The sequence below is a fragment of the Anolis sagrei genome, chromosome 4 (genome assembly GCF_037176765.1).
Source record: "Anolis sagrei isolate rAnoSag1 chromosome 4, rAnoSag1.mat, whole genome shotgun sequence".
NCBI lineage: Eukaryota > Metazoa > Chordata > Lepidosauria > Squamata > Dactyloidae > Anolis > Anolis sagrei.
This window is the reverse complement of record NC_090024.1, coordinates 243330320-243614274: the sequence shown is the minus strand read 5'-3', so window position 1 is coordinate 243614274 and position 283955 is coordinate 243330320. Positions and strand designations below refer to the sequence as shown.

The 283955-nt window shown below is 45.0% G+C and overlaps 3 protein-coding genes and 1 long non-coding RNA gene across 6 annotated transcripts; all 4 read right to left on the bottom strand.

Moving 5' to 3' along the window:
• Positions 1-14197: 14197 nt before the first annotated feature.
• Positions 14198-32987, bottom strand: LOC132772553 (uncharacterized). The gene is made up of 6 exons (XR_009631213.2): positions 32768-32987; positions 30526-30593; positions 23867-23909; positions 20398-20461; positions 15500-15576; positions 14198-14457 (listed from the first exon to the last, which is right to left on the bottom strand). It is a non-coding gene; the product is annotated as an uncharacterized lncRNA (long non-coding RNA).
• A 40021-nt stretch (positions 32988-73008) lies between these two features.
• EFCAB8 (EF-hand calcium binding domain 8) lies at positions 73009-163550 on the bottom strand. The gene is made up of 27 exons (XM_067467070.1): positions 163396-163550; positions 153754-153817; positions 149364-149547; positions 148720-148838; positions 145051-145154; positions 141879-142053; positions 139765-139870; positions 135809-135893; positions 134484-134596; positions 127718-127791; positions 127195-127325; positions 115223-115290; positions 110534-110682; positions 107552-107689; positions 104449-104544; positions 101995-102222; positions 99964-100034; positions 99205-99412; positions 96631-96852; positions 90281-90418; positions 87352-87573; positions 84056-84202; positions 83699-83867; positions 81527-81659; positions 76854-77058; positions 74477-74575; positions 73009-73357 (listed from the first exon to the last, which is right to left on the bottom strand). Exons 1-27 carry the CDS (start codon positions 163548-163550, stop codon positions 73145-73147), a joined length of 3816 nt encoding a protein of 1271 aa, XP_067323171.1. The 3' UTR covers positions 73009-73144.
• A 4540-nt stretch (positions 163551-168090) lies between these two features.
• MAPRE1 (microtubule associated protein RP/EB family member 1) lies at positions 168091-209476 on the bottom strand. 2 transcript variants are annotated; one of them, XM_060771817.2, is made up of 7 exons: positions 209374-209476; positions 197922-198045; positions 192300-192445; positions 184027-184234; positions 179072-179190; positions 176865-177017; positions 168091-169956 (listed from the first exon to the last, which is right to left on the bottom strand). In XM_060771817.2, exons 2-7 carry the CDS (start codon positions 198040-198042, stop codon positions 169900-169902), a joined length of 804 nt encoding a protein of 267 aa, XP_060627800.1. In that variant the 5' UTR covers positions 198043-198045; positions 209374-209476; the 3' UTR covers positions 168091-169899. The 2 variants fall into 2 exon arrangements, with proteins under 2 accessions (XP_060627800.1, XP_060627801.1); XM_060771818.2 differs by having other exon boundaries at positions 209317-209449.
• A 9273-nt stretch (positions 209477-218749) lies between these two features.
• DNMT3B (DNA methyltransferase 3 beta) lies at positions 218750-279260 on the bottom strand. 2 transcript variants are annotated; one of them, XM_067468290.1, is made up of 23 exons: positions 279192-279260; positions 260026-260167; positions 257434-257516; positions 251783-251924; positions 250771-250820; positions 248181-248333; positions 245764-245901; positions 244678-244836; positions 241974-242081; positions 238612-238753; positions 238243-238377; positions 235993-236037; positions 235307-235386; positions 233906-234018; positions 232482-232665; positions 231387-231471; positions 230602-230747; positions 228834-228924; positions 228355-228503; positions 227846-227931; positions 224261-224330; positions 221057-221175; positions 218750-219171 (listed from the first exon to the last, which is right to left on the bottom strand). In XM_067468290.1, the coding sequence occupies exons 2-23, from the start codon at positions 260159-260161 to the stop codon at positions 219030-219032; spliced, it is 2556 nt and encodes an 851-aa protein (XP_067324391.1). In that variant the 5' UTR covers positions 260162-260167; positions 279192-279260; the 3' UTR covers positions 218750-219029. The 2 variants fall into 2 exon arrangements, with proteins under 2 accessions (XP_067324391.1, XP_060627802.2); XM_060771819.2 differs by having other exon boundaries at positions 238243-238374.
• Between the last annotated feature and the right edge of the window lie 4695 nt (positions 279261-283955).

Sequence of the window (283955 nt, the reverse complement as noted above, 5' to 3'; positions counted from 1 at the left end):
CCAGCAGTGCTGTAGAATTTGAAGAGGCATGGATGGAGGGAGAAAGGGAGAAACGTGCCAAGAGGAAGGCGTGTCAAGAAAGTTTGGGTACATGGAGCCTGTGCTGTCACGCGCTGGGCCTATAATAATTGTCTTTTGAACAGGACATGCTCTTTGTGCCCAGCGGGAAGCCGGGGTGCCTTGGCTGAAAGGCCCTAAGGATTTTCCTTATGCTTGAAAGGTTTAACAAAGTCCTTTATTATTGCTTAGATCTTCAACAATTTAAACAAACACTTATCAGATCTTCAACAAGTCAAACAAATGCTTCTTAACTTGCCCAAATGGACAGGTAACTGGCTTCGTGAACTGTTTCTTTTCTTTTAAGAGGAAAACCCCTTTTAACCCCTCCCAGGCAATCTACTTTCTATGCTTGCTGGTGTGGGCTCTACTCCCGGCTCCAATTGCTTCTGGTGAACCGAGTAGACCTACTAGCCAAGGCTTTGTAGATTCTCCAGCTGGAGTTCTTTTAGATCTTTGCCACGAAATATGTGGAGCTGTTTCCCCCAGATCCTGTGAGAAACGAAGCTTGTCTACAGGTGGAGCTGATCCACGTTCTGTAGCTAAGCTTTCCACTATAAGACTGAACTAAAAATGGCTCCCTTTCCCTCCCAGAGCCCTGGAAAAAGGGGCGGAACCAAAACTTAACAATGATAGACAGGTCATTGGCCTAAGCCACCTTACTGCAAAATGCATGGATCCTTGGAATATATGCAAACACTCATATAATCATAGAATCAAAGAGTTGGAAGAGGCCTCATGGGCCATCCAGTCCAACCCCATTCTGCCAAGAAGCAGGAATATTGCATTCAAATCACTCCTGACAGATGGCTATCCAGCCTCTGTTTAAAAGCTTCCAAAGAAGGAGCCTCCACCACACTCCAGGGTAGAGAGTTCCACTGCTGAACGGCTCTCACAGTCAGGAAGTTCTTCCTCATGTTCAGTTGGAATCTCCTTTCTTGTAGTTTGAAGCCATTGTTCCCTTGCGTCCTAGTCTCCAAGGAAGCAGAAAACAAGCTTGCTCCCTCCTCCCTGTGGCTTCCTCTCACATATTTATACATGGCTATCATATCTCCTCTCAGCCTTCTCTTCTTCAGGCTAAACATGCCCAGCTCCTTAAGTCGCTCCTCATAGGGCTTGTTCTCCAGACCCTTGATCATTTTAGTCGCCCTCCTCTGGACACATTCCAGCATGTCAATAGCTCTCTTGAATTGTGGTGCCCAGAATTGGACACAATATTCCAGGTGTGGTCTAACCAGAGCAGAATAGAGGGGTAGCATGACTTCCCCTGACAAAGCACCCCTGACAGATGGCCAACCAGCCTCTGTTTAAAAGCTTCCAAGGAAGGAGCTTCCAACAGACCCAGAGGCAGAGAGTCCCAATGCTGAACAGCTCTTGCTACAACCAGTAAGTTCTTCCTAATGTTCAGATGGAATCTCCTTTCCTGTAATTTGAACCTATGACTCCAAGTCCTAGTTTCAAGGGCAGAAGGAAACAATGTCCGACCCCTCTTCCCCATGACACTCTTTCACATATTTATTCATGGCTCTCATGTCTCCTCTCAACCTTCTCTTCTGCAGGTTAAATACATCCAGCACTTTAAGACGCTCCTCATAGAGATCCATGTTCTCCAGATCTTTGATCGTTTTAGTCAGCCTTTTCTGGAAGCCTGGCTGACTAAAACGATCAAAGATCTGGAGAACTAAGCTTAGAACCAATATCCTTCTTGCAGTTTAGAACCAATATCCTTCTTGATTTGTGGTGCCCAGAATTGGACACAGTGTGATTTCAGGTAAAGAGGCCCGACCAAAGCCAAATACAGAGGCAGCAGGACTTCCCTCAATCTGGACACTATTCTCCTGTTGATGCAGCCTAGAATCACATTGGCATTTTTAATTGTCATGTTGCACGATTGACTCATGTTCATCGTATGTTCAACTAAGACGCCAAGATCATAGAATCACAGAGTTGGAAGAGACCTCGTGGGCCATCTAGTCCAACCCCATTCTGCCAAGAAGCAGGAAAATTTCTGTGTACGAACCCACACAATCTCTTCAATCATCTGGAAAGGCCCTGCTCATGCTCCCACCTCCATCGCAGGTGCGATTGGTGGGGACGAGGGAGAGGGCCTTCTTGGTGGTGGCCCCTCGACTCTGGAACTCACTCCCCAAGGACATTAGGCATGCCCCAACTCTGGCAGTCTTTAGGAGGAGCCTGAAAACATGGTTGTTCCAGTGTGCCTTCCCAGAATAAGGAAACTACCAGCAATATGTCCCTAATTGCACTTTATTAGTGATCTAGGACTGTCTGTACGCCCCATTCTTTTCCGAAATTCTATCCTAGTTATATCTCACCTGGTCATGCTCAGCATTATTTTTAAAATTTTAATCATTACATTTGGCCCAGCCCTAGGTTTTTAAATGTTATTGTGTTATTGTTGATGTTTACTGCCTATTTTTTGTTTACGAGTTTTATTTTATTGTCTTGTATTACTGTTGTTGTTTTTGCTGATGTATTGTGGGCTCGGCCTCATGTAAGCCGCACCGAGTCCCTTGGGGAGATGGTAGCGGGATACAAATAAAGTTCAACCAGAGAAATCAGCCAGAGCAGAGCACCTGATGAACCAACCTGGACACCGCATACTATTTGAGAACACAGAAATGCTGGACCACTCTCACAGCCACCATGTCAGACTACACAGAGAAGCCATTGAATTCCACAAGAAGCAGGTGGACAATTTCAACAGAAAGGAGGAAACCATGAAAATGAACAAAATCTGGCTACCAGCATTTAAAAAAACCTCTAAATTACAACAGCACAACAACAGAGAGGAAACAAACAAGGACATCTAATCACCTCTCAACAAAAGTTAGTTCTAGGCACTGTCAGGCCATCAAATGCTAATCAAGGTGGTCAGTTGAAACATTCCCACCTAGCTCCAACAGAGAAGAGTCCTTTGTCCCACCCTGGTCACTCCACAGATATATAAACCCTTTTTCTTGGTTCCAACAGACCTCATTACCTCTGAGGATGCTTGCCATAGATGCAGGCGAAACGTCAGGAGAGAATGCCTCTAGACCATGGCCATATAGCCCGAAAAAACCTAAAACAACCCATTATTATTATTATTATTATTATTATTATTATTATTATTATTAAATCACATTCCTGCAATGGCCATCCAGACAGATGGCTATCCAACCTCTGTTTCAAAGCTTCCAGAGAAGGAGCCTCCACCACATTCTGGGGCAGAGAGTTCCACTGCTGAACATCTCTCTCTCACAGTGAAGAAGTTCTTCCTAATGTTGGAACCTCCTTTCTTGTAGTTTGAAGCCATTGCTCCATTGCGTCCTAGTCCCCAGGGCAGCAAAAAACAAGCTTGCTCCCTTCTCCCTATGACTTCCCCTCACATAGTTATACATGGCTATCATGTCTCCTCTCAGCCTTCTCTTCTTCAGGCTAAACATCCCCCTCTCTTTAAGCCGCTCCTCATAGGGCTTGTTCTCCAGACCCTTGATCATTTTCATCGTCCTCCTCTGGACACATTCCAGCTTAGAGTCAACCTCTCTCTTCAATTGTGGTGCCCACAATTAGACATTCTCATAGAACACATGAGTTCAGGTCACAGATCTCTTTCACATGTTCTATTTTCAAGCCAAGCACTGCTCATCCTGTATCTTTGCATTTCATTTTTTCCCTGCCTAACTTAATTATCTTACCTTTCTCCTTGTTGAGATTCATTGCGTTAGTTTCCACCAATCAGCTTTCTAATCTGTTGGGGTCATTTTGAATTCTGATCCTGTCCCCTGGAGTGTTAGCTTTCCCTCCCAATTTGTTGTCATCTGCAAACTTGATCGGCACACCCTTAACACTTTAATCCAAGTCATGAATAGTAATATTGAACAGTCCTGAGTGCAGGACCAAACTTTGTGGCAGTGGAAGTTGACCATTCTCATAGAACGCATGAGTTCCGGTCACAGATCCCACGGTCAAACTGCTCTGACCATTCAGATGTTCTTTCTAATGTTAACATAGAATTATTATTTTTCTGCATTTTAATCCATTCCTCTGTGTCTTGCTTGGTTGTATCAGCAGAAATCAGACCCAAAGCCTTCTCCTGGCAGCTTTCTCCTGCCAACCGTGCAAGGGCAATGACTGTGTGTGCCTTTACAAAATGATCAATTGTGCAGAAAACAATAGTGTTCCCTTCTCAAAGCTTTATCGGCATTGGGAAGAATTATTGAAAGAGAGACACAATGCTATGATACTGAGATTAGATGACCTGCTCCCTTTCTTCTGGTGTCACCAAACAGGTGGCAACAAGTTTCCTGCCAATTTCTCCCAAGACAAGGGGCACATCGACATCAAACACTTAAGTCACTTTCAAGTCGGCACTGAAGAAAGCGATTTCACGGTGCAGATCACTCGCTTACACAGGAAATCAAGGAACCGGTTTGACGCCCGGACAATGATGACACTAACCGCAGAGGCTGGGATGTTATTCATATTCTTGCTCAGCCATGGAAACTCATTGAGCACCCTTAGACAAGTCACACACTCTCAGCCTCAGGAAACCTGATAGGTTAGGTTGTTGTAGGTTTTTTCTGGCTATATGGCCATGTTCTAGAGGCATTTTCTCCTGACGTTTCGCCTGAATCTATGGCAAGCATCCTCAGAGGTAGTGAGGTCTGTTGGAACTAGGAAAAAGGGTTTATATATCTGTGGAACAACCATGGTGGGACAAAGAACTCTTATCTGTTGGAGCTAGGTGTGAATGTTTCAACTGACTATCTTGATTATCATTTGATGGCCTGGCAGTGCCTGGGGCAATCTTTTGTTGAGAGGTGATTAGATGTCCTTGATTGTTTCCTCTCTGTTGTTGTGCTGTTGTAATTTTAGAGTTTTTTTAATGCTGGTAGCCAGATTTTGTTCATTTTCATGGTTTCCTCCTTTCTGTTGAAATTGTCCACATGCTTGTGGATTTCAATGGCTTCTCTGTGTAGTCTGACATGGTGGTTGTGAGAGTGGTCCAGCATTTCTGTGTTCTCAAATGATATGCTGTGTTCTCAAATGATATGCCCACCCAGTATTCAAATGTGGGCATATTGGGTATTGACCAGCCACTGCCAGAAAGGACAGATAGCTTCATCTATGCTGATGATCGTGCCATTACTGCTCAAGCAGGGAGCTCTGAGATGGTTGAACAGAAGCTCTCTGAAGCTCTAGGTGCCCTTACTGCCTACTACAGGGAAAACAAGCTGATCCCTAACCCATCTGAAACACAGACATGTGCTTTTCATCTCAAGAACAGACAAGCATCCCGAGCTCTGAGGATTATTACCTGGGAAGGAATCCCACTGGAGCATTGCAGCGCACCCAAATAACTGGGAGTCACTCTGGATCGTGCCCTGACCTACAAGAAGCACTGCCTGAACATCAAGCAAAAAGTGGGCGCTAGAAACAATCTATATATATATAAATGCTCTGTGCGTAATGAGTACCTTAAAAACAAAAGAACCAATGAACGAAATCATACCAAATTTAGCAACAAAACATCTCACAACACGAGTGACTATCACTCAAAAATATGATTTTGTCATTTTGGGAGTTGTAGTTGCTGGGATTTATAGTTCACCTACAATCAAAGAGTGTTCTGAACTCCTTGAAGGAGCTGGAGGTGGTGACGGCCGACAGGGAGCTCTGGCGTGGGCTGGTCCATGAGGTCACGAAGAGTCGGAGACGACTGAACAAATGAACAACAACAAGACCTTGACATTTGAGAGTTGTAGTTGCTGGGATTTATAGTTCACCTACAATCAAAGAGCGTTCTGAACTCCACCAACGATGGAATTGAACCAAACTTGGGACACAGAACTCCCATGACCAACAGAAAATACTGGAAGGGTTTGGTAGGCATTGACCTTGAATTTGGGAGCTGTAGTTCACCTACATCCAGAGAGAACTGTGGACTCAAACAATGATGGGTCTGGACCAAACTTGGCACAAGCACTCAATACGCCGAAATATGAATACAGATGGAGTTTGGGGGAAATAGAACTTGACATTTGGGAGTTGTAGTCACTGGGATTCAAAGTTCATCCACAATCAAAGAGCATTCTGAACCCCACGAACAACAGTATCGGGGCAAACTTCCCACACAGAACCCCCATGACCAACAAAAAATTCTTAAGGCCATCCAATCCAACTCCCTTCAGCAGGGCAAGAAAACTTAATCAAAGTCCTCCTGACAAAGAGCCATCCAGCCATAGATATAGATAGATAGATAGATAGATAGATAGATAGATAGATAGATAGATATGATTCACATACACACAGATATAGTATCATAGATCTGAAAAGTACTCTTAAAGAAGGACAATGATATGTTGCATGTTTCAGGGTGGGCAGACCAGACACTCTTCACATCAACACTGACAAAGAAACAGCGAGAAATACTGTTTACCCACAAGCAGAAAGACATTACATATATTAGAAACCAACAGTTTCTCGTCACTTTATTTTCCAGATCAACAGACTAGGCCACAGCAACATGTGGCAGGGGACAGCTAGTATCATATGAAAGCTAACTGGCACAACCTGGGGATCACAGCCAGACACAGTGAAGACATCTGCCCTTGCGCTATGCTACTCTGCTGCTGAGTATGCATGCCCAGTGTGGAACACATCTCACCACACTAAAACAGTGGATGTGGCTCTTAATGAGACATGCCACATTATCACGGGGTGTCTGTGCCCCACACCACTGGAGAAATTACACTGTTTAGCCGGTATTGCACCACCTGACACCCACCAGGAAGTAGCAGCCAGTAGTGAAAGGACCAAGTCAGAGACATCTCTGGCCCACCCTCTGTTTAGGTATCAGCCAGCATGCCAACGACTTAAATCAAGAAATAATTTTCTAAGATCTACAGAGACACTCACTGGAACACCTCAGCAAGCGAGAGTCCAAAAGTGGCAGGCTCAACCCAGAACCTCAATCAATGGCTGATACCAAATGAGAGACTCCCCCCTGACACACAGAAGACTGGGCGACTTGGAAGGCGCTGAACAGACTGCGCTCTGGCACCACAAGATGCAGAGCCAACCTTAAGAAATGGGGCTACAAAGTGGAATCCACGACATGCGAGTGTGGAGAGGAGCAAACCACTGACCACCTGCTGCAATGCAACCTGAGCCCTGCCACATCCACAATGGAGGACCTTCTTGCAGCAACACCAGAGGCACTCCAAGTAGCCAGATACTAGTCAAAGGACATTTAATCAACTACCGAGCTTGCAAACTCTGTTTTGTCTGTTTGTTAAAAAATTGTTAAAAATGTAATAAAATTGTCTGGTTGATACTGACCCGATAAATAAATAAAATTATCAGACATGCATTTAATCTGCCTTTGACCCTCTTCTCCCACAGGTAAAACTACATATTATCACACAATGCAGCCCCAATTCGTAGCAGAGTCATAGACAAACCGTACCTGTGTAGTACTTTTGGTAACACAAGAAACTTCGGTCTTCATCTGTCTCTAGTTTCATTCAGGTGGCCCCAAAATATATTATTCAATGTGCAATGAAGTGGACATGCGCTTTATACCTGCCACAGCCCATTGTGGGCTGAGCTTCTGAGAAGGAAAGCCAACCTTCACCCTTTCCTTCCCAGCTGCAAATACAAAAAATGAGCCTTTCTCTCCCTTGAGACCACTGTAACTGCCATGACTCACTCCTGGAAGATGTAGCTTCACCAAATCTTGAGCCCTCTCTACCAAACTCTTTGCCACACCAAACTAGTGAGGTGGATCTGTAATTGGTTAAATGGACGAACCCAGAGGGTGATTCTCCCCAAGGCTTCGTCTTCATCCTGGAAAGAAGTGACAAGTGGAGTGCCATCAGCAGGGTTCCTTCCTGGGCCTGGTCCTGTTCAACATCTTTATTAATGACTTAGATGAAGGGCTAGAAGGCATGATCATCAAGTTTGCAGACGACACCAAATTGGGAGGGAGAATCATAGAATCAAAGAGTTGGAAGAGACCTCCTGGGCCATCCAGTCCAACCCCATTCTGCCAAGAAGCAGGAATATTGCATTCAAATCACCCCTGACAAATGGCCATCCAGCCTCTGCTTAAAAGCTTCCAAAGAAGGAGCCTCCACCACACTCCGGGGCAGAGAGTTCCACTGCTGAACGGCTCTCACAGTCAGGAAGTTCTTCCTCATGTTCAGATGGAATCTCCTCTCTTGTAGTTTGAAGCCATTGTTCCGCGTCCTAGTCTCCAAGGAAGCAGAAAACAAGCTTGCTCCCTCCCCCCTGTGGCTTCCTCTCACATATTTATACATGGCTATCATATCTCCTCTCAGTCTTCTCTTCTTCAGGCTAAACATGCCCAGTTCCCTAAGCCGCTCCTCATAGGGCTTGTTCTCCAGACCCTTGATCATTTTAGTCGCCCTCCTCTGGACACATTCCAGCTTGTCAATATCTCTCTTGAATTGTGGTGCCCAGAATTGGACACAATATTCCAGGTGTGGTCTAACCAAAGCAGAATAGAGGGGTAGCATTACTTCCTTAGATCTAGACACTATGCTCCTCTTGATGCAGGCCAAAATCCCATTGGCTTTTTTGCCACCACATCACATTGTTGGCTCATGTTTAACTTGTTGTCCACGAGGACTCCAAGATCTTTTTCACACGTACTGCTCTCGAGCCAGGCATCATTGTCCCCCATTCTGTATCTTTGCATTTCGTTTTTTCTGCCAAAGTGGAGAGCCAATACCCCAGAGGACAAGAGCAGGATTCAAAACGATCTTGAGAGATTAGAGAGATGATGGGCCAAAACTAACAAATTGAAGTTCAACAGTGACAAATGCAAGGTACTCCACTTTGGCAGAATTTATTATTTATTTATTTATTTATTTATTTATTTATTTATTTATTTATTTCGGTTACTTCTACCCCGTCCTTCTCACCCCGGAGAGAACTCAGGGCGGCTTACAAAGGCACAATTCGATGCCAACATCACATAACAGTAGTATAAAACAATCTAGCAGCAATTAACAGTTAACAAACAGTTTCTGCATTACAACAATAAAACCAGTAAAGCCAATAAAACCTCTAAAACCAATTACACCTCATTAACGGTCAGCGTTCACCATCTCATAGTCCAGTTTCCAATTCTACTTTGTCAGACCTGTCCGTCCTAATCGTCTGATTGTCCTTATCTAGTTGTCAGATTGCCCAAAGGCCTGGTCCCACAAACATGTCTTTACTTTCCTCCTGAAGGAGAGGAGGGAAGTTGATGACCTAATTTCTCCTGGGAGTGAGTTCCACAGGTGAGGGGCCACAACTGAGAAGGCCCTGCTCCTCGTCCCCACCAACCTCACTTGTGATAGCGAAATGCAAAGAGACAGAATGGGGGACAATGCCTGGCTCGAGAGCAGTACGTGTGAAAAAGATCTTTGAGTCCTCGTGGACAACAAGTTAAACATGAGCCAGGAATGTGATGTGGCGGCAAAAAAGCCAATGGGATTTTGGCCTGCATCAATAGGAGCCTAGTGTCTAGATCTAAGGAAGTCATGCTCCCCATGCTCTATTCTGCTTTGGTTAGACCACTTTACCTGGAATATTGTGTCCAATTCTCGGCACCACAATTGAAGAGAGAGATGGACAAGCTGGAATGTGTCCAGAGGAGGGCGACTAAAATGATCAAAGGTCTGGAGAACAAGCCCTATGAGGAGCGGCTTAAGAAACTAGGCATGTTTAGCTGAAGAACAGAAAGCTGAGAGGAGATAGCCATGTATAAATATGTGAGAGGAAGCCACAGGGAGGAGGGAGCAAGCTTGTTTTCTGCTTCCATGGAGATTAGGACAAGGAACAATGACTTCAAACTACAAGAAAGGAGATTCCATCTGAACATGAGGAAGAACTTCCTGACTGTGAGAGCCGTTCAGCAGTGGAACTCTCTGCCCCGGAGTGTGTTGGAGGCTCCTTCCTTGGAATCTTTTAAACAGAGGCTGGCTGACCATCTGTTGGGGGTGATTTGAATGCAATGTTCTTGCTTCTTGGTAGAATTGGGTTGGACTGGATGGCCCAGGAGGTCTATTCCAACTCTTTGATTCTATGATTCTATGAACTCCCCAGAATTCATAGCATTGCACTATATCGGTTAAAGTAGGCTCAAACCAATCCCTGGGAATGTCATTTGCTGAGGCACCATAACCCTTTGGCAGAGAAAACTAAAGACCTTGTGAAGCTACAACTCCTGAGTTTCATAGCATTGAGCCTTCGCAATCTTTGGTAAAGAAGTGGTGTCAAACGGTTATCAAAAACTCAGAACCCCCAAAAGGATTCAAATATCCCAGAAACATCAAGAGTCTATAGGTGACCTTTCATAGAATCATAGAATCATAGACCTGGTGAGCCATCCAACCCCATTCTGCCAATAAGCAGGAAAATCGCCTTCAAAGCACCCCCAACAGATGACCATCCAGCCTCTGTTTCAAAGTCTCCAAAGACGAAGCCTCCACCACACTCCAGGGCAGAGAGTTCCACTGCTGAACAGCTCTCTCTCATAGTGAGGAAGTTATTCCTAATGTTTAGGTGGAATCCCTTTTCCTGTCGTTTGAAGCCATTGTTCCACATCCTAGTCTCCAGGGCAACAGAAAAAAGTTTGCTTCCTCCTCCCTATGACTTTCCCTGACATATTTTAGGCCTGGACAATGCATGGTTCTAAATGGTTCTGAATTATTTACAAAACTAAAGTTGGGTTGTTGTAGTTTTTCAGGCTATATGGCCATGTTCTAGAGGCATTCTCTCCTGACGTTTCGCCTGCATCTATGGCAAGCATCCTCAGAGGTAGTGAGGTCTGTTGGAACTAGGAAAATTGGTTTATATATCTGTGGAATGACCAGGGTGGGACAAAGGACTCTTGTCTGCTGCGGCTAGGTGTGAATGTTTCAACTGACCACCTGATTAGCATTTGATAACCTGGCAATGCCTGGAGCAATCTTTTACTGAGAGGTGATTAGATGTCCCTGATTGTTTTCCCCCTGCTGTTTTGCTGTTTTAATTTTAGAGTTGTTTTTTTTTTAATACAAGTAGCCATTTTCATGGTTTCCTCCTTTCTGTTGAAATTGTCCACATGCTTGTGAGGTCACAATTCAAGAGAAATATTGACAAGCTGGAATGTGTCCAGAGGAGAGCGACTAAAATGATAAAAGTTCTGGAGAACAAGCCCTATGAGGAGCGGCTTAAGGAGCTGGGCATGTTTAGCCTGAAGAAGAGAAGGCTGAGAGGGGATATGATAGCCATGTATAAATATGTGAGAGGAAGCCACAGGGAGGAGGAGGGAGCAAGCTTGTTTTCTGCTTCCTTGGAGACTAGGATGCGGAACAATGGCTTCAAACTACAAGAAAGGTGATTCCATCTGAACATGAGGAAGAACTTCCTGACTGTGAGAGCTGTTCAGCAGTGGAACTCTCTGCCCTGGAGTGTGGTGGAAGCTCTTTCTTTGGAAGCTTTTAAACAGAGGCTGGATGGCCATCTGTCAGGGGTGATTTGAATGCAATATTCCTGCTTCTTGGCAGAATGGGGTTGGACTGGATGGCCCATGAGGTTTCTTCCAACTCTTTGATTCTATGATTCTATGATTTGAGAACACAGAAATGCTGGACCACTCTCACAACCACCATGTCAGACTACACAGAGAAGCCATTGAAATGCACAAGCATGTGGACAATTTCAACAGAAAGAAGGAAACCATGAAAATGAACAAAATCTGGCCACCAGTATTAAAAAAAACTCTAAAATTAAAACAGCAAAACAGCAGAGGGAAAACAATCAGGGACATCTAATCACCTCTCAACAAAGATTGCTCCAGGCAATGCTAATCAAGGTCGTCAGTTGAAACATTCACACCTAGCTCCAGCAGACAAGAGTCCTTTGTCCCACCCTGGTCATTCCACAGATATATAAACCCATTTTCCTAGTTCCAACAGACCTCACTACCTCTGAAGATGCTTGCCATAGATGCAGGTGAAACGTCAGGAGAGAATGCCTCTAGAACATGGCCATATACCCCAAAAAAACCCACAACAACCCAGTGATTCCGGCTATGAAAGCCTTCAACAATACAAAAAAGAAAATGTAAAAATTCTTGCAGGTTTGATGAAGTCAATTATTGAGAGAGCAAGGTTGTTTCAGACAAGAGGTTAGTGAGGAAGACAATAATATTTTCATCTTGAAGGTCAGAAGTTCCTTTTCAATTTTTATTTTATGATTATTGTTTTTAGTGTCTTGGGACTTTGTCACATTAAGGCAATTAAACGGATGAAAATGTTTGGCTGAGTAGAGCTCCATTTTCCTATGAAATTGAAGAATTGCATACCATCATCACACTTCCATGCAACTCAGTATGTACGAGGGTTGAATGAAAAGTAATGCCTCCAGCTTCGTCAGTTGAGTTTGGGTGGGAATATTTTAATAAATCAAATGCAGAAATAATTTTTAGAATGCGCTCTTTAACTTGCTTGAAATTTCTCTCTGAGTGATACAACGATTGTCCTGAATCAATCTGTCAACCATTTGCTTATGAAACTCGGTGGTTGCTGTCACAGGACATCCAACTCTTTGTTTGTCACGCAAGTCAGATGTTCCCACCTCAACATTTTTAAACTTATGCACCCAATGATAGACTATTCAATGCTAATTAAAGCAGCCAATTGCAACAATTCCCACTTCCCGCAGAGGATGCCTGCCACAGATGTGGGCAAAACATCAGGAGATAATGCTTCTGGAGCATGGCCAGACAGCCCTGAAAGGTGCTAAAGTTTAATTGAACTCTGTGGGACTTATTTCCAAGGAAATTTATCTTGAAGTGACATTATCTAGCCTCATTTACACTGCCATATAATCCAGTTTCTGAATCCCAAAGATCTGGATACTTGCATCATTGCATATTGCAGCTAGGCTTTGAATTGGGTCCTCCCACAATTTCTCGTCCCACAAATTGAGTAACCCTACACCTGAGAGCAACAAATGCAATCACATTAGAGATCTGGTAAAGCATCCAGAGAATTGAGAAAAAATCATTTTAACATCTTTTCCTGATACATTGGAAAAGAATACTGCCCCTGTTGCACTCCAGGACAGGAAAAGCCCTCTGACTGTAAACACCACACTGTTGATTGGAAAGCAATCCTTTTATTGAAGATAATTAAAAAGCAGCAAGTAAAAAGCACTTTAAAGAAATAGGTAAAGCCAGTTAGGTTTGAAGATAAACAGGAGCAAAAATAGTTCAGGGTAAAATTCAGCAAAGTCCATAAAAACAAAGTTCACACTTCTCTAAATATAATTCAGGAAAACAGGAAACATTAATCCAAGGCATGAGTAGGCATTCATACATTCCAAGAGTCCTAACCATGAACAATAAATACTTAGACAAGAATCTTCCAAAGCAAAACTTCCATTAAACAAAGGATGAGAACTACACTTGATTCCAATGATGCTTCATCTGACTATATTTCCCATACTTGGAACTTTTTATCCCCTTGTTAAGCTATTCCACACACTCAGGAATTGGTTTCGTTTTACTTGAGATTCCCTTATCTTTTTCTGTCGGAACCTGGCAGAACACCGAAGGCACTGTTCGGCCTGTCTGTTTTGACTAATTTCCTCTCGCCTATCTATTTGCTCATTAAGTCTCGCAGCCGGGCCAGGTGCCCAGTTGTTTTCAAGCCTCAAATCCTGGGAACCCTCTGGTAGCAATTCAGGGAGTACACTATCATACCCACACCCTTCAGGGACATTCTCATGGGAAACTACACTTTGCACAGGGGTCTCCTGGTCCTTCGCTGCATCAGTATTATTGACCAAAACATTGCCATCTTGAAATTCATTGGCATGACTTCCCACATCCAAAGCGCCCTGATCCTGAAACACAATCACAGGCTGAACTCCAACAGCCCGCTACATTTAAAAGACTCAAAGAATGCTATACTCTACACTTTAACCAAAACTAATGTGATGAACCCAGTGGATTACCAGATTTTAAGTGTAGAACTCAGTGGAATTTAACTAATGTGATGAAGTGGCAAGTGGTATAAGTGATGTATTGGGAAAATTACTGACTTTACAAATTGTATAATGATATTTCTATCGCTGGAAAATGTTAATAAATATATAGAATAAAAAAGTAAAAAGTTAGGACAAGATTGCATTGTAGGTTAGAAGATGCAAGCAAAAGTCAAGACATTTGTTAGGAGGGAATTACACACAAAGGAATCAGTTGTAATCAACACAGAGCCACAAAACAAATAGTCAATGAATTCTTCTTTCTCTTGCCAGCCTCGCCTTCCCTTCGGTCCAATACTTCTTCTGCAGAAAAGGTCCTCCCATTTAGTAACACACTACACAGGCATCCTAAAAAGAGAGAAAATAAAGGATTTGTTTCCAGCATTTTGTCCAAACACATCCTGCCTCAAAAATGTTAGATAGACATTCATGGGCATTTAATCCATGTATTAAATACAGTTCTGATGGACATGTGAAAAACACCTGGGGAATGACTAAGGGGGTATGATGAAATACCAGAAGGGATTGTGGAAATGGATGAATCATGGTCCTGTGAAATGAGGACTGGAGGTTGCATCATTCATTTGTCCCTCCGTGATGACAAGTCACCAGGTGCCTTGTCACAGGAGTTCCCAACTTTTTTTTCTCCAGGGCCCAATTGACCAAGGCCCACTTTGACCAGGGTCTGCTTGATCGGGGCCTGCTTGACCAAGACCCATTTGACCAGGGCTCACTTGACCAGGGCCCATTTGACCAGGGACTGTGACCAGGGCCCACTTTGACCAGGGCTCACTTGACCAGGACCCATTTGACCAGGGCCCACTTTGACCAGGGCCCACTTTGACCAGGGCCCACTTTGACCAGGGCTCACTTGACCAGGGCCCATTTGACCAGGGCCCACTGTGACCAGGGCCCACTTTGATCAGGGCCCACTTTGACCCGGGCCCACTGTGACCAGGGCCCACTTTGACCAGGGCCCACTTTGACCAGGGCCCACTTTGACCAGTGCCTACTCTGACCAGGGCCCATTTGACCAGGGCTCACTTTGACCAGGGCCTACTCTGACCAGGGCCCACTTTGACCAGGCCCACTTTGACCAGGGCCTACTCTGACCGGGGCCTACTCTGACCAGGGCCCACTTTGACCAGGGCCTACTCTGACCAGGGCCCACTTTGACCAGGCCCACTTTGACCAGAGCCTACTCTGACCAGGGCCTATTTTGACCAAGGCCCTCTTGTCCAGGGCCCACTTTGACCAAGGCTCACTTTGACTAGGATCCACTTTGATTACTTCTTCTACAGTGTGAATGAGCCCCTAAGCCAATATACAAACCCCTGAATTATGTTGCCTCCCATATTATATGATAATATGTCAAAGTAAGCAGCCATACCCTGTAATAGTAAGTTGCATGACCGATGGTTAGAGTTTCTGGATATCGCATGAGTGGGAATCCATGGGCACAGCGTTCTGAAAGAAAGAAATTGAATGAATTTAGGCACTGAAAGAGATGCATGGTTTCAGAGAGATGACCAAGTCCCAAGGTTCACACCTTATTGGTTGATTGATTTGCAATGTTTGCCTTTCTTACTCCTCCTCCTCCTCCTCCTCATCATCATCATCATTTAATTACTTATTAATCGCCCTCCATCCGAGAATGCTCTAGGCACTCTTTGCCAAGTTAGAGACCTATAAGTTTAGAACATCTTGAAATAAATGGCACTGGGACCATGCAAACTAGAGGGTTAAAAAAATCACACATAAATACATAAAGAATATTGTAAAGGCTTTCGCGATGCCACAGCTTTTTGTTTGGCACTGAAACATTACTTTAGTTGGTATATGTGTGGGGTTTCTGCTGGTGTACCGCCCACCCCGCGACCCAGCAGTTTCCCTGTCTGAGCTAGCAGAGGTAGTCTCCAATTCGGCCCTGTCTTCCCAGCGCTTGGTGGTGCTGGGAAATTTTAACATCCATGCTGAGACCTCCTTGTCCGGCGCAGCTCAGGACTTTATGGCCGCCATGACAACCATAGGACTGTCACAATTTATATTTGGGCCCACCCATCAGGCTGGACATACACTCGACCTAGTTTTTGTGGCGGACAGCAGAATGATCAGAGTGGAAGAGCAAAACATCCTTTCGGTGTCATGGTCTGATCACTATCTGATCAGTTTTAGACTCTCTGCGACCCTTAACCTTCGCAGGGGTGGAGGACAGATTAAAATGGTCCGCCCTAGGAGACTGATGGATCCAGATGGATTCCTGAGGAACCTTGGGGTTCTTCCTGCCTTGGAGCCTGGCGACTCTATCGATGCCTTGGTGGATCTCTACAACAGGGAGATGTCCAGGGCGATAGATACGATCGCTCCCGAACGCCCCATCTCGTTGCGTCGTGACAGGCCGTCTCCCTGGTTCACTGGGGAGCTGGCCATGATGAAGCATATGAGAAGGGGGCTAGAGCGCAAGTGGAGGAGATCTCGGGACGTGTCCGATCAAGCACGGGCTAAAGCCTCTCTTAGGGCATACTCCGTGGCTATACGGGTGGCCAGGGAATTTTCACGACCGCCCGTATAGCGTCTGCAGCAAATAGATCATCGGAGCTGTTTCAGGTTGTCGGGGAACTCCTTCACCCACCTGTGGTGGAGGAGGCCCCTGACGACCCAGCAGCTCGGTGTTGCGATTTCACACACCATTTTGCAGGCAAAGTTGCTCAGATACGCCTTGAGCTCGACTCCAATTTCATCGCAGTACCAGAAGAGGTGACGGAGGTATCTGCTTGTCCAATCTTGTGGGATTCTTTTAGGCTTGTTCTTCCTGAGACCGTGGAAGAGGTCCTTGGGGCTGTGAGGGCGACCACCTCGACCCTAGACCCTTGCCCTTCTTGGCTCATTAAATCTGCCTAGGAGGGGTTGGTTGATTGGTTTGCGTTGATCATTAATGCATCGTTGGAGCAAGGGATTTTTCCATCTAATCTGAAGCAGGCTGCGGTTCGTCCACTCCTCAAAAAGGCTTCCCTTGACTCCACGGTGCTTAACAATTACAGGCCAATCTCCAACCTCCCTGGTCGCCTCCCAGCTCCAGGGTTTTTTAGATGACATCAACTACCTAGATCAGTCACAGTCTGGTTTCAGGCCTGGTCACGGCACCGAGACAGCCTTGGTCGCCTTGGTTGATGACCTCCGCAGAGAGCTGGACAGGGGGAGTGTGACACTGCTGTTTCTCTTGGATATCTCAGCGGCTTTCGATACCATTGATCGTGGTATCCTTCTGGGTCATCTCTCTGGGATGGGCCTTGGGGGCACGGTTCTGTCGTGGCTCCGATCCTTCCTGGAGGGACGAACCCAGATGGTGAAGCTGGGAGAAGCCTGCTCAGATCCCTGGCCTTTGACCTGTGGGGTCCCGCAAGGCTCTATTTTGTCTCCCATGCTTTTTAACATCTACATGAAACCGCTGGGAGAGGTCATCCGGAGTTTTGGAGTTGGGTGCCATCTTTACGCAGATGATGCACAACTCTACTACTCATTTCCACCCAATTCCAAGGCCTCTCGGGTGCTGGACGAGTGCCTGGCCGCTGTGTCTATCTGGATGAGGAAGAACAAGCTGAAGATCAATCCCGACAAGACAGAGGTCCTCCTGGTCGATCGCAAACCGGATCGGGGTATAGGGTGGCAACCTGTGTTGGACGGGGTTACACTCCCCCTGAAGCCACAGGACCGCAGTTTGGGAGTCCTCCTGGATTCATCACTCATGCTTGAGGATCAGGCCTCAGCGGTGTCCGGGAGGGCTTTTGCACAACTGAGACTCATGCGCCAACTGCGACCGTACCTCGCGAAGGCTGATCTGGCTGGGGTGGTCCACGCCTTGGTCACCTCTAGATTGGACTATTGCAATGCGCTCTACGTAGGGCTGCCCTTGAAAACGGCTCGGAAATTCCAACTGGTCCAACGGGCAGCAGCCAGGATGTTAACCAGGGCTCATTACAGAAAGAGGTCAACCCTCCAGTTTAAGGAGCTCCATTGGCCGCCGTTTATTTTCCGAGCCCAATTTAAGGTGCAGGTGCTCACCTACAAAGCCCTGAACGGTTTGGGACCACCCAAATGCATGACCGCATCTCTGTCTACGAACTCACACATTCACTCCGGTCATCTGGAGAGGCCCTGCTCGTGATCCCACCTGCTTCGCAAGCGCGCTTGTTGGGGACTCGAGACAGGGCCTTTTCTGTGGTGGCCCCCCGTCTCTGGAACGCCCTCCCAAAAGAGCTTAGACAGGCCCCTTCACTGGCAGTCTTCAGAAAGAACTTGAAGACCTGGCTGTTCCGATGTGCCTTTTCAGATTAGGAACCCCAATACCAAGTCCTAGAAGCACTTTAGTAACTGAGATCACTGCACACCGCACACTGCACTTACTTATAATCCTACATACCTCCTGCCACATCAGCACTTTTAATCTTGTACCCACTACCCTGGCCTGGCCTGGCCTAGTTTTATAGTGTCTTGACGTCTTGATGTATTGTTATTGCTGTTGTTTATTCTGCTTAACTGTTTTTAATTTGCTTCAGGTATTGTATTGTTGTATTGTGTTTTGTGGCCTTGGCCTGTGTAAGCCACATCGAGTCCTGCGGGAGATGCTAGCGGGGTACAAATAAAATAATAATAATAATAATAATAATAATATGTGAGCCTCTTTATGTGGAGTGTCCTGTAACTCACGCATCCTGATGCCAAGTCAGGAAGAAAAGCAAATGGTCACATTTGTGGAGGATCCCAAATTGGGGAGTTGGTGGAAAATGACCCCAGAGAACAGGATCGGGAACCAAAATGACCTTAGTGGATGAGAGAGCTGGGCCAAAAGGAACGTCAACAGGAAGAAATCTATAGCACTACATGTTGGAACTTTGGTTTACATGTAGTGAAATATTGTTTGTAGTTTAAATTCTGTGTGCGGTGTAGGGAGACCAAGGTGCTTGCTTATAAAGCTATTGTCCCCCCAACCCTGCTATATGCCTGCGAGACGTGGACTGTCTACAGACGTCACATGCAACTCCTGGAACGATTCCATCAGCGCTGCCTCTGGAAAATCCTGCAAATCTCTTGGGAAGACAGGCGGACAAACGTCAGCGTGCTGGAAGAAGCAAAGACCACCAGCACTGAAGCGATGGTCCTCTGCCATCAGCTCTGCTGGAGTGGCCACGTTGTCCGAATGCCCAACCACCGTCTCCCAAAGCAGTTGCTCTTCTCCGAGCTCAAGAATGGAAAATGGAATGTTGGTGGGCAGGAAAAGAGATTTAAAGATGGGCTCAAAGCCAACCCTAAAAATTATGCCATAGACACCGATAACTGGGAAACCCTGGCCCTTGAGCACTCCAGTTGGAGGTCAGCTGTGACCAGCAGTGCTGCAAAATTTGAAGAGGCATGAATGGAGGGCGAAAGAGAGAAATGTGCCAAGAGGAAGGTGCGTCAAGCCAACCCCGACCGGGACTGCCCTCCACCTGGAAACCAATGTCCTCACTGCGGGAAAACAGGCAGGTCAAGGATAGGGCTCCACAGTCACCTACGGACCCACCGCCAGTCCACCAATCTTGGAAGACAATCCTACTTGGACAACGAGGGATCGCCTAAGTAAGTAAGTGGCAGGGCTGTTTGTTATTTTCTTTGATTGCTATGTGTTGCCTAAAAAGACACTACAAATCCCATACTTTCAAGCCTATACTTTCCTAACTTGCGAAATCAGCTTACAAGGCCCCAAAAGCTCTCAGGGCTATTTGTTATTTTCTTTGTTTGCTCTGCGTTGCCTAAAAAGACACTACAAATCCCATACATTCAAACCTCTCCTTCCCTAACTTGTGAAATCAGCTTCCAAGGCCCCAAAAGGTCTCTCTCCACCATTAATGAAGCAATTCGGAAATTTCAGAAAGTTCCAAAAAAGCTGACCAACTGTGGAATCTGCTGCCTAGGCATCAAGTGGTGTCTCCTTCTCTGGAGGCTTTTGAACAGAGGCTGGGTGGCTATCTGTTGGGAGGGCTTGTGTTATATCTTCCCCACATGGCAGAATGAGACTGAACTAGATGGCCTTTGGGGGGTCCCTTCCAAGTCAATGAGGAAGGGAATAAGCTATTGGACAGCACTTAGATGACAAGGGGTAACTTATCCCGTAGAGACGCTCAACTGCAAGTTCTTCCCTGACCATCTGGGCAAACTCTCCTGTGTTTCTTTCTGGCAAACCAGAGGCTGCTTCTGAAAATGTTGGATCTCAGTCACAGCAAATACCTTGCCTTCATTCAGGGAACTTACCATTGAGGTGAGGCATAAGCAATACATCCAGAATATCCCTGCAGTGATTCAGCAGAAGGTTAACCTACAAGAGATTGAAAAAGTACATGGCTCAGATCTGGCTCAGGGTTCAATCTTTGGTCCCGTCTAATTGTTCTCCTTACAAAGGCAGCCCTCCACATTCACGCATGAAAGTGAAGATCCACAAATTAAGGACATGAGATAGATAGATAGATAGATAGATAGATAGATAGAGATTGAGAGAGAGAGGTAGATGATAGATAGATAGCTCTCAGGTTGTCTGGGTCTTCCAGCAGGACACTATGGTCAACTTTTGCTGGAAACTGACCATATTACCCCATTGGAGTTGCCCAGAGAGGTGTTCTCTCTAGAGATCTCCAAGTCCTCCAGCGCGATGGAGGAAATTGGTCATAGTGTCGCGCTGGAGGATCTGCAGATTCCAGGAGATAACATTTTTTTAAATCCCTGAATAATCAAATCTGCAAAAGCCAAACTCACAAAAGTGGAAGGACGACCATATATTCATTTGCTTGTTTTATTGCCAAGGCGTTCTTTTAATTTGGAGTTCAGTGCCATCTCTCCGCAGATGACACTCAACTCTACTACTCCTGTTCCAAGGAAGCCCCCCGGATCCTTGACCAGTGCCTGGCCACTGTGATGGACTGGATGAGGGCTAACAGGCTGAAACTTAATCCTGACAAGACAGAGGTCCTCCGGATCAGTTGTGGGGCCAATCGGAGTATAGGGTGGCAACCTGTGCTCGACGGGGTTACACTCCCCCTGAGGACTCAGGTCCGCAGTCTGGGGGGTCTTCCTAAATTCCGCTCTGACGGTTGATGCTTAGGTGTCAGCAGTGGCCAATTCAAGTTTGTGCGCCAGCTGCACCTGTACCTCATGAAGTCCGACTTGACCATGGTGGACCATGCCCTAGTTATCTCCAGATTGGATTATTGCATTGCACTCTATGTTGGGCTGCACTTGAAGACGGCCCGGAAATTGAAATTGGTGTAAAGATCAGTGACCAGATTACTAACTGGAGCAAGCTACAGGGAGTGGTCAACCCACCTGTTCAAACAGCTCCACTGGATGGCAATGAGTTTCTGGTGCCAATTCAAGGTGCAGGTGATTATCTACAAAGCCCTAAACGGTTCAGGACCTGCCTATCTTCGCGATCACATCTTGCCCCATCAACCAACATGAGCCTTAAGATCATACTGGGAGGCCCTTCTCTCGCTTCTGCCAATGTTGGTGGGGACGAGGGAGAGGGCCTTCTCGGTGGTGGTCCCCTGGCTCTGGAACTCTCTTCCTACGGAGATCAGAGGGGCACTTACCCTATCCATCTTCCACAATAACCGAAAAACATGGATGTTCCACTGTGCCTTTGACTAGGTAGTTCCAAAGAATTGGCCCAATGGGTTGTTGTAGGTTTTTTCGGGTTGTATGGCCATGGTCTAGAGGCATTCTCTCCTGACGTTTCGCCTGCAAGCATTCTCAGAGGTAGTGAGGTCTGTTGGAACTAGGCAAAAGGGGTTTATATATCTGTGGAATGACCAGGGTGAGACAAAGGACTCTTCTCTCTTGGAGCTAGGTGTGAATGTTTCAACTGACCACCTCGATTAGCATTTTTATAGCCTGGCAGTGCCTGGGGCAAACTTTTGTTGAGAGGTAATTAGATGCCCCTGCCTGCTTCCTCTCTGTTGTTGTACTGTTGCAATTTTAGAGTTTTTTAATACTAGTAGCCAGATTTTGTTCATTTTCATGGTTTCCTCCTTTCTGTTGAAATTGTCCACATGCTTCTTGTGGATTTCAGTGGCTTCTCTGTGTAGTCTGACATGGTGGTTGTGAGAGTGGTCCAGCATTTCTGTGTTCTCAAATAATATGCTGTGTCCAGGTTGGTTCCTCAGGTGCTCTGCTATGGCTGACTTCTCTGGTTGAAGTAGTCTGCAGTGCCTTCCATGTTTCTTGATTCGTGTCTGGGCAATGCTGCTGCGTTTGGTGGTCCCTATGTAGACTTGTTCACAGCTGCATGGTATGCAGTAGACTCCTGCAGAAGCGAGAGGATCCCTCTTGTCCTCTGCTGAACGTAGCATTTGTTGGATTTTCTTGGTGGGCTGTAGATAGTTTGTATGTTGCGTTTCCTCATTAGCCTCCCTATGCGGTCAGTGGTTCCCTTGATGTATGGCAGGAACGCTTTTCCTCTGGGTGGATCTTCATCTTTATTCTCGTGGCTTGTTCTTGGTCTTGCAATGGATACTCCACCTCAGACATCAGAAGAGCTGATGAGGAAACACAACATGCAAACTATCTACAGACCCACCAAGAAAATCCAACAACTGCTGCGTTCAGCAAAGGACAAGAGGGATCCTCTCACCTCTGCAGGAGTCTATCGTATACCATGCAGCTGTGGGCAAGTCTACAGAGGGACCACCAAACGCAGCATTGCCCAGACACGCATCAAGGAACATGAAAGGCACTGCAGACTACTTCAACCAAATAAATCAGCCATAGCAGAGCACCTGAGGAACCAACCTGGACACAGCATTTTATTTGAGAACACAGAAATGCTGGACCACACCAACAACCACCATGTCAGACTACACAGAGAAGCCACTGAAATCCACAAGTATGTGGACAATTTCAACAGAAAGGAGGAAACCATGAAAATGAACAAAATCTGGCTACCAGTATTTTAAAAACTCTAAAATTGCAACAGCAAAGCAACAGAGAGGAAGCAGGCAGGGACATCTAATTACCTCTCAACAAAAGTTTGCCCCAAGTGCAGTCAGGCCATTGAATGCTAATCAAGGTGGTCATTTGAAACATTCACACCTAGCTCCAGCAGAGAAAAGCCCTTTTTCCCACCCTGGTCATTGCACAGATATATAAACCCTTTTTCCTAGTTCCAACAGACCTCACTACCACTGAGGATGCTTGCCATAGATGCAGGCGAAACGCCAGGAGAAATGCCTCTAGACCATGGCCATACATCCCGAAAAAACCTACAGCAATCCAGTGATTCCGGCCATGAAAGCCTTCGACAATTGGCCCAATGTTACCTAAGTTCCAGCATTTTAGCCTGGCCCTCCGCTCTCCAATCCTGACATTGTAATGCCCAGGAACGTTATCTTCCCAGCCCTGCCTTCTGAATTTTGCACTTTCCCTTAGCTCTATCTAGAAATTTGCACAAACCCAGAGTCTTCTGAATTCAGCACTTTTATCGTTCTGTATGGTACTGTTTTTATGATGTTATGTTTTAGTGATATGTTTTTATTTAGTTTGGTTTTAATGCTATCTTATTGTGTTATGATTTTAACTCTATGCTCTCTGGGCTTGTCCCTTTGTAAGCCACCCCGAATCCCTTAGGGGAGATGGAGGTGGGGTGTAAAAATAAAGTTGTTGTTGTCATTATTATAATAATTATTTATTACAAATACCTGGAGTTATGATGCACCAGAACAGATCAACTTACCCGGAGAATCCCTAGTGCTGAAGAATGTAGTGAAATACTGAGTCTAAGGAGCAAGAAAAAGAATATCATTATAATTGCAGTGACAAAAAAAAAAACATTTTTCCAGTAAATAAAATGGCTAAAATAGGCATTTACTGTATCTGCACTGTAGAATGAATGCTGTTTCATACCACTTTAACTGCAACTGCTCAATTCCATTGAATCTTGGGAGATGTAGTTTGCTGAGTGACTAGAACAATGTTTCTCAACCTTCCTGGTGCTGCGACCCCTTAACCCAGTTCCTCATGTTGTGATGACCCCCAACATTATTTTCATTGCTACTTTATAACTGTAATTTGGCTACTGTTATGTATTGTAATGTAAATATCCGACATGCAGAATGTATTTTCATTCACTGGACCAAACTGGGCATAAACACCCAATACATGGGGTTGGGGGGATTGATTTTGTCACTTGAGAGTTGTAGTTGCTGGGATTTATAGTTCGCCTACCATCAATGAGCATTCTGAACTCTACCAACGATGAAATTGAACCAACCTTGGCACACATGACCTACACAAAATACTGGAAGGGTTTGGTAGGTATTGACCTTGAGTTTGGGAGTTATAGTTCACCAACCTCCAGAGAGCACTGTGGGCGCAAACATTGATGGATCTGGACCAAATATTGGCACAAATACTCAATATGCCCAAATGTGAACAGTGGTGGAATTTGGGGAAAATAGAGCTTGACATTTGGAAGTTGTAGTTCCTGGGATTTATAGTTCACCTACAATCACAGAGCATTCTGAACCTCACCGATGAGAAAATTGGGCCAAGCTTCCCATGCAGAATCCCCACAACCAACAGAAAAATACTGTGTTTTCTGGTGGTCTTTGGCGACCCCTCTGACACCCCCTTGCGACCCCCCCCCCCCGGGATCCCAACCCCAGGTTGAGAAACGCTGGACTAGAACTCTTTGGCAGAGAAGGCGAAAGACCTTGCAAAACTACCACTCCCAGTTTGCATGACTGTTAAAGTGGTATACAACTGCATTCATTCCGCAGTAGAGAAGCACTCTTGGTGCCAGTTTGCAATAGTTTTGTTTGCAGAAAACAACGCAACGAAGCTTGGCCTGGGGAAGTATGGCATTTTATTTCAGCCAGTCCTGCTGTTACTAGTTGCTAGTTACCTTACCTTACATTTTACAGCACTAGTTTACTTACCTTACATTTTGCAGCAGAGGTAATGTGTTGGCAGAATGAGCAATTATTTCAAAAGTAACTTTCAGGGGAATACTAATCGTATCAGAAGCAAACCGAGGGTACAGTTGTAATGTATTTTTAAAACACTAGGTCTAAAGATGTAGCATTCTATTAAATGTCCTTTGACCAGTAGCTGGCCACTTGGAATGCCTCTGGTGTCGCTGTGAGAAGGTCCTCCACTGTGCACGTAGCAGGGCTCAGGCCGCACTGTAATGAGTGGTCTGTGGTTTGCTCTTCTCCACACTCGCATTTCATGGACTCCACTCCCCATTTCTGAAGGTTGGCTCTGCATCTCGTGGTGCCAGAGCGCAGTCTGTTCAGTGCCTTCCACATCGCCCAGTCTTCTGTGTGCCCAGGAGGGAGTCTCTCGTTCGGTATCAGCCAGGTTATTGCCTGCCACTTTTGGACTCTCGCTTGCTGAGGTGTTCCTGCAAGTATCTCTGTAGATCTTAGAAAACTATTTCTTGATTTAAGGCATTGGCGTGCTGGCTGATTAGCATTTGATGGCCTGGCAGTTTTGGTGTGGCTTGTTAGTGCCTGGGGGAATCTTTTGTTGAGAGGTGATTAGATGTCCCTGATTGTTTTCCTCTGCTGTTTTGCTCTTGTAATTTTAGAGTTTTTAAATACTGGTAGCCAGATTTCATGGTTTCCTCCTTTCTGTTGAAATTGTCCACATGCTTGTGTATTTCAATGGCTTCTCTGTGTAGTCTGACATGGTGGTTGTTGGTGTGGTCCAGCATTTCTGTGTTCTCAAATAAAATGCTGTGCCCAGGTTGGTTCCTCAGGTGCTCTGCTATGGCTGACTTCTCTGGTTGAAGTAGTCTGCAGTGCCTTCCATGTTCCTTGATTGGTGTTCGGGCAATGCTGCTGCGTTTGGTGGTCCCTCTGTAGACTTGTCCACAGCTGCGTGGTACACGGTAGACTCCTGCAGAGGTGAGAGGATCCCTCTTGTCCTTTGCTGAACGTAGCATTTGTTGGATTTTCTTGGTGGGTCTGTAGATAGTTTGTATGTTGTGTTTCCTCATCAGCTTCCCTCTACGGTCAGTGGTTCTCTTGATGTCTGGTAAGAACACTTTTCCTCTGGGTGGATCTTGGTCTTGACTCTCGTGGCTTGTCCTCGGTGGTCTTGGAGCTCTTCTGATGTCTGAGGTGGAGTCTCCATTGGCCTGGAGAGCCCAGTTGAGGTGGTCCAGTTCATCTTGGAGGAGGTGGGCTTCGCAGATTCTTTTTGCACAGTCTGCTTCTTCAAATTGGGTTTCTTGGACTTGGCTATCAGGACCTTTCCATGGGTTTTGGTGTCTTCTTTGCGGTCCTGAGATTTTGATAATGATGCTGGGAGCTGTAGTTTGGTGAGGCACCAGCAGCTTTCAGTTTAATTACTCCCAAGATTCCATACAGCAATTACAGCCATGTCAAACTGCCTTCATTCTACGGTGTGAATATACCCCTGTTAAACATAATGTTAGTAATTATAGAATCAAAGAGTTGGAAGAGACCTCCTGGGCCATCATCCAGTCCAACCCCATTCTGCCAAGAAGCAGGAATATTGCATTCAAATCACCCCTGACAGATGGCCATCCAGCCTCTGTTTAAAAGCTTCCAGAGAAGGAGCCTCCACCACACTCCGGGGCAGAGAGTTCCACTGCTGAACGGCTCTCACAGTCAGGAAGTTCTTCCTCATGTTCAGATGAAATCTCCTCTCTTGTAATTTGAAGCCATTGTTCCGCGTCCTAGTCTCCAGGGAAGCAGAAAACAAGCTTGCTCCCTCCTCCTCCCTGTGGCTTCCTCTCACATATTTATACATGGCTAATATATCCCCTCTCAGCCTTCTCTTCTTCAGGCTAAACATGCCCAGCTCCTTAAGCCGCTCCTCATAGGGCTTGTTCTCCAGACCTTTTATCATTTTAGTCGCTCTCCTCTGGACACATTCTAGCTTGTCAATATCTCTCTTGAATTGTGGTGCCCAGAATTGGACACAATATTCCAGGTGTGGTCTAACGAAAGCAGAATAGAGGGGTAGCATTACTTCCTTAGATCTAGACACTATGCTCCTATTGATGCAGGCCAAAATCCCATTGGCTTTTTTTGCCGCCACATCACATTGTTGGCTCATGTTTAACTTGTTGTCCACAAGGACTCCAAGATCTTTTTCACACGTACTGAGCCAGGCGTCACCCATTCTGTATCTTTGCATTTCGTTTTTCCTGCCAAAGTGGAGTATCTTGCATTTGTCACTGTTGAACTTCATTTTGTTAATTTTGGCCCATCTCTCTAATCTGTCAAGATCGTTTTGAATCCTGCTCCTGTCCTCTGGAGTATTGGCTATCCCTCCCAATTTGGTGTCGTCTGCAAACTTGATGATCCTGCCTTCTAACCCTTCATCTAAGTCATTAATAAAGATGTTGAACAGGACCAGGCCCAGGACGGAACCCTGCGGCACTCCACTCGTCACTTCTTTCCAGGATGAAGAGGAAGCCTTGGGGAGAATCACCCTCTGGGTTCGTCCATTTAACCAATTACAGATCCACCTCACCGTAGTTTTGCCTAGCCCACATTGGACTAGTTTCCTTTCCAGAAGGTCATGGGGGACCTTGTCAAAGAAGGCCTTACTGAAATCCAGGTACGCTACATCCACAGCATTCCCCGCATCTACCCAGCTTGTAACTCTATCGAAAAAAGAGACCAGATTGGTCTGGCATGACTTGTTTTTGATAAATCCATGTTGACTATTAGCGATGACTGCATTTATTTCTAAGTGTTTGCAGACCACTTCCTTAACAAACTTTTCCAGAATCTTGCCTGGTATTGACGTGAGGCTGACCGGACAGTAGTTGTTTGGGTCATCCTTTTTTCCCTTCTTGAAGATTGGGACCACATTGGCCCTCCTCCAATCTGCTGGAACTTTTCCTGTTCTCCAAGAACTCTCAAAGATGATTGCCAATGGTTCCGAAATGACTTCCGCTAGTTCCTTCAATACTCTGGGGTGTAGTTGATCTGGCCCTGGGGACTTGAACTCATTTAGAGCGGTCAGGTAATCCTGTACAACTTGTTTCCCAATTTGGAGTTGGATATCCTCAAATCCCTCATCCACTCTGTCTTGCTGAGGTTGAAGATGACTTTCTTTTTGTGAGAAGACCGAGGCAAAGAAGGCATTAAGTAGTTCTGCCTTTTCCCTATCATCCCCTGTCAGCATTGCCCCATCTTCTCCTCGAAGAGGCCCTATCGCCTCCTTGTTTTTCCTTTTTCTACTGACATAAGAATAGAAGCCCTTTTTATTGTTTTTAATGTCCCTGGCAAGCCTGAGCTCGTTTTGTGCTTTAGCCTTGCGGACCTTTTCCCTACAGGTGTTGGCTATTTGTTTGAATTCTTCTTTGGTGATTTCTCCCTTTTTCCAGTTCTTGTGCATGTCTCTTTTGTGTCTCAGCACAGTTAGAAGTTCTTTGGACATCCATTCTGGCTTCTTTGCACTTGTCCTATTTTTTCTTTTTGTCGGCACGGTTTGCAACTGCGCCTTGAGTATTTCACTCTTGAGAAACTCCCATCCATCCATAACTCCCTTGTCTTTTAGTATCTGTGTCCACGGAATGCTGCTCAGTGTTTCCTTCATTTTTTGGAAATCAGCTCTCCTAAAGTCAAAAATGCGGGTTTGACTTGTCTTAGTTTTGGCCTTCCTTTGTACCTCAAATTGCAGGAGCACATGGTCACTTGCCCCTAAGGATCCTACCACTTCGACCGCATCGATCAGGTCCTCCGCATTTGTTAGGATGAGATCAAAAGTAGCCAATCCCCTTGTTGCCTCTTCTACCTTCTGGACCATGAAATTGTCTGCAAGGCAAGCGAGGGATTTGTTGGACTTTGTACTCTTGGCCGAGTTTGTTTTCCAGCAAATATCGGGATAGTTGAAATCGCCCATGACTACTACATCTCTTCTCTGTGCCTGTTTGGTCAACTGTTGGCAGAAGACTTCATCAAGTTCTTCCTCCTGGCTTGGAGGTCTGTAGTAGACACCTGCAACAAGATCTTTTTGAGTCCCAGTTCCCTTGATTCTTATCCAGATGCTTTCAAGCTGGTTTCCCAGATTGCTGTCATGCATTTCTTCTGCAGCATAAGAGTTTTTGACATATAAGGCTACTCCGCCTCCTCTCCCCTTTGTTTGGTTTCTGTGAAAGAGGTTATAGCCCTCGATGTCTACATTCCAGCGATAGGAGTCATCCCACCAGGTTTCAGTGGTGCCTATGATATCATATTTGTGGTGTTGTGCTAAAAGTTGGAGTTCGTCATCTTTATTTCCCATGCTCTGTGCATTAGTGTAAAGACATGTGAGCCCCTGAGATCTTCCCCTGAGCTGTTTAATTGGGATTATTGTGCTTTCGGTACTTGGTCCTTTTTGTCAATCTAACAGTTTCATCAATCTAACAGTTTCACCAATGTTTGTCTGTATGACCCAGATCGGAGAACATTTTGTAGCAAAGAATGCAATTTGTACACAGAATTCCCATGTTGCAGAACATATATGTTTCCGGGTCCATTAGAGTACCTTTGCAGAAGGAAGAAGATTGAGAAACAGCTTGGCAGATTTCCAGGTGTTTATTTCATACTCCGGAGTAAGGGTGATCAATTCCCAAGCCTGTCACAACCTTAAGGTCGCAATTGTCCAGCTTTTATAGCATGAAATTGCTAGTTTTACACATGCGCAGAACAACTCTGAAATTTACACAATACAATCATTAACAAGAATTTTCATATATAATTGCCAAGGACATTCTCCTGGCAAGCACATCATGACCCCAAACATCTGTTCAATTATATAACTTCTCAACTTTCACCCATTATCCCCAGATGACACGTTCAATTGCTTTTAATTTCCTTAGATCTCTTAAATAAATTATAACTTTATATATGTTTTTAACATAAGAGTTGATCAAGGCACTCTCCTAATCAATCCTGCTGTAATTACTTTGTTTTTAATATGAAAACCAAAGGAACTTGCTTAAAATAAAAGTGTTTCTGAAATTGCCTGCTATTTACATTAAGTAGTCAGAAGATGGCCCTCTCTCACCATATGACCTTAGATGTTCCAAGTCTTGGATCAATATATATTGATTTCTGCATGCTGCCAATTCTTTTGTTGTTTCTTCATATGTCAACATTTAGCTAAAACAAACATTTGGCCTGTACAAACATACAACCTTTGACCCGTTCGTTCTGACCTCATATTGATCAATACCATCTGTCGGTTTTTTCCCAATTTGCAAAACCTCCCTTGAGCTGTCTTCCCTGAATTCAGGTAGGAATCTTTCTAAATTATGATTATTATTTTATTTTTCTCCTAACGACCGCCACACCCATGCAACAAAAACCCCGCAATTGCATTCTCCTGTTGAGATCTAGAGACAGAAAATGGCACATCACTTACTTCTCAAGGCCCAAAGCTATCACTAGTATGCTGTCAGACACCGAGAACCGAACAACCAAAGTAAGGGTCTGGAAATATAGTTGAGAGAGTGAGAATGGTCATTTGGGTGAGAGTACATTCTTAATACAATCCTATATTGAAAACTGTTTCCTTTTTATGTATTGACAAAAGAATTAAGCTGAGTCAATCAGTGGTGAGAAGCTGAGTACTGAAACTAATAAAACAATAACTTATGTCCCTGGTGTTGGCCAAGTATGCATTTTCTAATGCCCCCACTCGTAAAATCATAAAGGTAATGATGCATGCTTCTAATAAACAGCACTAGAAAAATGCAATGCCAAGCATATCTGCTCCTGGAATCATAACAATTGCACTTTTACGAAGTCTTTAGGCTGCTTTGCCAAAGAGTGCTTGAGACTTACCAAGCCACAACTCCTCTAATTCCATAGTATGGGATCACAACATTGAAAGCATACATGGGCAAACTTTGGCCCTCCAGGTGTTTTGGACTAGAAACAATGACCTACATATGTATTGTCGAAGGCTTTCATGGCCGGAATCATTGGGTTGTTGTAGGTGTTTTCGGGCTATATGGCCATGGTCTAGAGGCATTCTCTCCTGACGTTTTGCCTGCCTCTATGGCAAGCCATAGACGCAGGTGAAACACCAGGAGAGAATGCCTCTAGACCATACAACAACCCAATGACCTACATACTTGTGTATAAGTTGACCTCATGTATAAATCAAGGGTACATGTGGAGGTCAAAATTATGGATTTTGCAATGTTCCACAGACACATCATTCTGTGGAAAGGGAAGAGGGCCTGCAGTGGCTCTCAGGGATCAGCCATCCCTGGATGCCAGTGTTGTACATCAGCATGTTCAGCCTGTGATAGTGTCCGATGTTCATGTTGATATTCGTGATGAGAATGGGGGTGATGTTCATGTTGATGTAATGGGGATACTGATTTGGTTCCTGGGCCAGGATCTGGTGAATTTGGGGGTGAGGGGTCAATTGGGCCTGAGTGGAGTTTAAAAGAGAGGCCAGAGAGGCCTGAGTCGGAATCAGCTCGGATTCAACAGAAGTTAGGTAGTAAACCAAAACTAAGAAAGAATCCGTTCCTAGCTGTTTAAGAGTCAGGGAAGAGTTTAGAATGATGTGTGAGAGATTATTGCTTCAGATGAGGCAACATTGTGATAACAGCAAGTTTCATGCACCAAGGTATGCCTAGCTCATGTCTTGTCCATGGGATATGCTTCTGTGTTGTTCATGGATTCAAGTACCTAGTTTCATGGATTTCCTTAGACTATTGATTCCTGCTTTCCTTTGTACCTGATGAACTAAATTGGATTTTTTTTTTACTGTGGATTACTTTTTACTGCTTTGGCTACATATATTAACTGCTTGCTGATTTTACCCAGCTAGTGTAGCATTTAAAGTCAGAGGTGATTCTGCTCTGGAGTGCGACAGCCAGTGACATAAAAATCCCACCTCTCTGTTCAATGTCACTGCCCATATAGAATAGCATGCAAACTAAATATCCCACTTTTCTATTCAATGGTTCCACCCATATAGAATAGCATGCAAGCTAAATATCCCACCTCTCTGTTCAATGGTTCCACCCATATAGAATAGCATGCGAACTAAATATCCCACCTCTCTGTTCAATGATTCCACCCATATAGAATAGCATGCGAACTAAATATCCCACCTCTCTGTTCAATGGTTCCACCCATATAGAATAGCATGCAAGCTAAATATCCCACTTTTCTGTTCAATGGTACCACCCATATAGAATAGCATGCAAGCTAAATGTTCCATCTCTCTGTTCAATGGTTCCACCCATATAGAATAGCATGCAAACTAAATATCCCACTTTTCTGTTCAATGGTTCCACCCATATAGAATAGCATGCAAACTAAATATCCCACTTTTCTGTTCAATGGTTCCACCCATATAGAATAGCATGCAAGCTAAATGTTTCACCTCTCTGTTCAATAGCAGTGCTCATATAGAATAGTATGCAAGCTAAATATCCCACCTCTCTGTTTAATGGCACTGCCCGTATAGAATCACACGCACACTAGATATGCCATCTCTCTATTCAATGGCAGTCCAGATATAAGAGCATCCAAATAGGAGCAGAGGCTGGTCAGACTGACCGGATACCTCTTTCCAGCTGACCTCTCCAAATCCAATCAAGATAAGGAGGGCTCAGTCACCAAGGAATGTTGTTACTTACACAATTTATCCTGACCACCAACACAGTAGTTCCACCTGCAACCCTGACGTACACGTCAAGAAGGACAAAAGCTTCCACAATACACCTGTCCTTTCCCACAATAACCGCTGTAATTGTCAAACTGTGTACTCTGATGTAGATAAGACCCTGGAGGGAAAGGTAAGAGACATGTCATAATGTTATCAGTAGGGCCCTTGGAAGCCTCAGATGTGGGATTTAGTCATTCAAAAGCCATTTCCGAGCTCCCACATCGCCCTTTTGAAAGACCCCATCCTGTCAGCAAGTGAGCTTCTCTCGTTATGCAAGCAGAGGTGAGTTCAAGGTATCACACGTACCAGTGGTGATGCCTGTAAAAGGAAAAGGAAAAATAATTTTGAGATTTCTGAGTCTTGGGAAAGTTTCTGGTTACATCCCGAATAGATTACTGCAACATACTCAACATGGGGCTGCTTTTGAAGACTGTTCAGAAACTTTAAATAGTCCAGTGGGCGGCAGCCAGACTGCTCACTGGAGCTCCATACAGGGAGCACACCACCCCTCTGCTATGTCAACTCCACTGGCTGCCGGTCCATTTCTGTGCACAATTCAAAGTGCTGGTCTTGGCCTATATAGCCCTAAACGGCTCCAGCCCAGCTTACTTGTCCGAACATATCTCCCTCTACATTCCGCCTTGCAGTTTAAGATCAGCTAGGGAGGCCCTGCTCTCAGTCCCACCTGCCTCGCAAACGCATCCGGTGGGGACGAGGGACAGGGCCTTCTTGGTGGTGACCTCCCTCTTGTGGAACTCACTCTACAGCAAGATTAGATCTGCGTCCTCAATCCTTTCCTTTAGGAAAAAAATGAAATCATGGTTTTGAAACCAGGCCTTTGGCTAGCTGGCACAAGGGCACTTTGGGCATTGTACTGGACGATATGATTGTTATAATAATGGAAACGGCTATATGATTGTATAACTAATGTTATTGTTGGGTTGTTGTAGGTTTTTTCAGGCTATATGGCCATGGTCTAGAGGCATTCTCTCCTGACGTTTCGCCTGCATCTATGGCAAGCATCCTCAGAGGTAGTGAGGTCTGTTGGAACTAGGAAAAAGGGTTTATATATCTGTGGAATGACCAGGGTGAGACAAAGAACCCTTGTCTGCTGGAGCTAGGTGTGAATGTTTCGACTGACCACCTTGATTAGCATATAATGGCCTGACCATGCCTGGAGCAAACTTTTGTTGAGAGGTGATTAGATGTCCTTGTTTGTTTCCTCTCTGTTGTTTTGCTGTTGTAATTTTAGAGTTTTTTAATACTGGTAGCCAGATTTTGTTCATTTTCATGGTTTCCTCCTTTCTGTTGAAATTGTCCACATGCTTGTGGATTTCAATGGCTTCACTGTGTCGTCTGACATGGTGGTTGTTAGAGTGGTCCAGCATTACAAGTGCAAGATGGAGATGGTTTGGTCAATGATTTCCAAGCAGACAATGACAGAGAGGCCCCAGTGCAAAGGGCAGTTTCGCATGAGAATATTCCTGCTGGGCTTAAGGATGATGGTTTACTCCCACTTTCTGTCAGCTCTCAAGATTTGAGTTTGGAAAACAATCTGACACCTGGACATTTTAATAAGCAGCCAGAAAGGGAGTTGAAAAATAGGTGGCTAGAGTTCAGCCAGGATTGACAACAAAATGTTTACGTCGCTCCGAAAGTCTTCGTCAGATAAGAGGCAAGAGTGGAGGGAAACAAAATCATTTTTTGGGCTTTGGGATATAAGGTTTGCTTCAAGGGAAAGCCTGTTAGATCAGGCATCGTTTGGAAATCATGTTCATGTGCCTTGGAAATGCTGTTCAGGGGGTCTTGTTCTTATAGAGATTTTGAGCATTTTGCTGTGTTCTAGCACCTTCTGGATTATCTTGGCAACCCATTGATTCCTATCTGGATAAATACAGCCTTGGATTGTTTTTATATCTTTTGTGGACATGGCTTCGAATTACTGCATTTTACTGATCTTTTACATTTTGAAATTTTCCTATTTTTACAAGCATTTCTTTCTACTGGCTACTGGCTATTTTACTCAGCTTCAATAAAAAGGATTGGTTTTTCACTCAACGCATGGTGTGTTTTAAAGACAGAGGGTATCGTTTCTGTTCTGGAGTGCAATATTTCTGGTCTTGTTTCTCACTAGAGACCAGAAACGAGGAGATTATAAACAAACATAGGAGCTTTATGTCTGCAGAAATGAAAATGCATTGCTAGGTTTTTTTAAAGATGCTACTTACGCCTGACGGCATCAGGGTCTGAAGATCACGCCTAAATTTGTAAGCTCCCACAAACTGTTTTGGGAAAGAGAAGTAAGAACATGTAAGTGAATGACTCAGAGAGGCCATCTTGCTGCATACACATACAAGAGTAATTATAATGATCTGCATCATTCAGTGAGTTACAGAGAACCCATTTGCATTGCAAAACTCATTGACAATCAGGTTTGACTCTCTCCAGTGCCCGCTTTCTAAAATTCATGCTTGCCATCAAGACAAGCTTAGATTACAAAGATGGTGGAAAAGGCTGAAATGGACAAACTTGCAAAAGCGATAAATAACCATGCAAAGGGGAATCTTTTATCTACATAAACAAAAAATGTAAATGTCAGTTTGTTCATGATCTCAAATCTCCCAAAATACTTCGCCGATAGCTTTGAAATTTTCACACACGTAGCACTAGAACAGGCAAATGTTTTTATGTTTTCACATACCTACTATTATATAGTTGTCACACCTGAGACAGGTAAAAATATGCTTTGCTTCAAAATAGCACCATCTACTGGATATCCAAATAGCACACACTATATGTGCTCGGAACTTATTTATTTATTTATTTATTTAGCAATTTTGTATATTGGTCTTCTCTCCTCTGTTGAGGGACTCGGGCCGGTTTCCAACAGTAATATCACAAACAGTCATTAAAAACATCATATAGCATATTAAACTAAAACATTAAAATAGCAAAATGCAATCACATAATTACAATGGTCAGTCGTCATAGTAAATTCGTTGTTCGTCATTCATCGTCATCCATCCATATCACAGAATATTGACTCACTCGTCGAAAGCCAAACTCCATAGCCAAGTTTTCACCCGTTTCCTGAACATCAAGATGGAAGGGGCAGTTCTGATCTCCAGTGGGAGAGAGTTCCAGAGCCGATGGGCCACCACCAAGAAGGCCCTGTCCCTCGTCCCCACCAGACGCACCTGTGAGGCCGGTGGGACCGAGAGCAGGGCCCCTCCAGCTTGGCTCTCTTCCTCACGGCCTCCATCCCCAGATCTCTCCACTCTACCCCTCCCTCCAGGTCCAAGATACCTGTCTTGCTGGTCTCCCTTCTTTCAATAGAAGAGCCCCCACCCCCCACCCAGTGGCACCACCTTCTTGCCCAGCTGCAGAGCATCACAAAGGGAACCCTTCAGGCTCAGAGCTACCATTTGGGATCCGCAGCCTGGTCGTCCCCCACTGAGCCACCCTGCCTGGCTCCCTCCGGAGCAAAACTGGGAGAAGAAGAGCAGGAAAGGGGTAGTGGAGCAAGTAGGGAAATCCAGGATAGGGAGAGGGGCAGGGCGTGGGCTCAGGGAAGGGAGGAAAGGAGGCAGGCAATATCATGTATCATGCTCTGCAGTTGATGTTGGTTGGTGGTGGCAGGCCTAGCAGTTGGTGATGGGAGGGTTAATGTAAGTCTTAGTTCTAAATGGTTGAGTAATCTGGAATTAAGAGTTAACAGGTTAAAGCAATTAAGGGTGGAGGCATGCAAGAAATAGGTTGCAGCTGGGTGTTTCTGGATACAAAGAGCTAGCTTTTGGGCTGATATTTGTGAGAAAAGTATTTGTTTTATTTTGGTGGTAGATGCTGCTGGTTTTCCCCCAGGTTTGTGGATTTTTGGTGTCCTGACCTGTCTCCTGAACTCTTGAAACCCTGGAACCTTGAATCTTTGGACTAGGTTTTGACTATTGTATAGACTCTTATTCCCTGGACTTTGTTCATTGAACTCTCGGAATTTGACCACTGGACTGGATCCCTTGACTACGGTGTAGTGTTTGCTATCAGTTTTTGTTTTATATTCTCTGGCTGAGTGCTATCTTTATGTTTTATACTCTGGACTATCAAAACAGCCAGAAAGTAAGTGCTGCTTTAATTAAACTGTTTGTTACAAACTGGGTATTTGTTTGATTCACCTCTGCCTGAATACTGGCAGAGCCCTGGCATCATGACAGGCAAGGAGATAGACCCAGCCCAAGTCCTGGGCTGCCGTAGTCTCACGCCCTGCCTTGCCCGGTACCGCCTCACACCCATGCCTGGAGGAAGGATTGAATGGAAGGAAGGGAGAGATAGGTAGGGGGGAAGGAAAGGGTTTCCCCAAAATGTACGTGTTGCTGTGGCCAACCTTCCCTCCCTCTTTCTTTCCTTCTTTCTTTCTCCCCTTCCTTCCCTCTTTTTCTGTTCCTTCTACTTTCTCTTCTTATTTCTTCCTTCTCTACCTGTGTTTTTCCTCCCTTCCTTTGATCTTTGGTTCTTTCCTTTCTTCTCTCCTTCCTTCCCTCTCTCCTTCCTTCCCTCTCTCTTTCCTTCCTTCTTTCACTTTTTTATTTCCTTCTCTCTTTCCTTTGTCTCTACCTTTCTTTCTTTCCTTCCTTCCTTCCTTCCTTCCTTCCTTCCTTCTCTCCTTCCCTCCTTCTTTCCCTCTTTCTCTCCCTCCTTCTCTCCTTCCTTTTTTCCACCTTTCTGTGTATATGTGTTTTGTGTGTATATATATATGCATATATGTGTGTGTATATGATTGTGTATGTGTGTATATATGTGTGTTTGTGTATATATGTGGTTTTTGTGCATGTGTTGTAATGTATTTTTGTTCCTTTGCTTTTTAAGTCTCTACCTCTTGTGTTTTTCACTGTTTTTATGAATGATGGTCACTTGTTGGCCTGATAGGTGTATTGTGTCCAAATTTGGTAATATGGCTAGTCATAAGATGTCAAGATGAACTGTGGAAATGGGTAATACGTGTAATGTTAAACTGAGATTTTGTTAGTATTTGTGTTTTAGTCCTTGCTCAATATATATTTCTTCAAAAGAGTATACTCTCAGTTAACTGGCATCTATAGGGACAGGAGCCCCTGGTGGTGCAGCAGGTTAAACCGCTGAGCTGCTGAACTTGTTGTCCGAAAGGTTGCAGGTTTGAATCTGGGGAACAGCGTGAGCTCCTGCTGTTAGCCCCAGCTCCTGCCAACCTAGCAGTTCAAAAACATGCAATTGTGAGTAGATCAATAGGTACCACTTCGGCAAAAAAGTAACGGTGCTGTATGCAGTCATGCTGGTCACATGACCTTGGTGGCGTCTACGGACAATGCCGGCTCTTCGGCTTAGCAATTGAGATGAGCACCAGCCCCCAGAGTTGGACTTGACTAGACTTAATGTCAAGGGGAAAACCTTTACCTATAGGGACAGGTAAATGCTGGATAAATGTAGCTTCTGGTTGCTTGAGAGTTATGATTAAAAATGCACCCAACTAATACGCTTCCCCATACTCTATTGTAGCATAAACTCTGCATTGACTTGATATTAGTACAATAATCAAAAGTAAACTAAAACAAATAAGTTAACTTAAAGTAAACAAAAAATAGTTTTCACTTTAATTTTAAAGTATTATTTTTGCCACTTGCTTGAGAGTTCTGATTGCTTGAGTTCTGGTTAACTGGGAGTCCACTGCACATGTATTTTTATGGCCCTTTGTTTTATCACCACAACCCCATAATAATATGCAAAATAAGGGCCCCATGTGGCCCTTATTTTGCAATACTTTTTTCAAAGGACAACTCACATTGTCAGGAGTACAAGTCATTTCACGCTCCAGGCCCTCTAAGTAGATAATCAGCATGATTTTAAGGGCCTCTGAATGGATAGCTTCGCAGAAATGGTGGTGGGACAAGGGGGGCTGGACGATGGTGATGGCAGAATTGGGCATGGTGTGTTCCGCTCCGTCACTTCCGATGAAAGTCAACTGGAAAGAAAAAGACAACGGCCAGTCTTTAGATCCACTTGAAAGCCCATTAGGTTTTGCACCAGGCGGTGGATCCATCTGGAGAAGGACACATAGTTATGGTTGCAATCCGTGGCTTTTACTCACCAGAACAGCCAGATTAAGAGCTGTTTCAGTGTAAGTGGGTACTTTGTGCAGCCGGCAGACCATGGCGCCGTACGGGCCGAGGGTAAATCTCCCTGCAGAAAAAGCAAAATGAACAACAACGTCAAGCGAGACCCCGGTCATAGAGAATCACAGAACCCTAGAGCAGTAGTTCTCAACCTTGCTAATGCCGTGACCCCTTAATGCAATTCCATATGTTGTGGTGACCCCCAACCATAATATTGTTTTCGTTGCTACTTCATACCTGTCATTTTACTACTGTCATAAATCGTAATGTAAATATCCGATATGCAGGATGGATATTCATTCACTGGACTAAATTGAGCACAAATACCCAATATGCCCAATATGCTAGTGGGGTTGTGGGGAGGACTGATTTTGTAATTTGGGAGTTGTAGTTGCTGGGATTTATAGTTCACTTATAATCAAAGAGCATTCTGAACTCCACCAGCGATGGATTTAAATCGAACTTGGCACACAGAACTCCCATGACTAACAGAAAACACTGGAAGGGTTTGGTGGGCATTGACCTTGAGTTTGGGAGTTATAGTTCGCCTATATCCAGATGAGTGCTGTGGATTCATGCAATGATGGATCTGGACCAACAGACAAGAGTTCTATCTCCCACCCTGGACCTTCCACAGATATATAAACCCAATTTTCCTAGTTCCAACAGACCTCACTACCTCTGAGGATGCCTGTCATAGATGCAGGCGAAACGTCAGGAGGGAATGCTTCTAGAACAGTGGTTCTCAACCTTCCTAATGCCGTGACCCCTTAATACAGTCCCTCATGTTGTGGTGACCTCCAACCATAACATTGTTTTTGTTGCTACTTCATAACAGTCATTTTACTACTGTTATAAATCATAATGTAAATATCAGATATGCAAGATGTGTTTTCATTCACTGAACCAAACTGGGCACAAATACCCAATGCACCCACATGTAAATGCTAGTGGAGTTGGGGGAGGATTGATTTTGTAATTTGGGAGTTGTAGTTCCTGGGATTTATAGTTCACCTATAATCGAAGAGCATTCTGAACTCCACCAGTGATGGATTTGAACCTAATTTGCCACACAGAACTCCCATGACCAATGGAAAACACTGGAAGGGTTTGGTGAGTATTGACTTTGAGTTTGGGAATTGTAGTTCACCTATATCCAGAGAGCACTGTGGATTCACGCAATGGTGGATCTGGACCAAACTTGGCACAAATACTCAATATGCGCAAATGTGAACACAGGTGGAGCCTGGGGATAATAAACCTTGACTTTTGGGAGTTGTAGTTGCTGGGATTTATAGTTCATTACAATCAAAAGACATTCTGAACTTCACCAATGATAGAATTGGCTCAAATTTCTCACATGGAATCCCCATGACCATCAGAAAATACTGTGTTTTCTGATGGTCTTTGGTGACCCCTCTGACACCCCTTCACGACCCCCTCAGGGGTCCCGACCCCCAGGTTGAGAAACACTGTTCTAGAATATGGCCATAGCCCGAAAAACCTACAACAACCCAGTGATTCCAGCCATGAAAGCCTTCTACTATACAATAGACTCCCTTCCTTATCGGGGTCTCAGAAACAGGAAGAGAAGGACAGGTGGAGAGATCTTCAGCCTTCTCTGCCAAAGGTGCACCTAAGACCAACAGAAATATGTGTTTTCTGATCATCTTTGCTGACCCCTCTGAAACCCCCTCATGACCCCCAGGTTGAGAAACACTGATCTAGATCGAGAGAAGTCATAGTCCCACTCTCTTCTGTTTTGGTCAGATCTCACCTGGAATAATAATCTTGTGTCCAGTTCTGGGCAACACAATTCTCAAAGGATAGAGTCAAGATGGTACTCTAGTGGAATGCAGGTTGCCTGGGCATCTGGGGGACCCTACTTCTCTGGAGATTTTTAAGTAGAGGCTGAATGGCCATCTGTCAGAAGGGATTGGACTGTATTTTCATGCCAGGCAGAAGGCGTTGGATTAAAGGTCCTCCTTGGGGCCTCTTCCAAGTCTATAATTCTGTAAGCCATGCCAAAATGAACCCTGTATCACAGAATGAAACATCCCAAGTATTCTCTTTCCAGGGGGAACTCAATACCAGTAACTGCTACATTTGGAAAGTATTGCTGCTCACAAAACATGTAATGAGTATGCTAGGACTCTGAGGATGCTTGCCATAGATGCAGGCGAAACGTCAGGGGAGAATGCCTCTAGAACATGGCCATATAGCCCAAAAAAACCTACAACAACCCAGTGATTCCAGCCATGAAAGTCTTCAACAATACATATGTTAGGACTATTTTGGAGGAAATGACTAGAGAAATGGGAAGATGCAGGAAAGGATCGGATGCAAAGTCCTTACCGTTTACCAGGGCCATCAAATCTAAGTGTATTAGATTCAAGACAGCCTGTACAATGGGGCATACCTGTTGGATGAAGAACAAGGATGAGAAACGACAAAAAGCAACACCACTGATATGTTCTGTCTCATTGAAAGCAAAGCCTTTGGATGGATCTACTACGCAGTCGAATCCCACTTACCTGACCCCACTTACTCGTAAATTAAAGTCATGGAAATAAGGGTGACACTTCTGGGAGATGTTGCTGTTCGTTCGTTCAGTCGTCTCCGACTCTTCGTGACCTCATGGACCAGCCCACGCCAGAGCTCCCTGTCGGGCGTCACCACCCCCAGCTCCTTCAAGGTCAGTCCAGTCACTTCAAGGATGCCATCCATCCATCTTGCCCTTGGTCAGCCCCTCTTCCTTTCTCCTTCCACTTTCCCCAGCATGATTGTCTTCCCTAAGCTTTGCTGTCTCCTCATGATGTGGCCAAAGTACTTCATCTTTGCCTCTATTATCCTTCCCTTCAATGAGCAGTCGGACTTTATTTTCTGAAGTATGGACTGGTTGGATCTTCTCACAGTCCAAGGCACTCTCAGAACTTTCCTCCAACACCACAGCTCAAAAGCATCTATCTTCCTTCGCTCGGCCTTCCCTAAGGTCCAGCTCTCACATCCGTAGGTGACTACAGGGAAGACCATGGCTTTGACTAGGCAATGGATCTTTGTTGCCAGTGTGATGTCTCTGCTCTTCACTATTTTATCGAAATTGGACATTGCTCTCCTCCCAAGAAGTAAGTGTCTCCTGATTTCCTGGCTGCACTCTGCATCTGCAGTAATCTTTGCACCTAGAAATACATAGTCTGTCACGGCCTCCATGTTTTCTCCCTCTATTTCCCAGTTGCCAATCATTCTTGTTGCCATAATCTTGGTTTTTTTGATGTTTAGCTGCATCATCTCCATCGGGATGGTGGGGGGATAATAATAATAATAATTATTATTATTATTATTATTTGAAACACAGCAAGATGAGTCCACAGCAAACAAGATCACTCTGCTGGCTGTTGTATTGGATCACATGTCGGACACTTCCCAAGTGTCTAGGACTGTGTGATGTCTCAGTGAATAATGCGTGCAGATCCCAGTAGCGTGGCCTTTTGCAGCTGGCAGATGGTAATTGGGGTTTTTTTGTTTTGTTTGTTGTTTTGTTTTTTTGCAGATGGTAATCCTGTCAGCGCCGATTGTGTTTAAGTGCAGGCCAAGGTATTTAGGCACTGCACCCAGTGTGCCGATCACCACTGGGACCACCTTGACTGGTTTGTGCCAGAGTCTTTGCAGTTTGATCTTTAAATCCTCATATCGTGTCAGCTTTTCCAGTTGTTTCTCTTCAATCCTGCTGTCACCTGGGATTGCAACATCAACAATCCAAATTTTTTAATATGATCATGAGATCAAGAGTCTTGTGCTCCAAAACTCTGTCTGTCTGAATTCGGAAGTCCCAGAGGAGTTTGACGTGTTCATTTTCTGTAACTTGTGATCCCACCAGTTCTTTGTCGCAGGCTGATGGTATTTGTGGCACAAGTTCCAATGGATTATCTGAGCAACGGTGTTGTGCCTCTGCTTGTAGTCTGTCTATGCAATCTTCTTGCAGCAGCTGAGGATGGGATCTATTGTTTCATCTGCTTCCTTGCAGAGTCTACACCTGGGATCTGTCGTCAACTTTTCAGTTCTGGCATTATCATCATCATCATCATCATTTTACTGACACAAAAGCACAGTATGTCACAGAAAACGAGATCTATATGTTGGATTTTGTATCACAAAATCACAAGTCGAACACTTCCCAAGCATCTAGGACTGTGTGATGTATTTTCGAATGATGCACGCAGAACTAAGCCAGGTGGACTTTTGCAGTTGACAGATCATGATTTTTTCGATGTTTATTGTTTCCAAATGCCTTCTGAGATCTTTTGGCATGGCACCCAATGTGCTGATGACCACTGGGACCCCCTGGACTGATTTATTATTATTATTATTATTATTATTATTATTATTATTATTATAAATGCAGGTTGGCTCCACTTGAACTGCCATGGCTCAATGTTATGAAATCCTGGGGTCTGTAGTTCTGCAAGAACTTCTCTGCCCAAGATGGGCTGGTGCCTCACCAAACTGCAACTCCGAGGCTTCCCCAGCATTATGCCATGGCAATTCAGATGAGTTCAAATTGCATCCATTCTCAGACAGACATGATAAGCATGCACTCCCACAGGTGTTGATCGACTGCCACTCCCAGCATCTCCAGCCAATTTGGCAGAATGTCATTCCCTGTGTTGTTTTCTGCCTACTTTGGGCCTCCAGCAGTCTTACCTTGGCAGTTAGTTCACCGATGATGACGTTCCTCAATGAAAGTTGCACTGTTACTGAAATTAAACTGCGAAGTAAAACAGAAAACAAAAAGTGGCTGAATTTATGTGGAATGTATCTGTTCAGGCACATTCAGGGTCTAAGCAGTCTTTTGTTCTTGGCTGCTAGGAAGATTAAGCTGCTTTCTGTCCTGATTTGCCCTTCAAGAACAGCCTTAATACCACATTGAAAGTTAATGAAAAATGGTTTACTTCAGCAAACACAAAAAAACAGCACATGCAGTTGAAAAATGCAAAAGAAAGCAAGGAAGTTGTGCAGGTACAGCTGTACCAGGAGCTCCAATTTTGTTTGCTTTGCATTGAATGTTTGTTGTAGTCCTAAGTTTCAGGGACTCTGCAGATAGGTGGCTTCTTTTGGCTGCAACCATAGGGCAAGCCACCTGTCAATTATAGTTAGGTTCCCTGGTCCCGCCCCCTTTTTGGGTTTTTGGAGGGAATAGGAGTCATTTTGGGTTCAGTCCACACAGAGAATCTTTCCATGCAGGACATAATGCCAAGAGCTCCTGTAGAAAGCTTCGTCTTCTACGGCTTAGCAGGGGAGATATACAGCCTACAGCTTGGCTGGGGTTATACAGCCCACAGTTTGGCCGAGGATCATACAGCCCTACAGCTCCTTTGCTGAAGGACTTCAGTCAGCCATCACAGAAGCCTGAATTCTTTTCCCCTGGAAGTCTACAAAGCTCTGCTTGGTAAGGGTCTCTCGCGGAAGCCAGAAGCAGTTGGTACCAGGTGTAGGGGCTCCACGCCAACAGAGGCAAAGAAAGACTGCCCAGATTAGAAGTTAAGGATTTCCCCATTAGTTAGTATACAGTTATGAAGATAGTGCCTGTTCCCTGTGGACAAGATTGAGAGAGCCAATAGACTGTTAAGAAAGCTTTAAAGTACCTGTTTGTTTTCATCAATAAAGAACTTTGTTGAACCTTTAAGCATTCTAGAGACTGTGTTTTAAGGAAATCCAAGGGCCTTTAATCTGCGGCAGCCCCGGTGTCCCATTGGGCACACGGAATTTATGTCCTGTCTACAGTCTGATGCACAAGCCCAGCGTGTGCAACAGCACAGAAGTCTTAATGCAGACACAAAACTCAAGTCTCTGATAAAGTCCAAAAGAAACAGCAGTCTTACATCAGAAAACAGGCAATGATCACTAAATCTTTAGAAGCAGACTCAAAGCAGGTACAATTGGAGCCAAGACATCAGCATCAGAGTCAGAAAACTAACTACTCCTGCTTCTGATTTATAGCCCTACGCAGGATGTGCTAGGGCGGTTCCCAATTACTTTGGCATTTCTAGCAGCGATTCTAGCTGAATGGCATCTCTGCTCTGTTTCCTTTTGCCTTTCCAGAAATGTGGGCACTTGCAAAGCCTCATCCTCTGATTCTAACTCCCCTTCTGATTCCTGAACACTTTTCTGCTCCCCTTCTTCTTCTGAAGATGAGGAATCCCTAATGCTTTCTGGTGATGTTTTAAGCATTGAAGGAACACCTTCTTCCTTTACATATGTTCTGTGGTATCTGAGGTGCGTCTACATGGCAGAATTAATGCAGCTTTGACATTGCAGTTCCTCCTGATGCAAGGGATTTGACAACCACCCGCCCCACCGGCAAATCAAACTGGCCCAAAACTCACGTGTCAATGAGTTCAAGTTCCACCTTGAGAACCCCACAAAAACATTCAGTGAAGTCAAGATCGAAGAATCCTCCCACGAAGTTTGTAGGGCAGTATGTGAGTTTGACTGACACCTCTACGTGGGCAGAGGTATATAAGACTTTCAGCAAACCAAGCAGTCTGCAAAGATAGACAAACAAACAGCTTTACAACACCCTGCTTGCATTGTCGCTTGTACAAATTAGGGGAACAATTGCATAGCTGACTGCTTTGTTCTACTACACCTGGGCATTTACCTTGGTCCTTTCCAGATATTTCTGGAAGACCACAGAGGGAGGGAGGGAACAGCAGTACACATTGGTGCAATTGTGTTCAAATCCCACTCAAATCCCACTCTGACATGTAATGTCAGATTTTCATAATAAGGAGTAAAATCCACAATTGTGCCATTCCTCCTGTAAAAATAACTCTACATTTCACAACAACTACAAAACTTCTTTCGTTATAAAAATTAATATATTATTATTAAAAAAAATTAAATGAGCCTCTGGAGCAGCAGAACTATGGGAGAGCAGAGATAATAATCGTCATTATCATCATAGTTGGAAAAGACCTTCTGGGTCATCCAGTACATCCCCATTCTGCACGAAGCAGGAATATTGCATTCAAAGCATCCCTGACAGATGGCGATCCAGCCTCTGTTTAAAAGCTTCCAAAGAAGGAGCCTCCACCACACTCCGGGGCAGAGAGTTCCACTGCTGAACTGCTCTCACAGTCAGGATGTTCTTCTTCATGTTCAGATGGAATCTCCTCTCTTGTAGTTTGAAGCCATTGTTCCATTGCGTCCTAGTCTCCAGGGAAGCAGAAAGGAAGCTTGCTCCCTCCTCCCTGTGGCTTCCTATCACATATTTATACATGGCTCTCATCATATCTCCTCTCAGCCTTCTCTTCTTCAGGCTAAACATGCCCAGCTCCTTAAGCCGCTCCTCATAGGGCTTGTTCTCCAGACCCTTGATCATTTTAGTCGCCCTCCTCTGGACACATTCCAGCTTGTCAATATCTCTCTTGAATTGTGATGCCCCGAATTGGACACAATATTCCAGGTGTGGTCTAACCAAGGCAGAATAGAGCATGGGGAGCATGACTTCCCTAGATCTAGACACTAGGCTCCTCTTGATGCAGGCCAAAATCCCATTGGCTTTTTTTGCCGCCACATCACATTCCTGGCTCATGTTTCACTTGTTGTCCACGAGGACAACAAGGGATCGCCTAAATAAGTAAGTAAGTAAATTTAAATATTGGAAAGGGTGTCTCATTGAGGAAGGAGCCAGCTTGTTTTCTACTGCACTGGAGACTAAGATACAATGGAGCAACGGATTCAAACTGCAGGAAAGGGGATTCCACCTAAACTTTAGGGGGAACTTCCCGACAATCAGGGCTGTTCAAAAATGGAATATGTTGCCTGGGAATTATTAATTGATTGGTGGAGCTGTATGCCAGGAAAACATCATTCCCAAGACAGGTGCTTGGTAGCATGGGAAACTGAAGGGTTAAAATCACTCAGTGCTGAGACAGGCCAGACCATAATGACACATCCCACATCCGGTCAACTCAGACAGTTTCTTTAAAAATATACATTAGGGTGTTTTGCATATGATGGAGGGCGGGGGACGGGGGGGGGGGGAGAGAAGTAGCTGGTGGCCCTATTGCTATTATCCAGATGGAAACAGTTTTTCCTAAAACATAATAACCAATAATTCTACTTAGGAATAATTTGCATGGATTTTGCTTTGAAAATGTCTTAAATTCGAGAGAATGGCAAAGTATGTTATACTTATTTTGCACAAGCAGCCATTTGCATACAGATCTAGACACATTTCATTATTTTTGAATGTATATTTTCTGATTATATGTTAGATTGCTTGTGTCAAATAATAAATAAAAATAATTTCAAAAAAAACACACAGAGAGAAAGAGATAAGCTGTGATTTATAAGCACCGACCATGTGTTTGATCCTTCTCTTTCCTCTCCTCTGCCATGACCATCTGATTGCAAATAAAAAAGGTTTTTCACTGACATTAAGTACAGCCGTGTCCAACTCTGGGGGTTGGTGCTCATCTCTATTTCTAAGCCGAAGAGCTGGCGTTGTCCGTAGACATTTCCAATGTCATGTGGCCAGCATGACTTCATGGAGAGCTCTTACCTTCCTGCAGAAGCAGAAGCAATACCTATTGATCTACTCACATTCTCCAGTGGTGTAGGGTGTCTGCGCCCTACACCACTGGAGAAACTACACTGTTTAGCCAGTATTGAACCACCTGACATCTGTCGGGAAGTAGCAGCCAATAGTGAAAGGACCAAGGCAGTGACATTTCCAGCCCAACCCCTGTTTGGGTATCAGCCAGCACGTAAATGACTTAAATCAAGAAATAGTTTTCTAAGATTTACAGAGACACTTGCTGGAACACCTCAGCAAGCGAGAGTCCAAAAGTGGCAGGTTCAAACCCAGAACCTCAACCAATGGCTAATACCAAATGAGAGACTCTCCCCTGGGCACACAGAAGAATGGGTGACTTGGAAGGCGCTGAAGAGACTGTGCTCTGGCACCGCGAGATGCAGAGCAACCTTAAGAAATGGGGCCACAAAGTGGAATCCACGACATGCGGGTGTGGAGAAGAGCAAACCACTGACCACCTGCTGCAATGCAACCTGAGCCGTGATACTTGCACAATGGAAGACCTCCTTGCGGCAACACCAGAGGCACTCCAAGTGGCCAGATACCACTACCATTTGATCCACTACCAAGCTTGCAAACTTTGTGTTCTGTTTGTTTGTTTGTTTTGTTAAAAATGTAATACAGATGTCTGGTTGTTCCTGACAAGATAAATAAATAAATACTCACATTTGCATGTTTTTGAACTTCTAGGTTGGCAGAAGCTAGGGCTAACAGCAGGAGCTCACCCCGCTCCCCAGATTCAAAACCTGCGACCTTTTGGTCAACAAGTTCAACAACTCAGCACTTCAACCCACTGTGCCACCGGGGCTTCCATCTGATTGTAAGTAGCTGTAAATAACTGAAAACCAGTGATCCAGTGTTCTTGACTGAAGAAGCATAGAGGCAGGAGAAGAGCAGAGAGGCGCAGCAGGAGCATGCATGTTACAGATATCTCTGTGACTGCAAATCCAGGGGAACAGAAGTGCAGGATTCAAAACAATCTTGACAGATGAGCCGAAACTATCAAAATGAAGTTCAACGGGGACAAATGCAAGATACTCCACTTTGGCAGGAAAAACGAAATGCAAAGCTACAGAATGGGGGACAATGCCTGGCTCGAGAGCAGGACATGTGAAAAAGATTTTGGATTCCTCGTGGACAGCAAGTTAAACATGAGCCAACAATGTGATGTGGCAGCAAAAAAAAGCCAATGGGATTTTGGCCTGCATCAAGAGGAGCCTAGTGTCTAGATCTAGGGAAGTCATGCTCCCAATGCTCTATTCCGCTTTGGTTAGACCACACCTGGAATATTGTGTCCAATTCTGGGCACCACAATTCAAGAGAGATATTGACTCTAAGCTGGAATGTGTCCAGAGGAGGGCGACTAAAATGATCAAGGGTCTGGAGAACAAGCCCTATGAGGAGCGGCTTAAGGAGCTGGGCATGTTTAGCCTGAAGAAGAGAAGGCTGAGAGGAGATATGATAGCCATGTATAAATATGTGAGAGGAAGCCACAGGGAGGAGGGAGCAAGCTTGTTTTCTGCTTCCTTGGAGACTAGGACGTGGAACAATGGCTTCAAACTACAAGAGAGGAGATTCCATCTGAACATGAGGAAGAACTTCCTGTGAGAGATGTTCAGCAGTGGAACTCTCTGCCCCGGAGTGTGGTGGAGGCTCCTTCTTTGGAAGCTTTTAAACAGAGTCTGGATGGCCATCTGTCAGGGGTGATTTGAATGCAATATTCCTGCTTCTTGGCAGAATGGGGTTGGACTGGATGGCCCATGAGGTCTCTTCCAACTCTTTGATTCTATAACTCTATGATTCTATGCTGCCTTTTTCAGTGACCCCTGACAGGAATTCCTTGGGGTCTCCTTCTTTTAAGTAGAAATTGGATGGCCATCTGTTGTGAACAGGGGCGGCTCAACCCATTACGCAAAGTAAGCATTCGCAGTATAGTTGATTTTGCCCAGGGGCGCTCTTGAGGCGCTCTTGGGGGAAAATAGACCTTGACATATGCGAGTTGTAGTTACTGGGATGTATAGTTCACCTACAATCAAAGAGCATTCTGAACTTCACCAATGATGGAATTGAACCAAATATGGCACACAGAACTCCCACGACGAACAGAAAATATATATCAGTGATTGGTTGGGTGGAGGGGCAAAATACTGTCTGCTTACCGTTGAAAATTACCAAGGGCCGCCTCTGCTTCTCTGCCAAAGAGTTCTAGTCACTCAGCAAACTACAGCTCCCAAGATTCAGTAGAATTGAGCCATTGCAGTTAAAGTGGTATAAAACTGCATTCATTCTACAGTGCAGATACAATATATACCTAGGTTGTTGTAGGTTTTTCCGGGCTATATGGCCATGGTCTAGAGGCATTTTCTCCTGACATTTCGCCTGCATCTATGGCAAGCATCCTCAGAGGTAGTGAGGTCTGTTGGAAGTAGAAAAATGGGTTTTTATATCTGTGGAATGACCAGGGTGAGACAAAGGACTCTTGTCTGCTGAAGCTAGGTGTGAATGTTTCAACTGACCACCTTGATTAGCATTTAATGGCTAAAGGAGGAATCTTTTGTTGAGAGTGATTTGATATGCCTGATTGTTTACTCTCTGTTGTTTTGCTGTTGTAATTTTTGTTGTAAAATTACATTCACACCTAGCTCCAGCAGACAAGAGTCCTTTGTCAGTGATTGGTTTGGGGGGGGGGGTACTGTTTGCTTACCGTTGAAAATTACCTAGGGCCGCCTCTGGTTGTAAATGTTTTAACTGTGTCTTCCTGCCTGTCAGAAGGACCTGGACTGGATGGCCCTTGGGGTCTCTTCCCACTCTATGAATCTCTGATTCTATGAAGGTTGGGGTGGTGGCAGTACAGGAGGAGCCCTCAACAAGTAATACTCACTTGATAAGAAAGTGTAAACTGAGGTCTATTCTGATCTCAACACAGTTCCTCCTTGGCAAGTGTTTCAATTTCAAATCAACAATTTCAGCATCCACACAGTTCATCCTGAAAGAGAAGGGAAAGATAAAGTGGGAGAAACAGTAAATAACCTCAATCAAATACACAACTGAATTGTGCTAGGTTTGTGGCTGGAGATATTATCACACCAGTCTGTCAGTCACGTTGGGGGCTCCCAAAACACAAACAAAAGCACTGTTTACTGCACAACATCATTCTAGTCTCATCTCAAACCAAGCTTCAGCCCAACCAAGATTCGTTGCATGAGACGCATGTGATAACATCCTGGGTCTTTTGCAGGACTTTCAGATACAAGAAAACCTTCAGATTTCCCAGGCTTTCAGTACTGGGTTTGGGTATCAGCCAGCACATCAATGACTTAAATCTAGAAATAGTTTTCTAAGATCTACAGAGACACTCGCTGGAACACTCAGCAAGCGAGAGTCCAAAAGTGGCAGGCTCAAACCCAGAACCTCAATCAATGGCTGATACCAAAGGAGAGACTCCCTCCTGGGCACACAGAAGACTGGCTGACTTGGAAGACGCTGAACAGACTGCGCTCTGGCACCACGAGATGCAGAGCCAACCTCAAGAAATGGGGCCACAAAGTGGAATCCACGACATGCGAGTGTGGAGAAGAGCAAACCACTGACCGCCTGCTGCAATGCAACCTGAGCCCAGCCACATGCACCATGGAGGACCTTCTTGCAGCAACACCAGACGCATTCCAAGTGGCCAGATACTGGTCAAAGGACATTTAATCCACTACCAAACTCGCAAATTTTGTGTTTTGCCTGTTTGTTTGTTTGTTTTGTTCTGTTAGAAATGTAATACAATTGACTGGTTGCCCTGAAACGACAAATAAATAGTAGGCTTGGTTGATCAAGAAAAAAATGGTTCTAAACTCGTTTCGTATGTAGGGGGCGCTGGAGGTTCGATTTTTAAATTATTTACAAAATTTTCTTTTAAAAAAGATCGAAATTATCAGGAAATACGAATCGTTTCGTTTGTTTCGTTAATGGAAGGTGCCCTTCCCTCCCCCCAGAACCATTAAAATCCCGCCGTTTCCCTTCCATCCCTTGCGGCAGAAGGGAGAGGTGGGTGTGGCCAAGCCAAGTCCTTGGAGGTCTCACCCCCAGTGACCTCCGAAGAGCTCTGTGCTTGGCCAAGCCCACCTCTCCCTTGGACAGCTTCCCAGCGAAGAGAAAGAAAGGCGAGAGATTTTAAAAGTGTTGGTTTCTAAATCTCTCACCTTTCTTTCTCCTCCCTGGCAAGCTGTCTATTGGGATTCAGCCTGAGTTTGAACTTGAACCTGATTCTCTGTTTGTTCCTCCTGATGCTAATGAAAATGTACTTCCTGATGCTAATGAAAATGTACTTCTTGATGTCAATGTTCCTGAAATTAGTGAGGAAGAAACTTCTGTAGATTTGGAAAATGAAAGTACCAGTCTTCATGAGAATGTTTCAGAGGGAAGCCATGACCTTTCACTCCCTTCTGCACCTGGGAACCTTAATGAGAATAGAAGGGGCCAGATCTGGCAAGACAGGAGTAAATCACTCAGCTTGCGAAGGTCTTCCAGATTAAAAGAAATACAAACAACAGCTTCAAAGCAGGGAGGCGTTTCATGAAACCAATTCCTCGGCTTTAAGTGCTTTCTCAGTTCAGGCATAGTTTTAGATTGATGAAGACCTTGGCAGCTCTCCTGGTTTCCCTGGCCATCGTCTTGAAAGATTTCTAGGACACCAAGTTCAGTTAGTGAATTGCTAACAGGTTCCAGTATTTTACAGTGTGGCTTTGGGTTTTGATCTTGTTCATGGAAATTCATGTTTGCTGATTTTGCTGTGGTTTTTGACTTTGCATTTTTCCTTTATTTTGTAACCATTTTTCTTCAATAAAAAAGGATTGTTTTTTCACAGTCAAGTGTGGTGGATAGTTATCTTAGGGCCTCGTTTTCTGCTCTGGATTGCAACACTGTCCAAGGGAGAGGTGGCCGTGGCTACGCCCAGCTCTTCCGCATCGCCGCTTGTCGCGGCTAGTCATGCTAGTGGGCTAGTCATGCCCACCTTGCAAAGCCACCGATGCAAAGAGGAATGAGGTGGGCGTGGGTAAGAACACCTGTTCCTAAAGGCCACGGCCCCAGCATTTACGATTCACTGGTGGAAATCGTAAGGAAGATGGGGGCGCGGCTTTGATATGGCAAAAACACTTCCGGGTTGCCAAAACACGTCGATATCGCTTCTAAAGGTATTAAAATAACGAATTAATTACGAATTAAGAAATTAACGAGCTGGATCAACCAAGTCTAATAAATAGTACTGGGTTACTTATTGCTTCTTCCATAGTCCCGTTATCCCTTTCTCAGCCTATTATTGCTACCAGAGGTGTTTGGAGACAACTCTCTGCAAATTGTGAAAGAGCTTTACTCACTCGGCGAACAGTATGAGCAGTGTTCTGATATCAAGGCTTGGCATAGACATGCGTTCAAAGCGCCTCTTAAGAGCCCCATCTCGCTCCATGGCAGCTATGCAACCTGGAATAGAAATATCTATGAGTTCGATGGAAGAGGCAAGTTGATGAGTATGGCTGCATCTACAAGGAATTGCTAGGTAAATAATGAGCTAGGGTGTCATCTGGCAGCTCATGCCGAACCCGGGGTTTGAATTTGCAACCTTTTGGTTGATAGATCTTACAATTGCTGATGATTTACCAGCTGTGCTAAAAAAAATCCGGGGAGAGGCGGATGAGTTCCCTCTATCAGCTCCAGCTCCTCATGCGGGGACATGAGAGAAGCCTCCCACAAGGATATAAAAAAAAATCAATTCATTCAGGCGTCCCTTGGGCAATGTCCTTGTAGACAGCCAATTCTCTCACACCAGAAGCGACTTGCAGTTTCTCAAGTTGCTCCTGACACGACAAAAAAAAAATCTACAAGGAATAAAGTGGCAACCATGGCTTTGAATGCAATTTGTTTTCAAAATAACTGTTATTGAACATTTACTCGCAGAGTGTGGAAGGGAGGGAAGGAAAAAGAAAAAATTGAGGATTATAGATTTGTCCAATGTATCATCAAAGACTTTCATGGCCAGAATCACTGGGTTGCTGTAAGTTTTCCGGGCTGTATGGCCATGTTCCAGAAGCATTCTCTCCTGACGTTTCGCCCACATCTATGGCAGGCATCCTCAGAGGCTGAGGGTGGTGTAGGTTGTAAATGTAAATAAACAGAAGTTTTACCACTGTTTCTGAACCAAAATATACCCTGCAGTATAATAATGTGTCCCTCAGATTTGTGTAACGAGTAACAGTAACTTTACTTCAGTTCAAAAAGTCAAACAGAGCAACAATATAGATACAGCAGTCTCTCTGAATTCTTACAGAGAACAGAGGGAATAAACAGTCCTTCTAAACAGTCTTTAAAATATGCGTCATGCCTTAGAAATGATCAGGCTTCATAGAGAGTTGGCAGCCATTTCCTTCCTGGCTGTTTTCCAGTCAGCACTCTCTTCACTCCGAAGTGAAAGTGGCAATTAAAACCGTTTCTCTCAGCAGCAAGCCAGAGACAGTAACCAATCAGAATTCTAGCTCCTGGTATGCTCAGCCAAATCAGCGGCCAACACATGCCTTTCCAGTCAACCCATTACATCATGGTGCCGGTTTACAAATCCCCACACATTCCGCAATGGCGGTTGTGAATAAGGGAAGGGGAGAGAGGCACACTGAGGGTGGGAATATACTTCAATTTGGTGGAAGGATAAAAAGGAGGACAGAAACAATACCCGGGGTAAGGCCTAGTGCCTGGCTACCCTTCCCCTCCTCCTCCTCACCCCCCACCCGCTTATTGTGGACCCGCAAAACAGCGAGTCCACAATAAACAAACCGCAATATAGCGAGGGAGCACTGTGTGTATATATATATACACACACACACACACACACACTAGCCATCCCCTGCAACGCATTGCTGTAGCCCAGTCTATGTATATGTGCTTTGTGTGTGTATATGTGTGTGTATACGTGTATATACATGTGTTTGCATGCATATATATATATATATATATATATGCTGATACGCCTGTACCAAAAGCTCCAACTTCCTTTTCTTTCTTTGAGTGTTTGCATGCATTCCAAAGTTTCATGCATTTTGCAATAAGGTGGCTTCCCTTGGTTTGCAATTATAGGGCCAGTGACCCATCAATCATTGTTAAGTTTTGGTTCTGCCCCTTTCCCCGGGGCTCTGGGAGGAGAGGGAGCCATTTTAGGTCAGTCTTGCATTGGAAAGCTTAGCTACAGGACGTGGATTAGCTCCACCTGTAGAGAAGCTTTGTTTCTCACAGCATCCAGGGAAAAACAGTTCCAAAGGACTCCAGCTGGAGAATCTACAATGCCTTGACTGGTAGGTCTACTCAGGATCCAAGAAGCAGTTTGGAGCCGGGAGTAGAGCCCACACCAGTAAGGTTTAGAAAGTAGATTGCCCAAGGAGGGGATAAAAAGGGTTTTTCTCTTAAAGAAAAGAAACAGTTCACGAAGCCAGTTGCCTGTCCCTTGTGGACAAGATTAAGAAAGCCACCAGTTGATTCAAAGCCTTGAAGCATTTGTTTGACCTGTTGAAGATCTGAGAAGTATTTGATTGTTTGTTGAAGACTTAAGCAATAATAAAGAACTTTGTTAAACCTTTCAAGCTTCTAAAGACTTTTGTATAGGAAAATCCTTAGGGCCTCTCACTCGAGGCACCCCGGCTTCCCACTGGGCACAAAGAGCACGTCCTGTTCAAAAGCCAATTGCTATAGGGCCAGCACTATATATATATATATATATATATATATATATATATATATGTGTGTGTGTGTGTGTGTGTGTGTGTGTGTGGTTTTATGCATGAGTTGAGATATATATAGGGGGAGGGAGAGAGAGAGAGGCTTTTTAAGTGTCTTCTGCTGTGTTTTTCAGTGTTTTTATGAGTGATGGCCACTTGTTGGCCTGATACACGTATTGTGTCCAAATTTGGTGTCAATTCTTCCAGTAGTTTTTGAGTTATGTTAAACCCACAAACAAACATTACATTTATTGTGTGTGTGTGATTTAAAGCCAAACTTTTTTTTTGTTGTGTCAGGAGCGACCTGAGAAACTGCAAGTCGCTTCTGGTGTGAGAGAACTGGCCGTCTGCAAGGACATTGCCCAGGGGATGCCTGGATGATTTTTTGATGTTTTATCATCCTTGTGAGAGGCTTCTCTCATGTCCCCACATGAGGAGCTGGAGCTGACAGGGGGAGCTCATCCACTTCTCCCCGGATTCGAACCTGCAACCTGTCGGTCTTCAATCCTGCCGGCACAGGGGTTTAACCAAACTTTCCAAACCTCAAATATTGGAGCCCAATTTATTTTATTAAGTTTGCCCATTTCAAAAACTCTTCTGATCTAATCAATCATAATCACTCGTTGTGATAATATTTTTATAGCCCATTTTAAAATATTTTTTTAGCCAAGATCTTGTAGTTTCCCCGTGGTCTATCAAGGTTATATTTTCCAGTCATCCATTTTTACAACTGGGCTTTGAATGCAATTTCGACCCCACTTTAACTGCCTTGGCTCAATGCTTTATCGGGGCACCATTCTTCTTTGGCAGGGAAGGGGAAAGACCTCATTGTCATGTATCATGTCCCGTGGTTGGTGGTGGCAGACCTAGCAGTGGGTGATGGAAGGGTTAACGTAAGTCTTAGTTCTAATGGGTTGAGTAAATTGTAAGTAACAGTGTACAGGTAAGAGCTATTAAAGGTGGAGGCATGCAAGGGATAGGTTGCAGCTGGATCAGTCTTGGGGCTGATCTTTGGGAGAAAAGTATTGTCTTACTTTGGTGGTAGATGCTGCTGGTTTTCCCCCCAAGTCTCTGGATTTTCAATATCCTGACCTGTCTCCTGAACTCCTGGAACTTTGAATCTCTGGACTGGCTTTGGACTACGGTATAGACTCTTGATCCCTGCACTTTGCTCATTGGACTCTCGGCATTTGACCACTGGACTGGACCTTTGACTACGTTGTAGCTTTTGCTATCAGTTTTTGTTTTATATTCTGTGGCTGAGTGCTATCTTTATGTTTTATATTTTGGAGAATTAAAACAGCCAGAAAGTAAGTGCTGTTTTAATTAAATTGTTTAGCACAAACTGGGAGTTTGTTTGGTTCACCTCTACCTAAATACAGGCAGAGCCCTGGCATCATGACACTCATAAAGCTACAACCCCCACGGACTCAATTACATTTGGCCAGGGTTGTTAAAGCAGTGTCATAGAGGATTAACTCTACTTTGTAGATGTGCCCTGCGAAGCGTAACGCAGCCTTTCCTTACCTTTCCGTAATTCAGGGAGACTGTAAGAACACCTGGTTGCGGGCTCAGGGCTTTGTGAAGGGCCCACGAGGGCACAGAAGACAACAAGGGCCAGGATCTTCCACATCTCTCTTCTCTCAGACCTGCAGAAAACTGAAGCACAATCCACCCACAGTTTAGCCAAAGAGAGAAGGAGGCTCCAAATCTCAAGTCAGAGCAGAGGACTAAGGACCTCATCCTTGTCATAGAACACTTCATGTACAGTTAAAGGACAACGAGGCACAGATCCCATCACATGACGTACGCCTAAATACTCAATATGCCCAAATGTGAACACTGGTGGTATTTGGGGAAAATAGACCTTGACAATTGGGAGTTGTAGTTGCTGGGATTTATAGTTCACCCACACTCAAAGAGCGTTCTGAACTCCACCAATGATGGAATTGAACCAAACTTGGAACACAGAATTCCAATGATCAACAGAAAATACTGGAAGGGTTTGGTGGGCATTGCCCTTGAGTTTTGGAGTTGTAGTTCACCTACATCCAGAGAGCACTGTGGACTCAAACAATGATGGATCTGGACCAAACTTGGCACAAATACTCAATATGCCCAAATGTGAACACTGGTGGAGTTTGGGGAAACTAGACCTTGACATTTGGGAGTTGTCTTTGCTGGGATTTATAGCTCACCCACACTCAAAGAGCCTTCTGAACTCCATCAGCAGTGGAATTGAACCAAACTTGGCATCCAGAACTCCAATGACCAACAGAAAATACTGGAAGGGTTTGGTGGGCATTGACCCTGAGTTTGGAAGTTATAGTTCACCTACATCCAGAGAGCACTGTGGACTCAAACAATGGACCAAACTTGGCACAAATACTCAATATGCCCAAATGTGAACACTGGTGGAGTTTGGGGAAAATAGACCTTGACATTTGGGAGTTGTAGTTGCTAGGATTTATAGCTCACCTACAATCAAAGAACATTCTGAACTCCACCAATGATGGAATTGAACCAAACTTGGCACACAGAATTCCAATGACCAACAGAAAATACTGGAAGGGTTTGGTGGGCATTGACCTTGCCATTTGGAAGTTGTAGTTGCTGGGATTTATAACACACCTACAATCAGAGCATTCTGAACTCCACCAAAGATGGAACTCCCATGACCAACAGAAAATACTGGAAAGGTTTAGTGGCCATTGACCTTGAGTTTTGGAGTTGTAGTTCACCTACATCCAGAGAGCGCTGTGGATTCAAACAATGATGTATTTGGACCAAACTTGGCACTGATACTCAATATGCCCAAATGTGAACATTGGTGGAGTTTGGGGAAAATAGACATTGACATTTGAGAGTTGTAGTTGCTGGGATTTATAGTTCACCTACATTCAAAGAGGATTCTGAACCCCACCAATGATTGAATTGGACTAAACTTGACACACAGAACTCCAATGACCAACAGAAAACACTGGAAGGGTTTGGTGTGCATTGACCTTGAGTTTTGGAGTTGTAGTTGACCTACATCCAGAGAGTACTGTGGACTCAAACAATGGACCAAACTTGGCACAAATATTCAATATGCCCAAATGTGAACACTGGTGGAGTTTGGGGAGAACAGCCTTGACATTGGGGAGTTGTAGTTGCTGGGATTTATAGTTCACCTACAATCAAAGAGCATTCTGAACCCCATAAATGATTGAATTGGACTAAACTTAGCACACAGAACTCCAATGACCAACAGAAAACACTGGAAGGGTTTGGTGTGCATTGACCTTGAGTTTTGGAGTTGTAGTTCACCTACATCCAGAGAGCACTGTGGACTCAAACAATGATGGATCTAGACCAAACTTGGCACGAATACTCAATATGCCCAAATGTGAACACTGGAGGAGTTTGGGGAAAATAGATCTTGACATTTTGGAAGTTGTAGTTACTGGGATTTATAGTTCACCTACAATCAAAGAGCATTCTGAACCCCATCAATGATGGAATTGGGCTAAACGTGGCACACAGAACCCCCCATGACCAACAGAAATACTGTGTTTCCTGATGGTCTTTGGCGACCCCTCTGACACCCAACCCCCAGGTTGAGAAACACTTATCTACACTGTGTAAAATGAATATAGTTTGATACCTCTTTAACTGTCATAGTTCAATGCTATGGAATCATGGGGGTTATAGTTTGACAAGGTCTTTAGCCTTTCTCTGTCAAAGAGTACGGCTGCTTTGTCAAACTACAACTCCCATGAGCAATCTGGCTTTATTTAATTATTTGAAGCTTTCTGTCTATCGAACCTTATCATTAGTATTTTACTGAGGACAAATGTAGAACGCAAATTGCCCCTTGGCATCCAGCCGGGGCACATCTACGTAGTTTTGCTTCGTTTAATTTAATTAACGCTCCAGCATCAAAGCAGTTCAAAGAGATCAGACAGTCTTTCTTTACTAATTCCATGATACAATTGCTTCTCTAAGGCCTGCGTAAGGATGGGAGTATTGTATCCAAACAATAGAAGTCACAGGACCACATCAGCCTTATCGTGGCCTTCAAAGGCCCATTGAATCCATTGATAGATACTGCATCTTATGGCAGATGGAGCCTGTGTACAATAGAAGTCGTTGCAATCCTAAGAAGAAAAGAATATCCTCACAAAGTCTCCCAAGGTGTCCGCCCGAAGAACTGGAAAAAGGCGCCATCTACACTGCCATATGCTCCAGTTTGGAAGTCTATTATATGGTCAGGGTATCAAACACTAGATTACCTAGGGATTCCTAAAGCAGCGTTTCTCCACCTGGGGGTCAGGACCACTAAGGGATCGTAAAGGGGTGTCAGAGGAGTTGCCAAAGACCATCAGCAAACACAGTATTTTCTGTTGGCCATGGGGGTTGTGTGCCAAGTTTAGCCCAATTCCATCATTAATGGGGTTCAGAATGCTCTTTGATTGTAGGTGAACTATAAATCCCAGCAACTACAACTCCCCAATGTCAAGGTCTATTTCCCCCAAACTCCACCAGTGTTTACATTTGGGCAAATTGAGTATGCCCAAAACCTTCCAATATTTTCTGTTGACCATGGGAGTTCTGTGTGCCAAGTTTGGTTCAATTCCATCATTGGTGGGGTTCCGAATGCTCTTTGATTGTAGGTGAACTATAAATCCCAGCAACTACAACTCCCCAATGTCAAGGTCTATTTCCCCCAAACTCCACCAGTGTTTACATTTGGGCAAATTGAGTATGCCCAAAATCTTCCAATATTTTCTGTTGACCATGGGAGTTCTGTGTGCCAAGTTTGGTTCAATTCCATCATTGGTGGGGTTCCGAATGCTCTTTGATTGTAGGTGAACTATAAATCCCAGCAACTACAACTCCCAAATTACAAAATCAACAAAACCAGTATTCAAATGTCAGCATATTGGGTTTTTGTACCAAATTTGGTACAGTGAATATACATCCCACATATTGGATATTTAGATTACGATTCATAACAGTAACAAAATTGCAGTTATGAAGTAGCAACGAAAATAACGTTACAATTGGGGGTCACTACAACATGAGGAACTGTCAGCGTTGCCTCCAAAAAATCTTGGCAATCTCTTGGGAAGACAGATGGACACATGTCAGCAAAGACCACCAGCTCCTACACCATCAACTCCGCAGGACCGGCCACATTGTCTGAATACCCAATCACCATCTCCCAAAGCAGTTACTATACTCCCAACTCAAGAATGGGAAACATAATGTTGGTGGACAGGAGCCTAGTGTCTAGATCTAGGGAAGTCATGCTCCCCATGTTCTATTCTGCTTTGATTAGACCACACCTGGAATATTGTGTCCAATTCTGGGCACCACAATTCAAGAGAGATCTTGACAAGCTGGAATGTGTCCAGAGGAGGGCGACTCAAATGATCAAGGGTCTGGAGAACAAGCCCTATGAGGAGCGGCTTAGGGAACTGGGCATGTTTAGCCTGAAGAAGAGAAGGCTGAGAGGAGATACGATAGCCATGTATAAATATGTGAGAAAAGCCACAGGGAGGAGGGAGCAAGCTTGTTTCTGCTTCCTTGGAGACTAGGACGCAGAACAATGGCTTCAAACTACAAGAAAGGAGATTCCACCTGAACATGAGGAAGAACTTCCTGACTGTGAGAGGCGTTCAGCAGTGGAACTCTCTGCCCCGGAGTGTGGTGGAGGCTCCTTCTTTGGAAGCTTTTAAACAGAGGCTGGATGGCCATCTGTCAGGGGTGATTTGAATGCAGTATTCCTGCTTCTTGGCAGCATGGGGTTGGACTGGATGGCCCAGGAGATCTCTTCCAACTCTTTGATTCTATGATTCTCCATATAATGTAGACTGAACTGCACTGAACTATTATTTGTTTGTTTATTTCTTTATACCCTGCGTTATCTCTCCTCAAAGTGACTTAATATAAAAGCATTTGCATGCAATTTAGCACAGGAGGTTCACCACCAGCTGCAATAAAGCCCGGGTCACAAAGAGTCAGAAGTGAATCATCCTTGTCATTCCTTGTATTGTTTACTGCCCAAAAGCTTGGTCCCATAGCCAAGTTTTTACTTCTTTTCTGAAGGCCAGGAGAGAGGGTGCTGATCTAATTTTGCTGGGGAGGGAGTTCCATAGCCGAGGAAATACCACTGAGAAGGCCTATCTCCTGTCCCCACCAATCACACCTGTAAGGGAGGTGGGACCGAGAGCAGGGCCTCCCCGGATGATCATAATCTCTGAGATGGTTCATAAAGGGAGATACATTCATAGAATCAAAGAGTTGGAAGAGACCTCCTGGCCATCCAGTCCAGCCCCATTCTGCCAAGAAGCAGGAATATTGCATTCAAATCACCCCTGATAGATGGCCATCCAGCCTCTGTTTAAAAGCTTCCAAAGAAGGAGCCTCCACCACACTCCGGGGCAGAGAGTTCCACTGCTGAACGGCTCTCACAGTCAGGAAGTTCTTCCTCGTGTTCAGATGGAATCTCCTCTCTTGTAGTTTGAAGCCGTTGTTCCGCGTCCTAGTCTCCAGGGAAGCAGAAAACAAGCTTGCTCCCTCCTCCTCCCTGTGACTTCCTCTCACTTATTTATACATGGCTGTCATGTCTCCTCTCAGCCTTCTCTTCTTCAAGCTAAACATGCCCAGCTCCTTAAGCCGCTCCTCATAGGGCTTGTTCTCCAGACCCTTGATCATTTGAGTCGCCCTCCTCTGGACACATTCCAGCTTGTCAATATCTCTCTTGAATTGTGGTGCCCAGAATTGGACACAATATTCCAGGTGTGGTCTAACCAAAGCGGAATAGAGCATGGGGAGCATGACTTCCCTAGATCTAGACACTATGCTCCTCTTGATGCAGGCCAAAATCCCATTGGCTTTTTTTGCCGCCACATCACATTGTTGGCTCATGTTTAACTTGTTGTCCACAAGGACTCCAAGATCTTTTTCACACGGATAGGTAAGCTCACAAAAGTCTTCAAAGAACAATCTTCAACTTACCCATGGGTCAAATGCAAAATCTTGGTCCCGAAACCTGACTTCACCTCATACACAAAGTCAACTTATACACAAGCATATATGGTACAACTTATGTCCTATCACCTTCAACTTATCCATGGGTCGTATCAATATCCATAACCTTGGCCCCGAAACCTGTCCTTACACACCAGGATATATGGGAAGTTTTTCTAGCGACCTCCTCACTTATCTGCAACAAGCCTAAGGTAACATTACTACATTATTCATCACTAGCTGTCCCCTGCCACACGTTGCTGTGGCCCAGTCTGGTGATCTGGAAAATAAAGTAATGAGAAAGTGTTGGTTTCTAATATATGTAATTCCTTTATGCTTGTGAGTAAACAGTATTTCTTGTTGTTTCTTTGTCAGTGTTGATGTGGAGAGTGTCTGGTTTGCCTACTCTGGAACAGGCAACATATAGTTGTCCTTCTTTAAGGGTCTCTTTCAAATCTATGATGCTATATCTGTGTGTGTGTGTGAATCATTATCTATCTATCTATCTATCTATCTATATCTATGGCTGGATGGCTCTTTGTCAGGAGAGGTTTGATTATGTTTTCTTGCCCTGATGAAGAGAGTTGGACTGGATGGCCTTAAGTATTTTCTGTTGGTCATGGGGGTTCTGTGTGGGAAGTTTGCCCCATTTCTGTCGTTTGTGGGTTTCAGAATGCTCTTTAATTGTAGTGAACTATAAATCCCAGTAACTACAAATCCCAAATGTCAAGGTCTATTTCCTCCAAACTCCATCTGTGTTCACATTTAGGCATATGGAATTTTTGTGTCAAGTTTGGTCCAGATCCATCATTGTTTAAGTCCACAGTGCTCTCTGGATGTAGGTGAACTACAACTCCCAAACTCAAGGTCAATGCCCACCAAACTCTTCCAGTGTGTTCTGTTGGTCCTGGAAGTCCTGTATGCCATGTTTGGTTCAATTCCATCATTGGTGGAGTTCAGAATGCTCTTTGATTGTAGATGAACTATAAATCCTAGCAACTACAACTCCCAAATGTCAAGGTCTATTTCCCTTAAACTCCATCTGTGTTCATATTTGGGCATATGGAATATTCGTGCCAAGTTTGGTCCAGATCCATCATTGTTTGAGTCCAGAGTGCTCTCTGGATGTGGGTGAACTACAATTCCCAAACTCAAGGTCAATGTCCACCAAACCCTTCGTTTTTTCTGTTGGTCATGGGAGTCCTGTATGCCATGTTTGGTCCAATTCCATCATTGGTGGAGTTCAGAACGCTCTATGATTGTAGGTAAACTATAAATCCCAGCAACCACAATTCCCAAATGACAAAATCAATTTTTTTGAGTGGAGGACATAAATTGGAGTGTTAGGTGTCTTGTGTCCAAATTTGGTGTCAATTCCCCCAGTGGTTTTTGAGTTCTGATGGTAGCACAAACAAAAATTACATTTTTATTTATATAGATTTACCTCCTCACTTATCTGCAACAAGCCTAAGGCGACCTTACTACATTATTCATCATTTTGGCCCCCAAAACATGATGTTGACATATACACTCCCTTGATTTATGCATGGGGACAAATGGTACATCCTGCCTGCATGGAACGGCAAATCAGAATGCAACCTTAGACTCACACAAATCATTCAGTCCAACCTCCGTCTGCCAGGTTGGAAAAGCACAATCAAAACATTCCCAACAGATGGCCATCTGGTTAAAAACCTCAAGAGAAGGAGACTCCACAAGACTTCCATGCAGCATATTGTCACTCTCATGACGTTCTTATCATAGAATCAAAGAGTTGGAAGAGACCTCATGGGCCATCCAGTCCAACCCCATTCTGCCAAGAAGCAGGAATGTTGCATTCAAATCACCCCTGACAGATGGCCATCCAGCCTCTGTTTAAAAGCTTCCAAAGAAAGAGCCTCCACCACACTCCGGGGCAGAGAGTTCCACTGCTGAACGGCTCTCACAGTCAGGAAGTTCTTCCTCATGTTTACACGGAATCTCTTTTCCTGCACTTTGGATTCATTGCTCGGTGTCCGATTACAGCAACAGAAATCAAGCTCGCACCATCCTCAACATGGCATCCTTTCCAATATTTAAACATTGCCATGTCTCCTCCAACTTCCACTTATCCAAGCTAAACACATCCCAAACTCCTTAAGCTCAAACTCCTCAAGAGATTCAGTTGTTTCCAATCCTTTGGCCCTTTTGGTGGCCTTTCTCTGGACACTTTCCATCTTGTCCATCTCCTTCTTGAATTGCTTTGCCCAGAACTAGACACAGGGCTGTTATTCCAGGTAAAGAGGTCTGAGCCAAAGCAGAACAAAATGGGATCAGGACTCAATCTTGACACTATACTATTGATGCAGCCTAGAATCGCATTGGCCTTTTTCGCTGCAGCATCACACTGTTGTCTCATGTTCAGCTTGTGGTCCACTAAGACTCCTGGATCCCTTTCACGTGGATTGTTGTCAAGCCAGGTGTCCCCCATCCTATATCTGTGCATTTCTTTTTTTTTCTGCTGAGTGCTGAGCAGGAAAAAATGAAATGCACAGACTCAGCACATAGAAGATGGCTTTGAAAGGCAGCAGATCACAGGAGCTGTCTTCATAGACCTGTCAGCAGCTTATGATACTGTGAACCACCGCCTCCTCCTGAGAAAAACGTATAAGATCACAAAGGATGACCACCTCACCCGCCTCGTAGTAAACTTGCTTCAAAACAGGAGCTTCTTTGTTGAGTTCCAGGGCCAGAGAAGCAGATGGCGGAAACAGAAGAACGGCCTGCCTCAGGGGAGCATGCTTGCCCCATCCATGTTCAACATCTACACAAATGACCAGCCACTGCCAGAAGGGACAGAGAGTTTCATCTATGCTGATGATTGTGCCATCACCGCTCAAGCAGGAAGCTTTGAGATGGTTGAACAGAAGCTCTCCGAAGCTCTAGGTGCTCTTACTGCCTCTTACAGGGAAAACCAGCTGATCCCCAATCCATCTAAAACACAGACATGTGCCTTTCACCTTAAGAACAGACAAGCATCCCGAGCTCTAAGGATCACCTGGGAAGGAATCCCACTGGAGCATTGCAGCGCACCCAAATACCTGGGAGTCACTCTGGACCGTTCTCTGACCTACAAGAAGCACTGCCTGAACATCAAGCAAAAAGTGGGTGCTAGAAACAATATCATACGAAAGCTGACTGGCACAACCTGGGGATCACAACCAGATACAGTGAAGACATCTGCCCTTGTGCTGTGCTACTCTGCTGCTGAGTATGCATGCCCAGTGTGGAACACATCTCACCACGCTAAAACAGTGGATGTGGCTCTTAATGAGACATGCCGCATTATCACGGGGTGTCTGCGCCCTACACCACTGGAGAAATCACACTGCTTAGCCGGTATTGCATCACCTGACATCTGCCGGGAAGTAGCAGCCAATAGTGAAAGGACCAAGGCAGAGACATCTTCAGCTCATCCCTTGTTTGGGTATCAGCCAGCACGTCAACGACTTAAATCAAGAATTAGTTTTCTAAGATCAACAGAGACACTTGCTGGAACACCTCAGCAAGTGAGAGTCCAAAAGTGGCAGGCTCAAACCCAGAACCTTAATCAATGGCTGATACCAAATGAGAGACTCCCTCCTGGGCACACAAAAGATGGGGCGACTTGGAAGGCGCTGAACAGACTGCGCTTTGGCAACACGAGATGCAGAGCCAACCTTTAGAAATGGGGCCACAAAGTGGAATCCACGACATGCGAGTGCAGAGAAGAGCAAACCACTGACCACCTGCTGCAATGCAACCTGTGCCCTGCCACATGCACAATGGAGGACCTTCTTGCGGCAACACCAGAGGCACTCCAAGTGGCCAGAGACTGGTCAAAGGACATTGAATCAACTACCAAGCTTGCAAATTCTGTGTTTTGTCTGTTTTTGTTAAAAATGTAATACAAATGTCTGATTGCTGATGACACAATAAATAAAATAAATAAATCACACTCAGCTTGTGGTCCACTAAGACTCCTGGATCCTTTTCACATGGATTGTTGTCAATCCAGGTGTCTCCCATCCTATATCTGTGCATTTCATTTTTTTCTCCTTAAGTGCCATACCAGGTATTTCTCCCTGTTAAAATTCATTTCGTTAGCTTTGACCCAGCTCTCTCAAGTCGTAAGGTCATTTGGGGTTCGGATCCTGACCTCTGGGTATCAACTATTCCTCTCATTGGTGCCCTGGATTCACTGCCAGATCCAGATGTGTACAACCACCTGAAGTATTGCAACATCTGCCCTATAACCTGGTGGCCATAGAGTGGGCTTGCAATGGCTCTCCATCCCAGGTGAGGGGTGCCCTCTCTTCCCTCCACCATCTCTTTCCTCTCCACTCCTTACCTGCAGTTGCTGTTTGACCTGGGCTGGAAATTGGGTGGCTGGGTTGGCCCAGCCTTTGCCCAAATGAGAGTCAAGTGCCATTATATAGCCCAGTAAAAAAAACCTAATGGAGACAAAAATCAAAGAGGTGTTTCCAAGAAAAGGGAGAGTACAAAAGGCTCTTCAGTGCACAACAACAAAAGACATCTGGCCATCAGAATCAACAAACAATGCAGGGCTGGATGAAAATCTGGCAGGTACAAACATCCGACTTACAAATTACTCCTTCTTAGAATGATAGAATCAAAGAGTTGGAAGAGACCTCGTGGGCCATCCAGTCCAACCCCATTCTGCCAAGAAGCAGGAATATTGCATTCAAATCACCCCTGACAGATGGCCATCCAGCCTCTGTTTAAAAGCTTCCAAAGAAGGAGCCTCCACCACACTCCGGGGCAGAGAGTTCCACTGCTCAACGGCTCTCAGAGTCAGGAAGTTCTTCCTCATGTTCAGATGGAATCTCCTTTCTTGTAGTTTGAAGCCATTGCTTCATTTCGTCCTAGTCTCCAGAGAAGCAGAAGACAAGCTTGCTCCCACCTCCCTGTGGCTTCCTCTCACATATTTATACATGGCTATCATATCTCCTCTCAGCCTTCTCTTCTTCAGGCTAAACATGCCCAGCTCCTTAAGCCGCTCCTCATAGGGCTTGTTCTCCAGACCCTTGATCATTTGAGTCGCCCTCCTCTGGACACATTCCAGCTTGTCAATATCTCTCATCAATTGTGGTGCCCAGAATTGGACACAATATTCCAGGTGTGGTCTAATCAAAGCAGAATAGAGCATGGGGAGCATGACTTCCCTAGATCTAGACACTAGGCTCCTCTTGATGCAGGCCAAAATCCCATTGGCTTTTTTTGCCACCACATCACATTCCTGGCTCATGTTTAACTTGTTGTTCACAAGGACTCCAAGATCTTTTTCACATGTACTGCTCTTGAGCCAGGCATCATCGTCCCCCATTCTGTCTCTTTGCAATTCGTTTTTTCTGCCTAAGTGGAGTATCTTGCATTTGTCACTGTTGAACTTCATTTTGTGAGTTTTGGCCAACCATCTCTCTAATCTGTCTCTCTAATCTTGTGGGGAGTTGTTTTTCACTCATTTTGGAGAGTGGCATTTCGCCATTTGTTTTGGGAAGATGTTTTTCTCTAATGGTTCCTCTTCATCCAGGAAAGAAGTTATGAGTCGAGTGCTATGAAGAGGGTTCGATCCTGGGCCCAGTTCTGTTCAACATCTTTATTAATGAGTTAGATCAGTGTTTCTCAACCTGGGGGTCGGGACCCCTGGGGGGTCCCAAGGGGGTGTCAGAGGGATCACAGTATTTTCTGTTGTCATGGGGGTTCTGTGTGGGAAGTTTGGCTCAATTCTCTTGTTGGTGGGGCTCAGAATGCTCTTTGATTACAATTACAGCTCTCAAATGTCAAGGTCTATTTTTCCCAAACTCCACCAGTATTCACATTTGGGCAAATTGAGTATTTGTGCCAAGTTTGGTCCAGATCCAACATTGTTTGAGTCCACAATGCTGTCTGGATATAGGTGAACTACAACTCCAAAACTCAAGGTCAGTGCCCACCAAACCCTTCCAGTATTTTCTGTTGATCATGTTGGTTCAATTCCATCGTTGGTGGGGCTCAGAATGCTCTTTGATTGTAGGTGAACTATAAATCCCAACAACTACAAATCTCAAATGTCAAAGTCTATTTTCCCACACTCAAGGTCAATGCCCACCAAACCCTTCCAGTATTTTCGATTGGTCATAGTAGTTCTCTGTTCCAAGTTTGGTTCAATTCCATCATTGGTGGAGTTCAGAATGCTCTTTGATTGTAGGTGAACTATAATCCCAGCAACTACAACTCCCAAATGCCAAGGTCTATTTTCCCCAAACTCCACCAGTGTTCACATTTGGGCACATTGAGTATTCGTGCCAAGTTTGGTCCAGATCCAACATTGTTTGAGTCCACAGTGCTATCTGGATATAGGTGAACTACAACTCCAAGACTCAAGGTCAGTGCCCACCAAACCCTTCCAGTATTTTCTGTTGGTCATAGGAGTGCTGTGTGCCAAGTTTGGTTCAATTCCATCATTGGTGGGGCTCAGAATGCTCTTTGGTTGTAGGTGAACTATAAATCCCAGCAACTACAGCTCTCAAATGTCATGGTCTATTTTTCCCAAACTCTACCAGCATTCACATTTGGGCACATTAAGTATTCATGCCAAGTTTGGTCCAGATCCATCATTGTGCTGTCTGGATGTAGGTGAACTACAACTCCAAAACTCAAGGTCAATACCCACCAAACCCTTCCAGTATTTTCTGTTGATCATGGGAGTTCTGTGTGCCAAGTGTGGTTCAATTCCATCATTGGTGGGGCTCAGAATGATATTTGATTGTAGGTGAACTATGAAACACATCAACTACAACTCCCAAATGCCAAGGTCTATTTTCCCCAAACTCCACCAGTGTTCGCATTTGGGCATATTGAGTATTTGTGCCAAGTTTGGTCCAGATCCATCATTGTTGGAGTCCTCCGTGCTCTTTGGATGTAGGTGAATTACAACTCCAAAACTCAAGGTCAATGCCCACCAAACCCTTCCAGTATTTTCTGTTGATCGTGGGAGTTCTGAATGCCAAGTTTAGCCCAATTCTATCATTGGTGGGGCTCAGAATGCTCTTTGATTGTAGGTGAACTACATGAGGAACTGTATTAAGGGGTCACGGCTTTGGGAAGCAGACTTGACCTGCATGCCTTCTATTCCATCATCCAGGTCTTTGAAAAGATGTTGAATAGCCCTGCATGGCTTAGGACAGACTTCTGTGGTTCCTCACTGGTGGTCACTTCTCTCCAGGAGGAAGGAGAGAGCCATCCAGTCCTTTGTGCCTCTTTTGTGCCTTTCCAGAAGCAATAATTTAATGTTCTTCTTCCTAAATCACAACCAGTCACGTCACAAGGAGTGCTGCGCTTCTCAATGACTGTGATATCCATCATGAGATGGAGAGATCAAAGGCAATCGGAGGCTGCGGTGGTAGAGATTCACGTCAATTCCTTCGGGCAGAAACGTATTTTAAGTCCAATGCCATTCAGTCTCTTACAATACAGTCGGCCCCGCCAGTGGAAGAAATACAGTAAAAAGTGTTAGGGACCAATCACCCATGACGTTAAGAACTCTGATCCCATCTCCTGGCTGTGTTATACATTAAAAAAGACTTTGATGAGCCGTACAGGTCTCCGATTGTGATGTTGGCACATGTGGAAGTGTTAACCCTTTCTGCCCTATGGATTTTTTAATCTAGTGGTGCATGTTATTTATTTGGGTTGTTGTAGGTTTTTTTGGGCTATATGGCCATGGTCGAGAGCAGGGGTCCTCAAACGTTTTAAACCGGGGGCCAGTTCACTGTCCCTCAGACCGTTGGAGGGCCAAACTATAGTTTTTTTTTAAAAAAAAAATCAATTAAAAAAATTCCTCTGCACATTGCCCATATCTTATTTGGCGGTGTGGAAGGGCCCTGAGAGGGAGGGGGTTCTTTCTCGCCCTCTTTAGGCAGTAATTCCAGGAGCAGAGAATGGGAAATCTTCCTATTTCTAGTCTGAACAAAATCTGGCTACCAGTATTTAAAAAACTCTAAAATTATAACTGTAAATAAAGAACAACACTCAAACACAGGGGAACTCCAGACAAGAAACCACCAGGGCCAGCTAATCACCTCTCAACAAAGGATTCTCCCTAAAAACTGTCAGGCTATGAAATGGTAATCAAGGTGGCCAATTGAAACATTCATACCTACCTCCAACAGACAAGAGTTCTTTCTCCCACCCTGGATCTTCCACAATTTTCCTGGTAAAAGGTTTTCCTCTGACATGAAGTCCAGTCGTGTCTGACTCTGGGGTGTGGTGCTCATCTGCATTTCTAAGTCAAAGAGCTGGCATTGTCCGTAGACACCTCCAAGGTCATGTGGCCAGCATGACTGCATAGAGCACCAGGGCAGCCTTCCTTGTCTGGCTCACGCTGCCCATCGGGCCTGAGGGATGGCATGAGCCTGCCAAGGGAGGAGCAGCCCCATGCGGCCTACTGCGCGTAAAACATCTCGCTAGGTGCTTTACGCGCGAGTAGACCATGCGGAGCAGCTGCCCTTGGCTGGCTCATGCTGCCCATCAGCCTGACGGATAGCGTGAGCCTGCCAAGGGAGGGGCAGTGTGTGGAGGGGCCCTCCTCCTCCACAGGCCGGATAAGTGCCCTTGAAGGGCCGGAAGTGGCCCGCGGTCCGTAGTTTGGGGACCCCTGGTCTAGAGCCATGATGGTGAACCTATGACATGTGTGTCAGCACTGACACACATGGCTATTTTTGATGACACACAGACACATGCAGCCACATACAGAGAAATACACCTTGTAAGAGCCAATCTAATTCCATCCTTAAATTTGTAAAAAGCTCTACAAATTTAACATCTGCACGTTTGAGCATTGTTCACTCCATAACTCAGCATGGATTATACATTTTTCTTATTTAAACTATAAATATTGCAAAATGATGGGGTTTTTTTTTTCTCAAAATGACACTCCACCCAAGTTATGCTTAGGTTTTTGGCAAATTTTGACACACCAAGCTCAAAAAGTTGCCCATCACTGGTCTAGAGGCATTCTCTCCTGACGTTTCGCCTGCATCTATGGCAAGCTTCCTCAGAGGTAGTGAGGTCTGTTGGAACTAGGAAAAAGGGTTTATATATCTGTGGAACAGAGAAGCCATTGAAATCCACAAGCATGTGGACAATTTCAACAGAAAGGAGGAAGCCATGAAAATGAACAAAATCTGGCTACCAGTATTAAAAAAAAAACTCTAAAATTACAACAGCAAAACAACAGAGAGGAAACAAACAAGGACATCTAATCACCTCTCAACAAAACCTTGCTCTAGGCACTGTCAGGTCATTATTTGCTAATCAAGGTGGTCAGTTGAAGCATTCACACCTAGCTCCAGCAGACAAGAGCCCTTTGTCTCACCCTGGTCATTCCACAGATATATAAATCCTTTTTCCTTGTTCAGGCAGTTTTAATCATGAATTTTAAACTTGTGTCTTGTGCCCACTATATGAGGGTTGAATGAAAAGTAATGCCTCCAACTTCGTTACTTGGGTTTGGATGAGAATGTTTTAATAAATCAAACGTAGAAATGATCCTGTGAATGTGCTCTTTAACAACCACTATATAATCCACATAATCACCAGACAATTGGATACATTTTTGCCAACAATGAACAAGTTTTCTGAAGCCATCACGGAAGAAGTTGACACTCTGTTTCCACAACTAGCGTCTCACAGTTCTCTCAACGTACCCATTGTGCACAGATCTTCCAATAGCCAAACCAAGCAATCATGTGACCCACACGTTTTTGTGAAATGCCAATTATGCTTGAAATTTCTCTCTTGGTGATACAACGACCATCCTGAATCAATCTGTCAACCTTTTGCATGTGAAACTCGGTGGTTGCTGTCACAGGACGTCCAATTTTTTGTTTGTTTTTCAAGTCAGATGTTCCCACCTCAACATCTTTAAACTTACTCACCCAACGACGCACAGTACTCACATCAACACAATCACAATAAACAGCTTGCATTCTCTGATGAATCTCATTTGGAGTGACACCTTCTGCAGTCAAGAATTCAATGACTGCACATTGTTTAAGTCGCATTAACCAACCGTCTGCACAGGGTTCCATACTTTGCACTTTAACAACACAAGCATTCAATGCTAAGGCTTCCTGCCAAAATGGAACTGTAGAGGAGAGCCTACTGAACAAGCCAGTACCTGCTGCATATAGTACCTGCTGCTGTTGAGGAGTTACGAAGGGGGGGCATTACTTTTCATTCAACCCTCGTATTTTAGTCATTGTTTTATGTGTCCAAATGTATCTTCCCCTTTAATCCACCTCAGAGATTAAGATCTTCTGGGAAGGTCCTGCTCTCTGAACTCCACCTTTCCATCATTTTAAAAAAATTGAATTAATGCTTCTCTGGGGCCCTCTGGGTCCTCCAGCATGAATCCATTGAAGATCTCCTTCCCTGGTGGATAGTCATTCGTTGGGAAAGCTTTGACTGTACATGCCTGTGTGGGAGAAGTGGGTTGGACTAGATGACCTTTGAGGGTCCCATCCAATTCCCTATCATTCAATGCCCCAATGACTTGGGAGTCACTCGCTGCTTCTTGTGCAACATAACAGAATGTGAGCAAGCAACATATCCAGAGAAGACAACCCCATCTGCAATATTACCATTTATTTTTAAGCACCAGGGCCCCAAAACCCCTCCTCGTCAAACACCAATTGCTGGAATGCAAATGTCTCAGGAGTCCAAAAGAGTTTGCAATTGCTTCTGGTCCACCAAAAGCCAACGTTCCTCTGCAGAGCCAGAGTCTGCACCGTTTCCCCCAATTTCCTGCCGCCGGCACTGGCTCATTCCTTACTGCTGGTTTTTGTCATCTTGCGCCGCAGCATGTAGCTTCTCAAGGTGGGCTTGATGATGCCGGAGACGGCCGACCACTTCTTGCCCTTCTTGGGCCGCGGGTCCATGCCCTGCGTGAGTGGAGACTCCAGCAAGACCTTCGGGATGCCTGGGACAGTCACGGGGTAGAGGTCGGTGTATTGGATGCAGTGGTAGATCCGGGGCTGGAGGGAGGCAGCAAGGAGAGACACCTTATCACATTGAGCAATTTCTCCCTCGTAGGACACTTCAGCCTCTTTCCAAGCATGCAGAGACATTGAGCTCATCCCATGAGTTAAACTACTTCTGGCCATCGTGCATCATCCTCCATGGTTGAAAAGAGGCAGAAGTGTCCTGAAAGGAGGAAACTCCATCAATCAACCCCATCACATTGAGACATTTCCCCCTCGTAGGACACTTCAGCCTCTTTCCAAGCATGCAGAGACATTGAGCTCATCACATGAGTTAAACTACTTCTGGCTATCATGCATCGCCCTCCATGGTTGAAAAGAGGCAGAAGTGTCCTGAAAGGAGGGAACTCCATCAATCAACCCCATAACATTGAGATATTTCCTCCTCGTAGGACACTTCAGTCTCTTTCCAAGCATGCAGAGACATTGTGCTCATCACATGAGTTAAACTACTTCTGGCCATCGTGCATCATCCTCCATGGCTGAAAAGAGGCAGAAGTGTCCTGAAAGCAGGAAACTCCATCAATCAACCCCATCACATTGAGATATTTCCCCCTCGTAGGACACTTCAGCCTCTTTACAAGCATGCAGAGACATTGTGCTCATCACATGAGTTAAACTACTTCTGGCCATCGTGCATCACCCTCCATGGTTGAAAAGAGGCAGAAGTGTCCTGAAAGGAGGGAACTCCATCAATCAACCTCATCACATTGAGACATTTCTCCCTCGTAGGAGACTTCAGCCTCTTTCCAAGCATGCAGAGACACTGAGCTCATCACATGAGTTAAACTACTTCTGGCCATCATGCATCACCCTCTGTGGTTGAAAAGAGGCAGAAGTGTCCTGAAAGGAGGGAACTCTGGCAATTGACCTCATCACATTGAGACATTTCCCCCTCGTAGGACACTTCGGCCTCTTTCCAAGCATGCAGAGGCACAGAGCTCATCACATGAGTTAAACTACTTCTGGGCGTCATGCATCACCCTCTGTGGTTGAAAAGAGGCAGAAGTGTCCTGAAAGAAGGGAACTCTGAACATGGGTCAGCAATGGGAGTGAACTGCTGTTGTCAGAAAAATCATGGAAGCACCACAGTCGTGGCCCCATCCGACTTACATGATCCTTGTTGGCAACTAAGGCTTTCACCTCCGGCAGCTGCGTCAGCATCGGACGATGTACTTTCTGCTTGTAGGCATAGCCCAGGATATCGCTCTTCTGACCTCATTGAAATCAAAAAAAGAAATCGGGTAAAATGTTCATTTCTCCAGCCCTCTGCATCTCTCAAAATAGACAACATACACCATCAGCGGACAGACAAACCAAAAGAGATAGGAACAAATGCGAACTGCAGCTGGAAGGAAGTTTATCTCTGGCACTCCCTAATCTTGCACAGAGCAAGAACTCAGGATCACATTCTCACAGCTTGTTACTTTGCTGTTTAACCCTTCTGTGTCAAACTACATCCTGGCAATACAATTCTATTGCAATCACAATCCTATCATGTCAAATTACATTTAAACACACATCATACATGAATTACACATTGACAAATATCATGGTGTCACTTTAGATCGAACACTAATATTTAGAAAACACTGCATGGACATCATGCACAAAGTAGCTGCATGCAATAACATCCTGTGGAAACTTACTGGAAGTGCATGGGATGGAGACCCAAAAGAACATCAGCCCTGGCCTTATCTTACTCAACCGCTGAGTATGCCTGCCCTGTTTGGCACAAGTCTGTTCACATGAAGCAGGTGAACATAGCACTGGACGAAACATGCAGAATAATCACAAGATGCCTCAAACCTCCACCTGTTAACAGACTCTATTAGCTAGCTGGCATTCCCCACCCCACCCCCGTCCCAATGTGCAATGAGAAGTTTGTGATGGCGCAAGTGGCACCACCTATATGTAGAACTGTAAGTTGCAAGATTTGAATTGTTTCATGCCTGATTTTGCCTTTTTACCCTGTAAATGTATAGTTGGATTGATTCGTTATTTATAGCTGTCAATCAATGTTGTTTGCACCAGTTATATTGCTTCCTCAGCTCAATTGTTTGGCTCCACCTATTCCTGGAGCAGGACAGTGTTTCCTTTTCCATTCCACCATCAAGCTTTCTATCAGATGGACGTGAGAGAGGGACTTGGCTCTAAAGCCCTTGATTAAGTTACCTCTCAGCACCAATTCTGAGGTTCTTACCCTTGAGACTTATGCTTCATGTTCAGATCAACCTGGACGACGTTGAGAAGTCTCAAGCACCTTCAAACCAGTCCTTTGGCACCAGAGGAAGACCCTGTGTCTTCAAACATAGACCATTTGGACTTGGGTTGTGGATTGCTCTGGCATTCACAGCCATTGAGAAAGACGGATCTGGAAAAGCTTCTCAGCTGCAAAACTCCTTGGACCCGAAACAACTAGAGACTGTAATGTATATTTTCCTTCACCCCTTTGAAACTTCCAGCTTATTGCCTTAAAGGGATAACTCTTTGTGAACAATAAAACCTATTTTGAGTTATCTACAGTGTTTTGGTCCTTGGGAGTTCCCGTTTCCTAAAGGAGGGCAAGAAGCAATCCCCTGGGGAAAGATGTCATGTCCATGCCTCTTTCACTAAGAGCTATAGCCCCCAGGCACAAGTTGCTGCTAACTATGAGAGAAATAAGGTTGAACACTGTGAAAGCCATCCACTGCATGGCTACCAGCCTCATCCCAGTAGACTCAAATTAAGGGAAAGCTTTGTGAGAACCACCACTACTCTTAACATTCCCCCATCAACAGCAAGAGTCTCCCTCTGGGCAGCTAGACCAGGAAATCCCAATTGGATGTCCCCCTCCCCAAGAGGGTCTTTCTCTAGGGGCAAACCAGGCCCGTAGCCAGGATTTTGATTCGGGGGGGGGGGGGAGGGCTGAGTTTGATTCGGTGGGGGGGGGGGGGGGCTCAGGATCTACTCTTGCAAACCTTTTGCATCATTGGCCCAGTACCCCCATGCATATGGGATATATTGAGCATGGTGATCAGATCATGATATGAATAAACATAACAGTTTAAATAATGTACTAGTAAGGCCTTCTCGCGGACCACCCTGAGAATTGGGGGGAGGGGGCTGAAGCCCTCCCCCCGTCCCCATCCCCTGCTACAGGCCTGCCCTGAACAGACTCAGAAGTGGAGTGGGCAGTTCTACCTAAAAGAATTCCCCACCTTGTGCAACTATGGAGCAGAACAAACAACTCCGCATCTGTATGCTTGTCCACAGCGCCCTGCCTCATGAACAGAGGAATGCTGCAGTTTGACAGCACTTTAAGTGCCGTGGCTCAATATGGTGGAATCCTGGGAGCTGTCGTTTAACAAAGTATTTTGGATTCTCTGCCAAAGACTGCTGGTGCGTCACCAAACTACAACTCCCAGGATTCTGTCGCATTCAGCAACAGGATCAAACTGCATTCGTTCGGCAGTGTAGATGACTCTCTTGTCTCCATAGAGAGGCTCACCTCCTTCCCAGATTCCTCCCACTTCTGAAATGTGGCTTCGATTTCTTCGTCGGTGTACTTGGCCATCCGGGTCTCCTTCTGGATCAGCTGCCGCATCTTGCCGGCCGTGTCCCCTGTGCTGCCGCTCTTGACGTGCAGGAAATCCAACAGCAAGGACTGCTGCCTCTTCTGCTGGCCCAGTGCATGGACAATGTTGCGGGTGCTCCTGAGTAGGGAAGAAAAGGGGCCAAGATGGAACAGGGAAAGAAGTGACAAGTGGAGTGCCGCAGGGTTCCGTCCTGGGCCCGGTCCTGTTCAACATCTTCATTAATGGCTTAGAGGAAGGGCTAGAAGGCAGGATCATCAAGTTTGCAGACGACACCAAATTGAGAGGGAGAGCCAATACTCCAGAGGACAGGAGCAGGATTCAAAATGATCTTGACAGATTGGAGAGATGATGGGCCAAAACTAAAAAAATGAAGTTCAACAGTGACAAATGCAAGATACTCCACTTTGGCAGGAAAAACGAAATGCAAAGATACAGAATGGGGGACAATGCCTGGCTCGAGAGCAGTACGTGTGAAAAAGATCTTGGAGTCCTTGTGGACAACAAGTGAAACATGAGCCAGGAATGTGATGTGGCGGCAAAAAAAGCCAATGGGAATTTGGCCTGCATCAATAGGAGCATAGTGTCTAGATCTAAGGAAGTAATGCTACCCCTCTATTCTGCCTTGGTTAGACCACGTTACCTGGAATATTGTGTCCAATTCTGGGCACCACAATTCAAGAGAGATACTGACAAGCTGGAATGTGTCCAGAGAAGAGCGACTAAAATGATCAAGGGTCTGGAGAACAAGCCCTATGAGGAGCGGCTTAAGGAGCTGGGCATGTTTAGCCTGAAGAAGAGAAGGCTGAGAGGGGATATGAAAGCCATGTATAAATATGCGAGAGGAAGCCACAGGGAGGAGGGAGCAAGCTTGTTTTCTGCTTCCCTGGAGACTAGGACACGGAACAATGGCTACAAACTACAAGAGAGGAGATTCCATCTGAACATGAGGAAGAACTTCCTGACTGTGAGAGCCGTTCAGCAGTGGAACTCTCTGCCCCGGAGTGTGGTGGAGGCTCCTTCTTTGGAAGCTTTTAAACAGAGGCTGGATGGCCATCTGTCAGGGGTGATTTGAATGCAACATTCCTGCTTCTTGGCAGAATGGAGTTGGACTGGATGACTCATGAGGTCTCTTCCAACTCTTTGATTCTATGATTCTATGACCCCAAGGGGTATCTCCTTCTCCCGGGAAAAGTTGTGGAGCATTCCAGGGTTTGATTATGATGTCTCAAACGGACAACGACACCAGGATTTTCAAGATAATAATAAAATGCACAAATATAGGATGGGTGACAACTGGCTTGGAAACAGTCCATGTGAAAGGAATTGAGGAGTCTTAGTAGACAGCAAGATGAACATCAGCCAACAGTGTGATGCAGCAGATAATGCGATTCTAGGCAACACAAATAGGAGTCTAGTGTCCAGGTCAATGGAAATCATAGTTCCACTCTGTTCTGTTTTGCTAAGATCTCACCTGGAACAACACAAAGCCCAGTACATTGAGGCAAGTCATAGTCTGACTCGAAGGAGAAGGAGAAAAGGAGGAGGAGGGGGAGGGGGAGGAAAAGGAGAAGGAGAAGGAGAAGGAGGAGGTGGAGAAGGAGGAGGAGGAGGAGGAGGAGAAGGAGAAGTTGGAGGAGGAGGTGGAGGAGGAGGAGGAGGAGGAGGAGAAGGAGAAGGAGGAGAAGGAGGAGGAGGAGGAGGAGAAGGAGAAGGAGAAAGAGGAGGAGGAGGAGGAGAAGGAGGAGGAGAAGGAGGGGGAGAAGGAGAAGGAGGAGGAGAAGGAGGAGGAGGAGTGGGGGAGAAGGAAAAGAAGGAGGAGGAGGAGAAGGAGGAGGAGGAGGAGAAGGAGGAGGAGGAGGAGGAGAAGGAGGAGGAGGAGGAGGAGGAGAAGAAGGAGAAGGAGAAAAAGAAAGAGGAGGAGGAGAAGGAGGAGGAGAAGGAGGGGGAGAAGGAGGAGGAGAAGGAGGAGTGGGGGAGAAGAAAAAGAAGGAGGAGGAGGAGGAGAAGGAGAAGGAGAAAAAGAAAGAGGAGGAGGAGAAGGAGGAGGAGAAGGAGGGGGAGAAGGAGAAGGAGGAGGAGAAGGAGGAGGAGGAGGAGGAGTGGGGGAGAAGGAAAAGAAGAAGGAGGAGGAGGAGGAGGAGGAGGAGGAGGAGGAGAAGAAAGAGAAGGAGAAGGAGGAGAAAGAGGAGGAGGAGGAGGAGAAAGAGAAGGAGAATGAGAAACAACTCGAAAAGCTGACATGTTATGACGATTCAAAGATCGAACTGCAAAGACTCTGGCACAAGCCAGTCAGGGGGGTCCCAATGGTGATTGGCACACTGGGTGCAGTGCCTAAAAACCTTGGCCTGCACTTAAACACAATTGGCGCTGACAAAATTACCATCTGCCAGCTGCAGAAGGCCACCTTACTAGGATTATTTGCTGATACATCACACAGTCCTAGACACTTGGGAAGTGTCCGACGTGGGATCCAATACAACAGCTAGCAGAGTGATCTTGTTTGCTGTGGACGCATCTTGTCGTGTTTCTAATAATAATAATAATAATAATAATAATAATAATAATAATTTTATTTGTACCCTCCACCATCTCCCCAAAGGGACTCAGGGCGGCTAACATGGGGCAAAGGCCAAGCAATTACAAAATAAAATAAAATACACACAAAAACAGATAACATCAAGTAAAAATGGTAAACAATAACATGGCAATACAATAAAATAGAATCACAGAATCCTAGAGTTGGAAGAGACCTCATGGGCCATCCAGTCCAACCCCATTCTGCCAAGAAGCAGGAATATTGCATTCAAAGCACCCCTGACAGATGGCCATCCAGACTCTGTTTAAAAGCTTCCAAAGAAGGATCCTCCACCACACACCGGGGCAGAGAGTTCCACTGCTGAACGGCTCTCAGAGTCAGTGACAATAACATAATAAAACAGAGCATAAAATGGTACAAGGATTAAACAAGGGCAAGCTCTGTTCCACTTTGGTTAGGTCTCACCTGGAATTATAACCCCATGTCCAGTTCTGAACAAAGCAGTTCAAGGTGGAGATGGACAAGATGGAAAGAATCCAGAGGAAGGTCAGGAAAATGATCAAAGAAGAGAATATCAAGGGGCTGCTTGGTTCAAAGACTGTTAGTGGATATCAAAATTGTGAGGGGTCCCCAAACAGGCAACTTGGGTTCAACCTAATTCCTGGATTTGCAGTCACAGACACGAGTGGTTACCTGTAACGTGCACACTTCCCTGCGCCTTATCTGCTCTATGCTTCTTATCTACCTCTGTGCTTCTGATATCGAGCTGCTTTTAGGAGGGATGGGAGAGTGGGAAGGGAAATTTTATATGAACTTTGTATAAGAAATTATTGTATGAAATGTAGTTTGTTTCCCCCTTTCCCCCTTGACTTTTGCCCTACTCAAAGTGACCAGGAAATGTGGAAATGCCCGAGGGAGACCCCCTGCCTCCCTCGGAACTCATTTTTGATTGACTCATAAGGCATGGACAATATAGCCATTTGCGATTTCCTTCCTCGCCCTCCGAGTTTGTCTGGCGAGATAAGAAGTCAACATGAGATACCGGACATTTGTGATTGATTTACAAGGGGCAGCGTTGACCCCCTGAGGTCCGCTGTCCACCCTGTTGTCATTCTCAACCGAAACTCATCATGGACAGGAAAGCCTTTGTTTACAGAGATTGTATCTTGCTGGCAAGAAACAATCATTGCAGCCGGCAAATCTGTAATCCCATTATTTCCCCCATTGTCTGCGGTTGTCCCGCCTTGCCTGCTTCTGGTTCGTCCATCCTCAGAAGCAAGGAAAGCCTGCTGATTGGCCCTCCAGAGGCAGAGGGCGGACGGGGGATTTGAACCGTTTTCCTTTGTATTTTCTCTATAAATATGCTTGTAACTGCCCTAGCAGTATGCTTGTGGTGGAATTATTCCTACAATGCATCCGATCTCAGCTGAATCGCTAATAAAGACACCTCGATTGCTGAACTTCTTCCGCTTTGGTGAGGATCATTTTTTAAAAATATTTTTATTGCTGAAATTGGCTTCCGCTGGCCTCACCAAGGTTTAAGGACTCTCTTTGGTGTAGTCCTTGGGATCTCCCTAGCTGGGGAGATCCTCCTAAAAGCAGCTCGATATCACTTCCTAAATCAAGCACTGTATCCCTGCCAATCTTAGCTATTTACCCACATAGATAAGCACTCATGGACAGTCACAGTGGAAGAAAAGGATCGAGCACATGGTCGCTGCTTTTGCACCATTGCCATTATCTGTTGATCTCCGTTGCCACCTATGGATATGGCATCTGGGCTGATCATTATTGCCTGGCCGGATATGAAATTCCTGGCAAGCCTCTTAGTTATCCATGCCATCAGGCACATGTCTCAGGAATGATTTTTCCTGGCCTATAATTCCATCAATAAAAATCCAGAGATGCCCAAGTCCCATTTCAGGCTGCATTTGGATCTGCAGTGGAAGAATCAGACCTCGGATATCTCCTGTAAAGTTCAGACTAAAACTCAGCCTGGATTCTGGGGTCAAATCTGGAATCTGGGTGACAACAGTAGAGTCTACTCACTCCCAATGGGGCTGCCGGCCTTCGTTGAGGACCCTCATGGTGTGCAGGGAAGCAACCCGGCGGATCTCGTCTGGCACTTCGGCTGGGATCAGGTGCTGGAGTCCCAGTCTCCATAGGGACTGTCCAAATGTGCCTGTAAGACAAGGCAGGAGTAAATTAGGGCAGGCACTGGAAGGATGGCATGGCTGGGGATTTTTTTCACCATTGAATGAACCCATATGACTTGCCAGAGCATCCCCATTTGAGCCAAATTCTTCCCATTCGTCCAAGCCCATGCTTCAGGCGTTCTACTTTGGAATGAAGGAAGAGGCGTGTATCCACCTTGGCCAAAGCAGATGTCAGCAGAGTCTGCGCTCCAAAGACCAACATGAGCACAATTACGAACAGACAGAGGAAACAAACAAGGACATCTAATCACCTCTCAACAAAGTTTGCTCTAGGCACTGTCAGGCCATTATATGCTAATCAAGGTGGTCAGTTGAAACATTCACACCTCGCTCTAGCAGACAAGAGTCCTTATTATTATTATTATTATTAAACTTTATTTGTACCCCGCTAGCATCTCCCGAAGGACTCAGTGCGGCTTACAAAGGCCAAGGCCTTAACACAACAACAACAGACAATAACAATACAATGCAAGCAAATTAAAAACATAAGCAATAACAAAAACAAAACATTACACTATTACGCAATAAAACCAGCGCCGGGCCATGAAGGGTAAAGGTTAAAAAAGTGCTAGGTGTAAGAGGTGATATGTTGGGATTCTGGGCAAGGGCAATGTGCAGAGAGTCTTAAACTCTAATAAAGTGCTTCTGGGACGTAGTGCTGGAGGTTATCCTATTCTGGAAAGGCACATTGGAATAGCCGGCTCTTCAAGTTCTTCCTAAAGACTGCCAACGTGGGTGCTAGTCTAATGTCTTTGGGGAGGGTGTTCCAAAGTCGGGGGGCAACCACAGAGAAGGCTCTGTCCCTCGTCCCCACCAAACGAGCCTGCGACGCAGGTGGAATCATAAGCAGGGCCTCTCCGGATGAACGGAGGGAGCGCGTGGGTTCATATACGGAGATGCGGTCACACAGGTAGGCAGGTCCCAAACCGTTTAGGGCTTTGTAGGTGAGCACCTGCACCTTGAATTGGGCTCGGTAGGTAAACGGCAGCCAATGGAGCTCCTTAAACAGGAGGGTTGACCTCTCTCTGCAAGGAGCGCCAGTTAACAATCACTATAAACAGCTTGCATTCTCTGATGAATCTCCTTTGGTCACCGAAAGGCTGAGAAAGGTGGTATACAAATACAGTAAATAAATAAATAAATAAGATTTGGGGTGACACCTTCTGCTGTCAAGAATTCAATGACTGCGTGTTGTTTAAGTCGCATTGACCGACCGCCTGAGCAGGGTTCCATACTTCACACTTTAACAACACAAGCATTCAATGCTAAGGTTGTCAGGATTTATTGAGGTATATTGTGTGTTTCAAATGTACTTCTTGTTTTGCCAATATGGATGCCACTTAGAGTGTAATGCTAAGCTGAAATGTTTATGTTGGGGCTGTGATTGAGTGACCTTAAGATGAGCTCTCTGCTGCTGAGAAAATTTAGGGAGTTAACCGTTTGGAGCAGAGGAGCTAAGCAGCTGCAAAGAACTCTTTTGACTTTCAGTTTCCTGTATGTTATCCTGTGTGTTGCTCGCTCTAGATGGACGTGTTTTAGATGTGCTTAGTAAACTGAGTTTTTCTTGTAACCTGACGTCTCCAGAGTCTATGATTTTACAGAGCTGTATCTGGAGTATCTAGCATTTGCTTCTGTCAAGTTGCGCCTTGGCTTGACAGAGGTTGCCTGCCAAAATGGAACTGTAGAGGAGAGTCTACTGAACAAGCCAGTACTTGCCGCATACCAGTACTGCCACTTCTTGAGGAGTTATGAAGGTGGAGGCATTACTTTTCATTCAACCCTCGTATACCTTTAGTGAGTTTTAGGACCTAAGTTTGAGGAAATGATTCTTATAGAGCATGAGAACCCACCCTGAACATTACCAATGCTTTCTGAGGATTCTGGATGCTACATACCATGAAGATGAACTCTGGACAGATCCCCATCCCATTGGGATGCTTTTGTCACCAACCTCGGAAAAAACAGTTTCAGTGTTGTAATGAGATTCAAAAGGATGTGCCGTTACCTATGTGCTTTCCCGTCAGCATCCAGAGCTTGACCGTGCAGTCATGGCTGGCAGTGAGGATGATGCGGTATCTTTCGACGTATCGGATGCTGACAATGTTCTTCAGGTGTCCCCGCCATGAACTGAGGCAGGTTGGGGGCACCAAGGTGGTGACCCAGCCCTGGTGGACCTGCCAAACAAGGAAAGACATGGACACCAGATGCAGAAAGGCATAGCTGGGTAGCCAGTGTGGAAGAGGGAAAGGATCCTCGTAGAATCCTAGAGCCTCCAAGGGCCATCCAGTCCAACCCCCTTCCGCCAAACGGTTAACTCGCAAAACCAATTTGGGAGCCTATGGTAATGGTTAACGCAACTGACCTCCTCGGTTTCTCCAAGGGTTTGATATCTTGCAGGAACTCTGCAGTATTCAGGGATTAGATAACAGAAATTGTTTTCCTCATCATCCGTCGCCTGCAGAGATTCTTCACCCTTGGATGGAGTGCAGTACTTCATGATGTCCCAGATCTAGAGCCAAAGAGAAGAATCAAGATCGTCAGAGTAACCTACCTAGGCTTTACGTCAGGTCTTCACTGCTTTGTGTTTTCCCATAGAGGAGGAGGATGGAAGATCAATCACCGCTGTTCTGTTGCGCGCTGGGCCTGTAACAGCTGTCCTTTTCTATAGGACGTATACTTTAAGCCCAGCGGGAAGCCAGGGCATCTCAAAGAGAGGTTCTCAGGGATTTTTCTGAAGTGATAGTCTTTAGAGTCTTTAATGATACCACAAAGTCTTTATTATGGAACAAACAACAAATCTTCAATGGTTCAAACAACACTTCAAGGCTTTCTTAGTCTAGTCCTCAATGGACTGGTACCTGTCTTTGATTAGCTGTACTTTCTCTGTAGGAAAAACCCTTTTCAACCTCTAAGGCTGCTTTCTATCTATGCCTCATCGGTGTGGGTCCTACTACCGATTCCAAATGTGTCTGGGCATCAGGTAGACCTACCAGCCGAGGCTTGTAGATATTTCAGATGGAGTTCCGTGGATCTGTAGTGCTGTCCTCACTCAGAGAATTCTTTAAAAACTTCAGGGCTGTTTTCCCTCTGATTGCTGTGAGGCTGAGAGGCTGTGAACTCTCAGCCAGAGCCTTGGGACCTTTTTCCCTGGAATTTCTGTTTCTGTTTCCCCGGATGTTCATGAGAAAAGAAGCTTTTCTACGGGACGAGCTGGTCTACGCCCTATAGTTTAGCTTCCTTATGAGAGACTGCCCAAAAAAATGGCTCCTTTCCCTCCCAGAGCCCTGAACAAGGGGTGGAACCAAAGCTTAATTATGATGGACAGGAGGCCTGCCCTATGACTGCAAGCAGATAACAGAAAGAAAATAAAGTTGGAGCTCCTGGTACAGCCGTACCAGCACAACCACACTGGTTTAAGCATATGCACCATTCCATTTGCAAAACAGGATGATAAAGTTGGAAGGTGCACCCAGAGGCCATCCCATCCTGCCCCTTTTGCCATGCAGTAAGACACCATCCAAACCCTCCTGACAGAGAGCCATCTGCTTAAAAACCTCCAGAGAAGGGGACTCTCCCAGACAGCAGCAGATGTCATGAAGTTCTTCTTGATGTTTAGGTGGAATCTCTTTTCCTGCCATTGGAATCCATTGTGTCCCAGTCTATGGAGCAGCAAAAACAAGCTTGCCCTTCCCTCAATGTGACTTCCTTTCAAATATATAACCATGGCTCTCATGTTGCCTTCTTTTCTCCAGGCAAAATATGTTACGCAGCGCGTGTTTTAATCCAGCATCCTAACACCCAAAATCCAGATGCAAAAAAGTCTCAGACCAATAGTCAAGGTAAACAGAAAATCTTTACTTTCTTTACTTTGCAGAGATGAAACAAAACTGGCAATGCTGCACACAAAAATCAGCAGTGCAACATATTAACACAGTCTTTGAAATATGCATAAAATAAAGCATATTCTAAGCAGCTGATCCCCAACCCATCCAAAACACAGACATGTGCTTTTCACCTCAAGATCAGACAAGCATCCCGAGCTCTGAAGATCACCTGGGAAGGAATCCCACTGGAGCATTGCAGCACACCCAAGTACCTGGGAGTCACTCTGGACCGGTCTCTGACCTACAAGAAGCACTGCCTGAACATCAAGCAAAAAATGGCTGCTAGAAACAATATCATACGAAAGCTGACTGGCACAACCTGGGGATCACAACCAGATACAGTGAAGACATCTGCCCTTGCGCTATGCTACTCTGCTGCTGAGTACGCATGCCCGGTGTGGAACACATCTCACCACACTAAAACAGTGGATGCGGCTCTTAAAGATACATGCCGTATTATCATGGGGTGTCTGTGCCCTACACCACTGGAGAAATTCCACTGCTTAGCCGGTATTGCACCACCTGACATCTGCCGGGAAAGAGCAGCCAATAGTGAAAGGACCAAGGCAGAGACATCTCCAGCTCATCCCCTGTTTGGGTATCAGCCAGCACGTCAATGACTTAAATCAAGAAATAGTTTTCTAAGATCTACAGAGACACTCGCTGGAACACCTCAGCAAGTGAGAATCCAAAAGTGGCAGGCTCAAACCCAGCACCTCAATCTGTGGGTGATACCAGATGAGAGACTCCCCCCTGGACACACAGAAGACTGGGCGACTTGGAAGGCGCTGAACAGACTGCACTCTGGCACCACGAGATGCAGAGCCAACCTTAAGAAATGGGCCCACAAAGTGGAATCCACGACATGTGAGTGTGGAGAAGAGCAAACCACTGACCACCTGCTGCAATGCAACCTGAGCCCTGCCACATGCACAAGGGAGGACCTTCTTGCAGCAACACCAGAAGCGCTCCAAGTGGCCAGATACTGGTCAAAGGACAATTAATCAACTACCAAACTTGCAAATTTTGTGTTTTGTCTGTCTGTTTGTTTGTTTTGTTCTGTTAGAAATGTAATACAGGGTTAGTCAAAATGAATAGGCCAATAAGAAAATTAATTGTACCCGAATTGGCCTATTCATTTTGACTAACCCTGTACAATTGACTGGTTGCCCTGACACGACAAATAAATACATTTCCCACATTTCTAACCGGCCTTTCTAAAACCCTGAGGGGGGACTCAGGGTGGCTTACACCAGCGACAATTCGATGCCACAAGATAATACAAATATAAACAAATATAACAACAGTTTAAAACAGTAAATAGGACATTAAGTTAAAAACACATTAAAAACTTTGTCATCAATCCATATAGTCAATTCCAGTCCGATTCAACATCTAAAGTGCTGTCATGCTTGCTGTCCAAAGGTCTGGTCCCAGAACCATGTTTTAACCTTCTTTCTGGAAGAAGATGGAAGATGCCAATCTGATCTCACTGGGGAGCAAGTTCCACAGACACGGGGCCACCACCAAGAAGGCCCTGTCCCTCGTCTCCGCCAAGCCTGAGGGCTGAGAAAAGCGGTATATAAATAAAGTAAATAAATAAGCGCACTTGCGAGGCTGGCAGGACCCAGAGCAGGGCCTTCCCAGATTATCTTAAACTGCGAGGTGGGACATAGAGGGAGATACGTTCAGACAGGTAAACTGGGCCAGAACCATATAAGGCTTTATAGGTCAAGATCAGCACTTTGAATTGAAGCCAAACAGGCATACTGACCTTGATGTATCCCAAGGAATCTGCAGTGAAGAGGACCAAGTCATTGTCGTCGGTGCACATGGAGCAGACAGAGGAGAGCTGGCCGGGTTTGTGGGCTGCGCGGAATTTGCCCATCAGGCCTCCTTTGTTGCCAAGAGCCCAAGCGTAGATGTACCCATCTGTGCAGCTGCTCAGCAAGATCGCGGTGTCTGGAGCACGCTCGCGGGTTTTGAGAAAGAGAACCTAAAAAGGCCAATAGATAGATAGATAGATAGATAGATAGATAGATAGATAGATAGATAGATAGAGGCCCCAGAAACTACTTGAAATCATACAATTGGTAGAGACCCCATAAGGTAGGCATGGGCAAACTTGTGTCCTCCAGCTGTTTTGGACTCCAACTCCCACAATCCCTTACAGCTCGAATGACTATTTTCTGTGCTGGTCAATGACCCAAATAAATGATTTGATTTGATTTGATACAGCTCGAATGGCTATCCTGTCCAACCCCCTTCTGCCATGCAAGAAGACATGAATGAATCCCTCTCAACAGATGACCAACCAGCCTCCATTTCAGAACCTCCACTGGACTCCCAGAAAGCAGACTCCTGTTGCAACTCAGAGTAAGATTCGCCTTGCTTCCAAACACCACCAGACAAGAGCTGTAGTTTTATAGTTTATTGAGGAAAAAGTCCAAGTCAAAATAAAGAATAAGCATTGCAAAGTTCCAAAGAGTTTGGTTAAATGCAGAATATAGTTCCAAAGATCTTCAAGGAAAAACAGGAGGCACAATCCTGTAGGCAAAGTTAAAAACAAAGTCCAAGGTACAAGCAATGAAACAATTGCCCCAAGAATCACAATGCAAGAAATCCCAAGCGTACTGCTTTCCAGATTAAGGTTATTCTATGAAGCTTTCAGGCTAATAAGCTACGTTGAACTGATGCTTTCCCTTAGTTTGCAAAAAGCCTAAATACCTTTCTAACATGAAAACATTATGCTGTCACCAACATGAAAGCATTGCGATGACCTTTCCCCGAGCTGGATTCTCGTCTGCCGGCCAGGTGAGAACTCCGCCTGACCCGCAAATCAAGACGAGCTTGCCGGGTCAGGTCACTATCAAGGCTTTCTGCACTTTCAGTATCAGTGTGGGAAGGAGGCAAATGCCTCCCCACCTGTTTGTTATCTCCGTTAAAATTCTTTTCTTCTGAGAACCGCTGTGTTGACTCTGCACTGTCTGTGGGAGCCTCAGAAAAAGACCGAGAAGCAGGCCTAGAGATCTGAGGCACAGAAAAAGAGCCAGGAATCTGAATCCTATCATCCTCAACATCAGAGAACATCTCAGCCACAACAACTCCCTGGTCAAACAGCTCTTAACGTCAGGATGTTTTTACTAAAGTTTAAGTGGAATCTCTTTTCCTACAATTGAAATCCTTTGCTCCATGTCCTAGTGACCTTGTCACATTGAGATGTGCTCCATTTCTTAGAATCTTTGAACACCATTTCTGAATGGGACCTATTGGATAACATTTCCCTCATTCCATCAGTCATCCATTGGGATCAGTTTGCAAAACGTCACAGAAACGGAGTCATGATTCTAATCATGTTTTTTTAATTCATTTACTATGATTTTCTATATTGCCGAAGCGCTGTCTTTACATGTGATTGGGAAATCTGTATGCATTTTGTCAACTAAAATCTTGTAAGCAAGTTAGTTCAGGACTTTATTAAAAGGATGTGAACGGATTCGGAGGAGCCAGTCTTCCATGGTGTGAGGAGTCAAAAGCACAGTCTTTTCAAATGGTAAGAAATGTAATAAACAGGTGGGATGGATAAGAGTGTGCATCCCATCTGAATACAGTGTGCATCCACTCCTTATTAATATGGGATGCATATTGATATAAACAAATTATATCCCAGTGTGATAAGATCTGGTCTCTAGACTAGTGGCACAACGGTGTTCTGTCACGTGCCAACAGCTGACTTTTCTATAGGACATATACTTTAAGCCCAGCGGGAAGCCAGGGGCGCCTCAAAGAGAGGTTCTCAGGGATTTTTCTGAAGTGATGGTCTTTAGAGTCTTTAATGATACAACAAAGTCTTTATTATGGAACAAACAACAAATCTTCAATGGTTCAAACAACACTTCAAGGCTTTCTTAGTCTAGTCCTCAATAGACTGGTACCTGACTTTGATTAACTAAACTTTCTCTGTAGGAAAAACCCTATTTAACCTCTCCCAGGCTGTTTACTATCTATGCCTCATCGGTGTGGGTCCTACTACCGATTCCAAATGCATCTGGGTATCGAGTAGACCTACCAGCCAAGGCTTGTAGATATTTCAGAGGAGTTCCGTGGATCTGTAGTGCTGTCCTCACTCAGAGAGTTCTTTGAAAACCTCAGGGTTGTTTTCCCTCTGATTGCTGTGAGGCTGAGAGGCTGTGAGCTCTCAGCCAGAGCCTTGGGACCTTTCCCCTGGAATTTCTGTTTCTGTTTCCCCGGATGTTCTTGAGAAAAGAAGCTTTTCTACGGGACGAGCTGGTCTATGTCCTATAGTTTAGCTTCCTTATGTGAGACTGCCCAAAAAATGGCTCCTTTCCCTCCCAGAGCCCCGAACAAGGGGCGGAACCAAAGCTTAATTATGATGGACAGGTGGCCTGCCCTATGACTGCAAACAGATAACAGAAAGAAAATAAAGTTGGAGCTCCTGGTACAGTCGTACCAGCACAAACGGTACCAAAGCATATCAACCAGGACCACCTTCCACCTGGAAACCAATGCCCTCACTGTGGGAGACAATGCAGATCAAAAATGGGCCTCCACAGTCACCTACGGACATCGCCAGGATACTAGACTTGGAGGACCATCATCCTCGGACTACAAGGGATCACCTAAGTAAGTAAAGTGTGTGTGTGTGTGTGTGTGTGTGTATGAGACAAGCTAGCGCCACTCACCTTCTCCACGGCTGCCGGAGAGGCAGAGACTCCTTCTTGCCAGGTGAGCGGATCCTTCTTTGGTGTGAAGGTCTCACCAGCGCTTGGTATTTGAGAAGGATGGGCACTCCTCCCGCCTACTTCAGAGCTCCATGCTGTCTGCAGAGTTGAGAGGGAAATCTGTAATGCATCGGATCTGTAGCCTCTCCCCTGTATCCTCCAAGTAGCAAAGCACCCCATAGTATCGCTGTGCCCTATTCCCAGATCAATGAGGTGGCTAAAGTGAGACTGGGAGTCCACTTGTGCTCTCCCAAGGCTCTTATAGTATCCATGGGCCCCAAGAGGAGCATTTTAGGGCCAGAGGAGGCCTTTTTTAAAAACAGTAGGTCACTCTGTGTCATTACAAAAAGTTTACTCTGGTCTTTGGGGAGAACAGAGGGGCCTTTTTAAAAAGGAAAAATGGTCCTCAAGGCATCCTGGTGTAAGGGATCACGGGTTTAGGGTGCGGGATCCCTTTTCAAAGAAATCCACAGAGTCCAATTGGTTCATGTAAGACACCATTTAATCAAGCTGATCAACATGAGATGGACAGAAACACTTCTGTTTGTGCTTTCAAAGACTGCCGCACCCCTCCTCTGTTCCTGCTGACTTTTATACTCAAGTAATAGGTCATGGAAAGTACTCTCTTTCCAGCCCCTCTCCCTTGACCTTTTGATGGAAAGTACCTTCTTGTACCTGCAGACTCTGCACTTAACCACAACCTTTGAACTTAACCACAACACAACTACTTCCTATGTAGGCTTCAACTTTGTATGACCTCTACATGTCACATCTTGTTTCTTAAAAACATTTTCTTCCGTGTTGCTCCTTTTCTACAGAGAAAGGGTATATTTCTCTTTTGCTGTTGATTTCATTCAAAGCTCCTTGCTTAGCATTTGCAAATTTCACTCAAAGACCCTTTCATTGGGGTTTCTAATGCAAGTCACCTAGAGTCTCTCAATTCAGATCTAAACTATTGAAAATGCTGTTTGGGGCACCACACTTAGGGACATTTCCAGATGTGCCATCGTGTGCTATGATATGCAGGAAAGTTTTTTGTATGATCAAAAAGATATTATTATTATTATTATTATTATTATTATTATTATTATTATTATTTGAAAACACAAGCTGAGTTCACTCTGCTGGCTGTTGTATTGGATCCCACGTCGGACACTTCCCAAGTGTCTAGGACTGTGTGATGTATCGGCGAATAATGTGTGCATATTCCAGTAAGGTCGCCTTCTGCAGCTGGCAGATGGTAATTTTGTCAGCGCCGATTGTGTTTAAGTGCAGGCCAAGGTCTTTAGGCACTGCACCCAGTGTGCCGATCACCACTGGGACCACCTTTACTGGCTTTGCAGTTCAATCTTTAAATCCTCATATCGTGTCAGCTTTTCCAGTTGCTTCTCTTCGGTCCGGCTGTCACCTGGGATTGCAACATCGACGATCCATACTTTGTTGTTTTCACACGATCGTGTGGTCAGGAGTCTTGTGCTCCAAAACTGTCTGTCTGAATCCGGAAGTCCCAGAGTAGGTTGACGTGTTCATTCTCTGTAATTTTTTCTGGCTTGTGATCCCACCAGTTCTTTGTCGCAGGCAGATGGTATTTGTGGCACAAGTTCCAATGAATCATCTGAGCAATGGTGTTGTGCCTCTGCTTGTAGTCTTTCTGCGCAATCTTCTTGCAGCAGCTGAGGATGGGATCTATTGTTTCATCTGCTTCCTTGCAGAGTCTACATTTGGGATCTCTCGTCAACTTTTCAATTCTGGCTTTGACATCATTGTTTCTAATGGCTTATTATTATTATTATTATTATTATTATTATTATTATTTGCCTCTCCTTGTCAAAACTGCAATCGGGCAGGGAGGTAGCGTAATGAGAGAGAGAAGACAGATCATAGAATCATAGAATCATAGAATCAAAGAGTTGGAAGAGACCTCATGGGCCATCCAGTCCAACCCCATTCTGCCAAGAAGTAGGAATATATATTGCATTCAAATCACCCCTGACAGATGGCCATCCAGCTTCTGTTTAAAAGCTTCCAAAGAAGGAGCCTCCACCACACTCCGGGGCAGAGAGTTCCACTGCTGAACGGCTCTCACAGTCAGGAAGTTCTTCCTCACATTCAGATGGAATCTCCTCTCTTGTAGTTTGAAGCCATTGTTCCGCGTCCTAGTCTCTAAGGAAGCAGAAATCAAGCTTGCTCCCTCCTCCCTGTGGCTTCCTCTCACATATTTATACATGGCTATCATATCTCCTCTCAGCCTTCTCTTCTTCAGGCTAAACATGCCCAGCTCCTTAAGCCGCTCCTCATAGGGCTTGTTCTCCAGACCTTTTATCATTTTAGTCGCTCTCCTCTGGACACATTCCAGCTTGTCAATATCTCTCTTGAATTGTGGTGCCCAGAACTGGACACAATATTCCAGATGTGGTCTAACCAAAACAGAATAGAGCATGGGGAGCATTACTTCCCTAGATTTAGACACTATGCTCCTCTTGATGGAGGCCAAAATCCCATTGGCTTTTTTTTGCCGCCACATCACATTGTTTGCTCATGTTTAACTTGTTGTCCACGAGGACTCCAAGATCTTTTTCACACGTACTGCTCTCGAACCAGGCCTCATCGTCCCTCATTCTGTATCTTTGCATTTCGTTTTTCCTGCCAAAGTGGAGTATCTTGCATTTGTCACTGTTGAACTTCATTTTGTTAGTTTTGGCCCATCATCTCTCTAATCTGTCAAGATCGTTTTGAATCCTGCTCCTGTCCTCTGGAGTATTGGCTCTCCCTCCCAATTTGGTGTCGTCTGCCAACTTGATGATCCTGCCTTCTAGCCCTTCATCTAAGTCATTAATAAAGATGTTGAACAGGACCGGGCCCAGGACGGAACCCTGCGGATGGCACTCCACTCGTCACTTCTTTCCAGGATCACTTACGCAAAGGGGGGAATTACAGTGTTCCCTCACTTATCGTGGGTGTTACGTTCCAGGGCCACTGGCAATAAGTGAAAATCCGCAAAGTAGAGACACTCCTCTTTCCCTCTCCCCTCCTCCTTCGCCACTTGCGCGGGGAAGGAAGGAAAGGAAGCAAGCCCCCCCTTTCCTCTTTCCCCTCCTCATTCCCCGCTTGCAGGAGGAAGGAAGGAATGGAAGCAAGCCCTCTTCCTCCTCCTTTTCCCCATCCTCCTTCCGTGCAAAACAGTGAGTCTGCGGAAAGCTCTTTGGTTTAGAAATGGAGATGAGCGCCAACCCCCAGAGACAGACTTGACTGGACTTAATGTCAGGGGAAAACCTTTACCTTTACCTTACTATTCATTACAATAACAAATGCACCCATCCTGGGACATTTCTTCAACAATGAACATACCAATCCTAACATATTTCTTTTGAGTACAATAATGAAAGAACCCATTCCAGGATGCTTCGGTTTATTATTATTATTGTTGTTGTTGTTGTTGTTGTTGTTGTTGTTGTTTATTTATACCCTGCTTTTTCCCTCCACAAGGGAAGTGGCTCACATGAAAAGTATTTCAATAAAACTGTGATCCCACCCCAGGTTTCGGCGGTGACCAGGGGAGCATTTGCACAGCTAAAGCTTGTGCGCCAGCTGCGCCCGTACCTTGGGAAGTCTGACTTGGCCACGGTAGTCCACGCTCTGGTTACATCCCGCCTAGACTACTGCAACGCTCTCTACGTGGGGTTGCCCTTGAAGACGGCCCGGAAGCTTCAATTAGTCCAACGTGCGGCAGCCATGATTCTAACAGGAGCGGAACGCAGGGAGCATACGACCCCCCTGTTGCGCCAGCTCCACTGGCTGCCGATCTGCTACCGGGCCCAATTCAAGGTGCTGGCGTTGGCCTTTGAAGCCCTAAACGGTTCCGGCCCAAGCTACCTATCCAACCGCATCTCTGCCTATGAACCCACCAGGACTTTGAGATCTTCCGGGGAGGCCCTGCTCTCGATCCCGCCTGCTTCTCAAGCACGGCTGGTGGGGACGAGAGATAGGGCCTTCTCGGTGGTGGCTCCTTGGCTGTGGAACGCCCTTCCCACAGACATTAAACTAGCACCATCGCTAATGGTATTCCGCAAAAAGGTGAAGACCTGGGGCGCAGCTGGCTGTTTGTGCAGGCATTCGAATAATTAGTGCAATGATTGGTTAATGAACACTGGAATGGAACAATGGATGACAAATCTGGAACATGTTTTTGATGATGATATGATAGTGATCGGTTATTGTAGTAATTGTTTATTAATTATATAATGTGTTAAGTTGTTTATTATTTATTTATTTACCTTACTTATATACTGCTGTTCTCAGCCCGAAGGCGACTCACAGCGGTTCACAACAAATACGAACAGCAAAAATACAGTGCTACAGTATAGAAACAGTTAACAACCTAACACATTACGCAATTAATAAACAGTTACTACAATACCCATTCACTGTCATCTCGTCATCAAAAACATGTTCCAGATTCGTCATCCATTTTTCCATTCCAGTGTTCATTAACCAATCATTGCACTAATTATTCGAACGTCTGCTCAAACAGCCAGGTCTTCACTTTTTTGCAGAATACCATTAGAGATGGTGCTAGTCTAATGTCTGCAGGAAGGGCGTTCCACAGCCGAGGAGCCACCACCGAGAAGGCCCTATCCCTCGTCCCCGCCAGCCGTGCTTGAGAAGCAGGCGGGATCGAGAGCAGGGTCTCCCCGAAAGATCTCAAAGTCCTAGTGGGTTCATAGGCAGAGATGCGGTTAGATAGGTAGCTTGGGCCGGAACCGTTTACGGCTTTAAAGGCCAATGCCAGCACTTTGAATTCAGCCCGGTAGCAAATCGGTAGCCAGTGGAGTTGGCGCAACAGGGGGGTTGTATGCTCCCTGCGCTCCTCTCCTGTTAAAATCATGGCTGCTGAGCGCTGGACTAGTTGGAGCTTCCAAGCTGTCTTCAAAGGCAACCCCACGTAGAGAGGGTTGCAGTAATCTATACGGGATGTAACCAGTGTGTGGACTACCGTGGCCAAGTCAGACTTCCCAAGGTACGGGCGCAGCTGGCGCACAAGCTTTAGCTGTGCAAATGCTCCCCTGGTCACCGCCGAAACCTGGGGTTCCAGGCTCAGCGATGAGTCCAGGAACACACCCAAGCTGTGAACCTGCGTCTTCAGGGGGAGTGTAACCCCGTCTAACTCAGGCTGTAACCCTATGCCCTGTTCGGCCTTGCGACTGACCAGAAGTACCTCTGTCTTGTCTGGATTCAATTTCAATTTGTTCGCCCTCATCCAGACCGTCACAGCGGCCAAGCACCGGTTCAGGACCTCAACAGCCTCCTTAGTAGCAGGTGGAAAGGAGTGACAGAGTTGGACATCATCCGCGTACAAATGACACCGTACCCCGAAACTCCGGGGTAACTGTTGTTGTTAACTGTTTTTACAATGTTGCATTGAATTTTTGCTATCCTTATTGGTTGTGAACCGCTGTGAGTCGCCTTCGGGCTGAGAACAGCGGTATATAAGTAGAGTAAATAAATAAAATAAATAAATAAATAATAATACCAATCCCAGGATGTTTTCATTTAATGCAATAATCAACACACCTATCTCCAATGCTTCTCTTCAGTGCAATAATAAACATTCCAATCCCAGGATTTTTTTCCATTCAGTAGTATAGAATCATAGAATCATAGAATCAAAGAGTTGGAAGAGACCTCCTGGGCCTTCCAGTCCAACCCCATTCTGCCAAGAAGCAGGAATATTGCATTCAAATCACCCCTGACAGATGGCCATCCAGCCTCTGTTTCAAAGCTTCCAAAGAAGGAGCCTCCACCACACTCCGGGACAGAGAGTTCCACTGCTGAACGGCTCTCACAGTCAGGAAGTTCTTCCTCATGTTCAGATGGAATCTCCTCTCTTGTAGTTTGAAGCCATTGTTCCCTTGCGTCCTAGTCTCCAGGGAAGCAGAAAACAAGCTTGCTCCCTCCTCCTCCCTGTGGCTTCCTCTCACATATTTATACATGGCTATCATATCCCCTCTCAGCCTTCTCTTCTTCAGGCTAAACATGCCCAGCTCCTTAAGCCGCTCCTCATAGGTATAACGAACATACCCATCCCAAATGTTTCTGTTCAGTGCAATAACTAATGTAACTATTTCAGGATGTTTCAACTCATTGCAATAACAAACACACCTACCTTGGGGTGTTCCTAACCAAGAGGACATTTCCATTTAATGCAATAAGAAACATACTCATCCCAGGATGCTTCTGTTCCCTTCACGAATGTGATTTTGGTGAGACGACAGGCCCAGATGATCAACGGCCGGCCTTCCCTTTGGCCTCACCTGAGGCTGCATGACCCGACTCCCAGGATGGGCAGAGCCCGGAGGCCTGCGGAGGATTGAAGACGTTGAAGGCTGGACTGCACTGGAGGGCCGTTGGGGCAGAGAGGGTTTCGTGGAAACCGTCGTCCTGGTGTAGGCCCACAGCTTCTTCCCGGCATTACTTGCAAAATCAGGCGCCTTCCGTGGGTTCAGCATTGGGCTCTCAATGTCCACAGAGAATTCCTGATAAAACAAAACAATACAGGCAGTTGCCAAGTTACAAACAAGATCGTTCTTTCTATGCAAGTCTCATCAGCATATCTGTGCTGGTACGTCTGTACCAGGAGCTCCAACTTCATTTTCTTTCTATTAAGTGTTTGCATGCATTCCTAAGTTTCAGGGATTCTGCAAAAAGGTGGCTTCCTTTGGTTTGCAGTCATAGGGCAAGCCACCTGTCTATCATTGTTAAGTTTGGATCCGCCCCTTCTCCCAGGGAGATGGGAAGGGAAGAGGGGGCCATTTTTAGATAGTCTAAGTTAGAGGACGTGGACAAGCTTCACCTGCAGAAAAGCTTCATTTCTCAAGACATTCCAGGGGGAAATTCCCAAAGCTCTGGCTGGGAGCTTGCAGCCTCTCAGCCTTACAGCATCTGAGGGAATGCTTGATTGGTTATTTATAGCTGTCAATCAATGTTGTTTGCACCAGTTATATTGCTGCCTCAGCTCAATTGTTTGGCTCCACCTCTTCCTGGAGGAAGGGAGCGCTTTCCTTTTCCATTCCACCATCAGACTTTATATTGGATGGATGTGAGAAAGAGACTTGGCTCTAAAAAACCCTGATTAAGTTACCTCTCAGCACCAATTCTGAGGTTCTTACCCTTGAGACTTATGCTTCATGTTCAGATCAACCTGGACGACATTGAGAAGTCTCAAGCGCCTTCAAACCAGTTCTTTGGCACCAGAGGAAGGCTTTGTCCCTTCATAATATAGGCCATTGAAATTGGGGTTGTGATTATTCCGATATTCACAGCCATTGAGAAAGAGGGACCTAGAAAAGCTTCTCAGCTGCATAACTCCTTGGACCCAAGAGAACCAGAGACTGTAATGTCTATTTTCCTTGACCCTTTTGAAACTTCCAGCTTATTGCCTTAAAGGGATAACTCTTTGTGAACAATAAAACCTATTTTGAGTTATCTACAGTGTTTTGGTCCTTGGGAGTTCCAGTTTCCCTAAAGGAGGGCAAGAAGCAATCCCCTGGGGAAAGATGTCACGTCCATGCCTCTTTCACTAAGAGTTATAGCCCCCAGGCGAGACGGCACAATGTCCAGTCCAGTGGTCAAACGCCAAGAGTTCAATGAGCAAGGCCAGGGATCATAAGTCTATACTGTAGTCAGAAGCCAGTCCAGAGATTCAAAGTTCCAGGGTTCCAAGAGGAAAGGAGACAGGTCAGGATATTAAAAATCCACAAAACTAGGGGGGAAACCAGCAGCATCTACCACCAAAATAAGACAAATACTTTTCTCCTGAAGATCAATCCCAAGACTAGCTCTTTATATCAAAACACCCAGCTGCAACCTATCTCTTGCATGCCTTATGTTGGGGTTCAGCCTGATCCTGATCTGTGTGAACCGGATTCTCTGATAGTTTTTCCAACTGAGCAAGCTCTCCCTGACCCTGACAGTGTGGAATCTGTTGTTGATGCATAGGTCAACGGTGATGAAAATGAAACTGGAGGAAAATGTTTTGGAAACTAGCCGTGATATCTCTCCACCTGGGGTTTTTAATGAGGACCGAAGAGAACAGATAGAGACAGAAATGTTTCCCAGTTTCTACGAAGGTCACATCGTTTACAGGAGAGACAGGCCCAGGCTTCAAAATCAAGGGGCGTTTCAAAGAATAGCTTCTTTGGTTTAAGAGACCTCCTGCCGGGTGCCTCTTTAGATAAAGCAACGTTTGGGACTGTGGCTGTGCCTTGGCAGAATTCCTGTGTTTCATGGCCGGTAATCCCAAAGGCTTGTAGTCATCAAGTTCATGGTTAGTAAAAGGCTAACAGGTTCCTGGTTCTTGTATTGTGGCTTTTGAAATTTTGCTCAAGTTCAGAGATTCTACTGACTGCTGTGTGTTTCTGTGGCTTTTTGACTTTGCATTTACTTTTCTTTTGTAACCAATTTTTCATCAATAAACAAGGATTGCTTTTCCTACAGTCCAGTGTGGTGGATTTAATCTTGTGGTCTCGTTTCTTGAACTGGGATGCAACACCTTAATTGCTTTCACCAGTTAACTCTTACTTACAGATTACTCAACCCTTTAGAACTACGACTTACATTAACCCTTCCATCACCAACTGCTAGGCCTACCACCACCAGCCAACAACTGCAGAACATGATACATGACCAACCCCCTTCTGCCATGCAAGACAATCCAAGCCTTTCTGACAGACAGCCATCCCACCTCTGGTTAATCTAGCAATGCAAGGCAGAATGGTCCCTGCTTTCTAGAGGAAGGGAAATTTAACCTCCTGGCCAAGCCACACGGAAGCTCTAGCTACATGGGAAACAATAAAGAGACAATCATTGGGAAGCAAATCCAAACATACCCGTTTTGGCAGAAGCGTCAATGGACTTTCGGAGGCATTGAAGCGGCAGAAGGCCTGGCCGGAGTAGACGTTCCAGAGCACGATGTCTCCATTGCAAGACGCCGTCACCAGCAGCTTGTTTTTGTGACCATCCATGCAAACGACATCGTCAGAGTGGTAGGACTTCCAGTGCTTGCTTTCAATCACTTTGTCGTGTTCTTTGACATCTCTGGTTAAGAAATATATACATGTGTCCATATTAGGAAACCCATAAAAGCTGTTCAAAGATTGGAAAGAAAGGTATCTCCCACCTTCCCAAATTATTTACTAACAATTGGGGAGGAGGATCAAGGCAGTCTCCACATATCTCATTTTCCTCCTGGCATAAGGATGGGGTGAGTAGCCCCATCCTTATGCCAGGAGGACAACCTGAGGGTAACTCGGGCCCTGCCCCTGCCCCTCTTGGCCCCCTCCTCTCCCAGGCCCTCCCCCTCCTGGATCCATCCCACACAACGTGTGCCCAGCTGCCCTCCTTTTTGGCCCGGCTTACAATGCGGCCCCATGGCAAAAATGTTTGACCATGCCTGGTGTAGATGCATCATGAATCACTCAAACTATGACAACCTGGTGGTCTTTTCATAGCAGTATTGCGTTTTCCAGCCAATCACAATTAAGCAGAAAGAGACAATATCCGTCTCTCTTTCTCTGTTGTGCATGAACGCATATACACAAATGTGCAAACGAAGCCACAATGTCACACTAAGTTCACTTCTTACTTACAGGTACCATGTCACCCGCTTGCTCCAACCTGACACAAATATCTTGTAGTTCATATAAAGGATGCAGCTGATCTGTGGTAAGAAGAAGAAGAAGCAAAAGGAGGAAATATTGCAAAATGTCTCCATCAATAATTCAAACTGAAGAAAGTAAAATGAAACATAGGAACATAGTAATGGAGAGGCTTACTGGTAAATGCTGGATGAAAGTGAAGGATTAGCCCAGGCATGGGCCAACTTGGGCCCTCTAGATGTTTTGGACTTCAACTCCCACAATTCCTAACAGCCGGTAGGCTGTTAGGAATTGTGGGAGTTGGAGTCCAAAACAGCTAGAGGGCCCAAGTTGGCCCAAGCCTGGGTTAGCCTCATCTTTGAGGACCAGGCTTTAGCATAGCTGGTAAATCACCAGTAATTATAAGATTTACCAACCAAAAGGCCAGTTCGAAGCTCTAGGTCGGTGTGAGCTGCCAACTGTCAGCCCAGCTTACTGTTTAGCTAAGCAATTCAAAAACAGCTTAGGGCTATAAGTAGAGAAATTAGGTACCGCTAAACAAGCGGAGGAGGTATTTTACAACACCATAAAAGAAAAAGATCAGAAAATGCCCAGTGACCAGAAGGAAAGAGGAAGTCCTGATGGCTCTTCGTCATAGAGGATGGAGCGACAGTGCCCCCCTGTGGCTGGATTTGAACACAACCTCCAAGGCGCCAAAAGGCTGGACGTCAACGCAACATACTATCTTGTCTCTATCCTGTCTATCAAAAACAGCACTGAATGTTTGCCGTGTATGTGTACTATGATCCGTCCTGAGTCCCCTTGGGGAGATAAGGCAGAATATAAATAAAGTGTTGTTGCTGCTGCTATTCACTGTTTAGTGCATGCAGTTTAACATGGGCCAAAACTAACAAAATAGAGATGGGCCAAAAATTAACAAAATGAAGTTCAACAGGGACAAATGCAAGATACTCCACTTAGGCAGAAAAAAACGAAATACAAAGATACAGAATGGGGGACAATGCCTGGCTCGAGAGCAGTACGTGTGAAAACGATCTTGGAGTCCTTGTGGACAAAAGTTAAACATCAGCCAGGAATGTGATGCAGCGGCAAAAAAAGCCAATGAGATTTTGGCCTGCATCAAGAGGAGCATAGTGTCTAGATCTAAGTCCTGCTACCCCTCTATTCCGCTTTTGTTAGACCACACATAGAATCATAGAATCAAAGAGTTGGAAGAGACCTCATGGGCCATCCAGTCCAACCCCATTCTGCCAAGAAGCAGGAATATTGCATTCAAATCACCCCTGACAGATGGCCATCCAGCCTCTGTTTAAAAGCTTCCAAAGAAGGAGCCTGGAATATTGTGTCCAATTCTGGGCACCACAATTCAAGAGAGATATTGACAAGCTGGAATGTGTCCAGAGGAGGGCGACTAAAATGATCAAGGGTCTGGAGAACAAGCCCTATGAGGAGCAGCTAAAGGAGCTGGGCATGTTTAGCCTGAAGAAGAGAAGGCTGAGAGGAGACATGATAGCCATGTATAAATATGTGAGAGGAAGCCACAGGGAGGAGGGATTAAGCTTGTTTTCTGCTTCCCTGGAGACCAGGACGCAATGGAACAATGGCTTCAAACTACAAGAAAGGAGATTCCATATGAACATAAGGAAGAACTTCCTGACTGTGAGAGCCGTTCAGCAGTGGAACTCTCTGCCCCGGAGTGTGGTGGAGGCTCCTTCTTTGGAGGCTTTTAAGCAGGGGCTGGATGGCCATCTGTCAGGGGTGATTTGAATGCAATATTCCTGCTTCTTGGCAGGGGGTTGGACTGGATGGCCCATGAGGTCTCTTCCAACTCTTTGATTCTATGATTCTATGATTCTATGATCTCTTCAACAACCATGGCTCAAAACTATGGAATCATGGAATTGGCAGTTTTGCAAGCCTTCTCTGCCCAAAGATTTCCAGACATCAATCTCCCTTGACTCCCTGGGATCATTCCTTGGCGTCAAAGTAGCACCCAATTCCCCCTTCCTTAACCCTTCTGACCTCGCTCTTGTCCTCAAAGGGCAGCTCGAAGAGGCAGGCTCCGTTGTTGAAGTTCCACAGCTTGATGGTCCCGTTTTTCAAGGCCGTGATCAGACGCCTCTCCGGTGGATCAAACATCATGGCGGTGATCTCCACCGGCTGCACAGGCGAAGTGGAGAACTCCATGAGCTTCTGCCCCGACAAGACGTCCCAGACGGTGATGAGGCCGCTGTAGCAGCCGCTCACCACCTGCAGCAGAAACCACTCCAAAAAATCAACTCAAACAATGGCAACCAGACATCATTCATGTTAACCAATTGCAACTAATAAGTTTGTAATGGTTGCCATTCTCCAAACTCTAAGGTATAACTAAAGGTGCATCTACACTGTAGAATGAATGCAATTTTAACTGTCATTGCACAATGCTGTGGGATATGGGACTTCTAAGGTTGCTGTGAGTTTTACCATGCTGTATGGCTATGTTCCAGTAGCAATTTCTCCTGAAGTTTCCCCTGCATCTGTGCATCTTCAGAGGTTATGTTGGCAGTGAAGCAAGTGGAATGAGGATATATCTGTGGAATGGCACGATCATCAGCATAGATTTTATTTATTTATCATGTCAGGAGCAAACTAAACAGTTGTATTGCATTTTTAACAAAGAAGCAAACAAACAAAACACAAAGTTTGCAAGCTTGGTTGTGGATTAGATGTCCTTTGACCAGTATCTGGCCACTTGGATTGCCTCTGATGTTGCCACAAGGAGGTCTTCATTGTGCATGTGGCAGGTTGCATTGTAGTAGGTGGTCAGTGGTTTGCTCTTCTCCACACTCGCATGTCGTGGGTTCCACTTTGTGGCCCCATTTCTTGAGGTTGGCTCTTCATCTCGTGGTGCCAGAGCGCAGTCTGTTCAGCGCCTTCCAAGTCACCCAGTCTTCTGTGTGCCCAGGGGGGAATCTCTCATTTGGTATCAGGCATTGATTGAGGTTCTGGGTTTGAGCCTGCCACTTTTGGACTCTTGCTTGCTGAGGTGTTCCAGCGAGTGTCTCTGTAGATCTTAGAAAACTATTTCTTGATTTAAGTCGTTGACGTGCTGGCTGATACCCAAACAAGGGATGAGCTGGAGATGTCTCTGCCTTGGTCCTTTCACTATTGGCTGCTACTTCCTGGCGGATGTCAGGTGGTGCAATACCGGCTAAGCAGTGTAATTTCTCCAGTTGTGTAGGGCACAGGCACCCCGTGATAATGCGGCATGTCTCATTAAGAGTCACATCTACTGTTTTAGCGTGGTGAGATGTGTTCCACACTGGGCATGCGTACTCAGCAGCAGAGTAGCATAGAGCAAGGGCAGATGTCTTCACTGTGTCTGGTTGTGATCTCCAGGTTGTGCCAGTCAGCTTTTGTATGGTATTGTTTCTAGCACCCACTTTTTGCTTGATGTTCAGGCAGTGCTTCTTGTAGGTCAGAGCACGGTCCAGAGTGACTCCCAGGTATTTGGGTGTGCTGCAATGCTCCAGTGGGATTCCTTCCCAGGTAATCCTAAGAGCTCGGGATGCTTGTCTGTTCTTAAGGTGAAAGGCACATGTCTGTGTTTTAGATGGATTAGGGATCAGTTGGTTTTCCCTATAATAGGCAGTAAGAGCACCTAGAGCTTCGGAGAGCTTCTGTTCAACCACCTCAAAGCTCCCTGCTTGAATGGTGATGGCATGATCATCAGCATAGATGAAACTCTCTGTCCCTTCTGGCAGTGGCTGGTCATTTGTGTAGATGTTGAACCTGGATGGGGCAAGCACGCTCCCCTGAGGAAGATTCTTCTTCTGTTTCCACCATCTGCTTCTCTGGCCCTGGAACTCAACAAAAAAGCTCCTGTTTTGTAGCAGGTTTCCTATGAGGCGGGTGAGGTGGTCGTCCTTTGTGATATTATACATTTTTCTCAGGAGGAGGCGGTGGTTCACAGTCTCATAGGCTGCGGACAGGTCTATGAAGACAGCTCCTGTGATCTGCTGCCTTTCAAAGCCATCTTCTATGTGCTGAGTCAGGTTCAGCACTTGCGATGTGCAGCTTTTGCCTTTCCTGAAGCCAGCTTACAGTGGAATCAGACATGGGTCTATTTTTGCCATCATTCTATGCAAAATAAGTCTCTCCAGAACTTTGTAGAGGTGGCATAACAAGGAGATTGGTCTATACTGTGACCCCAGCTATACTGCCATATAATCCAGTTTCTGAATCCAAATTATCCTCTTTGAACTGGACTATACGACAGTGTAGATGCAGCCTGTGGATCCCATCTATGTATCTATTTATAGGGACCCCTCTTCTATGTGAAAAAGTAGTATGAAAAACACCCTTTGACAATAAACGCAAGTAGGGAATTTAGAGAGAAACAAGAGGCAGGTGCCTTCCAAGCGTGATGCAAATCCCAGCTTTTGCAGATCCAAAGTTGCTTTTTTCCCCAGTCCTTTCTTCTCTGCAATTCACCTGCTTAAAGATCCTGTTGTACAAGGCAGAACAAAGCGGCTGCTCCTGGGACTTGAGTTCTATTTCAGCAGAATCTGCCGCAAAGAAGACGCCGATCTGCAGAAAAGCAACACAGAAAAGCACGTGAGATTAATGTGAATGGAACTAGGGCTAAGACAGCCATGGAAAAATGAGCCAGGACAAGGGTGGGCTGGAAGGAAGGAAGGAAAGAAGGAAGGAAGAAAAGAAGGAAGGAAAGAAGGAAGGAAGGAAGGAAGGAAGGAAGGAAGGAAGGAAGGAAGGAAGGAAAGAAGGAAAGAAGGAAAGAAGGAAAGAAGGAAAGAAGGAAAGAAGGAAAGAAGGAAAGAAGGAAAGAAGGAAAGAAGGAAAGAAAGGAGGAAAGAAAGAAAGGAGGAAAGGAGGAAAGGAGGAAAGGAGGAAAGAAAGAAAAAAGGGAAGAAAGAAGGAAAAAAGAAAGAAGGAAACAAAGAAGGAAAGAAAGAAAAGAAAGGAGTAAAGAAAGAAGGAAAGAAAGAAGGAAGGAAGGAAAGAAGGAAAGAAAGGAGGAAAGGAGGAAAGAAAGAAAGGAGGAAAGAAAGAAAAAAGGAAAAAAGAAGGAAAAAAAGAAAGAAGGAAACAAAGAAGGAAAGAAAGAAAAGAAAGGAGTAAAGAAAGAAGGAAAGAAAGAAGGAAGGAAGGAAACAAAGAAAGAAGGGAGGAAAGAAAGAAGGAAAGAAAGAAAGAAAGAAAGAAAGAAAAAAAGGAGGAATGAAAGAAAGGAAAGAAAGAAGGAAGGAAATAAAGAAAGAAGGGATGAAAGAAAGAAAGAAAGAAAGAAAGAAAGAAAGAAAGGAGGAAAGAAAGAAGGAAGGAAGGAAGGAAGGAAGGAAGGAAGGAAGGAAGGAAGGAAGGAAGGAAGGAAGGAAGGAAGGAAGGGGGCTTTGAAGTATTATTAGTATAAATAGTAAAGGTTTCCCCTTGGCATTAAATCTAGTCGGGTCCGACTCTGGGGGGTGGTGCTCATCTTCATTTCTAAGCCAAAGAGCCGGCATTGTCCATAGACACCTCCACGGTCATGTGGCCAGAATGACTGCATGGAGCATTGTTATCTTCCTGCCGAAGCAGTACCTATTGATCTACTCACATTTGCTTGTTTTTGAAACGCTAGGTTGGCAGAAGCTGGGCTAACAGAGGGAGCTCACCCCGTCCCATGGATTTAAACCTCCAACCTTCCGGTCTGCAAGTTCAGCAGCGGTTTAACCCACTGCACCACCACTGCCCCTAGTATTAGTAGAAGTACTAATATATTCGCCTTTTGCTCTTTCAAAGTATTAGTAGTAGTACTATTTATATCCAGGTTTTGCTCTTTCAAAGGAGACTCAAAATTTGCTTGAAGTCCCCAACATCCGCACTTATCATCTGTCCTCTACTAGGCAGAGAGCCTTCTCGATTGTGGCCCCTTATTTATGGAGATCTTCTTGCTTTTTGGAAAGCCTATAAAACCTTTCTCTTCTGACAAGCTTTCGATGGGTGAATAACTCGGGACTATGTCTGTTCTTGTTTTATTGTATTTTAAAGTTAATTGTATTGTTTTAATCTACTGCTATCAATCTCTCCGAGCCAAATTGGGAGTAGCGGTATACAAGTCAAATAAATGAATGAATGAATGAATGAATGAATAACGGCCAGGTGGAGTTGTCTTTGCCTGCTCAGCCTTCCCACGGTGATTTGGACCAAACTGATAAGGAAGAGAGCAGTGAAGATAGTGAATTAATGAGGAGGAAAGAACGCTTAGACTGGAGGGTCAGGAGGAGTTCTCGTTTAGCTAGCAAGAAAGAAGCCAAGTCATCATGGGAAAGGGTATTTAGGTTTCTAGCTGACAAAGAGAAATTGTCAGTTCAACGTGGCTCTTTCCATGAAAGCTTCTATGGATTAATCTTGGCCTTAAGCAGCATGGTTTGGGCTTACGGAATCTTGGTTTTTTGGGGCTTGTGTTTCACTGTTTTACCATGGACTCTTGTTTGAGCATTGCTTAAAGGATTAGAATCATAGAATCATAGAATCAAAGAGTTGGAAGAGACCTCATGGGCCATCCAGTCCAACCCCATTCTGCCAAGAAGCAGGAATATTGCATTCAAATCACCCCTGACAGATGGCCATCCAGCCTCTGTTTAAAAGCTTCCAAAGAAGGAGCCTCCACCACACTCCGGGGCAGAGAGTTCCACTGCTGAACGGCTCTCACAGTCAGGAAGTTCTTCCTCATGTTCAGATAGAATCTCCTTTCTTGTAGTTTGAAGCCATTGTTCCGTGTCCTAGTCTCCAAGGAAGCAGGAAACAAGCTTGCTCCCTCCTCCCTGTGGCTTCCTCTCACATATTTATACATGGCTATCATATCTCCTCTCAGCCTTCTCTTCTTCAGGTTAAACATGCCCAGCTCCTTAAGCCGCTCCTCATAGGGCTTGTTCTCCAGACCCTTGATCATTTTAGTCGCCCTCCTCTGGACACATTCCAGCTTGTCAATATCTCTCTTGAATTGTGGTGCCCAGAATTGGACACTATATTCCAGATGTGGTCTAACCAAAGCAGAATAGGGAATGGGGAGCATGACTTCCCTAGATCTAGACACTATGCTCCTCTTGATGCAGGCCAAAATCCCATTGGCTTTTTTTGCCGCCGCATCACATTCCTGGCTCATGTTTAACTTGTTGTCCACGAGGACTCCAAGATCTTTTTCACACGTACTGCTCTCGAGCCAGGCCTCGTCCCCCATTCTTTGCATTTCGTTTCTCCTGCCAAATTATGCTTCCTGTTTTTGCCTATGGATCTTTGGAACTGAGCTTTTGCATTTAACCTTTGTCTTTGGAACTTTGCATTGCTTACTCTATGTTTTGACTTTGTTTTTCCTCAATAAACTACAAAATCTACAGCTCTTATGTGGTGGTGTTTGAGAGCAAGGTGACGCCTACTCTGAGTTGCAACAATTGCATCGCATTAATTTCACTGTTCAGGTTTCCCCTCCTGAGCCCCAAGTCAACGGCGAAGGCTTTCTTGCTTTGTACCCTGTCCCATCCTCTCCTCCTTCCCAAATTTTCCTCTCCTGTTTCACCCAATTCCTTTTACTCACCGTGTAAGTGGCGCAAACCAGGAAATTGTTAGGGAGGTGGTAGTACACGGCCGAGATGGGGCAGTTCCCCAGCGGGACGCTCCTGCTGTGAATGGACTGCAAGCAAATGTGATCCAGTAGATCCCAAATGCGGATGTTCTGATGGAGGCAAGAGAAGAAGCCAAGAAGGAGCAGTGTTGGGTCATGAAGCACATTCTGGGGGAAGCAAATCTTCATAAACATCTTTCTTGGGAAAAATAAATAATTTCACTAAGGGAGTCTTCAAAAAGTGCACTTTTAAAGAACTACTCCCAATTCAGGAGTTTTGGGGAGAGGGAATCGAAACATGAGCTTTTAATGCTGTATGCAGAACCTTCCATGTAGAAATGTTGTTTTCAGCCCAAGGAACTTGCATTTCTGTCAAATGAGATTTTCGCTGGACTTTTCCTAAAAAGTTGTTGTAAGTTGTTTCGATTTCCATGAGAAAGGCAAGGCATAAATGAAAGAAAGGAAAAAAAGATTTTGTGCAGAAAATCCGCACACATTTCACAGAGAATAAGACCCAAACGACAAATTCTCATCCATCCAGAATTCTCCCCAACTGAGTTTACTGACCTTCCAGAAACTCCCTCTTCACCTGGAATGTGAATATTTGAATATGTCATTTCCACCCTTGAAAGTATAATATTTCAGTGGGTTTTTATTCATGAATACACTGTGAGTTGAATGCAGTTTGACACTAATTTAGCTGCCATGGACTAATGTTATGGAGTCATGGGAGTTGTAATTTGGTGAGACATCAGCATGCTTTGAACGAGAAATGCCATGGATGGCTTGCGGAGTGAGGATGAGGACATGCTGGTGAGCCGAAGCCCAGCAGTTGCCTTAGCCAAACTTTGAAGCAGCACCCAAGGAAAGAGCTACTACAACTCAGCCTATAGAAGCTCCTCTGAGCAGGACAAGGAAAAGCTCACTGTTCCAACTGTCATGGATCTGCGTAGAGAGGGATCTCAGATGTCCAGATCTTCAAGCCAGCAACAACATCACACTTGTGGACTTAGGATCTGGAATATTGTGTCCAATTCTGGGCACCACAATTGAAGAGAGATATTGACAAGCTGAAAAGCGTCCAGAGGAAGGCAACTCAAATGATCAAGGGTCTGGAGAACAAGCCCTATGAGGAGCGGCTTAAGGAGCTGGGCATGTTTAGCCTGAAGAAGAGAAGGCTGAGAGGAGATATGATAGCCATGTATAAATATGTGAGAGGAAGCCACAGGGAGGAGGAGGGAGCAAGCTTGTTTTCTGCTTCCTTGCAGACTAGGACATGGAAAAATGGCTTCAAACTACAAGAAAAGAGATTCCATCTGAACATGAGGAAGAACTTCCTGACTGTGAGAGCCGTTCAGCAGCGGAACTCTCTGCTCCGGAGTGTGGTGGAGGCTCCTTCTTTGGAAGCTTTTAAACAGAGGCTGGATGGCCATCTGTCAGGGGTGATTTGAATGCAATATTCCTGCTTATTGGCAGAATGGGGTTGGACTGGATGATGGCCCAGGAGGTTTCTTCCAACTCTTTGATTCTATGATTCTATGATTAGAAAAGTTGCTGATGAGAACTGCTGACATGACCAGAGACAAATGATTAACTCTGTGGTGTTAAAAAAAAACATGTTGACATTACCAGAGACAATGACTCTTTCAAGTTATGAAAGTCAAACAATGCTCCTTATTTAAGAAGGAAAACTAGCACCTGTCTGCAGCATATTTTAGCTGCAAAACAATCTGTCAGTCATTTACAACTTTTTGGCAAAACAACAGCAGCACATTGCTGTTTCCAAAAGTGTGTCAGATCTGCAATGGAAAGCAGAGTCTCGTCACCCACCACTTCTGACATAAAGACCTTGCCAAATCACAACTCCCAGGATTCCATAGCATTGAGCCACTGCGGTTAAAGTTGGGTCAAACTGCATTCATTCAGCAGTGCAGATGTACCCTGTGTGTGACGGCGCGAGTGGCACCACCTATGTGTAGAACTGTTAGTTGCAAGATTTAAACTGTTGTATCATGCTTAATCCTGCCTTTTTACCCTGGTTATGTATAGTTGGATTGATTGGTTATTTATAGCTGTCAATCAGTGTTGTTTGCACCAGTGAAATTGCTTCCTCAGCTCAGTTGTTTGGCTCCACCTCTTCCTGGAAGAGGGGAGTGCTTCCCTTTTTCATTCTGCCATCAGAGTTTCTATCAGATGGACGTGAGTAAGAGACTTGGCTCTAAAAGCCCCTGCTTAAATTACCTCTCAGCACCAATTCTAAGGTTTTTTACCCTTGGGACTCATGCTTTATGTCCAGATCGTCCTGGACAACATTGAGGAGACCCAAGCACCTTCAAACCGGTTCTTTTGGCACCAGAGGAAGGTCTTGTCCCTTCAACATAGGCCATTGGACTGGGGTTGTGTTTATTCCAATATTCACAGCCATTGAGGAAAGAGGAAACAGGAAAAGCTTCTCAGCTGCAAACTCCTTGGACTTCAGAGATTGTAAAGTATATTTCCTTTATCCCTGTTGAAACATCAAGCTTATCCCTGAGAAAGATAACTCATTGTAAACAATAAATACCATTTCGAGTTATCTGTTGTGTTTTGGTCTTTGGGAGTTCCAGTTTCCTAAAGGAGGGCAAGAAGCAATCCCTTGGGGAAAGATGCCACGTCCATGCCTGTGTGTGAGAGAGGAATAGTTGAAATGTGAAGCTTTTAAGACAGGCATGGGCAAACTTCATCCCTCCAGGTGTTTTGGACTTCCTAACATACTACCTGTTAGCAATTGTGGAAGTAGAAGTCCAAAACACTTGAAGGGACAAAGTTTGCCCATAGCCTGCTTTAAGGACACTCCACCATCCATAGGTTCCCCACAAAGAAAGAGATAGGACAGAAATCCAGCTGGGCATGGCAGCACCAAGCCAAGAATTTGGGGGTTGCCCCACCCCGCCACCTCCACACACAAGCACCTACTTTGTCTTTGGAGATGCTGACAATGGTGGCCCTCTCCCTGTTGATCATGATGTGAGTGACGGCTGTGCCGTGGCCTTTGAGCTGAGTGATGGAGCTGCTGGTGACGTACGGGTTCCAGATTCGGATCTCGGCCTCATATCCCCCCGTCACTGCCATGAGAAAAAGAGGCAAAGCATAGCTGATGACTGTTTGTAGGATTTGGGCAGGGAAGCTGAATCTGAAAGGTACAATGTTGCCCATAGGCTGTTAGGGATTGTGAGAGTTGAAGTCCAAAACACCTGGAGGGCCAAAGTTTGCCCATGCCTGCCTTAAAGCCTCACATTTCAGCTATTCCTCATATACACAAGGTGCATTGAAGAGGCTATATGCTTAAATTATTGCATTTCAGTAAAGACCTTTTATGTATAATATGGATTTTGTTTTGGTTACACTCTGGCCACATTACCAGAATACCTGGAACATTACCAGAGTACCTGAAACATTACCTGGAACATGACAGCTTCATTCTGAGACATCCCTGAGCCTAGTTGGCCTGGGACCTAACTGGATCTGAATCTGGGTTGTTGTAGGTTTTCTGGGCTGTCTGGCCATGTTCCAGAAGCATTCTCTCCTGATGTTTCGCCTGCATCTATGGCAAGCATCCTCAGAGGTTGTGAGGTCTATTGGAAACTTGGAAAATTGAGGTTTATATATCTGTGTGTGAATGTTTCAATTGGCTACCTTAATTAGCATTTAATGACCTAAAAGTTTCAAGTTCTGGCTTCTTACTGCCTGGGGGAATCCTTTGTTGAGAGGTAATTAGCGGTCCCTGGTAGTTTCTTGTCTGGAGTTCCCCTTGAGTGTTGTTCTTTATTTACTGTCCCAATCTTGGAGTTTTTTTTAATACTGGTAGCCTCAAATAATATTCTGTGTTTAGGTTGGTTCATCAAGTGCTCTGCTACGGCTGACTTCTCTGGTTGAAGTAGTCTGCAGTACCTTTCATGTTCCTTGATTCGTGTTTGGGCAATGCTGTTGAGTTTGGTGGTCTCTCTGTAGACTTCTTGTCCACAGCTGCATGGGACACGGTAGACTCCTGCAGAAGTGAGAGGATCCCTCTTGTCCTCTGCTGAACATAGCATTTGTTGGATTTTCTTGGTGGGTCTGGAGATAGTGTTTCCTCATCCGCTTCCCTATGCAGTCAGTGGTTCCCTTGATGTCTGGCAAGAACCCTTTTCCTCTGGGTGGATCTTCGTCTTGACTCTCGTGGCTTCTTCTCTGTGGTCTTGCAGCTCTTCTGATGTCTGAGGTGGAGTCTCCATTGGCCTGGAGAGCCCAGTTGAGGTGGTCCAGTTCCTCTTGGAGGAGGTGGGCTTCGCAGATTCTTTTTGCACAGCCTGCCAAGGCTTTAATGGTACTTCTTTTTTGACTTGGGTGATGGCTGGAGTTTTTATGTAGATATCTATCTGTGTGTGTGGGTTTTCTGTAGACGGCGTGACCCAATTGTTGATCTGGTTTGCAGATGACTAGGACATCTAGAAAAGGCAGTCGTCCTTCATTTTCTTCTTTTGTCATGAATTGGATGTTTGGGTGGATGTTGTTCAAGTGATCCAGGAACCTTTTTAATTCTTCTCAGAATCTCTGAGTAAAACCTCTCTCAGGCTAAATGGGAGATTTGGGACATATTACAATAGGAATAAGTCAGCCCCTCACAGCCCTGGATGTGCCTCAGCATTGAGTCTATATGTAAAATACAGTTCTGATGGACATGTGGTAACACACCTGTGGAAAGAAGTTAATGGTGAAATACTTAAGGGGCCGTCAGAAATGGATGAGCCATGAGCATGTGAGGTTTATGACAAGGAGTTGCTTCATTCATTTGTCCCTTACTGGTGACAAGTGGTTATAAAAGGGGAGAGGAAATGCCCAATGTCTCTCTTGCCTGTGTGTATGAACTTTGTCATGAGTATATCTCTGTATCTGCTATTCATTTGATTGTGGATCAGTGCATCCTGATCTGTGCACAACTATAAATAGTGCAATGTGTCAGGATTAAAACCTCCTGATATTGTGAATGAAAACTGAATCTGTGAGTTCCCTATGTAAGGTTTCCCATTGACATTAAGTCTAGTCATGTCCAACTCTGAGGGGTGGGGCTCATTCATCTCTATTTCTAAGCTGAAGAGCTGGTATTGGCTTGCTGTAGGTTTTTTCAGGCTGTATGGCCATGTTCTAGAGGCATTCTCTCCTGATGTTTCACCTGCATCTGTGGCAAGCATCCTCAGAGGTAGTGAGGTCTGTTGGAACTAGGAAATTGGGTTTATATATCTGTGGAATGACTAGGGTGGGACAAAGGACTCTGGTCTGCTGGAGCTAGGTGTGAATGTTTCAACTGACCACCTTGATTAGCATATAATGGCCTGGCAGTGCCTGGAGCAAACTTTTGTTGAGAGGTGATTAGATGTCCTTATTTGTTTCCTCTCTGTTGTCGTGCTGTTGTAATTTTAGAGTTTTTAAATACTAGTAGCCAGATTTTGTTCATTTTCATGGTTTCCTCTTTTCTGTTAAAATTGTCCACATGCTTGTGGATTTCAGTGGCTTCTCTGTGTAGCCTGACATGGTGGTTGTGAGAGTGGTCCAGCATTTCTGTGTTCTCAAATAATATGCTGTGCCCAGGTTGGTTCATCAGGTGCTCTGCTATGGCTGACTTCTCTGGTTGAAGGAGTCTGCAGTGCCTTTCGTGTTCCTTGATGCGTGTTTGGGCAATGCTGCTGCGTTTGGTGGTCCCTCTGTAGACTTGTCCACAGCTGCATACGATAGACTCCTGCAGAAGTGAGAGGATCCCTCTTGTCCTTTGCTGAACGGAGCATTTGTTGAATTTTCTTGGTGGGTCTGTATATAGTTTGTATGTTGTGTTTCCTCATCAGCTTCCCTCTGCGCTCAGTGGTTCCCTTGATGTAGACACCTACAAGGTCATGTGGCCGGCATGACTACATGTAGCATCTTTACCTTCCTACTGGAGCAGTACCTATTGATCTACCTACATTTGCATGTTTTCAAACTGCTAGGTTGGCAGAAGCTGGGGCCAACAGCGGGAGCTCATGCCACTCCCCAGATTTGAACCTGCAACCTTTCGGTCAGCTAGTTCAGCAGCTCAAATAATATGCACTACAGTGTGCTAAAGAAGATCAGACATTGCTGTTCCTGCTGATAAGACTGATTAACTGAGCAAAACTCATAATTGCTGTGAATGGACTTTGCTATGTTCTTGTTTGCACTTATTTGTCCAGTGTGCAGTGGTCTCAGCTAGGCGTGATTAGAAAACTATAAACCACACACCTATCCCCATCTTAATTTCCAGTCCAGGAGTCCATTGCAAGAAGGGCGACAGTGGGGATGAGCAGGGTCATATTATCTTGTCATCCATTAGAGCAGTGGTTCTCAACCTGGGGTCCCCAGATGTTTTTGGCCTTCAACTCCCAGAAATCTTAACAGCTGGTAAACTGGCTGGGATTTCTGGGAGTTGTAGGCCAAAAACATCTGGGGACCCCAGGTTGAGAACCACTGCATTAGAGGAACCAAAGCTGCTCGAGATCATAAATTAGACCAATATGGAACCAGACAAGTACTTTCCTCCAAGATAATCTAGACCAGTGATTCCAAACCTTTAGTTCTCCAGGTGTTTTGGACTTCTGAACCCATAACTCCTAACAGCTAGTAAGATGAATGGAATTTTGGGGAATTGGAGTCCAAAATGCCTGGAGGACCAGCTATTGGGGACCACTGGTCTAGTAGAATAACAACAATAAATGCTTGACCACCTTGACCAAAAGATTAATGTTATGTTCACCATCCGCCAGTGTCTTATGTTCCAGGAGTTATGTTCATGCAGCAATGGGAGAAGGTGTCTTAGATTCTTAACCCATAAAATGGAAAGGTCTTACAGGATGTGAGAGATGTTTGCAAGGAGAAGCCATGGTTGCCCCATCAGCTTCATCTAGGAAAAGCTGCTTTATGACACTGGGAGGCCATCTGGGTCTCCAAGGATAAAGATGGATCAGCCAAAACCCAAGGTTTTCTTGCTAGGTGTAGCTTTGCTTCATTTTGAGACGCCTTTGAGCCTAGCTGACCTAGAACCCAACTGAATTGGCACCCTGGAACCCGTAATCCTCCTCAATGGCTGGTTGCGAAGTATAGTGCAGGCAGAAGGGCAAGATGGATGAGCAGAGATCTATTAACTGGTCATAAAGGAGACTGATGTGGAGCTGGACAACTAGTTTCCTCCAAGAGTATTTAACAGGTGCAGAACTATTAATGCTTGACCACCTTGCCTAACAGATCTATCTTATGTCCTGCATTGGCCAATGTGTTATTTTTCAGGAGTTGGGTTGTTGTAGGTTTTTTCGGGCTATATGGCCATGTTCTAGAGGCATTCTCTCCTGACATTTTGCCTGCATCTATGGCAAGCATCCTCAGAGGTAGTGAGGTCTGTTGGAACAAGGAAAAAGGGTTTATATATCTGTAGAATGACCAGGGTGGGACAAAGGACTCTTGTCTGCTGGAGCTGGGTGTGAATGTTTCAACTGACCACCTTGATTAGCATATAATGGCCTGACAGTGCCTGGAGTAAACTTTTGTTGAGTGGTGATTAGATGTCCTTGTTTGTTTCCTCTCTGTTGTTGTGCTGTTTTCAGGAGTTTCTTGCAAACATACCAAGGATATTGAGCTCCGGAGAATAGTCAAAGCACAGGATGCCTTTCTTCAGAACTATCACAGCTGATCTGCAACAAGCACAACAACAAGATCAGTGCTATTTGAATATCAAGCAAAAAGTGGGTGCTAGAAACAATATCATACGAAAGCTGACTGGCACAACCTGGGGATCACAACCAGACACAGTGAAGACATCTGCCCTTGCGCTGTGCTACTCTGCTGCTGAGTATGCATGCCCGTTGTGGAACACATCTCACCACGCTAAAACAGTGGATGTGGCTCTTAATGAGACATGCCGCATTATCACGGGGTGTCTGTGCCCTACACCACTGGAGAAATTACACTGTTTAGCCGGTATTGCACCACTTGACATCCGCCGGGAAGTAGCAGCCAATAGTGAAAGGACCAAGGCAGAGACATCTCCAGCTCATCCCTTGTTAGGGTATCAGCCAGCACGTCAACGACTTAAATCAAGAAATAATTTTCTAAGATCTACAGAGACACTAACTGGAACACCTCAGCAAACGAGAGTCCAAAAGTGGCAGGCTCAAACCCAGAACCTCAACCAATGGCTGATACCAAATGAGGGACTCCCTCCTGGGCACACAGACAACTGAGCAATGTGGAAGGCGCTGAACAGACTGCGCTCTGGCACCACGAGATGCAGAGCCAACCTTCAGAAATGGGGCTACAAAGTGGAATCCACGACATGCGAGTGTGGAGAGGAGCAAACCACAGACCACCTGCTGCAATGCACCCTGAGCCCTGCTACATGCACAACGGAGGACCTTCTTGCGGCAACACCAGAGGCATTCCAAGTGGTCAGCTACTGGTCAAGGGACATTTAATCAACTACCGAGCTTGCAATCTTTGTGGTTTGTTTGTTTGTTTGTTTGTTTGTTTGTTTGTTTGTTTGTTAAAAATGCAATACAACTGTTTGGTTTGCTCCTGACACGATAAATAAAACAGTGCTATTTGCTGGATCTCTTCTTTTTAACCCTTATGGCAATTTCTACAGAAGTAAACAAACCTGACAATATAATACACCCAGCAAGACAAACCCTTGGCAAAGGAAGCTCAAGGGCGCACCTATCTACACTGAGAATGAATGCAGTTTGATACCTCTTTGAACTGCCCTGGCTTAATACTATGGAAATGTAGGACTTGTAATTTGGTGAGGCACCAGCCTTCTTTGGCAGAGGAAAACTAAGGACCTTGTAAAACTACAACTCTCAGGATTACATAGCATTGAGCCCTGACAGTTAAACTGGATTAATTCTACAGTGTAGATCAGTGGTTCTCAACCTTCCTAATGCTGCGACCCCTTAACACAGTTCCTCATGTTGTGGTGACCCCCAACCATAACATTATTTTCGTTGCTACTTCATAACTCTAATTTTGCTACTGTTAGGAATTGTAATGTAAATATCTCATAGGCAGGATGTATTTTCATTCACTGGACCAATTTTGGCAAAAATACCTGATACGCCCAAATTTGAATACTAGTGGGGTTGGGGAGCATTGATTTTGTCATTTGGGAGTTCTGGTTGTTGGGATTTATAGTTCACCTACAATCAAAGAGCATTCTGAACTCCACCAATGATGGAACTGAACCAAAATTGGCACACAGAACACTCATGACCAACAGAAAATACTGGAAGGGTTTGATGGGCATTGACCTTGAGTTTTGGAGTTGTAGTTCACCTACATCCAGAGGGCACCGGACTCAAACAATGATGGATCTGGACCAAACTTGGCACAGATGGATTGTTGTGGGTTTTTTCAGGCTATATGGCCATGGTCTAGAGGCATTCTCTCCTGACGTTTTGCCTGCATCTATGGCAAGCATCCTCAGAGGTAGTGAGGATGCTTGCCATAGATGCAGGTGAAACGTCAGGAGAGAATGCCTCTAGACCATGGCCATATAGCCCGAAAAAAACCTACAACAACTCAGTGATTCCGGCCATGAAAGCCTTCGACAATACATTGGCACAAATACTCATTATGCCCAGATTTCAACACTGATGGAGTTTGGGGAAAATAGATATGCCATTTGTGAGTTGTAGTTGCTAGGATTTATAGTCAACCTACAATCAAAGAGTGTCCTGGACCCAGCCCACAATGGATCTGCACCAAACTTGGCACGCTACCTACATAGCCAACATTGAATATTGGTGGAGTGGTGGGGGGGGGGGCTGTTTTTGAATTCAGGGAGTTGTTTTTTTCATGTTTGGAGCGACTTGAGAAACTGCAAGTCGCTTCTGGTGTGAGAGGATTGGCCGTCTGCAAGGACGTTGCCCAGGGGACGCCCGGATGAATTGATGTTTTTATCATCCTTGTGGGAGGCTTCTCTCATGTCCCCACATGAGGAGCTGGAGCTGGTAGAGGGAGCTCATCCGCCTCTCCCCGGATTCGAACTTGCGACCTGTCGGTCTTCAGTCCTGCCGGCACAGGGGTTAAATCCTCTGCGCCACCGGGTTAAAGCACTGTGCCGACAGGACTGAAGACCGACAGGTCGCAGGTTCGAATCCGGGGAGAGGTGGATGAGCTCCCTCTATTAGCTCTAGCTCCTCATGCGGGGACATGAGAGAAGCCTCCCACAAGGATGATAAAACATCAAAAATAATCCAGGCGTCCCCTGGGCAACGTCCTTGCAGACGGCCAATTCTCTCACAACTGGAGTGGTTGCTCCTGACACGACAAAAAATTAGGGAGTTGTAGTTCACCAACACCAAAAAGGACGAGAATGGGAGGCAGAGAGATCTTCAGCCTTCTCTGCCAAAGGGGTTCCTAAGACCATCAGAAATATGTGTTTTCTGGTGGTCTTTGGCGACTCCTCTGAAACTCCCCAGGGGTCCCGACCCCCAGGTTGAGAAACACTGGTGTAGATGCACACTATGTCTACTAAGCAGGCTAAACCACATGGGGCTTAGGAGACTGTGGCTTGGTATGTATCCCCTTATTGTCATCCTATGTAATTTGTCATTTAAATTGGAAGAGAGGGGAACTTTGCCCAGTTAATTTATTCCATTTTTACTGCACTCTGCTTTGAAGCCGTGGGCATTTAATCCTGAGTCTTCTTGGGCATTTACTCCATTTAAGAGAGGGAGAAATATGGCCGGATGCACTCGCCATCCATCAGAGCCGCCTGGAAGGCACAGAATAAACACCATCAGGATTTGTTTGCCTCTTTAGTGGCTGTGTTTTATTGTTTTAATTTGCTCTTAAATACCCGGCAGTCTCTTTGATGAAGTGCAAGGACCAAATATGTTCAATAAATGAATATGAATGGAGGGAAATCGGAAATGCAACACCACCATCTCCTGTCTGGTTCCCTAACTGCAAGCGTGAATAGTACTTGGCACTTTCAATAGGCCTCAAAATGTTTTATAGGTGTGTGATCTTTACAACATCCTGAAAGGTAAGCCATTCATAATATACTAGAATCCTAGACTTGAAGGGACCCCCAAAGGCCATCCAGTCCAACCCCCCTTCTGCCGTACAGAAAGACACAATCCAAGCCTTCCCAACAGGTGGCCATCCAGCACTTTAACAAGGACAAAACATCAAGCAGGAAACTATATTTGACGGACCAGTAGTCTTAAAAGCAATAGAGACCTGTGTAAAGCAATCATTGTCTCTAAAAGCAACTTGACATGCTTTCATCTTTAGTTTTAAATGTGTCGTGGTGTTATTGTCTAATGTTTATTGCTATTGTTTTAATGTTTATTGCTTGTTTTATGAGTTTATTTATTGTTGTATTTGTTATGCTGTTGTTTTATTGATGTGTTGGGCCTCAACCTCTTGTAAGCTGCACCGAGTCCTTCGGGAGATGTTAGCAGGGTATGAATAAAGGTTTATTATTATTATTATTATCAACAAAATGTTTGGTGTAATCTCAACATGGAAAAAAAGAATCAGAGCGTGCGGGTTGTTGTAGGTTTTTCCTAAACGGGGCCCACTTTGACTGGGGACTATTTGACCGGGGACCAGTTTGACCGGGGCCCACTTTAAGGGACCACAGGTGGGGCACCACTGGTGTAGATGCATGCTCTGATTTGTATTGTCGAAGGCTTTCATGGCTGGAATCACTGGGTTGTTGTAGGTTTTTCCGGGCTATATGGACATGTTCTAGAGGCATTTTCTCCTGACGTTTCGCCTGCATTTATGGCAAGCATCCTCAGAGGACATTGCTGACCAATTGATAAACAGAGGCAGATGGACCTCTAAGAGGGCAGTTTGTAATTCCTTGGCCCAAATCCTGGGTAAAAGACAACAGGATATAAGACTAGAAGCCATAGTGTGGTTATGGAGGGACTACCAATCATCTGACCGTTCCTCCCGTCTTCAAATAACACCAGAAGACAATTCATGGCTCGGAGAGCTTATGGCAAAACGCTCTGTCTTAAAGAATTGGGGCATTACCATTAGGAGGGTAGTTGTGGACCCCCAGATACGCCCCTTATTTGCCTCCGGGGTTCCTTCTCGCCATACACCATCAGGTCCCCGTGTGAATTCCACAATTAGCTCCCCGGTTAGGGCCTCCCCCTCCCCCCCTCCTGGTTCATACCATTTTGAGACTCCATCTGCCCCGGTCGCCCCCGCTCAACCAACCACACTCCTTCGCTCGAGAACACTCCCCTTATTCAGCCCACTCAGCTCCCTTGATGTTTCACTATCTACCTCATCATCAGAAACATCTTTACCTAACGCCCAAGGGAGATTATTCCCCAGCCCGACATCTTCCTCTGAGAGCTGACTAGTCATAGATCCTGCTCATGTAGGGGGGGGGGGAGGGCTCCAGAGGAAGGGGGTGCCATCCAAGTCGTGTGGGGGAGGAGAATAGCGGGTCACCAACATCCCAGGGAGAAGCGCAACAGAGTTCTTGCGACCCTGGAGAAGGTAGGTAGTGGTAGGCTCCAAGGCAGCCCCCTTGGCCTTAAGGTCCTGCTGATTAATGCCAGATCCGTGAATGGTAAGACCGCGGCCATCCAGGACTTGATCATGGATGAGAGGGCGGATCTGGCATGCATCACCGAGACCTGGTTGGATGAGCTGGGGGGAGTAAATCTCACCCAGTTGTGTCCACCTGGTTTCGGAGTGCATCAGCAGGCCAGACAAGGGGGGCGGGGAGGAGGGGTCGCAGTGGTCTTCCGGCAATCCATCGCCGTGACCAGATGCGTTGTCCCGCTAGCTTCTGGGTTTGATTGTGTCCACTTGAGGGTGGGGAGCCGTGACAGTGTGGGGTTCCTGCTGGTGTATCGCCCACCCCGAGATCCAGCAGCTTCCCTGTCTGAGTTAGCGGAAGTGGTCTCTAATTCGGCCTTGCTCTCCCAGCGCCTGGTGGTGCTGGGAGACTTTAACATCCACGCCGAGACCACTTTATCTGGCGCAGCTCAGGACTTTATGGCCACCATGACGGCCATAGGACTGTCACAGATAATATCCGGCCCCACGCATCAAGCTGGGCACACTCTCGACCTTGTCTTTGTGGCGGACAACGAATTGATCAGAGTGGAAGATCAAAATATCCTTCCAGTGTCATGGTCTGACCATCATCTGATCACATTTAGACTTACTGCGACCCTAAACCTCCGCAGGGGTGGAGGACAAATTAAGATGGTCCGCCCTAGGAGACTGATGGATCCGGATGGATTCCTGAGGAATCTTAGGGTTCTTCCTGCCTTGGAGCCGGGCGATTCTATCGACGCCTTGGTAACTCTCTATAACGGGGAGATGGCCAGGGCGTTAGATATGATCGCACCCGAACGCCCCATCTCGTTGCGTCGTGACAGGCCATCTCCTTGGTTCACCGAGGGGCTGGCTGTGATGAAGCATACGAGAAGGGGGCTAGAGCGCAAATGGAGGAAATCTCGAGTTGTATCTGATCGAACACGGGCTAGAGCCTCCCTTAAGGCATACTCCGTGGCCATACGGGCGGCCAGGAAGTCATTCACGACCGCTCGTATAGCATCTGCAGCAAATAGATCATCGGAGCTGTTTCGGGTCGTGGGGGAACTCCTCCACCCACCTGCGGTGGAGGAGGTCCCTGACGACCCCGCAGCTCGGTGTCGCGATTTCGCACACCATTTTGCAGATAAAGTCGCCCAGATACGCCTCGAGCTCGACTCCAATTCCATCGCAGTGCCTGAAGAGGTGACGGAGGTACCTGCTTGTCGAATTTTGTGGGATTCTTTTAGGCATGTTCTTCCTGAAACCGTGGAGGAGATTCTTGGGGCTGTGAGAGCGACCACCTCATCTCTAGACCCATGCCCATCTTGGCTCATTAAATCAGCCAGGGAGGGGTTGGTTGACTGGTTTGTATTGATTATCAATGCATCGTTGGAGCAAGGGATTTTTCCATCTGGTTTGAAACAGGCTGTGGTTCGTCCACTCCTCAAAAAAGCTTCCCTTGACTCCACGGTGCTGAGTAACTACGGACCGATCTCCAACCTCCCCTTTCTGGGCAAGGTGCTGGAGCGGGTGGTCGCCTCGCAGCTCCAGGGCTTCCTAGACGATACCAACTACCTAGACCAGGCACAGTCTGGTTTCAGGCCTGGTCATGGCACCGAGACAGCCTTGGTCGCCTTGGTGGATGACCTCCGCAGAGAGCTGGACAGGGGGAGTGTGACCCTGTTGGTTCTCCTGGACATCTCAGCGGCTTTCGATACCATCGATCATGGTATCCTTCTGGGTCGTCTCTCCGGGATGGGCCTTGGGGGCACGGTTCTGTCGTGGCTCCAGTCCTTCCTGGAGGGACGCACCCAGATGGTGAAGCTGGGAGACGCCTGCTCGGACCCCTGGCCTTTGACCTGTGGGGTCCCGCAAGGATCTATCTTGTCGCCCATGCTCTTTAACATCTACATGAAACCGCTGGGAGAGGTCATCCGGAGTTTTGGAGTTGGGTGCCATCTCTATGCGGATGACACACAACTCCACTACTCCTTTCCACCTAATTCCAAGGAGGCTTCTCGGGTGCTGGACGAGTGCCTGGTCGCTGTGTCGATCTGGATGAGGAAGAACAAGCTGAAGATCAATCCCGACAAGACAGAGGTCCTCCTGGTCGATCGTAAACCGGATCGGGGTATAGGGTGGCAACCTGTGTTGGACGGGGTTACACTCCCCCTGAAGCCACAGGTCCGCAGTTTGGGTGTCCTCCTGGATTCTTCGCTTACACTTGAGGCTCAGGTGTCGGCGGTATCCGGGAGGGCCTTTGCACAACTGAGACTTGTGCGCCAGCTGCGACCGTACCTCGTGAAGGCGGATCTGGCCGGGGTGGTCCACGCCTTGGTCACCTCTAGAATGGACTACTGCAATGCGCTCTACGTGGGGCTGCCCTTGAAGACGGCTCGGAAACTACAATTGGTCCAGCGGGCAGCAGCCAGGATGCTAACTGGAGCTCATTATCAAGAGAGGTCAACCCTCTTGTTCAAGGAGCTCCACTGGCTGCCATTTATTTTCCGAGCCCAATTCAAGGTGCAGGTGCTCACCTACAAAGCCCTGAACGGTTTGGGACCACCCTACCTGCGTGACCGCATCTCCATCTACGAACCCACACGCTCACTCCGGTCATCTGGGGAGGCCCTGCTCGTGATCCCACCTACGTCGCAAGCGCGCTTGGTGGGGACGCGAGACAGGGCCTTCTCTGTGGCGGCCCCCCGACTTTGGAATGCCCTTCCAAAAGAGCTCCGTCAGGCCCCCACTCTGGCAGTTTTCAGAAGGAATCTAAAAACTTGGCTGTTCCGATGTGCCTTCGCAGATTAGGAATCCCCATCCCAAGTCCTAGATGCACTTTAGCACAACTAATGTTGCTGCACACCGCACTTAATCCTACGTTCCTCCTGCCATCTCAGCACTTTTAACCCTGTACCCCATTGCGCTGGCCGAACCAGTTTTTAATAGTGTCTTGATGTATTGTTCATTGTGGTTATTTTGCTTAACTGTTTGATTTGCTTTGTTTATTGCTGTGTTATGTTTTCTATTGTATTGTGTTTTGTGGCTTCGGCCCGTGTAAGCCGCATCGAGTCCTTCGGGAGATGCTAGCGGGGTACAAATAAAGTTAATAATAATAATAATAATAATAGAGGTAGTGAGGTCTGCTGGAAGTAGGAAAATGGGTTTATATATCTGTGGAATGACCAGGGTGGGACAAAGGACTCTTGACTGCTGGAGCCAGGTGTGAATGTTTCAACTGACCACCTTAATTAGCATTTGATGGCTTGGCAGTGCCTGAAGGAAGCTTTTGTTGAGAGGTGATTAGATGTGACTGATTGTTTACTCTCTGTTGTTTTGCTGTTGTAATTATAGAGTTTTTTAATATTGGTAGCCAGATTTTGTTCATTTTCATGGTTTCCTCCTTTCTGTTGAAATTGTCCACATGCTTCTTGTGCATTTCAACAGATATATAAACCCATTTTCTTACTTCCAACAGACCTCACTACCTTTATGCTTGCCATAAATGCAGGCGAAACGTCAGGAGAAAATGCCTCTAGAACATGTCCATATAGCCCGAAAAAACCTACAACAACCCAGTGATTCCAGCCATGAAAGCTTTCGACAATACAAATCAAAGCATGCATCTACACCAGTGGTGCCCCACCTGTGGTCCCTCAAAGTGGGCCCCGGTCAAAGTGGGCCCCGATCAAAATGGTCCCCGGTCAAATAGTCCCCAGTCAAAGTGAGCCTCGTTTAAAGTAGGCCCCGATCAAAGTGGTCCCCGATCAAAGTGGTCCCCGGTCAAAGTGGGCCCCAGTCAAGTGGTCTCCGGTCAAAGTGAGCTCTGGTCAAGTGGTCCCTGGTCATGTGGTCCCCGGTCAAGGTGGGCCCCGATCAAAGTGGGCCCCGATCAAAGTGGGCCCCAGTCAAAGTGGGCCCCGGTCAAAGCGGGCCCCGGTCAAAGTGGGCCCTGGTCATGTGGTCCCCAGTCAAAGTACGCCCCAATCAAAGTGGGCCCCGGTCAAAGTGGGCCCCGGTCAAAGTGGGCCCCGGTCAAAGTGGGCTCCGGTCAAAGTGGGCCCCGGTCAAAGTGGGCCCCGGTTGGGAACCACTGATCTATACTGTAGAATTAGCACAGTTTGATACCACTTTGCTCAATGCTATGGCAGTTGGATAAGACACCAGGATTCTTTGTCAGAGAAGGCTAAAGACCTTGTAAAGCTACAACTCCCAAGTCTCCATAGCACTGAGCCACAACAGTTAAAGTAATATCAAACAGAATGTCTTCTGCAGTGTAAATGCACTCAGAGAGGCTCAAAAGAGGAAACTTCTGTAGTAATGGGAGATTTATTTATTTATTTATTTATTTATTTATTTATTTATGTTGCATCTATATGCTGCCCTTCTCCCAGAGTGGGACCCAAAGTGGCTTTAGATAGATAGATAGATAGATAGATAGATAGATAGATAGATATGGAAGAAGGGTTAAAGGGACACCGCTTCAGCTACCGTCACACAGAAAGTAAAAAATTACAAGCCCCAGTTATGACAGCGAGGCAAGAATGTCTAGTTGCTCTAAATGGCTCTGTCTATGACCATAAAAATCCTGAACAATAGCGCATTAGGAAATGCTGATGATCAAACAGCATGTGCTAAACGGGTTTGTTGGTGTGAGGAGGATGTCCGCAATTCCACTTAAGCAAAAGTAATTGTCATTGATGACACTTTCTGCATTTTAATGTGCACCTGCCTCACTGTTTAGAGTATCTGTGTCACACTCTAGCCTTGAGACACTTTTTCACCCAGCACCATCCCAGAGTCCGGTAGTACTAACGACAGCGGTTTATTGTGAAAAGTGGGCGCAAAGGGGGGAGAGGGCATATAGCGATGTTGTCTCCACTGAAGGCACCAAGTAAAAATCACTTAATTTAAACCCAAGCCCAACCAAGAAGCCGTGACATCATATCTAATACACGTGTTATGTGTCATGTGTGCTTTTGACCTACGCAACCGTGAAGCCAACAGGAAATTGAAAGTCACCAGAGAAGTTGTCGAAGGCTTTCATGGCCAGAATCACTAGGTTGTTGTAGGTTTTTCCAGGCTATATGGCCATGTTCTAGAGGCATTTTCTCCTGATGTTTCACCTGCATCCATGGCAAGCATCCTCAGAGGTAGTGAGGTCTCTCTATCTCTGAGGATGCTTGCCATAGATGCAGGCGAAACGTCAGGAGAAAATGCCTCTAGAACATGGCCATATAGCCTGGAAAAACCTACAACAACTCACCTGAGAAGGTCAAGAGCTTGAACATTGTTTCCATCCTAAATATCTGCTATCCATCTCTAATGGCTCTTTTACCCTTTTGTGCCTATATGATCATCCAGACATCATAATAACAATAATAACAACAACAACAACAACAACAACAACAACAACAACAGAAGAGAAAACTGGTCAAAGAAGGCTCTCCATGGACAGTTCCTGGGAAAAATTGAGAGCCAAATTGACAAAGAAAAAACATGGCTGTGGCTCACAAATGGGACTCTGAAAAAGGAGACAAAGGAGGGCCTGATTCTGGCAGCCCAAGAACAAGCCATTCAAACCAAGGCCATCAAAGCCAGAATTGAAAAGTCAATGACAGATCCGAAGTGTAGACTCTGCAAGGAAGCAGATGAAACAATAGATCCCATCCTCAGCTGCTGCAAGAAGATCACGCAGACAGACTACAAGCAGAGGCACAACACCGTTGCTCAGATGATTAATTGGAACGTGTGCCACAAAGACCATCTGCCTGCAACAAAGAACTGGTGGGATCACAAGCCGGAAAAAGTTACAGAGAATGAACACGCCGAACTCCTCTGTCCGAATTCAGACAGACAGAGGTTTGGAGCACAAGACTCTTGACCTCACAATTGTGTTAAAAAACAAAGTATGGATCATCAATGTTGCAATCCCAGGTGACAGCGGGATGGAAGAGAAACAACTGGAAAAGCTGACATGATACGAGGGTTTGAAGATCAAATTGCAAAGGCTCACAAGCCAGGCAAGGTGGTCCCAGTGGTGATCGGCACACTGGGTGCAGTGCCTAAAGACCTTGGCTTGCACTTAAACACAATCGGCGCTGACAAAATTACCATCCTACTGGGATCTGCATGCACTATTCGCCGATACATCACACAGTCCTGGACACTTGGGAAGTGTCCGAAACGTGATCCAATACAACAGCCAGCAGAGTGGTCTTGTCTGCTGTGGACTCATCTTGTTGTGTTTCATTGGAGGGGGAGGGGGAGGAGGAGGAGAAAGAGGAGGAGGAAGAGGAGGAGGAAGAGGAGGAAGAGGAGGAGGAGGAGGAGGAGGAGGAGGAGAAAGAGGAGGAGGAGGAGGAGGAAGAGGAGGAAGGGGAGGAGGAGGAAGAGGAGGAAGGGGAGGAGGAGGAGGAAGAGGAGAAAGAGGAGGAAGAGGAGGAGGAGAAAGAGGAGGAGGAGGAAGGGGAAGAGGAGGAAGAGGAGGAGGAGAAGGAGGAGGAGAAGGAGAAGGATTTAAAGATTGAACTGCAAAGACACTGGCACAAGCCAGTCAAGGGGGCCCCTGTGATAATCGGTACTCTGGGTGCAGTGCCTAAAGACCTTGGCCTGTACTTAAACACAATCAGCGCTCACAAAATTACCATCTGCCAGCTGCAGAATGCCATCCTACTGGGATCTGCATGCATTATTCGCCGATACATCACACAGTCCTAGACACTTGGGAAGTGCCCTACGTGTAATTCAGTACAACAAGCATAGTGATCTTGTTTGCTGTGAACTAATCTTGTTGTGTTTCAAATAATCATCATCAGCAACAGCAACATCATCTTAGACTCATTCCTGTGGGGTCCACATGTGGCTCATAGACTTGACTTTAAAGTTTCTTCTAGGCACCTCTGATGACTCTTTCACCCCCTTTGTGCCTATATGATCATACAGACCCACGAGGGTCACTTTCACCCCACAGTTTTGCAAAGTATTTCTCCAAGCGGCAAGGAAAGGCTTTATCTTACTGGATTTTGCCCTCGATGTGCGTGGGGAGATAGGTCAGGGCCATGGCGCTGTTTTCCACGGGAGTGCAGGAGGCGACCAGGTTGAGCTGGGAGACGTACATGATCTGGTGGACCCAGTCCCCATGCAGAGCCTATGATGGAAGAAGAGGGGTAAATTGGGGAAAACAATGCATACAGACCTAATACAGATGGATGGATGGACGGACGGACGGACGGACAGATAGATAGGCTCCACTTGCTTCACTGCCAACAGACCCCTGAAGATGCCAGTGGCCACAGGTGCAGGCGAAATGTCAGGAGATAATACAACTAGAACATGGCCATTCAGCCTGGAAAACACACAGCAACCCGGTTCCCTTTTTGCTTCCTGATGATGGACCCTTTCCCCAATTTGGTCTTTTCAGATATGGTGGAAAAGGAAATGTAAAGGGCTCAGAGACAGTGGAAGCTCCCTGGAGTCAGATTATTTGGAATGTTCACCACCAAAGAATGTCACAGTTCAGAGGCACATGTAAAAACTCACGGAAATGGTGAAATTCCTGTACACATCCAACTTTGTTTTCAGGACGATGTTCACGGGGACCCTGGCTAAGCCACCTGTGAGGGGAAGACAAAAGGAGGCATCATTGGGAATAGAGGGTCCAGATTGAGGGAAGGTACGGTAGATACTATTCTATTCTACTCTATTCTGCTGTCCAGTTTTGGGCAGAGCAATTCAAGAATGGGATGGACAAGGTGAAATGTGCACAGAGAAAGGCCACCAAAATGGTCAAAGGTCTAGAATTCACGAATCCCTCTCAGAAGAAGATTAAGGAGTTGGGGAGAAAAGAAGTCTGAGAAAAGAAGTCTGAGAAGAGACATGAAAGCCAGGTTCCAATATTGGAAAGAATGTGTTGGGAATCAGCCTGTGTTCATGTTTCATGATGCTCAGGGTCATGATGTGGAACGTGATGAGGGCAATGATGGTGCTGAGGTGCAAGATGGAGATGGTTTGGTCAATGATTTTCATGCAAACAATGACAAAGAGGCCCCAGTGCAAAGGGCAGTTTCTCATGAGAATATTCCTGCTGGGCTTAAGGATGATGGTTCACTCCCTCTTTCTGTCAGCTCTCAAGATTTGAGTTTGGAAAACAATCTGACACCTGGAAATTTTAATGAGCAGCCAGAAAGGGAGTTGAAAAATAGGCGGCTACCATTTAACCAGGATCAACAACAAACTCAATGTTTATGTCGCTCCGAAAGACTTTGTCAGATAAGAGACAAGAGTGAGGGAAATGAAACCAATTTTTGGGTTTTGCGATATAAGGTTTGCTTCAAGGGAAAGCCTTTAGATTAGGCAATGTTTGGAAATCATGTTCATGTGCCTTGGAAATCCTGTTCAAGTGGTCTTGTTCTTATAGAGATTTTTGCCATTTTGCTGTGGTCTAGCACCTTCTGGATTATCTTTGTAACCTGTTGATTCCTGTCTGGATAAATACTGCCTTAGATTGTTTTTATAACTTTTGTGGACATGGCTTTGAATTACTGCATTTTACTGATCTTTTACATTTTGATTTTTTTTTAATTTTTACAAGCATTTCTTTCTACTGGCTATTTTACTCAGCTTCAATAAAAAGGATTGGTTTTTCACTCAATGTGTGGTGTGTTTTAAAGACAGAGGGTATCGTTTCTGTTCTGGAGTGCAACAGAATGTCCCATTGAGGAGGAGACAAGTTTACTCTCTGCTGCTCTAGAAACTAGGATACATGGGAGTAATAGACTCCAATTGCAACACCAAGAGATTCCACCTCAGCATTATGAAGAACATCCTGTTGTAAGAAGAACTGTTCCATAGTGGAATGTTCTGCTTGGGAATCTCATGGAGTCGTCTTGATGTTTTTCACCAGAGGCTGGACGGCCATCTGTCGGAAGGGCTTTGATGGTGTCTTATGCCTGACAGAAAGGATGGGGTTGGACTGGATGGCCTCAAAGGGACCCTTTCAACTTCAGTGAAAAACAGACTGCCTGTGAGCCTATGGGAGTCTCCTTCTCTGGAGGTTTTGAATCAGAGGCTGGATGGCCATCTGTCGGGAAGGCTTTGATGGTGTCTTCTGCCTGGCAGAAAGAAGGGGGTTGGACTGGATGACCTCAAGGGGACGCTTTCAACTCCAGTGGAATATAGACTGCCTGGGAGTCTATGGGAGTCTCCTTCTCTGGAGGTTTTGAAGCAGAGGCTGGGTGGCCATCTGTCGGGAGGGCTTTGATGATGTCTTCTGCCTGACAGAAAGGATGGGGTTAGACTGGATGGCCTCAAGGGAACCCTTTCAACTCCAGTGGAATATAGATTGCCTGGGAGCCTACGGGAGTCTCCTTCTCTGGAAGTTTTGGAGCAGAGGCTGGATGGTCATCTGTTGGGAGGACTTTGGCGGTGTCTTCCTGCATGGCAGAAAGGAGGGGGTTGGACTAGATGGCCTCTTAGCCAGGATTCTTCGAAAAGGTATCACTTGACAACTATCAACTTCCAGCAACTGGGAAACACTATTTCCCAGTAATTGGGTCTATCTAGATTCCTCGTTCACAATCCAGAATGGTTGGCCAATGCGGAGTTTGAATAAGGAAATTCTTGTGCCATAGGCATGGGTGCAAAGCCATGTATGTATATGCGAGTGATGAAACAGCAGCTGGTAATTTAGAAGGGACAACTGCAAAAAGAACGAGAAAAATAAAAATTGCATAAAAACACTTAGGAGTGATGGATCTCTCTCTTTTTCTCTCTCCAAAGGGCTCCTGTAGATGAGTGGGTTTACAACCTTATTTATCTGCGGAGGACTCGCAGCAGCTTGCCTTAACTTGAAAGCACAACATAACAGAAAGCCAATTAAAAAGTGTAATAAACAGAGACAGAAGATTTTATAGAAAGCCATTTTTAACACAAAATAAACATATAAGTAATAAAGATCCAGCAGCCGGTGCGAGAAGCCCAGCAAGTGGGCAAGAGGACTCTTCATAAGACAAATGGTTCCATGGTGTGTATGTGCTTCTGCTATTTCCTTTCACTAGGGCTCCATTTCAGCATTTGTTAGTCCAGCAAATATTGCAAAGCTCCAACAACAACAACAACAAAAACACTTTCGTTATATTCCACTCTTCTCACCCCAAAGGGTGAGAACAGCCAAGTCTTGAGCACCTTTACAAAAGGTCGCAACTCCGACATTGCTCTAATATATGGAGGCAATGAGTTCCACAGAATTGGAGCATTGATCGAAAAAGCTCTTACGCCTTATAGCTTCCAAATGTGCCTCCCTAGGACCCGGTATGTAGAGGAGATGTTCCTGGGTGGATCGAGGTGACCACTGATGGGGAAAAGGAATGAGGCGGTCCCTAAGATATAAAAGTCCTTGGCCATTTTGAGCTCTCAATGTCAGGATCAGGATCTTGTAAGAGATCCGATGTTCTATTGGTAGCCAACGCAGTTGTTGCAGAATCGGTGTAATATGGGATCTTACAGATGATCCTGCTAGCAGCCTGGCTGCCGCATTTTGGACCATTCGAATCTTCTGGGTCGTTGATTTCGGAAGGCCGGCATATAAGGCATTGCAATAGTCCAACCTCGTGGTGACTGTTGCGTGGATTACCGTTGCCAATGCTTCTACCAAAAGGTCGGATGCCAATTTCCTTGCCTGGCGAAGATGAAAAAAGGCCTGCTTCCTTATGGCCGTGATCTGGGCCTCCATCGTTAGCGATGAGTCCAACACAACCCCAAGGCTTTTAAGAGTGGCAGACGAAACCAGAGCTTCCCCATCGAAATCAGGCAGAGACTGGGTTAATTTTGGCAACTGGCCAGGCCAGAGGATCTCAGTTTTTGCAGGATTGACTTTTAGTCTGCTTGCTCATAGCCAACTCATCACTGCTTCCAAATACAGCTTAAAGTTCTCAGGAATCACGGTTGTCCCAGGTTCAAGATGCAAGAGTAGCTGGGTATCATCTGCATACTGGTAGCACTCTAAGCCAAAGCTCCACACCAGTCCAGCAAGTGGTCGGGCGTAGATGTTAAATAACAGGGGCGAGAGGAGAGCACCCTGGGGAACTCACTCCACAGCAAAGGATCACAGTGCACATACGCAGCAAACATTCAATGCTGCTTTGTATAGACTATACACAAACAGACAGAACAGAAGGAAGTGTGTTGATTTGACTCGAGTTTCCAGCTGTTTTGGTGCCATAGAAGGTTGGGCTCCAGCCACAGGGGATTGCTGTAGCTCCATCCTCTATGACGAAGATCCGTCAGGACTTCCTCCTTCCATTTGGTCACCCAGCATTTTCTGACCTTTTTTATGGCATTGTAAAACACCTCCCCCGCTTTTAGTGGTACCTAATTTCTCTAATTACAGTTGGTAGAAGCATTGGCAACGGTAATTAGGCTGGAAAAGAAGCCTGGATAATAGTGTGGCAAACCTCCATTTTGAGAGTGTATGCCAGGGAAGCAGCCATCTTGAGTGGGGATAGCTAGAAGATGGGAGGAGTTTGAGGTCTCTTAGGATTGGCTAGAGCAGAGGGGAGGAGCCAAGTCTTAAGAGGGAAAAGATTTCAGCTTCTGTGGAGATGAGAGTTGGGAGCTGGTGGAAGAAGAAGTGTTTTTGAAAACTGGGTTTTTAGAGAGAGAGCGTCTGTGTCAGGGAGGGCTGATTAGCTGACAGGAAAGGTCAGGCAGCTACCTGATTTCTTGTGGGAGATAGCACAAGGGATTAGCTCTCTAGACTTAGTTAGTTAGCAGTAAGAACTCTGGGAGAGTTAGAATGGATAACTCAGGGGACTGCCTAGGTTAGGTTAGACAGAAACTCGTTGCTATTTCTCTGAAGTAGGGTGGGGGATTTTTTGTAACCAGCAGCTATAGCTGTTTTATTAGTTCTGTATGTAACCAAGTGAAGAAACTTATTTCAAGCAACCATCAAGCTATAGTACACTTTTGTAACAAGTAAAACGTTTTGTGCCTCTCAGAAGAAGAAGTTTGTTGTCTGTTTTTATAAATAAATCTTTTTCTATTTAACTTCCAAAAGGGGTTCTATCGTTCCTCAATCTATCAGTAATCCTATGTGATAATTCTAGCCTCTTTAATATCCTAATACCACAGAAAGGTCTCTTATCCAAACAGTCATTTTGGGAGCTAAGGGGAGAGCTGTGTTGGCAGAGAAGGGAAAAGTTTACCTCAAAAACCCATTTTAAAAATCCTAAGACATTTTGGGTTGGTGGCAGCATTAAACCCAAAGAAGACTGAAGCAGTGTTCACTCTACCATTACACACATCTAACATCATCTCGCTACCATACTAGTGTCCAGTAGTGTGATATTATATATAATCCTTTACAGTGGTGTTCAGCTGTGGGATATATTATAGTATATACTTTATACTGGTGGGATTTATAATAGATATAATTTGCACTTCTCTATAATTAGAGCCAGTGGCGAGATTGATATTGTACACTTCTCTATACAGCTCAAGCTGTTTTTGAAAAGTTTAGGTAAACAGTGAGCAGGGCTGACAGTCAGGTGCTCATGCTGACCCAGGGCTTCGAACTTGCAACATTTTGGTTGATAGATCTTATAGTTGCTGGTGATTTACCAGCTGTGCTAAACCTCTGGCCCAAATACAAGTGTTGTGTAAGTGTGGTCCTTAACACACATGCCCAGGGAGCTCTCTCTTTCTTGTTTTCAACAAGGCAGCTGTAATAGATGTGGGGTCTTCCATAGCTTTATTGACAACACTAAAGTGGTATAGCAGAGGTGAAAAACACATCACTCCTCTGCAGCCAGTTAGTCAGTCTAAAGGTGTCTAGGAGCCTAGAAGCTGCAATATCTTCCACGTCTAAGGTTGAGGAGACTCAGTTTAAGAAGTCTAAGTATGCCGTTGTGCCTGGGGGCTATAACTCAAGGTGAAAGAGACATAGACATGACAACTTTCCCCCAGGGGATTGCTTCTTGTCTTCCTTCCTTCCTCAAAATAGGTTTTATTGTTCACAAAGAGTTATCCCTTTAAGGCAATAAGCTGGAAGTTTCAAAGGGGTAAAGGAAATATACATTACAGTCTCCGGTTGTCTTGGGTCCAAGGAGATTTCGCAGCTGAGAAGCTTTTCCTGTTCCCTCTTTTCTCAATGGCTGTGAAGGTTGGAACAAACACAAGGAAGGCACAGAGTCTTCCTTTTGATCCCAAAGGACCAGTTTGAAGGCACTTGGGTCTCCTCAACGTTGTCCAGGGCGATCTGGGCATGAAGTATGAGTCCCAAGGGTAAAAACCTTAGAATTGGTGATGGGAGGTAACTTAATTAAGGGCTTTAGAGCCAAGTCTCTTTCTCACGTCTATCTGATAGAAAGTTTGATGGTAAAATGGAAAAGGAAAAGCTCTGCCCTCCTCCAGGAAGAGGTGGAGCCAAGCAATTGAGCTGAGGAAGCAATATAACTGGTGCAAACAACATTGATTGACAGCTATAAATAACCAATCAATCCAACTATACATTTACAAACTAGGCAAGTTTGGGCATGTTATACAGTTTAAACCTTTGCACTTTAAAGTCCTACACACAGGTGGTGCCACTTGCACCGTCACACTAAGGTTTAGGAAACTAAGTCAAAGTTTAAGAAGTCCAAGACTGAAGAAATACGTTCAAGACTTGGAGAAACAAAGCACCAAGTCTGCAGTTAAAGGAAGAAAATAGACTTAACAGGCAGTGTTAATGGAAAACAAAGCCAAACAAAGGACACAGAAAAGAGGTTAGAAAGAAGATGTCTTCTGAAGTAGTCAAGAGAAATCCTGTTAAGTTCTGAATCTTCATCTGTTCCTTCAAGTCATCCTGTGTTAGTTAGATCCTGGGAGGAGTGAGGGTGCTGATCTTCCATACAATTAAATTACTTTTTGTTTACTTCTAAACCTTTTGGTGTGAGTTTCCAACTCTGTTCTTCCGGAGGATAAGGCATCTGAGAGTTAGCTCGGGGAACAGAACCGTAGGTTTGGGAACCTGTGGGCTTACTCTTGCTGTCCACCCTTCTTCTCAGGAATGGTTCCTTTATTGATAAGGGTTAAGCCACAGCTCTTCCATTGATCTATGGATAAGTCAATCCCAGCTATCTGGGATCAATTTTTGTACTAAAATTTATTGATTTGTACATGATCGTAAACAGTTGTTTCCATTGCTCCCTCTCTTCTAAAGTTACTAGCCATGGGACATCCCAACATCCACCCATGATAAATTGAACCCTTGACAATCTCCTGCAACTGAAGAGTCAGCCTTTCTAGATCCTACTTCCTATCAGCTTACCAATGTAGCCGCGGACATTGAAAAGCCCGTTCATTATCACATCCGTGGACGTGAAGATCAGGACGTTGCCTTTGACGTCACCAACGCAGAATACGCCTCTGAGTCCATCTGTCCTGGTTCAGGGAGGAAGGAGGAGAAGAAAGAGGAGAAAGAAACCAGGCTGTGGAGGAGAACTGGGCTAGGACTTGGTCTACAAAGGAAGCCAGTGAGTCTGGATGGGCATGCTGAAGCTTTCCTTGGTGGCTCCAACATCTTAGACCAGGCACGGGCAAACTTGGGTCCTCCAGGTGTTTTGAACTTCAACTCTCATAATTCCTAACTACGAATTGTGAGAGTTGTGTCATGTCACAGTTACCTTGAGTCCTCATGGCGGGGAAAGGCATAAAAAGTAAGTAAATACAAAAATCAAGTTTCTGGAATAGAACAACTACTTTCAAAGTAAAGACCCCACAATTAAACAGGAATAATACTTTGAAAACAGGATTTTTGTTACATGGCATTGTGCTGTCACTCGCTGGGCCTATAGCAATTGGCTTTTGAACAGGACGTGCTCTTTGTGCCCAGCGGGAAGCCGGGGTGCCTCAGCGGAGAGGCCCTAAGGATTTCCCTATACAAAGTCTTTAGAACCTTGAAAGGTTTAACAAGGTCTTTTATTATTGCTTAGGTCTTCAACAAACAATCAAATACTTCTCAGATCTTCAACAAGTCAAACAAATACTTCAAGGCTTTGAATCAACGGGTGGCTTTCTTAATCTTGTCCACAAGGGACAGGCAACTGGCTTCGTGAACTGTTTCTTTTCTTTAAGAGGAAAACCCATTTTTCCTCTTTCCTCCTTGGGCAATCTACTTTCTAAACTTTGCTGGTGTGGGCTCTACTCCCGGCTCCAAACTGCTTCTTGGGTCCTGAGTAGACCTACCAGTCAAGGCTTTGTAGATTCTCCAACTGGAGTCCTTTGGAACTGTTTTCCCCCGGAATTTCGTAAGAAACGAAGCTTCTCTACAGGTGGAGCTGATTCACGTCCTGTAGCTAAGCTTTCAACTGTAAGACTGAGCTAAAATGGCTCCCTTTCCTTCCTGAACCCTGGGGAAAGGGGCGGAACTAAAAAAACAACAACGATGATTGATGGGTCATAGGTCCTATACTTGCAAACCAAGGGAAGCCACCTTATTGCAAAATGCATGGAACCTTGGAATATATGCAAACACTCAAAGAAAGAAAAGAAGCTGGAGCTCCTGGTACAGCCATACCTACACAAGCATAATAGGGAGACGGAAGCTGACATGATCTTGCCTGATAGTGCCACATAGGATTTTGGGCAGCCTACCAGTAATCCATGGCTGTAGCGCATCCCTCCAAGTCAACAATGGTAAAAAGCCGGTCACATTTGTTGCCACTGATGTCGAAGAACTCTAGAGGTAGGAAATAAGGACAAAAGGCGATGGGGGGGAGGGGGTTATATTATTCAATGACAACATCATCACATGACAAAAAGCACCGCATGCACACAAGAGTACCCACGGAGCAGCAGGCACCCCAATGACAACATAGACCTCACAATTGCATGCATCCACCCTGCAGAACTAACATAGCTTGCCACCACTTTAGCTGCTATGGCTCCATGCTGTAAGATCCTGGGATTTGCAGTTTGGTGAGGCATCAGCACTCTTTGGCAGAGAAAGCACATGCCCTTGTAAAACTGCAACTCCAGGGATTCCATAGCACTAAGTCATAGCAGTTACAGTGGTACCAAACTGCTCGAATTCTACACAATGTTGATACACCATCACTTTCCCAGCTGTATCAATAAAGCTGATGTGAGTGATGTAGCTTTTTTAAAAAAAATTCATTCATATAGATAAGAATAAATAGTTTTTAACCAGTTTTTTCTCTGCTGCAAAGAAATCCTGAAAAAAGCGCACATTTTGTTGATCTATTCGCAGTAGGGATTTATTCTGTATGTTGGAAATCAACAGTGTTTCCTTGTGCAGAAAATATGGTTTCCTGCATAGGAAAGCTCTATTCCAAAGTATAGAAAGTGCACCAAAGTATTATGTGCAAAGAGCAGGTTTCTGTGCAAAAAAGAAGCATTTTTTTGTAAATAAAATTATTTTTGTTGTTGTTTATTTGTTCAGTCGCTTCCAACTCTTCATGACCTCCTGGACCAGCCCACGCCAGAGCTCCCTGTAGGCCGTGGCCCACAGGGGTTCAGTGTGGGAAGTTTCACCCAATTCTATCATTGGTGCAGTTCTTAATTCTCTGATTGTAGGTGAACTATAAATCCCAGCAACTACAACTCCCCAAATGGCAAAGTCTATTTTCACCAAACTCCACCAGTGTTCATATTTGGGCATATTGAGTATTCATGCCAAGTTTGGTCCAGATCTATCATTGTTTGAGTCCACAGTGCACTATGGATGTAGGTGAACTACAACTCCAAAGCTCAAGGTCAATGTCCACCAAACCCAATATTTTCTGTTGGCCATGAGAGTTGTGTGTGCCAAGTTTGCTTCAATTCCATCGTTGGTGGAGTAAAGCATGCTCTTTGATTGTAGATGAACTATAAATCCCAGCAACTACAACTCCCAAATGACAAAATCCTAATTTTTTGAGTGATGGTCACTCCTTGTGTTGTGAGACGTTTTGTTGGTGTGATTCCTTCATTGGTTCTTTTGTTTTTAAGGTATTCATTATGCACAGAGCATATAGATAGATAGATAGATAGATAGATAGATAGATAGATAGATAGATAGATGGATGGATGGATGGATGGATAGATAGATTTAGATAGTAGACTGTGGCCCCTTAACGGAAATATATCAGATAAATGATTATTGAACATTAATAGATAGAAAGTATTGCATTGTATGCAACAAACACTTGCAAATGTATGTCTACTTAAATTAAATAAAAATTTAAAAAATCTGGAATTATTTTATTAGTGTCTTTTGAGTCTTTGAATTGTTAGACACGTATTTCTTGTGGCGTTCCTAGAGCTCTTGAAAGAGAGAGAGAGAGAGCAAAAGAAAGAACAGGTGGGATTGCAACGTTCTCAAATTAATCAAGTTAATGAAAGATTTATTGCTGCCTGATCCCCGGGTGTTACATTTACATATGCAAAGCAGCATGTCACGCTTCTGCTGCTCCTTTTCTCTCTTTCTTTCTTGCTTTCTCTCTGGGTAGAACACGAAATTAGCTTGTGAAACACAGATTGGAAAAAAAAGTTATTGTTGGGTTACAAGGGGAAAAACAAGCTTGGTTTCTGCTGCTTCGGAGACCAGAACAAGACTCCGATGGATTCAAATGACAAGGAAGGAGATTTCGCCCAAAGATTAGGAAGAACGCCTTGGCTATAAGAGCTTCTGAAAGTGAACTAGGCTTCATCAAAGGACTCAGGAGTGCTTTAGGGTGTATCTACAATGTTGTTGTTTATTCGTTCAGTAACTTCTGATCAAGGGTCTGGAGAACAAGCCCTATGAGGAGTGGCTTAAGGAGCTGGGCATGTTTAGCCTGAAGAAGAGAAGGCTGAGAGGGGATATGATAGCCATGTTTAAAAATATGTGAGAGGAAGTCACAGGGAGGAGGGAGCAAGCTTGTTTTCTGCTTCCCTGGAGACTAGGACGCAATGGAAGAATGGCTTCAAACTACAAGAGAGGAGATTCCATCTGAACATAAGGAAGGACTTCCTGACTGTGAGAGCCGTTCAGCAGTGGAACTCTCTGCCCCGGAGTGTGGTGGAGGCTCCTTCTTTGGAAGCTTTTAAACAGAGGCTGGATGGCCATCTGTCAGGGGTGATTTAAATGCAACATTCCTGCTTCTTGGCAGAATGGGGTTGGACTGGATGGCCCATGAGGTCTCTTCCAACTCTTTGATTGTATGATTCTATGACTCTTTGTGACCTCTTGGACCAGTCCACACCAGAGCCCCCAGTTGGCTGTGGCCACCCCCAGCTCCTTCAGAGTCAAGCCAGTCAATTCAAGGATGCCATCCATCCACCTTGCCCTTGGTCGGCCCCTCTTTCTTTTGCCTTCCACTTTCCCCAGCATCATTCCCTTCTCTAGGCTTTCCTGTCTCCTCATGATGTGCCCAAACTACTTCCGCTTTCCCTCTAGTCTCCTTCCCTCCAGTGAGCAGCCGGGCTTTATTTCCTGGAGGATGGACTGGTTGGATCTTCTCGCAGTCCAAGGCACTCTCAGCACTTTCCTCCAACACCACAGCTCAAAAGCATCTCTCTTCCTTCGCTCAGCCTTCCCTAAGGTCCAGCTCTCACATCCGTAGGTGACTACAGGGAAGACCATGGCTTTGACTAGGCAATGGATCTTTGTTGCCAGTCTGATGTCTCTACTCTTCACTATTTGATCGAGACTGGACATTGCTCTCCTCCCAAGAAGGAAGCGTCTCCTGATTTCCTGCCCACAGTCTGCATCTGCACTCATCTTCCCACCTAGAAATACAAAGTCTGTCACGGCCTCCACATTTTCTCCCTCTATTTCCCAGTTGTCAATCATTCTTGTTGCCATAATCTTGGTTTTTTTATGTTTAACTGCAACCCAGCTTTTGCGCTTTCTTCTTTCACCTTGATTAGAAGGCTCCTCAGCTCCTCCTCGCTTTTGGCCATCAAAGTGATATCATCTGCATATCCAAGGTTTTTAATGATTCTTCCAGCAGTTTCCACCCCAGCCTTGCATTCCTCAAGCCCCGCACATCTCATGATGTGTTCTGCATACAAGTTGGATAGGCTGGGTGAGAGGATACAACCTTGCCGTACGCCTTTCCCAATCTTGAACCAGACTGTTGTTCCATGATCAGTTCTAATTTTAGAGTTTGTTAATATTGGTTGCCATATTTTGTTCATTTTCATGGTTTCTTCCTTTAGAACAGCACAACAGAGAGGAAACAAACAAGGACATCTAATCACCTCTCAACAAAAGATTGCTCCAGGCACTGCCAGGCCATCAAATGCTAATAAAGGTGATCAGTTGAAACATTCACACCTAGCTCCAGCAGACAAGAGTCCTTTGTCCCACCCTGGTCACTCCACAGATATATAAACCCTTTTTCCTACTTCCAAGAGACCTCACTACCTCTGAGGATGCTTGCCACAGATGCAGGCGAAACGTCAGGAGAAAATGCCTCTAGAACATGTCCATATAGCCCAAAAAAACCTACAACAACCCAGATATTCCAGTGCTGCCTTCTCCAAATGGGACCCGTTCTAAGTGGGAGAAATATGTGACAATCCAAATCAGCCCAAATCCCACTGTTGGTATTTTGCAGACTTACCGATATCCTGGTCGGTGGTTGAAATGGCCAACAGATTGATATTCGCCAGGCAGAGCATGTCGATCACCCAGAGTTTCAAAGTGTGGCGCCGCTTGGTCTGGTCCAGCTGGAAGCCAAGAATGCGTCTTCAGCATGAATGCATATGTTACACTGCTTTATCAATAGGAGCCTAATGTCTAGATCAGGCTGGAGCAAACTTGGGCCCTCTAAATGTTTTGGACTCCAACTCCCACAATTCCTAACAGCCGGTAGGCTGTTAGGAATTGTGGGAGTTGAAGTCCAAAACACCTGGAAGGCCCAAACTGGCCCATTCCTGTTCTACACCGTAGAATGTCATTTGATGCCATTTTAATAGTCACATATCCTAGGATCTGATCCCAGATTATCTTCCTATCCCAGATTATCTGGCAGTGTAGACTCATATAATCAAGTTCAAAACATTTAATATATCTATATAAATAAACATGTAATGTTCGTTTGTGGGATTAACATAACTCAAAAACCACTGGATGAAATGACACCAAATTTGGACACTATACCCCTAACAGACCCACAAGTGACCCCCCCCCCCCAAAAAAAAACATCGGAAAGGACTTTAAAAAAAACCCAAAAAGCTAAATGATGAAAAGCTAAATGACAATATTGAAAAAAAGAGAAGGAAGATGGAGGGAGGGAAGGGGAGAAGGAAAGAAAGAAAGAAAGAAAGAAAGAAAGAAAGAAAGAGGGAGGAGAAGGAAGCATAGAAGCAAAGAGCGAAGGAAGGAAGGAAAGATGTAAAGAAGGAAGAAAGGAGAGAAAGCAGAAGGAAAAGAAAAAGGGGGAAGGAAGGAAAGAGGTAAAGAAAGAAAGATGGAGAGACGGGAAGGAAGGGAAGGAAGGAAAGAGGGAGTGAAGGAAGGAGGGAAAGAAGGAGAGAAAGAGGGAGAGAAGAAAAGAAGGAAAAAGAGAAGGATGGAAACAAAAAGCGAAGGAAGGAAAGAAGGAAGGAAAGAGGTAGAGAAAGAAGAGGAGAGGAAAAGGAAGAGAAAGAGAAAGGGGGAAGCAAGGAAAGAGGTAGAAGAATGAAAGAAGAAAAAGGAAGGAAGGCAGGCAGGCAGGAAGGAAGGAAGGAAGGAAGGGGGGAGAGAAGGAAGCATGGAAACAAAGAGCGAAGGAAGGAAGGAAGGAAGGAAGGAAGGAAGTAGAGAAGGAAGAAAGGAGAGAAAGTAGAAGGAAAAGAAAAAGGGGGAAGGAAGGAAAGAGGTAGAGAAAGATGGAAGGAGAGAAGGAAGGGGGAAAGGGAAAGAAGGAAAGAGGGAGTGAAGGAAGGAGGGAAAGAAGGAGAGAAAGAGGGAGGGAAGAAAAGAGAGAAGGAAGGTTGGAAACAAAAAGCGAAGGAAGGAAGGAAAGAGGTAGAGAAAGAAGAAAGGAGAGGAAGAGAAAGAGAAAGGGGGGAGGAAGGAAAGAAATAGAAGAATGAAAGAAGAAAAGGGGAGGGAGGGAGGAAGGGAGGGAGGGAGGAAGAAGGAAGAAGGAAGGAAAGAAAGAGGTAGAGAAGGAAGAAAGGAGAGAAAGCAGAAGGAAAAGAAAATAGGGGAAGGAAGGGAAGAGGTAGAGAAAGAAGGAAGAAGAGAAGGAAGGGAAGAGGGAGAGAAGAAAGGAGGGAACGAAGGAGAGAAAGAGGGAAGAAAAGAGAGAAGGAAGGCTGGAAACAAAAAGTGAAGGAAGGAAGGAAAGAGGTAGAGAAAGAAGAAAGGAGAGGAAGAGGAAGAAAAAAGAGGGGAAGGAAGGAAAGAGGTAGAGAAAGAAGAAAGGAGAGGGAGAGGAAGAGAAAGAGGGGAAGGAAGGAAGGAAAGAGGTATAAGAAGAATGAAAGAAGAAAATGGAAGGAAGGAAGGAAGGAAGGAAGGAAGGAAGGAAGGAAAGAGGGAGCGAAGGAAAGAAGGAAAGAAGAAGAGAAAGAGAGAGGGAAGGTTGGTCACAGCAAAGCGTGGCGGGTACAGCTACTATATATAAAAGGACATAGAGCAAAGTTTAAAAGTGTGCGTATCTCATAATATTCCCATATGGGAAGCTTGCACAGCATTGCCACCCTGTTTTGCAACCCCATCCCCTGCACTCTCTGCTCCGCTTACATAAACCGTCCGGAGCATTTTGAAGGAGTCGCTCCAGTAGTGCAGGATCCCATCTCTGCTCACGGTGAGGAAGCGTCCTGGGGTGGAACGGGCCCCCGCTTTCCTGGGCCTATCCTTCCTGCCTCGGGTCTGGTTTGGGAAGAACTGGATCTTGACTATTTCCTCCGAATGAGCCCTGGGAGCAAAGGAAGAGGATGCATATACCATTTGCGAGAACCACAGTCTATTGCAAACCTTGTTCATCCCTCACTTGACCCACTCAGTTTTAAATAAGGAATTTCAAATCTTATTCAATTACTAGCTTGGGGGCCTGGCAATGGCCAGATTACTTGAGAAAGGCATTGTTTCTTTTGGGAAGTTTGGTAATATCTCTGCATGCAGGGTGAACTTCAATTCCCAAAATTGTGAGCCAATCACCCCAAACCCCACCAGTATTCAAAGTTGGCCATGCTGGGTCTGTGTGCCAGGTTTGGTCCAGATCCCTTCTGTGTTTCCCAAAAGAAACATGGGGCTGGAATGTGCTCTGAAACTGAGCGGGAAGGCAAACAGGCAACCAACAACAGCTTTGACTAAGATCGACTAAGATCGACCAAGCCCAGCATTGATTCCAATCCAACCTACTCACAGCACTGGCTGAAATAGATAAAGTGTATTTCAATAGTCAGGGTTGTATAGGAATCCGTAACTATGCAGACAAAGTGTGCATGAGCCATATCTAATGCATATGTGGTCTGTGTCACCTGCAAAGAATGTTTTGAGAGTATACAGAATGTATCAAGCCACTCTAAACACCTTCGCAGAAGCATACAAGCAGCTTGGCCTGTCATTAAACATCGAGAAAACCAAAGTGCTCTTCCAACAGTCACGGGCCAATCCCTCTCCAATGCCAGAAATACAACTTAATGCTGCAACATTAGAAAATGTTGACCAGTTCTGTTACCTTGGCAGCCCCCTCTCCACAAAAGTCAACATTGACCCTGAAATTCAACATTGCCTGAGCTCTGCGAGTGCAGCATTTTTCCGAATGAAGCAGAGAGTGTTTGAGGACCGGGACATCCGTAGAGAGACCAAGGTGCTTGTCTATAAAGCTATTGTCCTCCCAAACCTGTTTTGGACTTCAATGCCCACAATTCCTAACAGTAACTAGGCTGTTAGGAATTGTGGGAGTTGAAGTCCAAGACACCTGGAGGGTCAAAGTTTGCCCATGTCTGCAGTAAAGCATCACAAATAGCATGGCCCGACTTACCGGGCCAAAGAAGTTGCGGTGCAGGGTGTCCCCCACCACCATTCTTGCCTGAGAGGGGCTTCTTCCTCCCAGAAGCCCCCTCTGATGGCGGGAAGAATTCCCGCCGGCGGGTCAAGGGGCCAATGGCCAGGCACTTGGCCTGCAACAGCGGCAGGAGGAGGGAGTTCCGCCAGCACTACATGCAGCTCCTCAAGCGTTCAAGAACAGACCGGGATGCAGTACAGGACTTTTAGATGGCCAGTGTTGCAACTGGGGCTTCCTTTGTTGGGAGCAGGCTCCAGGGTTGGCGGCAAGGGGGGTGCAGTTCCCACCCACCCCTTTTGTGGCGTGGGGCATGGGCCCTGAATCTGGTTTGGTATCCCCCCTAGCGGTTAGGGGATACGCCCGGTGGTCCCAGGGGTGCCGAGTTGCGTGTGCCCGGTATTGTGCCGGCGGCACCCTGGTGTGTGCGGGATCGGGCAGTATTGGGCTGTCCGATCATGATCCAGGACCCATGCTTGGCTGCCAACCCTTGTTCCTGTTATCAATAAATGAGTTGTGGCCATTGTTCATCCCACATCATGTGTGAGTGTACTTCTTGGGTTGGCTGTGGGAGGTGTATCGCACTTGCACACGCAAATGGTATATAGTCAGAGGGAGATTGTAGAACTCTTACAGAGCAATTACTGCTTTTGCAGGAGCATCAATCATGCACCCAAATGTTAATGATTTTGTGGGACTGCCAAGTAACAAAGCATTGCTTACAAGAACAAGAAACGTCATGCCTTTAATTACCAAATCTCCACAAAAGTCAACATTGACACTGAAATACAACACCGCCTGAGCTCTGCTAGTGCAGCTTTTTTCCGAATGAAGCAGAGAGTGTTTGAGAACCGGGACATCCGTAGGGAGACCAAGGTGCTTCGTTATAAAGCTATTGTACTCCCAACCCTGCTCTATGCCTGCGAGACGTGGACAGTCTACAGACGTCATATGCAACTCCTGGAACAATTCCATCAGTGCTACCTCCGGAAAGTCCTGCAAATCTCTTGAGAAGACAAGCAGGAAAATGTCAGTGTACTGGAAGAAGCAAAGACCAGCAGCATTGAAGCAATGGTCCTCCACCATCCACTCCGCTGGACTGGCCACATTGTCCGGATGCCCAACCATCGTCTCCCAAAGCAGTTGCTCTACTCCAAACTCAAGAATGGAAAATGGAATGTTGGAGGACAGGAAAAGAGATTGAAAGATGGGCTCAAAGCCAACCTTAAAAACTCTGGCATAGAGACTGAGAACTGGGAAGCCCTGGCCCTTGAGCACTCCAGTTGGCGGTCAGCTGTGACCAACAGTGCTGCAGAATTTAAGAGATATGAATGAAGGTCAAAAGAGGAAGGCGCGTCAAGCCAACCCCGACCAGGACCGCCTTCCACCTGGAAACCGATGCCCTCACTGTGGGAGAAGATGCAGGTCAAGAATAGGGCTCCACATTCACCTACAGACCCACCCCCAGGATACCTCTCTTGGAGGACCATCATCCTTGGACTGCCTAAGTAAGTAAGTAAGTATCGAGAGTTTGCTTGTTGTGTAAGAGGATGTTTGTTGTTTAAGACGATGTTCTCAGGGTCTAGCACTGTTTGTAGCTATACCATCTAATTGTAGAGGGTATAATATTGCAATTACAGCATTTTTAGCATAGCATATGTAGCAAACAATAGGAGCCATGGGTGAGACATTAGCTATTATCAAGATGGAGTTCATGAGACTCACAAAAACAGATCAGGAGACAGGTGAACCTTTAAGTCTTATTTTACACCAACATTTCTATACTCATGGAAACAATGGACGACAATCTCAAAGACTCACAAAGGGTAATAATGGGAAGTTTTGGTGTCAAAGTGTGCAACAGAACCCACCTGGTGTTTAACCCTTTCCCTTCCTTATACTTACACTGGGACACGTTTCATGTTCGTCTGGAACTCTGGGATCATTTTGTTCTTCATCATGTCGTCCTTCCCCCGGTATTCACGGAGCATATAATTCAGGTATTCCTCCTGCAATTGGAGCAGATGTTGTGGCTCAGCTGGAACCACAGAGTGCCTCTGATGAGGATGTTGAGATACAGGTTCACAATCTGGTTTAAAATGTCCCTGTTATAGTCAATGAGGAACAGGGTGTGGAAGTTCAGTTTCCCACAGCAAGAAATGAGTTTATTGTGGATTTTTTCGGGCTATAGGGCCATGTTCTAGAGGCATTTCTCCTGACGTTTCGCCTGCATCTATGGCAAGCATCCTCAGATGCTACCTCTGAGGATGCTTGCCATAGATGCAGGCGAAACGTCAGGAGAAATGCCTCTAGAACATGGCCCTATAGCCCGAAAAAACCCACAAGAACCTAGTGATTCCAGCCATGAAAGTCTTCCACAATACAGAAATTAGTTTGGTGATGCTGAAACTAGCCGGGTGCAGATTGACTCAAAAAAGGAGGACAGTTCTCAGCCTGATTATGAGCACGAAGGCAAATTGGATAACACTAACGAACAGACTGACCTTGACGAAACGGAAACCTTAGATTGTGCTGACCGTTTGGGATTCAGAGTTCGAAGGAGTGTGAGAATAGCCAACAAGAAGGAGGTCAGAGCCAAAGAAACGCCTTCATGTTTTGCAAAGGGTATTAAGCAATGTGTTTGGGATCAAGCCTTTGTCAGAGCAACTTTTCGTTTAACCAAGAAGCTTGCATTTTGCTTGTCTGGATTATCTTGCAGTTTGTGTGTCCATGGTCTCAGGACTCAGTCATGTTCTCATGGGATTTTGCTTTGCTGGTGCCTTTTGGATCATGCTTCAAAGTGTTGTTTTATATTGATCTCTTAGAACATTACTTTTGCTTTTAAGAACTTTTTATCTTTTACTTTTTAATAAACTATAAAGACTTCTGGCTGTGTGCAGTTTGGTGTTTTTCAGCAAGGTGAACCTATTCTGAGGTGCGACAGCAGAGCAAAAGGTTGTCAGAAGATGATGCTTGGATCTAGATCCATGTGCAAGGCAAGTTCCTCCAGAGTTAGGATGTGTGTATTGGTGAAGTGAGTGAAGCAAATAGGATGCTTGACACCTGGCTTGAAAACAATCCCAGTGAAAGGGATCTAGGAGTCTATAGTGACACATAATGCAGTTTTGGAATGCAGATTAATTGCATGGAGCTGGATTATATGGCAGACTCATATAATCCAGTTCAATGCAGTTGATCTGCATCCTGAAACTGCATTCTGTGGCAGTGTAGATCCAGCCTCAGTAGACCACAAGTTGAACAAGCGTCACGAGTGTGATACAGCTGTGATAAATATGGTGAGTGGATTGACTTAAATTTTATGACAGGTGTATTTTGGGGGGTTTAGAGGCTGAAGATATTATTCTGAGTATGAAGGCTGGAAAACTGCAAAAGGCTAATGAAGAAAAAACTACCAAACTGCTTAACTGTTGAAATAACCAGAGACAAATTATTAAGTCCGAGGTGGAAAACAACATGTTTACATAGTCAAAACAATGAGTATTTAAGTTAAGGAAGTCAAATGATGCTTCTTACTTTAAGATGGAAAACCAATATCAATTAAGGAAGAAAAGTCAATATCTATTTGGAAACTGATGAAGTGCCAGCATGTTTTAGCTGGAAAAACAATCTGTCAGTCATTTACAATTTCCTGAACAACAACAATAGCAAGAAATTTGCTATATAAGAGACCTTTTTAGTTTCCAAAAGTGTGGCAGACAGAAGGGTCTATACATCTGCCTCTTTCTACAAAGGATGGAAAGTGATGATGTATCAAAATTTGCTATATAAGAGACCTTTTAGTTTCCAAAAGTGTGGCAGACAGAAGGTTCTGTCTAGTACATCTGTCTCTTTCTCCAAAGGACAGTGAGAGATGGTGTATACAGATTTGCAGGGAACACAATCTGGACAATGTTCTCTTCTCTATGAGCATGAAGAAGGGATGGTAATGTATGCACGATTAATGAATGAATGATGAATAAAGAGCAATATCCCCTTTGTGTAACCAACCAATGTAGATATATAGGGTCTGTGAGTCTACCTTCTTTCTCTGTAAAGTCCCTGATGTACTCTATCTCACTGAAAATAGAATAAAATAACCCTTTTAATGCATAAAAAGTATTCATGACACAGCAGCTAAAAAAGCCAATGTGATTATTGGCTGCACAAACTGCATCCTTCCAGATGTTTTGAATTTCTGCTCTCAGAATTCCTGGCCATTGGAACAGCTGGCTAGAGCTTCTGAGAGTTGGAGGACCAAACACCTGGAGGCTGATGAAGAAAAAACGACCGAACTGCTAAACTGTTGAAATAACCAGAGACAAATTATTAACTCCGAGGTGGAAAACAACATGTTTACATAGTCAAAACAATGAGTATTTAAGTTAAGGAAGTCAAATGATGCTCCTTACTTTAAGATGGAAAACCAATATCAATTAAGGAAGAAAAGCCAATCTCTTTTTGGAAACTGATGGAGTGCCAGCATGTTTTAGCTGGAAAAGCAACCTGTCAGTCATTTACAATTTCTTGAACAACAACAATAGCAAGAAATTTGCTATATAAGAGACCTTCTTATTTTCCAAAAGTGTGGCAGACAGAAAGGTCTATATATCTGCCTTTTTTCTCCAAAGGATGGAGAGAGATGATGCATCAAATTTACTATATAGGAGACCTTTTTGTTTCCAAAAGTGTGGCAGATAGAAGGGTCTGTCTGTACATTTGTCTCTTTCTCCAAAGGACAGAGAGAGATGGTGTATACAGATTTGCAGGGAACACAATCTGGACAATGTTCGGTTCTCTTCTCTATGAGCAAGAAGAAGGGATGGTAATGCACAATTAATGAATGAATGATGAATGAACGCTGAGTAAAGTTTAATATCCCCTTTGTGCAACCAACCAATGCAGCTATATAGAGTCCGTAAGTCTACCTTATTTCTCTGTAAAGACCCTGATGTACTCTGTCTCACTGAAAATAGAATAAAATAACCCTTTAAATGTTTAAAAAGTATTCATGACACAGCAGCTAAAAAAGCCAATGTGATTATTGGCTGCACAAACTGCATCTTTCCAGATGTTTTGAATTTCTGCTCTCAGAAGTCCTGGTCATTGGAACAGCTGGCTAGATCTTCTGAGAGTTGGAGAACCAAACACCTAGAGCAGTGGTTCTCAACCTGGGGTCTCCAGATGTTTTTGGCCTTCAACTCCCAGAATTCCTAACAGCTGGTAAACTGGCTGGGATTTTTGGGAGTTGTAGGCCAAAAACATCTGGGGACCCCAGGTTGAGAACCACTGACCTAGAGGTCTGCAGGTTGAGTAGGCCTGCTCTAGATCAGGGGAAGTCATAGTCCCACTCTATTCTGGTTTGCTTAGACCTCACCTGGAATCATACTGTGTCCAGTCCTGGGCACCACAATTCAAAGATATAGATAAACTGGAAGGAAGATGTCCAAACAAGGACCACCAAAAAGGTGGAAGGCCCTATGCAGAACGTCTTTGGGAACTAGGGATATTTGAGAGAGGACATGAGAGCCATGTTTCAAGGTCCTGCTGAAAAGAGGAAAGCTAAAAATACGTTACCCAGTCCACGGCACCATCGCAGTTGATGTCCACCTTCATGAAAATGACGTCGATATCTTCGTCCGAAATGTCCCCCATGATCTTCTTCATCGCCTTCCGGAACTCTTCAATGTCCAGTCCTTTAAAAGCCATACGTTATGATTGCATTCTTGGGATGGGATATAACATATTTCTGAATCAAGAGGGATGGGAGATCCCACTCCACCATGCATGACTCTGGGTGCATCTACACTGTAGACGTAATGCGGTTGACATCATTATAACTGCTATGGAGTCCTAGGAGATGTGGTTGGGTGAATTTCCAGCACTCTTGGGCAGAGAGAGCTACAGACCTTGCAAAACTACAACTACCAGAATTTCATAATATTGATTCATGCCATTTCAAGTGGTGTTACAAGGCATTCATTCTACAGTGTAGATCAGGCATGGGCCAGCTTTGGCCCTCCAGGTGTTTTGGACTTCAACTCCCACAATTCCTAACAGCCGACAGGCTGTTAGGAATTGTGGGAGTTGAAGTCCAAAACACCTGGAGGGCCAAAGTTGACTCATGCTTGGCACAGATGAATCCATAGTTTATCTCTCCCAACTTTTATGAGGTCATGGCTAGCAGATGGAATAACAGGACACCAAATCCTTGGGCTCACCTCCTCCACCGTCAGTGTCCGCTTCCCGGAACATGCGCTCCAGTTTCCGTAGATGGTCATAGTTGATCTGGTCCTCCAGCTGCCTGTTGCTGGCCTCATCGTGAGAGGCTGCGATCCTCATGAGGAACTTGTGAGAGGAGCACACCAGGCGTCCCGCTTTGCTCAGGAGACCAGGGAGCTTGGGCTGGGAACAACACAAGCCATGTCAGTCTGGAGTCATAGGTTCCTAGAGTTGCAAGAGAACCCCCAAAGGCTATCTAGACCAGCCTGGCAGAGCTACCCTGCTGTGTCCTGGATGCTCAATGGACTCATAGAATTCAAAGAGTTGGAAGTCCAACCCCTTTCTTTCTGCCAGGCAGGAAGACACCATCCAAGCCCTCCCAACAGATGGCCATCCACCCTCTGCTTAGAAATCTCCAGAGAAGGAGACTCTACTACACTTCCATTCTGCATATCCTTCTGATTGAACAGATCTTGCAAATTGATGGATGGATCATAAAAATGGGAAGGGTCCCCCAGAGGTCATCCAACCTGTGATCAATATGAGTGTTTGAGTTGGAAAGCTGACATTCTGCATTGGCCCAAAGTACTTCTGTAGTAAACACAGTATACTGGGGGAATTGACCTCAAATTTGGACACAAGACACCTAACAACCCAATGTATGTCCTTCACTCATAAAAACACTCAAAAACACAGCAGAAGGGACTTAAAAAAGCCCCCAAAAGCTAAATGATGAAAAGCTAAATGACAATACATAAAAAAGGGAAGAAAGAGGGAGGGAAGGGGAGAAAAGAAAGAAAGAAAAGAAAGAGGGAGGGAGAGAAAGAAAGAAAGAGAGAAAGAAAGGGAAAAGGAGAGAAAGAGGGAGGAAAAGAAAAAGGAGGAAGGAAGGAAAGTTAGAGAAGGAAGGAAGGAAGAAGGAAGGAAGGAAGGAAGAAGAGAGAAGGAAAGAAAAAGGGGAAACAAGGAAGGAAAGAGGGAGCAAAGGAAGGGGGGAAGATGTAGCGAAAGAGGGAGGGAAGGAAAGAAGGAAAAAGAGAAGGAAGAAAAGAGAGACAGCAGGAGAGAAAGAAAAGGGAGAAGGAAGGAGAGAAGAGAAGGAAGAAGAGAAGGAAAGATGGGAAGGAAGGAAGGAAGGAAGGAAGGAAGGAAGGAAGGAAGGAAAGAAGGAAAGAAGGAGAGAAAGAGGAAAGGTTGACCACAGCAACACGTGGCAGATACAGCTAGTAAATAAATAAATAAGTGTTTGAGTTGGAAAGAAAGCTGAAGAAGGAAGAACAGAACTCTTCAAAATCGAGAACTGTAATGCCGTATGATATGGAGACTTTTGGCAATCCAAGCGGGGAACAGTTCATCCATGAAATTAACTTTTCAACTTGATGGATCAAAGACAGCAAGGAAGCCTCCTTAACTGGTACAAATGAAAGAATACTACACCTACAAGACTGTCCCTTCGAAAATAATGGATTAAGTTGGGAAACAACAAAAGGCACCTCCCTGACAGGTGCAATAGGGCGTACCAAGAACCAAGACGTGAAAATAACAGCTTGATATTGCTATGGGCCAAGAGCTGAAAGGAATGGGGAAAATAACAGACATAAACCATAGACTAAAATCGCTGTAAAATTATATATTCGCCCTTGCTGTCCCAGCTCCACTGGCTGCCGATTTGCTACCGGGCCCAATTTAAGGTGCTGGTGTTATCCTACAAAGCCCTAAACGGTTCCGGCCCAAAATACCTTGAGAACCGCATCTCGGCCTACGAGCCCACGAGGACCTTGAGATCATCCGGGGAGGCCCTCCTCTCGGTCCCGCCTGCCTCACAGGCACGCCTGGCGGGGACAAGAGAGCGGGCCTTCTCGGTGGTGGCCCCCCGGCTATGGAACTCCCTCCCTGCTGAAATAAGACAGGCGCCTTCCCTCATGGCCTTCCGCAAGGGCCTGAAAACCTGGCTCTTCGAAAAGGCCTTCAATTAAGTGCTATGTTTTTGGAATGACTACCGGAATGGACCATGACTATGAGATTGATTATGACCCCAAACAAGACGAAGCGGATTTTTAGTTTAATTAGTTGTGTATTCGTAAGATGTTGTGTATGGGTTTGATCTATTGTAAACTGTTGTCTTTCTATGTTCTATGTTTTGTACACCGCCACGAGTCGCCCCCGGGCTGAGAGTGGCGGTTAACAAGTGCAAATAATAAATATATATATATATATATATATATATATATTCAAATGCAAGGTGTGTCAGAGCTGCATCCCTGAGTCTGCACCCATTGCTTTCCCCGGGGAGTGAATTCCACAGGTGGGTGGCCACCACCGAGAAGGCCCTGTCCCTCGTCCCTGGCAATCTCATCCGTGACAAGGGCGGGGCCGAGAGCAGGGCCCCTCCAGAAGACGTAGAAGGAGATATGTTCTGACAGGTACGCTGGGCCGGTGCCATTTAGGGTTTTATTGGTCAAGACCAGCACTTTGAATTGTGCTCGGAACTGAATCGGCAGCCAGTGGAGCTGACATAGCAGAGGGGGGTATGCTCTCTGTATTATGCTCCAGTGAGAAGTCTAGCTACTGCCTATTGGACTAGTTGAAGTTTTCGAACAGTCTTCAAAGGCAACCCCACGTAGAGCGCGTTGCAATAATCTATTCGGGATGTAACAAGAGCGTGGACCACCGTGGCCAGATCCGACTTCCCAAGGTACGGGCGCAACTGGTGCACGAGTTTTAATTGTGCAAAACCTCTCCCAGGCACCGTCGAGACCTGGGCTTCCAAGCTCAGCGATGAGTCCAACTGCGAACCTAAGTCTTCGGGGGGGGGGGGGGTGTAAGCCCATCCAACACAGGCTGTAACACTATGCCCTGTTCGGCCTTGCGACTGACCAGGAGGACCTCTGTCTTGTCTGGATTCAGTTTCAATTTGTTAGCTCTCATCCGTCACAGTGGCCAAGCACCAGTTCAGAGTCTGGACAGCCTCTTTGGTGACAGGTGAAAAGGAGTGGAAGAACATGCGGGTCAAGAATAGGGCTCTATACAGGCCTGTAGCGAGGGGGGGGGGGTTAGGGGTTCAACCCCCCCCCCCGAAATGTTTCAGATTTTTTTAAAAAACCTAATTTACTCATGAATCTTAACTGGTTAACCAAATCCCCATGCTAAGTCTATGAGATGCAAAAAATCAAGAGTCCCTCCAGAACTGCAAGCACTATCTCAAGCAAATACTGGCAATTTATTCACACTGTCATTACTTGCAGCAATAGCCGATGTAGTTGTTCTGGTACAGCTGTACCAGGAGCTCCAACTTTATTTGCTTTATATTAAATGTTTGCTTGCAGTCCTAAGTTTCAGGGACTCTGCAGATAGGTGGTTTCTTTGGTTGCAGTCATAGGGAAAGTCACCTGTCCATCATCGTTAAGTTTTGGTCCCGCCCCTTGCTCAGGGCAATTGGGAAGGGAGCCATTTTTAGTTAGTCTCAGCAAGGTAAGCATATGTATAGGATGTGGGCAAGTTTCCCCTGTACAAAAGCTTCTACCCTTAAGACCTTCCGGGGGAGAAAGGTCTTAAGAGTCTCCAAAGAATTTCCAGGAAAACAGCCCTAAAGACCAAAGAACTCCATCTGGAGAACATCTACTGCCTTGCTGGTAGGTCCACTCGGCGTTCGAGACGCAGTTCGACCCGGTAGCGGAGCCCACATCAGTAAGGGTTAGATTACAGTCAGCCTGGGAGAAGTTAAAAAGGGGATTTTCTTTTAAAGAAGAAGTTATTGAAGACAGTTGCCCGTTCTTCGTGGGCAAGATTAGGAATTCACCAGTTGCCCAAAAGCTTGGAATCATTTGCTTAACTTTACTGAAGACAAGAGAAGTTTCTGTTTGATGGTTCATTAGTAAAAGACTTTGTTGTACTTCTCAAGCCATCTAAAGACTGTTTGTGGTGGAAACCTCTGAGACCTTCTCTCTAGGCCCCCTGGCTTCCCGCTGGGCAAAGAGTGCACATCCTGTTCTAAAGACAATTATTTACAGGCCCAGCGCGTGACAGAACAGTACTGAAGCAACCAAGGTGGGGGGGGGGGGATGTTGAATGCTCTCATTAAGGAGGCCAGACTTGGTGGAGGTGGTTGACAAGGGTGGAGCTGCAGGCTATTGAAAGCTGCTCTGCCCCCTGCTCTGCTCTTGGCTTCAGCGTGAGCTAGGAGGCAGGTTACAACTCCCCCCCCTGCGAAATTTTCAACCCCCCCCCCCCCGAAAATTTCAACCCTTCCCGAATTTTTTTTCTGGCTACGGCCCTGGCTCTATAGTCTCCTACATATCCACCACCAAGACACTACACTTGGAAGGCCATCATATTCAGACAACGAGGGATTACATAAGTAAGTAAGTAAGTAATAGGAGATATACTCACTGTTTGTGGTGCCGCTGGGGGCTGAGCGCCAGATGCGAGGTCAGATTCGGAGTCAGAGCCTCCCCTAAAAACATTATGGAAAAAGTCAAGCTGAGGCCTCAGATTTAGGTATTCCAATAGAAAGATTTCAATCTCTGGATGGCCATCTGTCAGGAATGCTTTGATGATGCTTTTCCTGCATGGCAGAATGGGGTTGGGCTGGATGACCCTTGGGGTATCTCCCACATCTAGGATCCTATTGCACTATATAACATAGTTTTACCCCTGGGTTATAAATGGCATTTCCTAATTGGTTCTATCATGGAGACATAGAAAAAGTTGCACCAACTTTGTTCTTGTGGGACATACTGCTATAGCACATTTTGCTCTAGTTTTCCTCATCGAGTCTAGGAGCCACAGTGGCTCAATGGGCCAGCTGAACTGCTGACCCGAAGACCTGAAGGTCGGCAGTTCAAATCCGCAAGACAGGGTGAGCTCCCATCTGTCAGCCCCAGCTTCCCACGAGGGGACATGAGAGAAGCCTCCCACAGGATGGTAACACATCCGGGCATCCCCTGGGCAACATCCTTGCAGATGGCTAATTGTCTCACGCCAGAAGTGACTTGCAGTTTCTCAAGTCGCTCCTGACACAATTAAAATATATATATATCGAGTCTCAACCAATTCACCCTAGTTTGTGGCAGCCATAAAAACAAAGTAGTTTCTGAAATACAGCAATTCCTTTCAATGGACCAGACAATGAAAGAGGAAATAACGCTTTCAAACCAGGAAAGGAAAATGTTTCAAACTTTGTTACAAGAATGAGAAACAAAATGGGCAGGTCTATTTCTTTACTTTGCAAATAGTGAATCATTATTGTATTGTCGAAGGCTTTCATGGCTGGAATCACTAGGTTCTTGTGCGTTTTTTCGGGCTATAGGGCCATGTTCTAGAGGCATTGCTCCTGAAGTTTCGCCTGCATCTATGGCAAACATCCTCAAAGGTAGTGAGGTCTGTTGGAATTAGGACAATGGGTTTATATATCTGTGGAATGGCTGGGGTGGGGCAAAGAGCTCTTCTCTGCTGGAGCTAGAATCATAGAATCAAAGAGTTGGAAGAGACCTCATGGGCCATCCAGTCCAACCCCATTCTGCCAAGAAGCAGGAATATTGCATTCAAATCACCCCTGACAGATGGCCATCCAACCTCTGTTTAAAAGCTTCCAAAGAAGGAGCCTCCACCACACTCCGAGGCAGAGAGTTCCACTGCTGAACGGCTCTCACAGTCAGGAAGTTCTTCCTCATGTTCAGATGGAATCTCCTCTCTTGTAGTTTGAAGCCATTGTTCCATTGCGTCCTAGTCTCCAGGGAAGCAGAAAACAAGCTTGCTCCCTCCTCCTCCCTGTGGCTTCCTCTCACATATTTATACATGGCTATCATATCCCCTCTCAGCCTTCTCTTCTTCAGGCTAAACATGCCCAGTTCCTTAAGCCGCTCCTCATAGGGCTTGTTCTCCAGACCTTTTATCATTTTAGTCGCTCTCCTCTGCACACATTCCAGCTTGTCAATATCTCTCTTGAATTGTGGTGCCCAGAATTGGACACAATATTCCAGATGTGGTCTAACCAAGACGGAGTAGAGGGGTAGCATGACTTCCTTAGATCTAGACACTATGCTCCTCTTGATGCAGGCCAAAATCCCATTGGCTTTTTTTGCCGCCACATCACATTGTTGGCTCGTGTTTAACTTGTTGTCCACGAGGACTCCAAGATCTTTTTCACACATACTGCTCTCGAGCCAGGCGTCCCCCATTCTGTATCTTTGCATTTCGTTTTTCCTGCCAAAGTGGAGTATCTTGCATTTGTCACTGTTGAACTTCATTTTGTTAGTTTTGGCCATTCATCTCTCTAATCTGTCAAGATTGTTTTGAATCCTGCTCCTGTCCTCTGGAGTATTGGCTCTCCCTCCCAATTTGGTGTCGTCTGCAAACTTGATGATCCTGCCTTCTAGCCCTTCATCTAAGTCATGAATAAAGATGTTGAACAGGACCGGGCCCAGGACGGAACCCTGCGGCACTCCACTTGTCACTTCTTTCCAAGATGAAGAGGAAGCATTGGTGAGCACCCTCTGGGTTCGTCCATTTAACCAATTCCAGATCCACCTCACCGTAGTTTTGCCTAGCCCACATTGGACTAGCTAGGTGTGAATGTTTCAACTGACCACCTTCATTAGCATTTGAAGGCCTGGCTGAGCCTGGGAAAATCTTTTGTTGAGAAGTGTTAAGATGTGCCTGGTTGTTTCTTCTCTGCTGTTTTGCTGTTGTAATTTTAGAGTTTTTTTAATACTGGTAGCCGAATTTTGTTCATTTTCATGGTTTCCTCCTTTCTGTTGAAATTGTCCACATGCTTGTGGATTTCAATGGCTTCTCTGTGTAGTCTGACATGCAAAACAGCAGAGAGGAAACAACCAGGCACATCTTAACACCTCTCAACAAAAGATTTTCCCAGGCTCAGCCAGGCCTTCAAATGCTAATGAAGGTGGTAAGTTGAAACATTCACACCTAGCTCCAGCAGAGAAGAGCTCCTTGCCCCACCCCAGCCATTCCACAGATATATAAACCCATTGTCCTAATTCCAACAGACCTCACTACCTCTGAGGATGCTTGCCATAGATGCAGGCGAAACGTCAGGAGAAATGCCTCTAGAACATGGCCATATAGCCCAAAAAAACCCACAAGAACCTAGTGAATCATTATTTATTTATTATTCATTTATTTCCAATATTTCTATCCCACCCTTCTCGACCCCCCGAGGGGGGACTCAGGGAGGCTTACAAACCGGCCACAATTCGGAGCCTCAATAATATAAACACAAATAGCAACAGTTTAAAGCAGTAAATAAAACATTAAGTCATCAACCATATAGTCATTTCCAGTCCGATTCAACATCTAAAGCGCTGTCATGCTTGCTGTTCAAAGGCCTGGTCTCAGGACCATGATTTACCCTTCTTTCCGAAAGAAAGGAGGGAAGAAGCCAACCTGATCTTGCTGGGGAGTGAGTTCCACAGGCATGAAGCTACCACCGAGAAGGCCCTGTCCCTCAGCACTTGTGAGGCTGGCAGGACCGAGAGCAGGGCCTTCCTGGATGATCTTAAACTGTGAGGCAGGACGTAAAGGGAGATAACATTTGGACAGGTAAGCTGGGCCGGAACCGTATAGGGCTTCATCGGCCAAGACGAGCACTTTGAATTGTGCTTGGACGTGGACTGGCAGCCAGTGGAGCTGGCACAACAGGGGTGGGGTAGTATGCTCTCTGTATGTCGCTCCAGTTAGTAACCTGGCTGCTGCCTGTTGGACCAGTTGATGTTTCCGAACCGTCTTCAAAGGCAACCTCATGTAGAGCATGTTACAGTAGTCTATATGGGATGTCGGAAGGCCGAACAGGGTATAGGGTTACAGCCTGTGTTGGACGGGGTTACACTCCCCCTGAAGACGCAGGTTCGCAGCTTGGGTGTGATCCTGGACTCCTCGCTAAGCTTGGAACCCCAGGTTTCGGCGGTTTCCAGGGGAGCATTTGCACAACTCAAACTTGTGCGCCAGCTGCGCCCGTACCTTGGGAAGTCGGACTTGGCCACGGTGGTCCACGCTCTGGTCACATCTCGGATTGATTACTGCAACGCGCTCTATGTGGGGTTGCCCTTGAAGACAGCCCGGAAGCTTCAGATGGTCCAGCGCTCGGCAGCCAGGTTGCTAACTGGAGCGGCACTCAGGGAGCACACCACTCCTCTGTTGAGCCAGCTCCACTGGCTGCCAATCCGCTACCGGGCTCAATTCAAGGTGCTGGCGTTAGCCTATAAAGCCCTAAACGGTTCTGGCCCCGCTTACCTCTCCGAACGCGTTTCCGCCTACGAACCGACTAGAACATTAAGATCATCTGGGGAGGCCCTGCTCTCGATCCCGCCTGCGTCACAGGTACGCTTGGCGGGGACGAGAGACAGGGTGGCCCCTCGGCTATGGAATACCTTGCCAGCTGACATCAGTGGTGGCCCCTCGGCTATGGAATACCTTGCCAGCTGACATCAGACAGGCACCTTCGTTGCTGGCGTTTCGGAGAATGGTCAAGACCTGGCTTTACGAACAAGCGTTCGGCTAAGCAATGCAACTAACTAAGGAAGACGGTAACTGAACATAGGAACGGCACAATGACTATGAGAATGGATCTGACTTTAACGGAGGCGCTATATATGTTGTTTGTCGATTTGTCTGTCTATGTTAATTGTTGTGGAGCGACGTTGTCGTCCCGGTTGTTGTATTGCCGTGTTTTTAATTGCACTGTAAACCGCATTGAGTCGCCTGTCAAGGGCTGAAATATGCGGTATAAAAGTGAAGCAAATGAATGAATGAATGAATGAATGTAACCAGAGCATGGACTACCATACCTTGGGAAGTCAGACTTGGCCACGGTGGTCCATGCTCTCGTTAAAGGTAAAGGTAAGGGTAGTCCCCTGACATTAAGTCCAGTCATGTCTGACTCTGGGGTGTGGTACTCATCTCCATTTCTAAGCCGAAGAGCCAGTGTTGTCCGTAGACACCTCCAAGGTCATGTGGCCGGCATGACTAAATGGAGCGCCATTACCTTCCCGCTGGAGCAGTACCTATTGATCTACTCACATTTGCATGTTTTCGAACTGCTAGGTTGGCAGAAGCTAGGGCTGACAGCGGAAGCTCACGCCGTTCCCCAGAATCGAACCTGCGACCTTTCGATCAACAAGCTCAGCAGCTCAGTGCTTTAACCCACTGCGCCACCGGGGGCTCCATGCTCTCGTTACATCTAGGATAGACTACTGCAACACACTCTACGTGGGGTTGCCTTTGAAGACTGCTCGGAAGCTTCAAATAGTCCGACAAGAGGCAGCCAGGTTAATAACTGTGGCGGCATACAGGGAGCAGACAACTTCCATGTTACGCCAGCCCCACTGGCTGCCAGTTTGCTACCGGGCACAATTCAAAGCGCTGGCTTTGGCCTATTTTATTTATTTATTTATTTATTTATTTATTTATAATTCAAACTTCTATGCTGCCACTCCCCTGGGGCTTGGAGTGGCTTACAAGAACAAGCTAAAATCTAACACAATTTAAAAGCAATTTAAAAACAATTTAAAACAACAATATCAAAAATCAAAGGCCTGTCGAAACAGATATGTCTTACATGCCCTGCGGAAAGCTGATAGGTCCCACAAGGCACGGACTTCAAGTGGCAGAGTATTCCAGAGTGATGGTGCCACTGCTGTAAAGGCTCTGCGTCTGGTTGCTGTTAGGCGCAAGGTCTTAAAACTGGGAATTTCCAATAGATCTTGGTCCTCAGAACGGAGGGATCTCTGAGGTTGGTAGGGGGTGAGGTGGTCCCTCAGGTCCATCGGCCCCAGACCATGCAAGGCCTTAAAGGTGAGTACCATCCCTTTGAAAGTGATCCGGTGCTCAATGGGTAACCAATGCAGCTGTAGTAAGATTGGGGTTATATGGCATCTCATCGGAATTCCTGCAAGAAGCCGAGCAGCTGCGTTTTGTACCAACTTGAGCTTCCGGATCACCGACAGAGGAAGGCCAATGTAGAGGGCGTTACAGTAGTCCAGTCTTGAGATGACCGTGGCCTGGATCACCGTAGCTAGGTCGTCCCTGGACCCTATAAAGCCCTAAACGGCCCCGGCCCAAATTACCTGACCGAACGCATCTTTCCCTATGAACCATCGCGGAGATTAAGATCCTCCGGAGTGGCCCTGCTCTCCGTCTCGCCATTGTCACAATGTCTGCTGGAATGTCCTTGCTGAACAAAAAGGCCACCGGTTGAATCAATCACACGTGATTCACCAACTCTGGCCATGTATAAATATGTGAGAGGAAGCCACAGGGAGGAGGAGGGAGCAAGCTTGTTTTCTGCTTCCCTGGAGACTAGGGTGTGAAACAATGGCTTCAAACTACAAGAGAGGAGATTCCATCTGAACATGAGGAAGAACTTCCTGACTGTGAGAGCCGTTCAGCAGTGGAACTCTCTGCCCCGGAGTGTGGTGGGGGCTCCTTCTTTGGAAGCTTTTAAGCAGAGGCTGGATGGCCATCTGTCAGGGGTGATTTGAATGCAATATTCCTGCTTCTTGGCAGAATGGGGATGGACTGGATGGCCCAGGAGGTCTCTTCCAACTCTTTGATTCTATGATTTCGCTCAACAGCTCTGGCTCTATAGGGCAGATCTGTGGTAGAAGAAAGGTGGGATCTACATTACATAAGTATATCAAATAATGTAACAATGAATTTTCAGGCCCTTGCTAGGCAAATAAATAAATAAAATAAATGCTGTGCCTCCTCTCCTCAATTGGCCTAGGGTCAAAGAAGCACTGCCAGAAAGTTTCCAAGTGAGCACGTGTCTAGAGATGGATAAAGCATCACAACTTTGAAGTGCCATGTGCTTTTCAAGTTCATATCTCACAGCAAACACTGAAGCCCATCCGCGTCCCAATCAGCACCAACTTGCTCTGCAAGGTCCCAAAATATTGTGGGTTTTTTTTTCATCCAAGCTCTGCAAAAATCAAAAAAATGTTAGACCTGGATATCAAACTTCAGCTTCTCTGGCTAAGAATTGGGACACTGTTTGCCATGCTGAAGGGCTTTTCGTTGTGGCCTGGGTGCTTTTATTAATTGCTCCTAATTGCTCCCTTGTTAATGCTCTAATTTACCCATGTCGTTGTAGGAAAAACAATAGAGTCTTGTGATACCTTACATAATAACACGGTGGCTGGACCTGACCTAAATAGCATCGTCCACAGATAGACGAGACAGCTAGCATTTGGGTGCCTCACAAAACCAATACACATTGCTGTTGTTGTTTGCCTTCAAGTCATTTCCAGCTTATAGCGACCCTAAAGCAAACCTATCCCAAGGGTTTCATGGGCCTGAGAGAGTGGGATGCACCCAAATGGTTTCTGTGGCTGAGTGGGGATTCAAACACTGGGCTACAAAGTTGTACACATCCAGGACACCAAACACAAGCTGCTTTGGGTCTCAATCAAAATGAGGTTATAATAATAAACAACAACAACAACAACAACAACTGGAAAAGCTGACACGATACGAGGATTTAAAGATCAAATTGCAAAGACTCTGGCACAAGCCAGTCAAGGTGGTCCCAGTGGTGATCGGCACACTGGGTGCAGTGCCTAAAGACCTTCGCTTGCACTTAAGCACAATCGGCACTGACAAAATCACCATCTGCCAGCTGCAAAAGGCCACCTTACTATTTATTTGGCGTGTCAGAGCAACCAGTCCATTATATTACATTTCTAACAGAACAAAGCAAACAAACAGACAAATACAAAACTTGTGAGTTTGGTAGTTGATTAAATGTCCTTTGATCAGTATTTGGCCACTTGGAGTACCTCTGGTGTTGCCGCAAGAAGGTCCTCCATTGTGCATGTGGCAGGGCTCAGGTTGCATTGCAGCAGGTGGTCAGTGGTTGGCTCTTCTCCATACTCGCATGTCATGGATTCCACTTTGTAGCCCCATTTCTCGTTGGCTCTGCATCTCGTAGTGCCAGAGCGCAGTCTATTCAGTGCCTTCCAAGTCGCCCATTCTTCTGTGTGCCCAGGGGGGAGTCTCTCATTTGGTATTAGCCATTGGTTGAGGTGCTGGGTTTGAGCCTGCCACTTTTGAACTCTCGCTTGCTGAGGTGTTCCAGCGAGTGTCTCTGTAGATCTTAGAAAACTATGTCTAGATTTAAGTCGTTGATGTGCTGGCTGATACCCAAACAGGGGATGAGCTGGAGATGTCTCTGCCTTGGTCCTTTCACTATTGGCTGCTACTTCCCGACGGATATCAGGTGGTGCAATACCGGCTAAGCAGTGTAATTTCTCCAGTGGTGTAGGGTGCAGACACCCCGTGATAATGCGGCATGTCTCATTAAGAGCCACATCCACTGTTTTAATGTGGTGAGATGTGTTCCACACTGGGCATGTGTACTCAGCAGCAGAGTAGCACAGCACAAGGGCAGATGTCTTCACTGTGTCTGGTTGTGATCCCCAGGTTGTGCCAGTCAGATTTCGTATGATATTGTTTCTGGCACCCACTTTTTGCTTACTGGGCCACCTTACTGGGATCTGCACACAGTCCTAGACACTTGGGAAGGGTCTGACATGTGATCCAATACAACAGCCAGCAAAGTGATCTAGTCTGCTGTGGACTCATCTTGTTGTTTTTCAAATAATAATAATGTCTCCATAGACAGTCCCTGGGGAAAATTGACAGCCAAATTGACAAAGGAAAAACATGGATGTGGCTCACAAATGGAACTTTGAAAAATGAGACAAAGGACGGCCTGATTCTGGCAGCTCAAGAACAAGCCATTAGAACCAAGGCCATCAAAGCCAGAATTGAAAAGTCAACAACAGATCCCAAGTGTAGTCTCTGCAAGGAAGCAGACGAAACAATAGATCACATTCTCAGCTGCTGCAAGAAGGTCGTGCAGACAGACTACAAGCAGAGGCACAACACCGTTGCTTAGATGATTCATTGGAACTTGTGCCACAAACATGGAAAAAGTTACAGAGAATGGACATGTCAAACTCCTCTGGAACTTCCAAATTCAGACAGACAGAGTTTTGGAGCACAATATTCCTGACCTCACAATCATGTTAAAAAACAAAGTATGGATTGTTGATGTTTCAATCCCAGGCGACAGCAGGATTGCAGTGAAACAACTGGGAAAGCTGACACAATATGAGGATTTAAAGATCAAACTGCAAAGACTCTGGCACAAACCAGTCAAGGGGGTCCCAGTGGTGATCGGCACACTGGGTGCAGTGCCTAAAGACCTTGGCCTGCACTTAAGCACAATCAGTGCTGACAAAATTACCATCTGCCAGTTGCAGAAGGCCACCTTATTGGGATCTGCACGCATTATTCGCTGATACATCACACAGCTCTGGCGTGGGCTGGTCCATGAGGTCACGAAAAGTCGGAGACGACTGAACGAATGAACAACAACAACACATCACACAGTCCTAGACACTTGGGAAGTATCCGATGTATGATTCAGTACAACAGCCAGCAGAGCGATCTTGTTTGCTGGCTGTTGTACTGGATCTTGTTGTATTTCAAATAATAATATATTATTATTGTTCACTCTCCCCCACCAACAGTTGTTCTAGACTTCTGAAGATGCCAGCCACAGATGCAGGTGAAACGTCAAGAGAGAATGCTACTGGAACATGGCCATACAGCCTGAAAAACTCACAGCAACCCAAGGAAATTCTGGCTAAATATTCTGCATAACGTATTTAGTTTGAGAGGCTTTTGACAAGGGAATATAGACCACCATGGTGGCATCTTCAGAAGGGATTCAGTTGGAGATGGACATTGAGGTGCGGTAAGCTTCTCTATGAGCTTACCACACCTGCAGCCTGCTGGGTCTCTACTGATAGAGATTAGACTGTGTTGTCGGAGGCTTTCCGAAGCCGCATTTCACTGAAGATGCAGGTGAAACATCAGAGGGAAAAAGCTGCTAGGACATGGCCATGCGGCCCAGAAACGACACAACACCCCATAGATTAAGCTCCTTCCCATTCACACATAGATGTGGCATAGGCAGGATGGGTTCTACATGGAAGAGGAGCCACTCACCAGGTGACGGAGGGATGGATGCTCAACCTCATTGGAGTGCTGAACCCTGAACTTAAGCGGGAGCTCCTCTGGGAGCTCCTTTTGGAGTCGCTGACCCTCTCGGGCGCAGACAGGTGGGCTTCCATATTGATGGCTCCTGCTATGGACCCCGACATCTTCTCTCCGAAGGAGGAGCAAACCCGACTGTGATGTCAAGCTTTGGAATAATGACCTCATGTTAGAGAACCCCGGAGAAAGATCTCCAGAAGGATTCTCTCCTGACCTTTCACCCACATCAATGGCAGGCATCCTCAGAGGTTGTCCAGAGTGGGAGAAAGAACTCTTGTCTGTTTGAGGTAAGCATGAGTGTTGCAATTGGCCAGCTATATTAGCATTGAATGGCCCTGCAGCTTCAAAGCCTGGCTGCTTTCTACCTGGGGGAAGCTGCAAGGCCATTCAGTGATAAGGTGGCACAATGGGTTAAACCCTTGTGATGCTGAACTGCTGACCTGAAGGTTGGCAGTTGGAATCTGTCAAAATAATTGCAGTTATTTCATATATGTTTTTCAATGTGTTAATAATGTAATTTAAGATGGTTTCAGTCATGACCTCTTTCTTCGATAGAGCTACAAGCTGGGTAGATGCGGGGAATGCCGTGGATGTAGCGTACCTGGATTTCAGTAAGGCCTTCGACAAGGTCCCCCATGACCTTCTGGCAAGGAAACTAGTCCAATGTGGGCGAGGCAAAACTACGGTGAGGTGGATCTGGAATTGGTTAAGTGGACGAACACAGAGAGTGCTCACTAATGCTTCCTCTTCATCTTGGAAAGAAGTGACAAGTGGAGTGCCGCAGGGTTCCCCCCTGGGCCCGGTCCTGTTCAACATCTTTATTAATGACTTAGATGAAGGGCTAGAAGGCAGGATCATCAAGTTTGCAGACGACACCAAATTGGGAGGGATAGCCAAGACTCCAGAGGACAGGAGCAGAATTCAAAACGATCTTGACAGATTAGAGAGATGGGCCAAAACTAACAAAATGAAGTTCAACAGTGGCAAATGCAAGATACTCCACTTTGGCAGAAAAAATGAAATGCAAAGATACAGAATGGGGGACGCCTGGCTCGAGAGCAGTACGTGTGAAAAAGATCTTGGAGTCCTCGTGGACAACAAGTTAAACATGAGCCAGGAATGTGATGTGGCAGCAAAAAAAGCCAATGGGATTTTGTCCTGCATCAATAGGAGCATAGTGTCTAGATCTAAGGAAGTAATGCTACCCCTCTATTCTGCTTTGGTTAGACCACATCTGGAATATTGTGTCCAATTCTGGGCACCACAATTCAAGAGAGATATTGACAAGCTGGAATGTGTCCAGAGGAGGGCAACTAAAATGATCAAGGGTCTGGAGAACAAGCCCTATGAGGAGCGGCTTAGGGAACTGGGCATGTTTAGCCTGAAGATGAGAAGGCTGAGAGGAGATATGATAGCCATGTATAAATATGTGAGAGGAAGCCACAGGGAGGAGGGAGCAAGCTTGTTTTCTGCTTCCTTGGAGACTAGGACGCGGAACAATGGCTTCAAACTACAAGAGAGGAGATTCCATCTGAACCTTAGGAAGAACTTCCTGACTGTGAGAGCCGTTCAGCAGTGGAACTCTCTGCCCCGGAGTGTGGTGGAGGCTCCTTCTTTGGAAGCTTTTAAGCAGAGGCTGGATGGCCATCTGTCAGGGGTGATTTGAATGCAATATTCCTGCTTCTTGGCAGAATGGGGTTGGACTGGATGGCCCAGGGGGTCTCTTCCAACTCTTTGATTCTATGATTCTATGTTCATTCGTGTAGTAGATTATTATTGTTATAAGCCAGAGAGTAAAGTCCTTGAGACTGAGATAACAGCTCTGAGAAAAATGGGGAGTGTACCAGCTAGTAGACAGATAAGTCAGAAGGGCAGGATGTTTCTTTGTCTGTGTGTTTAGTCCTGTACTTTGTCAGTCGCCATCTTTCCTCATTAACCTGTAGTCGCTTGTATATAGATGCTTTTAGTAAAGCTTATTATTTTGAAACCGAAGAAGAATGCTGTGTGGTAATTGAGTCTGTGTGTTTTGGAAACCTCAAGTTCGCTGTGCCAGACCGGAGGGTCTCACTCTGACGGGTGAGCTCCCGTCTGTCAGTTCCAGTTCCTGCCAACCTAGCAGTTCGAGCACCGCCTCCAGAAGCCAGAAATGAAAGGAGAAGCCTCTACCTTTGTTTTGTTTGTGTGTCTCACTGCAAAGGCATTGAATGTGGGTTGAGTGTGTTTTCCAGGTTGTCTGGCCATGTTCCAGAAGCATTCTCTCCTGATGTTTCAACTGCATCTATGGCAGGCATCCTCAGAAGTTGTAAGGTCTTCACAACCTCTGAGGGGGGAAAGGACAGGACCTGAGGCTCTCAAGAATTGTGGGAATTGAAGTCCAAAGCACCTGGAGGGTCCAAGTTTGCCCATGCCTGCTCTATCCTCTAAACCAGGCATGGGCAAATCCAGGTGTTTTGGACTTCCATTCCCACAAACTCTGGCCAAGTTTGCCCATACAAACTAAATATCGGCCACCTCACGCATTAGGGACCCTTCTTCCAAAGTTGGGTAACTTTCTCTTGTCTATCTACTCTTTTTTTCTAAGATATATGACCTGCAAGAATAAAACTTTGCGCCTTTTTTAACTGCCCAGAGCATCTTGCATATTTTGTCTTGTTTCCTACCATTGGCTCCTATGTAGCACTGCAATTTGGCTCTACTATAGATTCCAGACATTCCTACAATTGCTGGCAAGCGAGGCCAGGAAGGACACAATGAGTTCTTTCTCCCCAACTATGTACCGTTGCCCCTCCATATTCATGGCTTGGAAAGATTCCAAAATGCAGTCTCTTGATTTTGTCGTTGTACTTATTTGGGCACCCAGATACTGACATCCACGGGGATTCCTGGAATTAAACCCCAGCGGATACCGAGGGCTTGCTGCATTAGGATGTCTCCGGATTGAAGTTCAAAACACCTGGAAGGCCAAGATTTACCCATTAGGCCTGTGCAATCAATGAAAAATATGCTTCTATACCAATTATTAAATTTGGGAGTGGGGGCGGGGAATTATTTCTAAATTGTTTCCAAAATTGAAGGTGATGGGGATTTCGTTAGGGAGGACCATTTGCAATTAAGGGTACGCCGAAGTGCTCGGCTTGCTAACAAACAGAAAGTTCGAGGTCAACGTAATGCTTTAATGCTAGGAAAGCATATTTAACGATCTGATTAAAGTCAACCCTTTGTCAGTGCAACTTTGCTTACACCCTGTTAACTTCTCTGGAATTGCCTCGGCTTTTGGGGAAAGCTTTTGGCTCTTTGGGACTTTGGTTTTGATCTTGGTTTCTGGGGACTTTGTCATGCCGCCATGGATTCTTGTTTGACCAATGCTTGTGGATGATACTTCATGTGATTTGCCTTTGGATCTTGGAAACTCTGCCTTTGCATTTAAGACTCTGTTTTGGCTATTGAACTTTTGCAACCTTATTTCTATGTTTATGATTTTGATTTTTTCTTCAATAAACTACAAAACCTACAACGTTGGTGTGTGGTGTTGTTCTGAGCAAGGTGAATCTATCCTGAGTCGCGACAACGAATTAGATACGACTAATTAGAAATGAAATTTTGCCCATGCCTGCAGAGGCACAGCAGACATGGGCTCAAAGTGAAACCTCACCTTAGAATCATAGAATCAAAGAGTTGGAAGAGACCTCATGGGCCATCCAGTCCAACCCCATTCTGCCAAGAAGAAGGAATATTGCATTCAAATCACCCCTGACAGATGGCCATCCAGTCTCTGTTTAAAAGCTTCCAAAGAAGGAGCCTCCACCACCCTCCCGGGCAGAGAGTTCCACTGCTGAACGGCTCTCACAGTCAGGAAGTTCTTCCTCATGTTCAGATGGAATCTCCTCTCTTGTAGTTTGAAGCCATTGTTCCGCATCCTAATCTCCAGGGAAGCAGAAAACAAGCTTGCTTCCTCCTCCCTGTGGCTTCCTCTCACATATTTATACATGCCTATCATGTCTCCTCTCGGCCTTCTCTTCTTCAGGCTAAACATGCCCAGCTCCTTAAGCCGCTCCTCATAGGGCTTGTTCTCCAGACCCTTGATCATTTTAGTCGCTCTCCTCTGGACACATTCCAGCTTGTCAATATCTCTCTTGAATTGTGGTGCCCAGAATTGGACACAATATTGCAGGTGTGGTATAACCAAGGCGGAGTAGAGGGGTAGCATGACTTCCCTGGACCTAGACACTAGGCTCCTATTGATGTAGGCCAAAATCCCATTGGCTTTTTTTGCCGCCACATCACATTGTTGGCTCATGTTTAACTTGTTGTCCATGAGGACTCCAAGATCTTTTCCACACGTACTGCTCTCAAGCCAGGCACTGTCCTCCATTCTGTCTCTTTGCATTTCGTTTTTCCTGCCAAAGTGGAGTATCTTGCATTTGTCCCTGTTGAACTTCATTTTGTTAGTTTTGGCCATTCATCTCTCTAATCTGTCAAGATCGTTTTGAATCCTGCTCCTGTCCTCTGGAGTCTTGGCTCTCCCTCCCAATTTGGTGTCGTCTGCAAACTTGATGATCCTGCCTTCTAATCCTTCATCTTGGAAGGAAACGCGGTGAAGCGCAGACCCGATTCCACAAGAACACAACACTCCAGCAGACAACAGCATTCTTTGAAATAACAGAACTTTATTTAGAAACGGTTTAGAAGTAGAAAAAACCCTGTCAAGAGGAGTCTGGGTGGAATAATGGTTTAGGGCAACAAGTTATCTAGAAGGCCACGAGAAGAAATAGCACCTCCGATGTTTTTGTCTTTTTTTAAATAATGGCTTGCTTTTTTTATTTTTATTTGGCATTTGTTGGATTTGGGTCTTCCTCTGAATCGATTCGTTTTGTATTTTAATTAATTTTGTTTTTCTTTCCTTAGGGAAAATGAATTCATGCACTACAACAACAGTTATTTAACCATAAAATGCTTTTGCTTCGTTCTTTTTTTTTCTTCTTCTTCTTCTACACACACTTAAAAAGGACACGATTATTATAACCACCGGAAGCAAACAAAACAAAGAGCACACACCTAAGCGCAGAGGCTTAGCCTTGGCCAACGTCTCGAAAAAAAGGCCCTCTTCCCAAAAGAGCAGCAATCGGGTGGATATATATATATATGGGGGGTAGGGGGGGAGGAAACGGGGCGAGGAAGGGGAAACGGGGCCAAGGAAGGAGAAACTGGAATAACCAAAAATCCACGCCAGCATCAACATTTCAAGTTATACACCGCGCGCCAATTCGCTTTTCTCCACGGAGCCGTGGCAAAGGCTAAAGGAAGGACGTACAAAGAGAAATAAGCCGGAGATCTGGAACGGTCTCAGCGCAGCACTGCAAAGTAAACATGGGCAAAGTTGGGCCCTCTGGGTGTTTTGGACTTCAACTCCCACAATTCCTAGCAGCCTACCGGCTGCTAGGAATTGTGGGAGTTGAAGTCCAAAACACCCAGAGGGCCCAACTTTGCCCATGTCTGCATTAGAGTTTAGATCATCAGGCTTGGAAGAAGAGGAAGGAGAAGGAGCGCAGAAAGGATCGGAAAGAGCCACTAAATTCAAAGGACTGCTAACACAGAAGCAACAGGTGTTCGGGAAAATAATTTCATAGCGACAGCCTTATTGCTTTGGAAGAAAGCAGACACTCCTCAGCAAACACTTAAAAGGCCTTTTGGGACATCCAAACCACAGCTACCTTCGAAACGAGACGAGCAAGGTCTCCCTATCTCCGCGGCTCCTTTTTTGAAATCGGTTTACGAAGCAGTTCCTCCCAAAAGCAAAGGCCGAATTTCCCTCCCCGGCCCCGTTTCGAGCACGTAACATCTCCTCTCGTCAACGTTTGCAACAAATTTGGCATCTGGAAGCCTTTGTTCCAGCCCCACTTAAGGCATCTCTTTTGCACTGGAACCCACACACTTTTGCTCTCTCTCTCTCTTTTAATTTGCTCAAAAACCTTCCTTCAGGCCCAAAAAAACAGCTCCACTGACACACTACTTCTCCTCTCTCAGCCGCCCACAAAAAGCACAATACAGCAACCCAAAAAAAACAAAACAAAACAAAAAGGAAAACCTCTCCACAAACCGGCGCCTCGACGCCGGCACAAAACAAGCAACTCCGCCGAACTCCGCATATGCAACCTCTTGCTTCCAACTTGACACCATCTAGTAAGATGTTAATACTGCTCTGCTAACAAGAGTGAGAAAAGAGCTCTCAAATAAAACCCATTGGAAGGGGAAAGGGGAGTAGTTAAACTTACGCAAAGTGCACTTGAAGAGGTACTTATTTTTTTGTTTTTAATTATGAAAAGAAACCAGTGAGTCCTCTAAGAATACAATGGAGTATTTTGTTTTTTTTTACAGATAAGCACATGATTGGGGCAAAGAATTCTGATTTCTGAATTCTGACGCTTCTGCTGCTCTGCTGGTAAAGTCGGCGGACCATTAATATTCTTCTTGCTCTTCTGGTGGCGCTCCTTCGTCCGGTATCACAAAGCCTTCCTGGAAGGGGAAAAAAGCAGACACAGAACTCTGCGTTAATATATAAGAATCATAACCATAATAAATAAACTTTATTTATACCCCGCCACCATCTCCCCAAGGGGACTCGGGGAGGCTTACATGAGGCCAAGCCCAGCAATGCAGTAAGACAGTATACAACAGAACACAGCAAAATATAAAAATAAATAAAATACAAAACCATTTTAAGAACACATCAACAATATAAAATCACAACATTTAAAACACAGAAATTTCTCATATTGGGTGGGCTAATTTCAGTAGATTAAAAATTTAAAAACACTGGGTGAAACAGCAGTGTAATGTATCTAGACAGGGGATCCGAAAAAATAGAGTAGGGTGAAATTGCACAGCAGGTGTTTTATATATATATATATATATATATATATATATATATATATATTCCAATTTTCTTTTACACACACACAAAAGGGGGGAGATGAAAAAGTCAGCCTGTTGCACCTCAGCTGGGGTACACCTTGCCCAGTGAGTATTTGAGGACCGGGACATCCGTAGGGATACCAAGGTGCTTGTCTATAAAGCTATTGTCCTCCCAACCCTGCTCTATGCCTGCGAATCATGGACTGTCTACAGATGTCACATGCAACTCCTGGAACAATTCCATCAGCGATGCCTCCGGAAAATCCTGCAAATCTCTTGGGAAGACAGGCAAACAAGCGTCAGCATGCTGGAAGAAGCAAAAACCACTAGCATTGAAGCAATGGTCCTCCACCATTAACTCCACTGGACCGGCCACGTTGTCCGGATGCCCAACCACCGTCTCCCAAAGCAGTTGCTCTATTCCAAACTCAAGAACGAAAAAGGGAATGTTGGTGGGCAGAAAAAGAGATTGAAAGATCGGCTCAAAACCAACCTTAAAAACTCTGGCATAGACATTGAGAACTGGGAAGCCCTGGCTCTTGAGCGCTCCAGCTGGAGGTCAGTTATGACCAGCAGTACTGCATTATTTGAAGAAGCACGAATGGAGCGTGAAAGAGAGAAACGTGCCAAGAGGAAGGCACGTCAAGCCAACCCCGACTGGGACCGGCTTCCACCTGGAAACCAATGCCGTCACTGCAGAAGTAGATGCAGAGCAAGAATAGGGCTCCACAGTCACCTACAGACTCACAAGAATTCTGATCCTGGAAGACTATCCTACTCAGCCAATGAGAGATCGACCAAGTAAGTAAGTAACACCTTGCTCAAGCACTCACCAAGCCCAACATAGAAATAAACAGTTTATTGGGGGGAAAACACATAGTAAAAGAGTAAAAAATCCAAATAGGTAAGATAAAAAGAGTCTCACAAAACCAGAGATAAAACTCCAATGCAAAGGTTAAAACATGAATATAAATCCAAGGAGCAGGGTAAACTCATGAGCTTGAATAATCCAAAGAAGAGGAATGAAACATCCACTTAAGTGATACAAGAATCAAACAACACATTAGCTTGGGTTCATGATAAAATCCCCAAGACTTAAAGCAAAACTTGACCAGGACATGACTTGAAGTGAGAACCAAGGCAAAAGATCCTTGCTCTAATTGCAGAGTTGTTTGATCTGAACAGTTTTGCTCCTTAATAAGGACAACAATGCATGAAAGCATTCCTTCGGCCCTTTGGCCACTCTTTCCCATCACCTGACTTGCACCTGGAATTCTTCCCATGGAGAAGCAGTCTCACCTCTCTATCTAATTTCTCCGCCAGCCTGTCATTCTGCAAAACAGTTTTGTTTCCACACAGAGAATCCTCTGTTCTCCCAACTGTGGAACTGCTTTCCTGTTCCACCATCCCCTCTGTCTGAACAGGCCCTGCACCCCCAGACTTCTCATCAACATCCTCAGGTAAAAAAGAGGAAAAGGGGAGGATAGAGATAATTGAGCTATTGGCTGAGGCGTCGGCCGGGAGGGCCTTTGCACAATTAAGACTCGTGCGCCAACTGCGACCGTACCTCGTGAAGGCGGATCTGGCCAGGGTGGTCCATGCCTTAGTCACCTCCAGATTGGACTACTGCAATGCACTCTATGTGGGGCTACCCTTGAAAATGGCCAGGAAATTTCAACTGGTTCAACGAGCGGCGGCCAGGTTGTTAACTGGAGCTCCTTACAGGGAGCGGTCAACCCTTCTGCTTAAGGAGCTCCATTGGCTGCCGTTCATTAACCGGTCCCAATTCAAGGTGCAGGTGCTTATCTACAAAGCCCTAAACGGTTTGGGACCCGCCTACCTGCGTGACCGCATCTCTGTATACGAACCCACACGATCTCTTTGGTCATCTGGAGAGGCCCTGCTCGCGCTCCCACCACCATCGCAAGCGCAATTGGTGGGGACGAAGGAGAGAGCCTTCTCGGAGGTGGCCCCTCAACTCTGGAACTCACTCCTCAAGGACATTAGGCAAGCCCCAACTCTGGCAGTCTTTAGGAGGAGCCTGAAAACGTGGTTGTTTCAGTGTGCCTTCCCATAATAAGGAAACTCCCAGCAATATGTCCCTAAACGCACTTTATTAGTGATCTAAGATTGTCTGCACATTTCATCCCTCTCCAAAACGTCTATCCCAATTATATGTCACCTTGTCATGCCCAGCATTTTTTAAAAAATTTAATTATTACATTTGGCCCAGCCATAGGTTTTTAAACGCGTCGTGTTATTGTTAATGTTTACTGCTTGGTTTTTTTTGCTTGTCAGTTTATTTATTGTTTTGTATTATTGTTGTTGTTATTGTTTATTGTTGTATTCTGGGCTCGGCTTCATGTAAGCCGCACCGAGTCCCTTGGGGAGATGGTAGCGGGGTACAAATGAAGTTTTATTATTATTATTATTTATTGTTAAGTAAATTAAATCTTTACGAATATCTAATGTCACAAAGGAGGGGAGAGAGGTGGAGGGGACAGGAGAAGAGGCAGTGTACACAATTATAATTATTATATCTATTTTTTCATCTCTATCACACTTATGGCACCGTCTTCAGCTATGAGCTTTCAAGAGCAGAATAATGATGAATTACTCCAGTATTACTTGCTCTACCACCTGTGTAGCACTTCTTACAGCTGGTTTAAGCCACTCACTCTTAATTTCTGAGCCCTTGGACGTAGTTCAGGTCACTTCTTTAAACAGATGGCAATAGGCATCCTCTCGGTTTATTTATTTATTTATTTGTCGTGTCAGGGCAACCAGTCATCCTCTGGTAATTATTATTTATTTACAGTATTCATATTCTGCCTTTCTCACCCAGTAGGGGACTCAAGGCGGATTACAATGTACACATACATTGTAAACATTAAATGCCATCCATACACAACATATATAGACAGACACACAGAGGCTATTTAACATTCCAGCTTTATGAGGGTATTCTGGCCACCAGTAGAGCTGTCGTTCACTGTCCATATGTAACAATGATGGAGTGCTTCCTCATTCTTTTGCTTGCTTGCTGTAGATTTTATAATGTCGTAAATTAGTTAAATTAGCCTCCACGCATAAGCGGTACCTAAATTTCCTACTAGACAGATACAACTGTCTTTCGGGCTACAAAGGTCAACAGCAAGCTACACAAATGGTTGGAAGCTCACTCCGACCCAGACTGGCTTTGAACTCATGACATTTAGGTCAGTAGTGATCTCTCAACATGGAAGTGCATTTTAGTACATAGACACGCTTCAACAATTGAAAATGTACACAATTAATTGCATGGCTCTTGGGAATTGTTAAAAATCCAGCCCCTCAGCTTTCTGTGTTGAAAAAACAGCCTTGCAACAGATTCCCAAACACAGTGAGAAACGCATTGGAGTTTAATCCCTTGCACACTTTTCTGGGATCACAGTACGGCTTTGTTTCTGGGTCAACACGATTTGTTTGTTAGAAATGCTGAGTACAGCAAGTAAATACAATAAACACAATGGCAAAGAGAAACACATTTTATGCGAAGTGTTTACAATGTTTACTTACATTCTGTTGAAAATAATTAACACAAAAGGCAGCACCTTTTATGCCATTTTTTCTCTGCAAAAAGGTGATGGAAGGAATAAAAACCCCAAAAATACAGTTTAAATACTGTACAGTGTTCCCTGACTTATTGCGGGTGTAACGTTTCAGAACCACCTGCAAAAAGTGAAAATCTGTGAAGTACGGATGCTGTCTCTCTCTCTCTCTCTATATATATGTATATATATACACATACACACACACACACACACTAGCTGTACTCACCACACGTTGCTGTGGCCAACCCCTCCCTCTTTCTCTCCTTTCTTTCTCTCCTTCCTTCCCTCCCGCTTTCCTTTATTCCCTCTTTTTCTTTCCCTTCCTCTTTCCCTTCTTCTTTCGTCCTTCTCTACCTGTTTCTTTGTCCCTTCCTTTGCTCTTTGGTTCCATCCCTCCATGTCTCTTTCCTTCCCTCCCTCCCTCTTTCTCTCTTTCGTTCCTACTCTCCTTCCTTCCCTCTATCTTTCCTTCCTCCTTTCACTTTTCAATTTCCTTCTTTCCTTCCTTCCTTTTCTACCTTTCTTTCTTTCCTTCCTTCTCTCCTTCCTTCCCCCATTCTGTGTATATGTGTATATATATTTTTATATACACACACACACACTAGATGTACCCACCACATGCTGTGGCCAACCCCTCCCTCTTTCTCTCCTTTCTTTCTCTCCTTCCTTCCCTCCTGCTTTCCTTTTATTCCCTCTTTTTCTTTCTCTTCCTCTTTCCCTTCTTCTTTCGTCCTTCTCTGTTTCTTTGTCCCTTCCTCTGCTCTTTGGTTCCATCCTTCCTTGTCTCTTTCCTTCCTTCCCTCCCTCTTTCTCTCTTTCGTTCCTTCTCTCCTTCCCTCTCTTTCCTTCTTCTTTCACTTTTTAATTTCCTTCTTTCCTTCCTTCCTTTGCTACCTTTCTTTCTTTCCTTCCTTCTCTCCTTCCCTCCTTCTTTCCCTCTTTCTCTTCTTCCTTCTCTCCTTCCTTCCCCCTTTCTGTGTATATGTGTGTATATATTTCTGTATATGTGTATATATGTGTGGTTTTGCGATTGCGTTGTAATTATTGAGTTTTGGCTTTTTAAAGCCCCTTCTGCTGTGTTTTTCAGTGTTTTTATGAGTGGTGGTCACTCATTGGCCTGATAGGTGTCTTGTGTTGAAATTTGGTGTCAATTGCGGGTGTTACATTTCAATAATCCAGTAAGCAGGGCTGGAATTAATGTCATCAAAGGTGTTGAGGTAGACAATAAGAGGGCCGATGGAAAGTGCTGAACTTAAAGTAGGGACAGAAAATTACTGGTGGACTGCTTAATCAAAAGTGCACCGGAACATCCAGGTTTTCAATTGTCTCCGGAAAGAGGACAAGGTGGGAGCAACTTCCGCTGTTATATGTTCATTCATTGATCCCTAACCCATCTAAAACACAGACATGTGCTTTCCACCTTAAGAAAAGACAAGCATCCCAAGCTCTGAGGATGACCTGGGAAGGAATCCCACTGGAGCATTGCAACACACCCAAATACCTGGGAGTCACTCTGGATCATACTCTGACCTACAAGAAGCACTGCCTGAACATCAAACAAAAAAGTGGGTGCTAGAAACAATATCATACAAAAGCTGACTGGCACAACCTGGGGATCACAACCAGACACAGTGAAGACATCTGCCCTTGCGCTCTGCTACTCTGCTGCTGAGTATGCATGCCCAGTGTGGAACACATCTCACCACGCTAAAAAAGTAGATGTGGCTCTTAATGAGACATGCCGCATTATCACGGGGTATCTGCACCCTACACCACTGGAGAAACTACACTGTTTAGCCGGTATTGCACCACCTGACATCGGCAGGGAAGTAGCAGCCAATAGTGAAAGGACAAAGGCAGAGACATCTCCAGCTCATTCCTTGTTTGGGTATCAGCCAGCACGTCAATGACTTAAATCAAGACATAGTTTTCTTAGATCTACAGAGACACTCGCTGGAACACCCCAGCAAGCGAGTCCAAAAGTGGCAGGCCCAAACCCAGAACCACAACCAATGGCTGATACCAACATGAAGGCGTTCCAATGGCCCCAAGCCTCCCTCTCTCGACTGCTAGCGATCCTGACACTCCTTCAAACCTTAAATTCCAATCGATCAGCTCGATCTAAACCTCTAGCTTCATCAAGGTCAATTCCCTCGTTAGTGCTCTTTCCCTCATTATCTGGCTCAGAACCATCCTGCCTTCCTGAATCATGCACCTGGCTCTCAGTAGTTTCACTTTCCCCAGCGTCATCCCTAGCTGTGGGAAACAACTGAACTTCTGCCCCCTGTTCCTGGTATTCTTCGTCTAACACAGGGACATCATTGCTTTGCACCTGACTGTGAATCTGAATCCCATCTTCCCCATCTACAGAGACGCTCGCTGGAACATCTCAGCAAGCAAGAGTCCAAAAGTGGCAGGCTCAAACCCAGAACCTCAATCAATGGCTGATACCAAATGAGAGACTCCCCCCTGGGCACACAGAAGACTGGGCGACTTGGAAGGCGCTGAACAGACTGCGCTCTGGCACCACGAGATACAGAGCCAACCTCAAGAAATGGGGCCACAAAGTGGAATCCATGACATGCGAATGTGGAGAAGAGCAAACCACAGACCACCTGCTGCAATGCAACCTGAGCCTTGCCACATGCACAATGGAGGACCTTCTTGCAGCAACACCAGAGGCACTCCAAGTGGCCAGATACTGGTCAAAGGACATTTAATCAACTACCAAGCTTGCAAACTTTGTGTTTTGTTTGTTTTGTTAAAAATGTAATACAAATGTCTGGTTGCTCCTGACACGATAAATATAAATAAATGATGTTCATTCATAACGTTTTTATGACACAGGAGGTAAAACCTTTTGGCCCATGCTTGTATTTTTCCCTCCACCCTCATAAGGAAGGCACCCGGACTTACATCGGTGGCATAAAGAATCTCCACAATCCTCTGCAGAACGGGGTCGCTCTCCCCTTCGTTCTCCTGGCAAATCAGCTCAATGTTCCTCAGTTTCCCGAAGTAGAAATCTCTTTCCTTCTCCAGATCTTCCACTGTCATCTTTAATGCTTTGATCTGCAAAACAAAGTGTCCTTTGATCATGCTGAGGAAAAAAGAGGCATGACAGAATAAACTGCAATCCTATCTGGAAATATAGAGAAATAATAGATTGAAGGTTTGATAGAGAGGGAGAGAGGTTTCCAAAGGTGGAGAAATTATTCTACTGAAGTCTAACAATTACTTTCCTTTGAAAAATAGTGATTTTTTCAAAAAAAAAATCAGGAGGTAGAATACGCATAGAGAGAAATATATCAGAGGTGGAAGTAAGGAATGCAAATATAGTTCTAGAAGGGAGGTAAAGAAAGTGCTTTTGGAGGGTTTTCCTTTTGGTTGAATTGCTATTGTACTTATATATATATTGGTCGTGTCAGGAGTGACTTGAGAAATTGCAAGTCGCTTCTGGTGTGAGAGAATTAGCCGTCTGCAAGGACGTTGCCCAGGGGATGCCCAGATGATTTTGATGTTTTTTTATCATCCTTGTGGGAGGCTTCTCTCATGTCCCCGCATGAGGAGCTGGAGCTGATAGAGGGAGCTCTTCCGCCTCTCCCCAGATTCGAACCTGCGAGCTGTCATTATTCTGCAGGTCTCCTGATTCAAGTAGCCTTGTTCCTCAGACCAAGGTGCTGTTCCAGCAGACACCAACCAACCCCTCTCCAATGCCAGTGATACAGCTTAATGGTGTAACATTAGAAAATGTTGATCATTTCCGCTCCCTTGGCAGCCACCTCTCCACCAAAGTCAAAGTCAACATCGACACCGAAATACAACACCGCCTGAGCTCTGCGAGCGCAGCATTTTTCCGAATGAAGCAGAGAGTGTTTGAGGACCGGGACATCCGTAGGGATACCAAGGTGCTTGTTTATAAAGCTATTGTCCTCCCAACCCTGCTATATGCCTGCAAAACGTGGACTGTCTACAGACGTCACATGCAACTCCTGGAACGATTCCATCAGCGCTGCCTCCAGAAAATCCTGCAAATCTCCTGAGAAGACAGGCGGACAAACGTCAGCGTGCTGGAAGAAGCAAAGACCACCAGCATTGAAGTGATGGTCCTCCGCCATCAACTCTGCTGGACCGGCCATGTTGTCCGGATGCCCGACCACCATTTCCCAAAGCAGTTGCTCTACTCCGAACGCAAGAACGGAAAACGGAATGTTGGAGGACAGGAAAAGAGACTGAAAGACGGGCTCAAAACCAACCTTAAAAACTCTGGCATAGACACTGAGAACTGGGAAGCCCTGGCCCTTGAGCGCTTCAGCTGGAGGTCAGCTGTGACCAGCAGTGCTGCAGAATTTGAAGAGGCACGAATGGAGGGCAAAAGAGAGAAATGTGCCAAGAGGAAGGCGCGTCAAGCCAACCCCAACCGAGACCGCCTTCCACGTGGAAACTGATGCTCTCACTGCGGAAGAAGATGCAGAGCAAGAATAGGGCTCCACAGCCACATACGGACCCACAAGGACACTGGAAGACAATCATCGTCGGAAAGCGAGGGATCGCCTAATAAAGTTGAAGTTCCTCGGAGTTTTTCTAGATGTCCTAAGCACGGTTAGTGATTTGCTAACAGGTTCCAGGTTTCAGCAGTTGTGCTGTGGATTTCATTATCTTGTTTATGGACATTTCTTGTTGCTGATTTTTACTGTGACTTTTTTACTTTTGCATTTTTTCCTCTATTTAGTATTCATCTTTTATCAATAAAAAAGGATCGTTTCCTGAAGCCAAGTGTGGTGGATTGTTGTCTGAGAGTCCAGTTTCCTACTCTGGGTTGCAACGGTTACCACTGCTACTTTCTTTTTCGTTTCATTATTTTCGTACCGTGAGGGCTTGAACCGTTTCGTGCCATTCAAATGAAACAAACGGAATGAAAACACGAAATAAACATTTCAGGTAACCAGACCCATGACTAGTAACAATATAAAACAGGAATGGGCAAGCTTGGGCCTTCCAGGTGTTTTGGACTTCAACTCCCAAGTGTGACTTGAAGTCCAAAACACCTGGAGGGCCCAGGTTTGCCCATGCCTGACCCAAAACAACACATCTCTGCTGACCCGGTCTGCCTACTGAACACCCACCTGTTGAATCAGTTCGGCGGAGTCGTCCTCTCCAATTCCGGCAGGAGCCTTTTTCACCATCCCGGGTCCGGTTCTGTTCGCCACCGTTGTTCTCTGCGCAACCATGGGTCTTGTTGGAGCTGCGATACAGAAGTAGTACATGAGCTGCACTCTCTAGAAAAGGGCGCTTCCACTGACCTATATTATCCCTCTGTGCATCAGCCACCAAAGTGAAAGGCACCTGAAGTGTGGAGACCCCCGTGCGCTGCAAGAAGAAAGCACCTCTACGGCCCCAAAAGGAGAGTTCAGGGGATGGCTTCTCCCTACTAAGTGCTTATTACCAATCAGAGCCGTTTTCTTTGGGGTGGTAGCAGCGGCGGCAGGCTCTACTCTCGCAGCCTTCAGCTGTGAAGACTGCACAAGATTGGTATCTACAAAAGGAACACAGTTCTAGCTGTTACAGAGTAGGCTGAAGGCAATTGTGGCCCTTATAGTAAGCTGCTTGAGTGTGTTACTGGCCCCAAATGAGTTCTATAAGTAGGAAAAACGCATCAATTTCTGGTTTATTCTTTTGGATTGGGGGCTGTTTCCAGACATGTAAGGACATGGAGCAGTTAGGGCAGTGGTTCCCAACCTGGTGTCCCCAGATGTTTTTGGCCTTCAACTCCCAGAAATCCTAACAGCTGATAAATTGGTTGGGATTGCTGGGAGTTGTAGGCCAAAAACATCTGGGGACCCCAGGTTGAGAACCATTGAGTTAAAGGATTGTTCTGAACTATGATGCTGCTCCAGGAATCACTTTGAAACATATATTTATCTATTTACTATATTTGTATACCGCTTTTCTCAGCCCTCGGGTGACTCAAAGCGGTTCACAATAGCAAAATACAATGTTCAGAACAACATAAAACAGTTTAAAACAATTAAAACAGTAGCATATTAAACAATCAATTATACATCAATAAACATCTCGTTAGCATCTCATAATTAGAATTAGGATCCAGTTTCATCATCCAATTGTTCCATATTCCTATATTCGTTACACTGCCTATTCAAATGCCTGCTCAAACAACCAGGTCTTCACTTTCCTCCGAAATGCTAACAGGGAGGAGGTCGGTCTAATATCTGTAGGAAGGGTGTTCCACAGTCAAGGGGCCACCACTGAGAAGGCCCTGTCTCTCGTCCCCGCCAGACGTACGTGTGACGCACGTGGGACCGAGAGCAGGGCTTCCCCAGACAATCTTAACATCCTAGTGCAGTGGTTCTCAACCTGGGGTCCCCAGATGTTTTTGGCCTTCAACTCCCAGAAATCATAACAGCTGATAAATTGGCTAGGATTTCTGGGAGTTGTAGGCCAAAAACATCTGGGGACCCCAGGTTGAGAACCACTGTCCTAGTAGGTTCATAGGAGGAGATGCGTTCAGACAGGCAAGTTGGGCCAGAACCACAGCAACCAGGAGGGTGGCCAGACACCGTTCCCTGTAAATGCGGAAGCAATCGCTTCAAAAGGCAAAAAACTGAGATTCCCAGGTGCAGGAATGTACAGTGCAACTTTTCACCGACTTTGTTTACACTTGCATCTTTATTAATGACTTAGATGAAGGGCTAGAAGGCAGGATCATCAAGTTTGCAGACGACACCAAATTGGGAGGGATAGCCAATACTCCAGAGGACAGGAGCAGAATTCAAAACCATCTTGACAGATTAGAGAGATGAATGGCCAAAACTAACAAAATGAAGTTCAACGGGGACAAATGCAAGATACTCCACTTTGGCAGGAAAAAATGAAATGGAAAGATACAGAATGGGGGACAAGGCCTGGCTCGAGAGCAGTACGTGTGAAAAAGATCTTGGAATCCTCGTGGACAACAAGTTAAACATGAGCCAACAATGTGATGTGGCGGCAAAAAAAGCCAATGGCATTTGGCCTGCATCAATAGGAGCATAGTGTCTAGATCTAAGGAAGTAATGCTACCCCTCTATTCTGCTTTGCTTAGACCACATCTGGAATATTGTGTCCAATTCTGGGCACCACAATTCAAGAGAGATATTGACAAGCTGGAATGTGTATCCAGAGGAGGGCGACTAAAATGATCAAGGGTCTGGAGAACAAGCCCTATGAGGAGCGGCTTAAGGAGCTGGGCATGTTTAGCCTGAAGAAGAGAAGGCTCAGAGGAGGCATGATAGCCATGCATAAATATGTGAGAAGAAGCCACAGGGAGGAGGGAGCAAGCTTGCTTTCTGCTTCCTTGCAGACTAGGTCGCGGAACAATGGCTTCAAACTACAAGAAAGGAGATTCCATCTGAACATGAGGAAGAACTTCCTGACTGTGAGAGCCGTTCAGCAGTGGAACTCTCTGCCCCGGAGTGTGGTGGAGGCTCCTTCTTTGGAGGCTTTTAAACAGAGGCTGGAAGGCCATCTGTCAGGGGTGATTTGAATGCAATATTCCTGCTTCTTGGCAGAATGGGGTTGGACTGGATGGCCCAGGAGGTCTCTTCCAACTCTGTGATTCTATGATTAAGGCTTACAATTATTAAAAAAAACCGTTGGGAGGAGCACAATTTCCTCACTTCCATTTCACACAGGAATCCAACACATCTAATGTTTCTAAAATACCCCCTTGATCCTACATAACACATAAGAACCCTCTGCCTTCTCCTTTCGGCGACTGTGGAAGATCTGAATTAAAGGGACGTCTCGACATGACTGCGTTTCACTTCCTCTTTTGCAGCTGGAGTCCTTGTGCAACAGACAGGAAACTACCAGAGTCAACAGCAGCCTGAGAATTAGCTTTGCACATGGCACAAGTCATTACACACAGACGCATGAGACACGGCATGCGCTGCGGTGATGGATCTCCTGAGTATTACTGCCTCTTTGCCTGCCTCTCCCCTATGTAAAGTTCCTGATACCGACTTTAGGCAAAAGCAGCTGCAACATCTACCCCTGAACAATTGCTGTGAAGCATAAAAACTTTTGTATTCCATCATATAATAGTTATCACTGCATAATAGTCACACTCCCATTTTTGGGCTGCAAAACTTGTGTTCCTCATATAGTCGCAGAACGGTTTGATGCTAAATCCCTCTCCTTTTTCTTCACAAAGGCAAGGCAATTCAAAAGCTATGAAATTGAGCTTCCTGGAGCTTGGATTTTTCCTTTCTCTTTCCTCCAAAGAACTCCATTTCAGATTTTGCAAATTACCTTACCTTTGGAAAAAGAAGGAAGGGAGAAAATGGGAATCAGACCCAAATATCTCTGTAGTTAAGAAAACAAAAACAAACACAAATGAAGATGTTTGTTTGAGGCTGGATCACCCCTTCCTCTTTCCTTTTGGACGCAAGACAGATCACATCATAGTCACAACCCCTACACTGCCAGAAGGGACAGGGAGTTTCATCTATGCTGATGATCGTGCCATTACCGCTCAAGCAGGGAGCTTTGAGATGGTAGAACAGAAGCTCTCCGAAGCTCTAGGTGCCCTTACTGCCTATTACAGGGAAAACCAGCTGATCCCTAATCCATCTAAAACACAGACATGTGCCTTTCATCTCAAAAACAGAGAAGCATCCCGAGCTCTGAGGATCACCTGGGAAGGAATCCCACTGGAGCACTGCAGCGCACCCAAATACCTGGGAGTCACTCTGGACCGTGCTCTGACCTACAAGAAGCACTGTCTGAACAGCAAGCAAAAAGTGGGTGCTAGAAACAATATCATACAAAAGCTGACTGGCACAACCTGGGGATCACAACCAGATACAGTGAAGACATCTGCCCTTGCGCTATGCTACTCTGCTGTTGAGTACGCATACCCAGTGTGGAACACATCTCACCACACTAAAAAAGTAGATATGCTACATTATCATGGGGTATCTGCGCCCTACACCACTGGAGAAATTACACTGTCTAGCCGGTATTGCACCACCTGACATCCGCCGGGAAGTAGCAGCCAATAGTGAAAGGACCAAGGCAGAGACATCTCCAGCTCATCCCTTGTTTGGGTATCAGCCAGCACGTCAATGACTTAAATCAAGAAATAGTTTTCTAAGATCTACAGAGACACTCGCTGGAACACCCCAGCAAGCAAGAGTACAAAAGTGGCAGGCTCAAACCCAGAACCTCAACCAATGGCTGATACCCAATGAGAGACTCCCCCCTGGGAACACAGAAAACTGGGCAACTTGGAAGGCGCTGAACAGACTACGCTCTGGCACCACGAGATGCAGAGCCAACCTCAAGAAATGGGGCTACAAAGTGGAGTCCACGACATGCGAGTGTGGAGAAGAGCAAACCACTGACCACCTGCTGCAATGCACCCTGAGCCCTGCCACATGCACAATGGAGGACCTTCTTGCGGCAACACCAGAGGCACTCCAAGTGGCCAGATACTGGTCAAAGGACATTTAACCAACTACCAAACTTGCAAATTTTGTGTTTTGTCTGTTTGTTTGTTTGTTTTGTTCTGTTAGAAATGTAATACAACTGACTGGTTGCCCTGACACGACAAATAAATAAATCTTGAGGTTTTAAAAAAGCTGAAATTTCCAGCAGAAATCCCACAGCAGCTATCTTGGAAGCTTCTAAATCCCACAACAAAGCAGCAAGTGTGGACGAGGGAGGCAGAAATCTGAGGACCAATAGGTCTGTATGTGGACCTCTTCTGCAGTCCTGGGATTTTTTGCCCCTGATTAAATCCTTTGATTGGGTGATGTCTGGAAGCTCCCAGAGTATTCAAATGGCAGGAAAAAGAAACTTCCCCTAAACATTAGGAAGAACTTCCTGATGGTAAGAGCTGTTTGGTGATGGAATATTCTGCCTGGGAGTATGATAGAGTCTCCTCTGTTGGTGGGGCTTTGACTGAGTCTTCCTGCATGGAAGAAATGGCACTGGACTGGGTGGCTCTTGGGGTCTCTTTTCAACTCTGTGCTCTGAAATGCAAAGACAAGCTAGTTTCTTTTCCAGGTGACGACATTACCTGTGCCGGCAGGAGCAAGGTTCTTCTTAGGCTTATTCAGAATCGGGACCACCATAGGCGGGGCCGGCGATGTCTCCTGGCCTTGCCGAGCTGCCACCGGGTCGTAGTCCTTCCCATCGTAGTTGGCATCGAAGAATTTTTTGAACCATTGAACGAATTCAAAGTTATCTTGGAATTTTCCTTTCACTAATTTGTCCACAGGGATTATCTGAGGAGACAAAGTTGAGCGTATTTCAGGCAGAGAGGCAAAAAGTGTCAGAAATATTTTAAAAAATTAACTAGGTATTTTTAATTACAAAAATGTGAGTCAAGCACTGAAAGGGTTAAATGGATGCAATGAGAAAAAGCTGCAGTTCAATATAAGCAGGTGTGCCTGCAACTTAGTAGCCCTCAGTGTGAGAAAAGCCTCAGTAGGAGAAAGGCCTCAGTGTATGAGAGGCCTCAGTGTGAGAAATTTCACTGAGAGAAGTCTCAGGTTGAAGGCCTCATGTTTGAAGGCTGCTGTGTGTAAAGCTGGAGTACACACACACCCCTAATGGGAAAGTTTGGTTCCACAACCCTGAATCTCCCTCTTGTAAATAACTTGCTCCTCCTCCTTATCTCATTCGAGTTTTTAAACATTTTATCCTGCACATGTGGTCCGCCCACTGTCACTGTGATTGTGTTTATTGTAATGTTATATTGTTATTGTATTCATATGTTTTTTATGTAATTATGACACTGTTGCTTGTTGCTTATGTTTTTGGTTTTATTTTGCTGTAATATGTTGTCTGGGATTGGCCTCATGTAAGCCGTTGGGGAGATGGTGGCGGAGTATAAATAAAGATTATTAGTATTGTTGTTGTTGTTACTGTGTGAAGGTCTTGTGTAAGTTCAGTGTGAGAGGAGGCTCTGTGAGAGCGAAGCCGCTTATGCGCATGAGAAAGAAGCCCAGTACAGAAGCAAAGAAGGAAGCATAAAGAACCTTATTTGTGGGTTGTTGTAGGTTTTTTCGGGCTATATGGCCATGGTCTAGAGGCATTCTCTCCTGACGTTTCGCCTGCATCTATGGCAAGCATCCTCAGAGGTATCAACAGACCTCACTACCCCTGAGGATGCTTGCCATAGATGCAGGTGAAACGTCAGGAGAGAATGCCTCTAGACCAGTGGTTCTCAACCTCCCTTATGTTGTGGTGACCCCCAACCATCAATTTATTTTCATTGCTACTTCGCAACTATAATTTTGCTCGTGTTATGAATCATCTTGTAAATATCTGATATGCAGGATGTATTCTCATTCATTTGGCACAAATACTTGAAACGCCCAAATTTGAATACTGGTGGGGTTGAGAAGAGGATTGATTTTGTCATCTGGGGGTTGTAGTTGCTGGGATTTATAGTTCAAAAAACTCCACCAATGATGGAATTGAACCAAACTTCGGGACGCAGAGCTCCCACGACCAACAGAAAATACTAGAAGGGTTTGGTGGACATTGACCTTGGGTTTTGGAGTTGTAGTTCACCTACATCCAGAGAGCACTGATACATCTGGATCAAACTTGGCATGAATACTCAATATGCCCAAATGTGAACACTGGAGGAGTTTGAGAAAAATAGACCTTAACATTTGGGAGTTGTAGTTGCTGGGATTTATAGTTCAAAGAACTCCACCAATGATGGAATTGAACCAAACTTCGGGACGCAGATCTCCCACGACCAACAGAAAATACTAGAAGGGTTTGGTGGACATTGACCTTGGGTTTTGGAGTTGTAGTTCACCTACATCCAGAGAGCACTGATACATCTGGATCAAACTTGGCATGAATACTCAATATGCCCAAATGTGAACACTGGAGGAGTTTGAGAAAAATAGACCTTAACATTTGGGAGTTGTAGTTGCTGGGATTTATAGTTCACCTACAATGAAATAACATTCTGAACCCCACCAACGATAGAATTGGACCAAACATCCACACAGAACTCATGACCAACAGAAAATACTATGTTTTCTGATGGTCTTTGGTGAGCCCTCTGATACCCCCTCGCGACCCCCACAGGGGTCCCGACCCCCAGGTTAAGAAACACTGCTCTAGACCATGGCCATATAGCCCAAAAAAACCTACAACAACCCAGTGATTCCAGCCATGAAAGCCTTCGACAAAACCTTATTTGTGTTATCTTTTTGTAAACAGTGAGGAGACAAAGTTGAGCGTATTTCAGGCAGACAGGCAAAAAAGTGTCAGAAATATTAAAAAATTAACTAGGTATTTTTAATTACAAAAAACTGAGTCAAGCACTGAAAGGGTTAAATGGATGCAATGAGCAAAAGCTGCAGTTCAATATAAGCAAGTGTGCCTGCAGCTTAGTAGCACTCAATGGGGGAAAGGCCTCAGTGTGAGGTAGGCCTCAGTGTGAGAAGTTTCACTGAGAGAAGCCCCAGGTTGAAGGTCTCGTGTATGAAGGCTGATGTGTGTAAAGCTACTGTGTGAAGGACTTGTGTAAATTCAATTTGAGAGGAGGCTCTGTGAGAGCGAAGCTGCTTATCTGCATGAGAAAGAAGCCCAGCGCAGAAGCAAAGAAGGAAGTATAAAGAACCTTATTTGTGTTATCAAAAACTTGTTTTTGTAAATAGTGTACCCATATTGTTTTACTACAAAGGAAAGCCTCCTAAGGAAGATACAACATTGGTCTGTGTGTTTTTGTTTCTTTTGCTTAATGATAATAATAATAATAATAATAATAATAATAATAATAATAATAATAATAATAATAATAATAATTTATTAATATTCCATCCTTCTCATCCCGAAGGGGACTCAGGGCAGATCACAGCACATATACACAGCAAACATTCAATGCTGCTTTGTATAGACAATACACAGACAGACAGAACAAAACAGAAGGAGGTGGCTTGTTTCAGCTGTTTTTGGTGCCATGAAAGATTGGGCTTCCATGTTGCTCTATCCTCTATGACGAAGAGTCATCAGGACTTTCTCCTTCCTTTTGGTCACCCAGCATTATCTGATCTTCTTTCTTTATGGTGTTGTAGAACACCTCCCCCACTTTTTAGTGGCACCTAATTTCTCTACTCACAGATAAAGCTGTTTTCGAATTGCTTAGTTAAACAATGAGCTAGGCTAACAGTTGGCAGCTCATGCCAACTCAGGGCTTTGAACTTGCAACCTTTTGGTTGATAGATCTTATAACTGCTGATGATTTACCAGCTGTGCTAAACCTCCGGCCCTGTCCACAGAAGTCCTTGCTTGCGCGATTGGTGGGGATGAGAGGGCCTTTTCGATGGTGGCCCCTCAACTCTGGAACTCACTCCCTAAGGACATCAGGCAGGCCCCAACCCTGGCAGTCTTCAGGAGGAACTTGAAGACTTGGTTGTTCCCGGAATAATGATCCTTCAGCACTTTACATTTTTAGGTCTGCTCCTATGTCTTTCCACAAACGCCACTATCACCTTTTCATCCACGTTTCAGCATTATTTCCAATCTTGAATTTTACATTTGGCCTTCCCACAGTTTTTAATTGTATGTTGTCTTATTGATAATGTCATATGTTTATTGTTTATGTTTTTTATTTTAACTGCTTGTATTGTTGTGATTATTGCTTGTATTGTTGTGTTTGGGCTCGGCCTCATGTAAGCCGCACCGAGTCCCTTGGGGAGATGGTAGCGGGGTACAAATAAAGTGTTATTATTATTATTATTATTATTACGCTGGCCACATGACCTTGGAGGTGTCTATGGACAACGCTGGCTCTTCGGCTTAGAAATGGAGATGAGCACCACACCCCAGAGTCAGACATGACTGGACTTAATGCCAGGGGACAACCTTTACCTATTATTATTATTATTATTGTCCTTTTTTCATTTTTTAATCCTGTAGTTTTTGCAAACCCCCTTGCTCGGAGATTGGCTTGTGGCTACTGGTGATGGCTCACACTGTTGCTAATGGTTTACTCTACTCTGTATTTATGGGGAGGGTCTTTTGTTGATAAGCTCCCTCGTCCAAAAAGGAGGATCTCAGAGCAAGGGTATTTGCAAAAAGTATGCAGCTTCTGAGCTCAAGGTTTTTAAAAAGAGATTCCTTTAGCAACTTGAGCCAGAAATGAGGAGATACAGGTGGATTTGAGACTCCCAACAGACTCCGACTGCAACGTCCTCCCTGCCTGGCTAGCCCGGGGTCACGGTCCTTCCTGTTGTCATTGGCCTCAAATAATTTTCTGGACCACTGAACAAATTCAACGTTATCCTGGAATTTTCCTCTCCCTAGTCTGCTCACTAGAGTGAAAAACAAAGGGCTGGGGAGGCAACCAGGACAGCTAGAATATCAAAGCGACATCCCTTCCCCTGAACAAAACAACATAGCTAAGTAGTTTGAGATGCATCCCGAAAGCAAAGGAATTAGTGGCGATATCCAAGAGAGAATTAACTAATTATTTAGTTACTAGCTGTACCCGCCACGCGTTGCTGTGGCCAACCTTTCCCCTATCTCCCCTTCTTTCCCTCCTTCCTTCACTCCCTGTTTCCTTCCTTCCTTCCTTCCTGTCTTTCCTTCTCTCCTTCCTTCCTTCTCTATTGCTTTCCTTCCTTCTCCCTTTTTCTTTCTCTTCTGCTCTCTGTTTTCTTCCTTCTCTCTTTCCTCCTTTCTTTCCCTCCCTCTTTCTCTACATCTTATCCCCTTCCTTCGCTCCCTCTTTCCTTCCTTCTTCCTTTTTCTCTTCTGCAGTCTCTCTTTTCTTCCTTCTCTTTTTCCTTCCCTCCCTCTTTCTCTACATCTTTCCCCCTTCCTTCGCTCCTTCTTTCCTTCCTTCTTTCCCTTTTTTCTTTTCTTCTCTAACTTTCCTTCCTCCCCCCTTTTTCTTTCCCTCCCTCTTTCTCTCCTTTCTTCCTTTTCTACCTCATTCCTTCCTTCCTTCTCTGTGTTTGCCGCGCCGGGGGGGGGGGGGGGGAGGGTGAGGGGCCATGTGTGCGCCCGCGTCAGGGAGTTTGCGCCAGTGCGCATGCTCAGTTGTTTTGCCGTTTTTTGTGGTTGTTGTTGTGTGGTTTTGATTTCTGAGTGGATTAGTTTGTATCTAGTGGGTTGTCCTTGGGGCATGGCAATTTTGGTAGAGTTTTGTGGAGGGGTTTTAGAGTTTTGCTTTCCCGTTGGACGCCAGTACGAAATTTATATATATAGATAGGCACTCTAACTACAGGATTTAAAAATGAAAAAAGGACAAGTAAGGACTTCTGTGGACAGGATGCTCTGCGATTCTTAAAAACAGCATGGAGGACTGAATTTGGGGAACAAGCAAGAGTTTAATTGCGCCCTCCACTGTTTTCCCAAATGGCCCAGGCTCCTTAATGCTGCCATTTGCCTTCTGAGGTCTCCCTTGTTACATCTGATGTGACCCAGGAAAAGACATCAGCAGGCCGACTCAAAATGTTTGGCATTTCTCCTTTCAGTAAATGCGGCAGTTTCATCCAGGACAACCTTGTACCTGTCCTCTGGGAATTAAGAGATAATTACAAACACATTACAGATCTCAGTAGGCTCACTGTTCCATTAGCTTCAGAAACAGGAGAAAAACATCATTAAAGATGATCCCTGCCTGTCTGGTTGCTCTGCGTGTTGTCATTTGGCCATTGTAATTAGGCCCAAAGAGCCTGCCCTTGGTCCAAAAACATCCACTGTGGCTTCCAAACAAAAAACAATGGCCTGAAGTAAAAACAGATTGTGAATTGGGTTGTTGTAGGTCTTTTCGGGCTGTATGGCCATGGTCTAGAGGCATTCTCTCCTGACGTTTCGCCTGCATCTATGGCAAGCATCCTCAGAGGTAGTGAGGTCTGTTGGAACTAGGAAAAGGGGTTTATATATCTTTGGAATGACCAGGGTGAGACAAAAGACTCTTGTCTGTTGGAGCTAGGTGTGAATGTTTCAACTGACCATCTTGATTAGCACACAATGGGCTGACTGTGCCTGGAGCAAACGTTTGTTGAGAGGTAATTAGATGTCCCTGCCTGCTTCCTCTCTGTTGTTGTGCTGTTGCAATTTTAGAGTTTTTTAATGCTAGTAGCCAGATTTTGTTCATCTTCAAGGTTTCCTGCTTTCTGTTGAAATTGTCCACATGCTTCTTGTGGATTTCAATGGCTTCTCTGTGTAGTCTGACATGGTGGTTGTGAGAGTGGTCCAGCATTTCTGTGTTCTCAGATAATATGCTGTGTCCAGGTTGGTTCCTCAGGTGCTCTGCTATGGCTGACTTCTCTGGTTGAAGGAGTCTGCAGTGCCTTTCATGTTCCTTGATTAGTGTTTGGGCAATGCCGCGTTTGGTGGTCCCTATGTCCCTATGTAGACTTGTCCACAGCTGCATGGTACACGGTAGACTCCTGCAGAGGTGAGAGGATCCCTCTTGTCCTTTGCTGAACGTAGCATTTGTTGGATTTTCTTGGTGGGTCTGTAGATAGTTTGCATGTTGTGTTTCCTCTGCGGTCAGTGGTTCCCTTGATGTATGGCAAGAACATTTTTCCTCTTGGTGGATCTTCGTCTTGACTCTCGTGGCTTCTTCTTGGTTGTCTTGAAGCTCTTCCGATGTCTGAGGTGGAGTCTCCATTGGCCTGTAGAGCCCAGTTGAGGGGGTTCAGTCCATCTTGGAGGAGGTGGGCTTCGCAGATCCTTTTTGCACGGTCTGCCAAGGCTTTAATGGTGCTTCTATTTTGACTTGGGTGATGGTTGGAGTTTTGATGTAGATATCTATCCCTGTGTGTGGGTTTTCTGTAAATGGTGTGACCCAACTCTTGATCTGGTTTGCGGAAGACTAGGACATCTAGAAAAGGCAGTCTTCCTTCATTTTCTTTTTCCATGGTGAACTGGATGTTCGGGTGGATGCTGTTAAGATGGTCCAGGAACCTGTTGAGTTCTTCTTCTCCATGGCTCCAAAGGGTGAAAGTGTCACCCACATATCTGAACCAGATTGTTAATTGCAGGGAAATAAAGGAAAAATGCATACTGAACACAAACTTGCTCAAGGTCCAAGTGGCAATCCTGATATGAGAGAAAGAACTCACAACGGAACATTTTGCCTTGCTAGTGGAGATTAAAATGCCACAAGCTTCACAGTTCTGGTGTGGCAGCCTTCCCACTTGATAAAGGAAGAATCCTCCTTGGCTATTTTCATCAGGGCATCAAGGACCGATGGGAAAGTGTGACAAATGCAGTCAAACACAAGCCTAAAGTCTATTGCAACCAAGGAAAAGCCAAATCCTGAAAGAAATTATACAAGGAAGAGTAGCTATGACTATTTTATGTCTCCAGAGACCTTCCTTCCTCCCTCCCTGCATTGCTTTCTAGCCTTCTCAGAGCCACAAACATGTGGCCTCACTAACATCTTTTTGTATGTCATGGAGCAGTGGGATATAGCAGATTTGGCCCCAATAGGGAGATGAACCATCTCTTTTCCCTCTACCAACATCTGTTTTCCCTTACTGGAAAAAAAAAAGAAAAAAAAGATGACTTCCATTCCATCTTCTTGGATAAAATATTCTTATTATTCAAAAATATATATACTTTTTTTTATTAAAGATAATAAAACTTGTCTCTCTTGTTTTTTATTTTTGCAAATTGTCCGGATAGTCATGGAGATTGTCCAGAAAGTCATGAATTGTCCAGGTAGTCATGAAGATTGTCCCAATTTTAAATTTTTAAAATTGGAAAAGAAAGTAATATCAAATATTTATAATATATTACTTACCTGGCTGACTGAAAAAGAACAGGTTAAAAACTGTATGATAAAATGGGCCCAAAATTTAAGAAGACCAATTCAAATGAGGGAGTGGGAACAGATGTGGAAGAAAAAAATTAAAATAATACATATGCAACGGACATAAAAGAAAACTGGACATAAATGTTCCATAGATGGTATACCACACCGAAACAACTTGCTAAAATGTATAAAACAGTTTCTGGTAAGTGTTGGAAATGTTCAGAACAAGTGGGCTCCTTCTACCATATGTGAAAGGCATAATTTTTAAAGAAGATGCCCTTCAGTCATATTTGCAGAAGTCAATCCAGATGAAACCAAGCAAACCTGTAAGAAACAGATTAAAGTAGCTCAATGGGGATTTCTCTTGGGGAAATGAGGAGAGTCAATAGCGCCTGGGGGCTGACAGGAACCCAGTTTCAGTGGGGAAGGCTATCCATTGGAGACGGTGCAACGTCCAGGCAAAGGGTTGCTCAAGAGAATAATGAATGCTTCAGACCAGTATTCTGAAACCAAAATCAAAACATATCAAAAGCAAGGATGCTTACTTTGTCAACGCCCATCCGCTTAAAACCTGCTTGTAGGACCTTGAAATTTTGGATGTATTCGTGTTCCAACTTTGCCTGGAATTTCACTTTTTTGAGCGTTACGGAGCCTGGGAAGAGCATGTCCATAAATTGGCAGTAAACAGCACCTGGAAAGGAAAGGAAAACAATACCTTGGTGAAGATAAAGCAGATAAGAGCAAACTTCGGCCCTCCAGGTGTTTTGGACTTCAACTCCCACAATTCCTAACAGCCTACCGGCCACCTGGAGGGCCAAAGTTTGCCCATGCCTGCGATATAGCCACACAAATGGTATATAATCAGAGGAAGATTGTAAAACCCTTTCACAGGAGCATCAATCATGCACCCAAATGTTAATGATTTTGTGGAACTGCCAAGTAACAAAGCATTGCTTACAAGAATAAGAAACGTCATGCCTTTAATCACCAAATCTCCACAAAAGTCAACATTGACACTAAAATACAACACCACCTGAGCTCTGCAAGTGCAGCTTTTTTCCGAATGAAACAGAGTGTTTGAGGACCAGGACATCCGTAGGGAGACCAATGTGCTTGTTTAGAAAGCTATTGTCCTACCAACCCTGCTATACTCCTGCAAAACGTGGACAGTCTATAGACGTCACGTGCAACTCCTGGAATAATTCCATCAGTGCTGCCTCTGGAAAATCCTGCAAATCTCTTGGGAAGACAGGTGGATAAATGTCACCGTGCTGGAAGAAGCAAAGACCACCAGCACTGAAGCAATGGTCCTCCACCATCAACTCCGCTGGACCGGCCACGTTGTCCAGATCATTTTCTTGATCATTTTAGTCGCCCTCTTCCTCTGGACACATTCCAGCTTGTCAATATCTCTCTTGAATTGTGGTGCCCAGAATTGGACACAATATTCCAGGTGTGGTCTAACCAGAGCAGAATAGAGCATGGGGAGCATGACTTCCCTTTTGATACGAAATCAATAAAAATTCATTCTAAGAGTACATTTGCCATGCTGTACACCCTCAATTTCTGGAAAACGAATTCCCGCAATAGCCGTCAGCACCTGCTTCCGATGATGTCTGACTCACTGTCTGGTCTCATTTGAGAAGCTTTCATTTACTGCTCTCTTCTGCACCGAGACTCACTTTAGTCTCCCTTTGCTTTTCTTATTTGGCTTTCACCTTTGATCAAATCCAATATTAATCCTTTTAAAAGGCATGGCTTATTGAAACATAACATGTGCAACTATCACTATGGATGCATTCCCTACAAGGCTTGGTTAGTTACATTGCAGAAGAAGTCCATTAATCAGTTCTCATCCACTGGGACCAATTATACAGCTTAGAAAAAAATCAGAGCCAAGTTTTCTCTTCTACTCAACTACAAAGCTCCACTTTAAAGAGTCTCTTGGTGGCAAGTGTTGGGACTCAAGTGTAGAAACAAGTAAGATTTTGCCTTTCCTTCCACCAACCTGTCCAGAAATTAGGCTTAAGGGACTATTTATTTATTTAGAACTTTGATATACCGGTCTTCTCACCTCCAGCGAGGGACTCAGGCCGGTTTACAACAAAGAAATTCATACACAATAGTTTAAAAACATCACTTCCAATAATACAGTAATATAAACACATTAAAGTACTATCATATAATTATATAAGGCCGAATCGTTAAGATAAAATCACTATTCATCTATTCATCCCTATCCGTCCGTGTGGTCAAGAGTTATTACCTCACTCATCAAATGCCAAATTCCACAGCCAGGTTTTCATCAACTTTCTAAAGGTCAGGAGGGAAGGGGCAGTTCTAATCTCCAATGGGTGAGAGTTCCAGAGCTGAGGTGCCACCACCGAGAAGGCCCTGTCTCTCGTCCCCACCAGACGCGATTGCGAGGGTGGTGGGACTGAGAGCAGGGCCTCTCCAGATGATCTTAGCAGCCTCATAGGGGAGAATCCGTTCGGACAGGGAAACTGGGCCAGAGTCGTTTAGGGATTTATAGGTCAACACCAGCACTTTGAATTGTGCTGGGAAGCTCATTGGCAGCCAGTGGAGCTGGCGCAACAGAGGAGTAGTATGCTCCCTATACCCCGCTCCTGTTAGTAATCTGGCTGCTGCTCGTTGGACTAATTGCAGCTTCCAGGCAGTCTTCGGAGGCAACCCCACGTTGAGAGCGTTGCAGTAGTCTATACGGGATGTAACCAGAGCGTGGACCACCGTGGTCAAGTCAGACTTCCCAAGGTATGGGCACAGTTGGCGCACAAGTTTTAATTGTGCAAAAGCTCCCCTGACCACCGCCGAAACCTGGGGTTCCAGGCTCAGAGATGAGTCCAGGACTATCTGTTGTGGTACAGCCAGAGGCTGAAGATGAGGGGATTGTATTGTCGAATGCTTTCATGGCTGGAATCACTAGGTTCTTGTGGGTTTTTCCGGGCTATAGAGCCATGTTCTAGAGGCTTTTCTCCTGACGTTTCGCCTGCATCTATGGCAAGCATCCTCAGAGGTAGTGAGGTGAGGTTCCAGAGCCGAAGTGCCACCACCGAGAAGGCCCTGTCCCTCGTCCCCACCAGACGCTATTGCGAAGGTGGTGGGACCGAGAGCAGGGCCCCTCCAGATGATCTTAGCAGCCTTGATGGTTCATAGGGGAGAATCCATTCGGACCTCACTACCTCTGAGGATGCCTCTAGAACATGGCTCTATAGCCCGGAAAAACCCACAGGAACCTGATAAGGGGATTGTTCAGACAGAGGCTGTGAGGAACTATGTGCTTTCTTGTATGAGGAATGAGGGGATTTTGGAACATGTTTCTGTCTGGGGGGATGGGCCTGTGTCTGGTCAGAAAGAAATGGCTTCAGATCAGGGAGGAGATGGAGAAGCTTTGGCATCGGAAGATAGGGAAGACCTTTCCCCTGGTCGTTCCTTGGCAATGGAAGATAAGGAGCTGGAAGGTGAGATCTTTCCCCTGGGAAAACACCTGAGGTCAGTAGGAAAATGAGACTTAATCTCCAGGAGGAGGGAGTCAGATTAAGGAAGTCACTCTGTGAGAAAGTGGGCTGTTAGGAATTGTGGGAGTTGAAGTCCAAGACACCTGGAGGGTCAAAGTTTGCCCATGTCTGCAATAAAGCCTCACAAATGGTATATAGTCAGGGGAAGATTGTAGAACCCTTACAGAGTAACTACCGCTTTCACGGGAGCATGAATCATGCACCCAAATGTTAATTATTTTGTGGAACTGCCAAGTAACAAAGTATTGCTTACAAGAAGAAGAAACGTTATGCCTTTAATCACAAAATCTCCAACACTGACACTGAAATACAACACCGCCTGAGCTCTGGGAGTGCAGCTTTTTCCCGAATGAAGCAGAGAGCGTTTGAGGATTGGGACATCCATAGGGATACCAAGGTGCTTGTTTATAAAGCTACTGTCTTCCCATCCCTGCTATACGCCTGCAAGACGTGGACTGTCTACAGACGTCACATGCAACTCCTAGAACGATTCCATCAGTATTGCCTCCAAAAATCTCTTGGGAAGACAAGCGGACAAACGTCAGCGTGCTAGAAGAAGCAAAGACCACCAGCATTGAAGCGATGGTCCTCCAACATCAACTCCGCTGGACCGGCCATGTTGTCCAGATGGCCATGTTATCCAGATGCCCGACCACTGTCTCCCAAAGCAGTTGCTCTACTCTGAACTCAAGAATGGAAAATGGAATGTTGGTGGACAGGAAAAGAGATTGAAAGATGGGCTCAAAGCCAACCTTAAAAACTCTGGCATAGACACTGACAACTGGGAAGCCCTGGCCCTTGAGTGTTCCAGCTGGAGGTCAGCTGTGACCAGCAGTGCTGCAGAATTTGAAGAGGCACGAATGGAGAGTGAAAGAGAGAACCATGTCAAGAGGAAGGTGCGTCAAGCCAACCCCAACCAGGACCGCCTTCCACCTGGAAACCAATGCCCTCACTGCGGGAGAAGATGCAGGTCAAGAATAGGGCTCAGCAGGAGAATGAGACTTGATCTCCAGGGGGTGGGAGTCAGATTAAGGAAGTCACTCTGTGAGAAATCCTTGAAACAGAACAGATGTCAAAGGCATGACTTCATGGCTTGTGGACCTTTAAAGTGTTTAGTGAAAGGGTCAGAGAAGGCAACACTGCGTTACTGTGTACCTTGGGTCTTGTTCTTGTTCCATGTTCAACTCTATGTTAAAGATCTTTGGGAAAGTCTTGTGCTCATGTTCATGGATTCATGTTTGGAAAATGTTCCTGTGTTCCTAGTTATAGATTTATGTCTATGTTTTGATTCCTGTTGTTTTCTTTTCATGTACCTTGTCACTTTTAAATAGAACAGTATAAACTATTGCCTTTTGAAAGCCTTTTTTCCTGTTGCTTTTTGGACTTTGCTTTTTACATTGCCTTTGCCTTTGCCTTTTTTTCCCAATAAAATGTTTAGTTAGTATTACTGGTCTCTCTTAGGAGCCCCCGGTGGCGCAGTGGGTTAAACTCCTATGCCGGGAAGACTGAATACCAACAGGTCAGACCACACCTGGAATATTGTGTCCAATTCTGGGCACCACAATTCAAGAGAGAGATTGACAAGCTGGAATGTGTCCAGAGGAGGGCGATTAAATGATCAAGGGTCTGAAGAACAAGCCCTATGAAGAGCGGCTTAGGGAACTGGGCATGTTTAGCCTGAAGAAGAGAAGGCTGAGAAGAGATATGATAGCCATGTATAAATATGTGAGAGGATGTCACAGGGAGGGAGCAAGCTCATTTTCTGCTTCCCAGGAGACTAGGACGCGGAACAATGGCTTCAAACTACAAGAAAGGAGATTCCATCTGAACATGAGAAAAAACTTTCTGACTGTGAGAGCCGTTCAGCAGTGGAACTCTCTGCCCTGGAGTGAGGTGGAGGCTCCTTCTTTGGAAGCTTTTAAACAGAGGCTGGATGGCCATCTGTCAGGGGTGATTTGAATGTAATATTCCTGCTTCTTGGCAGAATGGAGTTGCACTGGATGGCCCATGAGTCTCTTTCATTCTATGATCTATGATTCTAGGTCACAGGAGAGCCCGGATGAGCTCCCTCTATCAGCTCCAGCTCATCATGTGGGGAAGCCTCCCACAAGGATGAGAAAAACATCAAAACATCCTGGCGTCCCCTGGGCAACGTCCTTGCAGACGGCCAATTCTCTCACACCAGAAGCGACTTTCAGTTTCTGAAGTCACTCCTGACACGACAAAAAAACTGGTTTCTTGTGTGGTGCTGGGTGCAAAGGTTAATTCAGGTCAGAATGCAATGCTATCCAGCACTACAGAACTGCCAACAGCCCTGACATACTTTCGCTGTTTGACTTTCACCCAAAAAATATTTCTCGCAGATTATGCCAAAAGAAATTATCAAGTCTCAACATATCTGCAAGACAAGGAACAAGCAGACAGTTCAATCAAGCGACAAAGAGGGACAACGGGCCTATTCCTTTTACTCAACTATAAAAAAAATCATTCCTAACCCCAAACATGGAGAATAATTCAGTCATAAACCAGCAAATGCTCACCCAGTTGAGAGAAAATTCTTGTGGCTCTTCAAAGGAAAGAGCTATGTTTTCATAGCCTGGAGGATGTTTCCTCCCTGGGCCCTTGACTTACCTGAGCAAAGCTGTTCTATCTTTGTCAAGTTCAACTGTAGCGACTCGTTAATCCAGGCCAGCATGTCATGTCGACTCAAGTTGTCACTTGTCACCGAGGTGGAATAAACATTAACTGCCATTTTCTGAAGAAAAACAAGCAAGAAAGCATTTTGTTTACATAGAGGCCAGTAAAAGGCGCCGCCCCCACCACACCTTCCATGGTCCTATCAGACACTTCAAGGCAAACAATGCACTTTCCCAGACGCATGCCTTGTAAGAAGAGTATCCTCAGAAGCATTGAACCGGAGACAGTCCAGCCATCGCTCTGAAAAGCATCATCTCTGTCAATGTGCTAAGCCTTCACTCGTAAAAAGACTTAGCCTACCTGCGAGACTGCATTTCCATTTAAGAACCTACACAATCAGAGACAGAGACCAAGGCAGAAACACGTCCAGCTCATCCCTTTTTTGGGCATCAGCCAGCACGTCAACGACTTAAATCTAGAAATAGTTTTCTAAGATCTACAGAGACACTCGCTGGAACACTTCAGCAAGCGAGAGTCCAAAAGTGGCAGGCTCAAACCCAGCACCTCAACCAATGGCTGATACCAAATGAGAGACTCCCCCCTGGGCATACAGAGGACTGGGCGACTTGGAAGGCCCTGAACAGACTGTGCTCTGGCACTACGAGATGCAGAGCCAACCTTCAGAAATGGGGCTACAAAGTGGAATCCTCGACATGTGAGTGTGGAGAGGAGCAAACCACTGACCACCTGCTGCAATGCAGCCTGAGCCCTGCCACATGCACAAGGGAGGACCTTCTTGCAGGAACACCAGAAGCACTCCAAATGGCCAGATACTGGTCAAAGGACATTTAATCAACTACCAAACTCACTTCCGCCTCCTTCGCAAATGCGACTTGTGGGAACAAGGGAGAGGGCCTTCTCTGTGGTGGCCCCCCGGTTCTGAAACTCGCTCCCCAGAGATATTAGACAAGCCCCCACCCTGGCAGTCTTTAGGAAGAGCTTGAAAACTTGGCTGTTCCAGTGTGCCTTCAATGAATAAATGAACAACAATTCCCTGATCTGACCAAGTCCTGCTAAATGCCCTCGCAAGCACTTTATTTTACCTGTTAGTGCCATGATGGTGAACCTATGACACACATGTCAGCACTGACACGCATGGCTATTTTTTATGATGCGCAGCCGCATACAGAGAAGTACACCTTATAAAAGCCAATCTAATTCCATCCTTAAATTTGTAAAAGGCTCTACAAATTTAACATCTGCACGTTTGAGCATTGTTCACTCCATAATTCAGCCCGGAATATACATTTTTTTCTAATTTAAACTATAAATATTGCAAAATTATGTTTTTGTTTCTCTCAAAGTTGACACCCCACCCAAGTTATGCTCTGGTTTTTGGCAAATTTTGACACACCAAGCTCAAATGGTTGCCCATCACTGTGTTAGTGCAATCAAATCCTACTTATCCCTCGGATCTCCTGTCCAGATACATTAAACTGTCGTCTCACTCAGTGTTTTAATTTTTGATCTATTGGATCTGGCCCTGCCCACTGAGATTGATTTCCTTGTCTTAATTGTTGTGATTTTATATTGTTAATGTACTATTTATAATGGTTTCGTATTGTATTTTATTCTTTATATTTTATTGCAGTGTTTTGTTGCATATTGATGTATTGAATTGTTGGGCTTGGCCTCATGTAAGCCACCCCGAGTCCCCTTGGGGAGATGGTGGCGAGGTATAAATAAAGTTTGATATTATTATTATTGTTGTTGTTGTTGTTGTTGTATTGTCAAAGGCTTTCATGGCTGGAATCACTGGGTTGTTGTAGGTTTTTTCGGGCTATATGGCCATGGTCTAGATAATTATTATTATTAGGTCTAGATTATTATTATTATTATTATTATTAGCAAGTACAGTAATATTCCCGTACCCACTATATCTAGATCTGCGCCTGGGGGGAAATGATCTCTCTAGAAATGTGCTAGGTCCTCCTGGCAATTGGGTGGTATTGTTTGTTGGAAGAGAAGAAGCATTAAGTAGTAGTATATGGGGCTTTTAGAGACAGGGAACTCTATGGTGCATACTTGCAGTCTTCATTTTCCCTGTGTTTCCTAAGTCTCTGCAACTCAAGGTATTTTTGCTTCCTTCCTTTATGGAGAAGTCACTTCCCTTTTCTTCCCCAAAGCCTTTAGTGCTTTATGGCCCTTTATTTGAGAAAGGAGTACCATGAGGTTCCTCTCTGCCTCAAGAGGCCTTACGCACAGAGACATAAAGAGTCAGCATTAGGGTCTCTTGTGCCAAACATAGGTAACTTTCTTTTGTCTATCTACTCTTTTTATCTGAAGTGTATTACCTACAACAATCAAACAATTCCCCCTTTTTAGAAACCTTACCAGAACATCCTATGCATTTTCCTTCCTGTTTTCTACTAGAGTGCACTGCCTACACTGCACTCTATTTACAGTATTTTTATTTACAGTACTTATATTCCTCGAAGGGGACTCAGGGCAGATCACAGAACACATGCACAGCAAACATTCAATGCTTATTATACAATGACAAGACAGACAACAGAGGTATGCTTCTATAGGGTTTTTTTCTCATCATTTGGCATCTTTTGGAGGCTGCGCTCGTTTTCCGGGCATAGGGGAGTGCTGTCGCTCCATCTCCTTGCAGAAGAGCTTTCTTTGTTTGCAAACGCCATGCTTAAAATACCTCACCACTTAATGCAGTTCCTATTCATCTACTCACATTGCTGTTTTCGATCCACTAGGTAGGTGGGCGGGGGACCTGGGCTGACGGTCTGGAGCTCACCCTGACCTGGCTTCGAACTGCCAACCTTTTGGTTGGCAAGATTTACTGCAGCTGCAGCTGGTGATTAACCCGCTGTGCTAAAGCTGGCCCTTTTGTTTTACTATGCTACAGATAACAAATAGTCCTACAACTCTTCCCCGGAGATTACTACAGAGATGCCCTAGAGGACCTTACAAATTCCTAGAAGATACTTATCGAAGAATTTCTAGGTCCTCTAGAGAGTGGTTCTCAACTTATGGGTCCCCAGATGCTTTGGTCTACAACTCCCAGATATCCCAGCCAGGGATTTCTGGGAGTTGAAGGCCAAAACATCTGGGGACACATCAGCTGAGAACCACTGCTTCAAAGCAACAATGACATTTTAGTTGGTAAATTGTTGCCGTCCAGTCAGGAACATGTCCTTCACAGATATGGGATCTTCAGTGTATAACTACTGTACAGCATCAGAAAACATGCCTCAACAGGTATAATGGCTGATTACAGAGACGAGAGGAAGGTACCTGTCTCAATTCAATAGTTGTCTAAAAGGTATTTTGTATTACAGAATCATAGAATTGGAAGAGACCTCATGGGCCATCCAATCCAACCCCGCATCAATAATATAAATTAGCAATTATATAAATAAGCTCCCTTCACTGCTATAGGGAAGAAATGCCAACTAAGAAGATGGTTTTGAGGGCAAGTCTAAAATGGGCAAATCAGATACTCAGGAATGGAAAAAAAATTAGAAGTGGGGAGAGAAGAGAGAGACATAGGTGAAGCAAAGTTAGGGAAGCTCTTTACGGCAGAATATTTCAGGAACAGCAGATGGCACAAAAATGGATGAAGGGAACTAGAAGGGCCAGCCAAAAATGAGCCTAAAGGAAAGCAACAAGGGAAAAAGCAACAAGAAGCTGTATGGCTGATGTACCCTTTATAAACAAACCAATCTCAATCTGAGGATCACATGGTACAAAATGAATCGCAGGAGATCCCAGCTCTGCTTTGAACCAGTTAAAAATGCCCTCAATGCAACATCTCTCCTCCCTTTGCAGACACTGACCTTGCACAGGATCCTGGAAGCACAGCCCTGCAGCTACACCAGGTCCACCATACACCATTCCTTAAGGCATAAGAAGCTGCATTCCACTTGGTCAATCATTGCATTGAGTGGCAACAAGTTTCCATGGTTATGGGCACAATGCACTGCCAGCCCCACATGTAGATTTCTGCTACATCTCTCCCTCTACTTTTGCATATTTGACTAATCATGGATTTAATTAAAATATTGTTTCTAAGTTCGCCAGTGTGACTCTGTGGACAACTTCCTGCCAGAGGCTTTAGAACAGTGGTTCTCAACCTGTGGGTCCAGGTATTTTGGCCTACAACTCCCAGAAATCCCAGCCAGTTTACCAGCTGTTAGGATTTCTGGGAGTTGAAGGCCAAAACACCTGGAGACCCACAGGTTGAGAACCACTGCTCTAAAGCAGACATGTAAATTCTCCAGTACATTTCTGTACTCAAATTCCAGATTAAGATTAGAGTTATTTCTGGAACATCCTAAAAATTCCTAGCACCTCACCTCACTAGAGAATGAATCCACTTTAAATCTGGTTGCTGCCTCCTGCAGAATTCTGTGGTTTGTAGTTTAGGGAGGAGACTTCAGCAACCTCACTAAACTACAAATCCCAGAATTCTGCAGGATTCATTCTCTAGTGTGATGAGGTCCATAGAGAACTTCTCTCAGATAAAAAAGCATAGCAATTTCTTTGTGTTTCTTCACTAACAGCAAATGTGGAGGGCCGCCTGTTTTACCTGCTGCTCTCCCATCTAAAGCTGAATATGACTTGCTTACTTTCCCCAATCAGTCGAAATACAATGCAGTCGGGGTGTTCAGTTTGAGCAAAGCTATAATGGACAGCCTGGATTTCTCCAGGGCAGACTCATCGTCTTGACAAGATCCTGTCTGCGGTGAGTTTGAGTAGAAAAAAAAGTTATATCAGAGGAGTCACATCTCATTCCCTTTGCTACTCCTTCAGCCTTGGCCTACTTTGTTCAGTAAAGGAGCGAGGACTCTGCTTAGCTTTGCAGACCTCCAAGTGCCTGAGTTTCACCATGAGAATGAAAGAAAGAAGGCAAATTCGCCTCTAAAACGAAGAGGGGACGGTAATACAGTCTCCTGAATCTCTTACATGAATCTTTGTCTCTTTCACAAGGTCTGTGTCTGCTCAGGGAGGGGAGATTTCATGCCGAGGGCAGTTTCTGCTTGAAAACAGAGCTGGGATCGCCTCCTGCGCTTCATTGTGTGCAATGTGATCCTCAGATTGGGAGTGTTTTGCTCAGAAAGGGAACATCAATTTTACAGTAAGGAGATAACCTCAGAATGGGGCTTGTTAAACTAAAATTGGCCCAAGATTCATAGAATCACCGAATCCTAGAGTTGGAAGAGACCTCATGGGCCATCCAGTCCAACCCCATTCTGCCAAGAAGCAGGAATATTGCATTCAAATCACCCCTGACAGATGGCCATCCAGCCTCTGTTTAAAAGCTTCCAAAGAAGGAGCCTCCACCACACTCCGGGGCAGAGAGTTCCACTGCTGAACAGCTCTCGCAGTCAGGAAGTTCTTCCTCATGTTCAGATGGAATCTCCTCTCTTGTACTTTGAAGCCATTGTTCCATTGCATCCTAGTCTCCAAGGAAGCAGAAAACAAGCTTGCTCCCTCCTCCCTGTGGCTTCCTCTCACATATTTAAACATGGCTATCATATCTCCTCTCAGCCTTCTCTTCTTCAGGCTAAACATGCTCAGCTCCTTAAGCCGCTCCTCATAGGGTTTGTTCTCCAGACCCTTGATCATTTTAGTCACCCTCCTCTGGACACATTCCAGCTTGTCAGTATCTCTTTTGAATTGTGGTGCCCAGAATTGGACACAATATTCCAAGTGTGGTCGAACCAAAGCGGAATAGAGGGGTAGCATGACTTCCCTAGATCTAGACACTAGGCTCCTCTTGATGCAGGCCAAAATCCCATTGGCTTTTTTTGCCACCACTATCTGTCGATATTGTTAAAACAGTGCACAATCTACTGTTGGGGCTGCCTGAAGTTGGCTTAATTTTGCCCCCACAATCTAAGTTAACAACCTCCTCATTTGGATTTGAATAAAACACAAACAAGCTATTCTTTCTCCTGCATATTAGGTACTTGAATTATTCTCTTTCCTTCCTCCAACGCAACTGCTCTGGTCAACAGATCAAGAGCGAGACTGAAGGATCTGTGGGATACTCTGGGCATTTTTCTCTCCGTCCGGCAGCACAATCCTATACTCCGGAGAAGAGAGTTGTGAGCTGGACTTTGGGTAGATTTGACCAAAATGCTCCGCCAAGGATTTGCTAATTGCCTCCAGGCAACTCAGAGATCTCTAGAGAGTTGTGTCCTCCCAGGTTTTTTTTAATGCTGTTTTTCACTTTTGCAACAGATGTGCAGGGCTGAGGATTATTGGAGATTCCCAAGCATCTTATTACTATTAATATTATTGGTTTCTCACTTTTGCAGAAGGCCTAGATCCTTATTATTATTGTCTCACTTTTGCAGGAGGCTTGTGTCCCTAATGGTAATAAAGGTGGGGAACTATTATTGGTTTCATGTTACTATCACCGATTATTATTATTATTGATCTCTCACTTTTGCAGGAGGCATGTATTCCTAATTCTAGCAAATGTGGGGGGCTATTATGTGAGGGCCATCATGGGTTTCATAATGGGTTGTTATTATTATTATTATTATCATCATCATCATCATCATCATCATCATCATCATCTCACTTTTTGCCATCTTATGTTCCTCATTCTACCAAAGTTGGAGGGCTATTATGTGAGGGCCATAATGGGGTTCATAATGGGTTGCTGCTATTATTATTATTATTATCATCATCATCATCATCTCACTTTTTGCCATCTTATGTTCCTAATTCTATCAAAGTTGGAGGGCTATTATGTGAGGGCCATAATGGGATTCATAATGGGTTGCTGCTATTATTATTATTATCATCATCATCATCATCATCATCATCTCACTTTTTGCCATCTTATGTTCCTAATTCTACCAAAGTTGGAGGGCTATTATGTGAGGGCCATAATGGGTTGCTGCTATTATTATTATTATTATTATCATCATCATCATCATCTCACTTTTTGCCATCTTATGTTCCTAATTCTATCAAAGTTGGAGGGCTATTATGTGAGGGCCATAATGGGATTCATAATGGGTTGCTGCTATTATTATTATTATTATTATTATTATTATCATCATCATCATCATCTCACTTTTTGCCATCTTATGTTCCTAATTCTACCAAAGTTGGAGGGCTATTATGTGAGGGCCATAATGGGTTTCATAATGGGTTGCTGCTATTATTATTATTATTATTATTATTATTATTATTATCATCATCATCATCATCTCACTTTTTTCCATCTTATGTTCCTAATTCTACCAAAGTTGGAGGGCTATTATGTGAGGAACATAATGGGCTTCATAATGGGTTGCTGCTATTATCATTATTATTATTATTATTATCATCATCACCATCATCATCTCACTTTTTGCCATCTTATGTTCCTAATTCTACCAAAGTTGGAGGGCTATTATGTGAGGGCCATTAATGGGCTTCATAACAGGTTGCTATTATTATTATTATTATCATCATCAAACTTTTGCAAGATGCCCGTGTGCCTAATTCTAGCAAAGATGGAGGGCTAATATATAAGGGTCATGAGTTGCTATCATCATCATCTCACTTTTGCAGGCCTGTGCCCCTACTTCTAGCAAAAATGGAAGTCTAGTATTGGTTTCATGTTACTATTACTTATTATTATTACTGATTTTTCACTTTTGCAGGAGGCCTGTGTCCCTACCTCTAGCAAAGGTGGAGGGCTATTATGTGAGAGCCATATGAGTTGCTATTATTACTATTATTATTATTATTACTATCACCTCACTTTTGCAGGAGGCCTGTGCTCCTAATTCATTGCTGATGATGATTATTATTACTGATTTCATAACAGGTTGCTATTATTATTATTATTATTATTATTATTATTATTATCATCATCATCATCATCATTTGGGCATCGAATCGTTGCCATTGTAAACCTGAGTCGCCTGAGAGCTGAGAAGGGTGGTATACAAATACAGTAAATAAATAAATACATCTCACTTTTGCAGGAGGCCTGTGTCCCTAATTCTAGCAAAGGTGAAGGGCTATTATGCGAGGGCCATAATGGGCTGTAATTATTAATATTATTATTATTATCATAATCGTCATCTCACTCTTGCAGGAAGCCTGTGTCCCTATTTCTAGCAAATGGAGACTATTGTTGGCATCATGTTACTATCACTTACTATTATTAGTCTCTCCCTTTTGCAGGAAGCCTGTGTCCCTAGTTCTAGAAAATGTGGAGGGCTATTATATGAGGGGCATAATGGGTTTAATAATAGCTTATTATTATTATTATTATTATTATCATCATCATCATCATCATCTCACTTTTGCAAGAGGCCTGCATCCTTACTTCGAGCAAAGGTGGAGGGTTATTATGTGACGGCCATAATAAATTTCATAATGGGTGGTTGTTGTTATCACTACTATTTATATTATTGGTTTCTCACTTTTGCAGGAGGCTTGTGTCACTAGTTCTAGCAAATGAGGACTATTATTAGCATGTAACTATCTAATAATAATAATAATATTCATTTCTCACATTTGCAGGAGGCCTGTGCCCTAATTCTAGCAAAGGTGGAGGCCTATTATGTGAGAGCCATACAGAGTTTAAAAATGGATTTAACAGGTTGCTATTTTTATCATCATCATCATCATCATCTCACTTTTGCAGGCTTGTGTCCCTAATTCTAGCAAAGATGGAGCACTATTATTGTCATTGTGTTACTATCTATCTATTATTACTACTACTACTATTATTGGTTTCTCACTTTTTCAGGAGGCCTGTGCCCCTAATTCTAGCAAATGAGGAGGACTATTATTGGCACCGTGTTACTATCAATTATTATTATTATTATTATTATTATTATTATTATTATTATTGGTATGTCCCTTTTGTAGGAGACCTGTGTCCCTAGTTCTAGCAAATGTGGGGGGCTTAATGTGGTGGGTTTAGTAATGGCTTGATATTATTATTATTATTAGCATCATCTCACTTTTGCAAGAGGCCTGTGTCCTCAATTCTAGCAAAGGCTATTATGTGGGGGCCATAGTAAGTTTCATAATGGGTTGTCGTTATTATTACCAGTAATATTATTGGTTTATCCCTCTTGCACGAGGCCTGTGCCCCTAATTCTAGCAAAGGTGGAGGGTTATTATTTGAGGGCCATATAATATATTATATGGACCTCATATAATATAATACATTATTTTATTTATTTATTTGTGACATTTAAATGCCACCCTTCTCACCCTGAAGGGGTCTCAGGGCGGCTTCCAAGATATATATACGTACAATATATTATATTATTAGCATAGTACAATATCAGTATTAAATATTACTATATTGTACTATACCATTATATTGTGATGTTATTAGCAATATTACATGCAATACAAATATAATATCATATTAGTAGTAGTATTATATTGCATTACATTACGCGTTGCTGTGGCCCAGTCTATATATATGGTTTGTGTCTGTGTATATGTGCATACATCTCTATCTATATTTTACATTACAATATATTATACTAGCCGTACCCTGCCACGTGTTGCTGTGGCCCAGTCTGTATATATGGTTTGTGTGTGTGTGTATGTGTATACATCTCTATCTATATTTTACATCACAATATACTATACTAGCCGTACCCTGCCACATGTTGCTGTGGCCGTCTGTATATATGGTTTGTGTGTGTGTATATATCTCTATCTATCTATCTATCTATCTATATATATGCAAACACACATATATACACATATACACAAATAGACAGACAGATAGATGGGTGTATATGTGTGTGCATATGTATATATGTATGTTGTGTATATGTGTGTGCTTGTATATATATGTGTATGTATGTCTATATGTATATGTGTGTATGTAAATATATGTGTTTGTGTGTGCATGTCTACATGGGTGTCTGTATGTATATATTGTCTATATGTATGTGTATATTTGTTTTTGCTTGTGTACATGTATGTCTGTGTGTGCTTGTGTACATATGTGTGTGTGTCTATGTATATATGTATGTATGTGTATATATATGTATGTGTATATTTGTGTGTGCTTTGTACATATGTGTGTCTGTGTGTATATGTGTGTGCATGTCTATATGTATGTGTATATTTGTGTGTCCTTGTGTACATATATGTGAGTGTGTGTCTGTATGTATATATGTGTGCATGTCTATATGTGTATATTTGTGTGTGCTTGTGTACATATGTGTGCCTGTATGTATATTTGTGTGCATGTCTATATGTATGTGTATATTTGTGTGTGCTTTGTACGTATATGTGTCTGTATGTATATATGTGTGCATGTCTATATGTATGTGTATATTTGTGTGTGCTTGTGTACATATGTCTGTCTGTATGTATATATGTGTGCATGTCTATATGTATGTGTATATTTGTGTGTGCTTGTGTACATATATATGTGTGTGTCTGTATGTATGTGTGCAAGTATATATGTATCTATAGTTTATTGGGGGGGGGAGTTTAAGTCCGTTCTGCTGGGTTTTTTTGTGTGTGTTTTAGGGGTGATGGACACTCATTGGCCTGTTAGGTGTATAGTGTGCAAGTGTATGTAGTTTATTTTGGGGGGATTTAAGTCCGTTCTGCTGGATTTTTTGTGCGTGTTTTAGGGGTGATGGACACTCATTGTATTGTGTCCAAGTTTGGTGTCAATTCTCCCAGTGGTTTTTGAGTTACGTTAATCCCACAAACGAACATTACATTTTTATTTACATAGATTATTATTAAAATAGCACAGGAGACATACATTATAATAAATGAGGGCCATATAATATATCATATGGCCCTCATTTAACCCATTACTAAACACCATAAAGGGTTTAATAATGGGTTAAAACTAGTGCTAGCCAATGAGGAGGACTATATGACCATTATCTTCCCTAATAACAGTTGAATGAATGGCAAACAGATACACCACACCCTCCTCCTCCTCTACTACAACCACCTTGAGCCTCCCCACTCTGGGCTCAATTGGATCTAGAGGAAAAAAGACTCCAAGCAGAGATGAGGCCTAGCAGTTGGGAAGACCTGGGGCACTCTTTTAAGGGGCGGCGGAGCTCCAGCCACTAAGGTCACGGCGAGGGAGCCGCCGGCGGCCTCGGGGCTTTCCAGGCCCGTGGAGAAGCGCGGTTCGCGCTTCTCCACGGGCCTGGAAAGCCCCGAGGCCGCCGGCGGCTCCCTCACGCTCCCTCAGCCGCCCTCTTGCCTCCCTCAGCTGTTCCCAGGCACGCCCGCGGCACAATTAGCATATATGCAAACACAGCTCCCTCATTCTCTTTCTCTCTCACACACAGTCTCCGTCCTATTGCTCCTAAGGAGAAGGGCGGGTCCCGGCGTGGCTCACCGGCCTGTCTCCTCGGCAGCCTCCTCCTTCCTGCCTTCTTCTTCCTCCACCACTTACCGTTCAAACCGGCCCCGCCTGCGCCAGGCCCGGGATCTGACGTCAGGTGTGGCAGAAGCGGAAGTGGCGTCACCGGAAGGAGCCGGCTCCAAAGCCCTCACGGAGAGGGGCGTGGTTTCGCTCAAGCCACGCCCCCTCTGCGGTGAAAGGAAAGCCTGTCCTGTGAGGGGGCGTGGCTTATCTTTAACCACGCCCCCGCTATATCTTGGCATGCCTCGCACACAGCTGTAACGCAGGGGGCGGGGTTTATAATAAGCCACGCCTCCTGTGGAGAAAGACCTACACTGAGGGAGGGGAGGCGTGGCTTAGCTTTGATCACGCCCCCTTCGTATCTTGGCATTTCTCGCTGTAACGTAGGGGGCGGGGTTTATAATAAGCCACGCCTCCTGTGGCGAAAGATCGACACTGAGGAAGGGGAGGCGTGGCTTAGCTTTGACCACGCCCCCGCTGGATCTTGGAATGCCTCACACGCAGCTGTAACGCAGGGGGCGTGGTTTATAATAAGCCACGCCTCCTGTGGCGAAAGACCGACACTGAGGGAGGGGGCGTGGCATAGCTTTGACCACGCCCCCTCCGTATCTTGGCATTTCTCGCTGTAACGCAGGGGGCGCTGTTTAGAATAACCCACGCCTCCTGTTGCTAAGGAGGCGTGGTTATTGAAGGGGTGTGGCTTTGCTTTGGCCCCGCCCCCTCTTGGAACGCCTCTCCCTGTTGTGTGTGCGGCTTCCTCAGTTACCATGGCAACACCTCTGTGTAGCATCCTAGGCCTAGTACACCCAGCCAGGCCTGGCTTGAGTTATTCTCAAGGCAAAACCCGTCTGAAAGGTGGAAATCTCAGGGTTCCTTAGCAGTGCTCCATTGCAGTGGCCCTCTTAGGCAGCTCTTTACCCTTCTGTGTCATGGAATCCTAGAATCCTAGAATTGGAAGAGACCTCATGGGGCATCTAGTCCAACCCCATTCTGCCAAGAAGCAGGAATATTGCATTCAAATCACCCCTGACAGATGGCCATCCAGCCTCTGTTTAAAAGCTTCCAAAGTCTCCTTGGAGACTAGGATGCAGAACAATGGCTTCAAACTACAGGAGAGGAGATTCCACCTGAACATGAAGAAGAACTTCCCGACTGTGAGGGCCGTTCAGCAGTGGAACTCTCTGCCCCAGAGTGTGGTGGAGGCTCCTTCTTTGGAACCTTTTAAACAGGCTGGATGGCCATCTGTCAGGGGTGATTTGAATGCAATATTCCTGCTTCTTGGCAGAATGGGGTTAGACTGGATGGCCCAGGAGGTCTCTTCCAACTCTAGGATTCTATGATCTATTATAGAACTCTAATATGCCAATGATAACGTAGTCTGCGCATTCAGAAGACCACCTACAAGCCACACTAAACACTTTGGAGAAGCATATGAAAAACTTGACCTCTTATTGAACATCGAGAAAACCAAAGTGCTCTTCCAGCAAAAAGCACCAGCCAATCCCTCTCAAATGGTGTAACGTTAGAAAATGTTGACCATTTCCACTCCCTTGGCATCCACCTCCCCACAAAAGTCAACATTGACTCTGAAATACAGCACCGCCTGAGCTCTGCGAGTGCAGCATTTTTCTGAATGAAGCAGAGTTTCTAAACACATCACAACTGTGCCCTTCTGATACGATAAATAACTAAAATATGGCCAGAATCACTGGATTGCTGTGAGGTTTCAGAGCTGTATGGCCATGTTCCGGAAGCATTCTCTCCTAGCATTTCGCCCCTATCTATGGCAGGCATCCTCAGAGGTTGTGAGGCCCATTGGAAACTAGGCACGTGAAGTGTATAAATCTGTGGAATGTCCAGGGTGGGAGAATTATTTATTTATTTATTTATTTGCTTCACTTTTATACCGCATATTTCAGCCTTTGACAGGCGACTCAATGCGGTTTACAGTGCAATTAAAACACAGCAATACAACAACCGGGACGACAACGTCACTCCACAACAATTAACATCAGACAGACAAATCAACAACAACATATATAGCGCCTCCGTTAAGGTCAGATCCATTCTCATAGTCATTGTGCCGTTCCTATATTCAGTTACCGTCTTCCTTAGTTAGTTGCATTGCCTAGCCAAACGCTTGTTCGTAAAGCCAGGTCTTGACCATTCTCTGAAACGCCAGCAACGAAGGTGCCTGTCTGATGTCTGCTGGTAAGGCATTCCATAGCCGAGGGGCCACCACTGAGAAGGCCCTGTCTCTCGTCCCCGCCAAGCGCACCTGTGACGCAGGCGGGATCGAGAGCAGGGCCTCCCCAGACGATCTTAATATTCTAGTCGGTTCGTAGGCGGAAATGCGTTCGGAGAGGTAAGCGGGGCCAGAACCGTTTAGGGCTTTATAGGCCAAGGCCAGCACCTTGAATTGAGCCCGGTAGCGGATTGGCAGCCAGTGGAGTTGGCTCAGCAGAGGAGTGGTGTGCTCCCTGAGTGCCGCTCCTGTTAGCAACCTGGCTGCCTAGCGCTGGACCATCTGAAGCTTCCGGGCCGTCTTCAAGGGCAACCCCACGTAGAGCGCGTTGCAGTAATCAATCCGGGATGTGACCAGAGCGTGGACCACCGTGGCCAAGTCCGACTTCCCAAGGTACGGGCACAGCTGGCGCACAAGTTTGAGTTGTGCAAATGCTCCCCTGGACACCGCCGAGACCTGGGGTTCCAGGCTCAGCGATGAGTCCAGGATCACACCCAAGCTGCGAACCTGCGTCTTCAGGGGGAGTGTAACCCCGTCCAACACAGGCTGTAACCCTATACCCTGTTCGGCCTTCCGACTGACCAGAACGAACTATTGTCTGCTTTAGGCAAGTGTGAGTGTTCCAACTGGCCACCTTGATTAGCATTTAATGGCCTTGCAGCTTCATGGCCTGCCTGAGCAGGGATCCTTTGTTGGGAAGTGTGACGGCGCGTCTGTCCCCACTTGTATGTGAATGTACAGTTGAATTGTTTGGCTATCTACTGCTTTCTATCAATGTTGTTTTGCACCGGTTGAATTGCTCCCCCAGCCCAATTGTTTGGCTCCACCAATTCCTGGGGAAGAGGGCAGTGCTTTCCTTTCATTCCACCATCAAACAATTCAGCAGATGGACGTGAGAAAGGCTTGGCTCTAAAGCCCTCAGTCAAGTCATCTCTTATCACCAATTCTTAAGTTTGTACTCTTATTATTATTGTTATTATTATTATTACTTTATTTGTACCCCGCTAGCATCTCCCGAAGGATTCGATGCGGCTCACAATAGGCCGAAGCCCAACACAATACAACAATACAATATCTAGCAAATAAAAACAGTTAAGCAGAAAAACAATAACAATAGCAATACGACAAGACATTATTAAAAACTGAGTCGGCCGGAGTAGCGGTACAAGGTTAAAAGTGCTGATGTATCGGAGGGGTGTGGGATTATTATAAGTGCGGTGTGCAGTGTGCGGTGATTTGGTACTAAAGTGCTTCTGGGATTTGGTAGTGGGAGATTCCTAATCTGAAAAGGCACATTGGAACAGCCAGGTTTTCAAATTCTCTCTGAAGACTGCCAGTGTAGGGGCTTGTCTGAGATCTTTCGGGAGGGCGTTCCAGAGGCGGGGAGCCACCACGGAGAAGGCCCTGTCTTGCGTCCCCACCAAGCGCGCTTGTGACGCGGGCGGGATCACGAGCAGGGCCTCTCCAGATGACCGGAGTGAACGTGTGGGTTTGTAGACAACGATACGGTCACGCAGGTAGGGTGGTCCCAAACCATTCAGGGCTTTGTAGGTAAGCACCTGCACCTTAAATTGGGCTCGGAAAATAAACGGCAGCCAGTGGAGCTCCTTAAACCGGAGGGTTGACCTCTCTCTGTAATGGGCCCCTGTTAACATCCTGGCTGCTGCCCGTTGGACCAACTGGAATTTCCGAGCCGTTTCCAAGGGCAGCCCCACGTAGAGCGCATTGCAGTAATCCAGTCTAGAGGTGACTAAGGCATGGACCACCCCGGCCAGATCAGCCTTCGCAAGGTACGGTCGCAGCTGGCGCACAAGTCTCAGTGGTGCAAAAGCCCTCCCGGTCACCGCCGAAGCCTGAGCCTCAAGCGTGAGCGATGAATCCAGGAGGACTCCCAAGCTACGGACCTGTGGCTTCAGGGGGAGTGTAACCCCGTCCAGCACAGGTTGCCACCCTATACCCCGATCTGGTGTACGATCAACCAGGAGGACCTCTGTCTTGTCGGGATTAATCTTCAGCTTGTTTGTCCTCATCCAGATAGACACAGCAGCCAGGCACTCGTCCAGCACCCGAGGAGCCTCCTTGGAGTTGGGTGGAAAAGAGTAGTAGAGTTGTGTGTCATCTGTGTAGAGATGGCACCCAACTCCAAAACTCCGGATGACCTCTCCCAGCGGTTTCATGTAGATGTTAAAGAGCATGGGAGACAGAATAGAGCCTTGCGGGACCCCACAGGTCAAGGGCCAGGGATCTGAGCAGGCATCTCCCAGCTTCACCATCTGAGTTCGTCCCTCCAGGAAGGACCGGAGCCACGACAGAACCATGCCCCCGAGACCCATCCCAGAGAGGCGACCCAGACTCTTAAGATTCATTCTTCATATTCAGCTCACCTGGACGACGTTGCGGAACCTTAAGCGCCTTCAAACCAGTCCTTTGGCATCGAGAGGAAGACTTTGGCCTTCAATACAGGTCATTGGACTGGGGTTGTTAATTTTCTAACTTTCACAGCCATTGAGAAAGAGGGAACTTGGAAAGCTTCTCAGCTGCTGCAACCAGAGATTGTAATGTATGTTTTCTTTACCCCTTTTGAATATCCAGTTTATGCCTATGGAAGACAACTCATTGTGAACAATTAATTTTATTGTCGTGTCAGGAGCAACTTGAGAAACTGCAAGTCGCTTCTGGTGTGAGAGAATTGGCAGTCTGCAAGGATGTTGCCCAGGGGACGCCAGGATGATTTGATGTTTTTATCATCCTTGTGGGAGGCTTCTCTCATGTCCCCGCTTGGGGAGCTGGAGCTGACAGAGGGAGCTCATCCGCCTCTCCCCGGATTCGAACCTGCAACCTGTCGGTCTTCAGTCCTGCCGGCACAGGGGTTTAACCCTCTGCGCCACCGGGGGCTCCATATTGTGAACAATAAAGACTATTTAGAGTTATCGATAGTGTCTTGATCCTTGAGAGTTCCAGTTCTCTAAAGAAGGGCAAGAAGCAATCCCCTGGGAAAAATATGCCACGTGTTTCTTTCACTAAGATCTATAAGCCCTTAGGCGCGACGGCATAGGTGGTGTTAGCTGGCCCTGATTAATTCTTGTCTGGATTTCCCACTTTTTAAATCAATCAGGGCCAACTAACACCTCCCAACAAAGGATGTGTTGCCAGCTGTTCAAAATTGTGAGAATTGAAGTCCAAAACACCTGTAAGGTTCGCCCCTGCTTAAAAATGCACCTTTGAATATTTGCTAAGCATTTCTGTTCCAGTGATTTTAGGAATTCCTCCTCTTTTGGGGATCGGACCTATTAGGAAAACAAAGAATGACTTGAGAAACTGAAAGTCGCTTCTGGTGTGAGAGAATTGAACGTCTGCAAGGACGTTTCCCCAGGGGATGCCCGGATGTTTAACCTTCCTGTTGGAGGCCTTTCTCATGTCCCTGCATGGGAAGCTGGAGCTGACAGGTGGGAGCTCACCCTGCTCCCCGAATTCAAACTGTTGCAGTTGTATGCCACCGAGGGCTCATTTAGGAAAAATGAACATGTGTGCTTGCCTCCCCGAGAATGGCGCTGTTTCATGTACTGAAAAGCGTTGCAGAAAAATAGCAAGACAACATAGAACAACACTGACTTTAATTAAACAATGATAAAATGTTCAAGGTAAACTTTGTAGAAACAGTAATAAAAAAAAATCCCCCGAAAACAATTACTCCTTAAAAAGAGGCGCAGTTCTCGTTGTTTACTTTGGTCTTCAGCTTCACATCCATGAAACTAATTTTTTAAAAAAATGAAACAATAACAACAAAAACAATAAGGAATGCCATTTAACAATAAGGCGTCTTAAAAACATCAAACGAGCTCTGATATCAACAAGTCTTAAAATATATAGCACCAAGAAGGGGAAGAAGGCCTTTTGAAAACATCTTCGTGACATTATTGCCTTTTTGATGGCTTTCATTTACTTTGTTTATCCTCCTTCATTTGAGGGTTTTTTGGTTATTGGTATTATTATTGTCAAAGGCTTTCGTAGCCGGAATCACTGGGTTGTTGTAGGTTTTTTCGGGCTATATGGCCATGGTCTAGAGGCATTCTCTCCTGACATTTCGCCTGCATCTATGGCAAGCACCTCTGAGGATGCTTGCCATAGATGCAGGCGAAATGTCAGAAGAGAATGCCTCTAGACCATGGCCATATAGCCTGAAAAAACCTACAACAACCCATTATTATTATTTTAACCACAAGGAATTGCAACAGAAAAAGGCATCTCTTTTTTCCCTGCAGAACTGGCTGCAGCGTATTTGCTGTTCTGGAAAAGGAAGTACAAAAGCAAAAGGCACATATGGCTGATTTGTGCATGACATTCAATATTTCTACCCAAACAATATGGCATATCTAGTCCAAGCTCAATGGATTTCTTGTGGTCTCCCATTCACACATTTATTGGCAAGATGCTGGTCTTGGAATCCTTTGAAATGATGCCACACTTGGTGCACTTTGGCTCTTTGCCCAATTATTTCAGCAAAATCAAAGATATGGGGTTGCCTAAGTCTTCCAAATAGATGCAAATCTTTTTAAAACTGTGTTCTGTGTTTTAGTCAGAACTTTAAAGAAGCCACGCACGGTGCAAACCAAGAGGATTTCAGCTCCATAACTCGTCCAAAGTTCTCACTGAAACCCAAAGCACTCACGTTTACACAGTTCAAAACACAAAGAGAGATTGGTATTGTCGAAGGCTTTCATGGCTGGAATCACTGGGTTGTTGTAGGTTTTTTCGGGCTATATGGCCATGTTCTAGAGCAGTGGTTCTCAACCTGTGGGTCCCCAGGTGTTTTGGCCTACAACTCCCAGAAATCCCAGCCAGTTTACCAGCTGTTAGGATTCCTGGGAGTTGAAGGTCAGAAACATCTGGGGACCCCAGGTTGAGAACCACTGTTCTAGAGGCATTCTCTCCTGACGTTTCACCTGCATCTATGGCAAGCATCCTCAGAGGTAGTGAGGTCTGTTGGAAGTAGGAAAGTGGGTTTATATATCTGTGGAATGACCAGGGTGGGGCAAAGGACTCGTCTGCTGGAGCTAGGTGTGAACGTTTCAGCTGACCACCTTGATTAGCATTTGATTGCCTGGCAGTGCCTAGAGCAAACTTTTGTTGAGAGGTGATTAGATGTCCTTGTTTGTTTCCTCTCTGTTGTTTTCCAGATGTGATTTTAGAGTTTTTTTAAATACTGGTAGCCAGGTTTTGTTCATTTTCATGGTTTCCTCCTTTCTGTTGAGATTGTTCACATGCTTGTGGATTTCAATGGCTTCTCTGCGTAGTCTGGTTGTGAGAGTGGTCCAGCATTTGTGTTCTCAAATTTAAAAACTCTAAAAATTACAACAACACAACAACAGAGAGGAAACAAACAAGGACATCTAATCACCTCTCAACAAAAGTTTGCTCTAGGCACTGTCAGGCCATTATATGCTAATCAAGGTGGTCAGCTGAAACATTCACACCTAGCTCCAGCAGACAAGAGTCCTTTGTCCCACCCTGGTCTTTCCACAGATTTATAAACCCTTTTTCCTAGTTCCAACAGACCTTACTACTTCTGAGGATGCTTGCCATAGATGCAGGCGAAACATCAGGAGAGAATGCCTCTAGAACATGGCCATATAGCCCGAAAAACCCTACAACAACCCAGTGATTCCGGCCATGAAAGCCTTCAACAATACATCTTTTGGGGAGATTTGTGACTCATATATCCCAGTTCTTTTGGGGAAGAACTTCTGCTAGGAGCCAATTCCATGCAATTTGGGGCCAAGCTGGACTCTCTACAGCAAGACAGGATCCTGCCCATGTATCTTTCCAGATAGATATACATTTTGGTGTTTGTTCGATCAGCACTAAGCACCATTTTGGAGACCTGACCTGTTTTGCAGGGAATCCTTGGGCAGGGGATCGATCCCCAAGTGTTAGCCAAAATCTGCTACTCTTCAAGGCAACAACCCCATTTAGACATGTTTATTCAGCACATTGGAGAGTAACCCACATTAAAACCCAAAGCCCTGTTAAACTATGACCCAAAGTAGTGGTCTCCAAAAAGGCACGTGAGGATAATAATCCCAAAACTTCCAGCCTATACATCGCTGGATTTTGAAAAATCCTTTGCGGCACCAGAAGGACCACAAGGAGCAAAGGTTTGTTGAATTAGTTTCCTCAATGATTACTCCCAAACAACACCCTACATAAAGAGCAATGCTATACCCCAGAGATCTTTTGTGTTGCAATCAACACAAAGAGGTGCAGCAAATGTTGCCTCAGTGCAACTATTTGTGGAAGGAGAATGATGCTTAAATTACCTGGGCAAATACCTGCCCATCAAAATCTACAAAAAAAACCCAAGGGTTTGATTTATCCCCTTGAAGAGGGTCTCCATTGCAGGATAAGACTGATTATTTTGTGTGTGTGTGTGTGTGCGCGTGTGCGCGTGTGTATTAAAAACAGCAGTCAAGGTAATGTCCATTTGGAAAAAGAAACAAGCTTAACGTTCATGATGAAAATAGCAGCATCCGTCGGGACCAGACCCGACATCCCTCCATCGGAAACCCATTCCGGGCAAAAGGCACACAACAACAGACAGCAAGACACGTTATTTTTCCCCAAGTTAAAGACAGTTTTCCAGTTGAAGTAATTGTAGAATTTAAAAGTAGGATTAAAAACAGTTTTCCTTGCTATTCTTTGGCAAAAAAAAAAAGTTGCCCTTCAAAGGCTGAGATTGCAAAACTCGCTCAAGAATCATTCCACCTATGTCTCTCTGAAATGCCGAAATTCTCAAGGAAATTCTTCATCAACAGCTCCTTCTCCGATATGCAAGAGAAGTCTAAATGTAGGTGAAATTTCTCCTTTGAAACACATTCCTAAAATGACTGTGTTAAAAGCATTTCTTACAAGATTACTGTACTTTTAAAAGGTACATCCCAATTGAGGATTTTTGGTTTTCTATTCCTTTCTCTTCCATTTTCGCATGATGTATTGCTTAGTTGTGCTTTGGTTCAATTCCTTTCCAGGAATTTCCACATTCTCACTCAGTACTTAGTCCCATTTTCCCGTTTAGCCTTTTGGTTTTTCTAGCGTGTACAAGGTATGAAACACAAGATGTTTGGCGCATTGCTAGTTCGTTTCTTGGTGACTTTTCCTTGAGAGATTTTTCTTTTCCCCTGTTCTAATGTGTTGGCTTTCCCAGCCAAATCCTGAAAAATTGTCTTCCGAGACGGAGAAGTATTTTGCACAATGGATGATCGGAGGACTTTTTGGATCCCGGATAAAAGGAAATGTTTGTGGAGATCTCCTTAGTTTCTTATCGGAGAGAAATATGTCACGGTGCAAATGGCACACAGAGGAAGGTAGCACACGTCTCTGGTCCATCCTGGTCCTTACTTCCTTCTCGCGGATGTTTGAAGGAGACAACGGAGAGCCTGGCTCTCTAGTCGCAGGCGAAATAGTCTTTGAGCGGAGCAAAGAGGTGGCGGATGACCGGCACGCTCCAGGACCGGCCCAACAGCTTCTGGCGAGCTCCACGGCCCATGTTGGAAATGTCCGTGTAATGGAGGGGGAAGCCAAAGATCCTGGGAAGAGCAGCAAACAGAGGGGTTAGAATCACAGACTTGGAAGGGACCCCAGGGGCCATCCAGCCCAACCCCTTTGTGCCAAACAGGGATCCATTCTCTCCCAGTCTTCTCCCCAAGTAGTAGTAATAATAATCTATATAAATAAAAATGTAATGTTCGTTTGTGGGATTCACAAAACTCAAAAACCACTGGATGAATTGGCACCAAATTTGGACACAAGACACCTAACAACCCAATGTATGTTCTTCACTCAAAAAATTGATTTTGTCATTTGGGATTTGTAGTTGCAGGGATTTATAATTCACCTACAATCAAAGAGCATTCTGAACCCCACCAATGATGGAACTGAACCAAACTTGGCACGCACTTCTCCCATGACCAACAGAAAATACTGGAAGGGTTTGGTGGTGCAGTGCCTAAAGACCTTTGGTTTTGGAGTTGTAGTCCACCTACATCCAGAGATTACTGTGGACTCAAACAATGAATGGATCTGGATCAAACTCTACATGAATACTCAATATGCCCAAATGTGAACACTGGTGGAGTTTGGGGAAAATAGAATCTTGACATTTGGGAGTTGTAGTTGCTGGGATTTATAGTTCGCTTACAATCACAGAGCATTCTGAACCCCACCAACGACGGAATTGGGCCAAACTTCGCACACACTTCTCCCATGACCAACAGAAAATACTGGAAGGGTTTGGTGAGCAGTGTCCTTCGGTTTTTTTAGAGTTTTAGTTCACCTACATCCAGAGATTACTGTGAACTCAAACAATGAATGGATCTGGACCAAACTCTACATGAATACTCAATATGCCCAAATGTGAACACTGGTGGAGTTTGGGAAAAATAGAATTTTGGCATTTGGGAGTTGTAGTTGCTGGGATTTATAGTTCACCTACAATCACGGAGCATTCTGAACCCCACCAACAATAGAATTTGGCCAAACCTCTCACACTGAACCCACATGTGGGCCACAGCAATGCGTGGCAGGGGATGGCTAGTAGTAGTAGTAGTAGTATTATTATTAATAATAATAATAATAATAATAATAATAATAATAATAAGGTGTGATAGGCACACTGGGTGCAGTGCCTAAAGACCTTGGCCTGCACTTAAACACAATCGGCACTGACAAAATTACTATCTGCCAGCTGTAAAAGGCCACCTTACTGGGATCTGCATGCATTATTCGCTGATACATCACACAGTCCTAAACACTTGGGAAGGGTCCAACATGTGATTCAATGCAATAGTCAGCAGAGTGATCTTGTTTGCTGTGGACTCATCTTGTTGTGTTTCAAATAATAATAATAATAATAATAATAATAATAATAATAATAATAATAATATTTATTTATACCTCGCCATCTTCCCACAGGGATTCCCACACCAGGCCAGATTATCCAACAGTCTAATTCCTGGATAGCTTCCTACTTCTCCATGTTCATATATGAAACCCAGATTCACTGGAAACTTCCAAGGCCATAAAAGGCTGGATTTGGGGAGCGGGGGAGATTGTGCATTGCCAAGCTTCCATAGGTATGGGCCATGGTAATTAATGTGGTGTAAATTTGTCAGAGTTGCGTCCATATACAGCCAGCCCTTGGCTTAGAGGAGTCGTAAACTGACTGGGATTTCTAGGAGTTGTAGGACAAAACACCTGGGGACCCACAGGTGGAGAACCACTGGCTTAGAGGGTGATAGGAGCTACATGCACATGAACTCAAATGTGCACCCCAATGAATATTCACATCTATATTCACACCCACAGCCCACAACCTTCTTCAAGAGCCCCATCAGAGGATATGTTTGACAGCCCTGGTAGCACCCACATACAACTTTCCCATTTTCTCTATACTTTCCAAATCCTGCATCTCACCTTTCCAGCTCAGTGCACCACAAGTTGTCGTCTTTGCCGTTCATGCGCACCGGGAGCGTCTGGGCTTTGCCTTGCCTGATCGAATTGGACTTAGTGGTGATGGTCTGGACCTTTTTCAACTGGAAAAGAGAAGAGAAAGAAAGAAAAAACCATGAGCCCCTTGTAGATTGCAGAAGGCACATAGACAGTGGAAGCGTGGGGTAATGTGCAGGTACAACTGTACCAGAAGCTCCCACTTTATTTGCTTTGTATCAAATGTTTGTTTGCAGCCCAAGGCTTGGGATTTTGCAGAAGGGTAGCTTACTGTTAAAGTTTGCAGTTACAGGGCAGGTCACCTGTCAATTATCATTAGGTTCTCTAGTCCCGCCCCCTTTTTGGGCTTTGGAAGGGAAGTGAGCCATTTTGTTAGTCAGTCTCAGCCAGGTTAGCTTTTGTGTAGGATGTGTGTAACTTCCCCTGTACAAAGACTTCAAGCTTTAAGAATTTCCAGGGTTATAGAACTTCCAACAGAAACAGAAGGGAAAGAAATCCAGGAGAACAGCTTTAAGAGACTCCCAAGAACTCCAGGGAAGCATTCCCACAGCTTTGGGAATTTCCAGGAGACAGCCCTAAAGACTAAAGAACTCCAGCTGGAGAATATCCACTGCCTTGCTGGTAGGTCCACTCGGCGTCCGAGAAGCAGTTCGGCCCGGTAGTGGAGCCCAGACCAGTGAGGGTTGGATTTCAGTCAGCCTGGGAGAAGTTAAAAAGGGGATTTTTCCTTTAAAGAAGTTACTGAAGAAAGTTGCCTGTCCTTCATGGGCAAGTTTAGGAATTCACCAATTCCCTAGAAGCTTGGAATTATTTGCTTTACTTTGCTAAAGATAAGAGAAGTTCCTGTTTGATTGTTCATTAATAAAAGACTTTGTTGTACTTCTCAAGCCATCTAAAGACTGTTTGTGGGAACTCTGAGAACTTCTCCTTAGGCCCCTGGCTTCCCCCTGGGCAAAGGTTACACAGCCTATTTTTAAAGCCAACCAATTACAGGCCCAGCGGCGACAGAACAGGTACAGATTTCTAAAAGGAGAGCAGAGTTCAACCCTTTTGTTTTGCACAGAGGAGAAGGGACCATTTCAAACAAGTCTTTCCCTTTCAGCACTGGGAGAGAAGACTTCTCTATACATAGCTAAAATAATATCCAGAGCAAAACAGATCTGAGGAGGTCATTGCTGAACATGGTTCCTTGCAGCCGTGTCCCCCTTCCCTCTCCATCAGAAGAATGTTGAGGCGGGATAGGTGTGTGATTTAGTTCTCCCAATCACGACCTCCCTGGATACACTGCATACTGGTGTGAATATCTCAGAGTCAAGCTGAAATAAACCCATACACATCAGAGTGCTTATCAGTTGTCAGCAGAGTGTAAATGCACCATCTGGCCTTGTTTTGCTCACTGTTTAGGAAAACTCTGGTTCAGTTTTCATCCAAACTCAGGAGACTTTTAATCTTGACATGTTGTTCTATGAATTAATATACACACATGGATCAGGATACCCTGATCCCTCATCAGTCAATGGCATATACAGCGATATATTCATGACGTAGCCAAAACAGATTTACGAGGAAAAGATATTGGCAACAGAAGTACGGTGAGAGATTTCGCATTGCAAGAGAAAGAACACATGCTCCCTACCCTCTTTTATACCCACTGCTTTCTCGTCAACAGTCAGGGACAAAAGTGAATTATGCAACCCTCGTCATGAATGTCACATGGTCATGACTCAGCCTTTCCCAGACACATCACCGCCCCCTTAAGTACTCAGCAGGTGTGTGACCACATGTCCCTTAGAACTGTATTTTTACACCAGTTACACAATAGGATTACAGCCAATGCATTCCTGTCTAACAATGCATTACGAGGGTTGAATGAAAAGTAATGCCTCCACTTATGTTACTTGGGTTTGGATGGGAATATTTTAATAAACCAAACGCAGAAATAATCCTTAGAATGTGCTCTTTAACTACCACTATTCACTTTTCCACACAATCACCAGACAATTGGATACATTTCTGCCAATGATTAACAAGTTTTCTGAAGCCGTCACGGAAGAACTCTGTGCACTTTCATTTCAGGCATCAGCATCCTGGGTACCCATCGTGCACAGATCTTCCGATAGCCAAGCAAAGCAATAATATCACCCACATTCTTGTGAAATGCTGATTATGCTTGGAATTTCTCTCTGAGTGATACGCAGAAATAATCTTTAGAATGTGCTCTTTAACTACCCCTATTCACTTTTCCACATAATCACCAGACAATTGGAAACATTTGTGCCAACAATGAACAAGTTTTCTGAAGCCGTCACAAAAGAAGTCAACACTGCTTCTGCAACTAGCGTCTCACAGTTCTCTCAACATCATCAGAAGCATAAGGATCTTCTTTCATTATCAGGAACAGATAAATCTAGACTGTGCTAAATCTAGACTGAATGGAGGATGTCGTATGGTGGTGAGATCCAGTCTCTGAAGTTCCAAGTCTGTGTGCTTTCATTTCAGGTGTCAGCATCCTGGGTGCCCATCGTGCACAGATGTTCCAATAGTCAAGCAAAGCAATAATGTGACCCACACGTTCTTGTGAAATGCCAACTGTGCTTGAAATTTCTCTCTGAGTCATACGACGATCATCCTGAATCAATCTGTCAACCTTTTGCTTGTGAAACTTGGTGGTTGCTGTCACAGGACGTCCAACTCTTTGTTTGTCACGCAAGTCAGATGTTCCCACCTCAACATCTTTAAACTTTCTCGCCCAACGACGCATAATGCTCACATCAACACAGTCACCATAAACAGCCGGCATTCTCTGATGAATCTCCTTTGGGGTGACATCTTCTGCTGTCAAGAATTTAATGACTGGATGTTGCTTAAGTCGCATTGACCAACCGTCTGTGCAGTGTTCCATACTTCACACTTTAACAATACAACCGTTCAATGCTAAGGTTTCCTGCCCAAAGGGAACTGTAGATGAGAGTCTACTGAACAAGCCAGTACCTGCCACATACCAGTACTGCCATCGGTTGAGGAGTTACGAAGGTGGAGGCATTACTTTTCATTCAACCCTCGTTGAATGAAAGGAGAAGAACTAACCAATGGCTCTTCTCCTGGCTCTTTTCCTCCCAGAGAAAATACTCAGAATTGCAAAGGGAGCTGAGGAGCACAACGTATTATTACCTTGGCTGTCCTACTGTATTCCAAGCAATCCTGCAATTCAAGTTTATCCGTCTTGGAAGCAACCAAGGGCCTACGAACAAGGAAAGAAACCTCATTAGATTCTCAAATCCACTCTCTTTTTTCCCTGCCACCTCTTGAGTCTGCAATTTCACAGAATATCCTGAAACCTATCTATCCATCTATCTATTATCTAACTTTTCCAACCTCTGTGCACACAAGACTTGGCCCTAAATCCCAATCATGGACCATGAGGCTGTGCAAGAATGCTTCTATGGGATTTATGACTTCCAAGCTGGGCAGCCTCTAAAAATCATAGCACATAATATGTATTGTTGTTGTTGTATTTATTTATTCTGCTTCATCTCTCCTGCAGGGACTCTAAACAGCTTAACATAAAAGTATTAGTATACAATTTAAAATATACCAATATGCAAACATTAAAATAGGATTAAATATAAACAATATTTTTTTAAAGTCCTAGTTAAAAACCTTTAAAACATATTCAAAGTTAAAACCATTTTGATACGTTTTTTAATAGTTTTACTTTCAAAATTGTGAGTTGCTTTAGACCCCAATTTTGGGTTGGAAAGCTGGACTAATAGTAATAGTAGTAGTGGCAATAGTAAGATTTATTTTATCTATTTTGAAATGTTTTTAATGATTAGCTATTAAAGAGTTTTAGGTTTAATTCTATTTTAATGTCCATGGTCTTTAGGTTTTAAACTGCATACTTTGTTTATATCACTGTTTACCGCATTCAGTCTCTCTAGGAGAAAAGAAATTGTTTATTGTTGTTGTTCTATTTATTTATACCCCACTTTATCTCTCCCCGAAGGGGACTCAAAGCAGCTTAAAATAAAAGCATTAGCATACAATTTAAAATATACAAATATACAAACCTCAATACATAATTCAATGTAAACAGTATCTTAAAAATTCACAGTTGAAAACCATTCAAACATATTAAATGCATATTCAAAGTTAAAAACCACAGCATTTATAAATATAAATATAATAAATACTAGCCATCCCCTGCCATGCACTGCTGTGGACCACATGGGGATTCTGTGTGGGAAGTTTGGCCCAATTCTATCGTTGGTGGGATTCAGAATGCTCTATGATTGTAGGTGAACTATAAATCCCAGCAACTACAATTCCTGAATGTCGAGATTCTATTTTCCCCAAACTCCACCAGTGTTCACATTTGGGCATATTGAGTATTTGTGTAGAGTTTGGTCCAGATCCATCATTGTTTGAGTGCACAGTGATCTCTGGATGTTTGAGAACTACAACTCTAAAACCAAAGGACACTGCCCATCAAACCCTTCCAGTATTTTCTGTTGGTCATGGGAGAACTGTGTGCCAAGTTTGGTCCAATTCTATTGTTGGTGGGGTTCAGAATCCTCTTTGATTGCAGGTGAACTTTAAATCCCAGCAACTACAACTCCCAAATGACAAAATCAATTTTTTTGCATGAAGGACATACAATGGGTTGTTAGGTGTCTTGTGTCCAAATTTGGTGTCAATTCGTCCAGTGGTTTTTGAGTTCTGTTAATCCCACAAACGAACATTACATTTTTATTTATATAGATAATAAATATAATAAATATAATAATAACAAGGAGCTAATGAATATGCATTACCCTTAAATCTTATATATCCAGTGTGATCCCTGATTAATCAGTGTTGAGGCCTGGGAAGCCTCTGAGGATGAGGACTGGGATTTTCTGATTGAGCCTGGTATTTCTGCAGGGGAAAGCGTTTTTCGAGACAATGGGAATGTTTTGGGTAGATCTGTTGTCAGAGAAACAGGCAGTGATTCTCATGGGAATCGGCCAGGAATTGACTATGAAAGGAATGTGGAGACAGGAGGGTTACCGATAACCCAACATTTACAGCTCAGAAGGGATAGTGCGAAACAGAGACAAAACTGGTGTTCCTAGAGGCTGAAAGATAAACAAAGAGAGCCCTAGTGTGAGAAAGACTGATGTCATGGGCAAGAGTGAAGATTCTTAAGGAATTGGGTGTCCATGTTTGCTGGGGAGATCAGCGTTGGATTTTGATGTATCAAGTTGCCTGTCTTGGGAGCTCCGATTTAGGAATTCTGTTCTTGAGTCTGTATCTTTTTTCCTGTTTAAGTTCCATGCCTCCTGTTTGGATTACAAATCTCGTTTCAAGTTTCAAGCCTTTGGGATTATAGTCAAGTTCAAGTATCAAGTCTTTGGATTTTGGTCATGTTCCTGCTTTCAAGCTTTTGAGCTTCTAGTTTAAGTGCAACAACCTTTGGATTGCAGTTTCTTGCTTAAATGATTTTGGGATTCCTATTCAGAATTGGTCTTTGTTTTTTGTTAAGCTTCTGGAAATCTAGTTCCTGGATGTATTTTTAAACTGTTTTTATATTATATATGGTTTTCTCAATAAATTTGTTCATCTGTGAAAAGGGATTAATAATAAATGTCACGAAAAAATTATTGCAGATTTGAGAAATGTGAATTTAATAATGATGTGTGAGAATGAATGGAAGGATGTATGTATGGATGGAGTTAATAATTTTGGAGACACCAGTAAAACATTAAGGGTTGCAATGAATACCTGCTTGCTGGACTATAATTAAAAGTTGTTAATGACAGCTGAAAAAGTAAACTCTCATAAGAATGAGACACTGATAACAATGTTAAGAAGGAAGTCAACACAACCTTGTGTTTGTTAATACCAATCAAGAAGATCAACATCTGGCCAGGAAACTGAGATGGAGCCAGGATGGAAAACGTCTACCATTAATATACAACTTTGGGACTACATCAACAGAACATTCGTATAAAAGGCTCAGTCTAATAATGCTCAAAGTGTGGCAGACCCGTGGAGTCTGTTCCATCTGCTATGCTATGCTCTGCTCCATGGGAAGGAGAGAAATTCTGGTCACTTTGGGGCTTCTTTCTCAAGGGAAGAGGAAGAAGTGCGCTTTTGGAGTCTCAGATTTTGTGCAGTGAGTCAGGTTCTGCTGTGTGGAAAACAGAGATCTGGTCCTTGGCATTGTTCTTAGGGAAAGAAGTTTTGGCGTTATGGAACTATGCATTGACAGGTTGCAGGAAAGCAGGTGCTTCTCCAAGGAAGAAGAAAATGATATGGTAATATTTGAATGCCTGAGGATGAATGCATGTACATGTGGTGTGAATGTATGAGTGAAAATGTAATTCCCCTTTGTTTATTTGCTAGCCATGTAACTGTGAATCCAATGTAGTTGCATGGAATCTGTATGTCTGTATGTCCAATGTTATTCTTTGTCTAAATGTTTTTCTGTAATCTGATATACCCTCTCACACTGGAAATTGCAATAAAAAGAACCTGTGTTTTAAGGTCACTGAAAAGTCATTCATGACATAATTGGTGTCAGAAGTGGGATATTCTTTTCCAATGTGGGAAAGTTATTCATAACAATAATAATACTTTATTTATATTCTGCCCTATCTCCCTGGAGGGCCTGGCGGCTGGGCTACAACTATCAGTGCATATCACCAAAAAGATCCCAGCCACAATGATAGGAGAGATGGAAAATGGATAGAATAATGATGTATCCCAGATTACCTGTTCATGCCAGGCAGGTTGCCCCAGAAATACCGTGCCCTGTGTGCAGCTGAGACCTTTATGGCGTCGATCATTACTGGGTTACACTACAATAAAAGAAGTATATATGGTGAAAGAGAAGTCAAAAATATTGTTAGAAGTGTTACATCAGGTATGGGAAAACTTCATCCCTCCAGGTGTTTTGGACTTCAACTCCTTCAATTCCTAACAGACTGTAGGCTGTTAGGAATTGTGGGAGTTGGAGTCCAAAACACCTGAAGGGCCATGGTTGATCCATGCCTGTTACATAGCATAGAGCCATGGTAGTTAGTGGTGTCAAAACTGCATTAATTCCACAGTGTACAGTATTTGCAGTCTTAGTACTTGGATTTACTACAGTCACGTCACTTCAAAACAGGCTTAGCAACAGCTCCCAACAAGAAATCGCAGAGATCATGAAAATATGCTCTTTTTGCAACAGGGACAGTGGAGTAATCCATGCCACTGCTTTTAATTTTATGTCTTCTTACCTCCAGAAAACGGGAGATGTCCCTCTTGTCGTTGACCCTCATGGCGACGACGTTCTCAAACAGCCAGAAAAAAGGGCGCTCTTCTTCGGGTTTGGGGCGCGAATAGTTGAGCAAGTGGTAGAATTCAAAGAAAAGGCGCCCAGTCCCCTCTGCAAGAAAGGAGAGGAAGGTGAAGCTCAAGCGGAGCAACTCAGGGTGCATCTATACTGTAGACTGAATGCAGTTTGAGAACACTTTCAGCATCATGGCTCAATGCTACAGATCATGTGAAATGCGGTTTGACAAAGTCATCACTCTTCCAAAGAGTGCTGGAGCTTCACCAAACTACAACTCCCAGGATTTCATAGCATTGAGCTATGGCAGTTCAAGTGACATCAAGCTGTATTAATTCAACAATGTAGATGCACTTTTAGGCAATCTAACAAAACACACAAACTCAGTATTAGGAGGGTCCCCATTTGGCTAAGGACACAGCTTACCATACAAGCCCTTCCTGGCAGGATTCACAATGGAGAGGTCGTTGCAAGGGCTTCCACCAATCACCATATCAAACGGACCCCATTCGTCAATCTATAGGGACAGAAGGATTGGAAGGGATTTGAAGCTGTTCCAATGCAAAGTGACACCTTTCATGTCTCCATTTCTTTTTTACTCCACATTTCAGATACAAAGTGCTTGACAAAACCAGGTTCCCAATCTGAGAACTCATCTTGCATTTCTCTTGTCCACCTCTGTCCCCAAACTACTTATTTCTCCCCAGGTTCCTTTCAACACTCAAAGGCATCCCTTTTTGCAACCCCAAAATGCCAGAATGCCAAAGAGAAAACAAGCTGTGTTGTTCTACATTTTTAAAAGAACACAAATAGACTTGAGTTTTGCTTGTTGGTCTGTTTGTTGTTGTCTCAGTCCATCCATCAGGAGCTCCCGGTGGCGCAGTGGGTTAAACCCTTGTGCCGGCAGGACTGAAGACTGACAGGTCGCAGGTTCGAATCCAGGGAGAGCACGGATGAGCTCCCTCTGTCAACTCCAGCTCCTCATGCGGGGACATGAGAGAAGCCTTCCGCAAGAATGATAAAACATCAAATCATCCGGGCGTCCCCTGGGCAACATCCTTGCAGACGGCCAATTCTCTCACACCAGAAGCAACTTGCAGTTTCTCAAGTCGCTCCTGACACACACAAAAAAAGTCCATCCTTAAGTCCTTCCAAGTGGGCCCGGAGACAAAAATTGTGGTCCCATCTACATTGCCATATAATGCAGTTTGAAACTACAGTGTAAACCAGAGCTTTCCAAGCACCGGGATTGTGGCGCAGCTGGCTGAGTGTCAGCTGCATTAAGATCACTCTGACAAAAGGTCATGAGTTCAAAGCCAGCCCAGGTTGGAGTGGGTTTCCAACCAATTGTGTGTAACCTGTTGTCGACCTTTGCAACCCGAAAGACAGTTGCATCTGTCAAGTAGGAAAATTAGGTACCACCAAACCCTTCCAGTAAATTAACTGATTTATGAGGCCATAAAGAAGACTCCAGCAAAGCATTCCAGCGGGGAAGCATGCGGGGAATGCGGAAGTGCTTCATCAGCGTCGCAGATGGACGAGGAAAGTGACAGCTCCCCTGGCATCCAGAAAAAGTTAAATAGCCCCTGTGTATGTCTATGTTTGTATGTCAAACATTGGCATTGAATGTTTGCCATATATGTGTACACTGTAATCCGCCCTGAGTCCCCTGCGGGGTGAAAAGGGCGGAATATAAAAGCTGTAGATACATAAGTGTGTTAGCTGCAGATGTTGCACACAAATGTAATGCAAAATGACAAAAATATTATAAATTATCTTACAAATCATATATTTTTCAAAATGAGAAGTTTTCATAAGTGATGCGGTGTTCCCATAAAAAGTCATTATTGCCATGCATGTCTGTGTTGGTATCTCTTGTAAGGGGTTGGTTTAACTTCCGGTTTGCTAGTAAAACTGAATTGCTATGACGTGAAATGATGCACGTCTAAAAAGTGCATCACCAACATGAACTGTTTGGAAAGTTTAACATTTGCTGGGACCATAATAATGCAATATCTAACCGCATTACATGGCAGTGTGGATGGGGCCATGGGTATTGGAAGCTCCAGAAGTTGCCCACTGCCAGGACAAGGGCCAGGATGTTTGTAACACAGAACTTTTAGTGCCACCAACTCTGCCAGATATCATTTCCAAGTCAGATGTTTAGGTGCACACACAGCATGTGTTTCCTTACATTTCTCTTGGTGATGTTCCTGACGTCGTGGACGTAGGTGATGTTCCCTTCATGCCGCACGGTCCCCACAGCTATGGAGTCTTCACAGATCTCTGAGGCAACGTATTTCTCCACCTTGATGCCCAGTTCCCGCAGCACCAAGTAGCCTAAAGGTTAAAGCTACAGCATTAGAAGGGACCATGAAGGCCATCCAGTCCAATCCCCTTCTGCCAGGCAGGAAGGAACAATCCAGTTACCCCCAACATATGGCCATCCAGCCTGTTTTTGAACATGGAATCTTTGTGATGACATTTTTTTCCAGTGAACCCTAACACTAACCCTGATTTGTTCAATCAACATATATATTCAAATAAAACAAATACCAGAATTGTGGGAGTATTTGTGCCCAATTTGGTCCAGTGAATGAAAATACATCCTGCAGTTCAGATATTTACATTACGATTCATAAAAGTAGTAAAATTACAGTTATGAAGTAGCAACGAAAATAATGTTATGGTTGGGGGTCACCACAACATGAGGAACTGGATTAAGGGGTCGTGACATTAGGATAGCACTGCTTTTTGGTGACCCATCCCTAAGGTTCCTCTAGTCCTTCAAGGACTTTACCTGCTTAACCTGCATCATATATTTGATAGCTACCCTTTGGAAGGTGGCCTCCTCAGTGGACCGAAAGCTGTGAGGCCAATTGACAGGTCATACCTGTCAATTGACAGGATTCTGAACCTAGATCCCAGTAGCATGTGGCCTTTTGAATCTGGAGGTAAATTCGCTTCAGCCAGTCTTACCTGTAGCGATACCGTCGAAGAGGGAAAGGACTCTAATTGGCCGCCGCTTGGCTGCTGGGATGGCGGGGTAGATTTTGGGTGCCTCCTATGATGACAAAGCAAGAGAAAAGAGAAATGTATAGTCACTATCACCCATCGACAACATCCTGAGTGTTATAGATTGACACCCGGCACGGGCAAACTTTGGCCCTCTCTCCAGGTGTTTTGGACTTCAACAGCCGGTAGGCTGTTAGGAATTGTGAGAGTTGAAGTCCAAAACACCTGGAGAGAGGGCCAAAGTTTGCCCGTGCCTTGAACTACAATCCCCAGTCTACAACTGAGACGGCGCGAGTGGCGCCACCTATGTGTAGAACTGTTAGTTGCAAGATTTAAACTGTTATATCATGCTTAATCCTGCTTTTTTACCCTGCTTATGTATAGTTGGATTGATTGGCGATTTATAGCTGTCAATCAGTGTTGTTTGCACCAGGTGAATTGCTTTTTCAGTTCAATTGTTTGGCTCCACCTCTTCCTGGAGGAGGGGAGCGCTTCCCTTTTTCATTCCACCATCAGAGTTTCTATCAGATGGACGTGAGTAAAAGACTTGGCTCTAAAACCCCTGATTAAATTACCTCTCAGCACCAATTCTGAGGTTTTTACCCTTGAGACTTATGCTTCATGTTCAGATCAATCTGAACGACATTGGGAAGTCTCAAGCGCCTTCAGACCAGTTCTTTTGGCACCAGAAGAAGACCCTGTGTCTTCAAACATAGGCCATCTGGACTGGGGTTGTGGACTGCCCCGGCATTTACAGCCATTGAGAAAGAGGGACCTGGAAAAGCTTCTCAGCTTCAAACCTTCTTGGACCCAAGGCAACCAGAGACTGTAATGTACATTTTCCTTCCCCCCCCCCTTTGAAACTTCCAGCTTATTGCCTTAAAGAGATAACTCTTTGTGAACAATAAAAGTTATTTTGAGTTATCTACAGTTTTTGGGTCTTTGGGACTTCCAGTTTCCTAAAGGAGGGCAAGAAGCAATCCTCTGGGGAAAGATGTCACGTCCATGCCTCTTTCACTAAGAGCTATAGCCCCCAGGCGCGACGGCACAACAACTTACATATTCCTGTCCCCTTTCGTTGGTGAAGAACTCCTTCAGGCGCGTGTTCCAGTCGTGCCGCCGCTGCAGCAAACCGTGCTGCTTCTGGGGCTGGCACATGAAGCAGCTCCAGGGCTCCTCTTCCCGGGCTGCATCCGCCGCTCCTCGGCCCACCAAGGTGTTCAAGCAGTCTACACAGAAGCACCTGCCGCAAGAAGGAAACAGGGTTGGAAACGACGGACTCACCTTCCATCCTTAGCAAAATTCATTCCATCGACATCGGCGTCTCTGCACACCATCGGATCAATTTAATTTGGCACAAATTTTAATTCCCATGGCTCAGTGCTATGGAAACATGGGCGTTCTGGTTTGTGCACACTCTTTTGGGAGAGAAGGTCTTTGCCAAATGACTTTGCAACTGACTTTGGGAGAGGACTTTGCAGAACAACTTTGCAAAAACTCCAACTCCTGGGATTCCAAAATATTGAGACATGGCCGCTAAAAGGGACATCAAATTGCATTCGTTCAACAGTGTGGCTCAGCCATGGGCAAACTTCGACCCTCCTGGTTTGGTACCACTTTTAACTCCCATGGCTCAATGCTATGTAAACATTAGCATTGTGGTTTGTGCACACTCTTTTGGGAGAGAAGGACTTTGCAAAATGACTTAGCAACTGACTTTGGGAGAGGACTTTGAGGAACGACTTTGCAAAACTACAACTCCTCTACACTGTAGAATGAGTGCAGATTGACCATGATTTAATTGCCATGGCTCAGTGCTATGGAATTCTGGGAGTTGTAGTTTGGTGGAGCATGTGTGAGGTCCTGCAAGTTGTAGTTTAGTGAAGAACCAGCAATCTTTATCAGAGAAGGCTCAAGATCTTAGAAACTACAACTCCTGGGAGTCCATTCACTGTAGAATAAATGCGGGTTGACCATACTTTAACTGCTGTGGCTCAGTGCTATGGAATCCTGGGAGTTGTTGTTTGGTGAGATACCAGCAGTCTTTGGCAGAGATGCCTAAATAACTTGCAAAACTACAACTCTCAGGAATCCATAGCTTTGAGCCATGGAAGGTATATTATTGAGTCAGGTATATATCTAGAACTTTTACATCTGCGCTAAACAATGCTCTGGGTTTGATACTAATAACAATACATCATCTGCAAATAAGTTTACTTTTTAAAAAATGATGTCTTGAATTTCAATATTTTAATTTCTTAATTAAAGTGGTGTCACACTGCATTCGTCTGACAGTATAAATGCATTTATGGGGAAAAAAACAAAATATAAACCAACAATTAAAATTTAGCTCAGTTGCAAGATCCATGACTTGGTTCAACATTAGCAAGGGAGAGGACTCGGTTTGCAAAAAATAAATGCATGAATTAAATACATATGGTGCAAGTGAGAAGGTGCCGAGGCTGGCAAAAGGGTCTGCCCACCTGAAACAGCTGGTATTGTCACAAAGGAGCAGCTCAGTTCCCTCGCAGCAGATGCTGCAGTAAGTCTGGTACCCGTCTTCATCGTACATGTAGAAATACTCTAGGAACCGGTCCTAAAGAATAAAGATAAGGACAATCAAATATGGAAACATTGAGAAAGAATTTTTCTCCATAAGACAACAGCAGCAAGAATTGAATATGCAAAATAATGAAACAACAAAATATGTCAACACAAATGAATACACAGAAGCTTCAAGAAGAATGGAAACCCTTCACTGACTTCATGGGAAACCAGAGGAAGATGAGCACAGTAGGATTTGTGGACTAAAATTGTCATGGTTCAGCGTGATTCTGAGCCTGAGATGTTCTCTGATGATGAGGATGATGGGATTCAGATTCCTGGCACTTTTTCTGTGCCACAGATACCTGGACCTGTTCCTATGTCTTTTTCTGAGGCTCCAACAGACAGTGCAGATAGTGCAGCTGGAGAGTCAACAAAGCAGTTCTCAGAAGGAAGAAATGCCAATGAACTAGATAACAAATAGGTGGAGAGGCCTTTGCCTTCCCACAGCGGTAGTGATAGTGCAGAAAGCCTTGATATTGACCTGACCCAGCAAGCACCCCTAGATTTGCGTGTCAGGAGGAGTTCACGCCTAACCAGCAGAAAAGAAGCCAGCTCGGGGAAAGGTCATCGCAATGCTTTCATGTTGGTGAGAGCATAATGTTTTCATGTTAGCAAAAGGTATTTAGGCTTCTAGTTAACGAAGGGAAAGTGTCAGTTCAACGTGGCTTGTTAGCCTGAAAGCTTCATAGAATAACCTTGGCTCTAAAGCAGTATGCTTTGGGCTTCCTGCATCGTGATTCTTGGGGCTTGTGTTTCACGGTTTTTACCATGGACTCTGTCTTGACTTATGCTTAAAGGATTTTGTCTTTTGTTTTTGCCTGAAGACATTTGGAACTGTATTCTGCATTTAACCTATGTCTTTGGAACTCTGCATTGCTTATTATATATTTTGATTTGGATTTTTCTCAATAAACTACAAAATTCTACAGCTCTTGTGTGGTGGTGTTTGGGAGCAAGGCGAAGCTTACTCTGAGTTGCAACAAAAATAACACAAACTGTATATAGATGCATTGTGTACTGTCAGCACATTCTGTATTTAAGAGACTCTGGAGACCCTAGATAATTGATTTAATAGTACTTTCTAATTTGGACAGAAAATTGTTGTAAGCCTTGTTATTTAGGTATTTTAGAAGGACATACAGTTATACAAATACATACCTTTTCTGAAGTGTTAAAAAAAGACAATGTAATATAGTGAATTCACATGCTCCCATTCCCAGCTCCATCTCGAGTTCCTTTTCTGAAATTAATGGGAATTATACACTCAGGTCGCTCACCTGGCAAATTGTGCAGAGACCCCCTTCAAACAGCGGGTGGAAAGTCACCGAGTTGTTCTTGCCGCAAGATAGGCAGCTATCTGTTCCGTAAGCAAATAACAGGTCAATTGGTTTCTAATTCTCATTTTTAGGGCAACGTTTCCCAAACCAGCATTCCCCTGCCCAATAGTGATAGCACATGGTAACATGGTTTTTATTCCTGGGTTATAAATGTCAGTTTCGAATTGGTTCTATCCCAAAAAAACATGGTAAAAGTTTATTAAACTGCCAAAACTTTTTGCAGGACATCCTGCAGCACGTTTTGCTATAGTTTTTTCAATGAATATCTCCTTGAGTCTCAACCCATTCAACCGATGTATTGTCGAAGGCTTTCACAGCCAGAATCACTGGGCACACTCTGGCACAAGCCAGTCAAGGTGGTGTCAGTGGTGATGGGCACACTGGGTGCAGTGCCTAAAGACCTTGGCCTGCACTTAAATACAATTGGTGCTGACAAAATGACCATCTGCCAGCTGCAAAAGGCCACCTTACTGGGATCTGCATGCATTATTATTGGGAAGTGTCCGACGTGTGATCCAATTCAATAGCCAGCAGAGTATCTGCTGTGGACTCATCTTGTTGTGTTTCAAATAACAACAACAACAGGATAGAGAGGAAGAGGGAGAGATGCCAAAGGGCCACTTTACCTTCAAGGCTCTTCTTGTTATTCTTGACTTCAGAAAGCATCCGCTCTGGAAAGAAATTGGTGAGAAGGAAAATGAGCAAAGGCCACAGACCTTGTCTCCAGAAATTGGGACTGCTGTGCAAGTAATGTGCCATGTTGCAAGGACAGTACAACTGCTGGATCCATGGAAGTGATCTATACACTTCCTCTCCACTCTTTTATTTATTCACTTAGGGACTCTTGTACAAGTAACATTCTCATTGTTACTTGTACGGAGGTTTCGCACAGCGGGTAAATCACCAACAATTATAAGATCTATCAACCAAAAGGATTCGAAGCCCCGGGTCAGCGTGAACTGCTGACTGTCAGCCTAGCTCATTGTTTAACTAAGCAATTAGAAAACAGCTTTAGCTGTAATTAGAGAAATTAGGTACCGGTAAAAGCGGGGAAGGTGTTTTACGACGGCATAAAGAAAGAAGATCAGAAATTGCTGTGCGACCAAAAGGAAGGAGGAAGTACTGGCGGCTCTTCATCATAGAGGTTGGATTCGAGCCCAACTTTCCAGGGCAACAAAAACAGCTGGAAACTGAGTCGAAACAAACCACCTCCGTCTGTTCCATCTGTCTATGTATTGTCTATATAAAGCAGCATTGAATGTTCGCAGTGTATACGTACTGTGATCCGCCCTGAGTCCCTTTTGGGTGAGAAGGGCAGAATATAAATAAAGTTTTGTTATTGTTATTATTATCATCATCATTATCATTCTTGGTGCAATACCGGCTAGACAGTGTAATTTCTCCAGTGGTGTAGGGCGCAGACACCCCGTGATAATGCGGCATGACTAATTAAGAGCCACATCCACTGTTTTAGGTTGTGAGATGGGTTCCACACTGGGCATGCATACTCAGAAGCAGAGTAGCATAGTGCAAGGGCAGATGTCTTCACTGTGTCTGGTTGTGATCCCCAGGTTGTGCCAGTCAGCTTTCGTATGATATTGTTTCTAGCACCCACTTTTTGCTTGATATTCAGGCAGTGCTTCTTGTATGTAAGAGCACGTTCCAGAGTGACTCCCAGGTATTTGGGTGCACTGCAATGCTCCAGTGGGATTCCTTCCCAGGTCATCCTCAGAGCTCGGGATGCTTGTCTGTTCTTAAGATGAAAAGCACATGTCTGTGTTTTAGATGGATTAGGAATCAGCTGGTTTTCCCTGTAATAGGCAGAGCTTCTGTTCAACCATCTCAAAGCTCCCTGCTTCAGCAGTGATGGCACAATCATTAGCATAGATGAAGCGCTCTATGCCTTCTGGCAGTGGCTGCTCATTTGTGTAGATGTTGAATATGGATGGAGCAAGCACGCTCCCCTGAGGCAGGCCGTTCTTTTGTTTCCGCCATCTGCTTCTCTGGCCCTGGACCTCAACAAAAAAGCTCCTGTTTTTTAGCAGATTTTCTATGAGGTGGGTGGGTAATCCTTTGTGATATTATATATTTTACTCAGGAGGAGGCCGTGGTTTACAGTATCTTTTCAAAGCCATATTCTATGTGCTGAGTCAAGTTCAGCACTTGCGATGTGCAGCTTTTGCCTTTCCTGAAGCCAGCTTGCTGTGGAATCAGCAACCAATAGTGAAAGGACCGAGGCAGTGACATCTCCAGCTCATCCCTTGTTTGGGCATCAGCCAGCATGTCAACGACTTAAATCAAGATCTACAGAGACACTTGCTGGAACACCCCAGCAAGCAAGAGTCCAAAAGTGGCTGGCTCAAACCCAGAATCTCAATCAATGGCTGATACCAAATGAGAAATGGGGCTACAAAGTGGAATCCACAACATGCGAGTGTGGAGAAGAGCAAAACACTGAGCACCTACTGCAATGCAACCTGAGCCCTGCCACATGCACAATGGAGGACCTCCTTGCAGTAACACTAGAGGCACTCCAAGTGTCCAACTACTGGTCAAAGGACATTTAATAGAATACCAAGTCTGCAAATTTAGTGTTTTGTTTGTTTGTTTGTCTATTTTTTAATGCAATACAACTGTTTTGGTTCGCTCCTGACACAGAATGGGAAGGGTCATCTAGTCCACCTTGTGCCATGTAGGAATACGCCAATTATGAATATCCATTCCCCTAACAGATTCCACCACCCAGCCTCTGATGAAAGCCTTCCAAAAATGGAGCATTTAAGACTATCCATTCCATGAAGACAAAGAAAGGAGGATGGAGCAACAGCAGCAATACAGGTGTGGTAGACACAAACACGCACAGACACATCCGTTACCTCTGCTTTGGTTCTCCTCCGCTTGCTCCTTGCCGTTCCCAGTGCAGACGGCCGTCTTGACCCGCTTGGGTGGCGGGGCTGGTTCAATGATGACCACCTCTTCCACGCTGCTATCTTCTTGCTCAACATCCTCTGCTACGGAAAAGGGCAGCGGGCGTTAGCAACCAACATCAATGACCCACATTTACTAGAGCAAGTATGGGCCAACTTCGGCCCTCCCTCCAGGTGTTTGAGGAGCAGCAACCTTCTCTTCTGCTGCTCCTGAGACTAGGACACAATGGAGCAATGGATTCAAATTGCAGGGAAAGAGATTCCACTTACATACTAGAACACCCTGACACTAAGATTTCAATAAGGTGAACTGCACACCTGCCATTTTGGGTGGCTTCAGTCCTTTGCCTCCGGTGGGTTTGAAGCCATTGAGGGCCCAATCCACCATGGGCTTCAGCTTCTCTTCAATGGAGTCCCCCGCATTGCTCGGAAAGGTCTTCCCAGATCGGCTGCTTGCCACCTGCCGGGAAGAGCCATTCTTACCAAAGCATCACACAAACAAACACACAACCTGGATACTGATGAAATTGCCCAGGATCCCCCAGCAAATGACCCATATAACAAAAAAGAACTGGGTTGTTGTAGGTTTTTCGGGCTATATGGCCATGATCTAGAGGCATTCTCTCCTGACGTTTCGCCTGCATCTATGGCAAGCATCCTCAGAGGTAGTGAGGTCTGTTGGAACTAGGAAAAAGGGTTTATATATCTGTGGAATGACCATGGTGAGACAAAGGACTCTTGTCTGCTGGAGCTAGGTGTGAATGTTTCAACTGACCACCTTGATTAGCATACAATGGCCTGCCTGTGCCTGGGGCAAACTTTTGTTGAGAGGTAATTAGATGTCCCTGTTTGTTTCTTCTCTGTTGTTGTGCTGCTGCAATTTTAGAGTTTTTTAATACTGGTAGCCAGATTTTGTCTATTTTCATGGTTTCCACCTTTCTGTTGAAATTGTCCACATGCTTGTGTATTTCAAACACGAATCAAGGAACACGAAAGGCACTGCAGAGTACATCAACCAGAGAAGTCAGCCATAGCAGAGCACCTGATGAACCAACCTGGACACAGCATTTTATTTGAGAACACAAAAATGCTGGACCACTCTCACAACCACCATGTCAGGCTACACAGAGAAGCCATTGAAATCCACAAACATGTGGACAATTTCAACAGAAAGGAAGAAACCATGAAAATGAACAAAATCTGGCTACCAGTATTAAAAAATTCTAAAATTGCAACAGCAAAAACAGCAGAGAGAAAAACTGGCAGGGACACCTAATCACCCTTCAAGAAGAGTTTGCTCCAGGCACAGTCAGCCCATTGTATGCTAATCAAGGTGGTCAGCTGAAAGATTCACACCTAGCCCAACTTACAAAAGCCCTTTGTCTCACCCTGGTCAATACACAGATATATAAACCCTTTTTCCTAGTTCCAACAGACCTCACTACCTCTGAGGATGCTTGCCATAGATGCAGGCGAAACATCAGGAGGGAATGCCTCTAGACCATGGCCATATAGCCCGAAAAACCTACAACAACCCAGTGATTCCGGCCATGAAAGCCTTCGAAAATACATTGAACAAAAAAGAACATCTAAAATCTGTTGGCACCAATTATTTATTTATTTATTTATTTATTTATTATTTGCACTTGTTAACCGCCACTCTCAGCCCGAGGGCGACTTGTGGCGGTGTACAGAACATAGAACATAGAAGACAACAGTTTACAGTAGATTAAGACCATAACACAACATCTTACTAATACACAACTAATTAAACTAAAAATCCGCTTCGTCTTGTTTGGGGTCATAATCAATCTCATAGTCATAGTCCATTCCGGTGGTCATTCCAAAAACATAGCACTTAGTTGAAGGCCTTTTCGAAGAGCCAGGTTTTCAGGCCCTTGCGGAAGGCCATGAGGGAAGGCGCCTGTCTGATTTCTGCAGGGAGGGAGTTCCATAGCCGGGGGGCCACCACCGAGAAGGCCCGCTCTCTTGTCCCCGCCAGGCGTGCCTGTGAGGCAGGCGGGACCGAGAGAAGGGCCTCCCCAGATGATCTCAAGGTCCTCGTGGGCTCGTAGGCCGAGATGCGGTTCTCAAGGTATTTTGGGCCGGAACCGTTTAGGGCTTTGTAGGATAACACCAGCACCTTAAATTGGGCCCGGTAGCAGGTCGGCAGCCAGTGGAGCTGGGACAACAAGGGTGTTGTGTGCTCCCTGCGTCCCGCTCCGGTTAACAACATGGCTGCCGCGCGCTGGACTAGCTGGAGCTTCCGGGCCGTCTTCAAGGGCAGCCCCACGTAGAGAGCGTTGCAGTAGTCGAGGCGGGATGTGACCAAAGCGTGTACCACCGTGGCCAAGTCAGACTTCCCAAGGTACGGGCGCAGCTGGCGCACGAGCCGAAGCTGTGCAAATGCTCCCCTGGTCACCGCTGAAACCTGGGGATCCAGGCTCAGCGATGAGTCCAGGGTCACACCCAAGCTGCGAACCTGCGCCTTCAAGGGGAGTGCGACCCCGTCCCGCACAGGCTGTAACCCTATACCCTGCTCGGCCTTGCGACTGACCAGGAGTACCTCTGTCTTGTCTGGATTTAATTTCAGTTTGTTCGCCCTCATCCAGACCGTCACAGCGGCCAGGCACCAGTTCAGGACTTCGACAGCCTCCTTAGTAGCAGGTGGGAAGGAGTGACAGAGTTGGACGTCATCTGCGTACAGGTGACACCGCACCCCGAAACTCCGGATGATCTCACCCAGCGGCTTCATGTAGATGTTAAACAGCATGGGAGACAGTATGGAGCCCTGAGGAACACCACAGGTCAAAGGCTGTGGTGTTGAACAGGAGTCCCCCAATAACACCTTCTGGGTACGGCCCTCCAGAAATGACTGGAGCCACTGCAAAGCAGTGCCCCCAAGACCCATCCCTGCGAGGCGTCCCAGAAGAATACCGTGGTCGACGGTATCGAAGGCCGCTGAGAGGTCCAGGAGCACCAACAGGGACACACTCCCCCTGTCTAGCTCCCGGCGGAGATCATCCACTAAGGCGACCAAGACCGTCTCGGTACCATGTCCCGGTCTGAAGCCAGACTGTGCCGGATCCAGAAAATCCGTGTCTCTCAAGAATACCTGGAGTTGTGAGGCCACCACGCTTTCCATGACTTTGCCCAAAAAGGGGAGATTGGAAACAGGCCGAAAGTTGTCCAATTTAGTGGGGTCCAGTGATGGCTTCTTCAACAGCGGCTTTATAATAGCCTGTTTTAGGCTCGCTGGAATCGTGCCTTCCCGAAGGGAGGCATTAACCACCACCGTTACCCACTCAGCCAATCCCCCTCTGGCCTCTTTCAGAAGCCAGGATGGGCAGGGGTCTAGGATGGACGTGGTAGGCCTCATTCCTCCAAGTATCTTGTCCACATCCTCGGGTTTCACAAACTGAAAAGAATGTGAAACCAATGTGAGGTAACCAGAGCATTGATCCCTATGTGGTGGGATGGAGAGCAGGGACTCCCCGGACAATCTTAAATTCCGAGGCAGGACGTAGAGGGAGATACATTCGGACAGGTAAGCTGGCTGGAACAGAGAGGTGGTATGTTCCCTGTATGTCACTCCAGTTAGTAATCTGGCTTCCGCCCGGATTTTTGCCAAGTTCTCACTCACCACCATCTCACAGTTTTATCAGTCTTTTGCCTCTTACCTCCAAAACATGGAGAATGGCTTGTCGGTAGGAAGCCATCTTCCGAAATGTGGAAGAGTTGAAATGGTCTTGGAAATTCACCAAACCCACCAGTTTGTCAGCAGAGACCTGGAGAAGAAAGACAAACATTGCTGAATTAATGCAGATGCAGAAAAAGCACAATGACAATGGTTCCAGCTGCTCTGTATAATTCAGCCAACCGGGATATTTCTAACAACAATAACAATAATAACAACAACAACAACAACAACTGTTCTAGCTGCTCTGTATATGTCAGCCAACCTGGATATTTCTAACTACTACTACTACTACTACTACTACTACTACTACTACTACTACTACTATTGTTCTAGCAGCTCTGTATGATTCAGCCTACCTGGGTATTTATAACAACAACAACAACAACAACAAAAACAACAGTTCTAGCTGCTTTGTATAATTCAGCCAACCTGGATATTTCTAAAAACAACAACTATTCTAGCTGCTCTGTATGATTCAGCCTACCTGGATATTTCTTACTACTACTACTACTACTACTACAACGATGACTACTACTATTCTAACTGCTCTGTATGATTCAGCGAACCTGGATATTTCTATCTACTACTACTATGATGACTACTACTACTACTATTCTAGCTGCTCTGTATGATTCAGCGAACCTGGATATTTCTAACTACTACTACTACGACTACGACTACTACTATTCTAGCTGCTCTGTATGATTCAGCGAACCTGGATATTTCTAACTACTACTACTACTACGACTACTACTATTCTAGCTGCTCTGCATGATTCAGCCTACCTGGATATTTCTAACTACGACTACGATGACTATGATGACGACGACTACTACTACTACTGTTCTAGCTGCTCTGTATGATTCAGCGAACCTAGATATTTCTAACTACTACTACTACTGTTCTAGCTGCCCTGTATGATTCAGCCTACCTGGATATTTCTAACTACGACTACGACGACTATGATGACGACGACTACTACTACTACTGTTCTAGCTGCTCTGTATGATTCAGCGAACCTGGATATTTCTAACTACTACGACTACGACTACTACTATTCTAGCTGCTCTGTATGATTCAGCCTACCTGGATATTTCTAACTACTACGACTACTACTGTTCTAGCTGCTCTGTATGATTCAGCCTACCTGAATATTTCTAACTACTACGACTACTACTGTTCTAGCTGCTCTGTATGATTCAGCCAACCTGGATATTTCTAACTACTACGACTACTACTGTTCTAGCTGCACTGTATAAGTCAGCCAACCTGGATATTTCTAACAACAACAACAACAGTTCTAGCTGCTCTGTATAATTCAGCCAACCTGGATATTTCTTATTAAAAACACAAATAGAGAGATAAACAGCTTTGGACAAAACATGTGTGACGGCGCGTCTGGCCCCCCTTTATATGTAAATATATAGTTAAATTGTTTGGTTATCTACAGCTTTCTATCCATGTTGTTTTGCATCGGTTGAATTGCTCCCCCAGCTCAATTGCTTGACTCCACCCCTTCCTAGGGAGGAGGGCAGTGCTTTCTTTTTCATTCCACCATCAAACAACTCAACAGATGGACGTGAGAAAGGCTTGGCTCTAAAGCCTCAGTCAAGTCCTCTCTTATCACCAATTCTTAAGTTTGTACTCTTAAGATTCATACTTCATGCCCAGCTCATCTGGACGACGTTGAGGAATCTTAAGCGCCTTCAAACCAGTCCTTTGGCATCAAGAGGGAGACTTTGTGCCTTCAATAAAGGTCATTGGACTGGGGTTGTGAATGTTCAGGCATTCACAGCCATTGAGAAAGAGGGAACTTGGAAACCTTCTCAGCTGGACAACTCCTTGGACCCAAGACTTCAGAGATTGTAATGTATATTTTCTTTCCCCCTGTTGAAACATCAAGTTTATGTCTAAGGAAGATAACTCTTTGTGAACAATAAAGTCTATTTCGAGTTATCTATAGTGTCTTGATCCTTGAGAGTTCCAGTTCTCTAAAGGAAGGCAAGAAGCAATCCCCTGGGGAAAAGATGCCACGTCCATGTTTCTTTCACTAAGAACTATAGCCCCCAGGCAGCGATGGCATAACATGGATGTTCTAGGAATAGTCTTAGTCTTCCTTAGGACTTTATAGGTGCATCTATACTATTGACTTAAATGAAGTTTGACACCACTTTAACTGCCAAGGCTCCACTTTTTGGCAGAGAAGTCTAAAGACCTAGTAAAACTACAACTCTCGTCATTCCACAGCACTGAGCCATTGCAGTTAAAGCAGGGTCAAACTACATTATTTCTATACTGTAAGTCAGGTATGGGCAAACTTTGACCCTCCAGGTGTTTTGAACGTCAACTCCCACAATTGCTGGAATTGATGTCCAAAACAACTGGACGGAAGGCCGAGGTTTGCTCATGCCTGGTGTAAACGAACACTAAACTTTGGTTCTTTCCACAAGTCATGTCACCAACTAGGAGGAACAGGTAATACTGAAAGGTGTGGTGGAGACTCCTTCTTTGGAGGCTTTTAAACAGAGGCTGGATGGCCATCTGTCTGGGGGGCTTTAAATGCAATTTTCCTGCTTCTTGGCAAAATGGGTTGGGACCGGATGGCCCACCAGGTTTCTTCCAACTCTATGTTTCTACTGTCCACATTATTTCTTACTCATAAGAGGAAAAACTCTTCCACTGACCTCTGAAAACATCCCGTCACCGAACCATTTGACCCACCGCATGCCAGGACCCGCCGGCCGGTTGGAAGTGGCCTTCCAGGAGACGACTATGGCCGGCCACCAAGCAAAGCCCCGGATCTTTCCCCAGACCAGCTCCCCCATTTGGAAACGCTTCCCGTCCTGTAAACCAACGGAGATGAGAGGGAACATCATCATCGCCATCACAATCATCACCATCTTCCAATTGCAAATATTTAATGCTATTAGTCATGACACACTGCTTCAGCGGCTGAGGGGGGAAAACACCTGGAGGGCCAAAGTTCGCCCATTCCTGGTGTAGACGTACCCCTACATAGACGACCTTTTAGTCTCATGCAATTTGGAGGCTTTCCCCCTTAGTTTACTTAGTTAAACCAACAAACGCTACTGAGGAATGCGGGTAGGGCGGCCTCTCTTGACCTCCAAGGCCAGAGGTCAAGATTCAAGAGGCGGTCAAGCTCCTGCCCGGCTCTGATCCCTTGGCTCTGTTTGCAGACTCTGCCCCAACTGTATTGAAAACCACTCAACTAAGGCAATGCTTTCTTGCAAAACCTGTGTTGTCTAAACCAGGCTGCGCTATCTCTTCCTGCCCTCTCCCTCCTCTCCTTCAAAACGCAACTGAAGAACTACTTTTGCTCAGCAGCATAATACGATCACGCCCTTTGTCCCCTTCATATCTTTTCCTTTCCTTCAGCACCCCCCAAAAGTGCATTCGGTCCTCTGTATCCATGGATTCTGCATCCATGTATTCCACCATTCATGTTTTGAGTATATTCCAAAAAAGATCCAAAAAAGATCCAATACAACACTGTATTGTCGAAGGCTTTCATGGTCACAATCACTGGGTTGTTGTAGGTTTTTTCGGGCTATATGGCCATGTTCTAGAGGCATTCTCTCCTGACGTTTTGCCTGCATCTATGGTAAGCATCCTCAGAGATACCGCGGTCTCACTATCTCTGAGGATGCTTGCCATAGATGCAGGCAAAACATCAGGAGAGAATGCCTCTAGAACATGGCCATATAGCCCAAAAAAAAGCCTATAACAAAGCATAAGGGACACTATTTTACCTGGTATTCTTTATAACCACTCAGGGCCACTGGATAATGATTTCCGTTGGGGATCCCATTGCCGCTGACACAGCTCAGCTCGCTGGAGTCGTCCTCCGAGAAATTGATGGGCCCGTTTTTAGAGATCCTCCTGGAATACTAATTGGGAAGAAAAGCAGAGGCAATGGACTTCAGCCAAGACTTAACTAGGAAGAATGCACAAGAAGGCTAGTGGGAACCAAAAAGGATGGAGGGACCACCACAAAACACAGCATCTTTGCATATTATATCGATCACAGTTTCCCATCATGGAGATTAGAATAAGGAGAAATGCACAAACCAGGTTGCAAAATATACAAACCACTTTGAGGAATGCACAAACCAGATTTGCAGAGTGCCCTCGCCACAAACCACCATAATTTTTGCACACTGCAATCCAACCCTATCCATAATTACTCATCCAGTTTCCCCTGAAAATTAGAATAAGGAGGAATGGGCAAGCCACATTTCTAGAATGCACAAAGAAGGAGGCAGAGTGCACAAATCAATTTGTGGAATGCAGACTCCAGTCTGTGGGACACACACAGCAGACTTGCAGAGTGCCATGGACGCAAAGCAGAACATCTGTGCACATGACAATCCAACTCTACCCAACATTACGCATCCAGTTTCCCTATTTTTCTACATGAAGGTTTGAGAACAAGTCGGGTTGCAGGATGCACAAATTGGATTTGTGGAGTGCACAAGCAAGATTTCTGAAATGCACAAACACGATTGCGAAATGCACACAAATCAGACTGCGGAGTGCACAAACTAGCAGATAATGTGGACTACCTACTCTAATAATCTGGATTATATGGCTGTGTAGAAGGGGCCTTAATGGGAACTAAGAATCCTAGAGTTGGAAGAGACCTTGTGGGCCATCCAGTCCAACCCCATGCCAAAAAGCAGGAAAATCGCATTCAAAGCACCCCCAGCAAATAGCTATCCAGCCTCTGTTTAAAAGCCTCCAAAGGAGCCTCCACCACACTTTGGGGCAGAGAGTTCCACTGCTGAACAGCTGTCAGTCGGGAAGCACAGTGGAGGCTCCTTCTTTGGAGGTTTTTAAACAGAGGCTGGATGGCCATCTGTCAGGGGTTCTTTGAATGTGATTTTCCTGCTTCTTGGCAGGAGGTTAAACTGGATGGCCAGAAGGTCTCTTCCAACTCTGAGTTTTATGACTGCACAGAACCCCTGATAATCACATCCTATTTCAGACAAAAGAACCCAATATTTAAAGTCTGGAGAATGATGGTGCCAACCCATACATTATATATACATACATATAGTATGTGTGCGTGTGTACACACACATACACACACACACACACAGATCACAGTGTGTATGTGCATAATGTATGCACATATATTTATACATATAGTGTGTGTATAAACATATTCATATATATTATATATACATACATATAATATGTGCATGTGCATGTGTATATACAGGCAGACAAATGTCAGCATGCTGTGAAGAAGCAAAGACCACCAGCATTGAAGTGATGGTCCTCCGCCATCAACTCCGCTGGACCTGCCACGTTGTCCAAATGCCTGACCACCGTCTCCCAAAGCAGTTAATCTACTGCCAACTCAAGAATGGAAAACGGAATGTTGGTGGGCAGGAAAAGAGATTGAAAGATGGGTTCAAAGCCAACCTCAAAAACTGTGGCATTGACACTGAGAACTGGGAAGCCCTGGCCCTTGAATGCACAAGCTGGAGGTCAGCTGTGACCAGCAGTGCTGTAGAATTTGAAGAGGCATGAATGGAGGATGAAAGGGAGAAACGTGCCAAGAGGAAGGTGTGTCAAGCCAACCCCGCCTAAGACTGCCTTCCACCTGGAAACTGATGCCCTCACTGCGGGAGAAGATGAAGATCAAGAATAGGGCTCCACAGTCATCACAGACCCACTGCCAGGACACCGATCTTGGAAGACTACCCAAAAACCGCATTGAGTCGCCGATTTAGGCTGGAAAATGCAGTATAGAAATAAAGCAAATAAATAAATAAATAAATAAACTTGGACAACAAGGGATCGCCTAAGTAAGTGCATGAATAACTACATACACATACATACATACATACATACATACATGCATGCATGCATGCATATAGTATGTGTGTATGTATATATGTGCATATTATACATTGTGTGCATACCCACTGTGATCCACTGGGTTTTTTTGAGGTCTGGACTCTGGAGATCAGGGTTGCCCACTCAACCACCCAACCACTTTGAGTCTCTTTGTGTTTGTGTTTGATCCCTGGGATAGCTTTTCTGGGCAATGTTTTGGCAAAAAAAAACCCCATACTTAAGGGGATATGAGGTGCTTCCCCTGCCCAGAAAAATGCCCAAACATGGCTCATGGATCGCAATTTCCCAATTGGGGCCTCACCCTGATTTTGTGCCTCTCCTTGAAGGCTTCCACACTCTCCACGTCGTCTTTGCTCTTCTTCTCCTGTGAGGTGGGTCCCGCCTGGAAGACGATGCGGGGAGGGGGCTTCTGGCGCAAGCAGTTCTCCCAGCCGGCACTTCCACGGGGTCGAATCTGGGGAGGAGAATCAAGACATGAACCTCCGACAGGGAAAAATGTATGACATCACATGATATCAAATGAAGGTATAGGATGGGTTGGAAACAGTCTTTGGAGACCAGAAACAGAACATGAAGGAACTGTATGATGTGGCAGCACAAAAAACTAATGCAATTATAGGCTACATCAATAATAATATAGTATCTCCAGATGTATGGTTGGGGTCTATAGCAGCTAGAGATGCCATCCTACAAAAGGAAAAGCTACAAAAAGGAAAAATACTTGAACTGCTAAACTGCAATTAAAAGTTGCTGAATGACGGACATTGAAGACCAGAGACAAAAGATTAACTCTTGGGGGAAAACAACATGTTTACATGACCAGAGATAATGACTCTTTCTAAGGAAGCAAACACAATGCTCAATGTGTTGTCGAAGGCTTTCGTGGCCAGAATCACTAGGCTGCTGTGAGTTTTGAGGTCTGTTGGAAGCTAGGCAACTGAGGTCCATATACCTGTGGAATATATTCTCCCACCCTGGACATTCCACAGATTAATAAACCTCACTTGCCTGGTTTCCAACAGACCTCACAACCTCTGAGAATGACTACCATAGATGTGGGCAAAACGTCAGGAGAGAAACATGAGCATACAGCCTGGAAAACGCACAGCAACCCAAACACAATGCTCCTTAAGAAGGAAAACCAATGTGAGCTAAGAAGAAAAGCCAACATCTGTCCGGGAACTGATAGAGGTCAGGATGGTTTAGCTGGGGAAAACACCTATCATTCATTTACAGCTTTTTGGAACATCAGCAGAAATATGCTATAAGACACATTTAATATTCCAAAATTGTGGCAGACCTGAGGAGTCTGGTCCACCTGACAATCTTTTGGAGAACAAGCCCTATGAGGAGCGGCTTAGGGAACTGGGCGTGTTTAGCCTGAAGAAGAGAAGGCTGAGAGGAGATATGATAGCCATGTATAAATATGTGAGAGGAAGCCACAGGGAGGCGGGAGCAAGCTTGTTTTCTGCTTCCCTGGAAACTAGGACGCAATGGAACAATGGGTTCAAACTACAAGACAGGAGATTCCATCTGAACATGAGGAAGAACTTCCTGACTGTGAGAGCCGTTCAGCAGTGGAACTCTCTGCCCCGGAGTGTGGTGGAAGCTCCTTCTTTGGAAGCTTTTAAGCAGAGGCTGGATGGCCATTTGTCAGGGGTGATTTGGATGCAATATTCCTGCTTCTTGGCAGGGGGTTGGACTGGATGGCCCATGAGGTCTCTTCCAACTCTTTGATTCTATGATTCTATGATTTTCCAAGGGACGGAGGAAGGTGGTGTATTTGCAGAATGGAGGATTTGCTGGGAACGCAATCTGGCCTACATTCAGTTCTCGTTTCCAGGAGAGGAAAGAAGAAATGGTAATGTATACATGATGAGGAGTAGAGCATGGGGAGCATGACTTCCCTAGATCTAGGCACTAGGCTCCTATTGATGCAGGCCAAAATCCCATTGGCTTTTTTTGCTGCCACATCACATTCCTGGCTCATGTTTAACTTGTTGTCCACAAGGACTCCAAGATCTTTTTCACACGTACTGCTCACGAGCCAGGCATCCCCCATTCTGTATCTTTGCATTTCGTTTTTCCTGCCTAAGTGGAGTATCTTGCATTTGTCCCTGTTGAACTTCATTTTGTTAATTTGGGCCCAACTCTCTAATCTGTCAAGATCGTTTTGAATCTTCAGTTCTTGTGGGTTTTTTCGGGCTATAGGTCCATGTTCTAGAGGCATTTCACCTGACGTTTCGCCTGCATCTATGGCAAGCATCCTCAGAGGTGAGGTCTGCTGGAGCTGGGAAAAAAGGGGTTTTGAATCCTGCTCCTGTCCTCTGGACTATTGGCTCTCCCTCCCAATTTGGTGTCATCTGCAAACTTGATGATCCTGCCTTCTAACCCTTCATCTAAGTTATTAATAAAGATCCTGAACAGGACCAGGCCCAGGACAGAACCCTGCGGCACTCCACTTGTCACTTCTTTCCAAGATGAAGAGGAAGCATTGGTGAGAATCACCCTCTGGGTTCATCCATTTAACCAATTACAGATCCACATCACCGTAGTTTTGCCTAGCCTAGGAGTGCTTTGATTGTGTCTTCCAGCTTGGAAGAAGGGGGTTGGATAGGGGGTTTCTAGTCTATTTGGGGGCTCAACTGTACCACTGGTTGGGTTGTCATGGAACCCCCCCTCCCCCAAATAGTTTTTTTCAAGCAATTCATCCTCTGCATTAATACAGCTGTTTTTGTATTATCCCAGAATTCAGCACCAAAGTAAGCCACCCCGAGTCTCCTTGGGGAGATGGTGGCAGGGTATAAATAAATAAAGATTATTATTATTATTATTATTATTATTATTCTTTTGGGGGAAAAGCAACAAGATTCATGCATGGAAGATCTTACCTCTTGCCCTTCCTCTCTCTTGGGGGACAATTGCTCCACATCGTCAGCTTCTGCACGAAGGAAAACGTTTGAGTTTAGATCGGAAGTAATAAGAAGTCTTCCACTATCTTCTCCCACCTTAACTTGGGATGGGAGAATTAATGCAGTTGAGCATGACTTTGATTACCGCGGCTCAATATTATAGAATCCTGGGAATTGTAGTTTTCCAGGTTCTTGAGTCTTATCATATAAAGAGGGCTGGTTCTTTAAAAAACTACAACTCCCAAAATTCCACACTGCTTCACCAAACTACAACTCCCAGGGCTCCATAGATGCTTCCCCGAACTACAACTCACAGGAATCCACAAATGCTTCCCCACAACTCCCAGAATTCCACAGATGCTTCCTCAAACTACAACTTCCAGGACTCTATAGATTCTTCCCTGAACTACAACTCCCAGGGCTTCACAGGTGCTTCCCCAAACTACAACTCCCAGGACTCCACAAATGCTTCCCCACACTACAACTCCCAATATTCCACAGATGCTTCTCCAACCTACAACTCCCAGGATTCCACAGATGCTTCCCCAAACTACAACTCCCATGGCTCCATAGATGCTTCCACAACGTACAACTCCCAGGATTCTACAGATGCTTCCCCAACCTACAACTCCCAGGGCTCCATAGATGCTTCCCCACACTACAACTCCCAGGATTCCTCAGATGCTTCTCCAAACTACAACTCCCAGGGCTCCATAGATGCTTCCCCAAACTACAACTCTCAAGATTCCACAGATGCTTCTCCAAAGTACAATTCCAAGGACTCCACAGATGATTCCCCAAACTACAACTTCCAGGACTCCATAGATGCTTCCCTGAACTACAACTCCCAGGGCTTCACAGGTGCTTCCCCATACGACAACTCCTCTGCATCCATGGACTTGACCCTCCATGCACAATGCATTGTAAGGATTTTATGTTTAATGTCTTAAGGAAAGAAAAGTGCAACCATTGTGCTCAGCCATTGACATACCTGGCTTCCTCCTCTTCCCTTTGGAATCCAAACTGGCGTTGGCTTTCTCCTCCGCTGATTCGTCATGGCTTCCGTTGACCAAGAGCACCTTCTCCTCGCTGTCCGTCTCAGATTTAACCTTTTTTTTCCTTTTCACGTTGACCTGCAAGAGAGACGTCCAGGGTGTTTGGTCATCTATCTGGCATCAGGCCACTGCTGCATGGTTCCGTGCTCTGGAATCCTGTAATTTGTAGTTTGCCAAGGCAGAGAAGCTAAAGCCCTTGTAAAACTACAACTCCCACGTCTCTGTAACATGGAGACTTGGAAGTTAAAATGATATCAAGCTGAATTAATTCTACTATAGAGATGCAATCCAAAGGAACATTGAAGGTGGATTGGCTCAACTAAGGAAGCCATGGTTGCTGCTTTGCATTTGCAAAATCGGAGCTGATCTATTGTTTTGACCACTGTCCACCCCTTTTGAGTCTCTTTATGAGAGAAAAACAGCATATAAATAAATTGTAGTATTAATAGCAAGAGGTGGAGGGGGTTGCTGTAAGTTGGCAATGAATAATCCAGTGTTTCTCAACCTGGGAGTTGGGACCCCTGGGGGGGTCATGAAGGGGTGTCAGAGGGATCACCAAAGAGCATCAGAAAACACAGTATTTTCTGTTTGTCATGGGAGTTCTGTGTGCCAAGTTTGGTTCAATTCTATCGTTGGTGGAGTTCAGAACACCCCTTGATTGTAGGTGAACTATAAATTCCAACAAGTACAACTCCCAAATATGAAGGTCTATTTTCCCCAAACTCCCCCAGTGCTCATATTTGGGCATATTGTGTATCCGTGCCAAGTTTGGTCCAGATCCATCATTGTTTGAGCCCACAGTGCTCTCTGGATGTAGGTGAACTACAACTCCCAAACTCAAGGTCAACGCCCACCAAACCCTTCCAGTATTTTCCGTTGGTCATGGGAGTTCTGTGTGCCAAGTTTGGTTCAATTCCATCGTTGGTGGAGTTCAGAATGCTCTTTGATTGTAGGTGAACTATAAATCCCAACAAATACAACTCCCAAATATGAAGGTCTATTTTCCCCAAACTCCACCAGTGTACATGTGGGCATATTGCGTATCCGTGCCAAGTTTGGTCCAGATCCATCATTGTTGAGCCCACAGTGCACTCTGGATGTAGGTGAACTATAACTCCCAAACTCGAGGTCAACGCCCACCAAACCCTTCCAGTATTTTCCGTTGGGCATGAAAGTTCTGTGTGCCAAGTTTGGTTCAATTCCATCGTTGGTGGAGTTCAGAATGCTCTTTGATTGTAGGTGAACTATAAATCTCAGCAAGTACAACTCCCAAATATCAAGATCTATTTTCCCCAAACTCCCCCAGTGCTCATATTTGGGCATATTGTGTATCCGTGCCAAGTTTGGGCCAGATCCATCATTGTTGGAGTCCACAGTGCTCTCTGGATGTAGATGAACTACAACTCCCAAACTCAAGGGCAATGCCCACCAAGTATTTTCCGTTGGTCATGGGAGTTCTGTGTGCCAAGTTTGGTTCAATTCCATCGTTGGTGGAGTTCAGAATGCTCTTTGATTATAGGTGAACTATAAATCTCAGCAACTACAACTCCCAAATATGAAGGTCTATTTTCCCCAAACTCCACCAGTGTTCATATTTGGGCATATTGCGTATCTGTGCCAAGTTTGGTTCAGATCCAGCATTGTTTGAGTCCACAGTGCTCTCTGGATGTAGGTGAACTACAAATCCCAAACTCAAGGCCAATGCCCATCAAATCCTTCCAGTATTTTCTGTTGACCATGGGAGTTCTGTGTGCCAAGTTTGGTTCAATTCCATCGTTGGTGGAGTTTGGAATGCTCTTTGATTATAGGTGAAGTATAAATCCCAGCAACTACAACTCCCAAATGACAAAATCAATCCCCCCAAACTCCCCCCCCCCCCATACAACCCGAAAAAACCTACAACAACTCAAACATAACACTGTTCAGCAGTGGGAACTGGTGGGTCTCTTTCTCTGGAGGATTATAAGCAGAGGCTGGATGGCCATCTGTCGGGAGCGCTTTGATGATGTATTCCTGCCTGGGTTGAACTGGACAGCCCTTGTGATCTTTTCCAACTTATGACTTGGTGTTGGGATGTTATAAAGAATCTTGTAAGAGTTGAAAGAGACTACAGAAGTAATCTAGTCCCAACTCCCTGCTGTGCAGAAAAATACAATCTAAGCCCTCTTGACAGATGGACATCCAGCCTCTGCTTAAAAACCTCCAGAAAAAGGAAGCTCCACTGGACTCCCGGGAAGCATATGCCACTGTTGAAGATACTGTTGTCAACATCTCTCTTCAATTGTGTCCAATTCTGGGCACCACAATTCAAGAGAGATATTGACTCTAAGCTGGAATGTGTCCAGAGGAGGGCGACTAAAATGATCAAGGGTCTGGAGAACAAGCCCTATGAGGAGCGGCTTAAAGAGCTGGGCATGTTTAGCCTGAAGAAGAGAAGGCTGAGAGGAGACATGATAGCCATGTAGAAATATGTGAGAGGAAGCCACAGGGAGGAGGGAGCAAGCTTGTTTTCTGCTTTATCATGGAACCAACAACAAACCTTCAATGGTTCAAACAACACTTCAGGGCTTTCTTAGTCTAGTCCTCAATGGACTGGCACCTGACTTTGATCAACTGAACCTTTTCTGTAGGAAAAACCCTTTTTAACCTCTCTCAGGTTGCTTTCTATCTATGCCTCATCGGTGTGGGTGCTACTACCGAATCCAAGTGTGTCTGGGTATCGAGCAGACCTTACCGGCTGAGACTTAAAGATATTTCAGCTGAATTCAGTGAATTTTAGTTTCCCTGGATGGTCAGTTTCCCTAGATTATCCTTTTCTCTGGGTGATCCTTTTTCCCTGGACGTTCCTTTTTTTCCTGAACGGTCTTTTTTCCCTGGAAGTTCTTAAGAAAGGAAGCTTTTCTACGGGACGAGCTGGTCTTCTTGGCAGGGGTTGGACAGGATGGCCCATGAGGTCTCTTCCAACTCTTTGATTCTATGATTCTACATCCTATAGCTTAGCTACCTTGTGTGAGACTGACCAAAAAATGGCTCCCTTCCCTCCCAGAAGCCTGAACAAGGGGTGGAACCAGAGCTTAATCAAGATGGACAGGAGGGCTGCCCTATAACTGCAAACTTTAACAGAAAGAAATTAAAGTTGGAGCTCCTGGTACAGCCATACCAGCACACTGACTGCGAGAGCTGTTCAGCAGTGGAACTCTCTGCCCCGGAGTGTGGTGGAGGCTCCTTCTTTGGAAGCTTTTAAACAGGGCTGGGTGGCCATCTGTCAGGGGTGATTTGAATGCAATATTCCTGCTTCTTGGCAGAATGGGGTTGGACTGGATGGCCCAGGAGGTCTCTTCCAACTCTTTGATTCTAGGATTCTATGATTTGAAGAGATCTAGCTGTCAGGAAGTTCTTCCCAATCTCATTTCCTGCCATTGGAATCCATTTCCCCTCTTGCATTCCAATCCCCTTCCCCGAAGCACAAAACAAAGGGATGAACAAAGGAAGGGAAAGAGAAAGAGGCCCTTTTGTGTCTTGTTCCTGCAATCTCAATGATGATGTGCAGGACCCAAACACACAGTCTGCCAGGAACCTGTCTGGGCACGCTGCATTTCCCTGGAAGCCCAAGAACCTGGAAATCCTCCCTGCTTTCAGGCAGGCAAGAAGAAGCGGCGTGTTCGCTGTATTGTCAAAGGCTTTCATGGCAGGAAACAATGGGTTGCTGTGAGTTTTCCAGGCTGTGTGGCCATGCTCCAGAAGCATTCTCTCCTAATATTCTGCCTGCATCTGTGGCTGAGAATCCAGCCATAGCAGAGCACATGACGAACCAACCTGGACACAGAATATTATTTGAGAACTTTTAAACAGAGGCTGGATGGCCATCTGTCAGGGATGATTTGAATGCAACATTCCTGCTTCTTGGCAGGGGGTTGGACTGGATGGCCCATGAGGTCTCTTCCAACTCTTTGATTCTATGACTCTACCGAAATGCTGGACCACTCATGCCAGACTACAAAGAGAAACCATTGAAATCATAGAATCAAAGAGTTGGAAGAAACCTCATGGGCCATCCAGTCCAACCCCATTCTGCCAAGAAGCAGGAATATTGCATTCAAAGCACCCCTGACAGATGGCCATCCAGCCTCTGTTTAAAAGCTTCCAAAGAAGGAGCCTCCACCACACTCCGGGGCAGAGAGTTCCACTGCTGAACGGCTCTCACAGTCAGGAAGTTCTTCCTCATGTTCAGATGGAATCTCCTCTCTTGTAGTTTGAAGCCATTGTTCCATTGCGTCCTAGTCTCCAAGGAAGCAGAAAACAAGCTTGCTCCCCCCTCCCTGTGGCTTCCTCTCACATATTTATACATGGCTATCATATCTTGAAGTGACTGGACTGACCTTGAAGGAGCTGGGGGTGATGACGGCCGACAGGGAGCTCTGGCATGGGCTGGTCCATGAGGTCACGAAGAGTCAGAGACAACTGAACAAATGAACAACAACATCATATCTCCTCTCAGCCTTCTCTTCTTCAGGCTAAACATGCCCAGCTCCTTAAGCCGCTCCTCATAGGGCTTGTTCTCCAGACCCTTGATCATTTTAGTCGCCCTCCTCTGGACACATTCCAGCTTGTCAATATCTCTCTTCAATTGTGGTGCCCAGAATTGGACTAGTTTGTTTGCTAGAAGGTCATGGGGAAAATCCTGAAATTCAGGTACGCTACATCCGCAACCATGTAAGCAATTTCAACAGAAATGAGGAAACCATGAAAATGAACAAAATCTGGTTACTAGGATTGAAAAAACACCAGAATCAAGGCAGTAAATAATGAACTGCACTCAGAAACAGGAAAACTGCAGACAACAAATCAGGTGCCAGCTAACACCTCTCAAACAGAGGATGCCTCCAGGCAACAGAAGCCAGGCTACCTCTACCAGACACCCTTACTGATTGACTTTGTACGGAGTGCAGCAATAAGATGATATTCTGCATCAAAGGAACCCTTGGAAAAGGATGGAAATGTAGTTCTGGAGAAGGACACCCTCAACACAACCTCACATGTGGCACAGCTGGCACTGTTTTGATCCCATATAGAATTTATTTATTGATAGTACTTATATTCCGCCCTTCTTACTCCGCAGGGGACTCAGGACGGATTACAATGTACACATATATGGCAAACATTCAATGCCAAAGACACACAAGAGATATAGACACAGACACTCAGAGGCTATTTAACTTTTCTCGGTGCCAGTGGAGCTATCGCTTTCATCGTCCATCTGCAACACTGATGAAGTACTTCCACATTCCCCGCATGCTTTGCTGAAGTCTTTTTTATGGCCTCATAAATTAGTTAAATTAGCCTCCCCACACATAGGTGGTACCTAATTTTCCTACTTGACAGATGCAACTGTCTTTCGGATTGCAAAGGTCGACAACAAGCTACACAATTGGTCGGAAGCTCACTCCAACCCGGGCTGGCTTCGAACTCATGATCTTTTGGTCAGAAGTGATCTTAATGCAGTTGACACACAGCCAGCTGTGCCACTGTCCTGGGAAGGAAGAAATGAGAAGGCACAACCACACAATTGGGGCTTGGAAGATCTTACCTCGTGCCATTTTTTGGGGCTCCCTGGAATCTGGTCCGACGTTTCCTTTGTCTTGGAAGACAGCTGCTCTGCCTCGCTGGCATCTGCACAAGGAAGAATGGAAATAAAAAAGAGGTATTGTGATTACTCCTCCTCCTTTCCTGACTTACTGCAGGAAAAATGCAGTTTGACACCACTTTAATTTCCATAGGTCAATGCAATGCGATTCTGGGATCTGTAGTTTTTCAAGATCTTACGCTTTCTCAAGAAGGCTGATGTGTCACCAAACTACAAGTCCCACAATGGCAGAAAGGAGACCCTTGTGGTGCAGTGGGTTAAACCCTTGTGCCTGCAGGACTGCTGACTGAAAAGTCGGCAGTTCGAATCTGGAGAGTGGGGTGAGCTCCCACCTGTCAGCTCCTGCTTCCCATGTGGAGTCATGAGAGAAGCCTCCCACAGGATGGGGTCATGAGAGAAGCCTCCCACAGGAGAGTGGGGTGAGCTCCCACCTCTGTCAGCTCCAGCTTCCCATGTGGGGTCATGAGAGAAGCCTCCCAAGGGCATCCCCTGGGCAACATCCTTGCAGACGGCCAATTCTCTCACACCAGAAGCGACTTGCAGTTTTCTCAAGTCGCTCTGGATACAGAAAAAAAAAAGCTTTGTCAGTTAAAGTGGTGGTCAAATTGCATTTACTCTACAGTATGTTTTTAGTCATATATTCTTTCAAAGTTGGCCGTCTGCATCCATGAATTCCACCCTCCATGGCTGACATAGTTTTACCGCCTTGTATTATTTTTGTATTTGATGGCTTCGTGGTTTTTAAAATTTATTTTATGATCACATTTTGATGGGTTGTGTGAAGAAAACTACGTGGCCCAAAAACCAAACAAAGAAACAGAAACTTTCTCTTTCATTTTGCCTTTCATCCGAAAAGGGGTCTTTCATGTCGTGCCTTCCGAATGGATGGTACGAAATGAATACCTAAAGTAAACAAATACTGCGCCACTAGTCTCGTGGAGACCCCTTTTCCCCATGATAATAACTCTTCCAGCTCCGTTCTTAACTAAAAGTCATCTGTAAGTCTGATGTGTGTAACTTTGGGACTTTTTTTTGTCGTGCCAGGAGCGACTTGAGAAATGCAAGTCGCTTCTGGTGTGAGAGAATTGGCCGTCTGCAAGGACGTTGCCCAGGGGACGCCCGGATGATTTGATGTTTTTATCATCCTTGTGGAAGGCTTCTCTCATGTCCCCGCATGAGGAGCTGGAGCTGATATGGGGAATGCCGTGGATGTAGCGTACCTGGATTTCAGTAAAGCCTTCGACAAGGTCCCCCATGACCTTCTGGCAAGGAAACTAGTCCAATGTGGGCTAGGCAAAACTACAGTGAGGTGGATCTGTAATTGGTTAAGTGGACGAACACAGAGAGTGCTCACTAATGCTTCCTCTTCATCTTGGAAAGAAGTGACGAGCGGAGTGCCATCAGCAGGGTTCCGTCCTGGGCCCGGTCCTGTTCAACATCTTTATTAATGACTTAGATGAAGGGCTAGAAGGCATGATCATCAAGTTTGCAGATGACACCAAATTGGGAGGGATAGCCAATAGTCCAGAGGACAGGAGCAGAATTCAAAACGATCTTGACAGATTAGAGAGATGGGCCAAAACTACCAAAATGAAGTTCAACAGGGACAAATGCAAGATACTCCACTTTGGCAGAAAAAATGAAATGCAAAGATACAGAATGGGTGACGCCTGGCTCGAGAGCAGTACGTGTGAAAAAGATCTTGGAGTCCTCGTGGACAACAAGTTAAACATGAGCCAACAATGTGATGTGGCGGCAAAAAAAGCCAATGGGATTTTGGCCTGCATCAATAGGAGCATAGTATCTAGATCTAAGGAAGTAATGCTACCCCTCTATTCTGCTTTGGTTAGACCACATCTGGAATATTGTGTCCAATTCTGGGCACCACAATTCAAGAGAGATATTGACAAGCTGGAATGTGTCCAGAGGAGGGCGACTAAAATGATCAAGGGTCTGGAGAACAAGCCCTATGAGGAGCGGCTTAGGGAACTGGACATGTTTAGCCTGAAGAAGAGAAGGCTGAGAGGAGATATGATAGCCATGTATAAATATGTGAGAGGAAGCCACAGGGAGGAGGGAGCAAGCTTGTTTTCTGCTTCCTTGGAGACTAGGACGCGGAACAATGGCTTCAAACTACAAGAGAGGAGATTCCATCTGAACATGAGGAAGAACTTCCTGACTGTGAGAGCCGTTCAGCAGTGGAACTCTCTGCCCCGGAGTGTGGTGGAGGCTCCTTCTTTGGAAGCTTTTAAGCAGAGGCTGGATGGCCATTTGTCAGGGGTGATTTGAATGCAATATTCCTGCTTCTTGGCAGGGGGTTGGACTGGATGGCCCTTGAGGTCTCTTCCAACTCTTTGATTCTATGATTCTATGATAGAGGGAGCTCATCCGCCTCTCCCCAGATTTGAACCTGCGACCTGTCGGTCTTCAGTCCTGCCGGCACAAGGGTTTAACCCACTGCGCCACTGGGGGCTCCTTTGGGACTGCCTATATAAGTGATGAATTGATGTTTCATCTCCACTGAAGAAGAGGTACCTGGTTTCTTCCTCTTCCCTTTGATCTCTAAAGCAGTGTTGGCTTTGTCCTCCGATGGATCCCCGCAGCTTCCGTTGACCAAGACCACCGACTCCTCGCTGTCCACCTCCCAGTGCACTTCCTTTTCTTTTTTCATGTTTACCTGCAAGAGAGAGTTCAAACCGCATTCATTCTATAGTGTAGATTAGGCATGGGCCAACTTTGGCCCTCCAGGTGTTTTGGACTTCAACTCCCACAGCCTCAGGCCCTTTACTTTCTCCCCTCAGCAACTTAAGCGAAGGCGAGGTTGGGTTGTTGTAGGTTTTTCCAGGCTATATGGCCATGTTCTAGAGGCATTTTCTCCTGACGTTTCGCCTGCATCTAGGCAAGGTTGGAGGGAGGCTCATGCCAGCTAGTCCCTTCAAGGCATGGGGGGGGGGGGTTCTATGTGGGAAGTTTGGCTCAATTCTATCATTGTTGGGATTCGGAATGCTCTTTGATTGTAGGTGAATTATAAATCTCAGTAACCACAACTCCCAAATGTCAAGGTCCATTTTCCCCACACTCCACCAGTGTTCACATTTGGACATATTGAGTATTGGTGCCAAGTTTGGCCCAGATCCATCATTGTTTGAGTTCATAGTGCTCCGTCAATGTAGGTGAACTACAACTCCAAAACTCAAGGTCAATGCCCACCAAACCCTTCTGTCAGGGGTGCTTTGAATGCAATATTCCTGCTTCTCGGAAGGGGGTTGGACTGGATGGCCCATGAGGTCTCTTCCAACTCTTTGATTCTATGATTCTATGAACTACAACTCCAAAACTCAAGGTCAATGCCCACCAAACCCTTCCGGTATTTTCTGTTGGTCATGGGAGGTCTGTCTGCCAAGTTTGGTTCAATTCCATTGTTGGTGGAGTTCAGAATGCTCTTTGATTGTAGGTGGACTATAAATCCCAGCAACAACAACTCCCAAATGTCAAAGTCTATTTTCCCCAAACTCAACCAGTGTTTGCATTTGGGCATATTGAGTATTTGTGCCAAGTTCGGCCCAGATCCATCATTGTTTGAGTTCATAGTGCTCCGTCAATGTAGGTGAACTACAACTCACAAAGTAAAGGTTAATGCCCACCAAACCCTTCCAGTATTTTCTGTTGGTCATGGGAGTTTTATGTGCCAAATCTGGTTCAATTCAATTGTTGGTGGAGTTCAGAGTGTTCTTTGATTGTGGGTGAACTATAAATCCCAGCAACTACAACTCACAAATATGAAGGTCTATTTTCCCCAAACTCCACCAGTGTACATATGTGGGCATATTGCGTATCCGTGCCAAGTTTGGTCCAGATCCATCATTGTTTGAGTCCAGAGTGCTCTGTCAATGTAGGTGAACTACAACTCCCAAACTCAAGGTCAATGCCCACCAAACCCTTCCAGTTTTTTCTATTGGTCATGGGAGTTTTAAGTGCCAAATCTGGTTCAATTCAATTGTTGGTGGAGTTCAGAATGCTCTTTGATTGTGGGTGAACTATAAATCCCAGCAACTACAACTCCCAAACAGCAAAATCAATCCCCACCAATATTGAAATATGGAAATATCAGATATTTGTGCAAAATGTGGTCCAGTGAATGAAAATACACCCTGCATATATGATATTTACATGACAATCCAAAACAGCAGCAAAATTACAGTTATCATGTAGCAACAAAAATGTTATGGTTGATGGTCATCACAACATGAGGAACTGTACTAAGGGGTCGCGGCATTCGGATGGTTAAGAAACACTACTTTTAAAAATGCATCCAAAAATGTTTCCCTGTAAACTGTTCATTCTGGGATGCCCCTTTCATCCATGCAAAGCTTTGCTTGATGTCTGGTTCATGAAAAGATGAGCACACCTGTCCTTTGACAAAACACTGTACGCTGCCTGGGACATTCTTCCTTTTCCTTGCCAAGTTTGTCATGTCTCACCCGTCAAAAGCTGTGGCTTTGAGGCCAGAATGGAGACAGCTGCAAAGCCCAGATGGCAAGACCTGTGGTTTTGCAGGTTCAAAGAATGGAATAAGGAGGGATGCAACAGGTGTGTTTGCTCTCGAGAAGAAAGAGGAGAAATGCCGGCTTCAAACGGAGAAACTATCCAGATCCAAAGACAGAATTTCTTTGCTCTGAAGCTTTCCAACTGAGGAACTAGTATTTTTTCTCTACCTCTTAAACTACTCAGCTCTTTATGTTGTTGTTGTTCGTTCGTTCAGTCGTCTCCGACTCTTCGTGACCTCATGGACCAGCCCACGCCAGAGCTCCCTGTCGGCCGTTACCACCCCCAGCTCCCTCAAGGTCAGTCCAGTCACTTCAAGAATGCCATCCATCCACCTTGCCCTTGGTCGGCCCCTCTTCCTTTTGCCTTCCACTTTCCCCAGCATAATTGTCTTCTCTAGGCTTTCCTGTCTCCTCATGATGTGGCCAAAGTACTTCAACTTTGTCTCTAGTCTCCTTCCCTCCAGTGAGCAGTCGGGCTTTATTTCCTGGAGGATGGACTGGTTGGATCTTCTCGCAGTCCAAGGCACTCTCAGAAGTTTCCTCCAACACCACAGCTCAAAAGCATCGATCTTCCTTTGCTCAGCCTTCCCTAAGGTCCAGCTCTCACATCCGTAGGTGACTACAGGGAATACCATGGCTTTGACTAGGCGGATCTTGGTTGCCAGTCTGATGTCTCTACTCTTCACTATTTTATCGAGACTGGACATTGCTCTCCTCCCAAGAAGTAAGCGTCTTCTGATTTCCTGGCTACAGTCTGCATCTGCAGTCATCTTTGCCCCTAGAAATACAAAGTCTGTCACGGCCTCCACGGTTTCTCCTTCTATTTCCCAGTTGTCAATCATTCTTGTTGCCATAATCTTGGTTTTTTTGACGTTTAGCTGCAACCCGGCTTTTGCGCTTTCTTCTTTCACCTTGATTAGAAGGCTCCTCAGCTCCTCCTCGCTTTCGGCCATCAGAGTGGTGTCATCTGCATATCTGAGGTTGTTAATGTTTCTTCCAGCAATTTCCACCCCAGCCTTGCATTCCTCAAGCCCCGCACATCCTCGCATGATGTGTTCTGCATACAAGTTAAAAAGGTTGGGTGAGAGGATGCAGCCTTGCCGTACGCCTTTCCCAATCTTGAACCAGTCTGTTGTTCCGTGGTCAGTTCTTACTGTTGCTACTTGGTCCTTATATACAGATATATATATCTCTTTATATACAGATGGAAACAGCAAGGCTTTCCACCACAAACATCAGAAGAGCTGCAAGACCAAGAAGAAGCCATGAGAATCAAGACAAAGATCAACCCAGAGGAAAAGTGTTCTTCCCGTACATCAAGGGGACGACTGACCACATAGGGTCGCCTATGGGCTGAGAGGGGCGGTATATCTATACACATAATAAAAGTGAAAAATGTGTACATGTGTATGTGGTGGAAGTGTCCATTTACACAGCCTCCTGCCTCCACAAACTGGCTATAGTTCCCAGTGCTGAGAAGCCACCAAAAGCAGTCCCTCCAAGGACATTGCAGGTTGATTCGTGTTTGGGCAACGCTGCGTTTGGTGGTCCCTATGTAGACTTGTCCACAGCTGCATGGTATACGGTAGTCTTGACTCTTTTCTGGAATGTTAAGAGGGAAGAGGGAGATCTAATGTCCCTAGGAAGGGCATTCCGTAGCCAAGGAGCCACCACTGAGGAAGCCCTGTCTCTCGTCCCCACCAACTGTTTTTGTGGTACAGGTGGGATCAAGAGCAGGGCCTCCCCAGACGACCTTAAAGTCCTAGCAGATTCATAAGGGGAGATTCGTTTGGACAGGTGCTCAACCGTCTCTGCTCAACCGTCTCAGTAGCCTCCACGCCTTCTGGCTGCTCCTGCCCATGTTGACCTCTGTGATCAACTTGATCCACTGTTCTTTCTTGGCTTCAGAGATGGAGGACACAATGCTCTGCGCTGCCTGGAAGGTTTGCTCACTAAATGGGTCTTCGTTGTGGAGCCTGTAATAGTTTTCCAACAAGGCAGCTGTTTCAGGGGTAATGCCCTGAAGGTAGTTGGTTCTGCAGCCTCTTGGTATCGAGGCCCGTGAGCAGGTTTTCACAATTTCAATAAAGTGCTCGTATTCCTCAGGGATTGGCGCGGCCGATGTGATCAGCTTCTAAGCAGAGGCTGGATGGCCATTTGTCAGGGGTGATTTGAATGCAATATTCCTGCTTCTTGGCAGAATGGGGTTGGACTGGATGGCCCATGAGGCCTCTTCCAACTCTTTGATTCTATGTCATCTAACATGTCTGAGAATTTAGTCCAATCTGCCTTTCTGAAGTTGAATCTTCGTTTAAATCGAACTTCTTGAGGCCTTATTGTTGGGAACAGTTGGCGTATTATTGGTCGGTGCTGTGTGTTTGGGATTGGTGGTCCCACTGATTTGGTGCATTGCTATACGATGCTGTCGCTCACAAATAGGAGGTCTGGGCTATAACCTCGGTGCCACCTCCCGCTGTTGTAGGATGGTGGGAGCTTGCTATCATGGATGAGTGATAGTTTGTGCAGTTCAGACCAGGACAGGACAGCCTCTCCATTTCTGTCCTCTTGGGCATAGCCCCATACGTGGCTATGGCTGTTGAAGTCCCCAATTACTACCGCCCTTTGGTGCCTGTCAAAGTTTTGGGGGAGGAGAAGCAGAACTCTTCATTTGGGGGCTTGTACACAGAGGTGATGGTGATGTTGTTAAGCTCTACTGTTATAACCTCTATATTGTTTTCTTCTGCTGACTTGGAGGCCTGGTTTGACAAAGACGGCGCTTCCATACTGCGCATGTGGTCTTTCTGCTACTAAGACCATTCCTGGAACTTTGGGTCGTTTCTGTTGTTCATCCCCGTGTTTCTTGGACACACAGCATGTCACATTTCTGTTTGGACAGGTAAGTTGGGCCAGAACCGTTTAGGCCTTTATAGGCTAAAGCTAGCACTTTGAATTGTGCCCGGTAGTAGACTGGCAGCCAGTGGAGCTGGCGCAACAGAGGAATTGTATGCTCTCTGAGTGCCACTCCTGTTAGTAATCTGGCTTCCATCCGTTGCACAATTTGAAGCTTCCGGACAGTCTTCAGTCAAGAGATGCTGGACCTCGCTCACAACCCCCATGTCAGGCTACACAGAGAAGCCATTGAAATCCATAAGCATGTGGACAATTTCAACAAAACAGAGGAAACCATGGAAATGAGCAAAACCTAGCTACCAGTATTTAAAAAAACTCGAAAATCAGGACCGTAAAGAAAAAGAACAACACTCAGAAAACAGAGGAATTCCAGACAGGAAATTATCATAGCTCCACTATAGGGTTGCCATAAGTTGAAAACAACCCAAAGGCACACAACATGAATTAGCCTGCTTTATAAAAGTACTATTTAAGAAACCAAGTTCTTTCTGAGATCTAGTTCTTCTGGCCCCACAGTTGCAAACGCTCGCAAACAATGCTGCTCTGCCTTCCTCTTGCCTGCCCCCTTTTCTTTGGTGGCCCCAAGTTCCTCACTGCCTGCGGAAGACCCCAGGCGCCAGGAAACCTCTGCTTTATGGCTTTGCGTGTGAAATGAAGGAAGAAAAGACCCTCCGCTTCCTTCCGCTGCTGCAGGAACAGCTCGGATGCCCCTCACCGCAGGCGATATCTGCAGGAGACACGGGCCTTTTTCAGTGCAAAGGGATCTCCAAGGAAAGGTGTTCAGCAGAACCCAAGACACTGGCAGAACCGGTCACCGTTAAGTGTCTATTTGAACGTGCATCCAAATTGCCTCTTGACTTATAGCATCCCTATAAATGCCATAGTGTTTTTTCTCAGGCAAGGAAGACCCAGGAGTGGTTCTTCCAGTTCCTGCCTCTGAAACATCCCCTGCAGCACCTGTGCTTCGGAGACTAGGGAAGGTCCTTCTTTATGGACTGCCACTCCCAGAATCCCCCATCCCAATTATGCTAGGAATGTGTTGTCGAAGGCTTTCGTGGCTGTGAGTTTTGCCAGCTGTATGGCCATGTCCCAGCAGCATTCTTTCCTGATGTTTCACCTGCATCTGTTGCAAGCATCCTCAGAGGGTTTCTCCAACAGACCTCTGAACAAACTTCTGAGGATGCCAACCACAGATGAAGGCGAAAGGAGAATGCAGCTGGAACATGGCCATACAGCTGTACATAATACCTTGCTGAAACTAAATCCAGACAAGACAGAGGTACTCCTGGTCAGTCGCAAGGCCGAACAGGGTATAGGGTTACAGCCTGTGCTGGACGGGGTCGCACTCCCCTTGAAGGCGCAGGTTCGCAGCTTGGGTGTGACCCTGGACTCATCGCTGAGCCTGGATCCCCAGGTTTCAGCAGTGACCAGGGGAGCATTTGCACAGCTTTGGCTCGTGCGCCAGCTGCGCCCGTATCTTGGGAAGTCTGACTTGGCCACGGTGGTACACGCTTTGGTCACATCCCGCCTCGACTACTGCAACGCTCTCTACGTGGGGCTGCCCTTGAAGACGGCCCGGAAGCTCCAGCTAGTCCAGCGCGCGGCAGCCATGTTGTTAACCGGAGCGGGACGCAGGGAGCACACAACGCCCTTGCTGTCCCAGCTCCACTGGCTGCCGATTAGCTACCGGGCCCAATTTAAGGTGCTGGTGTTATCCTACAAAGCCCTAAACGGTTCTGGCCCAAAATACCTTGAGAACCGCATCTCGGCCTACGAGCCCACGAGGACCTTGAGATCATCCGGGGAGGCCCTTCTCTCGGTCCCGCCTGCCTCACAGGCACGTCTGGCGGGGACAAGAGAGCGGGCCTTCTCGGTGGTGGCCCCCCGGCTGTGGAACTCCCTCCCCGCTGAAATCAGACAGGCGCCTTCCCTCATGGCCTTCCGCAGGGGCCTGAAAACCTGGCTCTTCGAAAAGGCCTTCAACTAAGTGCTATGTTTTTTGGAATGACCACCGGAATGGATCATGACTACGAGATTGATTATGACCCAAACTAGACGAAGCGGATTTTTAGTTTAATTAGCTGTGTATTGTAAGATGTGTGTTATGGTCCTGATCTAGTGTAACCTGTTGTCTTCATGTTCTATGTCCTGTACACCGCCACGAGTCGCCCTCGGGCTGAGAGTGGCGGTTAACAAGTGCAAATAATAAATAAATAAATAATACTCCAAAAGGATATTTACAATTATTTCTATATTATTATTATTATTATTATTATTATTATTATTATTATTTGAAACACAACAAGATGTGTCCACAACAGACACTCTGTTGGCTGTTGTATCAGATCACACGTCGGACACTTGTCTGGAGAACAAGCCCTATGAGGAGTGGCTTAAGGAGCTGGGCATGTTTAGCCTGAAGAAGAGAAGGCTGAGAGGAGATATGATAGCCATGTATAAATATGTGAGAGGAAGCCACAGGGAGGAGGGAACAAGCTTGTTTTCTGCTTCCTTGGAGACTAGGACACAATGGAACAATGGCTTCAAACTACAAGAAAGGAGATTCCATCTGAACATGAGGAAGAACTTCCTGACTGTGAGAGTCGTTCAGCAGTGGAACTCTCTGCCCCGGAGTGTGGGGGAGGCTCCTTCTTTGGAAGCTTTTAAACAGAGGCTGGATGGCCATCTGTCGGGGTGATTTGAATGCAATATTCCTGCTTCTTGGCAGAATGGGGTTGGACTGCATGGCCCATGAGGTCTCTTCCAATTCTTTGATTCTATGATAAGTGTCTAGGACTGTGTGATGTATTGGTGAATAATGCATGCAGATCCCAGTAAGGTGGCCTTCTGCAGCTGGCAGATGGTAATTTTGTCAGCGCCAATTGTGTTTAAGTGCAGGCCAAGGTCTTTAGGCGCGGCACCCCATGTGCCAATCACTACTGGGACACCCTTGCCTGACTTGTGCCTGAGTCTTTGCAGTTCGATCTTTAAATCCTCATATCGTGTCAGCTTTTCGAGTTGTTTCTCTTCAATTCTGCTGTCACCTGGGATTGCAACATCAACAATCCATACTTGGTTTTTAAACACAATCATGAGGTCAGGAATATTGTGCTCCAAAACTCTGTCTGTCTGAATTTGGAAGTCCCAGAGTAGCTTATTATTATTATTATTATTATTATTATTATTATTATTTTCCTATTTATAATTCTAAGGTAGAGAGGAAGGACGGTAATACCTGGATTATTGGATTATTTAATAATACTATGATATTATTATTTTATATTGTTACTATTTTTAGGTTGGCAGGAATGACCATCCAAAAAGGCCCCCTTTCCCATGTTCTGGCAGCTCTTTCCTGCAGCATTTGGGGGAGAACCAAAGTTAGATAATGAGTCCCCATAGGTGCCTTTAAGTCACCTGCAGCCAACTCATGAAAGCCATAGGTTTGTCTTAGGCAAGGGACACTCAGAGGTGGCTTTGCCTGTTCCTTCCTCTGAAATAGAAGCTAATGCTTTTTTGGAAATCCTTCTAGGTCAGAGAAAGGCTCTTCTTTTGGACTTCCACTCCCAGAATCCCCCATCCAATTATGATAGGAATGATAGTCCAAAAAGCTACCTTTCCCCATGCCATGGAAGTTCTAGTATGCATCATTTGGAAGGAAAGGGACAAAGGTGAGTTCTAGTATGCACCTTTGCCTTCAAGTCTTGTGGCAACCTCATTAATTTTGTAAGGCTTCCTTCAGAAAAGCTTCTTCCAGGTGATTTCCCCTCAAATAAAACCTACAGTACTTGCTATTCCTTAGTGGTCCCCCATCCCAGAACTAACCAAAATGAACCCGGCTTAGCTTCCAAGATGAGATGGATCTGGTGTCTTTTAGGGTAATTCAGTGTATGCATGCGTATTCAAGCTGCATGTTGACCTCTGTCCACACATAGGGTTTTCTTAGCAAGGAAGACAAAGCAGATAATCTGGATTTTATATGGCAAAGCAGATGGAGCCCGAGAAGTTATTTTGCCAGTCCCTTCCTCTCAAATAAAGCATCCAAATACTAACCAGGGCTAGCCCTGCTTAGCTTCCATGGCTCCATCTTAGGGAATTCTCAAGGTTGTGCTTTCTACTGGAGTTTTTTTTTTTTGTCATGTCAGGAGCGACTTGAGAAACCGCAAGTCGCTTCTGGTGTGAGAGAATTGGCAGTCTGCAAGGACGTTGCCCAGGGGACACCGGATGATTTGATGTTTTATCATCCTTGTGGAAGGTTTCTCTCATGTCCCCGCATGAGGAGCTGGAGCTGATAGAGGGAGCTCATCCGTGCTCTCCCTGGATTCGAACCTGCAACCTGTCAGTCTTCAGTCCGGGCCGGCACAGGGGTTTAACCCACTGCGCCACTGGGGGCTCCTCTACCGGAGTTAATACTGCATTCACGATATTGGAAGTCCCTCATCCAAATGTCCTTGCAGATGGCCAATTCTCTCACACCAGAAGCGGCTTGCAGTTTCTCAAGTCGCTCCTGACACGACAAAAAAAAAATCCAAACACTAACCAGGCCTGACCCTGTTTAATTTCCAAGATTAGGCAGGGTCAGATGCCTTTTAGGGTGCTTGAGTATGTCTGCTCCTGTGGCTTGCACATTTGCAAGGCAATGAAGTCCAAAAGTGGGAAGAGCGGGCCACCGACCCCTTTGCAGGAATGGAAAGCAGCAGCAGCCTTAGGCTAGTGCTAGCCAAAGTGATTGATGTGGGATTAGCCCACGAGCCATATGCTCTCTCCACACGCACCAAGACAAACCTGCTTTCCCAAGATTTCTGCAAGAGCGCCAATTGCATCATCTGGCTCATGTGCTGCGGAGGAGCTGCTACTGCATGAAAGGCCGACAAGGAAACATGGCCGCAGGGTCGTTTCCTTTGCCAAGGCTGCTGGCAAGGCATGGAAACGGGCCACACCTCCTCCTGCAGAAGCATCCCAAAGGCAACCGTTATTATTATTGTGTTGTCGAAGGCTTTCATGGCCGGAATCACTGGGTTCTTGTAGGTTTTTCGGGCTATATGGCCATCGTCTAGAGGCATTCTCTTCTGACGTTTCACCTGCATCTATGGCAAGCATCCTCAGAGGTAGTGAGGTCTGTTGGAACTAGGAAAAGGGGTTTATATATCTGTGGAATGGCCAGGGTGGGACAAAGGACTCTTGTCTGCTGGAGCTACGGGTGAATGCTTCAACTGACTGCCTTGATTAGCCTATAATGGCCTGACAGTGCCTGGAGCAAACTTTTGTTGAGAGGTGATTAGATGTACTTGTTTGTTTCCTCTCTGTTGTTGTGCTGTTGTAATATTAGAGTTTTTTAATACTGGGAGCCAGATTTTGTTCCTGATGAACCTACCTGGACACAGAATTTTATTTGTGAACACAGAAATGCTGGACCACTCTCACAACCACCATGTCAGACTACACAGAGAAGCCATTGAAATCCACAAGCATGTGGAGAATTTCAGCAGAAAGGAGGAAACCATGAAGATGAACAAAATCTGGCTAGCAGTATTAAAAAAAAACCTCTAAAATTACAACAGCAAAACAACAGATGACATCTAATCACCTCTCAACAAAAGGTTGCCCCAGGTACTGCCAGGCCATCAAATGCTAATCAAGGTGGTCAGTTGAAACATTCACACCTAACTCCAGCAGACAAGAGTCCTTTGTCCCACCCTGGTCATTCCACAGATATATAAACCCTATTTCCTAGTTCCAGCACACCTCACTACCTCTGAGGATGCTTGCCATGGATGCAGGCGAAACGTCAGGAGAGAATGCCTCTAGACCATGGCCATATAGCCTGAAAAAACCTACAACAACCCAGTTATTATTATTATTGGTGCTCTTGCACAAATGTGATGTGGTGCCTATATGTGTTGTAGGGTGCATCCACACTGTGGAATGAATGCAGTTTTGACACCACTTTAACTGCTGTGAAATCCTGGGAGTTGCAGTTTGGCCTTCTGCTTTGGCAGAGAAAGCAAAAGACCTTGTAAGTCTCCAAAGCTCCTAAAATACTGAGCTAAGTAATTAAAAATTATATCAAACTGCATCCGTTCTTCAGTGTAGATCAGTGTTTCTCACCCTTCCAAATGCCGCGACCCCTTAAGACAGTTCCTCCTGTTGTGCTGACCCCCAACCATAACATTATTTTCATTGCTACTTCACAACTGTAATGTTGCTATTGTTATGATTCGTAATGTAAATATCTGATAGGATGTATTTTGGGTTGTTGTAGGTTTTTTCGGGCTATATGGCCATGGTCTAGAGGCATTCTCTCCTGACGTTTCGCCTGCATCTATGGCAAGCATCCTCAGAGGTAGTGAGGTCTGTTGGAAATAGGACAATGGGTTTATATATCTGTGGCCTGACAGTGCCTGGCTACCAGTATTAAAAAAACTCTAAAATTACAATAGCACAACAACAGAGAGGAAACAAACAAGGACATCTAATCACCTCTCAACAAAAGTTTGCTCTAGGCACAGTCAGGCCATTATATGCTAATCAAGGTGGTCAGTTGAAACATTCACACCTAGCTCCAGCAGACAAGAGTCATTTGTCCCACCTGGCCATTCCACAGATATATAAACCCTTTTTCCTACTTCCAACAGACCTCACTACCTCTGAGGATGCTTGCAATAGATGCAGGCGAAACGTCAGGAGAGAATGCCTCTATACCACGGCCATATAGCCCGAAAAAACCTACAACAACTCAGTGATTCCAGCCATGAAAGCCTTCGACAGTAGGATGTATTTTCATTCACTGGATAAAATTTGGTAAAAAAACACAATACACCCAAATTTGAATACTAGTGGGGTTGAGGAACCGATTTTGTCATTTGGGAGTTGTAGTCGCTGGGATATATAGTTCACCTACAATCAGAGAGCATTCTGAACTCCACAACAATGGAATTGAACCAAACTTGGCACACAGAATTCCCATGTCCAACAGAAAATACTGGAAGGGCTTGGTGGGCATTGACCTTGAGTTTTGGAGTTGTAGTTCACCTACATCCAGAGAGCACTGTGGACTCAAACAATGATGGATCTGAACCAAATTTGGCACGAATACTCCATATGCCCCAATGTGAACACTGGTAATGTTTGGGGGAAATAAACCTTGACATTTGTGAGTTGTAGCTGCTGGGATTTATAGTTCAACTACAATCAAAGAGCATTCTGAACTCCACCAACGATGGAACCAAACCAGCTTGGAACACAGACAAAGAGAAAATACTGGAACGCTTTGGTGGGCATTGACCTTGAGTTGAAGGTGTGAAAATAGACCTTCATATTTGGGAGTTGTAGTTGCTGGGATTTATAGTTCACCCACAATCAAAGAACACTCTGAACTCCACCAACAATTGAATTGAACCAGATTTGGCACTTAAAACTCCCATGACCAACAGAAAAAAACTGGAAGGGTTTGGTGGGCATTGACCTTGAGTTTGGGAGTTGTAGTTCACCTACATCCAGAGAGCACTGTGGACTCAAACAATGATAGATCTAAACCAAACTTAGCACCAATACTCAATATGTCCAAATGTGAACACTGGTGGGGTTTGGGGGAAATTAAGACTTTGACATTTGGGAATTGTTGTTGCTGGGATTTATACTCCACCTACAATCAAAGAGCATTCTGAACCTCACCAACAATAGAATTGGGGCAAACTCCCCACACAGAACCTCCATGACCAACAGAAAATACTGTTTTCCTATCATCTTTGGTGACCCCTCTGACACCCCCTTGTAACCCCTCCCCCAGGGGTCCAGACCCACAGGTTCACAAACGCTGGTGTACATACAACTGTGAGAACTACCTTGCCTAAGAAAACCCTACAAAAGCAATAAGGCCAGCAGAGGTAGGCAAGCAACTTGCAATCACAGATACACACTCATTGTATTGTTACATTGGAATTACATTTGGAAATGTTTTACATCCATGGGTTTAGCATGGTTGCTTTATGTAATTGCATTGTAACTTTTGCATGATACATTGTTTTAACACAAAACCAAAAGCTGGGAAAGCAAGTGACAGATAAAGTGCATCTACTGAGGAATGCATGCAGTTTGACCCACAGCTCAATTCTATTATTATTATTACTTGATACATAACAACATTAGTAAACAGCAAACAAGATCACTTTGCTGGCTGTTGCATTGGATCACACGGCGGACCCTTCCCAAGTGTCTAGGACTGTGTGATGTATCGACAAAAAATGTGTGCAGATCCCAGTAAGGTGGCCTTTTGCATCTGGCAGGTGGTAATTCTGTCAGCGCTGATTGTTTTTAAGTGCAGGCCAAGGTCTTTAGGCACTGCACCCAGTGTGCCAATCACCACTGGTAACATTATTATTATTATTATTATTATTAGTTATGCCTCATTTTTTTTCTCCACAAGGGCTCCTGGAGTTTTAGTTCATTGAGACACCAGCACTCTTTGTCAGAGAAGGTTGAAGACCTTGCAAAACTACAACTCCCAGGATTCCTGGAGTCCTAGGAGTTGTAGTTTATTGAAGCACCAGCACTCTTTGTCAGAGAAGGCTGAAGACCTTGCAAAACTACAACTCCCAGGATTGCAGCAGCTCTGGAGTCCTGGAAGTAGTAGTTTATTGAGACACCAGCACTCTTTGTCAGAGAAGGCTGAAGACCTTGCAAAACTACAACTCCCAGGATTCCTGGAGTCCTGGGAGTTGTCGTTTATTGAAGCACCAGCACTTTGTCAGAGAAGGCTGAAGACTTTGCAAAACTACAACTCCCAGGATTGCAGCATCTCTGGAGTCCTGGGAGTTGCAGTTTATTGAGACACCAGCCTGAAGACCTTGCAAAACTACAACTCCCAGGATTCCTGGAGTCCTAGGAGTTGTAGTTTATTGAAGCACCAGCACTTTGTCAGAGAAGGCTGAAGACCTTGCAAAACTACATCTCCCAGGATTGCTGCATCTCTGTAGTCCTGGGAGCTGTAGTTTATTGAGGCACCAGCAGTTTTATGTCAGAGAAAGCTGAAGACCTTGCAAAACTACATCTCCCAGGATTGCTGCATCTCTGAAGTCCTGGGAGCTGTAGTTTATTGAGACACCAGCGCTCTTTGTCAGAGAAGGCGGAAGACCTTGCAAAACTACAACTCCCAGGATTGCAGCAGCTCTGGAGTCCGGGGAGTTGCAGTTTATTGACACACCAGCCTGAAGACCTTGCAAAACTACAACTCCCAGGATTCCTGGAGTCCTAGGAGTTGTAGTTTATTGAAGCACCAGCACTCTTTGTCAGAGAAGGCTGAAGACCTTACAAAACTACAACTCCCAGGATTGCAGCAGCTCTGGAGTCCTGGGAGTTGTAGTTTATGGAGACACCAGCACTCTTCGTCAAAGAAGGCTGAAGACCTTGCAAAACTACAACTCCTGTTGCAGTTACAGCGTTGTCAAACTGTAGTGTAGATCCAACCTAAGGCAGCCTAAAAGGAATTAGCATTTCTGCAAATAGATTTCCCCTTGAAAATAATCAACACGCTGCAATGCCTCCAATGCAAGCATTATAACATTGGTAAACCCGGAAAAACCTACAACAACCCATTGGTAAACCCCATAAAATCCATAGGCTTGAAGAGGGACTTAATGGCGCCCACCCGCGCATGCCTGGCTCTCCTTTTATGAGAAAGGTCTTGCATAAACTTTTAAGAGGCAAGCGGATTTATGGCGACCACTTGACAAAAGGCTGGACGACCATCAATCTTCTTGCCTTTGTTGGCCTTGATGTCAAGGATTAACAAGAAATTAGCTTGTCTCTCTTCCTTCTTTTGTCCTTTGTGGAGCAGCTAAAAGTTGGGCCATTGGAAGGCAAACCAGGAGGTGTGTCTACACTGCAGAATGAATGCAGTTTGGCACCACTTCTAACAGCTATGACTCCATGCAAGGAAGGTTGAAGACCTTGCAAAACTACAGCTTCCAGGACTCCTAGCATGGAGCCCATGGCAGTTAAAGTAATGCCAAGCTGCATTGTTCTATAATAAAGATGCATCCAGGGAAGGGCTGCAAAAAGCATCACAAACCCATCATAAGAAACAACGCAGATTGATCCTACTTTAATTGCCATGATTCAATGCTATGGGAGTTGTAGTTTGATATGGTCTTGAGCCTCAGAGTTGCTCCTTGCGGAGAGAAAAAGCGAGGCATGAATAAGCATAATAATAATAATAATAATAATAATAATAATAATATTGTATTGTCGAACCCAATAATAATAATAATAATAATAGTTCCCAGTGGTGATTGGTACACTGGGTGCAGTGCTGTGCAATCCTGGGAGTTGTAGTTTGATATGGTCTTGAGCCTCAGAGCCGTTCTTTGCGGAGAGAAAGAGCGAGGTTTAAATAAGCATAATAATAATAACAATAATAATGTATTGTCGAACCCAATAATAATAATAATAATAATAATAACCCAATAATAATAATAATAATAATAATAATAGTTCCCGGTGGTGATTGGCACACTGGATGCAGTGCTGTGCAATACTGGGAGTTGTAGTTTGATATGGTCATGAGCCTCAGAACTGCTCCTTGCAGAGAGAAAAAGCGAGGCATAAATAATAATAATAATAATAATTCCCAGTGGTGATTGGCACACTGGATGCAGTGCTGTGCAATCCTGGGAGTTGTAGTTTGATATGGTCTTGAGCCACAGACCCACTCCTTGCAGAGAGAAAGTGAGGCATAAATAATAATAATAATAATAGTTCCCAGTGGTGATTGGCACACTGGATGCAGTGCTGTGCAATCCTGGGAGTTGTAGTTTGATATGGTCTTGAGCCACAGACCCACTCCTTGCAGAGAGAAAGTGAGGCATAAATAATAATAATAATAATAGTTCCCAGTGGTGATTGGCACACTGGGTGCAGTGCTGTGCAATCCTGGGAGTTGTAGTTTGATATGGTCTTGAGCCTCAGAGCCGCTCTTTGCAGAGAGAAAAAGCGAGGTTTAAATAAGCATAATAATAACAACAATAATAATGTATTGTCGAACCCAATAATAATAATAATAATAATAATAATAACCCAATAATAATAATAATAATAATAATAATAGTTCCCGGTGGTGATTGGCACACTGGATGCAGTGCTGTGCAATACTGGGAGTTGTAGTTTGATATGGTCATGAGCCTCAGAACTGCTCCTTGCAGAGAGAAAAAGCGAGGCATAAATAATAATAATAATAATAATTCCCAGTGGTGATTGGCACACTGGATGCAGTGCTGTGCAATCCTGGGAGTTGTAGTTTGATATGGTCTTGAGCCACAGACCCACTCCTTGCAGAGAGAAAGTGAGGCATAAATAATAATAATAATAATAGTTCCCAGTGGTGATTGGCACACTGGATGCAGTGCTGTGCAATCCTGGGAGTTGTAGTTTGATATGGTCTTGAGCCACAGACCCACTCCTTGCAGAGAGAAAGTGAGGCATAAATAATAATAATAATAATAGTTCCCAGTGGTGATTGGCACACTGGATGCAGTGCTGTGCAATCCTGGGAGTTGTAGTTTGATATGGTCTTGAGCCACAGACCCACTCCTTGCAGAGAGAAAAAGTGAGGCATAAATAAGCATAATAATAATAATAATAATAATAATAATAATAATGTTCCCAGTGGTGATTGGCACACTGGGTGCAGTGCTGTTCAATCCTGGGAGTTGTAGTTTGTTATGGTCTTGAGCTTCACGAAACTACAACTCCCAGGATTGCACAGCATTGCACTCAGTGTGCCAATCACCACTGGGAACATTATTATTATTATTATTATTATTATTATTATTAATGCCTTACTTTTTCTCTCCGCAAGGAGCGGCTCTGGAGTCCTGGGAGTTGTAGTTTATTGAGACACCAGCACTCTTTGGCAGAGAAGGCTGAAGGCCTTGCAAAACTACAACTCCCAGGATTGTTGTATTGAAGGGCCTTTCCACACTCCACAACTGTAGAACTATGTTCCACTTTAACAGCTTCCACAGCATTATATGTAAGAATGGGATTTGTAGTTCGGTAAAGAGCAACTTAGGATCCTCACCCGGAGTGCCAAAGCACGTCACCAAATCCTGAGACTTGCCTTTTGTTGAGACACCAGACCTTTGGTAGATAAAGGGGTTGTAGTTTTATGAAACCTTTCAACTTATTTGCCAAACTACAACTCCCAGGATTGCACAGCATGAAGCCACTGCAGGTAAATTGGGGTCAATTTACATTCATTCAACAGCATAGCTGTATCCTTGAAGGACCTTTCCACACTCCACAACTGTAGGACTATGTCTCCACTTTGACTGCTTCCACAGCATCCCATATAATCCTGGGATTTGTAGTTCGGTAAAGAGCAAGTTAGAAGCCTCACCCAGAGTGCTATAAAGCACATCATCAAATCCTGCACCAGACCTTTGGAAAAGATGGGAGTTGTAATTTTACGAGGCCTTTCACCTTTGCAAAAGAGAGAAACTACAACTCCCAGGATTCCATTTGAATGAATTTGGCAGTTAAAGTAGGATCATAAGAATGCTATGATTATAATCCGGTTTAAAGACGATAATCTGGTATGTAGAACACTATAGAAGGGGCTCAGGCTTCTTCTACACTACCAAATAATCCAGTTTATAAAGGTTGGCAATTCACATTATCTGCTTGGAACTGGATTATATGAGTCTCCACTGCCAAACAATCAAGTTCAAAGCAGATAATCTAGGTTTTGTATTGTAGTGTTGAAGAGGGCGGTTTCTGAAACTTTGAATCGGATTATCTGGCAGTGGAGACCCATATAATCCAGTTTAAAACACATAATCCGGGATATGGAGAAATATGGAAGGGGACTCAGGTTCCTAGTACACTACCATTTAATACAGTTTATCAAAGCAGGCAATCCACATTATCTGCTTTGAATTGGATTATATGAGTCTACACTGCCAGATAATAAGGCTTAAAGCAGATAATCTGGGTTTTATATTGCACTGTTGAAGGGGGCCGGATTCTGAAGCTTTGAATCGGATTATCTGGCAATGGAGACTCATATAATCCGGTTTAAGGCATATAATCCGGTTTATGGAAAAGTGTGGAAGCAGTCAGGCTCCTTCTACACTGCCATATAATACAGTTTAACAAGGCAGACAATCGACATTATCTGCTTTGAACTGGATTATATGTGTCTACGCTGCCAAATAATCCAGTTCAAAGCATATAATCCTGAATACAGAATAGTGTGGAATTGGGTTATAGGTGTCTACACTGCCAGATAATAAGGTTCAAAGCGGATAATCTGAGTTGTATATTGCAGAGTTTATGGGAGCCAGGTTTCTGAAGCTTTGAATTGGATTGCCTGGATCTGATCCCAGATTGTCTGGCAATGTAGCCACAAGGCCCTTCCAAGGCAGATAATCTGCAATATCTACTTTGAACCGGGTTATCTGAGTCCACACTGCCTCATCACCATCTACACTGCCCTATATCCTTGGGTCTGATCCCAGATTATCTGGCAATGTAGACACACAGAGTATCAAGGCAGATAATCCACAATATCTACTTTGAACTGGATTATATCCGAGTCCACACTGCTATATAACCCAATTCAATGTGGATGTACCCCATATCCCTGGGTCTGATCCCAGATTATCTGGCAATTTAGACACACAGAGTATCAAGGCAGATAATCCGCAATATCTACTTTGAACCGGATTATCTGAGTCCACACTGCCTCATCAGCGTCTACACTGCCCTATATCCCTGGATATGATCCCAGATTATCTGGCAATGTAGACACAGGACCCTTCCACACAGAATATCAAGGCAAATAATCCGCTGTGTCTACTTTGAATCGGATTATCTGAGTCCACACTGCCATATAACCCAATTCAATGTGGATGTTGTACAGATTTGTTGGAAGGGGCCTCATACCATCCAAATGGGATCAGATACTGGATTATATGGCAGTGTAGATCCAGCTAGGATCCTGATCCTGATGGGATCCAATTGGGGAGAGATCCAGTGCTTTGGGGAGGAAGAGAAGGAGAAAAAGGAGGAAGGGAAGGGAAGGCAAGCCAACCGGCTCCTTCCCTTTTTGAGACAAAGCCCAAACTTTGCTAAAGTTTTGCTTAATGTTTTGCATGCAAATCAGAATGCATTTATTTAATTGCAGGGGGGAGAAAAATGGGATTGCAAAGGAAAAGGGGGGGAAAAGAAAGCCTGGGAGCTGCTCACCTTCTTCTCCTTCTCCTTCTCCTTCCTCCAGGCTCTTCCTCCTGAGTCTCCTTCTTTCTCCTCCTTCGTTTTCCCGGGTTTGCAAAGGAGACCTCCCCCGGGAAGCCACGCCCACCCACGCCTCCAGGCCACGCCCCTCCCTCCTGGCTTTGACCCCCCCTCTCTCTTGTGGGTGGGGCTCCAGGTGGAGGTGTCTCCTCCTGCAGGTGAGGAGGGAGGGAGAGACAGGTAGGCAGCCAGCCAGCCAGACAGGTCCTCCCTCCTCTTGGAAAAGGCATGGACCAACTCTGGCCCTCCCTCCAGGTGTTTTGGACTGCAACTCCCACAATTCCTAACAGCCGGTAGGCTGTTAGGAATTGTGGGAGTTGTAGTCCAAAACACCTGGAGGGAGGGCCAGAGTTGGCCCATGCCTGGACAAAGCAGAGTTCAGAAGGCACCTCTATGTATTGCCCTTCCTAACACACAATACCTGCTCTGAACTGGATTATTTGAGTCCACACTGCCATATAATCCGGATCAATTAATGCGGATTTTCCACAGCTGTGTGGAAGGGACCTAAGGCCTCTTCTACACTGCTAAACAAAATCCATATTATTCTTTTTGAACTGGATTATATGACAGTGTAGACTCATAATCCAGTTCAAAGCCAATAATGTGGATTATCTGCCTCGATATTTTGGGTTATATGGTGGTGTAGAAGGGACTTGAGTCTTCATTGTATTGAAGACACACAAAATCCATATTATTCTCTTTGAACTGGATTATATGGCAGTGTAGACTCATATAATCCAGTTCAAAGCCAATAATGTGGATTATCCACCTTGATATTTTGGGCTATATGGTGGTGTAGAAGGGCTTGAGTCTTCATTGTATTGCAGACACACAAAATCCATATTATTCTCTTTGAACTGGATTATATGGCAGTGTAGACTCATATAATCCAGTTCAAAGCCGATAATGTGGATTATCTGCCTCAATATTTTGGGCTATATGGTGGTGTAGAAGGGGCTTGAGTCTTCGTTGTATTGAAGACACACAAAATCCATATTATTCTCTTTGAACTGGGTTATATGGCAGTGTAGAGTCATATAATCTAGTTCAAAGCCAATAATGTGGATTATCTGCCTCGATATTTTAGGCTATATGGTAGTGTAGAAGGGGCTTGAGTCTTCGTTGTGTTGAAGACACACAAAATCCATATTCTCTTTGAACTGGATTATATGGCAGTGGTATGGTTGCTGATGGCACAATAAATAAATAAATAAATATGGCAGTGTAGACTCCTATAATCCAGTTCAAAGCCTATAATGTGGGTTATCTACCTCGGTATTTTGGGCTATATGGTGGTGTAGAAGGGACTTGAGTCTTTGTTGTTTTGAAGACACACAAAATGCATATTATTCTCTTTGAACTGGATTATATGGCAGTGTAGACTCATAATCCAGTTCAAAGCCTATAATGTGGATTATCTGCCTTGATATTTTCGGTTATATGGTGGTGTAGAAGGGGTTTAAGTCTTTGTTGTATTGAAGACACACAAAATCCATATTATTCTTTTTGAACAGGATTATATGGCAGTGTAGACTCAAATAATCCAGTTCAAAGCCAATAATGGGGATTATCTGCCTCAATATTTTGGGATATATGGTGGTGTAGAAGGGCTTGAGTCTTCGTTGTATTGAAGACACACAAAATCCATATTATTCTTTTCAAACTGGATTATATGGCAGTGTAGACTCATATAATCCAGTTCAAAACCGATAATGTGGATTAACTGGCTCGGTATTTTGGGTTATATGGTGGTGTAGAAGGGGCTTGAGTCTTCGTTGTATTGAAGACACACAAAATCCATATTCTCTTTGAACTGGATTATATGGCAGTGGTATGGTTGCTGATGACACGATAAATAAATAAATATGGCAGTGTAGACTCGTATAATCCAGTTCAAAGCCGATAATGTGGATTATCTACCTCGGTATTTTGGGTTATATGGTGGTGTAGAAGGGCCTTGAGTCATCATTGTATTGAAGACACACAAAATCCATATTATTCTCTTTGAACACAAAATCCATACTATTCATTTTCAACCGGATTATATGGCAGTGTAGACTCCTATAATCCAGTTCAAAGCCTATAATGTGGATTATCTGCCTTGATATTTTGGGTTATATGGTGGTGTAGAAGGGGTTTAAGTCTTTGTTGTATTGAAGACACACAAAATCCATATTGTTCTTTTTGAACCAGATTATATGGCAGTGTAGACGCCTATAATCCAGTTCAAAGCCGATAATGTGGATTATTTGCCTTGATATTTTGGGTTATATGGTGGTGTAGAAGGGGCTTGAGCCTTCATTGTATTGAAGACACACACACACACATTGCTTGAATATCCCAAAAGCACCAGATACCATCTCATCTTGGAAGCTAAGCAGGGTCAGCCCTAGTTAGGATTTGGATGGGAGACCACCAGGTACCACAGACTCTATTCCCTTCTATGTCACCATATAAAATTTACTTATTTGTTTATCTCAAATATTTGTACGCCACCCTTCTTAACACCCCCTCCCTCCCGGGGGGACTCAAAAAATCCATACTATTCATTTTGAACTGGATTATATGGCAGTGTAGACTCATATAATCCAGTTCAAAGCCAATACTGTGGATTATCTGCCTCGATGTTTTGGTGGTGGTGTAGAAGGGGCTTGAGTCTAAGGCACACACACACATTGCCTGAACATCCCAAAAGCACCCAATCCCATCTCATCTTGGAAGCTAAGCAGGGTCAGCCCTAGTTAGGACTTGGATGGGAGACCACCAAGGAATGGCAGGTGCCACAAGACCTATTCCCTTCTACACCACCATATAAAATCTGTGTTCTCAAATAAAATGCTGTGTCCAGGTTGGTTCCCAGGGTGCTCTGCTATGGCTGACTTCTCTGGTTGAAGTAGTCTGCAGTGCCTTTCATGTTCCTTGATGCGTGTCTGGGCAATGTCGCATTTGGTGGTCCCTATGTAGACTTGTCCACAGCTGCATGGTATACAGTAGACTCCTGCAGAGGTGAGAGGATCCCTCTTGTCCTTTGCTGAACGAAGCATTGTTTGGATTTTCTTGGTGGGTCTGTAGATAGTTTGTATGTTGTGTATTATTTGAGAATACAGAAATGCTGGATCACTCCAACAACCACCATGTCAGACTACACAGAGAAGCCATTGACATCCACAAGAAGCATGTGGACAATTTCAACAGAAAGGAGGAGACCATGAAGATGAACAAAATCTGGCTACCAGTATTAAAAAACTCTAAAATTAGAACAGCACAACAACAGAGGGGAAACAATCAAGGACATCTAATCACCTCTCAACAAAAGATTGCTCCAGGCACTGCCAGGCAATCAAATGCTAATCAAGGTGCAACATACAAACAATCTACAAACCCACCAAGAAAATCCAACCAATACTCCGTTCAGCAAAGGACAAGAGGGATCCTCTCACCTCTGCAGGAGTCTCCCGTGTACCATGCGGCTGTGGGCAAGTCTACATAGGGACCACCAAACGCAGCATTGCCCAGACATGAATCCAGGAACACGAAAGGCACTGCAGACTACTTCAGCCAGAGAAGTCAGCCATAGCAGAGCACCTGATGAACCAGCCTGGACACAGCATTTTATTTGAGAACACAGAAATGCTGGACCACACCAACAACCACCATGTCAGACTACACAGAGAAGCCATTGAAATCCACAAGAAGCATGTGGACAATTTCAACACAAAGGAGGAAACCATGAAGATGAACAAAATCTGGCTACCAGTATTAAAAAACTCTAAAATTACAACAGCAAAACAGCAGAGAGGAAACAACCAGGCACAGCTTAACACCTCTCAACAAAAAATTTTCCCAGGCTCAGCCAGGCCTTTAAATGCTAATGAAGGTGGTCAGTTGAAACATTCACACCTAGCTCCAGCAGGGAAGAGCTCTTTGTCCCACCCTGGTCATTCCACAGATATAAAGGTAAAGGTAAAAGTAGTCCCTGACATTAAGTCCAGTCATGTCTGACTCTGGGGTGTGGTGCTCATCTCCATTTCTAAGCCGAAGAGCCAGCATTGTCCGTAGACACCTCCAAAGTCATGTGGCCGGCATGACTGCATGGAGTGTCAGTTGAAACATTCACACCTAGCTCCACCAGACAAGAGTCCTTTGTCCCACCCTGGTCATTCCACAGATATATAAACCCATTTTCCTAGTTCCAACAGACCTCACTACCTCTGAGGATGCTTGCCATAGATGCAGGCGAAACATCAGGAGAGAATGCCTCTAGCACATGGCCAAAAAACCTACAACAACCCAAATAAAATAACTCTTACAATGATGCTAGAAATTCGAGTACTGAAGCAATGTTTGAAGGAAGGAAGAATTAGTCCTGAATTTTGCCTTGATAAGGGGGAAAGCAGCCCTAGAAGATGACTATAGGAAGGATGAATCTGGAAGTTTGGGTCCATCTTGACCTGGATGGTGCATCTAGAAATTCAGAAGGGTCGTTTTGGTGGTCAGCTGAAACATTCACACCTAACTTCAGCAGATAAGAGCTCTTTGCCCCACCCCAGCCATTCCACAGATATATAAACCAATTTTCCTTTTTCCAACAGACCTCACTACCTCTGAGGATGCTTGCCATAGATGCAGGCGAAACGTCAGGAGAGAATGTCTCTAGAACATGGCCATATAGCCCGGGGAAAAAAACCCAACAAGAACCTAGTGATTCCAGCC

Excerpts from the sequence above, each read along its gene's own strand:
- EFCAB8 (XM_067467070.1), bottom strand. The coding sequence starts at position 163,550 with ATGTCGGGGTCCATAGCAGGAGCCATCAATATGGAAGCCCACCTGTCT. Across the intron at positions 142,054-145,050 it reads AACATGAAACGTGTCCCAGT|GGCTCATTCGGAGGAAATAG; the intron begins GTAAGTATAAGG and ends CTTTGCTCCCAG. Across the intron at positions 77,059-81,526 it reads GGCCGGCAGCCCCATTGGGA|GAGCACCCGCAACATTGTCC; the intron begins GTGAGTAGACTC and ends TTCCCTACTCAG.
- MAPRE1 (XM_060771817.2), bottom strand. The coding sequence starts at position 198,042 with ATGGCAGTTAATGTTTATTCCACCTCGGTGACAAGTGACAACTTGAGT. Across the intron at positions 184,235-192,299 it reads AGCGGATGGGCGTTGACAAA|ATAATCCCTGTGGACAAATT; the intron begins GTAAGCATCCTT and ends TTGTCTCCTCAG. Across the intron at positions 177,018-179,071 it reads CCGCCGAACTGATTCAACAG|ATCAAAGCATTAAAGATGAC; the intron begins GTGGGTGTTCAG and ends TTTGTTTTGCAG.
- DNMT3B (XM_067468290.1), bottom strand. The coding sequence starts at position 260,161 with ATGAAAAAAGAAAAGGAAGTGCACTGGGAGGTGGACAGCGAGGAGTCG. Across the intron at positions 230,748-231,386 it reads CTTCGACGGTATCGCTACAG|GCTACTTGGTGCTGCGGGAA; the intron begins GTAAGACTGGCT and ends TTTAACCTTTAG. Across the intron at positions 227,932-228,354 it reads ACATCTCCCGTTTTCTGGAG|TGTAACCCAGTAATGATCGA; the intron begins GTAAGAAGACAT and ends CTTTTATTGTAG.